This window comes from Oncorhynchus clarkii, chromosome 17 (assembly GCF_045791955.1).
Source record: "Oncorhynchus clarkii lewisi isolate Uvic-CL-2024 chromosome 17, UVic_Ocla_1.0, whole genome shotgun sequence".
NCBI classification, from domain to species: domain Eukaryota; kingdom Metazoa; phylum Chordata; class Actinopteri; order Salmoniformes; family Salmonidae; genus Oncorhynchus; species Oncorhynchus clarkii.
In genome coordinates, this window is record NC_092163.1 from 68,249,125 (window position 1) to 68,537,482 (window position 288,358).

Below are 288,358 nucleotides of genomic sequence, written 5' to 3' on the forward strand. Positions count from 1 at the left end.
TAGACTCTTAAGGATTAAAACCCTCTAAACTGGAAATACTGCCTCCTCGTTGCTCAGGACGGACAATGCTGTAGTGGTACTACCGGCCTTAAAACCAACAACCAAGTTTTCTATCTATTTTAATAGTCCTTCGATTTTGTAACCAACCCATATTTCTCATGGTCCTTACGAGCCGGACACAATAATTGTTAAAGCCCAAGGATGCCAATCTCCAGAGAAGATCCTCCTCAAGTTGTGGTTCATCCACTCCGTTAGACTCGCCCCCCCATCGTCGAGTCGACTATGACGTGAGCTAAAAGTCAAGGCAGAGAACACCACACAACAACACTCCGAGGGACCATGAGCAGAGGGAACTGTGGGAGGAATTACTTCCTCTCAGAACCAGACCAGCAGCAGTTACCCTTCTGCAAAAGATAAGCGAAGCACCCGGTCTTCTTACACAACACTCGCAATGTGCCTGGAGCTAATTGGAGAGGAAAGATGAGACATGAGATAATGGAGCTAACTTCCTCCGCTTCAATGAGTATCCAGCAGTTCAAGTCACCACCCAGGCTGACCTGAAGCCTCACATCATTGGTTGCCAACACACTAGTCCCTCACAGCAGGCGCACCCAAACTAAAGATCATCAAGATCAACATCAGTCTGAGCGGACACAGCTGGTGACAACCAGTGGTAATTTCAATTGATTGGACATGATTTGAAAAGGCAGTCTCTGTCTATATAAGGTCCAACTGTTGACAGTGTATGTCAGAGCAAAAACCAAGCCATGAGGTCGAAGGAATTGTCCGTAGAGCTCAGAGACAGGATTGTGTTAAAGAACAGATCTGGAGAAGGGTACCAAAAAATGTCTGCAGCATTGAAGATCCCCACGAACACAGTGTCCTCCATCATCCTTAAATGGAAGATGTTTGGAACCACCAAGACTCTTCCTATAGCGGGCCCCCGGGCCAAACTGAGCAATCGGGGGAGAAGGGCCTTGGTCAGGGAGGTGACCAAGCACCCAATGGTCACTCTGACAGAGCACTACAGTTCCTCTGTGGAGATGGGAGAACCTTCCAGAAGGACAATCATCTCTTCAACACTCCACCAATCATGCCTTTGTGGTAGAATGACCAGACGGAAGCCACTCCTCAGTAAAAGGCACATGACAGCCCGGTTGGAGTTTGCCAAAATGGCACTTAAAGACTTTCAGACCATGAGAAACATTATTCTTTGGTCTGATGAAACCAAGATTCAACTCTTTGGCCTGAATGGCAAGCGCCATGTCTTGAGGTAACCTGGCACCAACCATCCCTACAATGAAGCATGGCGGTGGCAGCATCATGCTGTGGGGATGTTTTTCAGAGGCAGGGACTGGGAGACTAGTCAGGATTGAGGTAAAGATGAATGGAGCAAAGTACAGAGAGATCCTTGATGAAAATCTGCTCCAGAGCGCTCAGGACCTGACTGGGACAAAGGTTCCCCTTCCAACAGGACCTCGACCCTAAGCACACAGCCAAGACAACATAGGAGTGTCTTCCGGACAAGTTTCTGAATGTCCTTGAGTTGCCCAGCCAGAGCCCGGACCAAATCCATCATCTCTGGAGAGACCTGAAAATAGCTGTGAAGCAACATTCCCCATCCAACCTGACAGAGCTTGAGAGGATCTGCAGAGAAGAATGGGAGAAACTCCCCAAATACAGGTGCGCTAAGCTTGTAGCGTCATACATAAGAAGACTCAAGGTTTGTGCTACAATGGAGTGAGGCATATGTAATGAAAAGGGACAGAAATGTCAAAAATATAAAAATGGTTCTGTAAATTGTTTGTCCTCTTGGGCTGTGATGCCGCAGCGCATTGCCTGACAGACTTTTGTCTTTGTATTTTTTCAAGACAAATGAAGAATGGACAGGCTGAATGGTTCTGTATCTGTGAATAGTTTGTTTTGTCATTGTATTTTCTAATGATCTGTCGCTTGACAAACATGCGTAGCCGGCGGAAAGATGAAATATTATTAGCAAATTTTGATTGTACAATGTTGTGGCATAAGTGTCAGGAGAAGAGAATTTTTACTCCTTTTGTAAGTGAAACAATATCTGGGGAAATTGAAGACCTTTCTGTGTCTGGAATAAATGCAGGCTGCAGTAGACATTATTATGTCGCTTATTTCGTTGATAATTGAATAGGATTAAATCATCTGCATTGCGATTTGTTTCTTACCTTCGAACAATGCGTTAATGAGTGTAACCAATACCACCCTAATATCTACCGTCAAATAAATCTGATCTCAAATCCAAAATGCTGGAGTATATTTCTTACACATTGTAATATATGCCTACATTGTTTTATCTTTTCTTTTTTAAAAGATTGTAGTGGTTGTTCATCAATCCCTCTGCTTCCCAAGTCAGTCAGTGGTGTGAGTGAATGGCTGTCCCCTCCAAGCCCGGCCTCTTTCCATTCCTACAAAAACAAAGGTCAACATGAGCACATTGTGGGTCAGCGACCTCCATGTACAGTTGAAGTCAGAAGTTTACATACACCTTAGCCAAATACATTTACATTGAGTTTTTCACAATTCCTGACATTTAATCCTAGTAAAAATTCCCTGTTCTTAGGTCAGTTAGGATCACCACTTTATTTTAAGAATGTGAAATGTCAGAATAATAGTGGAGAGAATGATTTATGATTTATCACATTCCCAGTGGGTCATAAGTTTACATACACTCAATTAGTATTTGGTAGCATTGCCTTTTAATTGTTTAACTTGGGTCAAACATTTCAGGTAGCCTTCCACAAGTTTTCCACAATAAGTTGGGTGAATTTTGTCCCATTCCTCCTGACAGAGCTGGTGTAACTGAGTCAAGTTTGTAGGCCTCCTTGCTCGCACACACTTTTCAGTTCTGCCCACAAATGTTCTATTGGATTGAGGTCAGGGCTTTGTGATGGCCACTCCAATACCTTGACTTTATTGTCCTTGAGCCATTTTGCCACAACTTTGGAAGTATGCTTGGGGTCATTGTCCATTTGGTAGATCCATTTGCGACCTTCCTGACTAATGTCTTGAGATGTTGCTTCAATATATCCACATAATTTTTCTTCCTCGTGAAGCCATCTATTTTGTGAAGTGCACCAGTCCTCCTGCAGCAAAGCACCCCCACAACATGATGCTGCCACCCTTGTGCCTCACGGTTGGGATGGTGTTCTTCAGCTTGCAAGCCGCACCCTCCAAACATAACGATGGTCATTATGGGAAAACAGTTGTATTTTTGTTTCATCAGACCAGAGGACATTTCTCCAAAAAGTACAGTTGCGAACCGCAGCAGTTGAAAACCATAGTCTGACTTTTTTTTATGGCGGTTTTGGAGCAGTGGCTTCTTCCTTGCTGTTCGGCCATCCAGGTTATGTCGATATAGGACTCGTTTTACTGTGGATAAAAATACTTTTGTACCGGTTTCCTCCAGCATCTTCACAAGGTCCTTTGCTGTTGTTCTGGGATTGATTTGCACTTTTCGCATCAAAGTACATTCATCTCTAGGAGACAGAACGCGTCTCCTTCCTGAGCAGTATGACGGCTGCGTGGTCCCATGGTGTTTATACTTGCATACTATTGTTTGTACAGATGAACGTGGTACTTCAAGGCGTTTGGAAATTGCTCCCAAGGATGAACCAGACTTGTGGAGGTCTTTTTGAGGTCCTCTTTTGATTTTCCCATGATGTCAAGCAAAGAAGCACTGAGATTGAAGGTAGGCCTTCAACTACATCCACAGGTACACATCCAATTGACTCAAATGATGTCAATTAGCCTATCAGAAGCTTCTAAAGCCATGACATTTTCTGGAATTTTCCAAGCTGTTTAAAGGCATAGTGAACTTAGTGTATGTAAACTTCTGACCCACTGGAATTGTGATGCAGTGAATTATAAGTGAAATAATCTCTCTGTAAACAATTATTGGAAAAATTACTTGTGTCATGCTCAAAGTAGATGTCCTAACCGACTTGCCAAATCTATAGTTTGTTAACAAAAAAGTTGTAGAGTGGTTGAAAAACAAGTTTTAGTGACTCCAACCTAAGTGTATGTAAACTTCCAACTTCAACTGTACCTCGACAGAAGATGCCCTCCAGCCTCAAGCAGGCCATTGCCCAACGATGTAGGGTTGCGGTGGCAGATAGGCGGCAGATGGTGATGGAGACTGGTGACGCCATGCGTGAGAACTGCCCCAATACCAACAAGGCTGTATGCAGTGAAATTGCAAAAATCCATTGTAACGCGGTACCCAAAGACTTTTGGAGACCTGACAGGGGAAGCCAAACTACTTGGCAGTGGGTACCACTCCCTGATCACTAAGATTAAGACCAGAGTGGAGCATAAAAATCATAACAGCACTTTAGATAGAATCTGAAATCCCAAAAGGAGCAATGAAGTGGAAAGTAACCTCAGCGGCAATGGACAGGCAAAAACGTCAAGAAACAATGTTGACAGTTACAGCTGCTCAAATCAAGTTTTATTTGTCACATGCGCCGAATACAATCTTACCGTGAAATGCTTACAAGCCCTTAACCAACAATGCAGTTTCAAGAAAAATAAGAGTTAAGGAAAATATTTACTAAATAGTGCTTGAGGCGTCACTATAGACCTGGGTTCAATCTCATGCTGCGTCAAAGCCGGCCGTGACCGGGAGACCCATGTGGAGGTGCACAATTGTGGCGGTGCACAATCACTCTAGCAACTCCTTGTGGCGGGCCGGGTGCCTGCAAGCTGACTTCCGGTCACCAGCTGGAAGGTGTTTCCTCCGACACATTGGTGTGGCTGGCTTCTGGGTTAAGCAAGCAGTGCGGCTTGGCAGGGTCATGTTTCGGAGGATGCATGCCTCTCGACCTTCACCTCTCCTGAGTCCGTAGGGGAGTTGTAGCGAGGCGGCAAGACTGTAACTGCCAACTGGGGAGAAAAAGGAATAAATATATAAAAAACAATAAAATAACAATTACGAGGCTATGTGCAGGGGGTACCAGTACTGAGTCAATGTACAGTGGTAAAGGTTAGTTGAGGTAACTGAGGGAATATGTACATGTAATGTACGTAATAGATAATAAACAGCGAGTAGCAGCGGTATAAAGAAAGGTGGGTGGGGGGGTCAATGCAATTATTCCGGGTAACCATCTGATTAGCTGTCTTATGGCTTGGTGGTAGAAGCTGTTAAGAAGCATTTTGGACCTCGACTTGTGCCCCGGTACCGCTTGTTGTGCAGTAGCAGAGAGAACAGTCTATGACTAGGGTGGCTGGAGTCTTTTAGGGCCTTCCTCTGACAACGCCTGGTATAGAAGTCCTGGATTTCAGGAAGCTTGGCCCCAGTGATGTACTGGACCGTACGCACTACCCTCTGTAGCGCATTGCGGCTGAGCAGTTGCCATACCAGGCGGTGATGCTACCAGTCAGGATGCTTTCGATGGTGCAGCCAAATCTTTTCAGTCTCCTGAGGGGGAATAGGGGTTGTCATGCCCTCTTCATGACTGTCTTGGTGTGTTTGGACCATGATAGTTTGTTGATGATGTGGACACCAAGGAACTTCAAGCTCTCAACCTGCTCCACTGCAGCCCCGTCGATGAGAATGGGGGCATGCTTGACCCTCCTTTTCCTGTACTCCATGATCCTCTCCTTTGTCTTGATCACGTTGAGGAGAGGTTGTTGTCCTGGCACCACACTTCCAGGTCTCTGACCTCCTCGCTACAGGCTGTCTTATTGTTGTCGGTGATCAGGCCTACCACCGTTGTGGACCGGCAAACTTAATTATGGTGTTGGAGTAATGCTTGGCTATGCAGTCATGGGTTAACAGGGAGTACAGAAGGGCAATAAGCACGGGGCCCCGTGTTGAGGATCAGCATGGCAGACGTGATGTTGCCTACTCATACCACCTGGGGGCGGCCCGTCAGGAATCAATCAATCAATCAATCAAATGTATTTATAAAGCCGTTTTTACATCAGCCGATGTACATCAGCCGATGAGGAAGTCCAGTATCCAGTTGCAGAGGGGGGTGTTTAGTCCCAGGGTCCTTAGCTTAGTGATGAGATTTGAGGGCACTACGGTGTTGAACCCTGTAGTCAATGAACAGCATTCTAACGTAGGTGTTCCTTTTGTCCAGGTGGGAAAGTTTTCTGCAGGGCTATGGATCTGGTCTAAAATTAGGTATTAATGATTCCCAGATGTACTGTATATATATCATGCAGATTTCAAGTGTAATTTTTACAACATATCCTTTTTCATGTGGTTGACTGTGTTTGTGACTTTGGGTGGGTCCAGTCCAGTGAGTAGTCAGTAGTACGTTTTGTCTGTTGTCCAGACTGTAGACTGGGTGAGGGTAGAGGAAATAGATGTTGAGAACTCCCCCTATATCCCACTCTGCATTCCAACCCCTGTCTTTATCTCAGCTTTGGAGATAGTGTGGGAGTGGAGGAAGAGTAAAGGGGAGGAGTGGCGTCTGTGAGAAAAGCAGGGGCGGCAGAGGAGAGAGGGGTACTGAGGGTTACAGAACCAGTCATAGTTCCCCAGGAACTGAAATTTAAGGTAAGTCACAATATCAAAGACGGGAAAAGTCCTTGGAACTTTTCATTAAGCTTTGGTTACAATGTTATCTAGAGGATTTAAATATTTGCTATGGTTTGGAATGAACAGTGTGTATGGAATTCAAGACAAATATGCCATACAGTATACCAACATTATTATGTGTGTATTGAAATAGATTATTTGAGAATCAGTAAAAGTAACTAATTAAATATACATGTTTTGTTATTCTCAATCTAGAGTGTTGTTAGAGTCAATATATTTTGTTGTCACTCTCCCTCATACTATGCTCAGTCCTCATGTTTGCTCCTTTTAGTACCAGGTACCACAAACAGTACAGTTTTCTCATCTGTGAAAAAGCCTAATGCAAACCAGATGAAGAATGTGACGAGACACATACATTTTTAGAATACTCATTATCCATCTAATGGATTCAAATCTCACTCTTGTTGTTTCACACAAGGAAAATGGAGTTGCTTAGATTTAGACAGGAGAAGACAGTGCAGTCTGCCCTATTCTGGAACTGAATATAACATATTGATAAATGCCATTTAGCAGATGCTTTTAGCCAAAGTGACTTACAGTCGTGTGTGAAAACATTTTCCATGTGGGTGGCCACAGTGGATATCAAACCCACAATACTGGTGTTGAAAACACCATGCTCTACCAACTGAGCTAAAGAAGACTTCTGTAGAGAGTCCACCTTTCCACTGTCTCAAAACTCTGTCTGTGTCCAGGACCCCTGAGTGTGGCCTCAGTGGAAGCTCCCAGCCATCATGGTTCTTCTGCTCATGTCTGTGACTGTGCTTCATCTTTTCACTCTGGCCATGCTGTTCATCGCCACCATGGAGAAGGTGAGACACTCTCCACTGTTAGCCAATCTGTCTCTGTGGCACTCCCTTTCCTGACTTATTTTTATTTTATTGAACCTTTATTTAACTATGCAAGTCAGTTAAGAACAAATTCTTATTTACAATGACGGCCTTTACAATGACGTATCAAAGTCTGAGAAGAGAAACCACAACCATGTTGAATATCAACATACTGATGGCACTATGGTGCTTTAAGAAAACCCCAGCGTGACCTAAAATATGCAGGAATTAGATTTATGGATATTTTATTACTTTGAAAGCTCTGGTGGAATCCCACAGTGGGGACCCAGTTTTATGGTTTTGTCAGATTGCCATGCACACAGAACCTGCCAGCTGAATGTAACCTGTCTCTCTCTAGTTCTGGTGGGTTTGGTCAGATTGCCATGCACACAGAACCTGCCAGCTGAATGTAACCTGTCTCGCTCTAGTTCTGGTGGATTTGGTCAGATTGCCATGCACACAGAACCTGCCAGCTGAATGTAACCTGTCTCTCTCTAGTTCTGGTGGGTTTGGTCAGATTGCCATGCACACAGAACCTGCCAGCTGAATGTAACCTGTCTCGCTCTAGTTCTGGTGGATTTGGTCCGATGCTGAAATCACAGACCTCTGGTCTAACTGCATTCACGACAACGCAACGGGAAACTGGCTGTGTGCTGCCGCTAACGAAAATGGTAAATCAAGTGGAAAATTATGTTTTTTTTAATGATACGTATCTAGTCTACTTAGATTGAGGATCTCTCTTTTTATAACCTTGGATTATTCTGTCTGTTTATGCCTATACAGGCATTGAGTCTGTAAAGTTACAGGTCTGTGAGAGCCAGAAATCTTGCTTGTTTGTAGATGACCAAATACTTATTTTCCACCATTATTTGCAAATAAATTCATAAAAAATCCTACAATGTGATTTTCTGGATTTTTTTTTCTCATTTTGTCTGTCATAGTTGAAGTGTACCTATGATGAACATTACAGGCCTCTCTCATCTTTTTAAGTGGGAGAACTTGCACAATTGGTGGCTGACTAAATACTTTTTTGCCCCACTGTATATGGTCATGTGGTTTTATTTTCAATAAATCAAATCAAATTTTATTAGTCACATGCACATGCTTACTTACGAGCCCCTAACCAACAATACAGTTTAAAAAAATATGGATAAGAATAAGAAATAAAAGTAACACGTAATTAAAGAGCAGCAGTAAAATAACAATAGTGAGACTATATACAGGGTGGTACTGGTACAGAGTCGATGTGCGCGGGCACCGGTTAGTTGAGGTAATATGTACATGTAGGTAGAGTTATTAAAGTGACTATGCATAGATGGTGACAACGGAGAGTAGCAGCAGTGTAAAAGAGGGGAGGGGGGGGCAATGCAAATAGTCTGGGTAGCCATTTGATTAGGTGTTCAGGAGTCTTATGGCTTGGGGGTGGAAGCTGTTTAGAAGCCTCTTGGACCTAGACTTGGAGCTTTGGTACCGCTTGTCGTGCGGTAGCAGAGAAAACAGTCTATGACTAGGGTGGCTGGAGTCTTTGACAATTTTTTGGGCCGTCCTCTGACACCGCCTGGTATAGAGGTCTGAGAATCCCTGCCAAATCTTTTCAGTCTCCTGAGGGGGAATATGTTTTGTCGTGCCCTCTTCACGACTGTCTTGGTGTGCTTGGACCATGTTAGTTTGTTGGTGATGTGGACACCAAGGAACTTGAAGCTCTCAACCTGCTCCACTGCAGCCCCGTTGATGAGAATGGGGGCGTGCTCGGTCCTCTTTCTCCTGTAGTCCATAATCATCTCCTTTGTCTTGATCACGTTGAGAGAGAGGTTGCTGTCCTGATACTACACGGCCAGGTGTCTGACCTTCTCCCTATAGGCTGTATAGTCCTATTCAATGTGTCTGTGTGTTGATCCCAATGACATGGAGTCTCATTGTTCCTCTCTTGTTTCTCCAGACTGGCTGCAGGCAGTCCAGTCCCTGACTGTCCTCTCAGTGATCTTTTCCTCTATCTCCTTCCTGGTCTTCCTGGGTCAGCTCTTCACCATGTCTAAAGGAGGGCTCTTCTATTTCACAGGCCTCTGTCAGGTTTTTGCAGGTACTGTACTGGACAAGAATTGACCAGTTTATGACACCCAGTTCTTTCATGTGTGTGCGAGATTTTATCTTTAACCTAGAGAAGTTCTCTGTTCATTTTTGTTATTGACACACATTTATTCTCTAAAGAGCATTTACCCTCCCTGTCCCCTTTCTGCTCTGCTCCACCAGGTTTCACATCATTTGCCGCCTGTCTGATCTTCACATTCCACCGTAAGAAGATCCTGGACGACACCAGAGACCTGAGCATTGGCCACTTTGGCTACTGTTTCATTCTGGCCTGGTCCTGTGTACCGCTCTTGCTCTTCAGTGGAGTCCTGTATGTTCACCTGCGCAAGAGGCAGTGAACTAAGACATACATGAGCAGCATTATTCAGTATTACTTGGTATTGTTAGTCTATTATCACTTGACTGTACACTCTTAAAAACAGGGTTCAAAAAGGAATCTTCAGCTGTCTCCATAGGATAACCCTTTTTGGTTCCAGTTAGAACCCTCTGTGGAATACGTTCTACATGGAACCCAAAATGGTTCTATCTGGAACCAAAAATAGTTATTCAAAGGGTTCTACTATGGGGCCAGCTGAAGAACCCTTTTAGGTTCTAGATAGCACTCTTTTTCTAAAGTGTAATGAACAACAGAGACACAATGTACGATGTCTTTATTTTATCTGTGTTATACTTTAAATTGAGTCTTCATTTTATGGACTATTCTTTACTGTATGTAATATTGCTGCAGTTTGGGTTAATTCGGTCATTTCTGTGATAAAGTATTTGTTTGCATAAAATCTTCCTCGTGATCAGCAAGACATGCCTCAAGACATGGAATTAACTGGAGGGTGGCTGTCGTGCGTTCAATTCCCCTGTGAAATATTGTTTATCTTAATATGTGATACTCCACACCACATTCCCATTGTGGAGCTCCAGTATGCCACACTATAATAAGCCCAGTAGGCTGTGCCAGAAATATGTTCTTTACATTTCAGAGACACTCCTGTGAAGGGGCAGTCATAGTTGGCCACCACATTATATTATCTTACTGTATACTGTAGATCATGTCAAATAGCATCAATCTCTAAATAAAAGTTACCCTCAGTAACAATCCACATCTCATAACATAATTTTGAGGATGGATGTTGGAACTTGCATGAGAGTCAAAAGCAGGTTTCAGGGGAGACAGAGGTCTGCCCCCCAGGAAGGCTTTACTAGGACAAGAAGTGTACACCAGTCAGTCGGTGGGAGTCTGACTCCAGTCCTGTTCCTGCGGCTTACAGACCTGGCCGTCTGGTTGGGCCGGTTGGAGGACAGTCTCAGAAGACAGCTATGAATGAAAAGGTTCTCTTTCATCACCACATAATAGATACAGTAGGGACGGAAATATTACATACACTCTCTTAGGGAGACGCCCAAAAAGCCTTTATTGTGGAATAATATAGCCACACAGAATCTACAAGTTGGAACACAAGTTGACATGGGGATTTGAAAGTTGTCAGCTGTGCCCTTCAGGGCAAACGGTGTAGATTATCTCGAGGAGACAGGCTTGTGACCTGATCATGGCTGTGAGAGACTAGAGGGTCTGTCATCAGCGCAAAATGCTTGGACTAGAAAGAGAGGCAATGTGAGCATATTGACTAGGAGGATGGTGGGGGGGGGGGGGGATTGATTGATTGATTATACAGTGCATTCAGAAAGTATTCAGACCCCTTGACTTTTTCCACATCTTGTTACGTTACAGCCTTATTCTAAAATATATGAACGTTTTTTTTCTCATCAATCTAGACACAATACCCCAAAATGTTCACTAATTTATAAAAAAATAAAATGGAAATATAACATTTACATAAGAATTCAGACCCTTTACTCAAATTGTATTTGTCACACTCGACGAATACAACAGGTAGACCTTACACTGAAATAGGCGTTGTTGTGCCCTCTTCACAACTGTCTTCGTGTGTTTGGACCATGATAATATGTTGGTGATGCGGACGGCAAGGAATTTGAAGCTCTCAACCTGCTCTTCTACAGCCCCAACCTGCTTGGTCCTTCTTCTTCTGTAGTCCATCTCCTTTGTATTGATCACGTTTAGATAGAGGTTGTTATCCTGGCACCACACTTCCATTTCTCTGACCTCCTCCCTATAGGCTGTCTCGTCGTTTTTGGTGATTAGACTTACCACTGTTGTGTTGTCTGCAAACTTAATGATGGTGTGGGGCCACAGTGTCTCCTGACCCCTCCTGTCTCAGCCTCCAGTATTTATGCTGCAGTAGTTTATGTGTCGGGGGGCTAGGGTCAGTTTGTTATATCTGGAGTACTTCTCCTGTCCTATTCGGTGTCCTGTGTGAATCTAAGTGTGCGTTCTCTAATTCACTCCTTCTTTCTCTCTCTCGGAGGACCTGAGCCCTAGGACCATGCCCCAGGACTACCTGACATGATGACTCCTTGCTGTCCCCAGTCCACCTGACCGTGCTGCTGCTCCAGTTTCAACTGTTCTGCCTTATTATTATTCGACCATGCTGGTCATTTATGAACATTTGAACATCTTGGCCATGTTCTGTTATAATCTCCACCCGGCACAGCCAGAAGAGGACTGGCCACCCCACATAGCCTGGTTCCTCTCTAGGTTTCTTCCTAGGTTTTGGCCTTTCTAGGGAGTTTTTCCTAGCCACCGTGCTTCTACACCTGCATTGCTTGCTGTTTGGGGTTTTAGGCTGGGTTTCTGTACAGAACTTTGAGATATCAGCTGATGTACGAAGGGCTATATAAATAAATTTGATTTGATTTGGTGTTGGAGTTGTACTTGGCCATACAGTCATTGGTGAAAATGGAGTACGGGAGGTCAAGGACTGGTTGAAAATGTCAGTGAAGACACTTGCCAGTTGTTCAGTGTATGCTCGGAGTACACGTCTGGTAATCCGTCTGGCCATGCGGCCTTGTGAATGTTGACCTGTATAAATGTCTTACTCAAATTGGCTACGGAGAGCGTGATCACACAGTCGTCCGGAACAGCTGATGGATGCTCTCATGCATGCTTCAGTGTTGCTAGCCTTGAAGCGAGCATAGAAGTTATTTAGCTCGTCTGGTAGGCTTGTGTCACTGGGCAACTCGCGACTAGGCTTCCTTTTGTAGTCTGTAATAGTTTGCAAGCCCTGCCACATCCAACGAACGTCGAAGCCGTAGTACGATTCAATCTTAATCCTGTATTGACGCTTTGCCTGTTTGATGGTTCGTCTGAAGGCATAGCGGGATTTCTAATAAGCGTCCGGGTTAGAGTCCCGCTCCTTGAAACCGGCAGCTCTAACCTCTAGCTCAATGCGGATGTTGCCTGTAATCCATGGCTTCTGGTTGGGGTATGTACGTACGACGTCATCGATGCACTTATTGATGAAGCCAGTGACTGATGTGGTGTACTCCTCAAAGCCATCAGAAGAATCCCAGAATATATTCCAGTCTGTGCTAGCAAAACAGTCCTGTAGCTTAGCATCTGCATCATCTGACCACTTCCTTATTGAGCAAGTCACTGGTACTTCCTGCTTTAGTTTTAGCTAGTAAGCAGGAATCAGGAGGATAGAGTTATGGTCAGATTTGCCCAATGGAGGGCGAGGGAGAGCTTTGTATGGGTCTCTGTGTGTGGAGTAAAGGTGGTCTAGAGTTTTTTTTCCCTCTGGTTGCACATTTAACATGCTGGTAGAAATGAGGTAAAACAATGTAAGTTTCCCTGCATTTAAAGTCCCTGGCCACTAGGAGCACCGTCTGTGGATGAGCATTTTGTTGATTGTGTATGGCCTTCTACAGCTCGTTGAGTGCCGTCTTAGTGCCAGCATCGGTTTGTGGTGGTAAATAGACAGTTACTCAGTACTTTGTTGAAGCACCTTTGACAGCGATTACAGCCTTGAGTCTTCTTGGGTATGACGCTACAAGCTTGGCACATCTGTATTTGGGGAGTTTCTCACATTCTTCTCTGCAGATCCTCTCAAGGTCTGTCAGGTTGTATGGGGAGTGTCGTTGCACAGCTATTTTCAGGTCTCTCCAGAGATGTTTGATCGGCTTCAAGTCCTGACTCTGGCTGGTTCACTCAAGGACATTCAGAGACTTGTCCCGAAGCCATTCCTGCATTGTCATGGCTATGTGCTTGGGGTCGAGGACTTTTAGGAAAGTGAACCTTTGAACCAGTCTGAGGTCCTGAGCAATCTGTAGCAGGTTTTCATCAAGGATCTCTCTGTACTTTGCTCCGTTCATCTTTCCCTCGATCCTGACTGGTCTCACAGTCCCTGCCACTGAAAAACATTCCCACAGCATGATACTTCCACCACTATTTTATTTTTTCACTATGCTTTTTCACTATGCTTCACGGTAGGGATGGTGCTACGTTTCCTTCAGATGTGACTCTTGGCATATAGGCCAAAGAGTTCAATCTCGGTTTCATCAAATCAGAGAATCTTGTTTCTCATGGCCTTTTACTGAGGAGTGGCTTCCATCTGGCCACTCTACCATAAAGGCATGATTGGTGATTTGCTGCAGAGATAGTTGTCCTTCTGGAATTTTCACCCATCTCCACAGAGGAACTCTGGAGCTCTGTCAGAGTGACCATCGGGTTCTTGGTCACCTCCCTGACCAAGGCCTTTCTTCCTCGATTGCTCAGTTTGGCCAGGCGGCCAGCTCTAGGAAGAGTCTTGGTGGTTTCAAACTTCTTCCATTTACGCATGATGGAGGCCACTGTGTTCTTGGGGACCTTCAATGCTGCAGAAATGTTTTGGTCCCTTCCCCAGATCTGTGCCTCGACACAATCCTGTCTCTGAGGTCTACAAACAATTTATTCGACCTCATGGTTTGGTTTTTGCTCTAACATGCACTGTCAACTGTGGGACCTTATATAGGCCGGTGTGTGCCTTTCCAAATTACGTCCAATCAATTGAATTTACCACAGGTGGACTCCAATCAAGTTGTAGAAACATCTCAAGGATGATCAATGGAAACAGGATGCACCTGAGCTTAATTTTGAGTCTCATAGCGAAGGGTCTAAATGCTTATGTAAATAAGGTATTTCTTATGGTCTGTCATTTCTCTTTGCTTATTTGAGCTGTTCTTGCCATAATACGGACTTGGTATTTCACCAAATAGGGCTATCTTATGTATACCACCACTACTTTGTCACAACACAGCTGATTGGCTCAAAGCATTAAGACGGAAAGACATTTTAAAAATTAACAAGGCACACTTGTTAATTGAAATGCATTACAGGTGACTACCTCATGAAGCTGGTTGAGAGAATGCCAAGAGTGTGCAAAGCTATCATCAAGGCAAATGGTGGATACTTTGAAGAATCTCAAATATATTTTGATTTGTTTGACACTTTTGGTTACTACATGATTCCATAGGTGTTATTTCATAGTGTTGATGTCTTCACTATTATTCTATAATGTAGAAAAATATAAAAAATAAAGAAAAACCCTTGAATGAGTAGCTGTGTCCAAACTATTGACTGATACTGTATATTTTAAAATATATTATCATATATTTAAAACCCATAAATGTGACAGACATTTTAAAATATATGATTATATATTTTAATAACGTATATAAATCCCCCACCCATACAAAAAGTAATATTGTGGAAATGTATTTTCATCATGCAAAACACACTTAGAACATGAGTTTTTCTGTTCAATGCATTTATTGATTTGAAAAGTATTCCAGAATGGCGTATATTTAAAAACAATACACACATAGAGATTCATTATTTTCTAATTGTATTTGGTGTTAGGTAACATAATCATTTTTAAATGTAATATATTGTTATTTATATTTTATTGTAAGTGCAAAATGGTCCTCTGTATTGGTCATTGGGACGTACATATAAAAAAGTACATTATACAGTCAGTGAGTTGGTGAAAAACACAGTTGCGGCATCCAGATGCCCACGACAGAAGACATTTCTTGACAAGCTCTTATTTAAAAAAATGTGCATTACTATAGCATTTTTGTATGTTCTCTATAGTTATGTACTTGAAAATGTATAAATTAACCAATTCGGCACATTTGGGCAAACTCCTGGCAGACTCCCATAGGGCAGCGCACAACTGGCCCAGCGTCGTCTGGGTTTGGCCGGGGCAGGCCATCACTGTAAATAACAATTTGTTCTTATCTGACTTGCCTAGCTAAATAGGGTTAAATAAAAAAATCTATTAAAAAAATTGTTACAAAATATTGTGATGTAATTATTCCCCGTGTCAGTCGGAAACTGTGCAAACACATTGCTGCCATCTTGTGGACAAAATCTAACTCAATATATGGCCTTTCTCTTTTTTTTTGCATTTCAAAGATGTTGGAACAAAAAAATTAAATGGAAAACACATTTTTTTGGTTTGTATTATATTTTAACTGATCTAATGTGTTATATTCTCCAACATTCATTTCACATTTCCACAAACTTCAAAGTGTTTCCTATCAAATGGTATCGAGAATATGCCTGTCCTTACTTCAGGTCCTTACTTCCGGTCCAGGTGTATTGATATATTATGCGTGTTTTTTACGTTTGGAACGGCACATTTCAAACCAATTTAAAAGGTTCTACTTAACATGGTTCGAGCACTAAGGTACGTTAGCTAGATTTAATTGTATGAACAGTTAACTTTAGTTCAAGGTCGATATAGTAGCTAAACGTTTTACCTTTGAATTGCCACAGGAAATGACAGTATTGTAGCTCTAGTTTAGATCAATTTATTCTCAGTTGTGCCTTGCAAGTGCTTCGCCTACTGATCTATTTTGTTCGCTACACTCGCATTAACATCTACTAATCATGTGTATGTGACCAATACAATTTTATTTTTATTAATGTGGATATAAGCATTTCGCTACACCCGTAATAACGTCTGCTCAATGTGTGTGCGACCAATACAATTTGATTAGAATAAAATGTGATTTGATTCGGAGTGGATTAAACTCGGATGGAAGGATTGCATTGTTTGACCTGGCTAAAATGTGACGATTTTTGCTCTTGCTCCGCTCAGAAGCAAACGCGCTCCAAATGTGAAGAAGGAACAGTGTGACAAAGATGACCCTGAAGTGTACGAAGACATGTCTGTCCTAGATAAGATACAATATGTTATATGTAGATGTAATAGAGATGCCTGTGTGAACAGAATTATGATTACTTTCATATCATAGCCATCAACATCTGCACAAAGTTGATTGTCAACAATGATTATATGGAGTGGAGTGGAGTGTGTCCTTTACTTGACCGATAGTTGTCATTGTTGCTTTAGACCAGTGGTCACCAGCCGGTCCGTTGTAATCAACTGGTCAATCTTCAAGGCTTTCCTAGTCGATCACCAAACATTTCTGTAGAAAAGCCAAAGGCTTTTGCGCTCGTATTTGCATGCTATTCGTGTTGCGCTGTTGGATTCTGCACTTGATTCAGAAGCCCTGCACACCGGGTATGGCAAAGTGTTCCCATTTTGAACCATTTAATTTGTCTGAGAAGACTAATTCTGCCTGCAGGCGGACAGAGAGATATGTGGCTAAATCGAGTTCGCCTACTGTGCTAGCCAATCGGATAGCTCAAGTCACCGTTCCTACAGTTTCCAATACCTCCGCCACAGAAAAGTTTGATACTAGACCAGGTGAGATTTCACAACTTTTAAAACCATGACCAGAGAGACTGTCAAAGAATACAGCCAAGAGCTGCTGTTTTTACGAGTGAGTTAATTTCTTACGTTTTTATTCTACACTGTTAACTGTTGTTATTGAACACTTACAAAACACAAAATGCCCTATTAGATAGTCCTTCGTTTTTATTATTATTAGAATCTCATCCTGTGTGGCTCAGTTGGTAGAGTATGACGCTTGCAACGCCAGGGTTCGATTCCCACAGGGGACCAATATGAGAAACTGTATGAACTCACTACTGTAAGTTGATTAATATATAAAAGTGTCTGCTAAATGAATAAAATGAATGTCAAATGTGAACGTCTAAATTTAATATTGAGGAATATTTCACTATCTTATCTTAGGTCATAAGAACAACATGAATTTGTGCAGTGCAACTCAAGTTTTGGCATCAGTGTCACTGGATGAAAGGAATGATAGAGCAGGGACAGTGAGAGATGGACCCTCTACTGCTCTCTCCGTTCAGACTTTCGACTTCAGTGCGTTCAAGACAACTGGGAACTCTGGGGAAGAAAACCAGATCCAACCGAGAAATTGTTTTAAATGGTTATCCCAACACGGAATTCGAAGGTGGAAACTCTGGCCTCTTTCTAGAGCTCAGACTTTCCGACTTAAAAATGACTGACATCATGATTTGGCAGCATTTATTTAACTGGGATTCCCAGTTGTCTTGAAAACACCATGACCATCAGATGCATCAGTCCAGTAAAATAAAAAAGCAACTTATTTCAATTTATGCTCAGCTGTGCCTTGCAAGTGTTCCACCAACTGATCTATTTTGCTGGAGTCAGCTCGAGTTTTGAAATCTAATATGGTCTGAGAACAATATTGGCGTTATAGGCAGGTAGCCAATATGCTGTGGAAATGTAGGCTATTAGGCCTACTGCACAAACCTTCATTCTACAACTGTTTTATTCATGTAATCTATTTCTTTTTTATCTGAACAGATCTCAGCTTGTTTCTTGACTGCGAAAGGGATCTTGACTCAGAAAAGGTTGGTGACCACTGCTTTAGACCAATTTCAAGTTTCCATTCAATCTCCTCTCAATTTACAATCTTTTCAAAAGAGGTCCTCACAGTATACGAAGGACAAGTTTGAGTCCCATGATACCAACATCTCGGTGAGTCTATTTGCATAGTTAAACTTCTTTGCTGAAATCTTTGAGCCCTACTCAGTGAGTCTTATTGTTGTTTCTCTTTGCCACTGTAGAAACTCATGGCATGTGGTGTTCAGATGGACAGTGACCAGGAAGATGGTGTTGAAGAGGTGAGTCAACTGCAAGTAAAGAGTATGAGTCATTAGCAGCAAAACAGCACAATACGGTGCAGAGCATTCGATTTGGCTGCCAGGGGGCAAGGAGTCCCCCAGCTCTGCTAAAACCATTGAGAACTACGTCCCGTTTTCAAGGGATTGTTAAATAAATGTAAACTATTTTGTTTTTATATCACCACATCTTGAAGAGCATAGTTAGAACTACACATTTCTGATTATTTCCCATTTAGCGCTATCATCATAGTAATAAAGCAAGTAATTGCATGCTTTTCAGGATCAGTAAACATCAATTGATCATTTATTTTCATAAACAGTGGGGCAAAAAAGTATTTAGTCAGCCACCAATTGTGCAATTTCTCCCACTTAAAAAGATGAGAGGCCTGTAATTTTCATCATAGGTTCACTTCAACTATGACAGACAAATTGGGAAAAAAAATCCAGAAAATTCCATTGCAGGATTTTTAATGAATTTATTTGCAAATTATGGTGGAAAATAAGTATTTAGTCAATAACAAAAGTTTATCTCAATACCTCGTTATATACCCTTTGTTGGCAATGACAGAGGTCAAACGTTTTCTGTAAGTTTTCACACACTGTTGCTGGTATTTTGGCCAATTCCTCCATGCAGATCTCATCTAGAGCAGTGATGTTTTGGGGCTGTTGCTGGGCAACACAGACTTTCAACTCCCTCCAAAGATTTTCTATGGGGTTGAGATCTGGAGACTGGCTAGGCCACTCCAGGACCTTGGAATGCTTCTTACGAAGCCACTCCTTCGTTGCCCGGGCGGTGTGTTTGGGATCATTGTCATGCTTAAAGACCCAACCACGTTTCATTTTCAATGCCCTTGCTGATGGAAGGAGGTTTTCACTCAAACTCTCACGATACATGGCCCCATTCATTCTTTCCTTTACACGGATCAGTCGTCCTGGTCCCTTTGCAGAAAAACAGCCCCAAAGCATGATGTTTCCACCCCCATGCTTCACAGTAGGTATGGTGTTTTTTGGATGCAACTCTACAACTCTGCAACTCTAGCATTCTTTGTCCTCCAAACATGACAAGTTGAGTTTTTACCAAAAAGTTATATTTTGGTTTCATCTGACCATATGACATTCTCCCAATCTTCTTCTGGATCATCCAAATGCTCTCTAGCAAACTTCAGACGGGCCTGGACATGTACTGGCTTAAGCAGGGGGACACGTCTGGCACTGCAGGATTGGAGTCCCTGGTGGCGTAATGTGTTACTGATGGTAGGCTTTGTTGCTTTGGTCCCAGCTCTCTGCAGGTCATTCACTAGGTGAGATCTTGCGTGGAGCCCCAGATCGAGGGAGATTATCAGTGGTCTTGTATGTCTTCCATTTCCTAATAATTGCTCCCACAGTTGATTTCTTCAAACCAAGCTGCTTACCTATTGCAGATTCAGTCTTCCCAGCCTGGTGCAGATGTACAATTTTGTTTCTGGGGTCCTTTGACAGCTCTTTGGTCTTGGCCATAGTGGAGTTTGGAGTGTGACTGTTGGAGGTTGTGGACTTTTTATACTGATAACAAGTTCAAACAGGTGCCATTAATACAGGTAACGAGTGGAGGACAGAGGAAGGAGCCTCTTAAATAATAAGTTACAGGTCTGTGAGAGCCAGAAATCTTGCTTGTTTGTAGGTGACCAAATACTTATTTTCCACCATAATTTGAAAATAAATTCATTAAAAATCCAACAATGTTATTTTCTGGATTTTTTTTCTTCTCATTTTGTCTGTCATAGTTGAAGTGAACCTATGATGAAAATTACAGGCCTCATCTTTTTAAGTGGGAGAACTTGCACAATGGGTGGCTGACTAAATACTTTTTTGCCCCACTGTACGTGAGGGTAGCCTATATATTTGTCACCTGTCATTAAGCATGCTTCATCAGAGATTAAGCTTTAATCTCAAGTCTTCATCATGGTAAAGTTGTCAGTTGGACTACTGTCATCACCACTAGATGGCAAGTAAATCAAATACATAGCCATCTATATTTTTGATTATTTAAAGTAGCCTTGATGACAGCTTTGCACACTCTTGTCATTCTCTCAACCAGCTTCACCTGGAATGCTTTTTCAACAGTCTTGAATGAGTTCCCACATATGCTGAGAACTTGTTGGCTGCTTTTCCTTAACTCTGCGGTCCAACTCATCCCAAACCATCTCAATTGGGTTGAGGTCGGGTGATTGTGGAGGCCATGTCATCTGATGCAGCACTCCATCACTCTCCTTCTTACACAGCCTGGAGGTGTGTTGGGTCATTGTCCTGTTGAAAAACAAATGATAGTCCCACTAAGCGCAAACCATGGTGGTGAATCGCTGCAGAATGCTGTGTTAGCCATGCTGGTTAAGTGTGCCTTCAAATCTAAATAAACCACAAACATTGTACAAGCAAAGCAGCCCCACACCATCACATCCTTCCATGCTTCAAGGTGGGAACCACATCATCCATTCACCTACTCTGCGTCTCACAAAGACACAGCGGTTGGAACCAAAAATCAGACCAAATGACAGATTTCCACTGGTCTAATGTCCATTGCTTGACATCTTAAATGTGGTGTCTTCTCTCCAATGACATGGCATGGGGAAACAGGAAGATGTTTTCTGATTATGTGGGAAGTGAGTATTTTCCATTTAGTCAATTCATACTATTGAGACCATATTCTACTATGATTCCCAGTGAGTTGAATTTTGAACCTGTCTGGAGAATAGATGTCATAGTCTGGTATAGAGGTCATAGACGAAGGCTGTTTCCTTGAAACCACTAAACTACTTTGTTGTTGCAGAGGGAAAATCTCAGCAAGAAGTGGAGGCAGAGGATGAAGAAGCTAGGAATATTCAGAGACAATTGGCTGTCTATCTTAGTGAGGAGGACTATGATCTAAACCTTCTTCAGGTATACATTATCAGCAATTACTGTAAGTATACAGTTGAAGTCTGAAGTTTACATACACCTTAACCAATACATTTAAACTCAGTTTTTCACAATTCCTGACATTTAATCCTAGTAAAAATTCCCTGTTTTAGGTCAGTTAAGATCACCACTTTATTTTAAGAAAGTGAAATGTCAGAATAATAGTGGAGAGTGATTTATTTCAGCTTTTATTTCTTTCATCACATTCCCAGTGGGTCAGAAGTTTACATACACCCAATTAGTATTTGGTATTATTGCCTTTAAATTGTTTAACTTGGGTAAAACATGTCGGGTTGCCTTCCACAAGCTTCCCACAATAATTTGGGTGAATTTTACCTTGACTTTGTTGTCCTTGAGCCATTTTGCCACAACTTTGGAAGTATGCTTGGGGTCATTGTCCATTTGGAAGACCCATTTGCGACCAAGCTTTAACTTTAACTGATGTCTTGAGATGTTGCTTCAATATATCCACATAATTTTTCTTCATCATGATGCCGTCTTTTGTGAAGTGCACCAGTCCCTCCTGCAGCAAAGCACCCCCACAACATGATGCTGCCACCACCTTGCCTCAAGGTTGGGATGGTGTTCTTCGGCTTGCAAGCATCCCCCTTTTTCCTCTAAACATAACGATGGTCATTATGGCAAAACAGTTGTATTTTTGTCTCATCAGACCAGAGAACATTTCTCCAAAAAGTACAATCTTTGTCCCCATGTGCAGTTGCAAACCGTAGTCTGGCTTTTTTAAATGGCGGTTTTGGAGCAGTGGCTTCTTCCTTGCTGAGCAGCCTTTCAGGTTATGTCGATATAGGATTCATTTTACTGTGGATATAACTACTTTTGTACCTGTTTCTTCCAGCTTCTTCACAGGGTTCTTTGCCGTTGTTCTGGGATTGATTCAAATTTTTCGCACCAAAGTACGTTCATCACTAGGAGACAGAATTCGTCTCCTTCCTGAGCGGTATGACGGCTGCGTGGTCACGTGTTTATACTTGCGTACTATTGTTTGTACAGATGAACGTGGTACCTTCAGGTGTTTGGAAATTGCTCCCAAGGATGAACTAGACTTATTTTTCTGAGGTCTTGGCTGATTTCTTTTGATGTTCCCATGATGTCAAGCAAATAGGCATTGAGTTTGAAGGTAGGCCTTGAAATACATCCACAGGTATACCTCCAATTGACTGTGGCTAATTGGCATCATTTATCAGAAGCTTGTAAAGCCATGACATTTTCTGGAATTTTCCAAGCTGTTTAAAGGTACAGTCAACTTAGTGTATGTAAACTTCTGACCCACTGGAATTGTGATACAGTGAAATAATCTGTCTGTAAACAATTGTTGGAAAAATTACTTGTGTCATGCACAAAGTAGATGTCCTAACCGACTTGCCTAACCTATAGTTTGTTAACAAGAAATTTGTGGAGTGGTTGAAAAACGAGGTTTAATGACTCCAACCTAAGTGTATGTAAACCTCCGACTTCAATTGTACATACTTGAGCCTCTAGCTCTATCAAAGCAAGAAACAGCATTTCACTGTTGTCCTCAGACCGAGACAGAGAGACAGACACTAAGTTTGCTGTAGAGAATGGTGTGGAGAGGATTGTTAAGGACCTGAAGCAGATGTCCCAGAAGGAGAGAATTAGCTGCTGAGGAAGGAATCACCAGAGCTATCGGAGCTCATTCAGGACTTGAAGTCCAAGGTATGATAAACACAACATCACTACTACTGTATGTGCGGCAGAAAAAGAAACGGACAGTGTAAACCGGACAGTGTAAACCACAATGTTGTTGAACCTGTAACAAGAGTTAGTATGTAAGCAGGCCAGAATGAGATGGCTGCTATGAAGCCAGGGAGTAGCAAGCAGATCACCAACAACAAGGTGAGAAATGAGTATGATGTTCATTCATTGGGTGATGTTAGCGTACTTCAGGATTTTGGCAATGAGGCCCTTTATCTACTTCAGTCAGATGAACTCATGTTTACCATTTTTGTGTCTGAGTGCAGTTTGAGTGAAGTTGCTAACTAGTGTTAGCACAATGACTGGAAGTCTGAGTATCTGTTAGTGTGCTAGTAGATACCCATGGACTTCATTGTGCTTATGCTTGTTAGCAGTGGCTCATGGAACCACCTAACTTCCTTCATACTGTACACTGAGACATAAAAATGCTATCTATGATTTAATTTGACTCTGGGGAAGTAGATAAATGGTCCCATTGCCAAAATCCCAAAGTATCCCTTTAAAGGTACACTCAGCAATATGATGCTTCAATGCTTACTTTGTGCATCTACGTGCGGCTAAACTTCTCAGCTGTTTTGGTCCTATTGCTACCACGCAGACCCATGCGCAGATACTGTGTGAGAGGGATATCACACTCATCGCAATATCTGAAGTGCTGCTCGTGGCAATGTAAGTTTGCTGAGTCTACATTTAAGCTGGATTGGTCCCTATGTTGTCAGATGTCTGAAGAGGCTGGGGCTGAACCATCATACTCTGACTTGGATGAAGAGGCTGCCCTGCACTTCTACAGAGGAATGGAGAGGCTGAAACTGAATAGGACCTACAGGCTGATGTGAAGGGTGAGTGTTACCAGGTACATTTACTCAAGTTCAGAGTAGGAATGAGATGGGCAAGGCTTGATGGGAGGTCTATTTCTTCGTTGCAGATGAAGAGGAGTTGGATCCAGATACCAAGAGAAGCATTACCCACCAGGTACAGTGTCTCACCCTCTTGAGTATTATCCTTTAAACATGTAGAAATTAGTTACACACACAAGTATACAGAAGTAATTATTTATTGTACAGCTTAGCCTTCATGTACAATATTTACTTGTTTCCATACTCATTGTACAAAGCACAATATTAAGAAAACATTTTCACCCAGTACTTCAAATCATGACCTTCATCAGATTATTCTAGTACTTTATATGTTAGAGTATTCCCTTCCCGGTTTAAACCTTTTGTCTAATTTGTACATGCTGCTCGATCCTTTCCGCTAATGGCCAAGAACCAAGGGTTTACACCAAAGAGGAAGAAGACTGACCGCAATCGCAGAGTCAAACAGAGAGAATTTCAGACTAGCCAAGATCCGCATAACGGGACAAGTTTGTAGACAACATTTGAAACTTGAAGTTGCAGTGTATAAAATGTATACAAATCCTATGTATGATAAAGTGTTTTGCAGGCATTACTTACACCTCCTGCAGGCACATCTTTCATCTTTTTGATTAACAACCAGAAATAACTGTTGATTTTCTGAATCATTTAGAAAAATAAACTTAGGTTGAGTTAATTAGACCATAGCCCATTTCAAGCTCCGTTATTTATTAGTTCAGAATATTGAGGCAATTTATCTGGCTAACTCCTTGATCCTGCTTTGTAGTGTGTATGCTGATATGATATACAGTATTTGATAGCAAAATTGACAACTTGTATAATTTAACTAGTGTCAATTATGGATCAAATTGAATTCCAAGTGTATTTTTGAAAAAAACCTACATTAAAATCTTGAATGTATTCCAGGTTCGTGAAGTCTGTTGTGAGGAGACAAGATACAGTGGAGAGCTGTCTGGTATTCGTGCTGGACTTAGTGTCAAACTCAAATAACCAACCACACCGTTCCCACACATTTGCAAGTAAATTACACAATCACTGATAGCTAGCTGTATGGGGTGTCATGCCTTCAAGGAAGACTGTTGCCAGTTCCCTCTGTGGAGTAGATTTGTGATTTGTCCAGCACATAAAATACCAACATACAGTTAAGGTTTAATGTTCCGAGTCTGTTACTTTACTGATGTTCTCTGTCTGTGATATTACTCTGACAAACTGCTATGAGGTTAAGTCAATTCATTGGTTGGCATTATCATTCCACAACCAATATGTTGTAATCTGCCTTGTGACATGAGTATGATACTTAAAGTTAAGGTGATCAAGGATTGTTTTGCTGTGATTATGTAAATATTAGATTTTAAAGGCAGTGTGTACTGAAACCTACATATGCATGCACATGAATGTCTGATCTAGGACGGTGAAAGCCCTGCAAGATAAAATGAAGATCCAAACTAGACAAGCATGAATTAAGATTTCAGAAGAAAGTAGAGATAGTGCCCTGCCCCAGGGACTTGTACGACACGTTACTGTGTTTCATCGGACCACCAAAGCCAGCCCTCCCAGTAAGCAGCACAGTATACTGGAGTGTATTCATTAGTCAGATTCTGTGAGAAGCGATCTTACTCTAGGAAGCAAACATATCAAACAGGGAGGGATGTCCATGAATTTGTCCAGTTGTAACCTGTTTTTGTTGCATAACGTTTTCTGTTTGGAGTGAAGTTTCCATTGCAACTAATGAAAACACCTCTGGGGTCTCAGTCTTGTTGGGTTATGATTTGGCCGTGAGCTCTGGTCAGGTTACTGACAATACTGTCCTCGATCTCCACATCTCTGCTTGCTTCCTCATCCGTAAGTACTAGCTTGGCCTGAGTGTAAGGGGTCACCACCACTACATAACCTCGTCTGGTGTCCAGTACGCTGGCCACCACAGCCTGTTGTCCAGTGCCCGCCGAGCTCTGTCCAGCAGGATGGACGGGTCCATCTCCAGCTTGAAGCAAATGCCTGTGGAGCCCAGTCCACCAGCGGCGACAACATCTTGGGGACCATCTTCATACTGATCTATAGGACAGAAGAGGCTTGGCTTACAGTGGATCAATGAGCATGTGCTTTTGTATTTGATGGCTTTCTTTACTCACCTGAAGTGGTCCATTGGAGGACTGGATTTTGTGCTCTGGCATTTCTGATGCTGGAATGTAAAAATCTGACACTGCTGCAGCCAAATAAAACATGGCCTTGGACCCTGAGAGGGGAGTGAACACCGAGTGCATGTTTAATATACCAGCACATGCATGTACTGTACACCCCGATAAGCCCTGCTACTACTTCTAGTTGAGTGTTAGTACCTACCTATGGGCCTGAGTGCCTGTGCTGCAGCTTTGAGGTGGTGCAGGTACTCAGACAGGGTGCTGAACTCCACAGGCAGAAGAAGCCGTGCCTCTTTTACCGCCTGGTAACGCATCAGGACTTTGCCAATGTTGGGAAGTGCCTGCTGGTTGACCATGACTTGGCTACAGCCAGAACCCTCTATTGTCCAGCAGATTAATCCCAGAGTGAAGGGATATAAGGAGCGGTGTCTGTGCAGGAAGATCACAGCGTAGCCGGACTCTAGTAAGTACTCTGCCGAAGAGGCTCCGTGCTGGCCACGGCTGAAGTTATCCAGGAAGCGGATGGTGCAAGACTCCAGGGGGACCTGAGGTGATCAGCACCATCCTGCTCAGCAAAAGCTGTCATCTACCTTTTGACTTCCTCTACATGGAATGGAAGGGAAAACTCGTCAGACAGCTTCCCATCTACAGTGAGGGTCCAGGGTTCTGCAATGCCTGGTCAAGCCAGGGAGACATAAATCTACAAAACAAAAATGACATTGAAAAAGTATGTAAAACCTACGCATAGTGTGTAATTGTAATTTGTGGGACAAATGTCGGAGTAAGGTGTGGGAGGAGCGGAGACATTGTTTTCAGAGTTACTTTTAAACGTTCTGGTAGGAATAGGATAATTGTGACCCTTAAACTTTTGAGGGGACGAATAGTAGTCACGAGTTGATTATTTGACTGGTTGGCATATGGGATAATTATGTTAGACTCACTTTTGTCTACTAGCTACAACTTCAAACTACACTTTACAGCTGCTAACGTTAGCCATCCAAATTGTGCACTGGAATGCGGTTCACATTCGTTGTTACTAGGATGTTCATTGGCATGGGGAACGCACTTAAGATCATTCGGCTCGTGTTGCAGTTGTCAGTGAATTAGCTTAATATTTCAATGAATCTTATTAATAGAAACATGACTTACTTTTAAAGACACCGAAAGAAAGTCACTGATGATTGAGAAGTAGTGGTCGACTTCCTGATGTTGTCTGGCGTGACGTCTTCTATTATCTATTCCATTGCAATTTAAACAACTCAGAACTATGTCGCCACCTATCGTCGTGGAAGTTGAATTGTCAGAAGACTTTTCCTTACAAATAAATGTTGTTGCTAGCCTATACATTGTGTCAGTTATCACACTTAAACAATTTTGGCAGATATAATAATAACCTATGCAGTGATTGAGCTATCTTTATCTAGATACTGTACCTACAGGGCAAGCAAACGTCCCCCTGTGCCATTAAGGACCTTTTGGCACAGGCCATAGTAAGCCTCAGTAGAAGACCACACCAGTAAGGCAAACATCAGACAAAAGCCTGAGAGACTGCAGAATTACCCCACCACTGCCAGCAATGAAGTGATTGAGGGGGAACAGCTGGAGCTAGGCTTCAACCAGCGACAGGACAAGTGCACTTCCTACAAGTCCACATCTCTTGGCAGAGACTGTACTCCTCTTTCATATAGCACACACAAACCCAGGTGAGAACAGGGGCACAGTTAAATCAAAGGCCTGAGAGAATTGGCATGGGCCCTCAAAAGGTTCAACAGCTGCACCATTGAGAGCTTCTTGACGGGCTACATCACTGTTTGGTATGGCAACTTCTTGGCATCGTAATGCGATACAGAGGGTATTGCGTACAGCCCAGTACATCACTGGGGCCGAGCTCCCTGCCATCCAAGACCTCTATACCAGGCGGTGTCAGAGGAAGGCCAAAAAAATGGTCAAAGACTCCAACCACACAAGTCCTAGAACTTTGTCTCTGCTACCGCACAGCGAGCGGTACCGGAGCACCATGTCTAGGACCAAAAGGCACTTGAACAGCTTTTACTCCCAAGCCATAAGACTGCTGAACAGTTAAGCAAATGGCTACCCAGACTATTTGCATTGACCACTTTTTATTTGGACTGACTCTCTTGTATCAGCTTTATGCACACTCACTGGACTCTACCCACACACTCACACGTACAACACTGACATTCCAACACACACACACACTCTTTACAAACGCTGCCGATACTCTGCTTATGATCTATCCTGATTTTCTAGTCACTTTTACCCCTACCTACATGTACACTACTGTTCAAAAGTTTGCGGTCACTTAAATGTATTTTTTTTTCTTTCTTTGTTCCCCATTAAAATAACATCAAATTGATCATAAATACAGTGTAGATATTGTTAATGTTGTAAATTACTATTGTAGCTGGAAATGGCAATTTTTTAAATGGAATATCTACATAGGCCCATTATTAGCAACTATCACTCCTGTGTTCCAATGGAGTGTTAACAAATCCAAGTTTATCATTTTAAAAGGCTAATTAAAATGTTTTCATTAAATAGTACCCACAAAACAGTCGTCTCAACTTCAACAGTGAAGAGGCGACTCCGGGATGCCGGCCTTCTAGGCAGAGTTGCAAAGACAAAGCCATATCTCAGACTGGCCAATAAAAATAAAAGATTAAGATGGCCGAAAGAACACAGACACTGGACAGAGGAACTCTGCCTAGAAGGCCAGCATCCTGAAGTCACCTCTTCACTGTTGACATTGAGACTGGTGTTTTGCGGGTACTATTTCATGAAGCTGCCAGTTGAGGACTTGTGAGGTGTCTGTTTCTCAAACTAGACACTCAAATGTACTTGTCCTCTTGCTCAGTTGTGCACCGGGGCCTCCCACTCCTCTTTCTATTCTTGTTAGAGCCAGTTTGCACTGTTCTGTGAAGGGAGTAGTACACAGCTTTGTACAAGATATCCAGTTTCTTGGCAATGACTCTCATGGAATAGCCTTCATTTCTCAGAACAAGAATACACTGATGAGTTTCAGAAGAAAGTTATTTGTTTCTGGCCATTTTGAGCTTGCACTCGAATCCACAAATGCTGATGCTCCAGATACTCAACTAGTCTAAAGAAGGACAGTTTTATTGCTTCTTTAATCAGAACAACTTATTGCTTCTTTAATCAGAACAACAGGTTTCAGCTGTGCTAACATAATTGCAAAATTGTTTTCTAATGATCAATTAGCCTTGATCAACTTTGATTAGCTAACACAACGTGCCATTGGAAGACAGGAGTGATGGTTGCTGATAATGGGCCTCTGTACGCCTATGTAGATATTCCATAGAAAATCTGCCGTTTCCAGTTACAATAGTCATTTACGACATTAACAATGTCTACACTGTTTTTCTGATCAATTTGATGTTATTTTAAAGAACAAAATATGTGCTTTTCTTTAATAAACAAGGACATTTCTAAGTGACTCTAAACTTTTGAACGGTAGTGTAGGTCCAAGAGGCTTCTAAACAGCTTCTACCCCCAAGCCAAACTTTTTAATGATAGTGTACATAATACCTAAATTACCTCAAATACCTCCTACCACTGCGTATTGACAAGGTACCGGTACTCCTTGTGTGTATAGTCTCATTATTGTTATTTTGTGTTACTATTCCCTTTTCATTTTTTTGCACATTTTTCTTACTTAACACTACATTGTTGGGAAAGGGCTTGTAAGTAAGCATCGTAAAGTCTTCACCTGTTGTATTCGGCGCATGTGACAAATAAAATGTTATTTGATTTAGTCTGATTACATACAAAGAGTCTACACATTAACCTGAAGTGATACAAATGGCAACTGCACAATAACACAGTGACCATCTACTGTATTGATAGCGTGGTATCTATGTCTCCGTATTTGGCTATGGCTACATTCAACACGCAATGTAATTGTAGATCATTTGCTTATTCCCATCACATATTTGTGATGGGAAATATGATTGGCAACCTGTTTGCAGCTCAAGTGAAGCATTTTCAATGAGTACCCACTGGAGGCTCTGTTTTCCAACCGAAAACTGTATGAGGAAGCTGAAACACTGTATATACTGTACTAATAGTGATCAGACATTTTTGATTCCAGCAAAGTATGAATTAACCAAAAATGTCAATATGTCTTATAACATGAACATTACTAAGATAGTGCTCCGTGTAGAAGACTAGATGCTGCTAACAACAGTATAATCTGAAGTCAAGGATAGTAGTCAAATTAATCATTTTTTGCAATTAACTACTACTCCTGTAGTAAGATTATTAATAGCTAAAAACACATTAATTTTATTTTTTATTTTTTTGTTATAATGATTCTGAGTAAATATGTGTTTTAATACTATTATTGTTTTCGTTTTATTAAGTAGTTGTAGCAGAGGCAGAGGGAGAGAGACGGCAGGGAGGGGACTAGTTTTTGTGGCTGTGTACATCGTAGAGTGCAGTAATACAGCCAGTGCAGTTTGCAATCTGCATCGTTCTTGAATTGTGTTGGAAGTAGTTCCGGGTATTTTTGTGTTGCAAACGACAGAGTCCCGGATGTTGGTTGTCGAGAGAAAGGGAAAAGGCGGAGAAGCCGAAGAGGGACGCCACGGGCACATCAGTGAGGGCACAACGGGTCTAATCTAGGACAAACGCCAAGAGAATAGGCACCTGAGGGACTTCCTTGTTGAAGATCAGTTGGAAGAGGAGTGGGCAGTTACTTCAACACTTCCCTGGACAAAGGCAACGACCACATATACCCAGGGTAAGTGAGCTGTAAGAACATGGGAATGGAAGTTGAACTGAGGCCCGTGAAATGGACGACTTTCATGGGGAAGTGAGCTGCACTGAAGTTCTGGGGATTGAGTTCAGAAATCAGGGCCTCTTGTCAGTTATCTTTTTGCTGGGACGGAGCCTATGGGGGCATCATTAGTAACGATCCAGGTAGCTCGTTGCCAATTAACTAACATGATAGCATGGTTAATCATTTTAGCTACGTTAGTTAGCTATAACTCTCTAACTTGACAGCTAGCTATCTAGCGAACGTTAGCTTACGAGCACCATTGATAACTGAGCAACTTTGACAGCTAGCATTCGTCTTCCATATCGTCAATTAGCCAGTTAGCTAGCTACCAAGTCATGTTGTAAAGAGAACCGAACCTCTTTTTACATGGTGTGTTGCTAGCTATAATGTTAGCCAGCTGTTTATCCTTGCTACTGTAACGTTAAGTGGCAAACGTTAGCTAATTTGGGAATTTTCAGGTTAGTCCAAACTGTCACACGCTCTGTCGTTAGCTTGACTGGTTGGTCAACTTGGTCCCTCACACCTCATTAGCTGTTAGAATGCGGTTCGTAGTCTGTGGGATTCCCCCATATAACGATGGAAGCTAGTATAAAACAATCCAATTGGATGTCTAATAAAAAAACGAATGCATTGGCAAATTGTCACTGGCAAGTTTGGCTACTAAGAACCACGAAAGCACTTGAGGGCAAGGCTGTGTTGATTCAGGTTCTAGTATTTTATTTGCACAATTTTGGTAACTTAATCCCACAAAAAGAGATCAGGTCTGGCTTGTCTTAATCACCCATTCTTGAAATAGCAGCTACAGTGCTGTCTTCATGCACATGCAGCCCTGAAACTGCTGTTCAAGTTTTTCTGTTTTCAATAATGACTTGAGTAATTTATTTTATTTCACCTTATAACCAGGTAGGCCAGTTGAGAACAAGCTCTCATTTACAACTGCGACCGTGCCAAGATAAAGCAAAGCAGTGTGACAAAAACAACAGAGTTACACATAAACAAATGTATAGTCAATAACACAATAGAAAAATCTATGTACAGTGTGTCCAAATGTAGAAGAGTAGGGAGGTAGGCAATAAATAGGCCATAGTGGTGAAATAATAAAAGATGTAGCATTAACACTGGAGTGATAGATGTGCAGATATACAGGGGTGCAAGAGGATAAATAACAGAATGGGGGTGAGGTGTGCTATTTACAGATTGGCTGTGTACATGTACAGTGATCGATTGGTAAGCTGCTCTGACAGCTGATGCTTAAAGTTAGTGAGGGAGATATATGTTTTTTTTGCACTTTCCAGTCAGTGGCAGCAGAGAACTGGAAGGAGAGGTGGCCAAAGAGGTGTTGGCTTTGGGGATGACCAGTGAAATATGCCTGCTGGAGCATGTGCTGTAGGTGGGTGTTGCTATGGTGACCAGTGAGCTGAGATAAGACAGGGGTTTACCTCGCAAAGACTTATAGATGATCTGGAACCAGTGGGTTTGGTGATGAATATGTAGTGAGGGCCAGCCAACAAGAGCATACAGGTCACAGTGGTGGGTAGTATAAGGGGCTTTGGTGACAAAACAGATGGCACTGTGATAGACTACATCCAGTTTCCTGAGTACAGTGTTGGAGGCTATTTTGTAAATGACATCGCTGTAGTCAAGGATCAGTAGTATAGTCAGTTTTACGAGGGTATGTTTGGCAGCATGAGTGAAATAGGAAGCCAATTCTAGATTTAATTTTGGATTGGAGATGCTTAATGTGAGTCTGGAGGGAGAGTTTACAGTCTAGCCAGACACCTAGGTATTTGTAGTTGTCCACTTATTCTAAGTCAGAACCGTCCAGAGTAGTGATGCTAGTCGGGCGGGCGGTTGTGGTTGTTGAAGAGCATGCATTTTGAAGCAGTTTGAGGCCAAGGATGGATTGTTCTATGTAATTGAAGCTCGTTTGGAGGTTTGTTAAGTGTCCAAAGATGGGCCAGATGTATACAGAATGTTGTCGTCTGCGTAGAGGTGGATCAGAGAATCACCAGCAGCAACGACGTGTGTGTGTGTGTGTGTGTGTGTGTGTGTGTTTAAGAGAAAAGTCGGCCCAAGAATTGAACCCTGTGGCACCCCCATAGGGACTGCCAGAGGTCCGGACCACAGGCACTCCGATTTGACACACTGAACTCTATCTGAGAAGTAGTTGGTGAACCAGACGAGGCAGTCATTAGAGAAACCAAGGCTGTTGAGTCTGCCGATAAGAATGCAGTGATTGACAGAGTCAAAAGCCTTGGCCAGGTCGATGAAGACGGCTGCACAGTACTGTCTTTTATCGGTGGCGGTTATGATATCGTTTAGGACCTTGAGCATGGCTGAGGTGCATCCATGGCCAGCTCGGAAACCAGATTGCATAGTGGGGGAGGTGGGGCTTGGGAAAGTTGCTGCAGGAGGTGCTGAACTGTTGGTAGGAGTAGCCAGGTGGAAAATGCTTATTGAAATTGTTGTAGATTTATCGGTGGTGACAGTGTTTCCTAGCCTCAGTGCAGTGGGCAGCTGGGAGGAGGTGCTTTTATTCTCCATGGACTTTAGTGTCCCAAAACATTTTTGCAAAGTTCTGTTTGAAAAAGCTAGCCTTGGCTTTCCTAACTGACTGAGTATATTGGTTCTTGACTTCCCTAATAAGTTGCATAGCGCTGGCTATTCAATGCTAATGCGGAACGCCATAGGCTGTTTTTGTGCTGTTCAAGGGCAGTCAAGTCTGGGGTGAACCAAGGGCTATGTCTGTTCTTCGTTCTACATTTTTTGAATAGGGCATGCTTATTTAAGATGGCGAGGAAAGCACTTTTAAAGAGCAACCAGGCATCCTTTACTGACAGAATGAGGTCAAAATCCTTCCAGGATACCCGGGCCAGGTCGATTAGAAAGGCCTGCTCGCTGAAATGTTTTAGGCAGCGTTTGACAGTGATGAGTGGTGGTCGTTTGAATGCAGTCCCATTACGCATGCAGTCAGTGATTGCTGATTTCCTGGTTGTAGACGGCAGAGGTGTATTTAGAGGGTGACTTGGTCAGGATGATATCTAAGAGGGTGCCCATGGTTACGGATTGTACCTGGTAGGTTCCTTAATAATTTGAGTGAGATTGAGGGCATATAGCTTATTTGTAGGACGGCCGGGGTTTTAAGCATATCCCAGTTTAGGTCACCTAACGGTACGAACTCTGAAGATAGATGAGGGGCAATCAATTCAAATATGGTGTCCAGGGCACAGCTGGGGGCTGAAGGGGCTCTATAACAAGCGGCAAAGGTGAGAGACTTGTTTCTGGAAAGGTGAGTTTTTAAACGTAGAAGCGTGAATTGAACGTGAATTGTTTGGGCACAGACATGGAAAGTATGACAACTCTGAAGGCTACATCTGCAGTAGATTGCAACTCCGCCCCTTTTTGACAGTTCTTTCTTTTTGGAAGATGTTATAGTTAGGGATGAACATTTCAGGATTGAGTAAGCCTTTGATTCCATTAGACTTTGTTTTTTTTTAAATGGGTATTTTAGTCAGTGTCCAATTCCCCGAAGTACAGTTGTTTTGCTGAACAGTAATGGGGAGGGCTTTTCAAATGTGTATGATGAGACGAACATCATGCAACGTGACCTCAATGTTCTCTCTCAATTCAGTAGACTTTATTGACATGGCAAGTTAAATTACTTGCATTGAAAAAATGGTGGGACCAACAGCAATAAGGTATTAATAGTAGTAGTGGAAATGGGATTACCATTTACCATTAATCTGTCTGTCTGTGCGCTCTCTCAATTAAATTGATGTGGGCTTTATTTGTATGGGAAACATATGTTTACATTGCCAAAACAAGTGAAATGAACAAAAGTGAGGAACAAAAAACATGACAATGTACAGATGACAATGTACAGTGAACATTGTAATCGTAAAGGAGTGTTTCTCAATATGCACACTGCTGTGCACCACACACTCATGCTCCGAGTGCATTCTTCAACCACGTTCTCTTGAGGACGAGAGTGTGGAGAACACGTAAAGCAATACATTTGAGATGCACTCGTACTCCCCCTACTGTGTTACCTCACGCTTCACCTCCCCATTTACCGACCCTTCTTCCAGCCAGGACAATGGCAACAACAGACAAAACAACATGTGGATAGCTAACTAACAATTATTTGTGGCTATCTTGCTAGCTAACAGTACTAGTAGCTATCCAGTTAGCCCTATTGACTTATGGGCTTGCTATCCACAGTACGCAGGCAGGTAAACATTACAAAATTAACACAACATGTATTTATTAATGTATCAAGATAAAATATTGTAGTAAGGTAACAACATATGAGATGTGAATAGGCAACATTTCATTCTGAAGTTAGTGTATTTTCTCTAGCTTCAGCTCAAATGTCCGACACTGATTTCAAGAAATGTTGCATAATTTTTTTCTTACATGGGTGCGTCATTTCTTTACATACTTTCCACTGAGGCTTGCATCAATGCATGAATCAAAATATGTACAAACGGAGTATGCATTCGAGAAATGCCCTCCATGCTCTGTTTCGCGTACTTTGGTTTAGACTCGTACTCAGACCCTACCTTAATCCAATTTGCATGCTCGGAGCACAGTAGTAAGCATTTTTGAGAACCACCCATTGTTTCAAAAGGATAAAGACATTTCAAATATTATATTATCAGCTATGTGTTCGTAACAATGTGTAAATAGTTATTGTATGAAGATAAGTAAACTGATCTATTGGTTGTATTTAGCATAGGGCTGACCCCATTTAGTCCACTGGTTGATTGTTTGGTTGATAGGCTGTTGGTCGACCAAGATTTTTATTCGTGCAGTTTAAAATAGATTTAAAAAAAAAAATATGGCACGAGACATGTCTGATTCACGCCTGTCTGAGTGGACTAATCCATTGTGGAGATCGTGGGGGTGGCACACTAGTATCACCAGTAGTACATTTACTGTTAATTACCACTTCTCTCATTGCGATGGTTTGGTTACTGTAATTTCTGTTAATGCATTCAATTTATTATTATTCGTCTAATTGATGCCGTTGTAGGAGTGGACACGTTGTTTGCAGAGAGCACAACCTAGGCTACGCTGGTTTTGGTATGTTTTATTCCATTTACCAGTTGTCAATTAATTGTCTTTTGTTTGGAGCGCCCCTGTCAATTTTGAGTAAGGACACGGACCTGATTACGCATGTAAAAGTAGGGCAAGTGTAGACCTATAAGTGTGCCCATTTGGGGATCTGATGCTATAACTCAACATCACTGTGGAGCTTCTCAAGTAATGTTTTTCTTGGTCTATTTTTAAATCCATGGAGAATGACAATAGTTTCTCAACGTAGCTTAATTTAAAAATCTTTCCCGCTCTCTCTTTTTGATTACACCTCGGCATGAAAGGGGAAAAAAAGTAATGCTCTGATCCAGTGGAAACTTCTTAAAGTGGGCCTGCCTGATTACTTAGCCGTTGTGCAAAATGGCCTGTCTGTCCAGAGCTCATTGGCACTGGAAATATTTTATACAATGTTTCAAGTTCCCAGCAGACAGGCCTTGTGTAGCCAGGATATTTTCTACCTGCAGGCTGCAATGTTTTTATTTGTTGGCTTTACGTAGGCAGTTTTTTCATATTGGCATTTTTTTATTTATTTAACCTGTTTTATCTTTAACCTTTGCAATAGCAATACGTTTTTATATTTGTATTTTCATTTAGAATTTTGATTAACCACCTGACACTGATTCTGAGATATGAAGACTTTACTATAAATTAAATTAAACTGTTCCACAAAAATGTGCATGTGAAAATCATAACTGGCACGCAGATCAGTAGAACTGGTCTGATAACTTGGCACTCCAAGTGGAAAAGGTTGCTGACCGGTGCTGTAGCCTATTACCGGCAACTTCAGGAGCATAACACAGGATCTGCAAAGGCCAGCAGCAGTGGGGAGTCAGGATTTTTAATTTTTTTTTCTTCTGGTTAGGCTATATTGATCTCTGGCTCCCTCTTTAGAAATGTCTTCATTTTAGATCAGTGCTTAAAGCATCATAAGCTCAGTAGCCTACATGTTGTTGATTTTATTCAAACATTGGGTGTGTCAATATATGGAAAATTATCAGTTTCAAAATTTTGACCAATTGATTGGTCGAAATAACAGATTACTCTCGGGCGACCAAGGTTTTGTTTTGTTGTCAGGACAGCCCTAATTGACAGTCTTGTTTGTGCTCCACTGGTTGCTCTGTTTTCTTGGTAACTGATCACAAATCTTGCTGCTTTGATTGCACATTTATGTATTTTGTCTAACGGTGATAAATGTATATTTGTTTTGTAATGTGATTTGGTGGAAATATGTTTCTAATATGGTCATACCTTTCGGCAGGAGGTAAAATTCAGCTCAATTTTCACCTTATTTTGTGGGCTCATTCACCCCCCCCCCCCCCCCACGGTAATTGTATGGTGGCTGTCAGAGAGCCTATCTTCTCCCTACTATAGAAACATGTTCTTTATTGGTCCCGATTTCTCTTTCGGAACAATATTATACTATCCTTTCCGTAATCCTTACATGCTGTCCACAGTTTGAGTCTTGAGTACAGGAATGGGTCTGCTTTTAGGATGTTACGTAATATGTTTTCATAGTGATGGTAAGTGGCTTAATCTGCTTTTAGGATATTTATTAGATGGTGTCATCCACAATTTACCATTTAGGTGCACACAACATGCATATAGAATTTTTAAATGTGAATTTCTTACTTGATGTGCTTTGATAGAAATGCATGAATGGTGAATGAGTTGTTTCTGGATGACTGGATAGTAGAGGGAGAGAGAGTGCAGCAGTATTGTTGCGGCTGTGAGCACTGAACCGTTCTCTGAGCATTGTGAAATTAGCCCAATAGTCAGTGCATCAAAGACTTCACCGTTATAATATTGAAGATTTTCATATCCCTTATCTATTCAAATTTCTTGACCATGGACCATTTTGAACAGTATTGGCTACAATGTTTGTATTTGCACGAAATTAGACCACTCTTAGATGCCCTGTGTAATTCAATTTATCCACTTGTCATTTTAAGGATATCACCTTTGAGTACAATATTGTAGGCCTGATCTTTTTATTTATATATGCATTTAGCAAGACACCCCCAATAAAGGAGTGGTTCTGCAGGTGGTGACCACTTCTCAGTTCCTATGCTTCCTAGCTGATGTTTTGGTCACTTTTGAATGCTGGCGGTGCTTTCACTCTAGTGGTAGCATGAGACGGAGTCGACAACCCACACACGTGGCTCAGGTAGTGCAGCTCATCCAGGATGGAACATCAATGCGAGCTGTGGCAAGAAGGTTTGCTGTGGCTGTCAGCGTAGTGTCCAGTGCATGGAGGCGCTACCAGGAGACAGGCCAGTACATCAGGAGACGTGGAGGAGGCCGTAGGAGGGCAACAACCCAGCAGCAGGACCGCTACCTCCGCCTTTGTGCAAGGAGGAGCAGGAGGAGCGTTCTGCTGCCTGCAACGTCCTCCAGCATGACCGGTTTGGCGGTGGGTCAGTCATGGTGTGGGTTGGCATTTCTTTGGGGGGCCGCACAGCCCTCCATGTGCTTGCCAGAGGTAGCCTGACTGCCATTATGTACCGAGACGAGGTCCTCAGACCCCTTGTGAGACCATATGCTGGTGCGGTTGGCCCTGTGTTCCTCCTAATGCAAGACAATGCTAGACCTCATGTGGCTGGAGTTTGTCAGCAGTTCCTGCAAGAGGAAGGCATTTATGCTATGACTGGCCCGCCCGTTCCCCAAACCTGAATCCAATTGAGCACATCTGGGACATCATGTCTCGCTCCATCCACCAACGCCACGTTTCACCACAGACTGTCCAGGAGTTGGTGGATGCTTTAGTCCAGGTCTGGGAGGAGATCCCTCAGGAGACCATCCGCCACCTCATCAGGAGCATGCCCAGGCGTTGTAGGGAGGTCATACAGGCACGTGGAGACCACACACACTACTGAGCCTCATTTTGACTTGTTTTAAGGACATTACATCAAAGTTGTATCAGCCTGTAGTGTGTTTTTCCACTTTAATTTTGTGTGACTCCAAATCCAGACCTCCATGGGTTGATAAATTTGATTTCCCTTGATCATTTTTGTGATTTTGTTGTCAGCACATTCAACTATGTAAAGAAAAAAGTATGTAAGAATATTTCATTCATTCAGATCTAGGATGTGTTATTTTAGTGTTCCCTTTATTTTTTTTGAGCAGTGTATATATTTAATAAAATCAAGCAGCGATAAATTGACATAAAGATAGTTCAGGAAGTAGAGACACAGCAGCTGCTTGTTCGGTCTGTCACCATTTCCATCCAAGGATGTTTTAATATCACGTGCACAAGTACAGTGAAATGCCTTTCTTGCAAGCTCTAAACCCAACACCGCCGTAATCAATATCAATTTCGTAATAAAAATAACATAAGGTAGAACAAAAACACAAATAAACAATTATAAATTAGGATGTGCTGCATTTTGAGGTGAGGCACAACTTAATTCGCCTGGAAACCATAAGGAAGCACCATGTTGTTAAATCCACAATGCATAAGCATTCCACAAATTATACCAGAACATTGAAAGGGGTTATTCCACTTAGCACTTTACTGTTGTTGAATGAAAGATTCCATTGGCAGGTTTTCTTGTGATCAGGGATGGGAATATCTATGCAGTGTGCTGATGGTTTAGGATAGTGCTTCAGATGTACACTCACAAGGATCATGCTTGAGGCTGCCTTCTGTCTTTTCAGAGCCCTGTGTGGAAGACCTGCATTTCACCTCAATTTTTTAGATTTTCTTTGTGCAGCGTTGATTGAGGTTTCAGGCGACATTTGTGAAGCGAAGCCATTATCCAGCTGTGCCTAACAGTGCTGCAACAAACCTCTGCTCTGACATTTTTCTGGAATTAAACAAAATAACTTTTTTTGCCGTTTGTGGAGCTTGTTCAGTGGCTTAGGGTATTCATCTTATCTACCTGTAAATACTGTATTTCACAGGTTTTACATTTCATAAAATTGCGATATCCCATTGTTGAATATTGTGGTCTTTAAGATAATGACACCATTTAAAAGAGAGTTGGGTAGTCTCCATATTGACAAAGCTGACCTAAGAGCCGGTCTCTCTCCTTTCACATACCAGCAGCTCATTTGAAATTCAGCTGTGGCCCTGTGCCTAGCCCCGTCTCACTGATAGGCTTTTTAATTTCTCCCCTTGTGGAAGTGATTATTCAAATGGAAGTCCGTGAGATGCAGATATCAGACTGCTGGTGGTAGTTAAGCCCCTGGCTAGGCAGGCTTAACGTACCAGTCTGATGCTGCCTTGGGATCGGACAGACTGAGCCCAACAGGTAGGCTATCCACAGACAAGACCAAGCAGTCAGACAACAAAATATAAGCCATCATAATCCTATATGTCATAGGCTGGGCTATTCTTTTAGTGATGGGTGACTGACAGCAGTACTACTAGTTTAGAGGGCAGTTGATGGTCTTCAATCCACTTGCAATAAGGTGGTGTAGTGTCCTTATTGATTAAACATATTTATATTTATATAACACATGGCCTATGCTTCTATTTTATCCCAGAGTCATGTTTGCCTGAAACTAGCTCATTTTTTTCTCATGCTTTGCAGTTGTTCCTCTACTACAAGACTCTTCTCCCCTGTGGATTTGGTGGGCACAAACATGCTCCTCTGTTACTATGATGGTGATTGTTGAATGGAGGCAGGCTCTCTGAACAAGCTCAGGCCTAACTGACTGAATGGTTTGTTTGAAATCTCTCCCATGTTCTGCTCTAATCCAGTATGAAGTCTGTGCTCCTGGTTTTGATGTTTGTGAGATGGGACTAGCTCAGTCTTCATTAGCATTGCTGTGCATCACTTGAATGCAGGTTAGCTATGAAGCCATTCATGTAATGGAAATGCCTCTCTGATTCAAATTTGAATCTTGTTTGCAGTCATATTGTGTGAGCCCACTCCTCCATGTTAAAGACATCTCTTTATGTGAAAGATCAGAGGGGGATAATTGCACTTAAGTGAACCTAATTTAGTGCTGGCCAGCACAATTACAGTAACTGCAGTTCCAGGCGTTTTTGGGGGGCCTTCAGCAGCTGTCATTTGAACGCTCTGAAGCCTTGATATCAAATGGTGAATAGATTGACATTGGCAGAGCATTATGGGAAACGGCAGTTTCTAGGATGGATTTTAATGAGTTTGTGCAGTTTTTACTCAGCTGTTTTGAATCTAAGGAAAGTCATAATTAAAAATTACAATTTAGAAACGCATTATTTTAGTAATGATTAAAAATACATTATTCTCAAGGTGCTGTAAGGTGAAAGAAAGCCAGCACATTTTTCCTCAGGCGAAACCCCCAGTGCTTGTGGGAGATGTTTTATCATTAATGTTATTCAGGAGCCAAATTTTGAGTTTTGCTCAGCTGGGCGCTTTAATCTATTTTTGCTGTAAATTAATGAATTTTTAAAGAGCCCCTCACTGGATGTGGGAATGCAGCACTGGTTCAGAGTTTTCAAAAGACCTCACGGGATGGAGAGCGAGTTTACTGAAGCACAACACTTTCATTTTTTATTAATCTGGCAATACACTGCCTAACTCTGTCGCTCCCTCTCCCCAATAAACTAGGCTGAATAGAGGCTATATGTCGACTGAACGTATGGTGTAAAATTCGGGCAGAAATTTGTTGTAGACATGGATCAGTAAAATAAATGTGTGTGTGTGTGTGTGGTGGTGGTGGTTTAATGAATCTGCTTGCCCAGAATAATCAAAACATTTTGTTCAGATACACATGAAAATGAAAAAATGTGCCAGGCCTCAAATTTCCCGGCGGCATCGACGGCCATGCTCCTTTGTGTGGCCATAAGGCCCACAAAAAATGAATGCTCGTTGCTTCCTTGGGCTGGATATAATAATGTTAATTTGCGTCTCCCAGCTGCCAATCGCTGTGCTCCATAGCACCTCTCACTTACATGGCTTTGTCAGATATCTAAATTCTTATTTGCCAATACCCGTCATGTGATTTGGTCCTTTTCACAGGGGGATGCAACGGCGTGCGTCCTTGTTGAATTCCGAGGGCACTATGATTACATTTACATTAGTCATTTAGCAGACGCTCTTATCCAGGGAGATTCACAGGAGCAATTAGGGTTAAGGGTTTTACCTTGCTGCCATTGTAAGTGAGAATTAGTTCTTAACTGACTTCCCTAGTTAAATAAAGTTTAAATTAATAGTAGAAGGGGGTGAAAAGTGCCTTGCTCAAGGGCACATCAACAGATTTTTCACAGTTGGCTCGGGGATTCGAACCAACTACCTTTTGGATACTGGCCCAACTCTCTTAACTGCTTGGCTACCTGGCAAAATCTGTCCACATTTAATTTTCCTCAGCCAACAAGTAACGAACAGTAAAATCACTAGCTAATGTCAATCTACTATCTCCCATTAGTAGAAAAGTTTACCCATTCTATTGGTCAGCTTGTTCTGTGCGAGAAATAAATATTCCTGATAGACTCCGGGACAGTTGTGGGGCAATATATCCTAAATTCATACACTGTACGTAAAAAAAAACAACAATAAAATAAACAATTCAAACGCAATGATGCTGATGTAAGAGATTCTAATGTTTTAGAATGTTGAACAATTTCTTCACATTATATGCGTAGCAATGTGCAGCAATAGGCTACACCCGCAAATGTTCCAAAATGCAATTAGTGGGTAAACACCTGTATTCAAAAGCACACCTCTCATGTGAGAGGTTTTATGTGACAGAGATGGGAAATACCCTTTAAATATTTTCGGGATTTTGTCAATGAGGCCCTTTATCTACTTTGCCTGAGTCAGATGAACTAATGAAAACCATTTTGTCTGTCTTATGAAGGAAGTTAGAGGTAGTTTCACGAGCCAATGCTAACTGGCGTTTAGTGCAATGACTAGGTCTGTTAGCATGAAAATGGCTGTCTAGAATGATTTAGTCAGTAATGGCGCAAAAATGATTTATCGTGTATCGCAATATTTATCATATCGTAGTTTCATATTGTAGTTTTTATTTGTTACATGCGCTGAATTCAACAAGTGTAGACTTCACTGTGAAATTCTTACTTACAAGCCCTTAACCAACATTGCAGTTCAAGAAGAAAATATTTACCAGGTAGACTAAAATACAAAGTAATACAATAAGAGGAACAATAACAAGGCTATATAACAGGGGACTCCAGTACTGAGTTAGTGTGCGGTGGTACAGGCTAGTTGAGGTAATCTGTCCATTGTAGGTCTGGGCGAAGCGACTATGCATAGGTAACAAACAACAGCGAGTAGAAGCAGTGTACAAAATGTGTGGGGGTCAATGTAAATTGTCCGGTGGCGATTTTTATGACTTGTTCAGCAGTCTTATGGCTTGGGGATAGAAGCTGTTGAGGAGCCTTTTGGTCCAAGACTTGGCGCTCCGGTACTGCTTGCCGTGCGGTAGCAGAGAAAACAGTCTATGACTTGGGTGACTGGAGTCTCTAATTCTGTGGGCTTTCCTATGACACTGCCTATTATATAGGTCCTGGATGGCAGGAAGCTTGTCCCCAGTGATGCACTGGGCCGTACACACTACCTTCTATAGTGCCTTACGGTCAGATGCCGAGCAGTTGCCATACCAGGCGGTGATGCAACCGGTCAGGATGATCTCGATGGTGCAGCTGTAGAACCTTTTGAGGGTCTGGGGACCCATGCAAATATTTTCAGTGTCTTGAGGGGGAAAAGGTTTTGTCGTGCCCTTTTCATGACTGTCTTGATATGTTTGGACCATGATAGTTCGTTGGTGATGTGGACACCAAGGAACTTGAAACTCTCGACCTGCTAAATATCACACAACCCTAGTACCTTGTGTCCTTGATCTGTGAAAGCCTATTACAGGACCTGCATATTCTTCTTTGCTTTTTTTGTCCTAGGCTCAGTCGAAACAATTTATATGCCTATACGATTTACACTCTTAAGAGACTTCTGTGCTCAGTGCTGGCGAAGGATTTTGCTAAGCTTACACAGCTAATGATAATGGAGCTCTCATCATACTATTTAGTATCCATTTTAATTAGTGGCTAGCTTATGCACTCTCAGCAAAATGCAAATTTCACTACCCAAGTTAAATGGCTTAATAACTTGCTAAAGATGGCCTTTTGAGTTTGATCTTCATCCCAAAACAAAGTTGTAGTCAAGTCTGTTGCTGGGAGCGTTAATAACATTGTTATTCCAATGTCCATCGAGGTGTGTGTGTGTGTACGTGCACTGGAGTTTGTGGGCCTGTCGAGGTTTCCATTAGGGAAATTTGGCACCGGACAACGTGACCGGCATGATTGTTCCCAGACATCCATATTCATTGGGTGTGTAACCCATTAGGGCGTCCACCCACGGTACTCAGAATCACGTTGTTTTGATATATTTTTGTACATTTTACAAATTTTTCTCCCCAATTTTTGTGATATCCAATTGGTAGTTAGTCTTGTCCCATCGCTACAACCTCCGTACCGACTCGGGAGAGGCGACAGTCGGCAGCCATGCAAAGTACGACCCCCACCAGCTGCACTGTTTCTAGACGCACTGCTCACTAAACCCGGAAGCCAGCTGCACCAATGTGTCGGAGGAAACACCGAACAGCTGGCAACCGAAGTCAGCGTGCATGTGCCCGGCCCGCCACAAGGAGTCGCTAGAGCGCAATGGGACAAGGACCTCCCAGCCAGTCAAACTCTCCCCTAACCCGGCTGTCGCTGGGCCATTTGCCGGTTGCGGTCAAAATCATATTTAAATTATTGTAATTCATCTTAACAGAAATTAACCTATAAAGTAGAACAATGTTCTTATCAAAGGTTTTATTGAAAACCAAAACATTGCCATTTGCTATAAATCATGAATGTAATTTAAAAAAGATAACATTTAGCCTTGAAGAACACGTCGCCTACACAGTAATAAAACACAACTTCAAAATTTATTTGCATCATAATTTGCGAACGACCTGTCCTATAGGCTATTTGTATGAAACTTTCTTAAATTAATAAAACACAGCTGTTTTCAAATATAATCTAGGCCTCTCATTTAATTTAACCTTGGCATAAGCATTTTAATTAGGTAAAATGTATAGCAAAACATGGCTACCAACACCATGGGTTCCAGCTTTTGTCAAATTAATGTTGGATTTGACTTTTCGTAGCGGCTTAGGAGAACTTACACAGCAGGTTAGGAGATTTAGGTTAAGGTTAGGAGAAGGGTTAGGGTTAGCTAAAGCTGGATCCCTTCTAGCCATGACTTGGCCAGCTCGCCCCACTTCCCAGTCCAGCTGCGATTCAGCCCCACAGCAGTGGAAAGAGGACAGTCTAGGCGTCCACAAAATGATGATTATTAATTATTTTTTAAATTGATGTTAGTCAATCAAATTCGATATGAAAGTACTGAAATTATGTCAAGGCTGGTTCATTGAGAGAGAGCTTATTCTTCAATGCTCCTGTGAAATGAGAACCGTGCCATGCATTTACAGTTGAAGTTGGAAGTTTACATCCACTTAGGTTGGAGTCATTAAAACTCGTTTTTCAACCGCTCCACAATTTTCTTGTTAACTATAATTTTGGCAGCAGGGTAGCCTAGTGGTTAGAGCGTTGGACTAGTAACCGGAAGGTTGCGAGTTCAAACCCCCGAGCTGACAAGCTGACAAGGTACAAATCTGTCGTTCTGCCCCTGAACAGGCAGTTAACCCACTGTTCCCAGACCGTCATTGAAAATAAGAATTTGTTCTTAACTGACTTGCCTGGCTAAATAAAGGTAAAAAAAAAAAAAAAAAAAAAAAAAAGTCGGTTAGGTCATCTACTTTGTGCAAGACCCAAGTAATTTTTCCAACAATTGTTTACAGACAGATTATTTCACTTATAATTCACTGCATCACAATTCCAGTGGGTCAGAAGTTTACATACACTAAGTTGACTGTAACTTTAAACAGCTTGGAAAATTCCGTAAAATTATGTCATGGCTTTAAAGCGTCTGATGGGCTAATTGACATAATTTGAGTCAATTGGAAGTGTACCTGTGGATGTATTTCAAGGCCTACCTTCAAACTCAGTGCCTCTTTGCTTGACATCATGGGAACATCAAAAGAAATCAGCCAAGACCTCAGAAAAATAATTGTAGACCTCCAAGTCTGGTTCATCCTTGGGAGCAATTTCCAAATGCGGGTACAAAAAAAAAGTATCTATATCCACAGTAAAAACGAAACAAAAATAAAAATGTTTGGCCATAATGACCATAGTTATGTTTGGAGGAAAAAGGGGGAGGCATCCCAACCGTGAAGCACGGGGGTGGCAGCATCATGTTGTGGTGCTTTGCTGCAGGAGAGACTGGTGCACTTCACAAAATAGAATGCATCTTGAAGAAAAAGTATGCATATAATGAAGCAACATCTCAAGACATCAGTCAGGAAGTTAAAGCTTGGTCGCAAATGGGTCTTCCAAATGGACAACGACCCCAAGCATACTTCCAAAGCTGTGGCAAAATGGCTCAAGGACAACAAAGTCAAGGTATTGGAGTGGCCATCACAAAGCCCTGACCTCAATCCTATAGAAAATTTGTGGGCAGAACTGAAAAGTGTGTGCGAGCAAGGAGGCCTACAAACCTGACTCAGTTACACCAGCTCTGTCAGGAGGAATGGGCCAAAATTCACCCAACTTATTGTGGGAAGGCTACCTGAAATGTTTGACCCAAGTTAAACAATTAAAAGGCAATGCTACCAAATACTAATTGAGTGTATGTAAACTTCTGACCCACGGGGAATGTGATGAAAGAAATAAAAGCTGAAATAAATCGTTATCTCACTTAAATAATGTGGTGATTCTAACTGACCTAAGACTGGGAAGGTTTACTAGGATTAAATGTCAGGAATTGTGAAAAACTGAGTATTTGGCTAAGGTGTATGTAAACTTACGACTTCAACTGTTTATAGATCAAAAGTTTGGAGGGTAGTGTACTAATGGTTGACTAATGTATGAAAGCACTTGTTTCCAAAGCTCAAATTATATCCATATTTTTACAGTTCTACTGGATGATAATAAATGTTATGTTTATTGTATTTCGAACTATCGTGTTGTGTGTTATACGTGACTTATTGATAACGGTTTGCTGTTATAGGCAGTTGCTTTCTAGTGATTGCGGCATTGGAACTCTCCGATGTGAATAGTTGGCAACGGTGTTTAGTTTCCAAGTGCTACAGACTAAGCTCAACTGAAATGCACCAATTGCGCATGATACACATCATTACTCTATTTTATCAAGCCATTCCAAATCTTTATAATATACATGACTCAGGCGGCATCTTACCTGACCAACTCTTTTTTTTTATTTTCTTTTTTTTCTCCCGGACAATTTGGCCCGGCAACTATTTATCGTTTTTTAAATTTATGTTTGCCAAAAGATGGTGTTTTTTTTTGGCTAATGGAGAACCTGGTGCCTGTACGTGTGCTTGGGATAATTTTGTGTGTTTATACTGCCAGCCTCTGTTCGGTGAGGAAAAGCAGGCTCAGTTTAATTACATCTTTTGTTCCTGATTTTAATAAAGTCAGGCTAAATGGGTTAGCAGTAGAATGTGGAGACACTACTCACTGTGACTGTTCTCGTTGAACCAGACTAGTCTACATAGTAGCTTGACTCAGCCAGGCCCAGTGTCTTCTCCCTCTGCATATTATCTCTAGCTTGCTCAATGTTAATGCCTTGCACCAGATCAAAAATATTGCCAATTTTAATTTTGGAGCTTTTTCATCAATGTTGTGGACTGTGTGTGAGAGATGTGGTGCAAGGCTCATGCTCTTTATTGATGGCAAAGTTTTGCAGATGGATTATTTGGGACTGGGTGGGGGTTGTGCGTGTGTTAGGCTCTGTCTCAACCCAATGATTTACATATTTATTTTCTCTGTGCCTCAACATTTTCTGCCTGCTCAGCAGAACGAGTTGTCGCCCCGCTATGTTGTCTCTCGAACTCCAATAAATTACTCTTCACGCAGTTCATGTGCACATGAAGGTTTCATCTGTGATTCAGAAAATCCCAGAATGAAGCCAAGGAATATATCAGTGGGGTTTGAGAGGGAACGTTGATCTGTGGAGCTGTAACCGACATCATGAGTGATGACTCTTCCCCCTCCAGTCCCACCCTCCTCGTTCTCTCTCTTGCTCTTTCTCTCTCTGTTCTCTCCCTCCCTACCTCTGTTGATTTCTTTTTCTCGCGGTCTCTCTTGCACTCAGTCACTCTGCTAACCCCATACCACTACATTCACTAGCTGCTCCTCATTTAGCAAACAACACGTCTGTGGAGATTTCTGAAGAATGCATCTTGTTACTAAGATGAGTCATACTTCCTCTGGCCTTTGTGCTTCTCCCTCAGAGTGGATGAATAAGAGGGGAGGGGCAGGATGGCTACGGTGCACTGCAGTGACTGGGTCTGTGCCAATGGCCATAATGTACTTCAGTGTTCGTGTGTCGGCGATTGGGTGTGTGGCGAGGCAGATCGATGGCGCTACAGAATGGTCGACCCCAGGTGGCTGACATGACAGGCAGTGGGTCATCCCCTCGTAAACTGCCTGAAATCCTAGCCCCGCCACCAACCTTGGCAGGGCTACATTAGGTTGGGCTTGGGAGGCAGGCAGGCCGTGGGGCTGGAGAGGAAGGAGCCTGCTGCACCTGGTCCTGTCTGAAGAAATGACTGCCTCAGTCTTTGGAGGAATTTGGTATGGTGTCAACTTTGTCTAATGCAGGAATTAAGAGATTCCTTCATAAAAGCTTGCACTGTGGTATGTTTTGTGCAATAGGCCTATACACACATCTGCCAACCTGGAAGCCTTATTTTCTTTACTACATGGAAATTCTATTAGGCTACTTTTTTTTTTTACAAAATTAAATTTTCTTGTAAGAATGTGAAGTAATTTATGTAGCATATGTCAACTTTTTTTTATAAAATGCTATTATTGTGTAAGTGAATAATTGGAATGACACTGTTGAAAACGTTCAGTGTCGATCATTAGGCCCCAGTCTGTCTTCTCTATAACTGCACTATTTGGTCTCTTGCCAGGATCAGTGACTCACAGGAGACTGAGTGACCTATTTAAGTCTTCTAGGAGTGCCAGAGAGACCTATTTATTTATATATTTGCAGGAGAATACAGTGTGGGTAAATATAAGTCAATTAAAATGTAGTTAAACCCATTTTTGGATCTAAGCACCTAAAGGCTGTTTCAGCATGGTAGTCACCTCAGAGGATTCCCTTCATTATCGCTGAGCCACTGAGGCATTCGGCAAACATTTCAGATGTAATATCTCATTAGCAACAAATTATAAAATGTTATATTTTGGCTCTCGCTCCTGAAGCCAATTCCAGAAATGTCAGCATCTAACTCATTTTAAGCCATAATGGTACACTGTACTTTAGTGATGGGGGAAAATATCTATACAATTCCATATTGGGATATTATAGCTAAATGGCTAATGTTTTTGTTTTGAAAAATGCATCTGGATACAGTATCAGCTTTCTTGTTTGACCTGGAAGCCTATTCCTGGCCTTCTAAGAACATCTGAGGAGTGGCAGCTAGAGGACTACAGCAGTTTTGAGGCAGGTGGTTCGTAGTGAGGACAACTGGCTACTATTCTGAACTTTGTGGTGATCTTTCTGGTGCCTAGTGCTACTGAGGCATCACCCAAGTGGGTGTTATACAGAGTGGAAAATAAAGTCCAGTGGTTTTAAGAGTCAGGCTGGTTCCCAGACTTGCCCCCTCCAAGATCTTCAGCAGACACCATCATCTACCGTCCTCTGATCAGCTTTCTCCGCTCAGGTCTTGAACTGACCCTCTCCATCTTCAGAGGGTGCCACTTCCAAAGACTTGGCCTCTGTTGGTTGACCTGTCATGATATCTTGAATGTTTTTTTTTTTTTGCTCTTGAAGCGCTTTGAGATTACATGAAATGTATTGTAGCTGAACTATAGTGGCTCTGAGCATGAAGGGTAATAGACCTATAGTGCCTATGCCATCTGTCTGCCCCAACCACCCCCCCCATACGTGTGCATAGATGGGACAGATTCTACATGAATTACATTTTTAAAAGATTTGACAAAAGTTTGCATAGTCGTCGTGGTTACCAGTGAAAGAAAGCAGGGGGCAAGATCAAAGCTTATGAGAGCAGTCAGCTATGTGCTGGTTTTGATGGGAAAATGGTGCTGTTTTCCAATGCAGACAGCATCTCGAACTTGAATCGCTAATTGCCGTTGAATGCAGTGTCTTAGCTGCTCTTTTCCCATCTACAAGGCTCTGCTGCTTTGAAATGTCAGTTTTGTTTGAGTCTGCCGCCTTCGTCTTGACACAATCGGCCCGCTCAGCCGACTCCTTGGAAACCCCCCTTCCTGGCCGCCCCAGGGTGTGTTCACTCATTTTATTCAGCTTCCAATATTGTGATGTCTTCACTTTCCTCCTTTCTGGTTTCCCTCTCCTCATTAAGATGCAGGAGGCGGAGCTGCGTTTGGTCTGAAAGCCTGTGTAGGGGGTGGTGGTCTATACAGTAGGGGGTGAGGGAGGGACTGTGTGCATGGAGACTTCAATTACTTAATGTGCTCTGTAAAAACTGGCCACACTCCCGCTATGTTCTGTAGCTCACTGGCCTGATTGCTTCCTTTTTGTGCAAGTCTAGCTACAGAATGTCAAAGTGATGTTCTGACAAAAGTGATTATGATTGAGGATGAAGAAATGAGTAGTGCCTCTTTAGCTAATACTGATTACTACTGGGGGAAGCGGTTCAAGTCCGAGAATCCCCCATAGTGCTCTCTTCACATTATTCCTTCTCAGAAATGACTGGCTTTGAAACCCCCTTGTCTGCCTGATGCCTGTTCTTTGATTAGTGTTGGTTCCTAGCAGTGAGGCTTTATTCATGTGGTTAGTGTTGGTCTATTCATTTTCAGCTCTTGCTGTTTTTCAGGTTTTGAAACCCTACTTACCATTTTGTGCACATTTGTTTACATCCCTGTTAGTGAGCATTTCCCTTTGCCAAGATAATCCATCCAACTGACAGGTGTGGGATATGTAGAAGCTGATTAAACAGCATGATCATTACACAGTTGCACTTTGTGCTGGAGACAATAAAAGTGCAGTTTTGTCACACAATGCCACAGATGTTTTGAAGGAGCGTGCATTTGGTATGCTGACTGCAGGAATGTCCACCAGAGCTGTTGCCAAATAATTGTATGTTCATTTCTCTACCATAAACCACCTCAACGTTATTTTTGAGAATTTGGCAGTACTTCCAACAGGCCTCACAACCTCAGAACACGTGTAACCATGCCAACCCAGGACCTCCACATCCGGCTTCTTCACCTGCAGGATCGTCTGAGACCAGTCACCCGGACAGCTGATGAAACTGAGTTTCTCTGTCTGTAATAGAACCCTTTCGTGGGGAAAAACACATTCTGATTGGCTGCGCTTGACTCCCAAGTGGGTGGGCCTATGCTCAGTCATGTGCATACCATAAATTGGGGCCTAATACATTTATTTTGATTAATTGATTTCCTTATATGAACTGTTACTCAGTAAAATCATTGAAATAGTTAGATATTGCGTTTTATTTTTGTTCAGTATATTTGCCTTTTTATTTCTAAACTCTGGGATAATTCAACTTTGATCCACATTTTTTGGGGGATGCATTCTACTGTAATGCTAACAAATGTAAAAAATTCTCACTGTCTTGAGAGCCAGGAAATGTATTCAGTGGATGTAGTCTACATATAGAAACCATATGATCTGGCACCTCTGAGTGTGTGGCTATTCGCTAGACTAAGTGTTTGAGTCTGAGAGTGGCGTTATCATGGAGAACTGTCAATACTAATTTGAAGCTCCTGGTGTACAGACTCTGTGGGGCAGCAGTCTGCTGCGCTACAGATCCTCTGCTCCTCTCTGACCCAGTGAGTCATGTGAGTCATGCCACATGACAAGCCACTTTCGCCAAGTGAGTCATCCCAAAGAAAGCACCTCATATGGAGGAGGCTGACAGGGAACCAGGAACGTCTCTTTTTCTGAACTTTTTTAATGATATTGTTAAATTGTAGTAAAAGGTCATTTGATTAAAAAAATGTTAATTATGTATGCAGAATCTGTTTTTTTAGTTTGTCAGCGTACTATTCACAGCATAGTCACTGTGTGCATCCATGCTGTTTTCTGCCTACCAGTAACTGTGTCATCTGTCTCTAGCGTCCAAATAGTCTTGGCTACATTCTAATATGACCCCTTTGTGGAAAGGTGAGAGTCTCACGAACACATACTTGTTGGTTGTTTTGCTCTTGGATGCCTACAGGCCTCCCAAGACTTGTCTGAAGGTCCCCTGGTACCGGTTGAAAACATGTATGGAAGTGCATATACAGAGACTGTTTACTTCCAAAAATAAGGGGTTAAATACATGTCAAAGATGAACTTACTAGACAAAGCATAAACAAAGTGATGCTTACTAGGCCAGAGGTATAGAAGGCTAGGAAATGATAATTGATCATACATCCTTCTTCCATGGAATGGATAAGAGAGAGCACAAAAGCATTTCATTCCATTTAGAACATCTGAAGGTGTAACCTTTCAACAAAAAACCAACCACTATTGACCAATCATTCAATAGCAAGTTTAGAGTAGCCTGACCACCAGAATGTGTTTAGTTTGTCAGCGTACTATTCACAGCATAGTCAACGTGTGCATGCATGCTGTTTTCTGCCAAGTAGTAACTGACGATTGTATAGCCTAGTGTGTTGAATGGAATGGCTTTTTCATTGTCTCATCCGTTGAATGAATTCTCTTATTTCTGATATTTCCAGCAATATTGGCAGAGAACTTAAGGGATGGGGTATATTTATGCGTTTCATCTGTTTTGAAAAGCGTTCTTTAAACATGAATGTGCATGGCGTTCAGACCTACATGTCCTCCACAGAGTTAGCATGGCTGTTTCACAAGACCTGTAGGCTACCCTAACCACACAGTTTTCCATTTAAACTAGTAAGGCATTCAACTCTCCTGCATCCTTGTCTATTTTGTATCAGTTGAACTCTGACTTTGATTTCTACAGCAAATTGACTAACAATCTTCTTTACTGTGGCTCTCCTGTTCCGTGGGTTGTGTGAGGCTGTGGGTGGGTTGTGTGAGGCTGTGGGTGGGTTGTGTGAGGCTGTGGGTGGGTTGTGTGAGGCTGTGGGTGGGTTGTGTGAGGCTGTGGGTGGGTTGTGTGAGGCTGTGGGTGGGTTGTGTGAGGCTGTGGGTGGGTTGTGGGTGGGTTGTTTGAGGCTGTGGGTGGGTTGTGTGGGTTGCATGGATGTGGGTGGGTGGATCTGTGTGTGTGTGTGTGTGGTTGCATGGATCTGTGTGTGTGTGTGTGTGTGGTTGCATGGATCTGTGTGTGTGTGTGTGGTTGCATGGATCTGTGTGTGTGTGTGGGTGTGGGTTGCATGGATGTGGGTGGGTGGATCTGTGTGTGTGGTTGCATGGATCTGTGTGTGTGTGTGGGTTGCATGGATCTGTGTGGGTTGCATGGATCTGTGTGTGTGTGGGTTGCATGGATCTGTGTGTGTGGGGGTTGCATGGATCTGTGTGGGTTGCATGGATCTGTGTGGGTTGCATGGATCTCTGTGTGTGTGTGTGTTGCATGGATCTGTGTGTGTGTGTTGCATGGATCTGTGTGTGTGTGTTGCATGGATCTGTGTGTGTGTGTTGCATGGATCTGTGTGTGTGTTGCATGGATCTGTGAGTGGGTTGCATGGATCTGTGTGTGTGTGGGTTGCATGGATCTGTGTGTGGGTTGCATGGGTGTGTGTGTGGGTTGCATGGATCTGTGTGTGTGTGTGTGGGTTGCATGGATCTGTGTGTGGGTTGCATGGATCTCTGTGTGTGTGTGTGGGTTGCATGGATCTGTGTGTGTGGGGAGGTTGCATGGATCTGTGTGTGGGGAGGTTGCATGGATCTGTGTGTGGGGAGGTTGCATGGATCTGTGTGTGGGTGGGTTGCATGGGTGTGTGTGGGTGGGTTGCATGGGTGTGTGTGTGGGTGGGTTGCATGGGTGTGTGTGTGGGTTGCATGGATCTGTGTGTGGGTTGCATGGATCTGTGTGTGGGTTGCATGGATCTCTGTGTGTGTGGGTTGCATGGATCTCTGTGTGTGTGGGTTGCATGGATCTCTGTGTGTGTGTGGGTTGCATGGATCTCTGTGTGTGTGGGTTGCATGGATCTGTGTGTGTGTGTGTGTGGGTTGCATGGATCTCTGTGTGTGTGGGTTGCATGGATCTCTGTGTGTGTGTGGGTTGCATGGATCTGTGTGTGTGGGTTGCATGGATCTGTGTGTGTGTGTGTGTGGGTTGCATGGATCTGTGTGTGTGGGTTGCATGGATCTGTGTGTGTGGGTTGCATGGATCTGTGTGTGTGGGTTGCATGGATCTGTGTGTGTGGGTTGCATGGATCTGTGTGTGTGGGTTGCATGGATCTGTGTGTGTGGGGAGGTTGCATGGGTGTGTGTGTGGGTTGCATGGATCTGTGTGTGTGTGTGTGGGTTGCATGGATCTGTGTGTGGGTTGCATGGATCTGTGTGGGGGGGGGGGGGGTTGCATGGATCTGTGTGTGGGTGTGTGTGGGTTGCATGGATCTGTGTGTGTGGGTTGCATGGATCTGTGTGTGTGTGGGTTGCATGGGTCTGTGTGTGTGGGGGGGTTGCATGGGTCTGTGTGTGTGTGTGTGTGTGTGTGTGGTTGCATGGATCTGTGTGTGTGTGTATGTGTGGGTGTGGCTTGCATGGATCTGTGTGTGTGTGTGTGTGGATGTGTGGGTGTGGGTTGCATGGATGTGGGTGGGTGGATCTGTGTGTGTGTGGTTGCATGGATCTGTGTGTGTGTGTGGGTTGCATGGATCTGTGTGTGTGTGGTTGCATGGATCTGTGTGTGTGTGTGGGTTGCATGGATCTGTGTGGGTTGCATGGATCTGTGTGTGTGTGTGGGTTGCATGGATCTGTGTGTGTGTGGGTTGCATGGATCTGTGTGGGTTGCATGGATCTGTGTGTGTTGCATGGATCTGTGTGTGTGTTGCATGGATCTGTGTGTGTGTTGCATTGATCTGTGTGGGTTGCATGGATCTGTGTGTGTGTTGCATGGATCTGTGAGTGGGTTGCATGGATCTGTGTGTGGGTTGCATGGATCTGTGTGTGGGTTGCATGGATCTCTGTGTGTGGGTTGCATGGATCTCTGTGTGTGTGTGGGTTGCATGGATCTCTGTGTGTGTGTGGGTTGCATGGATCTCTGTGTGTGTGTGGGTTGCATGGATCTGTGTGTGTGTGTGTGGGTTGCATGGATCTGTGTGTGTGGGTTGCATGGATCTGTGTGTGTGGGTTGCATGGATCTGTGTGTGTGTGTGGGTTGCATGGATCTGTGTGTGTGTGGGGGTTGCATGGATCTGTGTGTGGGTGGGTTGCATGGGTGTGTGTGGGGGTTGCATGGATCTGTGTGTGTGTGTGTGGGTTGCATGGATCTGTGTGTGGGTTGCATGGATCTGTGTGTGTGTGGGGGGGGGTTGCATGGATCTGTGTGTGTGTGTGGGTGTGTGTGGGTTGCATGGATCTGTGTGTGTGGGTTGCATGGATCTGTGTGTGTGGGTTGCATGGATCTGTGTGTGTGTGGTTGCATGGATCTGTGTGTGTGTGTGTGTGTGGATGTGTGTGGGTGGCTTGCATGGATCTGTGTGTGTGTGTGTGTGGATGTGTGGGTGTGGGTTGCATGGATGTGGGTGGGTGGATCTGTGTGTGTGTGGTTGCATGGATCTGTGTGTGTGTGTGGGTTGCATGGATCTGTGTGTGTGTGTGGTTGCATGGATCTGTGTGTGTGTGTGGGTTGCATGGATCTGTGTGTGTGTGGGTTGCATGGATCTGTGTGTGTGGGGGTTGCATGGATCTGTGTGGGTTGCATGGATCTGTGTGTGTTGCATGGATCTGTGTGTGTGTTGCATGGATCTGTGTGTGTGTGTGTTGCATTGATCTGTGTGGGTTGCATGGATCTGTGTGTGGGTTGCATGGATCTGTGTGTGTGTTGCATGGATCTGTGTGTGTGTTGCATGGATCTGTGAGTGGGTTGCATGGATCTGTGTGTGGGTTGCATGGATCTGTGTGTGGGTTGCATGGATCTCTGTGTGTGGGTTGCATGGATCTCTGTGTGTGTGGGTTGCATGGATCTCTGTGTGTGTGGGTTGCATGGATCTCTGTGTGTGTGTGGGTTGCATGGATCTCTGTGTGTGTGTGTGGGTTGCATGGATCTGTGTGTGTGTGTGTGGGTTGCATGGATCTGTGTGTGTGGGTTGCATGGATCTGTGTGTGTGGGTTGCATGGATCTGTGTGTGTGTGGGGGTTGCATGGATCTGTGTGTGGGTGGGTTGCATGGGTGTGTGTGTGGGTTGCATGGATCTGTGTGTGTGTGTGTGGGTTGCATGGATCTGTGTGTGGGTTGCATGGATCTGTGTGTGTGTGGGGGGGGTTGCATGGATCTGTGTGTGTGTGTGGGTGTGTGTGGGTTGCATGGATCTGTGTGTGTGGGTTGCATGGATCTGTGTGTGTGTGTGGTTGCATGGATCTGTGTGTGTGTGTGGGTTGCATGGATCTGTGTGTGTGTGGGTTGCATGGATCTGTGTGTGTGGGGGTTGCATGGATCTGTGTGGGTTGCATGGATCTGTGTGTGTTGCATGGATCTGTGTGTGTGTTGCATGGATCTGTGTGTGTGTGTGTTGCATTGATCTGTGTGGGTTGCATGGATCTGTGTGTGGGTTGCATGGATCTGTGTGTGTGTTGCATGGATCTGTGTGTGTGTTGCATGGATCTGTGAGTGGGTTGCATGGATCTGTGTGTGGGTTGCATGGATCTGTGTGTGGGTTGCATGGATCTCTGTGTGTGGGTTGCATGGATCTCTGTGTGTGTGGGTTGCATGGATCTCTGTGTGTGTGTGGGTTGCATGGATCTGTGTGTGTGTGTGTGGGTTGCATGGATCTGTGTGTGTGTGTGTGGGTTGCATGGATCTGTGTGTGTGGGTTGCATGGATCTGTGTGTGTGGGTTGCATGGATCTGTGTGTGTGTGGGGGTTGCATGGATCTGTGTGTGGGTGGGTTGCATGGGTGTGTGTGTGGGTTGCATGGATCTGTGTGTGTGTGTGTGGGTTGCATGGATCTGTGTGTGGGTTGCATGGATCTGTGTGTGTGTGGGGGGGGTTGCATGGATCTGTGTGTGTGTGTGGGTGTGTGTGGGTTGCATGGATCTGTGTGTGTGGGTTGCATGGATCTGTGTGTGTGGGTTGCATGGATCTGTGTGTGTGTGGGGGTTGCATGGATCTGTGTGTGGGTGGGTTGCATGGGTGTGTGTGTGGGTTGCATGGATCTGTGTGTGTGTGTGTGGGTTGCATGGATCTGTGTGTGGGTTGCATGGATCTGTGTGTGTGTGGGGGGGGTTGCATGGATCTGTGTGTGTGTGTGGGTGTGTGTGGGTTGCATGGATCTGTGTGTGTGGGTTGCATGGATCTGTGTGTGTGGGTTGCATGGATCTGTGTGTGTGGGTTGCATGGATCTGTGTGTGTGGGTTGCATGGGTCTGTGTGTGTGTGTTGCATGGATCTGTGAGTGGGTTGCATGGATCTGTGTGTGGGTTGCATGGATCTGTGTGTGGGTTGCATGGATCTGTGTGTGGGTTGCATGGATCTGTGTGTGGGTTGCATGGATCTCTGTGTGTGGGTTGCATGGATCTCTGTGTGTGTGTGGGTTGCATGGATCTCTGTGTGTGTGTGGGTTGCATGGATCTCTGTGTGTGTGTGGGTTGCATGGATCTGTGTGTGTGTGTGTGGGTTGCATGGATCTGTGTGTGTGGGTTGCATGGATCTGTGTGTGTGGGTTGCATGGATCTGTGTGTGTGTGTGGGTTGCATGGATCTGTGTGTGTGTGGGGGTTGCATGGATCTGTGTGTGGGTGGGTTGCATGGGTGTGTGTGGGGGTTGCATGGATCTGTGTGTGTGTGTGTGTGTGTGGGTTGCATGGATCTGTGTGTGGGTTGCATGGATCTGTGTGGGGGGGGGTTGCATGGATCTGTGTGTGTGTGTGGGTGTGTGTGGGTTGCATGGATCTGTGTGTGTGGTTTGCATGGATCTGTGTGTGTGGGTTGCATGGATCTGTGTGTGTGTGGTTGCATGGATCTGTGTGTGTGTGTGTGTGTGGATGTGTGGGTGTGGCTTGCATGGATCTGTGTGTGTGTGTGTGTGTGGATGTGTGGGTGTGGGTTGCATGGATGTGGGTGGGTGGATCTGTGTGTGTGTGGTTGCATGGATCTGTGTGTGTGTGTGGGTTGCATGGATCTGTGTGTGTGTGTGGTTGCATGGATCTGTGTGTGTGTGTGGGTTGCATGGATCTGTGTGTGTGTGGGTTGCATGGATCTGTGTGTGTGGGGGTTGCATGGATCTGTGTGGGTTGCATGGATCTGTGTGTGTTGCATGGATCTGTGTGTGTGTTGCATGGATCTGTGTGTGTGTGTGTTGCATTGATCTGTGTGGGTTGCATGGATCTGTGTGTGGGTTGCATGGATCTGTGTGTGTGTTGCATGGATCTGTGTGTGTGTTGCATGGATCTGTGAGTGGGTTGCATGGATCTGTGTGTGGGTTGCATGGATCTGTGTGTGGGTTGCATGGATCTCTGTGTGTGGGTTGCATGGATCTCTGTGTGTGTGTGGGTTGCATGGATCTCTGTGTGTGTGTGGGGGTTGCATGGATCTGTGTGTGTGTGTGTGGGTTGCATGGATCTGTGTGTGTGGGTTGCATGGATCTGTGTGTGTGGGTTGCATGGATCTGTGTGTGTGTGGGGGTTGCATGGATCTGTGTGTGGGTGGGTTGCATGGGTGTGTGTGTGGGTTGCATGGATCTGTGTGTGTGTGTGTGGGTTGCATGGATCTGTGTGTGGGTTGCATGGATCTGTGTGTGTGTGGGGGGGGTTGCATGGATCTGTGTGTGTGTGTGGGTGTGTGTGGGTTGCATGGATCTGTGTGTGTGGGTTGCATGGATCTGTGTGTGTGGGTTGCATGGATCTGTGTGTGTGGGTTGCATGGATCTGTGTGTGTGGGTTGCATGGGTCTGTGTGTGTGGGTTGCATGGGTCTGTGTGTGTGGGTTGCATGGGTCTGTGTGTGTGGGGGGGTTGCATGGGTCTGTGTGTGTGGGGGGTTTGCATGGGTCTGTGTGTGTGTGGGGGTTGCATGGATCTGTGTGTGTGTGGGGGTTGCATGGATCTGTGTGTGTGGGGGTTGCATGGATCTGTGTGTGTGTGGGGGTTGCATGGATCTGTGTGTGTGTGGGGGTTGCATGGATGTGTGTGTGTGTGGGTGGGTTGCATGGCTGTATGGTCTGTGTGTGTGGGTTGCATGGGTCTGTGTGTGTGGGTTGCATGGGTCTGTGTGTGTGGGGGGGTTGCATGGGTCTGTGTGTGTGGGGGGTTTGCATGGGTCTGTGTGTGTGTGGGGGTTGCATGGATCTGTGTGTGTGTGGGGGTTGCATGGATCTGTGTGTGTGGGGGTTGCATGGAGCTGTGTGTGTGTGGGGGTTGCATGGATCTGTGTGTGTGTGGGGGTTGCATGGATGTGTGTGTGTGTGGGTGGGTTGCATGGCTGTATGGATCGTGTGTGTGGGTGGATGTGTGTGTGGGTTGCATGGATGTGTGTGTGGGTTGCATGGATGTGTGTGTGGGTTGCATGGATGTGTGTGTGTGGAATGCATGGATATGTGTGTGTGTGGGTGGATCTGTGTGTGTGTGGGTTGCATAGATCTGTGTGTGTGGGTTGCGTGGATCTGTGTGTGTGGGTTGCGTGGATCTGTGTGTGTGGGTTGCGTGGATCTGTGTGTGTGGGTTGCGTGGATCTGTGTGTGTGCGGGTTGCGTGGATCTGTGTGTGTGTGGGGGGGGGGGGGGGTTGCATGGATCTGTGTGTGTGTGTGGGTTGCATGGATATGTGTGTGTGTGTGTGTGTGTGGGGGTTGCATGGATCTGTGTGTGTGGGTTGCATGGATCTGTGTGTGTGGGTTGCATGGATCTGTGTGTGGGTGGGTTGCATGGATCTGTGTGTGGGTGGGTTGCATGGGTGTGTGTGGGTTGCATGGATCTGTGTGTGTGTGTGGGTTGCATGGATCTGTGTGTGTGTGGGGGGGGGGGTTGCATGGATCTGTGTGTGTGTGGGGGTGGGTGGGTTGCTTGGATCTGTGTGTGTGTGTGGGTTGGATGGATCTGTGTGTGTGGGTTGCATGGATCTGTGTGTGTGTGGGTGTGGGGGGGTTGCATGGATCTGTGTGTGTGTGTGGGTTGCATGGATCTGTGTGTGTGGGTTGCATGGATCTGTGTGTGTGTGTGGGTTGCATGGGTCTGTGTGTGTGGGGGGGTTGCATGGGTCTGTGTGTGTGGGGGGGTTGCATGGATCTGTGTGTGTGTGGGGGTTGCATGGATCTGTGTGTGTGTGGGGGTTGCATGGATCTGTGTGTGTGTGGGGGTTGCATGGATCTGTGTGTGTGTGGGGGTTGCATGGATCTGTGTGTGTGTGGGGGTTGCATGGATGTGTGTGTGTGGGTGGGTTGCATGGCTGTATGGATCGTGTGTGTGGGTGGATGTGTGTGTGGGTTGCATGGATGTGTGTGTGGGTTGCATGGATGTGTGTGTGTGGAATGCATGGATATGTGTGTGGGTGGATATGTGTGTGTGTGTGTTGCGTGGATCTGTGTGTGTGTGGGTTGCGTGGATCTGTGTGTGTGGGTTGCGTGGATCTGTGTGTGTGCGGGTTGCGTGGATCTGTGTGTTTGTGGGGGGGTTGCATGGATCTGTGTGTGTGGGGGGGGTTGCATGGCTCAGTGTGTGGGGGGGTTGCATGGCTCAGTGTGTGTGGGGGGGTTGCATGGCTCAGTGTGTGTGTGTGGGGGGGTTGCATGGCTCAGTGTGTGTGTGTGTGGGGGTTGCATGGCTCAGTGTGTGTGTGTGTGGGGGTTGCATGGCTCAGCGTGTGTGTGTGTGGGGGGGTTGCATGGCTCAGCGTGTGTGTGGGGGGGGGGGGTGTTGCATGGCTCAGTGTGTGTGTGGGGGGGGTGTTGCATGGCTCAGTGTGTGTGGGGGGGTTGCATGGCTCAGTGTGTGTGGGGGGGTTGCATGGCTCAGCGTGTGTGTGTGTGGGGGGGTTGCATGGCTCAGCGTGTGTGTGTGTGGGGGGGGTGTTGCATGGCTCAGTGTGTGTGGGGGGGGGGGGGTGTTGCATGGCTCAGTGTGTGTGGGGGGGGGTTGCATGGCTCAGTGTGTGTGGGGGGGGTTGCATTGCTCAGTGTGTGTGGGGGGGGTTGCATGGCTCAGTGTGTTTTTGGGGGGCCTGCATGGCTCAGTGTGTGTGGGGGGGTTGCATGGCTCAGTGTGTGTGGGGGGGTTGCATGGCTCAGTGTGTGTGGGGGGGTTGCATGGCTCAGTGTGTGTGTGTGGGGGGGTTGCATGGCTCAGTGTGTGTGTGTGGGGGGGTTGCATGGCTCAGTGTGTGTGTGTGGGGGGGGTTGCATGGCTCAGTGTGTGTGTGGGGGGGGGGGGGGGGTTGCATGGCTCAGTGTGGGGGGGGGGGGGGGGGGGTTGCATGGCTCAGTGTGTGTGTGGGGGGGGTTGCATGGCTCAGTGTGTGTGGGGGGGGTTGCATGGCTCAGTGTGTGTGGGGGGGTTGCATGGCTCAGTGTGTGTGTGGGGGGGGGTTGCATGGCTCAGTGTGTGTGTGGGGGTGGGTTGCATGGCTCAGTGTGTGTGTGTGGGGGGGGGGGGTTGCATGGCTCAGTGTGTGTGGGGGGGTTGCATGGCTCAGTGTGTGTGTGGGGGGGGGGGGTTGCATGGCTCAGTGTGTGTGTGGGGGGGGTTGCATGGCTCAGTGTGTGTGGGGGGGTTGCATGGCTCAGTGTGTGTGTGTGTGTGGGGGTTGCATGGCTCAGTGTGGGTGGGTTGCATGGAGCTGTGCGTGTGTGCGTGTGGGTGAGTTGCATGGAGCTGTGGGTGAGTTGCATGGAGCTGTGCGTGTGGGTGGGTTGCATGGAGCTGTGCGTGCGTGTGGGTGGGTTGCATGGAGCTGTGCGTGCGTGTGGGTGGGTTGCATGGAGCTGTGCGTGCGTGTGGGTGGGTTGCATGGAGCTGTGTGTGTGTGGGTGGGTTGCATGGATCTGTGTGGGTGGGTTGCATGGATCTGTGTGTGTGGGTTGTATGGCTGTATGGATCTGTGTGTGGGTTGCATGGATGGATGGATGTGTGTGTGTGTGGGTTGCATGGAGCTGTGTGGGTGGGTTGCATGGAGCTGTGTGTGGGTGGGTTGCATGGAGCTGTGCGTGTGGGTGGGTTGCATGGAGCTGTGCGTGTGGGTGGGTTGCATGGAGCTGTGCGTGTGTGGGTGGGTTGGTTGCATGGAGCTGTGCGTGTGGGTGGGTTGCATGGAGCTGTGCGTGTGGGGGTTGCATGGATGTGTGTGTGTGGGGGTTGCATGGATGTGTGTGTGTGTGGGGGTTGCGTGGGGGTTGCATGGATGTGTGTGTGTGGGGGTTGTTTGGATGTGTGTGTGTGGGGGTTGCATGGATGTGTGTGTGTGTGTGGGTTGCATGGATCTGTGTGTGGAGGTTGCATGGATGTGTGTGTGTGTGTGGGTTGCATTGATCTGTGTGTGTGTGTGTGTGGGTTGCATTGATCTGTGTGTGTGGGTTGCATGGATGTGTGGTTTGCATGGATGTGTGTGTGTGTGTGGGTTGCATGGAGCTGTGCGTGTGGGGGTGGGTTGCATGGAGCTGTGCGTGTGGGTGGGTTGCATGGAGCTGTGCGTGTGGGGGTTGCATGGATGTGCGTGTGGGGGTTGCATGGATGTGTGTGTGTGGGGGTTGCATGGATGTGTGTGTGTGTGGGGGTTGCATGGATGTGTGTGTGTGTGTGGGTTGCATGGATGTGTGTGTGTGTGTGTGTGTGGGTTGCATGGATCTGTGTGTGGAGGTTGCATGGATGTGTGTGTGTGTGTGTGTGGGTTGCATTGATCTGTGTGTGTGTGTGTGTGGGTTGCATTGATCTGTGTGTGTGGGTTGCATGGATGTGTGGGTTGCATGGATGTGTGTGTGTGTGGGTTGCATGGATCTGTGTGTGGGTTGCATGGATCTGAGTGTGTGGGGGTTGCATGGATCAGTGTGTGGGGGTTGCATGGATGTGTGTGTGTGGGGGTTGCATGGATGTGTGTGTGTGTGGGGGTTGCATGGATGTGTGTGTGTGGGTTGCATGAATCTGTGTGTGGAGGTTGCATGGATGTGTGTGTGGGTTGCATTGATCTGTGTGTGTGTGTGTGTGGGTTGCATTGATCTGTGTGTGTGGGTTGCATGGATGTGTGGGTTGCATGGATGTGTGTGTGTGTGTGTGGGTTGCATGGATGTGTGTGTGGGGGTTGCATGGATGTGTGTGTGGGTGGGTTGCATGGATCTGTGTGGGTGGGTTGTATGGCTGTATGGATCTGTGTGTGGGATGGATGGATGGATGTGTGTGTGTGTGTGTGGGGGGGGTTGCATGGATCTGTGTGTGGGGGGTTGCATGGCTCAGTGTGTGTGTGTGTGTGTGGGGGGTTTGCATGGCTCAGAGTGTGTGTGTGGGGGGTTTGCATGGCTCAGTGTGTGTGTGTGGGGGGGTTGCATGGCTCAGTGTGTGTGTGTGGGGGGGTTGCATGGCTCAGTGTGTGTGTGTGGGGGGGTTGCATGGCTCAGTGTGTGTGTGTGGGGGGTTGCATGGCTCAGTGTGTGTGTGGGGGGTTGCATGGCTCAGTGTGTGTGGGGGGGTTGCATGGCTCAGTGTGTGGGGGGGTTGCATGGCTCAGTGTGTTTGGGGGGGTTGCATGGCTCAGTGTGTGTGTGTGTGTGGGGGCGGTTTGCATGGCTCAGAGTGTGTGTGTGTGTGGGGGGGGTTTGCATGGCTCAGTGTGTGTGTGTGGGGGGGTTGCATGGCTCAGTGTGTGTGTGTGGGGGGGTTGCATGGCTCAGTGTGTGTGTGTGGGGGGGTTGCATGGCTCAGTGTGTGTGTGTGGGGGGGTTGCATGGCTCAGTGTGTGTGTGTGGGGGGGTTGCATGGCTCAGTGTGTGTGTGGGGGGTTGCATGGCTCAGTGTGTGGGGGGGTTGCATGGCTCAGTGTGTGTGTGTGTGTGTGTGGGGGGGTTGCATGGCTCAGTGTGTGTGTGTGGGGGGGGGGGGGGGTTGCATGGCTCAGTGTGTGTGGGGGGGGGTTGCATGGCTCAGTGTGTGTGTGTGGGGGGGGGGGTTGCATGGCTCAGTGTGTGTGGGGGGGGGGTTGCATGGCTCAGTGTGTGTGGGGGGGTTGCATGGCTCAGTGTGTGGGGGGATTGCATGGCTCAGTGTGTGTGTGTGTGGGGGGGTTGCATGGCTCAGCGTGTGTGGGGGGGTTGCATGGCTCAGCGTGTGTGTGGGGGGGGTGTTGCATGGCTCAGTGTGTGTGGGGGGGCGGGGGTTGCATGGCTCAGTGTGTGTGTGGGGGGGGGTGTTGCATGGCTCAGTGTGTGTGTGGGGGGGGGTGTTGCATGGCTCAGTGTGTGTGGGGGGGTTGCATGGCTCAGTGTGTGTGGGGGTTGCATGGCTCAGTGTGTGTGGGGGGGGGTTGCATGGCTCAGTGTGTGTGGGGGGGGTTGCATGGCTCAGTGTGTGTGGGGGGGTTGCATGGCTCCGTGTGTGGGGGGGTTGCATGGCTCAGTGTGTGTGTGGGGGGGGTTGCATGGCTCAGTGTGTGTGTGGGGGGGGTTGCATGGCTCAGTGTGTGTGTGGGGGGGGTTGCATGGCTCAGTGTGTGTGTGGGGGGGGTTGCATGGCTCAGTGTGTTTGGGGGGGGCTGCATGGCTCAGTGTGTGTGGGGGGGTTGCATGGCTCAGTGTGTGTGGGGGGGTTGCATGGCTCAGTGTGTGTGGGGGGGTTGCATGGCTCAGTGTGTGTGGGGGGGGTTGCATGGCTCAGTGTGTGTGGGGGGGGTTGCATGGCTCAGTGTGTGTGTGGGGGGGGTTGCATGGCTCAGTGTGTGTGTGTGGGGGGGTTGCATGGCTCAGTGTGTGTGTGTGGGGGGGTTGCATGGCTCAGTGTGTGTGTGGGGGGGTTGCATGGCTCAGTGTGTGTGTGGGGGGGGTTGCATGGCTCAGTGTGTGTGGGGGGGGGGTGTTGCATGGCTCAGTGTGTGTGGGGGGGTTGCATGGCTCAGTGTGTGTGTGTGTGTGGGTGTTGCATGGCTCCGTTTGTGTGGGGGTTGCATTGGCTCAGTGTGTGTGGGGGGGTTGCATGGCTCAGTGTGTGGGGGGGGAGGGGTTTGCATGGCTCAGTGAGTGTGTGTGGGGGGGTTGCATGGCTCAGTGTGTGGGTTGCCATGGCTCAGTGTGTGTGGGGGGGTTGCATGGCTCAGTGTGTGTGGGGGGGTTGCATGGCTCAGTGTGTGTGGGGGGGTTGCATGGCTCAGTGTGTGTGGGGGGGTTGCATGGCTCAGTGTGTGTGGGGGGGTTGCATGGCTCAGTGTGTGTGGGGGGGTTGCATGGCTCAGTGTGTGTGTGTGTGGGGGGGTTGCATGGCTCAGTGTGTGTGTGGGGGGGTTGCATGGCTCAGTGTGTGTGGGGGGGTTGCATGGCTCAGTGTGTGTGTGTGGGGGGGTTGCATGGCTCAGTGTGTGTCAGTGTGTGTGGGGGGGTTGCATGGCTCAGTGTGTGTGTGTGGGGGGGTGTTGCATGGCTCAGTGTGTGTGGGGGGGTTGCATGGCTCAGTGTGTGTTTGTGTGGGGGTTGCATGGCTCAGTGTGTGTGGGGGGGGTTCAGTGTGTGTGTCAGTGTGTGTGGGGGGGTTGCATGGCTCAGTGCATGTCAGTGTGTGTGGGGGTTGCATGGCTCATGGCTCAGTGTGTGTGGGGGGGGGGGGTTGCATGGCTCAGTGTGTGTGTGTGGGGGGGTGTGTGCTCAGTGTGTGTGGGGGGGTTGCATGGCTCAGTGTTTGTGTGGGGGTTGCATGGGGTTGCATGGCTCAGTGTGTGTGGGGGGGTTGCATGGCTCAGTGTGTGTGTGTGTGGGGGGGTTGCATGGCTCAGTGTGTGTGTGTGGGGGGGTTGCATGGCTCAGTGTGTGTGGGGGGGGGGGTTGCATGGCTCAGTGTGTGTGTGTGGGGGGGTGTTGCATGGCTCAGTGTGTGTGGGGGGGTTGCATGGCTCAGTGTGTGTGTGTGGGGGGGGGGTTGCATGGCTCAGTGTGTTTGTGTGGGGGTTGCATGGCTCAGTGTGTGTGGGGGGGGTTGCATGGCTCAGTGTGTGGGGGGGAGGGGTTTGCATGGCTCAGTGAGTGTGTGTGTGTGGGGGGGTTGCATGGCTCAGTGTGTGGGTTGCATGGCTCAGTGTGTGGGTTGCATGGCTCAGTGTGTGGGTTGCATGGCTCAGTGTTTGTGGGTGGGTTGCATGGCTCAGTGTTTGTGGGGGGGTTGCATGGCTCGGTGTGTGTTTGTGTGGGGTTGCATGGCTCAGTGTGTGTGGGGGTTGCATGGCTCAGTGTGTGTGGGGGTTGCATGGCTCAGTGTGGGTTGCATTGCTCAGTGTGTGTGTGTGTTGGTAAGGGGTTTCATGGCTCAGTGTGTGTGTGTGGGGGGGTTGCATGGCTCTGTGTGTGTGTGTGTGTGTGGGGGGGGGTTGCATGGCTCATTGTGTGTGTGTGTGGGGGGGTTGCATGGCTCAGTGTGTGTGTGGGGGGGGGGGTTTCATGGCTCAGTGTGTGGGGGGGGGGTTGCATGGCTCAGTGTGTGTGTGTGTGTGGGGGTTGCATGGCTCAGTGTGTGTGTGTGGGGGAGTTGCATGGCTCAGTGTGTGTGTGGGGGGGTTGCATGGCTCAGTGTGTGTGTGGGGGGGTTTCATGGCTCAGTGAGTGTGTGTGTGTGGGGGGGCTTGCATGGCTCAGTGAGAGTGTGTGTGTGGGGGGGTTGCATGGCTCAGTGGGGGGGGGTTGCATGGCTCAGTGTGTGTGTGTGTGGGGGGGGGGGTTGCATGGCTCAGTGTGTGTATGTGGGGGGGGGGGGGGGTTTGCATGGCTCAGTGAGTGTATGTGTGTGTGTGTGTGTGGGTTGCATGGCTCAGTGTGTGGGTTGCATGGCTCAGTGTGTGGGTTGCATGGCTCAGTGTGTGTGTGTGTGTGGGGGTTGCATGGCTCAGTGTGTGTGTTGGGGGGTTGCATGGCTCAGTGGGGGGGTTGCATGGCTCAGTGTATGTGTGTGTTGGGGGTTGCATGGCTCAGTGTGTGTATGTGGGGGGGGGGGGGGGGGGTTGCATGGCTCAGTGAGTGTGTGTGGGGGGGTTGCATCTCTCAGTGTGTGGGTTGCATGGCTCAGTGTGTGGGTTGCATGGCTCAGTGTGTGGGTAGCATGGCTCAGTGTGTGTGTGTGGGGGGGTTGCATGGCTCAGTGTGTGTGTGGGGGGGGGGGGGGGTTTGCATGGCTCAGTGTGTGTGTGTGTGTGTTTTTTTTTTGTTGCATGGCTCAGTGTGTGTGTGGGGGGGTTGCATGGCTCAGCGTGTGTGTGTGTGTTTGTGTGTGTGGGGGGTTTGCATGGCTCAGTGTGTGTGTGTGTGGGGGGCGGTTTCATGGCTGTGTGTGGGGGTGTTGCATGGCTGTGTGTGTGTGGGGGGGTTGCATGGCTCAGTGTGTGGGGGGGTTGCATGGCTCAGTGTGTGTGTGTGGTGGGGGGAGGTTTGCATGGCTCAGTGTGTGTGTGTGTGGGGGGGGGTTTGCATGGCTCAGTGTGTGTGTGTGGGGGGGAGTTGCATGGCTCAGTGTGGGTTGCATGGCTCAGTGTGTGGGTTGCATGGCTCAGTGTGTGGGTAGCATGGCTCAGTGTGTGTGTGTGTGGGGGGGGGGGGGGGTTGCATGGCTCAGTGTGTGTGTGTGGGGGGGTTGCATGGCTCGTGTGTGTGTGTGTGGGGGGGGTTGCATGGCTCAGTGTGGGGGGGTTGCATGGCTCAGTGTGTGTGTGTGTGTGTGTGTGTTTGTGTGTGGGGGGGGGTTGCATGGCTGTGTGTGTGTGGGGGCGGTTGCATTCTCAGTGTGTGTGTGTGGGGGGGTTGCATGGCTCAGTGTGTGTGTGTGTGGGGGGGTTGCATGGCTCAGTGTGTGTGTGGGGGGGGGTTGCATGGCTCAGTGTGTGTGTGTGGGGGGGGGGGGGGGGTTGCATGGCTCAGTGTGTGTGTGGGGGGGGTTGCATGGCTCAGTGTGGGGGTAGTGTGGCTCAGTGTGTGTGTGTGTGTGGGGGGGGGGGTTGCATGGCTCTGTGTGTGTTTGTGGGGGGGTTGCATGGCTCAGTGTGTGGGTTGCATGGCTCAGTGTGTGGGTTGCATGGCTCAGTGGGGGGGTTGCATGGCTCAGTGTGTGTGTGTGTGGAGGGGGTTTGCATGGCTCAGTGTGTGTGTGGGGGGGGTTGCATGGCTCTGTGTGTTTGTGGGGGGGTTGCATGGCTCTGTGTGTTTGTGGGGGGGTTGCATGGCTCGGTGTGTGTTTGTGGGGGAGTTGCATGGCTCGGTGTGTGTTTGTGGGGGGTTGCATGGCTCGGTGTGTGTTTGTGGGGGGTTGCATGGCTCAGTGTGTGTGTGTGTGTGTGGGGGGGGTGGTTGCATGGCTCAGTGTGTGTGGGGGTTGCATGGCTCAGTGTGGGTTGCATTGCTCAGTGTGTGTGTGTGTGGGGGGGATGCATGGCTCTGTGTGTGTGTGTGCGGGGGGTTGCATGGCTCTGTGTGTGTGGGGGGGGTTGCATGGCTCTGTGTGTGTGTGGGGGGGGGTTGCATGGCTCAGTGTGTGTGTGTGTGGGGGGGTTGCATGGCTCAGTGTGTGGGTTGCATGGCTCAGTGTGTGGGTTGCATGGCTCAGTGTGTGGGTTGCATGGCTCTGTGTGTGTGTATGTGGGGGGGGGGGGGGGGGTTGCATGGCTCAGTGTGGGGGGGTTGCATGGCTCATTGTGTGTGTTTGTGTGTGTGGGGGTTGCATGGCTCAGTGTGTGTGTGGGGGGGTTTCATGGCTCAGTGTGTGGGGACGGTTGCATGGCTGTGTGTGTGTGGGGGTGTCATGGCTCAGTGTGTGTGGGGGGGTTTGCATTGCTCGGTGTGTGGGTTGCATGGCTCGGTGTGTGGGTAGCATGGCTCAGTGTGTGTGTGTGTGTGTTTGTGGGGGGGTTGCATGGCTCGGTGTGTGTTTGTGGGGGGTTGCATGGCTCAGTGTGTGTGGGGGTTGCATGGCTCAGTGTGTGTGGGGGTTGCATGGCTCAGTGTGGGTTGCATTGCTCAGTGTGTGTGTGTGTGGGGGGGGGGGGGGGTCATGGCTCAGTGTGTGTGTGTGTGTGGGGGGGGGTTGCATGGCTCTCTGTGTGTGTGGGGGGGGGGGGGGGTTGCATGGCTCAGTGTGTGTGTGTGTGGGGGGATGTTGCATGGCTCAGTGTGGGGGGGGTTGCATGGCTCAGTGTGTGGGGGGGTTGCATGGCTCAGTGTGTGGGGGGGTTGCATGGCTCAGTGTGTGGGGGGTTTGCATGGCTCAGTGTGTGGGGGGGCTGCATGGCTCAGTGTGTGGGGGGGTTGCATGGCTCAGTGTGTGTGTGTGTGGGGGGGGTTTCATGGCTCAGTGTGTGCGTGTGGGGGGGTTGCATGGCTCAGTGTGTGTGTCGGGGTTGCATGGTTCAGTGTGTTTGTGTGTGGGGGGTTTCATGGCTCAGTGTGGGTAGCATTGCTCAGTGTGTGTGTGTGGGCAGGGGGTTTCATGGCTCAGTGTGTGTGTGTGTGTGTGGGGGGGTTGCATGGCTCTGTGTGTGTGTGGGGGGGGGGGGTTGCATTTCTCTGTGTGTGTGTGTGGGGGGGGGGGGGGTTGCATGGCTCAGTGTGTGTGGGGGGGGGGGGTTGCATGGCTCAGTGTGTGTGTGTGTGGGGGGGTTGCATGGCTCAGTGTGTGTGTGTGTGTGTGTGTGTGTGGGGGGGGGGGTTGCGTGGCTCAGTGTGTGGGGGGGGGGTTGCGTGGCTCAGTGTGGGGGGGGGGTTGCATGGCTCAGTGTGTGGGGGGGTTGCATGTCTCAGTGTGTGTTGGGGGGGTTGCATGGCTCAGTATGTGTGTGGGGGGGGTTGCTTGGCTCAGTGTGTGCGTGTGGGGGGGGGGGCAGGGGGTTGCATGGCTCAGTGTGTGCGTGTGGGGGGGTTGCATGGCTCAGTGTGTGCGTGTGGGGGGGTTGCATGGCTCAGTGTGTGTGTCGGGGTTGCATGGCTCAGTGTGTGTGTCGGGGTTGCATGGCTCAGTGTGTGTGTCGGGGTTGCATGGCTCAGTGTGTGTGTGTGTGGGGGGGGATTTCATGGCTCAGTGTGTGTGTCGGGGTTGCATGGCTCAGTGTGTGTGTGTGTGGGGGGGGTTTCATGGCTCAGTGTGTGTGGGGGGGGTTTCATGGCTCAGTGTGTGTGGGGGTTGCATGGCTCAGTGTGTGTGGGGGGGGGTTTCATGGCTCAGTGTGTGCGTGTGGGGGGGTTGCATGGCTCAGTGTGTGTGTCGGGGTTGCATGGCTCAGTGTGTGTGTGTGTGGGGGGGTTGCATGGCTCAGTGTGTGTGTCGGGGTTGGATGGCTCAGTGTGTGTGTGTGTGGGGGGGGTTTCATGGCTCGGTTTGTGTGGGGGTTGCATGGCTCAGTGTGTGTGGGGGTTGCATGGCTCAGTGTGTGTGGGGGTTGCATGGCTCAGTGTGTGTGTGTGTGTGTGGGGGGGGTTGCATGGCTCAGTGTGTGTGTGTGTGTGTGTGTGTGTGTGTGTGTGGGGGGGGGGTTGCATGGCTCAGTGTGTGTGTGTGGGGGGGTTGCATGGCTCAGTGTGTGTGTGTGTGGGGGGGGTTGCATGGCTCAGTGTGTGTGGGGGGGGTTGCATGGCTCAGTGTGTGTGTGTGCGTGGGGGTTGCATGGCTCAGTGTGTGTGGGGGGGGGGGGGGTTGCATGGCTCAGTGTGTGGGGGGGGGGGGGGGGGGGGGGGTTGCATGGCTCAGTGTGTGTGTGTGTTGGGGTTGCATGGCTCGGTGTGTGTGTGTGTTGGGGTTGCATGGCTCGGTGTGTGTGTGTGTGTTGGGGTTGCATGGCTCGGTGTGTGTGTGTGTTGGGGTTGCATGGCTCGGTGTGTGTGTGTGGTGGGGTTGCATGGCTCGGTGTGTGTGTGTGTGTGTTGGGGTTGCATGGCTCGGTGTGTGTGTGTGTGTTGGGGTTGCATGGCTCGGTGTGTGTGTGTTGGGGTTGCATGGCTCGGTGTGTGTGTGTGTGTTGGGGTTGCATGGCTCGGTGTGTGTGTGTGTGGGGGGGTTGCATGGCTCAGTGTGTGTGTGTGGGGGGGTTGCATGGCTCAGTGTGTGGGGGGGTTGCATGGCTCAGTGTGTGTTTGTGGGGGGGGGGGTTGCATGGCTCAGTGTGTGGGGGGTTGCATGGCTCAGTGTGGGGGGGTTGCATGGCTCAGTGTGTGTGTGTGTGTGGGGGGGGTTGCATGGCTCAGTGTGTGTGTGTGGGGGGAGGTTTCATGGCTCAGTGTGTGGGGGGGTTGCATGGCTCAGTGTTTGTGTGGGGGGGGGGGGTGCATGGCTCAGTGTGTGTGTGTGTGTGTGTGGGGGGGGGTTGCATGGCTCAGTTTGTGTGTGGGGGGGGGTTGCATGGCTCTGTGTTTGTGTGGGGGGGTTGCATGGCTCAGTGTGTGTGTGGGGGGGTTGCATGGCTCAGTGTGTGTGTGGGGGGGTTGCATGGCTCAGTGTGTGTGTGGGGGGGTTGCATGGCTCAGTGTGTGTGTGTGGGGGGGTTGCATGGCTCGGTGTGTGTGTGTGGGGGGGTTGCATGGCTCAGTGTGTGTGTGTGGGGGGGTTGCATGGCTCAGTGTGTGTGTGTTGGGGTTGCATGGCTCGGTGTGTGTGTGTGTTGGGGTTGCATGGCTCGGTGTGTGTGTGTGTGTGTTGGGGTTGCATGGCTCGGTGTGTGTGTGTGGTGGGGTTGCATGGCTCGGTGTGTGTGTGTGGTGGGGTTGCATGGCTCGGTGTGTGTGTGTGTGTGTGTGCGTGTGTGTTGGGGTTGCATGGCTCGGTGTGTGTGTGTGTGTGTGTTGGGGTTGCATGGCTCGGTGTGTGTGTGTGTGTGTGTGTGTGTTGGGGTTGCATGGCTCGGTGTGTGTGTGTGTGTTGGGGTTGCTTGGCTCGGTTTGTGTGTTGGGGTTGCATGGCTCGGTGTGTGTGTGGGGGGGGTTGCATGGCTCAGTGTGTGTGTGTGCATGGCTCAGTGTGTGTGTGTGTGTGTGGGGGGGGTTGCATGGCTCAGTGTGGGGGGGTTGCATGGCTCAGTGTGTGTGGGGGGTTGGGGGGGATGCATTGCTCAGTGTGTGTGGGGGGCGGGGGGTTCATGGCTCTGTGTGGGGGGGTTGCATGGCTCAGTGTTTGTGTTGGGGGGTTGCATGGCTCAGTGTGTGTATGTGGCGGGGTTGGGGGGGGGGGGGGGGTTGCATGGCTCTGTGTGTGTGGGGGGGTTGCATGGCTCAGTGTGTGGGGGGTTTCATGGCTCAGTGTGTGTGTGTGCGGGGGTTGCATGGCTCATTGTGTGTGTGGGTGGGTTGCATGGCTCAGTGTGTGTGGGTGGGGTTGCATGGCTCAGTGTGTGTGTGGGGGGGTTGCATGGCTCAGTGTGTGTGGGGGGGGTTGCATTTCTCAGTGTGTGTGTGTGTGGGGGGATTGCATGGCTCAGTGTGTGTGTGTGTGTCGGGGGGGTTGCATGGCTCAGTGTGTGTGTGTTTTTTGTGGGGGGGGGGTTCATGGCTCAGTGTGTGGGGGGGGTTGCATGGCTCAGTGTTTGTGTTGGGGGGTTGCATGGCTCAGTGTGTGTGTGTGTGTGTGGGGGTTGCATGGCTCAGTGTGTGTGTGGGGGGGTTGCATGGCTCAGTGTGTGTGTGGGGGGGTTGCATGGCTCAGTGTGTGTGTGTGTGTGCGGGGGTTGCATGGCTCAGTGTGTGTGTGGGTTAGTTGCATGGCTCAGTGTGTGGGTGGGGTTGCATGGCTCAGTGTGTGTGTGGGGGGGTTGCATGGCTCAGTGTGTGTGGGGGGGTTGCATTTCTCAGTGTGTGTGTGTGCGTGGGGGTTGCATGGCTCAGTGTGTGTTTGTGGGGTGGTTGCATGGCTCAGTGTGTGTTTGTGGGGGGGTTGCATGGCTCAGTGTGTTTGTGGGGGGGGTTGCATGGCTCAGTGTGTGTGTGGGTTGCATGGCTCAGTGTGTGTGGGGGGGGGGGGTTGCATTTCTCAGTGTGTGTGTGTGTGTGGGGGGGTTTCATGGCTCAGTGTGTGTGTGTGGGGTGGGTTCATGGCTCAGTGTGTGTGTGGGGGGGGGGGTTCATGGCTCAGTGTTTGTGTGTGGGGGGGTTTCATGGCTCAGTGTGTGTGTGTTTGGGGGGGTTGCATGGCTCAGTGTGTGTGTGTGTGGGTTGGGGTTGCATGGCTCGGTGTTTGTGTGTTTGGGTTGCATGGCTCAGTGTGTGTGTTGGGGTTGCATGGCTCGGTGTGTGTGTGTTTGGGTTGCATGGCTCAGTGTGTGTGGGGGGGTTGCATGGCTCAGTGTGGGGGGGTTGCATGGCTCAGTGTGTGGGGGGGTTGCATGGCTCAGTGTGTGTGTGTGTGTGTGGGGGGGGTTGCATGGCTCAGTGTGGGGGGGTTGCATGGCTCAGTGTGTGTGGGGGGTTGGGGGGGATGCATTGCTCAGTGTGTGTGGGGGGCGGGGGGTTCATGGCTCTGTGTGGGGGGGTTGCATGGCTCAGTGTTTGTGTTGGGGGGTTGCATGGCTCAGTGTGTGTATGTGGCGGGGTTGCATGGCTCAGTGTGTGTGTGTGGGTTGGGGTTGCATGGCTCGGTGTGTGTGTGTGGGTTGGGGTTGCATGGCTCGGTGTGTGTGTTTGGGTTGCATGGCTCAGTGTGTGTGTTGGGGTTGGGGTTGCATGGCTCGGTGTGTGTGTGTTTGGGTTGCATGGCTCAGTGTGTGTGTGGGGGTTGCATGGCTCAGTGTGTGTTTGTGTGGGGGGGTTGCATGGCTCAGTGTGTGGGGGGGTTGCATTGCTCAGTGTGTGTTTGTGTGGGGGGGTTGCATGGCTCAGTGTGTGGGGGGGTTGCATTGCTCCGTGTGTGTGTGTGGGGGGGGTTGCATGGCTCAGTGTGTGGGGGGGTTGCATGGCTCAGTGTGTGTGTGTGTGTATGTGGGGGGTTGCATGGCTCAGTGTGTGTGGGGGGGGGGGTTGCATGGCTCAGTGTGTGTGTGGGGGGGTTGCATCGCTCAGTGTGTGTGTGGGGGGGTTGCATTTCTCAGTGTGTTTGTGTGTGTGGGGGGGTTTCATGGCTCAGTGTGTGTGTGTGTGTGTGTGTGTGTGTGTGGGGGGTTGCATGGCTCGGTGTGTGTGTTGGGGTTGCATGGCTCGGTGTGTGTGTGTGTGTTGGGGTTTATGGCTCGGTGTGTGTGTGTGTGGGGGGGGGGTTGCATGGCTCAGTGTGTGTGTGTCGGAGTTGCATGGCTCAGTGTGTGTGTGTGTGTCAGGGTTGCTTTTCTCAGTGTGTGTTTGGGTTGCATGGTTCAGTGTGTGTGTGTAGGTTGCATGGCTCAGTGTGTGTGTGTGTTGGGGTTGCATGGCTCGGTGTGTGTGTGTGTGTTGGGGTTGCATGGCTCGGTGTGTGTGCGTGTGTGTTGGGGTTGCATGGCTCAGTGTGTGCGTGTGTGTTGGGGTTGCATGGCTCAGTGTGTGCGTGTGTGTTGGGGTTGCATGGCTCAGTGTGTGTGTGGGGGGGGGTTGCATGGCTCAGTGTGTGTGTGTGTGGGGGGGGGGGGGGGGGGTTGCATGGCTCAGTGTGTGTGTGTGTGGGGGGGGGTTGCATGGCTCAGTGTGTGTGTGTGTGTGGGGGGGGGGGGGGGGGTTGCATGGCTCAGTGTGTGTCGGAGTTGCATGGCTCAGTGTGTGTGGGGGGTTGCATGGCTCAGTGTGTGTGTGGGTTGCATGGCTCAGTGTGTGTGTGTGTGGGGGGGGGGGTTGCATGGCTCAGTGTGTGTGTGTCGGAGTTGCATGGCTCAGTGTGTGTGTGTGTGTCAGGGTTGCTTTTCTCAGTGTGTGTTTGGGTTGCATGGTTCAGTGTGTGTGTGTAGGTTGCATGGCTCAGTGTGTGTGTGGGTTGCATGGCTCAGTGTGTGTGTGTGGGGGGGGGCTGCATGGCTCAGGGTGTGTGTGCTGCATGGCTCAGGGTGTGTAGGTGGGCTGCATGGCTCGGTGTGTGTGCGGGTGTGGGGGTTGCATGGCTCAGTGTGTGTGTGGGGGGGTTGCATGGCTCAGTGTGTGTGTGTGTGGGGGGGGGGTTGCATGGCTCAGTGTGTGTGTTTGTGTCGGGGGGTTGCATGGGTCAGTGTGTGTGTGTGTGTGTGGTGGGGGTTGCATGGCTCAGTGTGTGTGTGTGTGGGGGGGTTGCATGGCTCAGTGTGTGTGTGTGTGTGCGTTGCATGGCTCAGTGTGTTTGTGGCGTGGTTGCATGGCTCAGTGTGTGTTTGTGGGGGGGTTGCATGGCTCAGTCTGTGTGTGGGGGGGTTGCATCGCTCAGTGTGTGTGTGGGGGGGTTGCATTTCTCAGTGTGTTTGTGTGTGTGGGGGGGTTTCATGGCTCAGTGTGTGTGTGGGGGGGGGGGGGGTTGCATGGCTCGGTGTGTGTGTGTGTGTTGGGGTTGCATGGCTCGGTGTGTGTGTGTGTGTGTGTGTGTGTGTGTTGGGGTTGCATGGCTCGGTGTGTGTGTGTGTGTTGGGGTTGCATGGCTCGGTGTGTGTGCGTGTGTGTTGGGGTTGCATGGCTCAGTGTGTGCGTGTGTGTTGGGGTTGCATGGCTCAGTGTGTGTGTGTGTGTGTGTGTTGGGGTTGCATGGCTCAGTGTGTGTGTGTGTGGGGGGGTTGCATGGCTCAGTGTGTGTGTTTTTGGGGTGCATGGTGCAGTGAGCGTGTGGGGGGGGGGGGTTGCATGGCTCAGTGTGTGTGTGGGGGGGGGGGTTGCATGGCTCAGTGTGTGTGTGTGGGGGGTTGCATGGCTCAGTGTGTGTGTGTGTGGGGGGGGGGGGGGGTTGCATGGCTCAGTGTGTGTGTGGGTTGCATGGCTCAGTGTGTGTGTGTGTGGGGGGGGGGGGGGTTGCATGGCTCAGTGTGTGTGTGTCGGAGTTGCATGGCTCAGTGTGTGTGTGTCAGGGTTGCTTTTCTCAGTGTGTGTTTGGGTTGCATGGTTCAGTGTGTGTGTGTGGGTGGGTGGGTTCCATGGTTCAGTGTGTGTGTGTTGCATGGCTCAGTGTGTTGTTGGTTGCATGGCTCAGTGTGTTGTGGGTTGCATGGCTCAGTGTGTGTGGGTTGCATGGCTGAGTTTGTGTGTGTGGTTTGTATGGCTCAGTGTGTGTGTGTGGGTTGCATTTCTGTGTGTGTGTGTGGGTTGCATGGCTCAGTGTGTGTGTGTGTAGGTTGCATGGCTCAGTGTGTGTGTGGGTTGCATGGCTCAGTGTGTGTGTGTGTGGGGGGGGGCTGCATGGCTCAGGGTGTGTAGGTGGGCTGCATGGCTCGGTGTGTGTGGGTGGGCTGCATGGCTCGGTGTGTGTGTGTGTGTGTGTGTGTGGGCTGCATGGCTCGGTGTGTGCGTGTGGGCTGCATGGCTTGGTGTGTGTGTGTGTGGGCTGCATGGCTCGGTGTGTGCGTGTGGGCTGCATGGCTTGGTGTGTGTGTGTGTGGGCTGCATGGCTCGGTGTGTGTGTGTGTGGGCTGCATGGCTTGCTGTGTGTGTGTGGGCTGCATGGCTCGGTGTGTGTGTGTGTGTGGGCTGCATGGCTCGGTGTGTGTGTGTGTGTGTGCTGCGTGTCTCGGTGTGTGTGTGTGTGGGCTGCATGGCTCGGTGTGTGTGTGTGTGGGCTGCATGGCTCGGTGTGTGTGTGTGGGCTGCATGGCTCGGTGTGTGTGGGTTGCATGGCTCAGTGTGTGGGTTGCATGGCTAAGTGTGTGTGTGTGTGTGTGTGTGGGTTGCATGGCTCTGTGTCTGGGTTGCATATCTCAGTGTGTGTGTGGGTTGCATGGCTAAGTGTGTGTGTATGGGTTGCATTGCTCAGTCTGTGTGGGGGTTGCATGGCTCAGTGTGTGTTGCATGGCTCAGTGTGTGTGGGTTTCATGGCTCAGTGTGTGTGTGGGTTGCATGGCTCAGTGTGTGTGTGGGTTGCATGGCTCAGTGTGTGTGTGGGTTGCATGGCTCAGTGTGTGTGTGGGTTGCATGGCTCTGTGTGTGTGGGTTGCATGGCTCTGTGTGTGTGGGTTCCATGGCTCTGTGTGTGTGTGTGTGTGGATTCCATGGCTCTGTTTGTGTGTGTGTGGGTTGCATGGCTCTGTGTGTGTGTGTGTGTGTGTGTGTGGGTTGCATGGCTCTTTGTGTGGGTTGCATGGCTCTGTGTGTGGGTTGCATGGCTCTGTGTGTGGGTTGCATGGCTCTGTGTGTGGGTTGCATGGCTCTGTGTGTGGGTTGCATGGCTCAATGTGTGTGTGGGTTGCATGGCCCAGTGTGTGTTTGGGTTGCATGGTTCAGTGTGTGTGTGTGTGGGTGGGTTCCATGGTTCAGTGTGTGTGGGTTGCATGGCTCAGTGTGTTGTGGGTAGCATGGCTCAGTGTGTGTTTGGGTTGCATGGTTCAGTGTGTGTGTGTGTGGGTGGGTTCCATGGTTCAGTGTGTGTGGGTTGCATGGCTCAGTGTGTTGTGGGTTGCATGGCTCAGTGTGTGTGGGTTGCATGGCTCAGTGTGTGTTTGGGTTGCATGGTTCAGTGTGTGTGTGTGTGTGTGGGTGGGTTCCATGGTTCAGTGTGTGTGGGTTGCATGGCTCAGTGTGTTGTGAGTTGCGCGGCTCAGTGTGTGTGTGTGTGGGTTGCGCGGCTCAGTGTGTGTGTGGGTTACATGGCTGAGTGTGTGTGGGTTGCATGCCTCAGTGTGTGTGTGTGGGTTGCATGGCTGTGTGTGTGTGGGGGTTGCATGGCTCAGTGTGTGTGTGTGTGTTGCATGGCTCAGTGTGTGTGTGTTTGTGGGTTGCATGGCTCGGTGTGTGTGTGTGTGTGTGTGTGTTGCATGGCTCAGTGTGTGTGTGTGTTGCATGGCTCGGTGTGTGTGTGTGTGTGTGTGTGTGTGGGTTGCATGGCTCTGTGTGTGTGTGGGTTGCATGGCTCGGTGTGTGTGTGTGTAGGTTGCATGGCTCAGTGTGTGTGTGGGTTGCATGGCTCAGTGTGTGTGTGTTGGTTGCATGGCTGTGTGTGTGTGTGGGTTGCATGGCTCAGTGTGTGTGTGTGTAGGTTGCATGGCTCAGTGTGTGTGTGGGTTGCATGGCTCAGTGTGTGTGTGTGTGTGGGCTGCATGGGTTGCATGGCTCAGTGTGTGTGTGGGTTGCATGGCTCTGTGTGTGTGTGAGTGGGTTTATGGCGTGTGTGTGTGGGTTGCATGGCTCAGTGTGTGTGTTGCATGGCTCTGTGTGTGTGTTGCATGGCTCTTGTGTGTGTGTGTGTGTGTGTGTGTGGGCTGCATCGCTCTGTGTGTGTGGGCTGCATGGCTCTGTGTGTGTGTGTGTGGGTTGCATGGCTCAATGTGTGTGTGTGTGTGTGTGGGTTGCATGGCTCAATGTGTGTGTGGGTTGCATGGCTCAGTGTGTGTTTGGGTTGCATGGTTCAGTGTGTGTGTGTGTGGGTGGGTTCCATGGTTCAGTGTGTGTGGGTTGCATGGCTCAGTGTGTTGTGGGTTGCATGGCTCAGTGTGTGTTTGGGTTGCATGGTTCAGTGTGTGTGTGTGTGGGTGGGTTCCATGGTTCAGTGTGTGTGGGTTTGCTTGGCTCAGTGTGTTGTGGGTTGCATGGCTCAGTGTGTGTGGGTTGCATGGCTGAGTTTGTGTGTGGGTTTCATGGCTCAGTGTGTGTGTGTTGGTTGCATGGCTGTGTGTGTGTGTGTGGGTTGCAAGGCTCAGTGTGTGTGTGTGTAGTTTGCATGGCTCAGTGTGTGTGTGGGTTGCATGGCTCAGTGTGTGTGTGTGTGTGGGGGGGGGGGGGGGGGGTTGTATGGCTCAGGGTGTGTGTGGGCTGCATGGCTCAGGGTGTGTAGGTGGGCTGCATGGCTCGGTGTGTTTGTGTGTGTGGGTGGGCTGCATGGCTCGGTTTTTTGCTGGGCTGCATGGCTCGGTGTGTGTGTGTGGGCTGCATGGCTCGGTGTGTTTGTGTGTGTGGGTGGGCTGCATGGCTCGGTGTGTGTGTGTGGGCTGCATGGCTCGGTGTGTGTGTGTGGGCTGCATGGCTTGGTGTGTGTGTGTGGGTGGGCTGCATGGCTCGGTGTGTGTGTGGGCTGCATGGCTCGGTGTGTGTGTGGGCTGCATGGCTCGGTGTGTGTGTGGGCTGCATGGCTCGGTGTGTGTGTGTGTGTGTGTGTGGGGGCTTCATGGCTCGGTGTGTGTGTGTTTGGGCTGCATGGCTCGGTGTGTGTGTGTGTGTGTGTGGGCTGCATGGCTCGGTGTGTGTGTGTGTGTGTGGGCTGCATGGCTCGGTGTGTGTGTGTGTGGGCTGCATGGCTTGGTGTGTGTGTGTGGGCTGCATGGCTCGGTGTGTGTGTGTATGGGCTGCATGGCTCGGTGTGTGTATGGGCTGCATGGCTCGGTGTGTGTGTGGGCTGCATGGCTCGGTGTGTGTGTGTGTGTGTGTGTGGGCTGCATGGCTCGGTGTGTTTGTGTTTGTGTGGGCTGCATGGCTCGGTGTGTGTGTGTGTGTGTGGGCTGCATGGCTTGGTGTGTGTGTGAGTGTGGGCTGCATGGCTCGGTGTGTTTGTGTGGGTTGCATGGCTCGGTGTGTGTGTGGGTTGCATGGCTTGGTGTGTGTGTGTGGTTTGCGTGGCTCAGTGTGTGTGTGTGTGGGTTGCGCGGCTCAGTGTGTGTGTGGGTTACATGGCTGAGTGTGTGTGGGTTGCATGCCTCAGTGTGTGTGTGTGGGTTGCATGGCTGTGTGTGTGTGTGTGGGGGGGTTGCATGGCTCAGTGTGTGTGTGTGTGTTGCATGGCTCAGTGTGTGTGTGTTTGTGGGTTGCATGGCTCGGTGTGTGTGTGTGTGTGTGTGTTGCATGGCTCAGTGTGTGTGTGTGTTGCATGGCTCGGTGTGTGTGTGTGTGTGTGTGTTTGTGTGTGGGTTGCATGGCTCTGTGTGTGTGTGGGTTGCATGGCTCGGTGTGTGTGTGTGTGTGTGGGTTGCATGGCTTGGTGTGTGTGTGTGTGGGTTGCATGGCTCAGTGTGTGTGGGTTTCATGGCTCTGTGTGTGTGTGTTTGTGTGATGGTTGCATGGCTCGGTGTGTGTGGATTACATGGCTCAGTGTGTTGTTGGTTGCATGGCTCAGTGTGTGTGGGTTGCATGGCTGAGTTTGTGTGTGTGTGGGTTGCATGGCTCAGTGTGTGTGTGTTGGTTGCATGGCTGTGTGTGTGTGTGTGTGTGTGTGTGTGTGTGTGTGGGTTGCATGGCTCAGGGTGTGTGTGGGCTGCATGGCTCAGGGTGTGTAGGTGGGCTGCATGGCTCGGTGTGTGTGTGTGTGGGCTGCATGGCTCGGTGTGTGTGTGTGTGTGTGTGTGTGGGTGGGCTGCATGGCTCGGTGTGTGTGTGTGTGTGTGCTGCATGGCTCGGGGTGTGTGTGTGTGTGTGTGTGTGTGTGTGTGGGTTGCGCGGCTCAGTGTGTGTGGGTTACATGGCTCAGTGTGTGTGGGTTGCATGCCTCAGTGTGTGTGTGTGGGTTGCATGGCTGTGTGTGTGTGTGTGTGTTGCATGGCTCAGTGTGTGTGTGTGTTTGTAGGTTGCATGGCTCGGTGTGTGTGTGGGTTGCATGGCTCGGTGTGTGTGTGTGTGTGGGTTGCATGGCTCAGTGTGTGTGGGTTGCATGGCGCTGTGTGTGTGTGTGATGGTTGCATGTTTCAGTGTGTGTGTGTGTGTGATGGTTGCATGGCTCGGTGTGTGTGGATTACATGGCTCGGTGTGTGTGTGTGTGTGGGTTTCATGGCTCCGTGTGTGTGGGTTGCATGGCGCTGTGTGTGTGGGTTTCATGGCTCGGTGTGTGTGTGTGGGTTGCATGGCTCAGTGTGGGTTGCATGGCTCGGTGTGTGTGGGTTGCATGGCTCGGTGTGTGTGGGTTGCATGGCTCGGTGTGTGTGTGTTGCATGGCTCGGTGTGTGTGTGTTGCATGGCTCGGTGTGTGTGTGTTGCATGGCTCGGTGTGTGTGTGTTGCATGGCTCGGTGTGTGTGTGTTGCATGGCTCGGTGTGTGTGTGTGGGTTGCGCGGCTCAGTGTGTGTGTGTGTGGGTTGCGCGGCTCAGTGTGTGTGTGGGTTACATGGCTGAGTGTGTGTGGGTTGCATGCCTCAGTGTGTGTGGGTTGCATGCCTCAGTGTGTGTGTGTGGGTTGCATGGCTGTGTGTGTGTGGGGGTTGCATGGCTCAGTGTGTGTGTGTGTGTTGCATGGCTCGGTGTGTGTGTGTGTGTGTGTGTGTGTGTTGCATGGCTCAGTGTGTGTGTGTGTTGCATGGCTCGGTGTGTGTGTGTGTGTGTGTGTGTGTGGGTTGCATGGCTCTGTGTGTGTGTGGGTTGCATGGCTCGGTGTGTGTGTGTGTGTGTGGGTTGCATGGCTTGGTGTGTGTGTGTGTGGGTTGCATAGCTCAGTGTGTGTGGGTTTCATGGCTCTGTGTGTGTGTGTTTGTGTGATGGTTGCATGGCTCGGTGTGTGTGGATTACATGGCTCAGTGTGTTGTTGGTTGCATGGCTCAGTGTGTGTGGGTTGCATGGCTGAGTTTGTGTGTGTGGGTTGCATGGCTCAGTGTGTGTGTGTTGGTTGCATGGCTGTGTGTGTGTGTGTGTGGGTTGCCTGGCTCAGTGTGTGTGTGTGTGTGTGTGTGTGTGTGTGTGGGTTGCATGGCTCAGGGTGTGTGTGGGCTGCATGGCTCAGGGTGTGTAGGTGGGCTGCATGGCTCGGTGTGTGTGTGTGTGGGCTGCATGGCTCGGTGTGTGTGTGTGTGTGTGTGTGGGTGGGCTGCATGGCTCGGTGTGTGTGTGTGTGTGCTGCATGGCTCGGGGTGTGTGTGTGTGTGTGTGTGTGTGGGTTGCGCCGCTCAGTGTGTGTGGGTTACATGGCTGAGTGTGTGTGGGTTGCATGCCTCAGTGTGTGTGTGTGGGTTGCATGGCTGTGTGTGTGTGTTGCATGGCTCAGTGTGTGTGTGTGTTTGTAGGTTGCATGGCTCGGTGTGTGTGTGGGTTGCATGGCTCGGTGTGTGTGTGTGTGTGGGTTGCATGGCTCAGTGTGTGTGGGTTGCATGGCGCTGTGTGTGTGTGTGATGGTTGCATGTTTCAGTGTGTGTGTGTGTGTGATGGTTGCATGGCTCGGTGTGTGTGGATTACATGGCTCGGTGTTAGTGTGTGTGTGTGTGTGGGTTTCATGGCTCCGTGTGTGTGGGTTGCATGGCGCTGTGTGTGTGGGTTTCATGGCTCGGTGTGTGTGTGTGTGGGTTGCATGGCTCAGTGTGGGTTGCATGGCTCGGTGTGTGTGTGTGGGTTGCATGGCTCGGTGTGTGTGGGTTGCATGGCTCGGTGTGTGTGTGTTGCATGGCTCGGTGTGTGTGTGTTGCATGGCTCGGTGTGTGTGTGTTGCATGGCTCGGTGTGTGTGTGTTGCATGGCTCGGTGTGTGTGTGTTGCATGGCTCGGTGTGTGTGTTGCATGGCTCGGTGTGTGTGTGTTGCATGGCTCGTTGTGTGTGTTTTGCATGGCTCGGTGTGTGTGTGTGTTGCATGGCTCGGTGTGTGTGGGTTAGATGGCTCTGTGTGTGTGTGTTGCATGGCTCGTTGTGTGTGTGTGTTTTGCATGGCTGAGTGTGAGTGGGTTGCATGCCTCACTGTGTGTGTGTGTGTTGCATGGCTCTGTGTTTGTGGGTTAGATGGCTCTGTGTGTCTGGGTCAGATGGCTCAGTGTGTGTGGGTTAGATGGCTCTGTGTGTGTGTGTTTGTGGGTTGCATGGCTCGGTATGTGTGTGTGTGGGTTGCATGGCTCGGTGTGTGTGGGTTGCATGGCTCGGTGTGTGTGTGTGGGTTGCATGGCTCAGTGTGTGTGTGTGTGGGCTGCATGGCTCGGTGTGTGTGTGTGTGTGGGTGGGCTGCATGGCTCGGTGTGTGTGTGTGTGTGTGTGTGTGTGTGCTGCATGGCTCGGTGTGTGTGTGTGTGTGGGCTGCATGGCTCGGTGTGTGTGTGTGGGCTGCATGGCTCGGTGTGTGTGTGTGTGGGCTGCATGGCTCGGTGTGTGTGTGTGGGCTGCATGGCTCGGTGTGTGTGTGTGGGTTGCGCGGCTCAGTGTGTGTGTGGGTTACATGGCTGAGTGTGTGTGTGTGGGTTGCATGCCTCAGTGTGTGTGTTTGGGTTGCATGGCTGTGTGTGTGTGTGTGTGTTTGTGTGTGTGTGGGTTGCATGGCTCAGTGTGTGTGTGTGTGTGTGTGTTGCATGGCTCAGTGTGTGTGGGTTGCATGGCTCGGTGTGTGTGTGGGTTGCATGGCTCGGTGTGTGTGTGTGTGTGTGTGGGTTGCATGGCTCGGTGTGTGTGTGTGTGTGATATGGTTGCATGTTTCAGTGTGTGTGTGTGTGTGATGGTTGCATGGCTCGGTGTGTGTGGATTACATGGCTCGGTGTGTGTGTGTGTGTGGGTTTCATGGCTCTGTGTGTGTGGGTTGCATGGCGCTGTGTGTGTGGGTTTCATGGCTCGGTGTGTGTGTGTGTGCGTTGCATGGCTCAGTGTGTGTGGGTTGCATGGCTCTGTGTGTGTGTGTGTGTGATGGTTGCATGTTTCAGTGTGTGTGTGTGTGTGTGTGATGGTTGCATGGCTCGGTGTGTGTGGATTACATGGCTCGGTGTGTGTGTGTGTGTGTGTGTGTGTGTGGGGGTTTCATGGCTCCGTGGTTGTGGGTTGCATGGCGCTGTGTGTGTGGGTTGCATGGCTCAGTGTGTGTGTGTGTGTGTGTGTTGCATGGCTCAGTGTGTGTGGGTTGCTTGGCTCTGTGTGTGTGGGTTAGATGGCTCAGTGTGTGTGGGTTAGATGGCTCTGTGTGTGTGTGTGTTTGTGGGTTGCATGGCTCGGTATGTGTGTGTGTGGGTTGCATGGCTCGGTGTGTGTGTGTGTGGGTTGCATGGCTCAGTGTGTGTGGGTTAAATGGCTCAGTGTGTGTGTGTGGGTTGCATGGCTCGGTGTGTGTGTGTGTGTGTGTGTGGGTTGCATGGCTCAGTGTGTGTGGGTTGCATGGCTCAGTGTGTGTGTGTTTGTGGGTTGCATGGCTCAGTGTGTGTGTGTGTGTGGGTTGCATGGCTCGGTGTGTGTGTGTTGCATGGCTCGGTGTGTGTGTGTGTTGCATGGCTCGGTGTGTGTATGTTGCATGGCTCGGTGTGTGTGGGTTAGATGGCTCTGTGTGTGTGGGTTAGATGGCTCTGTGTGTGTGTGTTGCATGGCTCGTTGTGTGTGTGTTGCATGGCTCGTTGTGTGTGTTTTGCATGGCTCGTTGTGTGTGTGTGTGTTTTGCATGGCTCGTTGTGTGTGTGATGGTTGCATGGCTCAGTTTGTGTTTGTGTGTGTGTGTGATGGTTGCATGACTCAGTGTGTGTGTGATGGTTGCTTGGCTCAGTTTGTGTTTGGGTTGCATGGCTCGGTGTGTGTGGGCTGCATGGCTCAGTTTGTGTGTGTTTGTGGGTTGCTTGGCTCGGTGTGTGTGTGTGTGTGTGTGTATGTGTGATGGTTGCATGGCTCAGTGTGTGTGTGTGTGTGTGTGATGGTTGCATGACTCAGTGTCTGTGATGGTTGCATGTTTCAGTGTGTGTGTGTGTGTGTGTGTGTGATGGTTGCATGGCTCGGTGTGTGTGGATTACATGGCTCGGTGTGTGTGTGGGTTGCATGGCTCGGTGTGGGTTGCATGGCGCTGTGTGTGTGGGTTTCATGGCTCTGTGTGTGTGTGTGTGATGGTTGCATGGCTCAGTGTGGGTTGCATGGCTCAGTGTGGGTTGCATGGCTCAGAGTGTGGGATGCATGGCTCGGTGTGTGTGGGTTGCATGGCTCGTTGTGTGTATGTGTGAGTTGCATGGCTCGGTGTGTGTGTGTTTTTTGCATGGCCCGGTGTGTGTGTGTTTGTTTGCAGGGGGGGTTGCATGGCTCGGTGTGTGTGTGTTACATGGCTCGGTGTGTGTGTGTGTGTGTGTGTGATGGTTGCATGTTTCAGTGTGTGTGTGTGATGGTTGCATGGCTCGGTGTGTGTGGGTTACATGGCTCGGTGTGTGTGTGTGTGTGTGTGTGTGTGTGTGTGTGTGTGTGTGTGTGTGTGGGTTGCATGGCTCATTGTGTGTGTTTTGCATGGCCCGGTGTGTGTGTGTGTGTTGCATGGCTTAGTGTGTGTGTGTGTGTGTGTGTTGCATGGCTCAGTGTGTGTGTGTTGCATGGCTCAGTGTGTGTGGGTTGCATGGCTCAGTGTGTGTGGGTTGCAAGGCTCGGTGTGTGTGTGTTGCATGGCTTAGTGTGGTGTGTGTGTGTGTTGCATGGCTCAGTGTGTGTGGGTTGCATTGCTCAGTGTGTGTGGGTTGCATGGCTCAGTGTGTGTGGGTTGCATGGCTCTGTGTGTGTGTGTGTGATGGTTGCATGTTTCAGTGTGTGTGTGTTTGATGGTTGCATGGCTCGGTGTGTGTGGGTTGCATGGCGCTGTGTGTGTGGGTTTCATGGCTCGGTGTGTGTGTGTGTGGGTTGCATGGCTCAGTGTGTGTGTGTGTGTTTGTGGGTTGCATGGCTCGGTGTGTGTGTGTGTGGGTTGCATGGCTCGGTGTGTGTGTGTGGGTTGCATGGCTCAGTGTGTGTGGTTTGCATGGCTCTGTGTGTGTGTGTGTGTGATGGTTGCATGTTTCAGTGTGTGTGTTTGATGGTTGCATGGCTCGGTGTGTGTGGGTTGCATGGCGCTGTGTGTGTGGGTTTCATGGCTCGGTGTGTGTGTGTGGGTTGCATGGCTCAGTGTGGGTTACATGGCTCGGTATTTGTGTGTGTGGGTTGCATGGCTCAGTGTGTGTGGGTTTCATGGCTCGGTGTGTGTGTGTGGGTTGCATGGCTCAGTATGTGTGTGTTGCATGGCTCAGTGTGTGTGGGTTAGATGGCTCTGTGTGTGTGGGTTGCATGGCTCGTTGTGTGTGTGTTTTGCATGGCTCGGTGTGTGTGGGTTGCATGGCTCAGTGTGTGTGGGTGTGTGGGTTGCATAGCTCAGTTTGTGTGTGTGTGTGTGTGTGTGTGTGTGGGTTGCATGGCTCACTGTGTGTGTGTGGGTTGCATGGCTCAGTGTGTGTGTGTGTGTGTGTGATGGTTGCATGGCTCAGTGTGTGTGTGATGGTTGCATGGCTCAGTGTGTGTGTGTGTGTGTGTGTGTGTGTGTGTGTGTGTGTGATGGTTGCATGGCTCAGTGTGTGTGTGTGATGGTTGCATGGCTCAGTGTGTGATGGTTGCATGGCTCAGTGTGTGTGTGTGTGTGTGGGTTGCATGGCTCAGTGTGTGTGTGTGTGTGTGTGTGATGGTTGCATGGCTCAGTGTGTGTGTGTGGGTTGCATGGCTCAGTGTGTGTGTGGGTTGCATGGCTCAGTGTGTGTGTGTGTGTGGGTTGCATGGCTCAGTGTGTGTGTGTGGGTTGCATGGCTCAGTGTGTGTGTGTGGGTTGCATGGTTCAGTGTGTGTGTGTGGGTTGCATGGCTCAGTGTGTGTGTGTGTGTGTGGGTTGCATGGCTCAGTGTGTGTGTGTGTGTGGGTTGCATGGCTCAGTGTGTGTGTGTGTGGGTTGCATGGCTCAGTGTGTGTGTGTGTGTGTGGGTTGCATGGCTCAGTGTGTGTGTGTGTGTGGGGGTTGCATTGCTCAGTGTGTGTGTGTGTGTGGGTTGCATGGCTCAGTGTGTGTGTGTGTGTGTGATGGTTGCATGGCTCAGTGTGTGTGTGTGTGTGTGTGTGTGTGTTGGTTGCATGGCTCAGTGTGTGTGTGTGTGATGGTTGCATGGCTCAGTGTGTGTGTGTGGGTTGCATTGCTCAGTGTGTGTGTGTGTGTGATGGTTGCATGGCTCAGTGAGTGTGTGTGGGTTGCATGGCTCAGTGTGTGTGTGGGTTGCATGGCTCAGTGTGTGTGTGTGTGTGATGGTTGCATGGCTTAGACCCAGGGGCGCAATCGACTTTTATGAACCTTTACAGCTCTGTTTGCCCTTGACCGGCACATGCTACGGCTATAATACAACTGTCTCCTAGTGACAGACCGAGACGTTGAGACACAAATTAGAAATGATCATCGTCTTTGGCATGTGATCTGATTGGAGCCCTCATGTATTGTGGTTTCTCTCTCTTCAGCTGAACAGTTCTGATTGGTAAAGTGAAAGCGCTGCCTCACGCAGGATGTAGGTTTACATTGTTTCTATGTATTTCTTGCATATTGTTGTTGTGTAGCCCTTTAGAAATATTAGTAATCCCATTTTGATGGTGTAGCTTGTATGGTATTGGTTGTGTACAGCCCTTTAAGGGAATCGTGCCTGCGTTTTTGTTTTCTGTCTGTCTGGGGTTTTAAGTGAAGCTCTCTCTGTCAGATGAGTGAATCTCAGCAGAGGCACAGGCAGCCACTGGGGTTCTATTTCATCTCATACTGCTCTGAAGCAGACATGCAAATCCGCTGATGAGGTGTGTGTGCGTGTGTGTGGCGATGAGGATCATGTGTGCAGGAATTTTAAGGTTGCGAGAAAATGAAGGTGAGCAGCCGACGGGCGTGAAATCTGGGAAGGATATTGAGGGTTAGGCGACGTCAGTATTCATAGAGGTGATGGAAGTCTCAAATCCAACGTTAATTTGCCCCTCAAGTCTGACGTGGGTCCCCCCTCTCTCTGGTGCTGAAACCCTCCGGGGTGAAGCTGCAAAGGGTTTTTGGTAATTATATTTTGAACCAGAATCAACAGTAGCCTCAACGCAGAGCATTCATGTAATGAGGCTTTTGAAGTTTTGAATGGGCTGGTTGTTTAGCATCAAACACTCCTGCTCATTGTCTGATCTTAACAATCCTGTCATCTGTCTGTAATACATTCAGGTTTTCCATGCCACTACAGCAGGGTGTCAAACTCATTCCATGGAGGGCCTAGTGTCTGCAGGTTTTTTGTTTTCTCCTTTCAGTTAAGCCCTAGACAACCAGGTATCGGGTTCCTTACTAATTAGTGACTTTAATTCATCAATCAAGTACAAGGGAGAAGCGAAAACCCGCATTCCACTCTCTGTGGAATGAATTTGACACGTGCAATACAGTGATGTAACATGCAGCCTAACCTATAGTAAAAAATGCAGGGGCATTGAACAAGATTAACTAACACTTTTCTGTCATGCTGTGCACTTTGCTACTTTGGTAATCCATAACGGGTGCATGTCATGTGATGTCTGGATGTTGGGTCATAATCCTATTAAGTGGCTCTCTGTATCCATGATCAACACACAGATGAGCTTTGTACTGTCTGTAAGAGATGAAGTCCCTGATTAATGTGGGATGTATCAGCTTTAGCGACTGTCCTATGTTAATATTTTGAGGATTTAACACTCTTTGCAAATCGATTAGCGGTTAACGACCTCATCAGCTGCCACTGACTTGAGCTCTTACCCATTAGGATAAGAAAACAAAATGTTTATTTCAGTGAAATACGGAACTGTTCGGTATTTTATCTAACGGGCGGCATCCCTAAGTCTAAATATTCTTGTTACATTGCACAACCTTCAATGTTATGTCATAATAACATACAATTCTGGCACATTAGTTCGCAATGAGCCAGACAGCCCAAACTGTTGCATATACCCTGACTCTGCGTGCTAAGAACGCAAGAGAAGTGACACAATTTCACCTGGTTAATATTGCCTGCTAACCTGGATTTCTTTTAGCTAAATATGCAGGTTTAAAAAATGCATACTTCTGTTTATTGATTTTAAGAAAGGCTTTGATGTTCATGGTTAGGTACAGTCGTCCAACGATTGTGCTTTTTTCACAAATGAGCTTTTGTTAAATCATCCCCCAGCGTTGCATCGATTATATGCAGCGCAGGACACGCTAGATAAACTAGTAATATCATCAACCATGTGTAGTTGTTATAACTAGTGATTATGATTGATTGATTGTTTTTTATAAGATAAGTTTAATGCTAGCTAGCAACTTACCTTGGCTTCTGCATTCGCGTAACAGGCATTCTCCTTTTGGAGTGCAACGAGTGCCAGGTGGTTATAGCATTGGACAAGTTAACTGTAAGGTTGCAAGATTGGATCCCCCGAGCTGACCAGGTGACAATCTGTTGTTCTGCCCCTGAACAAGGCAGTTAACCTACTGTTCCTAGGCCGTCTTTGAAAATAAGAATGTGTTCTTAACTGACTTGCCTAGTTAAATAAAGGTGTTTAAAAAAAATAATAATAATCTGCGCCCAAAAATACAGATTTCTGATTGTTATGAAAACTTGAAATCGGCCCTAATTAATCGGCCATTCCTATTTTAATCGGTCGACCTCTAGTTTCAATGTAATTTGTCAACGTATTGTGATGTGGAAAATACATTGGCTTTGAAAGAAGTCAGCTACTTTTTTTTGAGGGTGAAATTTAAACCACAGGATTATGTCGTGGTAACCAAATGTCAACATAGACAAACCTTGTGTAAAATATGTTGAATTTGTACCTTTTAAAACAATGTCAGATCTTCAACATTATATCCACTATCAGGAAAAAGTAGGCTGGGCAGCACTGGAGAATGATTGATCTACAGCTACCCTTCCATCTCCTGGGGTTTAACCCTGCTGAGTCTTATATTTGTCACAGACTATTATCAATGTGCTATTGTGAAAATAATGAGATCTCCACTTAAACTGAACGGATTCACTGTTACTATCAGTCATTCTAAAGGGTAGGTTTAACAGGGCAAATTAAATGTCCCCACTTTATCACTCAAGTATGCTTTTTAGGCCTATGTACTATAGCTTTTCCAAAGTCCCCAACAGCTATTGCTTCAATTCAACACAGAACTCAACAAAAAATAGGCAATCCAATAGACTTAGGGTTTAAAGATGATTTCAAATGTGAAGATATTTAGTGATCTTTTTTGGTTTGAATTGTTTGGTTGCCAACACAACCAAATATCAACATTTTTCTTCAATAGTTCGATCTGTGCCACTCATTTCAGTTTGGCTTTAATTCCAATTAGTCTACAAATTAATAATTTATATTTTGGATTCACTTCTAAATTTCAACCCAAAATCTAAATGAAAAAATAGGACAAAATCCAACGTTTGTATTTGGCCTCCTTGAGTCAATGTCCGCTTACCTACGGTAATCAAATGAGCCTAAAATTAAAAAATAAAGCCCCCATGAAAATAAGTCTCTGCAAACGTTGCTGTACTTGACGGCAGTGACGACGCTAGAGCAGAGTTTGTCAGACTATAAGACATCCCGAAAATCGGTCTTCTCACAATCGACGATCCCTCTATGGAAAGATGAGATTCTTACGAACATGGTGTTGTCCGTTTTTCCACCCGAGAGGCCCCACAAACACATGCTTGTTGGTTGTTTTGCTCTTGGATGCCTACAGGCCTCCCAAGACTTGTCTGAAGGTCCCCTGGTACCGGTTGAAAACATGTATGGAAGTGCATATACAGAGACTGTTTACTTCCAAAAATAAGGGGTTAAATACATGTCAAAGATGAACTTACTAGACAAAGCATAAACAAAGAGATGCATCAGAGTTATCCTCATTGCACAAGTTTCAGATAGACATGTCTACTATAGCATTATTCTGTCACAATAGTCAGTCCTTTGGATACTGTAACATACATGTTGGCCACTCACAGGGGGAAGGGCTGACTAGTCCTCAAGCATGGTCCTTTCCTGGGCCCTTTTCCTGGGCCCTTTTCCATGCAGCTCCAGGTGACAGACCAATCCAGGCCATTTGGTTCTGCTATTAGATGATACACAGTGATAAAACACACCTGTTTTTATAAAAAAAAAAATAATAATAATATCTTGCATCGTATTCCCATTTCAACTTTGCTGTGCTTTTTATTTAAATGTATTTAACCTTTGTTTAGCTAGGCAAGTCACTTAAGAGTCAATTGTTATTTACAATGACGGTCTACCAAAAGGCCTCCTGTGATGACTGGGGCCTGGGAATAAAAATAAATACAATATAAATATGGGACAAAACACACATCATGACGAGATGACACAACACTACATAAAGATACACCTAAGACAACATAACAAGGCAGCAACACATGACAACAACACAACATGGTAGCAGCACAAAACATGGTACAAACATTATTGGGCACAGACAACAGCACAAAGGGGCGGTAGAGACGGTAGAGACAACAATACATCAAACAAAGCAACCACAACTGTCAGTAAGAGCGTCCATGACTGAGTCTTTGAATGAAGAGATTGAGATAAAACTGTCCAGTTTGAGTGTTTGTTGCAGCTCGTTCCAGTCGCTAGCTGCAGCGAACTGAAAAGACGATCGACCCCGGGATGTATGCGCTTTGGGGACCTTTAACAGAATGTGACTGGCAGAACGTGTGTGTGTGTGTGTGTGTGTGTGTGTGTGTGTGTGTGTGTGTGTGTGTGTGTGTGTGTGTGTGTGTGTGTGTGTGTGTGTGTGTGTGTGTGTGTGTGTGTGTGTGTGTGTGTGTGTGTGTGTGTGTGTGTGTGTGTGTGTGTGTGGAGGATGAGGACTGCAGTAGATATCTCAGATAGGGGGGAGTGAGTCCTGAGGGTTTTATAAATAACCATCAACCAGTCGGTTTTGCAACGGGTATACAGAGATGACCAGTTTAAAGAGGAGTATAGAGTGCAGTGATGTGTCCTATAAGGAGCTTAGGTGGCAAATTTGATGGCCGAATGGTAAAGCACATCTAACTGCTCGAGAACCCTTACCTGCCGATCTATAAATGTACGTCTCCGTAATCTAGCATGGGTAGGATGGTCCTCTGAATCGGTTAATTTGGCAGTAGGGTTGATAGAGGAAACCAAGCTTTTAAAAACGACAAACCTCAGATTTCCCACTTCCTGGTTGGATTTTTATCAAGTTTTCTCCTGCCATGAGTTCTGTTATATTCAGACATCATTCATACAGTTTTAGAAACTTCAGTGTTTTCTATCCAATACTACTAATAATATGCATATATTAGCATCTGGGAAGGAGTAGGAAGCAGTTTACTCTGGGCATGCATTTCATCCAAAAGTGAAAATGCTGCCCCCTATCCCAAAGAAGTTAAGAAGGAAAGAAATTCTACATTTGACTTTTAACAAGGCACACCTTTTAAGGCTGCTGTCCCTGTACAGGGATCAACATCAGCGGAAATTTCAGAGTGACAACTAATAGTACTCGATACAACTCAAACTTTAATTAAAACACACATGCAGGGTACTCAATTAAAGCTACACTCGTTGTGAATCTAGCCAACATGTCAGATTTTTAAAATGCTTTTTGGCGAAAGCATGAGAAGCTATTATGTGATAGCATGCAACCCCCGAAATACCCAAAGGGGACGTAAACAAAATAATTAGCGTAGCCGGCGCTACACAAAACGCAGAAATAAAGTATAAAACATTCATTACCTTTGACGAGCTTCTTTGTTGGCACTCCTAAATGTCCCATAAACATCACAATTGGGTCTTTTTTTCAATTTAATCCCTCCATGTTTACCCAAAATGTCCAAAATTTATTTGTAATGACAATTACAACAATACTGAATGAACACTTATTTTAACATAATATAATACATCAATAAAATCAATTTACACGGCCTTTTTAACTGAATATGCGAGCACACTCGTTCGGTTCAGCTAGGCGCCTGCCGAACTGAAGCATGTTGACGCCTTATGTGAATGTCACAAATCTTTATTCAATCCGCAATATTTTGCATTATCGTTAGCATATTATCACAAGGTCACTAGGGGTGTGAATTGATGTGGACTTCAGCTGTAAGCTACCAAGGAAAGGTAGCGTACAAAGCTGGTTGCTACCTGTGTTTTCTAGCCTGTGTGGACATTGTTTTGCAAACACTAATGAACATTTTCTACATGCCACATTGCATTATTCAAGTGTGTTAACTTCTGTGCAGAATGAGTGGAGTGCTTACATGATGCAGCCCAGACTCCCAGTGGTTCCTCAGGACAGGTTAGAGCTAGCAATGGGTTAGAGTCACGGCACTGCTCTCGTGCTATAAGGGAACATTGGCTGCGCTGATAGACTTGATCTTCTCTCAATCAGTAGACGACGTGAGACATTTGACAGAGTACTGAAAGCTACAAAAAATTGTATGGAATTGTTTTTCATGTTCTAGTATCGAGAAAGTACAGAAGTTTGGGTATACGTGCAGCGCTGCAGGTGAATATGCTAAAAGCCTGTCTATCTCCAAATCTTTCATTCCACCATGTGGCCTAAAGCCGCCGGCTGAGGTTTTTAGGTCTCTATCAGCCAGGGAGAGAAGGAAGCTGGGCTGCTCTACTCAGATTAGCATGGAAGGCTTCTAGAGAATGCCAGAGGAATGTATGACCATGACTGAGGCCTGGTGACTCATGATATCCTTGGTCAAATTCCACAGCTGATTGTGGTTCCTCCACTCTCTGTGACACCTTTGTCATTACTGGAGCTAACAGAATACTCAGCAGTAGTTCTCTCACTCTCGAATGGAATCTCTCTCCAGAAACAATGTAGAGCATTTCTCTCTGTAATGGATGAGTTAGCCATTATTTTTCCTGGCAGTGAAAATATGGGCCACCAAGGGAGCACTGTCTGTGTGCTGGCTGTGACCCAGTGATGGAGCTTCAGGGTCACACACAGAGCTGACAATGGCATTCTGTCCCCCTACTGCACACACACGGAGCGCTCTGACATCACATCAGCAGTCCTCTGCAAAGAGAACCTGCCCTGCCTGCCTGCCCTGTGCCAAACGGGTACATTGCCTTAGCAGAGCAGAGGCTAAGCTGGAGCGCCAACAAAATATGAAACTATTGACCTGTGACTTAATCCTTTAATCCCTGCTATCCTGTGGTGTTGTGCAACCTCAAATGCAGAGGATTTATCGTTCTGGGGAAAGGGCATGGTTTTATGATGGTGACCCGGCCACCCCCTCTGCGATGTGCCATGAATGCCCATCATGCTCTTGGTGTGTGTGCTCAAGCTTTATGTTAGTCATAAACTGCTGCAGTCTGTTCTATACTATGTTATTGTGTGCTGTGCTGCATGCGTTTTCCATTGGACACTGGGCTGTGTCATCTCATGTACAGTACGGCCTTTTGAGCATTTAAAGAGGGAGGGGAGGGAGCTTGCGGGCGGTGCCTGGATGGAGGTGCAGTAAAACGCTGGACGTCCACGAGTCAAAGAGCAGCTCTTCAACAGCAACCAGCTCCATCAGGCAGTAAACACTTTAATATGCTGCTAATTATTTCTGAGAGATTGGATGTTGATTAAAAAGCGAAACGTTTTTAATTATAACTCAAATGTTAATGCCGTCCCAAGTGAAGAAAATGTTTAGGCTTACGCGAGGAGAACTTCTAATTGACTGAACCAAAGCTCCACTCTTCCAATTTAGAATCTTGTTTATTTTTCTTGACTTTTAGCACTAAATGGGCTTAACTGCTGTTGTGTCGTTGGGTGTCATTTGATGTTATTCTATGTCATCAATGCCCAACCGGAGCGGCCTAGCCTGAACCCTGTCTCCATTTCAAATTCATGACATTCTAGCTCTGCAGGGATTTCTGATCATGCTTTGCCACCCAGGTAATTCCTTTAACTCATGCTTGGGCAAATTCAGCTTGTTCTCATTTTAACACACTTCGGTTGCGACTTAATTGATTTGTTTTTGTCACATACACCGGATCGGTGCAGTGAAATGTGGTGTTTTACACCCCTGGAGTAAATTAGGGTTAAGTGCCTTGCTCAAGGGGACATTGATAGATTTATCACTTTGTCTGCTCGGTTATTCGAACCAGCAGCCTTTTAGTTACTGGCCAAGCGCTCTAAACGCTAGGCTACCTGCCGCCCTTGGAAGAGTGCTTGTGCACAGTCATTTGTGAAGGGGATGATATTGGATTCACAAATACACCATATTGAGCTGGAACTCAAAATGAAGACACAGCAGTTTCTTGTTTTATGCAGGTAGAGTCTCTATACATTATAATTGCAGGAGGATTTAGAAGACTTCCTGATAATGTGAGTTTGCTGTAGCTACTGACGACATTGGAGCGAAACCTCTCTGGTCCTGAGGCAGTGCTAGCGCCAGCGCCTCCTTAGCTTGCTGCCTGCCTGCCCCAGAGCCAGGCTCAGGATTTAATTGTGGCTTATTGGACAGGATCTGGGGAATGCTGATGAGGGAAAGGCTCTCAATAATGCCACAAACGGTCCTCCTGCCAGTGCCTTAAGTGGCCTATTTGTGATTCAGCATGCATGCTCTCTTTCTCTCTCCCTCTTCCGCTCCCTGTCTAACTGCCAGGCTGGCATGGAGTCGAGCTCCCAAGGGGTGAGTGTGTTAATGCGGGCCCCCAGGCCCGGGGACCAGGGTAATTGGGTTTGCATGGTCGGTGTCAGGGCACCACCACCGCTCCCTACATAAAGGCCACCTCCCAGCCAAGCTGTTCAGGACAGAGAGACAAACCCCTCATCACTGGTGTAATTCATTGGAAAGGCTTATTGAATTACTGGAATGGTGTATGTGCTTTTTGTATGAGGGCCTGCTGCAGATTGCACAATGAGCTGAGGGCCTTGTGTTTGCCTGCCTGCTTGCGTGTTCAGCTCTCTCTCTCAGCTCAGACGCTTGGCTCTGAACACTACCGTGAATAACGGCAGACGGCTGAGAAAATCTGTAATATCCCCAAATGGCGTAATTACTGCAGCTTCCATTCAGATAACCTTCTCTTGTGTCCAGTGCCTGTTTGACCATGTCTGCATGTAGGGGTCACAGAGCCTGTTGTCTGCGTTGTGACAGCATGGAAGGTTGGAGCTTTTTGGCTGGGCCTCATCCAGCCCTGACTGGATGGGCTAGTGTCTGCTGCAGCTTAATGTTGACATGCATGCACATCCATGTAGACTGTTGATTTGTCTGGTTTGTTTGATACTAAGTGATTGAAGCCCCCTCACTAGTATGTTATGCTCATAGCAACAAGAGTGAAGGTGTTAATTTCTTTGCCTGCTTGCCTTTTTTAGGTCCAGTGGGTTTTAAAGAAACCCAGCATTAAGGTTTGCAATGTTGACTAGTCTCTTCCGCCTGGCTATGTGTAGCATTAAACTGACCCATACACCACACAGTGGCACTCTCCTCTAATTGGAAGTATAATTCTGAAGTATGATGATCAGCCACTGGTGAGGTGGGAACAGGGGAATCGGAGAACCCACCTCCCCTGCAATATACTACATTATACCGTTGGCTACTTCACTCAATCACCAGACCCAACCAACATAAAACAGGTTCTCAACACTAAAACATAACTTGCCACCACAATCCTACCCCATACACACACTGTTAGGACCGCTGTCTGAAAATAGCTGCTGTCTCAGAGCCCAGCTTGGCTGTGGTCTTCAATAAGCCCAACAATGTGCTCAGCAGTGTGAGCAGTGAAGTGATAATTGACACATCCTAAAAATTCAAGAAGGCTGTTGTTAATGTTCCTTCTCTTCCTCTGAGTGGATTTAACATAACCACTTTAAGACTTTAATTGACAAGGAATACTGCCATTAAAGCCGTTGCCTTGGCACTGCCATTACCTACTTTTTAGTTTTTTAAAGATGAGACCCACTTGGGGCGTTCACGCGGCACCATTACAAAAGCTCACGTGGAATCACAATGGCCAGCCGTGTTGCTATTTTAGTTTCTGTTTAAAAAAACATAAGTCCTCCAATAAGCCCTGTGCCTCCAGGGCTGGAAAAAGTGAGGAATCTCACTTTGTCTGAAGGGCAGGTGAGCGTGGTTCCCACCCCTCCCTGTTTCCCCCCTTGCATATCAGTAGGAAAACAAGGGCATCTCCAGCGCTGGAACCCGTCTGTTGATATGGAAGGTATGGCCAGGGTTTCAGTGGAGAGAGATGATGCCAAAAGCTTGTTACCAGGTTACATCACTGTTGTTGTGAGTTGTGTGCCAGATCTTCAGGCGTAGCAGAGGGAGCTCGCAGAGCCATTCCTCTCTCCGTCGCCAAGCTACCGTCACACTCTCCTCACACACACCAACAGGCCAGGCTGTGGGCAGTATTTAACCATCATTGGTATAAATATTTATTGTTAAGTGTTTGATTCTGTCAGTTTTGAATGCAGCGTTCATTAGGGCTTGGAATTTGCCAGGGAACTCGCAATACGATATTATCAACGTTACTTAGGTTACGATATGTATTGCAATTCGACGTTCCAAACATATTGCTCACTATCTCTGCTGCATTGGGATAAGAGCATGAGGACTAGTTTGATCAGTAGCTTTCTATTGAAAAAGATGGAGAGCAAGTTATAGGATGAAATAATGGTGTTTTTGCATTGGTACTGCCAACTAGTGCAAGCTGGTACCAAAAGAACATCACGGTACCTATGGTACAAAAATAACATCACGGTACCTATGGTACAAAAATAACATCACGGTACCTATGGTACAAAAATAACATCACGGTACCTATGGTACAAAAATAACATCACGGTACCTATGGTACAAAAAGAACATCACGGTACCTATGGTACAAAAATAACATCACGGTACCTATGGTACCAAAATAACATCACGGTACCAAAAGAACATCACGGTACCTATGGTACAAAAACAACATCACGGTACCTATGGTACCAAAATAACATCACGGTACCAAAAGAACATCACGGTACCTATGGTACAAAAATAACATCACGGTACCTATGGTACCAAAATAACATCACGGTACCAAAAGAACATCACGGTACCTATGGTACAAAAATAACATCACGGTACCAAAAGAACATCACGGTACCTATGGTACAAAAATAACATCACGGTACCTATGGTACCAAAATAACATCACGGTACCAAAAGAACATCACGGTACCTATGGTACAAAAATAACATCACGGTACCAAAAGAACATCACGGTACCTATGGTACAAAAATAACATCACGGTACCAAAAGAACATCACGGTACCTATGGTACCAAAAAGAACATCACGGTACCTATGGTACAAAAATAACATCACGGTACCAAAAGAACATCACGGTACCTATGGTACCAAAAAGAACATCACGGTACCTATGGTACCAAAAAGAACATCACGGTACCAAAAATAACATCACGGTACCTATGGTACCAAAAAGAACATCACGGTACCAAAAGAACACCACGGTACCTATGGTACCAAAAAGAACATCACGGTACCAAAAAGAACATCACGGTACCAAAAGAACATCACGGTACCTATGGTACCAAAAATAACATCACGGTACCTATGGTACCAAAAATAACATCACGGTACCTATGGTACAAATCGATAATTGGTGTCAAATCGCTAAAATATGGTCCAAAAATGAAACCGTGATATGTAACTGTGTGCATTTTCATCATGTCTGGGTGTAAAGTGAATGTGTAGCACTAGTATCATGGCCATGAGTCTATTGTTGTTGTGTAGGCAGACAGACTGCACTGAAGTCTAAACTGTAACGGCTGCATGACTGGAGTAAAAAGTTGGTCATTGTAGAAATTGCAGATAAGTGCAGAAAAACACTGGTCTGGTACTCATCATGAGTTGTACGTCTGGAAGTGTGACTGGAGGCTGGATATCCTTTTCTCTGGGATCGGAAATGATTCCGGGTTAAGAATACATCTACTAGGTTCTGTTGCGTGGTGAAGAAAACAATAGGTCGTCAAAGTAGGGATGTGACAAATGGATGATTTCTATGAACTGTTATACTGGTTTTCTTTTTAGCGGTTTCCCATTTAAAAGGCTAAGAAAAAAATCATACGATTTCAGGTCAATTCATTGTAATGGTTCCTTTTACTTCTGTATGACCTCTGGCCGGGTGATGAAGTTCAATCTACCATGACCCTTTACAGACACAGAAAGCAGCTACAGTAACGTGTGGATAATTGAACTTTTCAGACATAAAAAAGGGCGCCTGTCTCGTTTCAGACAGTAGAATTCTGCTTCAGCATATGTTATTTTGTTTCCCTGACAACAATAAATGTTGCTCATTGATGTGCTGCTGTTTATTTTTGATTTTTTTTATGGTATGATAGCTAGATGTGCCTTCTTTCTACTAAATGTCTTGGTAAGGAGTGTTATTTAACAAACTTTAAAGTACTTTTTTAGGCAAGTGGTCTTCCCAATAGGCAGGCTAGGATTGACAGTTCTGGTCGCCTATTGTTGGAAGTTAGTCCCACTTCAGAAGTGACATTACTTTACAGACAAGTAAAATGCTGTTTCTCTTCAGAGAATGTTTTGTGTCGGCAGATTAAAAAGCCGTAGTGTAGCCAACCCTAACTGACTAACAAACATGCCGTAGGCAAGGTGCTTTCAAAGGGCCACATACCATTCTATCTGAAAAGGGTAATCGATACAGGCTATACCGGTAGCCTACTGTCATTTCATATTATGAGACAAAAACACCCCCACCCGCTCAGCAACCAAGACTACCCCGTGCTCGCAAGACCAGGGCCAGCTCGTGTGCGAAGGCAGAGGGGCGGGCGGGCCAGCTTGCGGGAGAAGGCAGAAAGGCAGGGGGGCGGGCCAGCTCGTGTGCGAAGGCAGAGGGGCGGGCGGGCCAGCTTGCGGGAGAAGGCAGGCGGGCGGGCCAGCTCGTGGGCGAAGGCAGAGGGGCGGGCGGGCCAGCTCGAGGGAGAAGGCAGAAAGGCAGGCGGGCGGGCCAGCTCGTGGGCGAAGGCAGAGGGGCGGGCGGGCGGGCCAGCTCGTGGGCGAAGGCAGAGGGGCGGGCGGGCGGGCCAGCTCGTGGGCGAAGGCAGAGGGGCGGGCTGGCAAGCTCGTGGGCGAAGGCAGAGGGGCGGGCGGGCCAGCTTGAGGGAGAAGGCAGAAAGGCGGGCGGGCGGGCCAGCTCGTGGGCGAAGGCAGAGGGGCGGGCCAGCTCGTGGGCGAAGGCAGAGGGGCGGGCGGGCCAGCCAGCTTGAGGGAGAAGGCAGAAAGGCGGGCGGGCGGGCCAGCTCGTGGGCGAAGGCAGAGGGGCGGGCCAGCTCGTGGGCGAAGGCAGAGGGGCGGGCGGGCCAGCCAGCTTGAGGGAGAAGGCAGAAAGGCGGGCGGGCGGGCGGGCCAGCTCGTGGGCGAAGGCAGAGGGGCGGGCGGGCCAGCTCGTGGGCGAAGGCAGAGGGGCGGGCGGGCCAGCTCGTGGGCGAAGGCAGAGGGGCGGGCGGGCCAGCTCGTGGGCGAAGGCAGAGGGGCGGGCGGGCCAGCTCGTGGGCGAAAGCAGAGGGGCGGGCGGGCCAGCTCGTGGGCGAAGGCAGAGGGGCGGGCGGGAGGCGGGCGGGCAAGCCAGCTCGTGGTAGAAGGCAGAGGGGCGGGCGGGCAAGCCAGCTCGTGGTAGAAGGCAGAGGGGCGGGCGGGCGGGCAAGCCAGCTCGTGGTAGAAGGCAGAGGGGCGGGCAAGCCAGCTCGTGGTAGAAGGCAGAGGGGTGGGCGGGCGGGCAAGCCAGCTCGTGGTAGAAGGCAGAGGGGCGGGCCAGCTCGTGGTAGAAGGCAGAGGGGCGGGCCAGCTCGTGGTAGAAGGCAGAGGGGCGGGCAGAACCATTTGGATATGTATTAATTGTCTTGCATGCCTCGCAAATTCACCAAAGTAGCCAAATGTTTTCCTCTTCCTCTCTGGTTTTACATGTATTGCACAACTTTCCCTCGGCCTTTATAGCCATATAGTCTGGTTGGGCTATAACATGGAAGTTTTGTGATAACGGCACTGTGATTGTAATATTGTGGGGGGGGAGATTCGGTAAGGAATTTTTCTTAACGTTAAAGATCCCAACTTCATTTAAACGTTTAAAGGTACTTACTTGAAATAGCTTATATGGAGCTATAAGTAGGTACGAAACTATGAAACGCTTGCCAAGTGTAGGCGTCTGCAACAATTTAGCAGGAGGGGAATGTGGGAGGGGTGAGTTTCCAACACAATTCCTCTCCTCCATTCTCTCACAACACCACAAAGGAGACAGTGTAATCTACTGTGATGTTAAGGTGACGACTGCAGGCTGTCATTACTCACCCTATTGCCTCACTGAGGATGATGCCTGACTGAAGGGTTTGGCACTACATGTCTGCACTGTGTTTGATTGAGACATCAGCCTTAGTTACAAACACATGACAGTGATTCAGTCAGTGCTCTTTGTGTAATAAAAAGGTAGGGAACTCGTGTCAAGAATTTGTTGGATTAAAATATTTAATGTCCACCTCTAATACCAAATCAGCCATTAATCCGAGGGGGATCAAACCGAGAGAAGCTGATCCAAGAGAGAAGCTGTTTGTGGGTTCTTCCACTCAGTTGCGCGCCTCTAAATATAAATGAATTTGTCCAGGTGTTTCTTCCACTCAGTTCAAAAGTGTGCACCACACTCAAAATGTATTTAAATGAGGAAAACCCCTGGTTTGTGAAAGCGACAGTGACGGCCTCAGCCGGATCAAATTGGGTCTGTGTGTGGAGTGGTAATCTCTTACCTGGGCCTCCTAAGTGTTGAGGCTAGAGGTCGACCGATTCTGATTTTTCAACGCCGATACCAATTATTGGAGGACAAAAAAAGGCGATACAGATTAATCGGCCGATTTAAAAAAATAATAATAATTATACAGTGGGGCAAAAAAGTAGTCAACCAACAATTGTGCCAGTTCTCCCACTTAAAAATATGAGAGAGGCCTGTAATTTTCAGCATAGGTACACTTCAACTATGACAGACAAAATGAGAAATAAAATCCAGAAAATCACATTGTAGGATTTTTTATGAATTTATTTGCAAATTATGGTGGAAAATAAGTATTTGGTCACCTACAAACAAGCAAGATTTCTGGCTCTCACAGACCTGTAACTTATTCTTTAAGAGGCTCCTCTGTCCTCCACTCGTTACCTGTATTAATGGCACCTGTTTGAACTCGTTATCAGTATACAAGACACTTGTCCACAACCTCAAACAGTCACACTACAAACTCCACTATGGCCAAGACCAAAGAGCTGTCAAAGGACACCAGAAACAAAATTGTAGACCTGCACCAGGCTGGGAAGACCGCATCTACAATAGACGAAATCAATTGCAATTGACGAAATCAACTATGGGAGCAATTATTAGGAAATGGAAGACATACAAGACCACTGATAATCTCCCTCGATCTGGGGCTCCACGCAAGATCTCACCCCGTGGGGCCAAAATGATCACAAGAATGGTGAGCAAAAATCCCAGAACCACACGGTGGGACCTAGTGAATGACCTGCAGAGAGCTGGGACCAAAGTAACAAAGCCTACCATCAGTAACACACTACGCCGCCAGGGACTCAAATCCTGCAGTGCCAGACGTGTCCCCCTGCTTAAGCCAGTACATGTCCAGGCCCGTCTGAAGTTTGCTAGAGAGCATTTGGATGATCCAGAAGAAGATTGGGAGAATGTCATATGGTCAGATGAAACCAAAATATAACTTTTTGGTAAAAACTCAACTTGTCGTGTTTGGAGGACAAAGAATGCTGAGTTGCATCCAAAGAACACCATACCTACTGTGAAGCATGGGGGTGGAAACATCATGCTTTGGGGTTGTTTTTCTGCAAAGGGACCAGTACGACTGATCTGTGTAATGGAAAGAATGAATGGGGCCATGTATCGTGAGATTTTGAGTGAAAACCTCCTTCCATCAGCAAGGGCATTGAAGATGAAACGTGGCTGGGTCTTTCAGCATGACAATGATCCCAAACACACCGCCCGGGCAACGAAGGAGTGGCTTCGTAAGAAGCATTTCAAGGTCCTGGAGTGGCCTAGCCAGTCTCCAGATCTCAACCCCATAGAAAATCTTTGGAGGGAGTTGAAAGTCCATGTTGCCCAGCAACAGCCCCAAAACATCACTGCTCTAGAGGAGATCTGCATGGAGGAATGGGCCAAAATACCAGCAACAGTGTGTGAAGACTTACAGAAAACGTTTGACCTCTGTCATTGCCAACAAAGGGTATATAACAAAGTATTGAGAAACTTTTGTTATTGACCAAATACTTATTTTCCACCATATTTTGCAAATAAATTCATTAAAATTCCTACAATGTGATTTTCTGGATTTTTTTCTCTCTCATTTTGTCTGTCATAGTTGAAGTGTACCTATGATGAAAATTACAAGCCTCATCTTTTTAAGTGGGAGAACTTGCACAACTGGTGGCTGACTAAATACTTTTTTGCCCCACTCTACCTTTGAATATTACGAGCCTGCTGCTGCCTTCCACCCCTCAGTCAGACTGCTATAACTATAATAAACACACAGAAAAATACGAGCCTTAGGTCAAATCCGGAAACTATCACCTCAAACAAAACGTTTTTTCCGTTCAGTATTTTATCTAACGGGTGGCATTCCATGAGAAGTTAGACAATTTCACCTGGTTAATATTGCCTGCTAACCTGGATTTCTTTTAGCTAAATATGCAGGTTTAAAAATATATACTTGTGTATTAATTTTAAAGGCATTGATGTTTATGGTTAGGTACACATTGGAGCAACGACAGTCGTTGATCGTTTTTTATAAGATACGTTTAATGCTAGCTAGCAACTTAACTTGGCTTACTGCATTCGCGTAACAGGCAGGCTCCTCGTGAGCAGGTGGTTAGAGTGTTGGACTAGTTAACTGTAAGGTTGCAAGAGTGGATCCCCCGAGCTGACAAGGTAAAAATCTGTCGTTCTGCCTCGTTCCTAGACCGTCATTTAAAATAAGAATGTGTTCTTAACTGAATTGCCTAGTTAAATAAAGGTGTAAACATTTATTTTTTTTTACGGCAAAATCGGCGCCCAAAAATGCCGATTTCCAATTGTTATGAAAACTTGAAATCGGCCCTAATTAATCCTCCATTCCGGTTAATCGGTCGACCTCTCTGACCTCTGGATAGAATTGATGCTGCCAGCACGTTCATGCCTCTCGATTGCCCCCCCCCCCCCTCCCTCCCCTGGCTGGCAACCCCAGACCATGCCTAGCCTGTGGTACATGTGCATCGGTCCTCCCCAGCATCGGCAGGCCGGGGCCTGTCTCTCTCTGAGGCTCAGCCCTACCCCTGGCTGCCTGTCTGTCACGGAACCTTGCCCTAATGAAGGCAGGAGGGCTGCTGTGCTACTGCCTGCTCTTCATCATTCCTGCCACAGCCAAGGTTCACTAATTAAGACGCTCGGCCCTGCACATTATAAAGCATCTGGATCATTAGCATGGGGTCAAATGGCATTCGTTTTGGGGGGGGGGGGGGGCACTGTCATCAACCTGCTGTCTGTCAGCTGGCTGACCTCTCATGGTGAGCCAACGGGGTTTTGGCTGCATCCTAGCCCTGCTTCATAATTAGAATACAGTGGATCACTGCCACTGTGTTACAGGTTAGGACCGGCTCTAGAGAGCGACACACAGGTTAGGACCGGCTCCAGAGAGCGACACACAGGTTAGGACTGGCTCCAGAGAGCGACACGCAGGTTAGGTCCAGCTCCAGAGAGCGACACGCAGGTTAGGACTGGCTCCAGAGAGCGACACACAGGTTAGGACCGGCTCTAGAGAGCGACACACAGGTTAGGACCGGCTCCAGAGAGCGACACGCAGGTTAGGACCAGCTCCAGAGAGCGACACACAGGTTAGGACCGGCTCCAGAGAGAGCGACACACAGGTTAGGACCGGCTCTAGAGAGCGACACACAGGTTAGGACCGGCTCCAGAGAGCGACACACAGGTTAGGTCTGGCTCCAGAGAGCGACACACAGGTTAGGTCTGGCTCCAGAGAGCGACACACAGGTCAGGACTGGCTCTAGAGAGCGACACACAGGTTAGGACCGGCTCCAGAGAGCGACACGCAGGTTAGGACCAGCTCCAGAGAGCGACACACAGGTTAGGACCGGCTCCAGCGAGAGCGACACACAGGTTAGGACCGGCTCTAGAGAGCGACACACAGGTTAGGACCGGCTCCAGAGAGCGACACACAGGTTAGGTCTGGCTCCAGAGAGCGACACACAGGTCAGGACTGGCTCTAGAGAGCGACACACAGGTTAGGACTGGCTCTAGAGAGCGACACACAGGTTAGGACCGGCTCCAGAGAGCGACACACAGGTTAGGTCTGGCTCCAGAGAGCGACACACAGGTTAGGTCTGGCTCCAGAGAGCGACACACAGGTCAGGACTGGCTCTAGAGAGCGACACACAGGTTAGGACCGGCTCCAGAGAGCGACACACAGGTTAGGACTCGCTCCAGAGAGCGACACGCACACAGACACATGACAGACCATGCAGGGTTAGGTTTAGACACACACAGAGACCATGCAGGGTTAGTTAGGGTGAGGTTTAGACACCGAGTGATGTGGCTTGTGTTGAAATGCAATAATTTGAATAACAATCTGGGATTCCTGTGTTCAATGGTACTTAATGAGAATACGGTATTTATTTGCTCTAGGAGAGGGTTGGGCGCCGACCGTGCCGCTCTGCCATCATTTTATCATGATGAATCACTCTCATTAGCAGGTCCTGACTCACCTTTTATTTCAATTAGCTCCAGAGCCGCTGTGGTGTTTGGTAGTGTCATGTAATAAAGCAGCAGTGAGCTATAAGTGCTGCTACTGCATCTCCTTTCAGATCGGGGTCTGTTACCACTAGACTGAGGTTTCAGTCGGTGAGCTGCGGCAACACACTAACCTAGTCTCTGTCTCTGTCAAGGGCATTCCTACTGCCCCTCAAACCCTCAGCGGCCTGTGAGGTATTTAATACAGCAAGGCGGGCTTATGAGGACACATACAGAGTGGAGATTCCGCTCTCTTTCTTCTGCAGGACTTTCTCTCCGTCATAGTGCGGTGTCACTCTACACAGGGGGCTTGTTTTGCATGGCGGCATGCGTTCACCTATCTATGCCTGTACATTTAGGCCTCTCTCTGGTTTAAAATAGAAGCAGGGCCGCGATCGCAGAGAGAAGCTGTTTGTGGGTGCAGAGGACTGAGCTAAGGACTGTGGTTGGCACAACTGCACAGGGCTGCTTGTTTACGTCAGAGGCTCCGCCTGTGGGAGAGAAAGGGGAGGGGAGTTTACTAACCTCACGAGGGTCGCAATTCCTCATGAGCCATTCCACCATTTCGCTGGCAGTTGTGAAAACAATTCCCCATCTAGCATGGGCAGCAGAGCAGAGTGGGCAGGGAGAGGGAGTGTTAATCAGCTAACTTGCAGGGGTGGTGGGATATTTGGGGTTAGAGTACCTGTGTGCTGGCCTGGGATCAGGGGTTATGAGTAGTTGCTAGACAGCCCTGCCTGGTGTTATGAACACGACTCAGATTAGTTTCTCTATGTGGTCACAGAAATTGCACTACCATAGCTCAGGAGTGTAACTGAAGACATGGCACAGACTTGGCCAGACTGAGTCAATCAAACCTGCCGGTGTCCAGTATCTGTTTACACAACCACACTGCCTATATGCTAGTGATGGAGGAAAAAATCAGTACAGTTACAATATTGTCCAAAAATAATATTGGGATGTATCAATATTTGACTGTAAAAAAATACAACTATTAATATATTCACACGTACGTGTATGTTTTCCTTCTACTTTAGTTAGCACTAGTGGGCTGTACTTGCTCCAGAAGTTCTCCATCTTCTTTCCTAATAGTGAGCCAACATGTCTTCAGCACTTATTGATAAACTCGTTTTGTCATGCTCTCCCTCTGCTGCAGACATATGGTGAGCAGTATGTGTGGAACATCAAATCACAATAAAATAGAAGTATTGAATCGAAATACATATATAGAATCGTGAGAATCTCTCTTAACCGCAGGTAGCCTAGTGGTTAAGAGCGTTGGGACAATAACTGAAAGGTTGCTGGTTCAAATCCCCGTGCCAACTAAGTGAAAAATAGATCTGCGCTGTTGAGCAAGGCACTTAATCCTAATTGCTCCCGTAAGAGCATCTGCTAAATGACTAAAATGGCAATGTAAATATTGTATCGGCATTTAGTGTCATTATTATTTTATTGCCAGGTCCCCGGCATTTCCCAACCCTTCTATATTCACATGAAAAATGGGAAGCATCCACATGTTAAGGGAGCCCTGGTATTTTGAAAGTACCAAAAACCAGTCTGCAGTGTACAGTTTCACTACAGGAAATATGGAACTAATTTGATACTGAATACTTAGCTAGCTGCCAGACATGTTTGTGTAATTTAGTTATGCTCAACCAACCTCATTGTTAGTGTAATTTCCAAATGTGTGTAGCTGGACTAAACTAACTAAACTAACTAACTAACACTAACTCTGCTTCTTCCTCATCTTCTAGGTTTCACTCAGAGACAGCTAGATCGCTGAAGCCCTGAGCTGGGGGAGCCCTGTCCTCAGCCTCCACTCAACTCACCTGGCTTGCATTTTACCCATCAACCCCCTTCTACCACGCAGACTCGCCGCAGCCCAGCCTGTCGTCACTATGACGTCGGAGCTGGAGAGTAGTCTGACCTCCATGGATTGGCTGCCTCAGCTGACCATGCGGGCAGCCATCCAGAAGGCTGATGCCCAAGGGCACCACGGGGGGCCGGGCATGGGCAAGAAGAGTGCAATGCTGGACCCCAACACCACTCTGGACCAGGAGGAGGTCCAGCAGCACAAAGACGGCAAGCCGCCCTACAGCTACGCCAGCCTCATCACCTTCGCCATCAACAGCTCGCCTAAGAAGAAGATGACCCTGAGTGAAATCTACCAGTGGATCTGTGACAACTTCCCCTACTACCGGGAGGCAGGCAGCGGCTGGAAGGTAAGATGATGGACAGAAAGGAGCTGGAGTAGAATGGATGTCATTCTGAGCTGATGTCATGACAGAGTGTATGAGATGGTTTGTAGACATGGAGTTAGACATAAAGCTAACTGTCATTCATAATAATCACCCACACTGTTATTTCACTAAAGCTCAAAGTGAGACTACCCACTCTATATCCACTAAGTGCCTTACATCTTTGAGTGAAATAATAGGAGCAGCCCTGAGAACTGTGTGATGTGTACAATTCTGGATGAATATTCAGAGCGAGAGATGGCCCTATCTGAGCAGACTAAATAGCCCATTCATGGGTGGTATTATTCATTGCAGTTGCCTTGATAGGAGAAAGCCATTATGTAGGAGAGAGAGCCAGTTCTGTGTCATCTCAAGGAGCACGTGATATACAGAGATGAAGCTATGCTGATTGCCTTTTACAGAGCCCAGATAGAAATTGATATTGTTTTTTCCAGTCAGTGACATTTATATGGACTAGAATGTGAGGCTCTGCTTTATTGCAGCCAGGCACAATGTATGTAGCCCATTTCCTGTGTGTGAGAGCAAGTGAATCTATGGAAGGGGAAGAACGTATCCAACAATATTATAAAATTGAGTTGAGTTGGCGTCAAGTCAACTCTGTAGATATGCGATATCTTGCTAAGGATACTAAACTTTAGTGGATAATGACCTTTTGAACATATTTTAACATCTGTACTTTATGGTGATGTTGACTTGTATTCAGGTTGACAATCTTCAGGTTGTGATGTTAATAATGTAATGGCATTACACATGTTTTACTCCGTTCATTTATTTCCATTTTCTAAGAGCAAAAGCATGTAGTTCAGTTAGCAGGGTGCTAGTCCTGGGGATGCAATCTGCAGCAGTAGTCATCCTATCCTCCTACGTTGTATCTACTAGGATATGAATGCACCTATAGCGTGTGTTCTAGTTCCTTTTAGTGGGCGTGTGTGAGGGTTGTTGTGAGCATGTCTGGGTGAGGTGAATGTAGGTCGGATGCAGTCATCGCTCCGCTATTCCCCCAGTGATGTCGGCGCGCTGCAGGAATTTAGGAGCCAGAGCACGCACACGTCTGCTCTGTATGATAATGCAGGCGGTGCCACTGAGATGAGACCGGGCTAATCCAGGCGCCGACAACTCATTTAATCATCTCAATAGAACTCCATTAGCCTACGCTTTTAAGAAATATCAATAAGTGCTGTCAATAAGAACAGATAATTCATCAAGGTCAATAAAAATATGAATGCTGCGTTTGAAGGAGTGAATATGCACACAGCGACCACGAGCAGGCATTTAGACAGAGGCTATCTTACACACTCACTAAAGCACCTTTTTGACAATGTTTTTAACTCTGAAGTGATGCAGAAGAGTCATGATGTGGTCTCTTTCGATGTGGGCCTGTGCTGTAGGGCAGGTGCTATAAGTTAAAGGTGTTGTTTGGGACCAGCTAGAAACGCACGGCCTCTTCCTGTATTATATGTATTGTTGACCCAGTATGCCTCTTACAAGAATACTTGCCTAAGGATGCATCATCCTTTCTGTAGTTTCCCCCTCATCCCATCGTATCTATTTGTACCAACATCACCGAGCAGGTTACATAATAGAATCATGTCTATACATTTTATAGAGCTTCTTGTATTCTAAAATGGACCCCTCTCTGTGTGGAGTCCTATCCTCCGTTCACTTCAATTCAATCTTGCTGCTCAATCCCATCCATTCGAGTCCACGTCATTTCAATATTGGATATGTGGAGCTGGCCCTAATGACTTTCTCCAGATTAAATGGCGAATAAGAGCGGTCCGGTCTCTCCCAGGTTAGGAGGTGTTTCCTATCAGAAGCTCTCGCCTCTTGAGACTTTTTAATGCTATCAAGACATTAAGCTGTGGGTCAATTTCTAAGCTTATGAGTTTGACACTGTCTGGCTCCTTCCTGAGCGTCCACTAATGAATTTAAAGCGATCATGTCCTGCCTGGGTGTCTAACTTCGTCCCTGCCGTGACTTGCTTTCTCCGAGCACACAGCATATTGCAGGGGTTCACACACTCTTTTTGGAACACAACCCAATTTTAATATCTGAAAATTCTCTATGTGAAAACTGTGAGAAAAAAAAATGTAATTAACATGAATGTTTACTTTTTTATTTGGGGCTGTAGCAGTCAATTGAAAAACATTTTAACACTTTCTGATTGTCTTCTCAACTCACTATCACATACTTTTAATGTGGGGCGATGGAAGTCAATTGCAAATGAGTCTGACATAATGGAGGTTATTTCACCAGCACTAATGAGATGGGTGTGCTTGATGCATGTCGCGTCAGAGCTTCTCCAACCTGGATCGATAGTTGGCTTTAATACAGAGGAGAGCACTGAATCCAGCTTTACACAGATCTAAGCTGGCTCAGGGTACCATGAGTTTTATGGAGCTTTCAGTACAACTGGGAATTCAAATTGTCAGTAATCTTCATGTCGGAAATTCGGACCTCTTGAAAGGTTCCCGAGTTGGAATTCTGAGTTGGATGACCGTTAAACTATTTTTCTCAGTCTGAGCCCTTTTTCCCCCGTGTTCCCAGTTGTCTTGAACGCAGCATTAATGCTCAGAGGGAGACTGCAGGAACCAAAACTCCTCCGTAGTGACCTGTGAATGCGTTGCCTGCAGCATTTGGTCACATGACAGCTCGATCAGCTGTTCAATTTCACTTACCGGCATGTCAATTGAGCCAGGATCACAGTCAAATGGATTGGGAAGTAGGTCCTCTTACAAGCATTGGAGGTGAGCAGTCATTACTCGTGTGGGACACCAGCCTGGTCTCATAGCAGCCGGGACACTTACTGATGTTGTTTTCTGTTAGAAACATGCACCGCCAAGGGAACGGGAATGGTTCACTTTTGAGAAACTCTCTCCAATTATAATTCTTTCCTCTGAATACACTGATTTGGTCACTCATCTGTAGAATATATATTTCCTCTGCATTCTTGTATTCAATTTCCCAAATCTTTCTGTTACATAGGCAAGTGGACACCTTTTCTTTTCATTACACAAGGTCAACCAAGTCTTTTTTTTAATATATTATTATTATTATTATTTTTTTTTACATCCATTGTGAATGACAACAGTTCCTCTCTCAATGCGAAAACTCTTTCCAGCACTCCCCCTCGATAACCACCAAGCCTTGGTGTGAAATAGAACATTGTCTTGCTCTGATCCCATATCTCCACATAGTTTTGCAACAGGCGGTGCAGTGGATGTGATTTGATGTAGTTTACAATTGAAGTTACCTGCTGCAGTATATCTCTGAGTTCTGTGCTCAGCTCTTTTGCCGCTAGTTGCTCTCGGTGTATCGTACAATGTGTCCATATGGCAGAGGCAGACACATTCAGAACTAGCAGTCAGAGGCCTGCCCTCTGTCCCGCCATGTTCAAAATAATATAATAATAGTAATAATATAGTCACGCAGCATAATGAACATCCCCTGTGCTGTTTCTTGCTTGGGAATTGTGAGACTGAACAATATGTAGCAAGTATAGCGAACAAAAATCAATGCATGGGCATCTCGGCCCTCACAGCTAACGTCCGTTTTGAAGTTTGAGTTGTTCAGTCAGTTTCCTCTTGATTGCTTTTAATAGCATACATTCTTTGTTCAACAGTGTTTTCTGACAAAGGTATTGATGTGAGTTTCTCTGCCTCTGTCTCCCCACACATTGTTTTCACCGTATCAATTGCGTCCAGTAATATCAACGTCTCTGCAATAGTGTGGTTTCATAGCATAGCAGTGCTAGCCTTTCACCGTAAGAATGATTCAAGTGCAACGCTCAAGTGTGCCCTTTTCCTGTGATCATTTCTATTTTTAAGGTAAACCACATTACAATGATTTTGAGATGCAAAGATTATTTTTTTTCCCGGATTTTGGAAATTCTCCCGCTACCCCATTTCATATCAGACGACGCCACATGAGGTCGCGTCCCGTAGTTTGGGAACTGTTGGCTTTATAGGCTACCGCTGAAATGCATTAGTGTGGGATCCTTAGTGGTGCAACACGCATAAACCTCAGTGTACAAGTATTAAATGTCTAGATACTAGAGAATTACCGGGATCCCACCCAGTCAATGCAAAAGCGCTTATTATCTGCAGAGATTTGAAATCCATGTTTACAAAACAGGTTTATAATCCCGCTAAGAACCGGCCGTCTAATCTCTGAAAACGTGTGTCCGGCGGAGCCACGCCCACAGATGACACCGCAAACTCCTCCGCAAACTCCTCTTTGCTCCACTCCAACTCCGGGAAACAGGATTGTGTTAGTAGGGCTGGCACAGTTACCTAGAACTGTGTAACCAATGGCTAGAGATGAAGACATTCATTAAAAAAACAGCCATAACCTTCCAACAAAATTATACACACTACCGGTCAAAGTTTTAGAACACCTACTTATTCAAGAGTTGTATTTTATTTGTACTATTTTCTTTATTGTAGAATAATAGTGAAGACATCAAAACTATGAAATAACACATATGGAATCATGTAGTAACCAAAAAAGTGTATTTGAGTTTCTTCAAATTGCCACCCTTTGCATTGATGACAGCTTTGCACAGGCTTGGCATTCTCTTAACCAGCTTCACCTGGAATGCATTTCCAACAATCTTGAAGGAGTTTGTTGAGCTCTTGTTGGCTGCTTTTCCTTCACTCTGTGGTTCGACTCATCCTAAACCATCTCAATTGGGTTGTGGATGCCAGGTCATCTGATGCAGCACTCATCACTCTCCTTCTTGGTCAAATAAACCTTACAGAGCCTGGAGGTGTATTGGGTCATTGTCCTGTTGAAAAACAAATGATAGTCCCACTAAGCGCAAATCAGATGGATGGTGTATCGCTGCAGAATGCTGTGCTAGCCATGCTGGTTAAGTGTGCCTTGAATTCTAAATAATTCCGTGTCACCAGCAAAGCAACCCCACACCATCACACCACCTCTTCCATGCTTTATGGTGGGAAATACACATGCGGAAATCTGTTCACCCACACTGTGTCTCACACAAAGACACGGCGGTTGGAACCAATTTGGACAGATTTCAACCGGTCTAATGCCCATTGCTCGTGTTTCTTGGCCCAAGCAAGTCTCTTCTTATTATTGGTGTCCTTTATTAGTGGTTTCTTTGTAGCAATTCGACCATGAAGGCCTGATTCACCCAGTCCCTCTGAACAGTTGATGTGTCTGTTACTTGAACTCTGAAGCATTTATTTGGGCTGCGATTTCTGAGGCTGGTAACTCAAATGAACGTATTCTCTGCAGCAGAGGTGAATCTGGGTCTTCCATTCCTGTGGCGGTCCTCATGAGAGACAGTTTCATCATAGCACTTGATGGTTTTTGCGACTGCACTAGAAAAAACGTTCAAAGTTTTTGTAATTTTCCGTATAAACTGACCTTGATGTCTTAAAGTAATGATGGACTGTCGTTTCTCTTTGCTTATTTGAGCTATTCTTGCCATAATATGGACTTGGCCCTATTTGGTAAAATACCATCTTCTGTGAAGGAGAATTTTTGAAAATTGAAATGCATTCCAGGTGACTACCTCATGAAGCTGGTTGAGAGAATGGCGAGAGTGTGCGAAGCTGTGAAGGCAAAGGGTGGCTACTTTGAAGAATATAAAATTCATATTATTTTCTTTAACACATTTTTGGTTACTACATGATTCCATATGTGCTATGTCATAGTTTTGCAATGTAGAAAATAGTAAAAATAAAGAAAAACCCTTGAATGAGTAGGTGTTCTAAAACTTTTGACTGGTGGTGTGTATATGTAATTATTTATACAGAACAAAAATATAAGCTCAACATGCAACAATTTCTAAGACTTTACTGAGTTACAGTTTAAGGAAATCAGTCAATTCATATAAACCCACTTGGGAACCAGGCCCAGCCAGTCAAAATTAGTTTTTCGACACAAAAGCCATTATTACAGACCGATATACTCCTCTGTGGAGGTCTTGAGCTGGCCTGGTTACTCATGGTCTGTGGTTGTGAGGCCGATATTGTCCAAACAACACAATACATAGTAAATTATATCCGACTATCAATTATTTAACATTTTTTTTCCCATCACTATTGGCCCCTTGATTTGTCACTAGACTTCACTAGATGATGTTTTGCTGTTGCCACGATGACGTCACTGCACCAATTTGCCTGCGGTCCCCAACATAGCATTTTCAAACCCCTCTCCCGCCGCACACCGGGAGAATGGTTTGGAACATCTAACCCTGGCAATTTGACTGGTAAACTCATGGGTACACTCCCAATGGCTGTCTGGTATTATGATGATTATGATTACAATTTCCATTGTAATGTAAAATGTTCATTGAAATTATGTTAACTGAAATGGAATGTATTTTTTTGAAATGTCAGTCGCGTTTAATCAACAAATCACACCACGTTGATGGGTACACTACCTGCTTTTACTTCCTGTATTTACTTCTGCTTTGCTCCTCACAATGGCCGGCACTCCACCCATTATGCCATCATTGACTTGAATGCCCCTGATGTCCATATACATACTGTTGTATTATTGCAGTACATGCAGTCTAAATGTGCAAAAAAAATTACAATATATTTTTGTATATATAAAAATAATGGGGACTGCAGTCATTTGGCTGGCCAATTACAGTCATCCAAAATTTCATGACCGACACAGGCTTGTGTGTTAGTGCTCTCAGTTCTCTCCAAAGGAGTCCCCTTGGCAACAGTATAGATGGAGACTTTCCACAATATACACACACACCTCATCCAACAGCTTCTGACTGTGTTGCCACCCACTCCCATCTCAAATATTGCTCCCCACACCGAATGTCGTCCAGAGCAGGCAGAAACTCTTTCCCTGCAGAAGATTCCCTACTGCGTCTCTCGCAGGTGAGGGATGCCAAAGAAAATGTAGAGCAATTCTCAACCAGTTTAAAAATTCCTGAAATATTTGCTTTTGAACTTAAACTGTTGAGGAGGAGATTGTTTCTACTGGCATGATTCCCCCCCCCCCCCTCCCCCACACACACACACACACACCTGCATGCAGGGAAGCTGAAAAAATAATGCATGTGGCTGCTGATTGCCCAACAAACACTATCTCCCCTACTGCAGCCACAGCTACTGTGACATGTTAATAGAGACATGTCTCCTCCAGTGTCTGAGGCTATGTCGGCCAGTCTGTAAACTAGAGCTGGGGTGTGGTGTTGCCTTCTGCAGTGGCCCTGGACAGAGCTCGCCTCTGATCTCATTATAAAATGCAAATACACAGCGCCCTAAACAGATCAAAGGTTGGTCTTCCTATTTGATGGTGCGGGCTTAATATTGGCAGCCTGGAGACGTCTCTATTTTTTTTAAAGAGGTGATTTGGAGAGCTGACGTTCCTCCGGGACATTATTTACTTTGGAGAGAATGTTGTTGCTCACTACTGTAGTGACTGACTACAGCACAGAAATCCCAGGCAGCTCCTTCTGTTGCTTATTTAAATGTGATCAGCCAGGTAAGAGTATTTGCACTTTCCTCTGCCCCTGCAATCTCCCACAAGCTTAGGTTTCAGGGCGTGGAATGGGAAAGTGTCAAATTGCTTCAATGCTAAACTGTGATGCCTCCATCTGCTCATCCAGCCTGTATCATCATTACGCTGTTAAGCAAGCATTTCCATTTTAAAAGCTTTGCTGATATTGAATAATTCAACAGCTCAGATACACATTTAGGCAGTAGCCTAACACTAAAGCTTATTTTTCCTTATCCAAAAAATCTGACATTTTAGAACCCCGGTCTTATCATTCTGTATCAAAGGGAGTGCAGTGCAAGTGAGAGCCTTGTTTTTTGAGGTGCATGTGGGAATATCTTTAGCGACTCCGTCTTTCCCCAGATTGCTGTAATTTGTAGATGCAGCAGAAGTGGATGTGTGGTGGCCTGGTGGCGGTAGGGATTCATTCGGCAGCCGGTTTGATCCTGCTGTGAGCCCGTTTCCCGTGTTAGGAAGCTCCTGCCTGGCAACCCACCCACCAGCCTCACCTTAAAACCTCCTCTGCTACTGCCACCCACCGCCTCCCCACTGCTCGCGCTCTGCCCCTCAGAGTGGGCGGGGAGGACATGCCGGTTGACATGCCCTGGATCCATTTGGCAGGAGCTGCTGTCCCCACACCCCGCTGAGTGAAGAGTCAACTACAGTGAGGAGGAACATGAAAGGGCTCTGGCTCTGGAGCCGTCTCTTTTGTGGCCTGTATGTACTGATTTAGACTCTGTTCTTATATGTAACAGTATATCTTCCCTGCTCATGACCATGACTTCACAGTTCAGTCTTATCTATAGGTCGCATACAACCAATCGTAGCCTAAAAATGAGCTTTTTACTCTGTTTTGTCTTTCTGTGCCGAGCAATGCATTTTGCTGGACAGTGATGCACTGTTGTGCTCTGGACAGGGCGCACACTTGCTGAGTCACTGCTCCAGGCCTTTCCAAAAGCACTGCATCTCTCTGTTATGCTGGAACGGTACTCAGCCACTGAGCGCTACAGCAACAGTAAAGCAGTGGGGAAGCAGGATTGGCTGTAGAGCCACTCAGTAGCTGGGGATAGGGTTTGGACTTATACACTATACACCGCAGTGATACATCCTGAGCAGTACATTGAAGTACATTATAGGGATGAATTTGGAGTGGCTGAGATTTACCAATGCATATTTAATTGAGGAAAGGGGTGGTTCTTCTGTATTTCCAGATATGTTCCAGATCGCTTACGTGGGACTGAGATCATTACCTCCAATGGGCCGTGCCCATGCCTCGTCTCAGATCTGGAAATGGATCCCGCTCGAGGGGGAAATCACTCTCGCTACATAATTAAAGTTATGAACTGCAAAGAATTTTAAACACTTTAAAACAACTCATAAAACTGGGGAAATCATTAGCTAGTCGTCAGGTTCTTCTGTAGGGACAACGGATAGTGTGAGAATCCTAGAGTCATCATTTTGTACCCAGTCAGATTTGAATTGAAAATCTTGCATTGTAAATGTGAATTATTTTCAGAGGTTTGTCCATTTGGCCTTTTTGTCATGGTGTTCCTGATCTATGACCTGTCATTGTAAGGGCAGAAACAGTCTGATGACAGTCCGTGTGTTTTGTGCAATTGTGACATAGCAAAATGTTATCCTGTATTTAAAGCCTTATCCAACACTGTAATGCGATGTCTGAGGATAGCTCTGGACCACCTGACTTAAAAAGGGACAGCTTGATTAAAAAGCTTTGAATAAAGGTTCATGATGATCGTACAAAACATAGGCCCCTGCTAGACAGTGAAAGCTTAATCATGGCTCTAGTGTAAGAATACTGTAAAGCCCAATCATGAAAGCATCAGCTTGGCCAGTCTAGTCTTTATTGAAAGCCTACTCGTTAAGGCAGTCTGACCTAAGCATGGCCTCTCATAGGTTCTGTGATTTTGCCAGGAGAGCGGGAGAGCGAGGGGGGAGAGGGAGGCGCTGAGCCATAATGAATTCTACATGCTATAAATAGAGCCCAGTCCTTGGAATCCGCCTTTAACTCTGAATCTGCCCTGTTAAATCAGCCTAAGCTGGGCTAGACCGGCTAGTGCTGCTGCCGCTGGCTTCTGCTTTATAAAGATGTTCATAAATGCTCTAGAAACCATGAATGATAAAACAACAACAAAATGTGTCTGAAGGATTTCATCCCGTCTGTCTCCGGGTCTTTGTTTGATTGAATTAATAGTATCCGTAATTGAGGTAGTCTGCTCTCCCTGTAGATCAGTTTGCCTCCTGTGAAGCTCGCCACTAATTTGTCAGCTTTTCTCCCGTGCTCAGCGTTTCCTTTTTGAAAGAGAGAGAGAGCTCCAGCCATAACTAATTAGCAGAAGCTGTGAGGTCTGTGGGAAGGTCCAGGGATCAGGAGACTAGCTGGTGATCTGGCCAGAGGTTTGGAGGCTGGCTGAGGTAAACTCTCAGCTGAGCATAATGTAGTTACACCTACAGTACAGGGATCTAAGCTATGTTATGTCGCCTATACATCCACACTGCTGATCACTGTCATCTGATAGGAATTAAAAACAGAGGTAGCCAGCTCAAATCTTTGGTATGCTGATGTAATCAGCATGGTTAGTAGTCTAATTATAGTGCGAACATTGCTGGCCAACGTTGTTTCATTTCATCTTTGTTTAATCCGTCCTTTCTCCACCATGGTAATTACTTAACCCCGATCACCCCTTCTGTCATTCTCCCAGAGCTAATAGCCTCACTGCTGCTTGCAATCTCCACTTTCTTCATTTAAATTCATGTGGTGAACACCAAGATATCTCTCTAAGTGGAGAGTATAACATTGCTAGTTATTGACGTAGTGATCAGAATGTCATTGCCACAAATCGTTTTTTGTTGTATGTGTCTCTCTCTGGCCTTGCTCGCGTCAGGACGGCCTATGAGAGTGAAAGTTGATCTCCATGCCTGCGGGGTCCTCATTGGGGTCAGCGCTCTATGGTGAGGGGGACAGTGACACAGCTGTGGCAGCGGAGCGGAGAGGAACCAGTGATGGATGACATGTCAGAATGGGCTGCTCAGTCTTCCCCTCCGCTCCTATTGACAGCCACAACTCTCCCATCCAGCATCGGAGGGGCTAATCGCAGGTCATGGCAGCCAGGGATATGACACATAAATATCGCTGGTTGTAATTGCTCGTTTGTCAATGTCACCATTCTCAATGTATGTTTTCTGCAGTTAATTTATCCAATGAATGTCCCATTTAACAAACGCAAAGAAATAAATGGATGAAAGTAAATCTTCTACAAGGCAGGGACTGTGTAAGCAGAATGGCTTCCTACTGCAAGGTAACGATAAACACTTAAACATATTTGTTTCAGCTCTTCCTGGTGATTGATAAGATTCCAGTGTACAACCCAGTCTGAACACTGGCAACAAGTAAGTATAGTCAAACTGAGCTACTGTGAATGTCAGCTGCGGTTTTGCTCAGGCTCTATGCAGGCTACAGTAGGTAGATGTTGTGAGTTCTGTCCTAATACAACAGTATGTATATGGAGATCAGAGTGGGTGGGTCCCAGACTGATTGGTTAGCCCTGGCTTTGAGCCCTGCAGCCCTCTTCCCTGACCCTACAGCCTGTAGCTCTTCTAGCCGCGAGGCCAGAGACTTGTAGATAACCTGTAGCCAGTGGGTTTGGCGACGAATATGAGGTGAGCGCCAGCCAATGAGAGCATACAGGTCACAGTGGTGGGTAGTATATGGGGCTTTGGTGAACCGCACCCGCCCGCCCGATAGACTACATCCAGTTTGCTGAGTAGAGTGTTGGAGGCTATTTTGTAAATGACATCGCTGAAGTCAAGGATCGGTAGAATGGTCAGTTTTACGAGGGTATATTTGGCAGCATGAGTGAAGGAGGCTTTGTTGCGAAATAGGAAACCGATTCTAGATTTAATTTAGGATTGGAGATGCTTAATGTGTGTCTGGATGGATAATTTACAATCTAACCAGACACCTAGAATATGTGGACAACTACAAATACCTAAGTTCGAACCGTCCAGAGTAGTGACGCTAGACGGGCAGGCAAGTCCGGGCAGCGATCGGTTGAAGAGCATGCATTTAGTTTTACTTGCATTTAAGAGCAGTTGGGGGCCACGGAAGGAGAGTTTTATAGCATTGAAGCTCATCTGGGGGTTTGTTAAAACAGTGTCCAAAGAAGGGCCAGTATACAGAATGGTGTCGTCTGCATAGAGGTGGATCAGAAAATCACCAGCAGCAAGAGCAACATCATTGGTCTATTCAGAGAAGTCGGCCCCAGAATTGAACCCTGTTGCACCCCCATAGAGACTGCCAGAGATCCGGACAACAGGCCCTCCGATTTGACACACTGAACTCTATCAGAGAAGTAGTTGGACAACCAGGCGATGTAGTCATTAGAGAAACCAAGGCTGTTGAGTCTGCCGATAAGTATGCGGTGATTGACAGTCAAGCCTTGGCCAGGTCGATGAAGACGGCTGCACAGTATTGTCTTTTATCGATGGCGGTTATGATAACGTTTAGGACCTTGAGCATGGCTGAGGTGCACCCATGATCCGCTCGGAAACGAGATTGCATAGCGGAGAAGGTACGGTGAGATTCGAAATGGTCAGTGATCTGTTTGTTAACTTGGCTTTTGAAGACTTTAGAAAGGCAGGGTAGGATGGATATAGGTCTGTAACAGTTTGGGTCTGGAGTGTGGACCGCGGCAGCTATCCAATCTTTGGGGATCTCAGACGATACGAAAGAATTTGAACAGGCTAGTAATAGGTGTTGCAACAATTGAGGTAGATCATTTTAGAAAGAGAGGGTCCAGATTGTCTAGCCCGGCTGATTTGTAGGGGTCCAGATTGTCTAGCCCGGCTGATTTCTAGGGGTCCAGATTGTGAATTAGCCCATAGTGGGATGAATGGGTGCGCCGAGGTGTCTGGCCCCTCTTGACCACTGCAATGTATTATTTATGGGTCAGCGAGTATGGCAGCTCTACATTAACTTGGCTCCTTGACTGTTTAGGAAGGATGTGACTTATTTTACCTCCATAGCAAGTCAAATAAGATTCTAGGAAAGTTCAGATTTGGTCTGAAGTTGGAAGCTAAGGCGGCACATCAAAGTCGAAAATCTCTTCTCTGTTTCTCTGTGCATTCCTTTAAAACGAATAGTGCACAGGTTATCGCGGGAGATCTACCTCGGTTACAGGATTGAGTAATGTTCTATTGGATTATGATGCAAAGGCATGACGTGATTGGCTGCCCCATACGAACTTAAGTTTGTTTTCTTTGACTAGTTACTGATCATACTTTGTATAATTGGAGGATAGTTTCTCTCTGTCCTATTGGGGGATCTTTTGTATTTTGTACAGCCTATCTAGAGGCTTCGGATGATGGTGAATGTGGCCCTGAAGACCCCTGGTCTTTTTGATCAAGTTCATGTATCCTTTTCTACTCCCTGTTTGTTCCGTATTGAGAGCGATGGGAGAAGAACACAACTGAACATGAAACGAAGGACCCATATTTCCACAAAAAAAAATGATTGCAATTCATTGAGCAGCTAAACTCCCAGAGGCAGTCTGTTTGCATTCACCAGGCATAGTCTATACATGATGCCACCAGACAACCCCACCATGTTTCAGATGAGGTCGACCCAATTGCAACAGCTTCCTCCGTCCTGCCTTTAGTGGTGCTCAATCATGGCCTTCATGTCTCTACTACTGAATAGAAAATGAAAATGCCTAACCAATTTGACACTCTTGGTACATTACATGTGATAGGATGTTTTTTCTTTTCCATTCCAGAGAAATAATCGTGCTGTTCTCAGGCGTAGCCTAAGTCACCATTTTGTTTTCAAAAGTTGACTGATAAATTTGACTTTGTCAAGAATGGTAGATTAAGGAATGCTTGTTGCCTACATTTTATGAGTTGTATGCTCTGATTATTGCTCTTATTGTGGAGTATAAACTCCGTAATTTTAAATGTAGGCATGGAAGCAAATCAAAGGTCTTTGGTTTCTCTGCCAGACTTCATGGCCCAAAGCAACCACATTATTTCCTCTCCTTCAATTGTGCCTTTACTAAGTAATGTAAAGGCTAAATGTAACCACCAACACGTGGCACATGATCTGCCCCTCACTATTATACCCTCTACCCTAAAACAGGTAAATGCATTTCGTTTTGGTGATCAAGGCTCGGTTATATGTATTATTGTGGCATTTCTACAGAACAGGGGTTGTTTTTACACCCACAAATCTCCAGGACCGGTAACCATTTAAATCTGCTTAGAGTTTTTCCAATTTTAATTATTATACAAAATTATTGCAACCAATAGAATGAGATATATGTAGTTGAAGTCGGGAGTTTACATACACTTAGGTTGGAGTCAACTCGTTTTTCAACCACTCCACAAATTTCTTCTTAGCAAACTATAGTTTTGGCAAGTCGGTTAGGACATCTACTTTGTGCATGACAAGTAATTTTTCCAGAAATTGTTTACAGACAGATTATTTCACTTATAATTCACAATATCACAATTCCAGTGGGTCAGAAGTTTACATACACTAAAATTCCAGAAAATGTCCTGGCTATAGAAGCGTCTGATAGTCTAATTGACATCATTGTAGTCAATTGGAGGTGTACCTGTGGATGTATTTCAAGGCCTACCTTCAATCTGAGTGCCTCTTTGCTTGACATCATGGGAAAATCAATAGAAATCAGCCAAGACCTCAGGGTGAAAAAAATGGTAGACCTCCACAAGACTGGTTCATCGTTGGCAGCAATTTCCAAATGCCTGAAGATAGCACGTTCATCTGTACAAACAATAGTGCGCAAGTATAAACACCATGGGACCACGCAGCCGTCATACTGCTCAGGAAGGAGACGTGTTCTGTCTCCTAGAGATGAACGCACTTTGGTGCGAAAAGTTCATATCAATCCCAGAACAACAGCAAAGGACCTTGTGAAGATGCTGGAGGATTTTGAAGCATCATCTCAAGACATCAGTCAGGAAGTTAAAGCTTGGTCACAAATGGGTGTTCCAAATGGCCCCAAGCATACTTTGAAAGTTGTGGCAAAATGGCTTAAGGACCACAAAGTCATGGTATTGGAGTGGCCATCACAAAACCCTGACCTCAATCCTATAGAAAATTTGTGGGCAGAACTGAAAAAGTATGTGCGAACAAGGAGGCCTTACAAACCTGACTCAGTTACACCAGCTCTGTCAGGAGGAATGGGCCAAAATTCACCCAACTTATTGTGGGAAGCCTTGTGGAAGGCTACCCGAAATGTTTGACCCAAGTTAAACAATTTAAAGGCAATGCTAACAAATACTAATTGAGTGCATGTAAACTTCTGACCCGCTGGGAATGTGATGAAAGAAATACAAGTTTAAATAAATCATTCTCTCTACTATTATTCTGACATTTCACATTCTTAAAATGTGGTGATCCTAACTGACATAAGACAGGGAATGTTTACTAGGATTAAATGTCAGGAATTGTGAATAACTGAGTTTAAATATATTTGGCTAAGGTGAATATAAACTACAGACTTCAAGTGTATGTGTATACATACACACACACACACACACACACACACACACACACACACACACACACACACACACACACACTGCGTTCGGAACGTATTCAGACCCCTTGACTTTTCCCACATTTTATGTTATAGCCTTATTCTAAAATGGATTCAAGTTTTTTTTCCCTCATTAATCTACACACAATACCCCATAATGACATAGCAAAAACTTGTTTTTCGAAATGCTTGCTAATTTATCACATTTACATACATTTTCAGACCCTTTACTCAGGTCAAGAACCGTGGTATTCCTGATTCTTCTTGCGTATGACGCTACAAGCTTTGCCCACCTGTATTTTGGGAGTTTCTCCCATTCTTCTTTGCAGATCTTCTCAAGCTCTGTCAGGGGAGCGTCGCTGCACAGCTATTTTCAGGTCTCTCCTGAGATGTTAGATCGGGTTCAAGTCTGGGCTCTGGCTGGGCCCCCCAAGGACATTCAGAGACTTGTCCCGAAGCCATTGCTGCATTGTCTTGTCTGTCTGCCTAGGGTTGTTGTCCTGTTGGAAGGTGACCATTCGCCCCAGTCTGTGGTCCTGAGCTCTGAGGCAGGTTTTCATCAAGGAATGCTCTGTACTTTGCTCCGTTCATCTTTCCCTCGATCCTGATTAGTCTCGAAGTTCCTGTCGCTGAAAAACATCCCAACAGCATGAATCTGCCAACACCATGCTTCACTGTTCACTGGTGCCTGGTTTCCTCCAGACATGATGCTCAGAGCTCTACGGACATTTCCTTTGACCTCATTACTTTGTTTTTGCTCTGACGTGCACTGTCAACTGTACGACCTTATATTGACAGGTGTGTGCCTTTCCAAATCATGTCTAGTCAATTTACTTTACCACGGGTGTACTCCAATCAAGTTGTAGAAACATCTCCAGGATGATCAATGCAAACAGGATGCTCAATTTCAAGTCTCATAGCACAGGGTCTGAATACATATGTAATTAAGGTATTCCTGTTTTATATTTTGTTATAAATGTTCAACAAATCCTAAACTTGTTTTTGCTTTGTCATTATGGTGTTTGTAGATTGATGGGATTTTAAAAAAAATATCAATTTTAAAATAAGACTGTAAAGTAACAATGTGGAAAAGGGAAGGGGTCTGAATACTTTCCGAATGCACTGTATGGGGGTTACAACCATCCCAGCTCTGCAGATTTTGCTGCAAAGAGACAGTCATTAGCTCATTTGTTTTGGCATGGTCCGTATGTAGCTTGTTTTTGGTCAGAGGTTCAGGAATGGCTGAAGAATTACAACATTTACCTGGAGCTAACTCTGCACATAGCACTGCTGGGTGATTTCATTTTTTTTTTAAGTCGGTCAATCTATCAATAATATAATACATTTTTTTTACAAAAAGTGTCTTAATTTACAATCTGTAGAAAATAAGAGAATAGAAAGGTTCAGAACTTTTGTGAAACAGTACAGTTGAAAACTATATGAAAAATATAAATCAACTTGGTGTTCACAGATGGATGGGAGGGGTTGAGTGGAGCTGAAGGATGGGACTAAAAACAAACTAAATATGACTATTGTAAAATAGATTGTTTCCGTAAATTGTATATAGTATGTATAAGCTGGAAGCAGAAGCCTAAGTGTTGTCCATTTAGTTTACTCCAATTAGTGGAGGGGGGGTGGGGTTAGGGGAAAATAATAAAGCAATATGGATGGATATGGATATATCTATGTGTGTGTCTATATATCTATGTGTAAATGGATTGGAAATGATGCAGACAGTTAGATTGTGGCTTTCATCAATGTATCTGCAGTATTAAAGCTGATCTACCCCATAAATGTTTCATTCATTTTACATCTATTTTATATTCACTGCTTACACAGCTAGCGACTCGCACAAGGCCATATAAAACAAAATGTCCCTATTATCCAATAGGCTACATCTTTGTAGTATTTAATGTGTTCTACTCTTAAGTGGGCGGTTAGCAACACTAGGTACCAAAGAATGTTTCTGTGTGGGCACTATAGGGGGCTACAGTGCTGTGAGTCTGTTGGCCCCACACATGACATTTTAGCCCAAAAAACAATTAACCCTCTCATATGAATTTAAAGTTCAAATCAAAATGTCTCAAGCGCCGAATACAACAGTAGACATTACTGTGAAACGCTTACTTATGAGCCCTTTCCCAACATTGCCGAGTTAAAAAGTACGACGAATTTGCAAAAAAAATGAAAGATTTGTAACACAAATAACAATACCGAAGCCAAATACACTACCTCTCAAACGTTTGGGGTCACTTTAGAAATGCCCTTGTTTTCCATGAAAACTTACGTGAAAGTAGTTGCAAAATTATTAGGAAATATAGTCAAGATGTTAACAAGGTTATAAATAATGATTTTTAATTGAAATAATTGTATTCTTCGAACTTTGCTTTCGTCAAAGAATCCTCCATTTGCAACAATTACAGCCTTGCAGACCTTAAGCATTCTAGTGGTCAAATTGTTGAGGTAATCTGAAGAGATTTCACCCCATGCTTCCTGAAGCACCTCCAACAAGTTGGATTGGCTTGATGGACACTTCTTACGTACGGTCAAGCTGCTCCCACAACAGCGCAATAGGGTTGAGATCCAATAACTGTGCTGGCCACTCCATTATATACAGAATACCAGCTGACTGCTTCTTCCCTAAATAGTTCTTGCATAGTTTGGAGCTGTGCTTTGGGTCATTGTCCTGTTGTAGGAGGAAATTGGCTCCAATTAAGTTCCGTCCACAGGGTATGGCATGGCGTTGCAAAATGGAGTGATAGCCTTCCTTCTTCAAGATCCCTTTTACCCTGTACAAATCTCCCACGTTACCACCACCAAAGCACCCACAGACCATCACATTGCTTGATGTGATGGTCAGATGGCGTCAAGCACTCCTTCAGCATCTTTTCATTTTTTCTGCGTCTCATGAATGTTCTTCTTTGTGATCCAAACAACTCAAACTTAGATTAATCTGTCCATAACACTTTTTTCCCAATCTTCCTCTGTCCAGTGTCTGTGTTCTTTTGCCCATCTTAATCTTTCATTTTTATTCCCCAGTCTGAGATATGGCTTTTTCTTTGCTGTTAATGTTGAGACTAGTGTTTTGCGGGTACTATTTAATGTATCTGCCAGTTGAGGACTTGCGAGGTGTCTGTTTGTCAAACTAGACACACTAATGTACTTATCCTCTTGCTCAGCTGTGTGCCGGCTCCTCCCACTCTTTCTACGCTGGTTAGAGCCAGTTTGCACTGTTCTGTGAAGGGAGTAGTACACAGTGTTGTACGAGATCTTCAGTTTCTTGGCAATTTCTTGCATGGAATAGCCTTCATTTCTCAGAGCAAGAATAGACTGATGAGTTTCAGAAGAAAAGTTATTTGTTTCTGGCCATTTTGAGCCTGTAATCAAAACCACAAATGCTGATGCTCCAGATACTCAACTAGTCTAAAGAAGGACCGTTTTATTGCTGCTTTAATCAGTTTTCAGCTATGCTAATATACTTGCAAAATGGTTTTCTAATGATCAATTATCATTTTAAAATAAATGTTGGATTAGCTAACACAACGTGTCATTTGAACACAGAAGTGATGGTTGCTGATAATGGACATCTGTACGCCTATGTAGATATTCCATTAAACAGCTGTTTTCAGCTACAATAGTCATTTACAACATTAACAATGTCTACACTGTATTTATGATCAATTTGATGTTATTTTAATGGACATAAAAAATTGCTTTTCTTTAAAAAACAAGGACATTTCTTAGTGACCCCAGGCTAGAGGTCGACCGATTAATCGGAATGGCAGATTAATTAGGGCCTATTTCAAGTTTTCATAACAATTGGAAATCGGTATTTTTGGGTGCCGATTTTGCAGTTTTTTAAATTATTACAATTTTTTTACTACACACCTTTATTTAATCTTTATTTAACTAGGTAAGTCAGTTAAGAACACATTCTTATTTTCAATGACGGCCTAGGAACGAGGCAGAAATATTTTCATAAATCCACTCTGCAAAAAAAAATTATCTTCGCTTATATTTAGCCAATATTGATCAGAGTTACCTTGTCCTATGGATATCTACACAGTTATAAAATTGGCAAGGTGGTGTAAGCCTACACGAAACACAGACCTTATTTTAAGTGAATCTAAAAATATCATATGGAATAAATGAATGAAGGAACCGCTTTTCAGATTTTGCTAGGTGTCATGGGAATTATGACTCGCACTTTGGTAGTCAATTCTTACCATGTCCATTATTAAAATAGGATTTCCTGCATATAGAAATTCGTTTTTGTTTTCAACATTCATCACAGGTAACTTAAACTCTATTTTATTCAAACTGTTGAGTATTTGTCTCCAAAGCAGACTCTTCAGTATCATTGTCTTATTTTTGATAAAGATGTAAGCATGGGGTCAGCAACGGCTTAATAAAAAAATACCACCAACCTGTGGAATCACCTTAAGAACACCCATCCAAAAGCCCATATATATATATATATATATATATATATATATATATATATATATATATATATATATTAAGTTAAAATAAAAGTGTTCATTGTTCATTCAGTATTGTTGCAATTGTCATTATTCCAAAAATATAGAAGCCTACTGATAACCACCACGGCTGCAGGTAGTGTAGAGGAGCCTACTGATAACCACCACAGCTGCAGGTAGTGTAGTGGAGCCTACTTATATCCACCACAGCTGCAGGTAGTGTAGAGGAGCCTACTGATAACCACCACGGCTGCAGGTAGTGTAGAGGAGCCTACTGATAACCACCACAGCTGCAGGTAGTGTAGAGGAGCCTACTGATAACCACCACAGCTGCAGGTAGTGTAGAGGAGCCTACTGATAACCACCACAGCTGCAGGTAGTGTAGTGGAGCCTACTTATATCCACCACAGCTGCAGGTAGTGTAGAGGAGCCTACTGATAACCACCACAGCTGCAGGTAGTGTAGAGGAGCCTACTGATAACCACCACAGCTGCAGGTAGTGTAGAGGAGCCTACTGATAACCACCACGGCTGCAGGTAGTGTAGAGGAGCCTACTGATAACCACCACGGCTGCAGGTAGTGTAGAGGAGCCTACTGATAACCACCACGGCTGCAGGTAGTGTAGAGGAGCCTACTGATAACCACCACGGCTGCAGGTAGTGTAGAGGAGCCTACTGATAACCACCACGGCTGCAGGTAGTGTAGAGGAGCCTACTGATAACCACCACGGCTGCAGGTAGTGTAGAGGAGCCTACTGATAACCACCACGGCTGCAGGTAGTATAGAGGAGCCTACTGATAACCACCACGGCTGCAGGTAGTGTAGAGGAGCCTACTGATAACCACCACGGCTGCAGGTAGTGTAGAGGAGCCTACTGATAACCACCACGGCTGCAGGTAGTGTAGAGGAGCCTACTGATAACCACCACAGCTGCAGGTAGTGTAGAGGAGCCTATTGATAACCACCACGGCTGCAGGTAGTGTAGAGGAGCCTACTGATAACCACCACGGCTGCAGGTAGTGTAGAGGAGCCTACTGATAACCACCACAGCTGCAGGTAGTGTAGAGGAGCCTATTGATAACCACCACGGCTGCAGGTAGTGTAGAGGAGCCTACTGATAACCACCACAGCTGCAGGTAGTGTAGAGGAGCCTACTGATAACCACCACGGCTGCAGGTAGTGTTGAGGAGCCTACTGATAACCACCACGGCTGCAGGTAGTGTAGAGGAGCCTACTGATAACCACCACGGCTGCAGGTAGTGTAGAGGAGCCTACTGATAACCACCACGGCTGCAGGTAGTGTAGAGGAGCCTACTGATAACCACCACAGCTGCAGGTAGTGTAGAGGAGCCTACTGATAACCACCACGGCTGCAGGTAGTGTAGAGGAGCCTACTGATAACCACCACGGCTGCAGGTAGTGTAGAGGAGCCTACTGATAACCACCACAGCTGCAGGTAGTGTAGAGGAGCCTACTGATAACCACCACGGCTGCAGGTAGTGTAGAGGAGCCTACTGATAACCACCACGGCTGCAGGTAGTGTAGAGGAGCCTACTGATAACCACCACAGCTGCAGGTAGTGTAGAGGAGCCTACTGATAACCACCACAGCTGCAGGTAGTGTAGAGGAGCCTACTGATAACCACCACAGCTGCAGGTAGTGTAGAGGAGCCTACTGATAACCACCACGGCTGCAGGTAGTGTAGAGAAGCCTACTGATAACCACCACGGCTGCAGGTAGTGTAGAGGAGCCTACTGATAACCACCACGGCTGCAGGTAGTGTAGAGGAGCCTACTGATAACAACCACGGCTGCAGGTAGTGTAGAGGAGCCTACTGATAACCACCACGGCTGCAGGTAGTGTAGAGGAGCCTACTGATAACCACCACAGATGCAGGTAGTGTAGAGGAGCCTACTGATAACCACCACGGCTGCAGGTAGTGTAGAGGAGCCTACTGATAACCACCACGGCTGCAGGTAGTGTAGAGGAGCCTACTGATAACCACCACAGCTGCAGGTAGTGTAGAGCCCCACCACCACCACTCTGGGTCATGTGCTGCCACTTCTGAAATCACCTCACAATGTTACAAATGAAAAAACATATCCTATTTGTATGATGTACATTTTATATTTCTTGTGTGGTGGGGATGGGCTTCTGTAGTTTTACATGGCTCAGTGCAACCAGCAGCTACTGTTTCTGCAATTTTAGGTAAAACCACAGTACAACAAGTCTTAAATATTATTATAAACTCAGCAAAAAAACAAATGTCCTCTCACTGTCAACTGCATTTATTTTCAGCAAACTTAACATGTGTAAATATTTGTATGAACATAACAAGATTCAACAACTGAGACATAAACTGAACAAGTTCCACAGACATGTGACTAACTGAAATTGAGTAATGTGTCCCTGAACAAAGGGGGGGTCAAAAGTAACAGTCAGTATCTGTTGTGGCCACCAGCTGCAGTAAGTACTGCAGTGCATCTCCTCCTCATGGACTGCACCAGATTTGCCAGCTCTTGCTGTGAGATGTTACCCCACTCTTCCACCAAGGCACCTGCAAATTCCTGGACATTTCTGGGGGGTAATGGCGCTAGCCCTCACCCTCCGATCCAACAAGTCCCAGACGTGCTCAATGGGATTGAGATCCTGGCTCTTCGCTGGCCATGGCAGAACACTAACATTCCTGTCTTGCAGGAAATCAATGGTGACTTGACCCTCATGCTGGAGGGTCATATCAGGATGAGCCTGCAGGAAGTGTACCACATGAGGGAGGAGAATGTCTGCCCTGTAACGCACCATGTTGAGATTGCCTGCAATGACAACAAGCTCAATCCGATGATGCTGTGACACACCGCCCCAGACCATGACGGACCCTCCACTTCCAAATCGATCCCGCTCCAGAGTACAGGCCTCAGTGTAACGCTCATTCCTTCAACAATAAGCGTGAATCCGACCATCACCCCATGTGAGACAAAACCGCGACTCGTCAGTGAAGAGCACTTTTTGCCAGTCCTGTCTGGTCCAGCGATGGTGGGTTTGTGCCCGTAGGCGACGACGTTGCCGGTGATGTCTGGTGAGGACCTGCCGTACAACAGGTCTACAAACCCTCAGTCCATCCTCTCTCAGCTTATTGCAGACAATCTGAGCACTGATAGAGGGATTGTGCATTCCTTGTGTAACTCGGGCAGTTGTTGTTGCCATCCTGTACCTGTCCCGCAGGTGTGATGTTCAGATGTACCGATCCTGTGCAGGTGCAACACGTGGTCTAACACTGCGAGGACGATCAGCTGTCCGTCCTGTCTCCCTATAGCGCTGCCTTAGGCGTCATGCCTCCTTGCAGTACTCATGCCTCCTTGCAGCATGCCTAAGGCACGTTAACGTATATGAGCAGGGACCCTGGGCGTCTTTTGGTGTTTTTCAGAGTCAGTAGAAAGGCCTCTTTAGTGTCCTAAGTTTTCATAACTGTGACTTTAATTTCCTACCGTCTGTAAGCTGTTTGTCTTAATGACCGTTCCACAGGTGCATTTTCATTGACTGTTCATTGAACAAGCATGGGAAACAGTGTTTAAACCCTTTACATTGAAGATCTGTGAAGTTATTTGGATTTTCACGAATTATCTTTGAAATACAGGGTCCTGAAAAGGGGACGTTTCTTTGATTTATTTTTGCTGAGTTTATATTAAATATTATAAATCTGATGCACCCCCTGAAAAAAACATGTTAAATATGAGGAGAATGTTCATACATTTCAGCTGTTTCTAAAACATTGTTCTGGTATTACCATTTATACTGTAGGAGTGATGGCTCACCAAGACAATTGTTTACTCTGCCCTTCTTCAAGGGGGGCAACTGTTGGGCCGAGGGTCGTGCTCTACCTCCGGAGGTAGCGATTGAGTCGAATTAGAAAGTACACAAGTGTACCTTTTGAGTAATATGTGTAGAGGATGGTATTTTTACAGGAAGTGTAGTTAAGTGTGAAGATGCTCTAAATGGCGTACTGACAAACGGCTTTCATCAGATCTCTCATGTGGAACAGAGAGTATGTGAAGGCTTTCATCAGGTCTCTCATGTGGAACAGAGAGTATGTGAAGGCTTTCATCAGGTCTCTCATGTGGAACAGAGAGTATGTGAAGGCTTTCATCAGATCTCTCATGTGGAACAGAGAGTATGTGAAGGCTTTCATCAGATCTCTCATGTGGAACAGAGAGTATGTGAAGGCTTTCATCAGATCTCTCATGTGGAACAGAGAGTATGTGAAGGCTTTCATCAGATCTCTCATGTGGAACAGAGAGTATGTGAAGGCTTTCATCAGATCTCTCATGTGGAACAGAGAGTATGTGAAGGCTTTCATCAGATCTCTCATGTGGAACAGAGAGTATGTGAAGGCTTTCATCAGATCTCTTATGTGGAACAGAGTATGGGAAGGCTTTCATCAGATCTCTCATGTGGAACAGAGAGTATGTGAAGGCTTGCAGGGAGCATAAACTGGAGGATGTCATTTTGCCTCCTATCTCTCATGGCCTGGCGCTGCCTCTGCATCTGCAGACAGAGAGGGAACCATGTATAGCACAACAGCCCAAAAGCGCAAGCCTGCATCGCTCAAAGAAATGGACCAAATGTACAGTAGCAGCCAAGCTTATTATGCTCTTCTGTCTTATGGCAAATATTGTGAATTCACCACTGGTTTGCGTGTTTTGACAAATGGCTTAGGCTAAGTGCAAGACTATTGTTTTTCCCTAATTTGAAAACCTATCATGTGTCTTTGTTTCCTCTTTTGAAATGTCACAGTTGGAGATCAGATTAGACAGTAGAAGTAGCAGAAAAACTGTATAAAAAAAAATCTATAAAAAAAAAGTTGCCGTCTGAGGGTGGGTGGTGGATGGGTTAATACATAAATATATAATACACTGTTTTTTACAAATATTGTTTTAGTGCAGTGAGCCCTCATCTGGATGCTGCAGATCTTTTGACATTCATAGATTTACAGAGTAGATCATATATTTAATAGTGCCATCCCCATCTGTTTAAGGGTGCTCGTTTGCAGTGAAATGATTGAGCTTGTCTGTAGGCTGCTGTAGTCCGCTAGCTACAGTAGCTAGCCTCCTGTGCTGTTCTATCTCTGCAGTGAGTTATGTGAGTGGCTGTGGAAAGCCCTTTGACTGTGTGTGCTTTGCTCACAGCACCAGGCGGGGGAGAGCTCTCTGAAGGACTATGATTAAAAGAGGCTTCAGACGAGTGGCTCAGATCTTTTGTCGTTGTGTTGACCTGTCATTCAGTATTAAATTAAGTTCATTTTCCCCACAGCCTTTCAAATAAATTTGCAGCTGCCAACCCGACTTCCAATTTTGAAATGGAGGCTTTCAAAAAAAAAAAAGTCAGGGCTTTAACTTTGAATGCATCCACAGGCTTTTCTAAATGTCTGCAGACCCCGTTCAAGGTTAGCTTACTCAACAAAGCAGATAAAGGTGTGGGTGTGATGGAGGTTGAGCTCAGTGTTGGTCTCCAAATATCTTCCTCTGCTGAAAAGGGAACATCCTTGGTGCAGCTTTCATGAACACTTTGTTAGCTGTTAGTTTGTCAGCTGAGCCGTATTGTCTGTGGCTGTACTCCTTCCTATATGTGGGCTTCAACAAAGTTACACATCAGATGAAGACGGATATCTTGACTTACTACTGAGAGGATCACAGATCTCACACTGCCATACTGGGAAGCCAGAATATGGGGAATACTCTATATAATGTCTGTTTTGAAGGACAATATCTGTGTGTGCATTTTGGATAGACGGTCTTCAGTGACTGACTGACTGACTGGTGTGTTAGTCAGTCCAGCCAGGGGGAGTGTCAGTTTCTCTGCCAGCACCATGTTGGCCCCTGCATATCTGTCTGGAAAGGAGCTCCATGTCTCCCACACCTTCCCAGCCAGAGTAACTAGTATAGTTGTCAGATTGATGTTGAAACATCAGTCACCTGTGTACTCACCCTGAACAATGGATTCAAGTGAGCTGTAATAAATTAATCTCTGCCTTTTTTTTGTTGAGTGCTCCAAATTAGTCATTTTTTGAAGTGTATCTTGGTAAATCCTTTTTGTCATGCGGAGGCCACCTGAACTCTTAACTAGTATAGTATTTTTATAAGCCTGGCCGCCAATGCTTCACGGCCCTATACTCATTTGATGGATGGGAAAGGGGGATACCTAGTCAGTTGTACAACTGAATGCATTCATCTGAAATGTGACTTCCGCATTTAACCCAACCCCTCTGAATCGGAGAGGTGCAGGGGGCTTCCTTAATCGGTAGCCATGTCATCGGCGCCCGGGAACCAGTGGGTTTAACTGCCTTGCTCACGGGCAGAATGACAGATTATTGCGTTGTCAGCTCAGGGATTCTTTCCAGCCACCTTTCGGTTCCAGTCCCAACGCTCCTACGAACCTGCCTGTCTGTCATTTGCCGAACTTGTCCCTGTACTTATGTATGAAATATGACCTGTAGCCTATCAGATCTCGAAGATCTGTATAGAATCACATGACCGTGGCAGTCAATTCCCACTATGGCTATCCAGTGGGTGTGGTCAGCACAGCTTTACCTGGGGTTAAAACTGCTTGTTGCAGTTGCTTTTTATTGTACTGTGTCTGAAGCGTGTCACAACCATGCTAAGGAGAAACCTTTTTAAATAGTCAGTGCATTAAAAGCTTGAACTATCTGATGAATTCAAAACCATTATTGTACACTTGATACGCGAGAGATACTGAACCAGTTATGTGGTTACCAGGACCACTGATTTCTTTGGCGGCTATGTTCATGCATTTATTTGTCTTTTAAATTTCTGTACGCACACATTTTATTGTGCTCATAATGTGAAATATGGGTTTAATTTAACCATTGAAAAGACAATTTCCCAATGGTGTAATCTCACTTTGCAGAAGAGCATGTTTCTTTTAAATTACTGTAATATCTCAACATGTTCTAGATAGGGTCTTCGTCACAGGGTTTTGTGATCGACATGTTTGACTGTTCTCCTTGTCTTCATCACATGGGATGGTGTTCAACTTACGTGGTGTAATAGCACTTTCATATTTATTAGTTTTCACCTTGGCATGCGTTTTGCTGCAGCAAGCAAACTGTTCATGTTTTATTAAAACAAAATACAAGTGAGTAAAGATCAGAGACTAAGGCGGTTTAAAACCTAGCATGCCAGCACTGCTACTAGACGCCAAGGGAGGCAGATCAAATGCCTTTGAAGCTTGTAAATAATCAAGTTGAAAATCGTTGCAGTTGACTTCATGGTTTTTCAAGTGTGTGCTTCGCGTCTCTCAGTACTTTAGTGGACTTGAGAGAGATCTGTGCTGTGCATCGAGCCGGCGCTTGGCTGTGTGCATCTACACTTCAGTTAGTGTGCAGTGTGTTGGGGCGAAGGGGGAATGAAGGAATGTCTAAGGCAGGCCTTTTCAGTACATGGTTTATGTGGTTGGCTTGTAAAAGGTGAGGTGTGCAGAATGTTGGGAGGTAGAACCTATTCCTAACCTGACTCATCTCACCCGGTTCTATAAACAGCCAATCAGAAAGGCCTCTTCTCTATGACCCTGGGGTCACTGTTCTTCACACTACTAAAAGGATTAAAAACATCTTGTGAGATTGCACCGGGTCAGACTGTAGTTTAGCACCTTTGTGTGTGTCTGTGTGTGCTCCCATGCATAACGTGTGTGTGTGTGTGAGAGTGTGTGAAAGAGGAAGGTGGTGCCGTGCTGTGGGAACGCTGTGGCGTTCAAGGCATCCCACACATCGTCCCACACCCACTACAAATAGACAGTGAAGGTGCTACATTCCTTAGCCCCTGTGGAGGTCTCTGAAGCAGAGTTGTGTGTGTTTTGTATAGGAATGGGGCCTTGTATGAAATGTGTCACAACAACAGTGTAAAGTAATCTACTGTGCCAGTGCTTTATCTTCACCACTGTTTGGTCCCTACCTTGGTTTTATCCTAGTTGTGCTGTCAGTACTGTTTCGCCTTGGTGCTCTCGCCCTCTCTTTCTCGCTCCGCTTTCTCTCTTTCTCGCTCCGCTTTCTCTCTTTCTCGCTCCGCTTTCTCTCTTTCTCGCTCCGCTTTCTCTCTTTCTCGCTCCGCTTTCTCTCTTTCTCGCTCCGCTTTCTCTCCTTCTAACCTGTGTCACTCCGCTTTCTCTCCTTCTACCCTGTGTCACTCCGCTTTCTCTCCTTCTACCCTGTGTCACTCTGCTTTCTCTCCTTCTAACCTGTCACTCCGCTTTCTCTCCTTCTAACCTGTGTCACTCCGCTTTCTCTCCTTCTACCCTGTGTCACTCTGCTTTCTCTCCTTCTAACCTGTGTCACTCTGCTTTCTCTCCTTCTAACCTGTGTCACTCCGCTTTCTCTCCTTCTAACCTGTGTCACTCCGCTTTCTCTCCTTCTAACCTGTGTCACTCCACTTTCTCTCCTTCTACCCTGTGTCACTCCGCTTTCTCTCCTTCTACCCTGTGTCACTCTGCTTTCTCTCCTTCTAACCTGTGTCACTCTGCTTTCTCTCCTTCTACCCTGTGTCACTCTGCTTTCTCTCCTTCTACCCTGTGTCACTCTGCTTTCTCTCCTTCTAACCTGTGTCACTCCGCTTTCTCTCCTTCTAACCTGTGTCACTCTGCTTTCTCTCCTTCTACCCTGTGTCACTCCGCTTTCTCTCCTTCTAACCTGTCACTCTGCTTTCTCTCCTTCTACCCTGTGTCACTCCGCTTTCTCTCCTTCTAACCTGTGTCACTCCGCTTTCTCTCCTTCTAACCTGTGTCACTCTGCTTTCTCTCCTTCCGCCCCGTGTCGTCGCTCCGCTCTTTGCTCTCCGCTCTTTGTTCTCTCTCGCGGGCTCTCTCTCGCGGGCTCTCTCTCTCGCGGGCTCTCTCTCTCGCGGGCTCTCTCTCTCGCGGGCTCTCTCTCTCGCGGGCTCTCTCTCTCGCGGGCTCTCTCTCTCGCGGGCTCTCTCTCTCGCGGGCTCTCTCTCTCTCGCGGGCTCTCTCTCTCTCGCGGGCTCTCTCTCTCGCGGGCTCTCTCTCTCCGCTCTCTCTCGCGGGCTCTCTCTCTCCGCTCTCTCTCGCGGGCTCTCTCTCTCCGCTCTCTCTCGCGGGCTCTCTCTCTCCGCTCTCTCTCACGGGCTCTCAGGCCTTATCGGAAAGATCACATCCCTTTCTGTATGACTGGACTAGATCTTAGGTATGCACCGCAGAAGATGTGGCTCAACTCTTTTTATCTGCCTCAGTCAATCACATGGGGTTCTACCCATTACAGGGCACTGCAGACAAGCTATTTGTCATTCTTTCTCCTCTTTAGTCACTCTAAAATGGATCTTTGAAGTGGCTGCGCTGGCCCTTGTTTTTTAAGTTGCTCTTAAAAGCCTTGTGGGTGCCATCTTTCATAAGTCTCATTGTTATTGTTGAAATGATATGTTGATTTCATAGAGATGGGCTGAACCTAAATGGGATGGAAGCACGGCAAGTGGAACCGATGCACCATGTCTGGAACCAACAGGACCCTGAACAGCTTCTACCCCCAAGCCATAAGACTGCTAAATAGTTAACAAAATAGCTACCCAAATATCTGTAGCAACTCTTTTGACTCATCACATAAGCTGCTGCTACTGTTTATTACCCATCCTGTTGCCTAGTCACTTTACCCCTACCTATATGAACACATCTACCTCAATTAAATCGTACCCCTGCACATCGACTCGTTACTGGTACCCATTGCATATAGCCAAATTATCGTTACTTATTTTGTATGTATTCCTCGTTATTTTTCTCTCTGCATAATTGGGAAGAGCCCGTAAGTACGAAATTCACTGTTAGTGTACACCTGTTTACAATTTGAGTTTGTGATTGGTCCAAAACGGGGATCTGCCTCATCATTAGGGCTTTTCTCCCATCCAGTCTGAAGGGTCTTCGCCCGTGGCTTTATAGGTAGTGTAAAGTGAACGTGTGTGTGGTACATTAGTGTCAGTGTTATTATCTGGGAAAGGTGTCATAAGAAATCAACTTCAACTCCACTAGAACGGCTCTGAGTTATGCAATATACACTCCTGCTTCTTTTACTTGCTGAGGAAAACATTTTGATCACAATGCTGTAAATCCGAAGGTATTTAAGCGTCATCCCATTTGGAGTTGAAGGTATTTAAGCGTCATCCCATTTGGAGTTGAAGGTATTTAAGCGTCAGCCCATTTGGAGTTGAAGGTATTTAAGCGTCATCCCATTTGGAGTTGAAGGTATTTAAGCGTCAGCCCATTTGGAGTTGAAGGTATTTAAGCGTCATCCCATTTGGAGTTGAAGGTATTTAAGCGTCAGCCCATTTGGAGTTGAAGGTATTTAAGCGTCATCCCATTTGGAGTTGAATCTAAACAATTAACGAGCGTGTCCGGGCCTTCCCTTACTTAGTAAGATAGACGTTTTCAAAAGGCTCACAAGTAAATACTTAACTTTACATGAGAGGTGTGAAATGTCATAACAGCCATGTGTTGGGATGCCTGTCAGGAGGATATATTTTTGAGGCAGAGATGCAGCAGCAGGGAAGGACAGCATTAGTGTAAGTGTATGAACGTTAGACAGACCTGTGGAGAGACCGACCGCTCTTCACTGGTTCTCTGTGTGAGACGTCTACCTCCCTGCATGTCAGTACGTGTCCTGTGAGGCTGCAGTCCCCCTGGGTCTCTCAGCGGTGTGTGTACAGGGTGCTCTGACCCCTTCCCTCCCTGCCTGTGAGGAGAGGAGCAGGGTTCTGACACCGCCTGTCCCTTTGGCTCACTCTGAACGTTTGACACGCGGAGCACGGGGTCAGCGTGACCTACTTTCCCCTGGTGGCCCTTCTGTTGTGCCGCAGCTCCCCGCTCCGCGGTGGTGTGTTTGTGGGGGAAGGTGGGGAGGGATGTCAGGGCAGGGCGGAACTGCTTACGCCTTCACTGCTGTCCCGGTGTGTTAGATCACCATGTTCTTTAGGAAACACGTTGTGGTGTGTGGGAGGCGGTTGTGGGAGACTCACACAGTGGATGAGCATGAGCTGCACTGTGGGGGTTGCAGGTACATGCTGGGCAGTGCTTGGGCTGGACCCCTGCTCAGCACTCGGCTCTGTCGGACTAAATTTGCATTACTGCTCATACTCAATGATCCCGTCTACTTCCTGTACTTGTGTTAACACGATCTGTACTAGGTACCTATCAGGCTGCTCCATCCTCATTGAGTGGCAGTAACATACTGCGTACTGTAGATGCTTAGGCTAATTGTAGTGTTGCTTTTCCCAAAACAGACACATTAATATGGCTAACTGGCTTTAATTGGAAGGATTCTCACCAGAAGCAGAAGTGGGTGTCATCAGGTTTCTCTGTGTAACACTGCAGTTGTAATGTGTTAAACGCTTCTATTCACTCCGCTTTACCCTTTCTCCCATGAATGACCCTCAGCCTGTTAGTTTCACACCAGTGATGTTGTAAGCTTAGAGAGGGGAGCGTGTTTGACAGAATACAGCATGCTGCTGGAGCGCAGAGCCTGTCAGGGCAGTGGGAGTGCTGCCAGAGAAGAGTTCAGTAGTCTAGGCTGGGTTGGGTTAGATGACTGTATCAATGATTTAGACTCGCAAGAAGGCCCTAAATGAAGACTGAGCAACCTCTCTCCCTGTGAGAGGTTGAGCACTACTACTGCCTCATCTCATTGAAGCCATGGAAGTTGAAGGCCGAACACAATACTGCAGGGATTGTTAGCAGTAAACGGGAGTTGAAAATTTGCAGTCTTCGTTTTAAAAAACAAATAATTTTAAGACCATGGTATCAATAATTGCTTATTATACCAGACATTTTTTTTATTTGACCTTTAACTAATTCTTATTTACAATGACGGCCTGGCAAAAGGCCTCCTGCGGGGCTGGGAACCGATGTATTTTAATATCGCGCACAGATGTTATAAGGATCATTTAGTTGCTAATGGCAGCTGGCGTCACCCCGGTCGGACTCATTGAGAGTCTCAAGTTGAAGGCCTTCACTGAGCTAGCCTGCAACGTCACTTTTCGCCACCATGGCCTATTTATTTCCTTAACTTACCTCATTTGCACTCACTGTATATAGACTTTTTGTTTTCTTTTGTTCCACTGTATTATTGACTGTATGTTTTGTTTATTCCATGTGTAACTCTGTGTTGTTGTATGTGTCGAATTGCTACGCTTTATCTTGGCCAGGTTGCAGTTGCAAATGAGAACTTGTTCTCAACTAGCTTACCTGGTTAAATAAAGGTGAAATAAAAAAATACCTTGCAGAGTTTGAGCTACTTTTTATTTATTTTATGTAATCTTAACCGACTTCATTTGGATTCAATGTGCTATTGAGTTTTCAAATAGAAATAAATGGTGCCAAGTGATCAAGGACTTTGTCCATTCATTTACAATGCATTCAGGACGTTTTCAGACCCCTTGACTTTTTCTACATTTGGTTATGTTACAGCCTTAATCTAAAACAGATTCACTTAATTTTTTCCTCATCAATCTACACACTACCATAATGACAAATTGAAAACAGGTTTGTAGATATTTTTGTAAATTTATGTAAAAACATACCTTATTTACATAAGTATTTAGACCCTTTGCTAGCCTAGTTAAATAAAGATTCACTTAAACAAATACTAAATTGAGCTCCAGTGCATTCTGTTTATATTGATCATCCTTGATGTTTCTACAACTTGATTGGACTTCATTTGGGAAGGCACCTGTCTATATAAGGTCCCACAGCTGACAGTGCATGTCAGAACAAAAACCTTGCCATGAGGTCGAAGCAATGTTCCATAGAACGCCGAGACAGGATTGTGTCGGCACAGATCTGGGGAAGTGTACCAAAACATGTCTGCAGCATTGAAGGTCCCCAAGAACACAGTGGCATCCATCATTCTTAAATGGAAGAAGATTGGAACCACCAAGACTCTACCTAGAGCTGGCTGCCCAGCCAAACTGAGCAATCGGAGGAGAAGGGTCTAGTTCAGGGAGGTGACAGAGCTCCAGAATTCCTCTTTGGAGATGGTTGTCCTTCTGGAAGGTTCTCCCGTCTCTGCAGCACTCCATCATTTTGGCCTTTATGGTAGAGTGGCCACTCCTCAGTAAATGGCACATAACAGCCTGCTTGGAGTTTGCCATAAGACACCTAAAGACTCTCAGACAATGAGAAACAAGATTCTCAGGTCTGATGAAACCAAGAATGAACTCCTTTTGGCCTGAATGCCAAGTGTCACGTCTGGAGGAAACCTGGCAGCATCATGCTGTAGGGATGCTTTTCTGTGGCAGGAACTGGCATACTAGTCAGGATCGAGGGGGGGAAAGAAACAGAGCGAAGTACAGAGATCCTTGATGAATACCTGCTCCAGAGAATTGAACCTGATCAATCAGCTCTGGAGACCTGAAAAGTGCTGTGCAGTGACGCTCCCCATCCAACCTGACAGAGCTTGAGAGGATCTGCAGAGAAAAATGGGAGAAACTCCCCAAATACAGGTGTACCACGCTTGTAACGTCATACCAAGGAACACTCGAGGCTGTAATCGCTGCCAATAGGTGCTTCTACAAAGTACTGAGTAAATGTTCTGCCTACTTACAGTTGAAGTCGAAGTTTGCATACATCTTAGCCAACTACATTTCCACTCAGTTTTTCACAATTCCTGACATTTAATCCTAGTAAAAATTCCCTGTCTTAGGTCAGTTAGTATCACCACTTTATTTTAAGAATGTGAAATGTCAGAATAATAGTAGTGATTTATTTCAGCTTTTATTTCTTTCATCACATTCCCAGTGGGTCAGAAGTTTACATACACTCAATTAGTATTTGGTAGCATTGCTTTAAACAATTTAAACTCGGGTCAAACGTTTTGGGTAGCCTTGCTTTTTCAGTTCTGCCCACACATTTTCTGTAGGATTGAGGTCAGGGCTTTGTGATGGCCACTCCAATACCTTGACTTGGTTGTCCTTGAGCCATTTTGCCACAACTTTAGAAGTATGCTTGGGGTCACTGTCCATTTGGAAGACCCATTTGCGACCAAGCTTTAACTTCCTGACTGATGTCTTGATGTAGCTTCAATATATCCACATAATTTTCCTCCCTCATGATGGCGTCAATTTTGTGAAGTGGACCAGTCCCTCCTGCAGCAAAGCACCCCCACAACATCATGCTGTCACCCCCGTGCTTCACGGTTGGGATGGTGTTCGACTTGCATGCCCCCCCTTTTTTCCTCCAAACATAACAATAGTCATTATGGCCTAACAGCTGTATTTTTGTTTCATCAGACCAGAGGACATTTCTCCAAAGTACGATCTTTGTCCCCATGTGCAGTTGCGAACCGTAGTCAGGCTTTTTTATGGTGGTTTTTGAGCAGTGGCTTCTTCCTTGCTGAGTTGCCTTTCAGGTTGTTGATATAGGACTTGTTTTACTATGGACATAGATACCTTTGTACCTGTTTCCTCCAGCAAATCTGTGATTGATTTACACTTTTCGATCCAAAGTACGTTCATCTCTAGGAGAAAGAATTTGTCTCCTTCCTGAGCGGGATGACGGCTGCGTGGTCCCATGGTGTTTATACTTGCGTACTATTGTTTGTACAGATGACCGTGGTCCCTTCAGGCGTTTGGAAATTGCTCCCAAGGATGAACCAGACTTTTTTTCCTGAGGTCTTGGCTGATTAATATATATATATATATATTGCTCAAAAAAATAAAGGGAACACTTAAACAACACAATGTAACTCCAAGTCAATCACACTTCTGTGAAATCAAACTGTCCACTTAGGAAGCAACACTGATTGACAATACATTTCACATGCTGTTGTGCAAATGGAATAGACAACAGGTGGAAATTATGGGGGTTGGTGGGGGTTGTGCTTACAGCCCAACACCGTGCAGGACGTTTTTCATTTGCCAGAGAACACCAAGATTGGCAAATTCGCTACTGGCGCCCTGTGCTCTTCACAGATGAAAGCAGGTTCACACTGAGCACATGTGACAGTCTGGAGACGCCGTGGAGAACGTTCTGCTGCCTGCAACATCCTCCAGCATGACCGGTTTGGCGGTGGGTCAGTCATGGTGTGGGGTGGCATTTCTTTGGGGGGCCGCACAGCCCTCCATGTGCTCGCCAGAGGTAGCCTGACTGCCATTAGGTACCGAGATGAGATCCTCAGACCCCTTGTGAGACCATATGCTGGTGCGGTTGGCCCTGGGTTCCTCCTAATGCAAGACAATGCTAGACCTCATGTGACTGGAGTGGAGTGTGTCAGCAGTTCCTGCAAGAGGAAGGCATTGATGCTATGGACTGGCCCGACCGTTCCACAGACCTGAATCCAATTGACCACATCTGGGACATCATGTCTCGCTCCATCCACCAACGCCACATTGCACCACAGACTGTCCAGAAGTTGGCGGATGCTTTAGTCCAGGTCTGGGAGGAGATCCCTCAGGAGACCATCCGCCACCCTATCAGGAGCATGCCCAGGCGTTGTAGGGAGGCCACACACACTACTGAGCCTCATTTTGACTTGTTTTAAGGACATTACATCAAAGTTGGATCAGCCTGTAGTGTGGTTTCCCACTATAATTTTGAGTGTGACTCCAAATCCAGACCTCCATGGGTTGATAAATTAGATTTCCATTGATCATTTTTGTGTGATTTTGTTGTCAGCACATTCAACTATGTAAAGAAAAAAGTTTTTAATAAGAATATTTCATTCATTCAAATCTAGGATGTGTTATTTTAGTGTTCCCTTTATTTTTTTGAGCAGTGTATGTATATATATATTCCCCATGATGTCAAGCAAAGAGGCGCTGTGTTTGAAGGTAGGCCTTGAAATACATCCACAGGTACTTTCAATTGACTCAAATTATGTAAATTAGCCTGTCAGAAGCTTCTAAAGCCATGACATTTTCTGGAATTTTCCAAGCTGTTTAAAGGCAGTCATTTTAGTTTATGTAAACTTCTGACCCACTGGAATTGTGATACAGTGAATTATAAGTGAAATAATTTGTCTGTAAACAATTGTTGAAAAACTGACTTGTCATGCTCAAAGTAGATGTCCTAACCGACTTGCCAAAACTATAGTTTGTTAACAAGACATTTGTGGAGTGGTTGAAAAATGAGTTTTAATGACTCCAACATAAGTGTTTCAACTTCCAACTTTAACTGTTTGTAAATTTGATATTTCAGTTTGTTATTTTCAATACATTTTTCAAACATTTCTAAACCTGTTTTTGCTTTGTTATTATGGGGTAGTGTGTGTAGACTGAGGGGAAAAAATTGTTTCATCCATTTTAGAAAAAGACTAACATAGCAAAATGTGGAAAAAGTCGAGGGGTCTGAATACTCTCCGAATGCGCTGTATACAGGCACCTCTCTCTGGCATCAAATGCATGACGCACACACTCCACTCCTCAGAGGGGTTGGCTTTGAATGCATTGTTGTACAACTGACTAGGTATCCCCCTTTCCTCACCACTCCTGCTCCTTGACGGCTGAGTCTGGAAGGTGGGTGGTTTTACTTGGGTCTTGGAGATTCTCCAGTACTTTTGTGTACCTTTTAGTCAGTAGTTGTGAAAGTAGCGCTCACCAGCCAGAAGTCTTCCCTGAAAATGACATGCTACATCACATGAGCAGATTTGTGATCTCTTGTTCTCTCTCACTCTGCTGGGTGTGCATCTTGCTAGCTGTCACTCAAATGGCGAGGGGTTGAAGCTCATTGCTTTGCTTCATCTTGGCCAGGTCGCAGAGTTAGATGAGGACTTGTTCTCAACTGGCCTACCTGGTTAAATAAAGGTGAATTTTTTTATATATATATTTTTTTATTAGCTTAAACTAATTGCTGGGGACAATTTAGGGGAAATGGCGCCGTACGTCTTCCAGAAAACACTTTTCAAACTAGGGATTTCAAATAAAATGTCATTTGTCACGTGGGCCGAATACAACCGGTGTAGACCTTACCGTGAAATGCTTACTTACACGCCCTTAACCAACAAGACAGTTTTAAGAAAAATAAGGGTTAAGAAAATATTTACTAAATACACTAAAGTAAAAAAGAGTAACAACAATGAGGCTATATACAGGGGGTACCGAGTCAATGTGCGGGGATACAGGTTAGTTAAGGTAATATGTACATGTAGGTAGGGGGAAAGTGAGGTAGGGGGAAAGTGAGGTAGGGGGAAAGTGAGGTAGGGGGAAAGTGAGGTAGGGGGAAAGTAGGTAGGGGGAAAGTCTGGGTAGCCATTTGATTAGCTGTACATCAGTCTTATGGCTTGGGGGAAGAAGCTGTTAAGAAGCCTTTTGGACCTTGACTTGGTGCTCCGGTACCTCTTGCCGTGCGGTAGCAGAGAGAACAGTCTATGACTAGGGTGGTTGGGCCTTCCTCTGACACCGCCTGGTATGTAGGTCCTGGATGGCAGGAAGCTGGGCCCCAGTGATGTACTGGGCCGTACGTACTACCCTTTGTGTAGCATTAATTCATATTTAGTGGATAATTGAGGTAAGCCAGTAATTCTGCTCATAGATTAGGCTTGTATGAACTACACAATGGCACATCGAGCCCAAAGTAGGAAGTTTAAAAAATACTTAAGTCGCCAGATACCCCAGATATTGGGGTTTGATATGCCTCTTCATTATTTGATAAGTGTGTTGTTTGTTTTTAAATATATTTTCGTTTTCTGAGCCTACTGAGGTTCAAAACTACTTTCTCTTTACTGATGTTACAACTAGCTCCATCTTGTGGGATGTGTACTCATCTCACATCAACCTATGTCCAACTCAGCTGCACTAAAAAGCTTTGGGATCCTCCTATCCTCCTATCAATACTACTCCATAAAATGAAGTGGAGATGCGCGCATTCAGTGAGTCCACTAAGCCCATGGCTTGCCCAGCTCCTGCTGATTCCAGGGCCCTGCCTGCCTGCCTGCCTGCCTGCCTGCCTGCTTGCCTGCCTGCTTGCCTGCCTGCTTGCCTGCCTACCTGGCTCTATCCTGGCTGTTATTAATCCAGGAGCATCACTCTACAGCCATCATCAATGTTGCTTCAAGCCCCTGATCAGCCTGAGGACCAGCCAACACCATAATGAGTTAACTTTCAGAATGATCTCCATAATGTATTTCCTTCCCCCCAAGGAGCCTTGTGTAGCGTTAACTCATATCAGGCATCATCCCAGAGAGGGTCTCATTCGGGATGCGTGTGTCACTTAATTCAAGTTGAGTTTAGATTTTTGGCGCCCATGTAATTTGAGAAGTAGAAGAAGCCAGGTTGCTGCGGTCTCCAGAGTGTTGTTACCAGGTAGATTAGACCCTGTCTTCCTAGTGGCTTTGGCCAGGTTCAAGATAAAGATCCAGTGACTGAGTGTGTCTAGTCATGGATTTAGCAGATTCATTCCTCAGGGTGTAATTAAAAGTTGATCTTGACAGCAGGAAATGACTTGACACAGGATGATCGTGTAGCATGCTACCAAGATTCCCTTTTGAACTATGATATGCTCTCTTCTCAAAGACACGAGACCTCTTCCTCTGTTTTTTTTATCCCTAAGCTCTAACCCCGATATTCTCTCTCTCTCTCCCCCCCACAGAACTCAATACGGCACAATCTGTCATTGAACAAGTGTTTTCTCAAAGTGCCTCGCTCCAAAGATGACCCAGGAAAGGTAAGAGGACTGTCGGTTCAAACCCAACATACAGAGATGACAGTAAATGGAGTGGGAATAAACAGCTGCTGTCCACAGGTCGATGTAGCAGTCTAGATATATATATGTCCACAGGTCGATGTAGCAGTCTAGATATATAGATATATATGTCCACAGGTCGATGTAGCAGTCTAGATATATAGATATACATATATATGTCCACAGGTCGATGTAGCAGTCTAGATATATAGATATACATATATATGTCCACAGGTCGATGTAGCAGTCTAGATATATAGATATACATATATATGTCCACAGGTCGATGTAGCAGTCTAGATATATATATGTCCACAGGTCGATGTAGCAGTCTAGATATATATATGTCCCCATTACCAGTAAAACATAATCAAAACCTATTTCTTTCACTTGCTGTTTCGTTTTTCATTTGTTCAGTCGTTTCATTCTCAACCAGGATTTCTATGGAACGTCGTTTGGGTCTTTGTTTCAAAGATAACACTATTTGACGTGTCAAATAACACGACATAATCTTTCAGTAGCTATACTTACCAAGCTAACTATAAAGCTAGGTGTCATCATCTATAACCCTCATTTATAAGACTGTTCTTATTTGATTAATGGTGGTCGGACCCATCTATGTGAAGTTAGCCACAATAGTGGACTTTGTGATTGGCCTTCAAAATAAAAGTATGGCATAATTCTACTATTTGTAGTCATTTGCATCACTGTCAATTACATTATTTTATTTTGAAGGCAAACTGCAAATTCCACTTGTGCCTAATATTTATTGTGCTCGCCGCTCTCTCCGCGCTCTCTCGCCGATCTCTCCGCACTCTCTCGCCGCTCTCTCGCCGCGCTCTCTCGCCGCGCACTCTCGCCGCTCTCTCTCCGCGCTCTCTCGCCGCTCTCTCTCCGCGCTCTCTCTCCGCGCTCTCTCGCCGCGCTCTCTCGCCGCTCTCTCTCCGCGCTCTCTCGCCGCTCTCTCTCGCCGCTCTCTATCCGCGCTCTCTTGCCGCTCTCTCTCCGCGCTCTCTCGCCGCTCTCTCTCCGCGCTCTCTCGCCGCTCTCTCTCCGCGCTCTCTCGTCGCTCTCTCTCCGCGCTCTCTCGTCGCTCTCTCTCCGCGCTCTCTCGTCGCTCGCTCTCCGCACGCTGTCGCTCTAGCTCTCTCCTCTCGCTCTCTCCGCTCGCATCGCCGCTCTCTCGCCTCTCTCCGTTCTCGCCTCTCTCCGCTCTCTCGCCCCGCTCTCTCCGCGCTCTCTCGCCGCTCTCCGCGCTCTCTCGCCTTCTCTCGCTCTCTCGTTCTCTCTCTCCCCTCTCGTTCTCTCTCGCCTTCTCTCGCTCTCTCGTTCTCTCTCCCCTCTCTCGCTCGCTCGTTCTCTCTCCCCTCTCTCGCTCTCTCGTTCTCTCTCCCCTCTCTCGCTCTCTCGCTCTCTCGTTCTCTCTCCCCTCTCTCGCTCTCTCTCCCCTCTCTCCCCTCTCTCGCTCTCTCGTTCTCTCTCCCCTCTCTCGTTCTCCCTCCCCTCTCTCCCTCCCCTCTCTCGCTCCCCGCTCCCCTCTCTCGCTCCCCCTCTCGCTCTCGCTCCCCTCTCTCTCTCCCCTCTCTCTCTCCCCTCTCTCTCTCCCCTCTCTCTCTCCCCTCTCTCTCTCCCCTCTCTCTTGCCTCTCTCTCTCGCCTCTCTCTCGACGCTCTCTCGCCACTCTCCCGCCTCTCTCCCTCTCTGCTCTCTCGCCTCAATCCCTCTCTCCCTCTTCCTCTCTCTCTGCTCTCCACACTCACACAGGCTTGAAGTGCTACACCGAGCTATGAACTGTAGAGGATGGGGACTGAATGCTTAATTTCATGTTTTGCTGTAATCCTCTGATGTTGACTCTCCTGGGAGCTGCTCCACTAAATACAAACCATCTATTGCTGTATGGATCCCATTCCAAATGCAGGGCCAACATGCTCGCTTCCTTAATGTTTTATTTGGAATTTCTCTCCCCCCGAAGATAACTTCAAAGAAGCGCTAGCCTCTCTTGATATGTTACATCAATATTGTAATGTGGCAGGAATATGAGCACTGCTGGTTGTATGAGATAGGCGAGAGCCATGTCTTTCTCTGAGATGGAGAGAGAGAGAGATGATGGCAGGCATGGCATACTCCTTTACCAAATCAAATCAAATCAAATTGTATTTGTCACATACACATGGTTAGCAGATGTTAATGCGAGTGTAGCGAAATGCCATGGAGGTAAGGGGATACAGTGTAGTGCCGATACGACTCCCACTGCAGATAGACCTACATATTAATTTACATGATGTTAACTGGTTAGTTTCAACTCCGTGACTAGGGTCTGGTTTCAATGATGGACGCGTTTGGCATAGAGGAACTACATCACTACTTGTAAACAAGAACTGACTTACCGAGTTAAAGGTTAAATGGTTAGACTAAAGGTGAGAACAACAATTCACCTGACACTAGTGAATCCAAACATTACACTGTAGAGGTCGACCGATTGAAGGACCAAAAAAAGCCGATACCGATTAATCGGCCGATTTTTATATTTATATATATGTGACAATTACAACAATACTGAATGAACAATGAACACTTATTTTAACTTAATATAATACATCAATAAAATCAATTTAGTCTCAAATAAATAATGAAACTTGTTCAATTTTGTTTAAATAATGCAAAAACAAAGTGTTGGAGAAGAAAGTAAAAGTGCAATATGCGCCATGTAAAAAAGCTAACGTTTAAGTTCCTTGCTCAGAACATGAGAACATATGAAAGCTGGTGGTTCCTTTTAACATGAGTCTTCGGGCCTCCCGAGAACTACTAGAGATTCTAGGTTCGAGCCCAGGCTCTGTCGCAGCCGGATGGTCCATGGGGCGACGCACAATTGGCCCAGCGTCGTTAGGGAGGGTTTGGCCAACAGGGATATCCTTGTCTCATCGTGCACTAGTGACTCCTGTGGCGGGCCGGGCGCAGTGCACGCTGACCAGGTCGCCAGGTGTACGGTGTTTCCTCCGACACATTGGTGCGGCTGGCTTCCGGGTTGGATGTCCGTTGTGTCAAGAAGCAGTGCGGCTAGATTGGGTTGTGTTTTGGGGGACGCATGGCTCTCGACCTTTGCCTCTCCCGAGTCCTTACGGGAGTTGCAGCTATGAGACAAGACTGTGACTAATTGGATACCACGAAATTGGGGAGAAAAAAAGGGGTTAAATTTTTTTTTATTCAATATTCTAATCTCGGGAGTTGATGGGCTTGAAGTCATTAACAGCAAGCATTGCGAAGAGCTGCTGGCAAACGCAGTAAAGTGTTGTTTCAATGAATGCTTACGAGCCAGCTGCTGCCTACCACCGCTCAGTCAGACTGCTCTATCAAATCATAGACTTAATTATAATATAATAACACACAGAAATACGAGCCTTAGTTTCTGGATTTTACCATATTAATGACCTATCATTTTGAAAACAAAACGTTTATTCTTTAAGTGAAATACGGAACCATTCCGTATTTTATCTAACGGGTGGCATCCATCAGTCTAAATATTCCTGTTACATTGCACAACCTTCACTGTTATGTCATAATTATGTAAAATTCTGGCATATTAGGTGGCCCAAACTGTTGCATATACCCTGACTCTGCGTGCAATGAACGCAAGAGAAGTGACACAATTTCACCTGGTTAATATTGCCTGGTAACCTGGATTTCTTTTAGCTATATATGCAGGTTTAAAAATACATACATCTGTGTATTGATTTTAAGGCATTGATGTTCATGGTTAGGTACAGTCATGCAACGATTGTGCATTTTTCGCAAATGCGCTTTTGTTAAATCGAAGTTGGCTGTCTTTGTTAGGAAGAAATAGTCTTCACACAGTTTGCAATGAATGAGCTAGGCGGCCCAAACTGCTGCATATACCCTGACTCTGTTGCAAGAGAAGTGACACCATTTTTCCTAGTTAAAGGAAATGCATGTTAGCCGGCAATATTAACTAAATATGCAGGTTTAAAAATATATACTTGTGTATTGATTTTAAGGCATTGATGTTTCTGGTTACGTACACATTGGTGCCACGACGGTGCTTGTTAAATCACCTGTTTGATAAATTAACAAGCACCGCATCGATTATATGCAACGCAGGGCAAGCTAGATGAACTAGTAATATCATCAACCATGTGTAGTTAACTAGTAATTATGTTAAGATTGATTGTTTTTTATAAGATACGTTTAATGCTAGCTAGCACCTTACCTTGGCTCCTTGCTGCACTCGCATATCATGTGGTCAGCCTGCCACGCAGTCTCCTCATGGAGAGTGCAATGTAATCGGCCATGATCGCTGTCCAAAAATACCGATTGTTATGAAAACTTGAAATCGGCCCTAATTAATCGGCCATTCCGATTAATCGATCGACCTCTATTACACTGTTGATTTTGTCATTTTCCATTTACTGTACTTTTCACCACATTTGTTGATAACGAAAATGGATACATACAGTAACAATAATATTCTTGGGGAATTTGGGGTAGGTACACCATAAGACATCAAAATGACAAGGGTTTGAGTAAGAGGACATACTGGAGTTTCCAAGTTTTCACACACCTCACCAAGTGTGCTGAGTTCCTAAATCATTTCAATGCACTTTCATGACTCAGTTTTCAACTAGAAGGTGCTTTTTTAAAGCTCTCCTAGCAGTGCCGTGGAGGAACTACACAAGCACATTTTTCTTGGTTCACAGCCCTGTATCCCCACCTTTACACAATAACTTGTTGTTTACCCAATCCATAAACAGTCCATTATAAATCGCAATCTGGGTCATGTGGGCATAATGTTACTGCTTGTTCTATTGCCAACATGACTAGTTAAATTCTAAAATACAATCTTATTGTTTAGGCTTTCAGTAGGCAATTCAGAGAGACAGATTAGTAATTTTGGTGCGCATAGAATGAAGTATTGAGTGCGTTCAGATGTAAGGTGGCAAATTTTCTTAACAATACAACAAACAGGCTAATTCTGTTCAGGACAACCAGGATATGACCTCATGTCATCTTGTAACTACATCAAACATAGTGATCATAAACGTTGACACTGTATTTTACATGGAAATGTGACGTGCACATTTGGACTCACTGGTGTGTGGCTTGCTTGCATTACATCAAAGCGGTATTTATTATGATCCTCAACGTCTCATTTTTCAAAATACATTGAGTCCTCGTAATTTACAGCATTTCCCTCACTGAGACAAGAAAGCGTTATCAAAAGTTGCCCAATTAGCGGTAGGGGGGTCAAATTCATAACTGTAACAATTTCAGTACCTAACTGGGATTTTGTCAAATGAAAATGGTCAAAAAGATAAATAAATGGCTTCTGAGAAAAGCAATTTATCAACAAGAATTTAGCTTAGACTGTCTGGGAGTGGGGAAGGGAGAACTGAAAATTGGCTGTTATTGGCGGAGAGGATTGGAACTCTTTATTGGTCTATTAACTAATTTACTGCATGTTAATGTCACCATAGAAAACCAAAACGCCATCTCACCTAAACAGGCTGATGTTGCAGGCAGTCTTTTCAAATAGCTCTTACACTAGAAGGGCATCATTTCTTTTCACATATATATATATATATATATATATATATATATACACACACACACACACACACACACACACACACACACACACACACACACACACACACACACACACACACACACACACACACACAGTGGGGCAAAAAAGTATTTATTAAAAAGTATCCCACTTAAAAAGATGAGAGAGGCCTGTAATTTTCATCATAGGTACACTTCAACTATGACAGACAAAATGAGAAGAAAAAAATCCAGAAAATCACATTGTAGGATTTTTAATGAATTTATTTGCAAATTATTGTGGAAAATAAGTATTTGGTCACCTACAAACAAGCAAGATTTCTGGCTCTCACAGACCTGTAACTTATTCTTTAAGAGGCTCCTCTGTCCTCCAATTGTTATCTGTATTAATGGCACCCGTTTGAACTTGTTATCAGTATAAAAGACACCTGTTCACAACCTCAAAACAGTCACACTCCAAACTCCACTATGGCCAAGACCAAAGAGCTGTCAAAGGACACCAGAAACAAAATTGTAGACCTGCACCAGGCTCGGAAGACTGAATCTGCAATAGGTAAGCAGCTTGGTTTGAAGAAATCAACTGTGGGAGCAATTATTAGGAAATGGAAGACATACAAGACCACTGATAATCTCCCTCGATCTGGAGCTCACCCCGTGGGGTCAAAATGATCACAAGAACGGTGAGCAAAAATCCCAGAACCACACGGGGGGACCTAGTGAATGACCCGCAGAGAGCTGGGACCAAAGTAACAAAGCCTACCATCAGTAACACACTACACCACCAGGGACTCAAATCCTGCAGTGCCAGACGTGTCTTTGCTAGAGAGCATTTGGATGATCCAGAAGAAAATTGGGAGAATGACAACTCGTCGTGTTTGGAGGACAAAGAATGCTGAGTTGCATCCAAAGAACACCATACCTACTGTGAAGCATGGGGGTGGAAACATCATGCTTTGGGGCTGTTTTTCTGAAAAGGGACCAGGACGACTGATCCGTGTAAAGGAAAGAATGAATGGGGCCATGTATCGTGAGATTTTGAGTGAAAACCTCCCATCAGCAAGGGCATTGAAGATGAAACGTGGCTGGGTCTTTCAGCATGACAATGATCCCAAACACAGCGCCCCGGCAACGAAGGAGTGGCTTCGTAAGAAGCATTTCAAGGTCCTGGAGTGGCCTAGCCAGTCTCCAGATCTCAACCCCATAGAAAATCTTTGGAGGGAGTTGAAAGTCTGTGTTGCCCAGCAACAGCCCCAAAACATCACTGCTCTAGAGGAGATCTGCATGGAGGAATGGGCCAAAATACCAGCAACAGTGTGTGAAAACCTTGTGAAGACTTACAGAAAACATTTGACCTCTGTCATTGCCAACAAAGGGTATATAACAAAGTATTGAGAAACTTTTGTTATTGACCAAATACTTATTATAATATTAATACTTATTTTCCACCATCATTTGCAAATAAATTCATTAAAAATCCTACAATGTGATTTTCTGGAATTTTATTTTCTCATTTTGTCTGTCATAGTTGAAGTGTACCTATGATAAATTACAGGCCTCATCTTTTTTAAGTGGGAGAACTTGCACAATTGGTGGCTGACTAAATACTTTTTTGCCCCACTGTGTGTGTATGTGTATATATACACACACACACACACACACATACACACACACACACAAGGCGAGGACCGCTAGCTCCTGGTGGAAGTTCGTTATAAGGAATAAAAATAGCACATCCGCACCATATTTGTTGAGGTGGTTTGAAGGAAGTAGATTTATTTCGTAGATAGAAAGCGAGATTAAGATGTACGATAAAGACCGTCTATTTACATGGGGTAAGACACGTCCTACTGCGCTGCCATCTCGGAAATAAACAAATAAAAAATAATTATGGCTGCCCCCCGCACCTTTCTGATTCAGAGGATTTGGGTTAAATGCAGAAGGCACATTTTAGTTGAGTGCATTCAGTTGTACAACTGACTAGGTATCTCTCTTTCCTTACCTTGTCACAACACAACTGATTGGCAAAAACGCATTAAGGAAAGAAATTCCACAAATTAGCTTTTAACAAGGTACACTTATTAATTGAAATTCATTCCATGTTGTTGGTTGAGAGAATGCTAAGAATGTGCATAGCTGTCATCAAGGCAAAGGGTGGCTACTTTGAAGATTCATCTCAAATATAACATGTGTTACCATTTTTTTAACACCTTTTTTGGTTCCTGCATGATTCCATGTGTTATTTAATAGTTTTGATGTCTTCTATTATTCTACAATTTAGAAAATAGTAAAAAATAAAGAAAAACCGTTGATTGAGTAGATGTCCAAACTTTTGAATGGTACTACTTATGACTGGTACACAGGAAAATCACATGTTTGACTGCACTGGCCTTTAACTGGTAGGGAATGCTAAGTGTACTGCATATTCCATGTCCTGTATCTAATCTAGACTGAGATGGGGAAACCAGAGAACGTGATGTTGACATGCGTACTGTAGGGAGGGAAAGTCAGCTTCCTTTTTGATTGAAGGTATAACAGTTAAACAGTGCTTCTGGTGAAATCATCACACGGTCATCATGGCCTTTGTTTAGAGACCGAATAGTTGGAGCTTAGTTTCATAGCAGTTGTAGCTTACAATATGGACACACACACACACTTGACTTGCCATGCTTCGCTATGATGCAGTGTATTTGTGAATAATTTAAGAACTCTTGAAATCGAGTCTCATGGGGGCGTGTGGAGAAATGCAGAAACTCCCTTCCCAAGGGTTTGTGCTTAGATTTTTTGCTTAATTAAAAGAAACGCCACCCAGCTCTCTACCGGGACAGTGATTTTGAGTCTACCAGGAGCTCTAATTGAATCAGTTAACCCCTAAAACGGTTGCTATGATCATAACACGGAGCTCAGGCAGCTCACCTTCAGATGTCCTCAGACGTTTCTCTGTCTGTTACTCTCAGCCTTTTACACTGAAGACAACAACACCAAATATACCAACAATGGAATTGGGCTACAGAGCTGAGAGTATAATGGGATTTACTTCAGACATATATTATTATGGGATGTCTATCTCTGGTTGGTTGCACTGTGAATTATTCTCCCTCTGAGGGAAATGCTAATCGACCCCAAGCTTTGAAAATATAAAACATATTTGCTCAACATTGTATTGTTGTTGCAGTGTTTCAAAATAAAAGCCAGGAATAAAACCCAGGATGGTGCTTTAGATGGCAGTAGTACTGTGGTTGGAGTATGGTGCACCTTATTGTATGGATTACATTAGACACAGGTTGTTGAAACCGTACCTCTCCTCTTCTGTTGTCTAGACTGACAATTTCAAAAGAAATATTGAAATGATTTCTCTCTGCTTAGGAGTCCTGATCTCACTTTCCCTTGGCAATTGAGATCTTATCAGGATTAATATGAAATATTTCAAATCATGTGTTGCATGTGGCTTCAGGGAGGAACACCATTGAAAAATACATGAAATGGGGCTGAATACAGAGCTAAATAATGCAGCTGCAGCCCCAGAGCCAGCAGGTCTATTCTCTCCTTGATTAGCCGGGCTCAGACCTGGGCAAAAAGCCAACACGTTGCTCCAGCTCCCAGCCCAGCTGCAGTTGGCTACCTACACTACCTGAGACTGAGGAAGCACTGCTTCAGGAGTAGCTTAGCATTTCACCAGCCACTGTCTAACCATGGAGCATCACAGACGAGGAGAAGCCTCGCCACACAACACTGCTCCCTCCAATATAAAACAAAGACACACACTTATCACACACCACTGTTTACTCTTGGATTGTGTTTTAATAGCATTTGTTAAAGCATGTGTCAGTCCCAAAGAAAAGCCTCCGATTCCTTTACCCTTTTGTCTGGAGATATGAATCCCCCATGTCCAACGCTAACGTTCCCGTGGTATCAGGCCAGGCAGGGCATTGTGTGTTCTTTACTGTGGTCCCTCTCTCCACAGGGCTCCTACTGGGCCATCGACACCAACCCAAAGGAGGACGCCCTGCCCACACGGCCAAAGAAGAGGCCGCGGTCCGGAGAGCGGGTGAGTCCTCCAGACACGCCACGTCCTCCCCTGAAGCTTTGTGTTTTACACATGTAGATACCCTCTCTTAAACAATGCCATCGCCAGTAATGATGAGTGCGCTCATGTGTAGAATTGGGTAACCATATCATACAAAGTCTTCACATACAGATATTCTTTGTTCAATCTCTTGCCGATAGACCTCTGCCTCTCTCTCCTGTATACTGTCTCACTCACATACACGCAGTAGGAGTTTCTCCTCCCTTTATGTAACTGTCTCTGGATGAGTCTGTCTTGTAGCAGGCTCCTCATTAATAAGCTGTGCCCCAGGCTGCTGTTACTTACATACATTGCATTCTGCAGTCTTTTTTATTTTTTTACAAACATCAATTAATGTGCACTGGCTGTTCATTCTGAGCGGGAGCTTTTGTCTTTAATTATGTATGAGTCATGTCCAGTGTAACGCACAGCCTCACTGGTTTAGTAAACTACCCAGATTGACCTGGCTCTGAGGCATCCATCCATCCAACTCTTCCTGGCTGCTGCAGGCGGCAGTCTGGCCCGCTACAAGACATACAGACACAAAGACCCACTCACTCAGTTAACCAGCCACGTGTATGTCTGTGGTTCTAAGATGGGGAGCGGGAGGGAGAGGTGCACATCCTATTCTATACAGTACCTACACCTGTGTGTTTGTGTGTAAATGAGTTTAAATATAGTCATTGGTGTGTAATTCTAAAGCAAAACAAATGCACAGAATTCACGCACTATTCTCCCACCCTCAGGTTTGTGCATGTCTGTTGTTAGTATGACACATGCACACCATCCTCCCATACTACAGATGGGACTGTTGGCCTAAAAGGCATCCCATTAAGTCTCAGACATTTAGAAAATTGTGACTTTGTGAAATCTCATTTATGTTTATTGTGAATTAAAATTGGTATTGTTGCCAGCCAATCCTCTTACAGTAAGCAGTTTTGGCAGACAGGCGTGGTGGAGTTATCTCCCCCAGCGGAGCGCCCGCGACTCGCAGAGAGCAATGGGGGCTCTTCTCTTCATCTCCTCAGGAAATATTTCATATGTGACCTAAATAAAGGTGTTGCTTCTTTTGTTGTTTATAAATGGTTCTGGTGTACTTTACATACTAGAGACCTGCATTCCTCCCTCTTGTTTATAAATGGTCCTGGTGTACTTTACATACTTGAGACCTGCATTCCTCCCTCTTGTTTATAAATGGTCCTGGTGTACTTTACATACTAGAGACCTGCATTCCTCCCTCTTGTTTATAAATGGTCCTGGTGTACTTTACATACTAGAGACCTGCATTCCTCCCTCTTGCCTGGAAGGAAAACTAGCTTCCCAACAAACACGGCAACATATGAGTGTTAAAACCTATGCCTTCGTACTTATGGCTTGAGGTTATGTATTATTCTTAGAGATCGTTAAGAGTGAATATTTTAGTGGTCCTATATTTGATAATTAGATAAAAGTAATACTTTTGCCTCCCTCCCTCCCCCAGGCTTCCACACCGTACACCCTGGAGTCGGAGTCTTTGGGAATGGACTGTATGATCTCTGGAAGTGCCTCTCCAACTCTGGCAATCAACACTGTGACTAACAAGGTAACTACCCAGCATGCACCTGCTGGAACTCTGCACCACCCTGACCCCTCCTTCCTCCCTCTGCCCGCCCACCCACCCACCCACAGCTTGTTCCTCACTGAGAGCAGCACTCAACCGGGATACACACACACACACACACACACACACTACATCTCACGCTGTAACACACAGCTGCACTGCAGCACAAGAAACACTGTATCGATGGATACGCGCACAAACACACACACACACACACACACACAGCGTCACAACAGGGGATTACTCATTCTGTTCAATACGATATTGATGTTGAGTATGGTATTTGAGTTGAGTATCGTATTGAGTATTGTGATGATAACCCTGGTATTGGTATTGAAATCAAAAATCTGGTGTCATGGGGCGGCAGGGTATCCTAGTGGTTAGAGCGTTGGACTAGTAACTGGAAGGTTGCAAGTTCAAACCCCCGAACTGACAAGGTACAAAATCTGTCATCTGCCCCTGAACAGGCAGTTAACCCACTATTCCTAGGCCGTCATTGAAAATAAGAATTTTTTCTTAACTGACTTGCCTAGTTAAATAAAGGTAAAGAAAATAATAATAAAAAAATGAAAACACTACTGTACACACACCTGAAAGTTCGAAGATGCCCAGTGGTCTGGTCTGTCCATGAGATGTGGTTGGGTTGCCTAGCCTGACGACTCACACTAAAGTCCTCATTGAAGTCGTTTGTGGTGACGAGGGGTGTTGTACTAAAGGGGTGTTCACATTCGGTGAGGGGTCAGGCAAGTACTTAGATCCAGATTCGTTGTGGAGAAGAAACAAACGTCTACGGGCGTGCCGTAGCGTTTGGCTGGAGGAGTCTGTGTAGCCTGGCAAGACAGTACTGTGTGTGTGGATGTCTGTTGCCGTATAACCCTCACTGCAGAGAAAGAGCGGGAGAAGCCACAGGGACTGCAAGCTGTTGGCGTTGAATACGCTGTTCACTCTGAAATTGAAATAGGCTTTTTAACCTTAAGCCCTCTCCTCTGGGCCCAGTGGGGGCAGCTCTCTGGAGTAACCTGCAAGAGTTGCTCATTCATTTACTGCAGCGGGCATAAAGAAAATACTGTTTTTTATATAAACTGGGGGAGGGGGGTGCTTTGGGGAAGAGTACTTGAGGGTGGAACCTGAAGTCCCCACAAGGATAGTAAAACGAGGACAATTCTCCCTCGTTGGGACGTTTTCCACATCCCGACAAGAACAAAGGCTATTTTGGGGTTTAGGTTTTGGGCTTAGGGAAAATAGGATTCTGAAAGGAATTACATTTTAGGGCCTCACTAGGATAGAACTGCGTGTCTGTGCAGTAAGGGGGAGTGGTGTGTGTCTGCCCTTTCGGTAGGAGGACTGTCTTTGGCGTGTGAGACGGGCTAGGCTGAGCCCCTATAAAACACACACGTCTTCCCTGCTCTCATCTCAACAAATAATCACTTGCCATCAATTTGCTGGGAAAATTGAGGTTTCAAACCTCAGTTGGACATTTAACACGGACATCCTCCATAGATAACAACAGTTTGATTTCACACATAAGAATCATGGAAAACAAAACACCACAAATTCTGAACATCCCTGCTTCAGGCAAGGTTACAGCGGGGCTGTGTTTGTGTGTGTCTTTTGTTCTCCTGATTGTAACTGTTGCTATGATAAAGTGGAGAAGCAGCAGCAGATCTGAGCCCTACTCCTGAGAGAGCTTGTTTCTCACTGTGTTACACTGTAAACATACAACTGGCCACGCCTCTTTTGGTGCACTGTGCCAAACCACAGGAATTCCCTCTTTCTCTCTCTCTATTTTCCATCTCTATCTCTCATGTTCCTGCCTTCTCTGAGAGGCCAATGGGAGACTGTGTCAGGACTACAGAACCAGTGAGAACCCAAAGACGGTCTGTTAAACGTGCCTCAAGTCTCCCCTGCCTTTCTCTCTCTCTCTCTCTCTCACACACACACACACACGCACACACACACACACACACACACACACACACACACACACACGTTTTAAAACATTTTTCTCTGGTCTATTCTGAGGTAGCTGTTTGCAGTGGTTGTGAATGAGGCAGAAGTCTGGCACTAGAGCGTGATAAAGGAAGGGGGATTGTAGGAAGAAGTGTGTTTACTGAGGAAAAGTCTGCCGTTGCTTTTCTTTCTCCCTCTTAAATCCTGTGAGCAGGGATTCTGCTGAACCCTGGCAGGCATTGTTAAAGACATCTGGGTGAATCTCGCTTTGATTTCATAATCCAAGTCCCATGCTCCAGATTAGAGTCTTATGTAAAAGACACACCTGGCTTTTTACTTAATTTACTGCTAAGAATAGAACACACACTAACTCCTGCTAGTTGCTAGCACCAAATACGCATCAGGATTTACTGTGGCAGGAGCTCCTGCCTGTGTGAGCATGCTTGTCTTTGTGGGACTGGATGACTTTGCGTGTGTGTGAGAGACATGATGACTGAGTTTTGGTCTGACTGTGTGGCGTGCTCGAGTGGGCGTCTTGACTCTGGGGTCTGTGTAAACCACAGAGCAGTGAGGTCTGGAAATCATCACACTGGATGAGGGGAGTAAAAATAGATTGGTGGTTTAAGGCTAAAACCCGCTCATTACATGTAACATTTATATTTCTACAGCGTGCTGTTTGATTAGCATTGTAGTGCTGATTTTCAGACGTGCCTAAGCCCTCAGTCTTAGCTGCTCATTGATTTCCTCCTTCACGCTAATGAACACTGGAGCCAAGCCCACACTGAGTGGTGGAAGGCAAGAGTCGACTAATTAGCTTCGCTTTCATCCCCTTCCCCCACCACACATTCACTACAACACTGGATCCAACACACTCTCCTCTGACTTATTAAAGCACAACATTTTTGTGTCATTCTCTGGCTGAGTGAGAGCCCACAATGACACACTACTGAGGGAGAGTGCTGTGTGTCAGGATTAGTGCTTTTGAGGACAAGTTTGGTTATAAAAAAATTATCACGGATTTCAGTTTTATCTTTTTCAACATTAAATGCATTATGAAATAATGACAAATTATTTTAGTGGAAATTCCAAAGCCAAAAATAGTGAATTGCCAAAACATTGAAAACACTCTTGTCTTTGTCAGTTCCACATTGGGTAGACATCAATAGAAAAAGAGAACATTACTATGAAATAATATTTCAGTTGTGTGTATTACTTGGTTTTTATTTTATGGCTTTATTATTTTTCATTCTTTAAAGCCATCTCTTCTCTTCTAAGGCAGCTAGCCAGACAAACATCTAACGTTCTCTGTGCTCCCCATACTGTACTGTCTTTGAGTCATCCTATTTAGCTAGGCTAGCTTGCTAGCTAGTAGCTGCTTATGCATGCTTCATAGCTGTCTGACAATCATTTGACTAGTTCTTCAAAGTATATATGTTATACTTTCAAGACCGCTTATGAGCAACTACTCCAACTATCAATCGGGTAGAGCTACCTCAAGAACTGTCTCTATCCCTCTCATTATTGTGTTGTGTACATTCTCATGTGGTCCGTGTCGGCTAGCCGTCTCTGTCCTACCCGGGAAGAACAGACAGGATTCTGTTCATTGTAGTTAATTACCATGTTTCTACGCTGAACTAGGTCATACATTTGCCTAATGAAATCTACAACTCCCTTCAGCCCAGCATCCCAGAGAGTTCTTGACTAAATGTATCTTAGGAATGATTTGGTTTCTCTCTAGAGAAAAAGAACGAACTGTGGGATGCTGGGCTGACAGGAGTTGTAGTTTTTCATTAGGCAAATAGTCTACCTATTTCAGCGCAGAAACGTGGTAATTAGCTACTATGGAATTCAAGTAATTGAACTGACATTTGTCAATTAGTTGTTTAATAACCCCACACCCCCCAAAAATTGGGGTAAATTGCTCAGCACTAGTCAGTGGCTGTACTCAGACTGCCTATATAACAGTAACAGAGGGCAGCAGCCAGATCTGGGTTCAAATGGAATGTTCTCTTTCAAACACTGAACGGATGATTAAGCTTGCCTGGTTTGACAGATTTACCGGGTTTTCACTTTTGTGATTATTACATTGGTTCCATTGTGCCAGGCAAGCTCAATCAAGCACAAGTACTATTTGAGCTCAGATCTGGAGGTCAGTCAGGCCTAGACTTCTCTCTGGCCTCAGAATGCAGAGCAGCCTTCATTGTGCTGCTGTGTGTTGGACTGGGAGAGAGGGTGCAGGCAGGACCACAGCCACTCAGCCTGATGAGCAGAGAGCCCTGACCGGACACTGGGCAAGACTGAGCACACAGCACCATCCAGGCTGTTAGTGCTGCTGCCAATCCCTGCCCTGTCACACACACCAGCCAGTAGCATTGCTCGCATAGCTGCCATTCCACACATTCTTTCCGTTTCACAAAATGGAAAAAAATGAATGCACGTCTATTCTCTCCGGATCTCATTATATTCATCGCCAGATTGTTTCTACCACCAGTGCTACTTAATAGCAGTCTGTTGTGTGACACCACAATACACCATTTTTTTCTTTAGCAAAGCCTTTTCAGATGATAATAATGAAGATGGTCGTGTTGCAGTGCTCTGGTTGCTTGCATTGCTGTATTGAAAGGTCAGGGTCTCGGTTGAATTGAAGACCTTTGTTGTCCCAAACCGATTTGCGCTCTGTGAGCAGATGGGTCTGACACGGCCAGTAGTGTGACCTTTAGTTTTAAAAAAGGGACACCCTCCCTTACATTCCCAGAGAGAAGAGCCTTTACCTGGACACTTATTCAGAAGGAGCCCCTGTGGCTCGGGTAGCTGTGGAGCTTCAGAAAATATGTTCCTGGCCAGCCACCCTGTTAGTCCAAAAAAAGCACTCTGATAACATCCAGTACACAAATGCTTTGCATACACACACAGGTATCGAATTCTTAGACACACAACCACACGCACACAAACCAAATTCAGTTTGTTACGGAACAAAACCCATGCCCACCCATTATTTGGGCAAATGGTGCCTCACCATCAGAATGATAATGATTGTATATGGCATGCAGTTATTCGTCAAACCCTGTTGGTGTATTTCTAGGTTGTGTGATGTGCGGTATGCAAGAAAAGCTAACACAGCCTCTTCTTATTCCAGGTGGCATTATACAACCCAGACCAGGATGGGAGTGACAGCCCAAGAAGCAGCCTTAACAACAGCCTGTCTGACCAGAGTCTGGCCTCCGTCAATTTAAACAGTGTGGGCAGCGTGCACAGCTACACGCCGGTAAGAGCTCCCACTGCAACCTCCTCTAACCACAGTATTACAGCTATACACACTGCTAAACACCAAGCAACACAAACAACTACAGGATCCCAGTTCTTAAACATTTAGAACAGCGATTATCAGCTGGTGGGTTGCGGGAGGTTTTGATGTGATTGAGTAAAAAAATATATAATTTATTTTTATTAAATATACTCCATTCTGAACTTCAACGACTAAAACCAGGTATAATGTGTGTAGAAATTATAATGAACCTATATTTTAAAATAATTTAACCTTCTGAAGTAAAATAGTTAAATCATATTATTTTCAAAAAATATTTATTAGCAGCACTATTTAGTGATTTGGTTGATTTTATCGTCTCAAACCAGTAAGCTTCACACAGCAAAGTTAAAATACTCCAAACCATAAGGTATCAATAGTGTTGTTTGGTAATTGCATATCCACGCGTATTGCTAATGTTGCTATTTTGTTTTTTAAAAACTTGTTGATACTTGTCTAATGGCTACAACTAGATAACTACCTAGCAAGATGACGAAGAAACCATTTAATTCACTCTCCATAATCTTATACTGTCAGTGCCAGACCATAGCCAAATGTTTAGCTAGATAGCTCAAGTTGGCATATTCTCTAACTAGCACTACCTAGCTAAGGACACTGCACTAACTCGGCAGCTGTTTCATGGAAATTAGCTAATCCGTTGTGATTCAATTATGTCAATACTAGCTACGGTGGTTAGATAGTATGTAGTGTTGTGTGCATTGTCTGTGCACTTAGCTTGCTACCATCCCATAGCCTACATTACATATGAAGTGTGACTGGTTGATCCGTGGATGCACAGAGAAAATGCCCTCTTTTTTTCCCCTTTTTTCCTTTGCTCCCATAATCTCACTGCCGATGGGTTCTTGCCAGAACAAAAGTGGTACCTGCTGCGTGCCGATCCGGTAGTGACGAACCTGCTGATTATACTTGTAGAATCGCAATTCTTGCCGATGGCCAACAACTTGACTTTGAGCCAATCAGAGATCACGAACCCCCACGTGGGGTCGGCCCGCAGCAGGTACCTATCGGTAGTCTATTGGCAGTGAGATTCTGTGTATTTCATGCTTAACATTCTTCATCAAGAATATGGGTGAAATATAATTAAAAAGGTGGGACTGTAGTTCCATCGTACTTTAATTAGTACATTTACTAGCAATATAGAATTTATTTTTTTAATTACAGATTGTATTTTGGTAACAAAATTCGCAATGCGAATATTGGATTGAGACAGACAACCTTGTTCAATTTCGGTCCTAAGGCAAAACCAGTTGAAAACCATGGATTTTTAGAACATGCATGTCAATCTCTAACCACAGTGCCTCAGCTATACATCAGCTAAAACCAAACAAGCACCACAAATAACTGTCACTGTATCACATTTAGACATACAGGAATTTAGGCAGTGCATGCCAATCTCTTATCACAGTAGATAGCTGTAACCCTGGAACTTAAACAGTGTATCAGCTCCACTCTGAGGGCAGTGCCCCAGGCCAGTTAATTACTGCATATCTCATATGATCCGAGAGACCCAGGAGTTTCCCTTCAGAAGAGCTATAGACAGTGAGAGACTAAAGAGGTCGGGGGGTTGGTGCTCTAGCGCAGAATATCAGGGGGGGTTGAGGGAAAGTGAGAGCTGTACACGCTCTTGGAGAGCAGACAAAGAGAGCTGCTGCCTGTGATGCCTTCCCACCAGAGATGCCCCCTTCTTTGGTGGGGTCCTCCTGCTTCCCAGGGTGCTATTGCTCCAGGCTCTCTGCATCGATCCTTTCAGACTGATGGATGTCCCTCCAGTGCTGCTGCTGAGAGCAGACTGTTTCTTACTGCCTCACTTCAGCCAGGCAGACTCAGACTGAATTCTATAGCAAGGCAATCTATACTATAGCCCACCAGTATGTCTGCAAAGCCCTTTGCTGTGTTAAAGCATGTGTACTCTAACAGCAAGATTACTTTAAGTGATAGCTCCATTATTAGTGTCCTTCACGTGTTAAACCTGGTATGGCTTGAAAGCTACCTCTGTGATGCTGCAATAAATGATATATACTGTTCTTAAACATCTAGTCTACTTCATGTAAATGCAAGGTACCGCCTCAGTTATAGAATAGTGATTTCTCCATATGTGTTTTTCTCATCATTAATGTTATTAGACCGTCTTGTTAGAGGGCAACATTGCCTGCACTCTTATACACCATTGGATAAAATTGACCCTCACACTACTGTACATGGGTAAAATGATTGCTTATTTGTACAAAGCTTTGGTGTTTTTGTTTTAAATACATTTTGCAGGCCATCTATTGTATTGGCTTTGTGTTGATTTTGGTTTCTCTTTTAATACTTTTTGAGAAGGATGCAAGACAAAGGCATGTAGTTGAGGTTTAGTTTGAGGAATGACCACTTTACACACCAGATATTTAGCTGCTTATACATGTTCAATATGGGTTCTTGGCAGATTAATTAGGTTAGTGGACAGGACTAAAATATAAGCCTTGATCTGTTGCACAAAAATATAAACGCATTATGCAACTATTTTAACGGTTGGGAGGGCAAAAGGGCTTTATTACAGACAGAAATACTCCTCGGTTTCATCAGCTGTCCGGGTGGCTGGTCTCAGACGATCCTGCAGGTGAAGAAGCCGGATGTGGAGATCCTGGGCTGGCGTAGTTACACATGGTCAGCGGTTGGACAATACTGCCAAATTTTCTAAAACTACATTGGAGGTGGCTTATGGTAGAGAAATTAACATTTAATTCTCTGGTGGACATTCCTGCAGTCAGAATCCCAATTGCACGCTGCTTCAAAACTTGAGACGTCTGTGGCATTGTGTTGTGACAAAGCTGCACATTTTATTGTCCCCAGCACAGTGCACCTGTGTAATGATCATGCTGTTTAATCAGCTTCTTGATATGCCACACCTGTCAGGTGGATGGATTATCTTGGCAAAGGAGAAATGTTCACTAACAGGAATATTAACAAATTTGTGCACAAAATGAGATTTGCTTTTTGTGCAGATGGAACATTTCTGGCATCTTTTATTTTAGCTCTTGCAACATTGGACCAAACCTTTACATGTTGTTTATTTTTGTTCAGTGTAGAAAAATGTTTTGCATGAAATGTTTGTGGCTCTCTTGTTCTCCAGCAGGTCCATGTGCAGATATCCATTGATGTCTCTGAAACGTATGTTTCCCAGTCAAGAGTCAAGTGTTCGATGGTGTAGTCGGTGCTCTTCACCAGTGAAAGTTGTAGTCTGTGTTTGACTGTGGTAATAGGTTTGTACTGTAGTTAGTATGTTAGACGGAGGTGTGTACCGCTAGGTTGTACTGCATGACGGAACACAGCTGTCAGTGTTAGGTGTAGAGTAGATGTAATTCACTACTCAAATCTCTAATTATCTCTCCTCCTCCATCCCCAGGTGACTAACCACCCAGAGCCGGTGTCTCAGTCGATGAGCCTCCAGCAGCCCCTCCAGCCCCAGTACAACATGCCAGAGAGGGACAAGCAGCTCCTCTTCTCCGACTTTGAAGATCTCAGTGCCTCCTTCCGCAGCCTTTACAAGTCTGTCTTTGGGCAGTCCTTCAGCCAACAGGGTGAGTGCTCGTCAAGAGGGCGGGATGACGCATACCAGTTAGTGGGGCTGGGCGATATGGCCAAAATCTCAAATCCCGACATAGGTCATTTCATATCCTGATGATGATACAAATCACGATATAGCACCTATTTTTTTTGTTCTATAGTTTATATAAAATGACCACATAAAGACCTATTTCTTATTACATTTTGAATTAAACTCAACAAATAAAAAGGTACTTTCTCATTTTATTTAGAACCTTTGTGCAAATTTTCAAATAAGCATGTAACAAAATATAAAATATTAATGTATAAAATCTAAAGAGGTAAATGGAAAACACTTCAACTATAGTTGCAAACAAATTAAACATAAGCCTAAAATATATATTTATTTATTTTTGACAGATTGCCTGTTTTGCATGTTATTTTGGTTTTAAGACGTGTCACATATCAATTTGCATTTGGTACCTTGGGTTGAGTGTTAGCACAACTCATGAAACACCCGTTTCTGGACCGTGTAAATTGGGGCCACGTCTTTGCAGATGTAAGCTGTAACGGCAGCTGTTATCTCCTTCCATCTTCGTGATTCTTTGCCATATGCTGTGCCGCGGGCAAAAGCCTCTTCCAACGTCTGAGTCGGGGGTCTTTTTTGCGTGTCATCCGTAGACTCTCTCCGTACTGTTTCACATGATTCTTGCGTAGGTGGTAAAAGAGGTTAGTGGTGTTTGAGCCTGTTGTCGGGACCGGCCTGTTTCACATGATTCTTGCGTAGGTGGTAAAAGAGGTTAGTGGTGTTTGAGCCTGTTGTCGGGACCGGCCTGTTTCACATGATTCTTGTGTAGGTGGTAAAAGAGGTTAGTGGTGTTTGAGCCTGTTGTCGGGACCGGCCTGTTTCACATGATTCTTGCGTAGGTGGTAAAAGAGGTTAGTGGTGTTTGAGCCTGTTGTCGGGACCGGCCTGTTTCACAGGATTCTTGTGTAGGTGGTAAAAGAGGTTAGTGGTGTTTGAGCCTGTTGTCGGGACCGGCCTGTTTCACATGATTCTTGCGTAGGTGGTAAAAGAGGTTAGTGGTGCTTGAGCCTGTTGTCGGGACCGGCCTGTTTCACATGATTCTTGTGTAGGTGGTAAAAGAGGTTAGTGGTGTTTGAGTCTGTTGTCGGGAACGGCCTGCGGCATATTTAGCAGTGGACGGTTTTCTGGTCCGTGTCAGACTTTTCAAACCCAAACCACAGCCATGAGACCAAAGTAGCCCCTCTTTTAGGTACGAGCTCTGTGCTCTGTGTCACGTTCACTCTCCATGTTTGTGTTGCATATTTCCTTCCACGCGACTCGTGTGGAAGAACGCAAAGCGTCGTCCAATTGACAAAAATATTGCCATAAAGAGTGTGATTTGCGACACAACGATATAAACGATAAACGTTTTTCTATCGTCACACGATATATATGGCCATATCGCCCAGCCCCACCGGGTAGTGTTAGTGAACTCGTGCAGAAGATGCCAGGATTATTCTATGGGTGTTGTTATACATCTAACAGCTGGTGGAAGGAGAGTGGAATTGGTGCGAATTAGGTTTAGTGATTTCAATGAGTTATTTAATAGACAGTAACCGTAGTGGAAATCTATGGGTGTTTTCATGGTCTACTGTGTGCTAAAGCCTCTGGCCTCATTCCCAATGCTAAGCATAAAAGAGTCGGCAAGTTCATAGCAGAATAATGCAGTGGACTTTCATTATACGGGATGAAACATGTTAATTAATCCTTACTCTGTTAATCCTTATATCTTTAGGATAATAAATATATATATATATACACACACACACACACTTCATATACACACTATATATATATATATATACACACACACACACACTTCATATGATTGCAGCATCAAACCTGATAAAGGCCTATTGCACAGAGTCAGATCAAGTGTAGCTCTCCAAAACATGGCAGCCCTTTAGAACGTAATGCTTTTCCTTTGTAATCTGATTGACTGAAGACAAGTGGGTTATGGGTAAAAGCAGACAATGCTTTTCCTTGTATAGCCTACTTTCACAAATCGAATGCATTTCATGCTAATGTTTTCAGTGTTCTTCTCCTTTAATCTATCATCTAAGTTTCATTAGTTTAAAGTTGTTCCCTTTTTATGAGCATAAAAGTGAAATCTCTTAGTCAGACAAGCCCTTGCAATTAAAAAGTGTAAATAAGCGAGCGAGAGGATTTTACACCCTGGTGCTGTAGACAGTGAGCTAATTCACTGGCTTTGATAATAGGTAATGAGCTCGCATTATTATTCTGGGGCTGCGCGCTAATTGCTTTCTGTATTTCCCTGGTTGGACAATGGGCTTTCTGTGCCGATAAGAGATCCACCTTTGTCACCGCTGCAGTAAGTGTTGTGGGGCTGGAGTCAACTCTAAAAGCACTCCAGTAAAATAGGTTTACTGTGGCAAAGCTGATATTCTAGCGGTTAAGAGCGTTGGGCCAGTAATCGAAGTGTAGCTGGTTCAAAACCCCAAGCCGACTAGGTAAAAAATATGCCGATGTGCCTTTGAGCAAGGCACTTTAACTGTAATTGCTGCCGTAAGTCGTGCCGATAAGAGATCCACCTTTGTCACCTCTTCAGTAAGTGTTCTGAGGCAGTGGCGAAGGCAACTCTAAATGACTAACATGTAAATGGACAGGCCTCTTAAGAACCACTCCTCTACACGATTGCTGTTGGGTGTGCAGATGTTCGTGCTCCAGTCGTGCTTGTTTAGAGAACAGTGCTGCTGCACAATGACAAATGTGAAAAGAAACACAGGATGCAGAAGAAAGGCTCAGACTCTCTAGTGCTGCTCAGACATTCCTTTAGCTTGTTCAAAATGGCAGCTGTTTAGTCTCAATGTAACATCAGTTTATTTTACATTGTATGTTTATATCAAATAGTGATTCAATTCTCTAAGCAGAGAGAACTAATAATGACTGTGTTTTGTGTGTGTGTATGGACTTCCAGGTTTGATGGGCATGCCAACGGAATCGTCCCAACAGACCCACACCTCCTGCTCCTATCAGCACTCACCCAGTGGCACCATTAGCACCCAGAACAGCCTGACAAACAACCACTCCAGCAGCGGTGGCCAGGTGCCTCTGTCCCACCCTCCCCAGCTCCCTGGCCAGAACGCCCACCCGGGCCATGGCTCGCCCCACACACAGCACATCTCCCAGCACGGCCCACACAACCAACACACCCAGCACCAACACCCACAGCACCCCCATCACCCTGCACACTCCCAGCATGGTCCGCACCCATCACAGCACACGCCGCACCCCTCCCAACACGCACAGCACACCCAGCACCCCTCCCAACACTCACAGCAGCACGGCCAGCACCCTTCCCAGCAGCAGCATCAGACTCTGGCTCACCAGCCCCATCCTGCCCAGCAACAGATGGCCTGCAACACGGGTAAGACCTGCCTCTCTCTTCTACACCGATGTCTCACACACACACACAAACACACACATTCAGATACACTCAGGGACAACCCTCCAAGACACAGCTAGACATTTGTTCTGTATAAGTACCAAGACCTGCTTTGGGACAAAGGACAGTAAATCACCATCTGATTTATGCTGTTTGCTGTAATGAGAACAAAGCAAATCCTGCATCCATACACCAGACAGTACCTGGAGCACAGCAACCTTTTCAGAGGATACTGGCTCCTACCGGTGGCCAAAGTAGAGTACTGTTGCAGGAAATGTAGAGACTCATGGACTCCTCCAGCCTCTAAAAAATAGTCTTTGCTCCATCTGTGTTTACAGGTCTGCCCTCTGACTGGTACCCAAATCTGGACGCACTGAAAGAGAGCTGCCGTATTGCCAGCAGTTATAACTGGGCTGATGTCGACCTCTCACCTTTTCAAGGTGTGGCCATGAAGGATTATGTAAATGCTGTTGCATTGACACATCCAATTTCAGCCTCAAATAGGATAACTATACAGGCTGCTTATTTTTCAATGTGTTAGGCCTGCGTTTAATATATTTTTCTTACTGTCTACCTGTTCTTTTCACTGACATTTTAAAAGCTGCTTATTGTGTTTACCAGAGTCATTTTATCCTAATGATTTCATGGCTGATTGCCCATGATGAGCACCATTAGACACATTGGAGTTCTCTCTTTTTGTTGGTGTGCTGACGTGTTGCCAATCAACAGTTGAATTTGAAGGAGCTCTACAATTAAAGAACACTGCCTTCAAGTTTAATTACCAAACAGTGTAGCTCAGCAGGTCACAGAGTTGATCCAATTACAGTATACAATTGCAAGGTAGGCGGTTTTAATTATCACCGATAAAGTTTAGTTATGTAATTAAAGGATTTTTTTTTTTACATAGATAAAAGTGTCTACACCCACTTTTCACATTTATGGGGTGTGGATGATTTGACCGGTGATTTTTATGACTAACTTGTCGTTGAGACATTTCTCTGCAGTGGCTAGCAGCTAGTACTACTGAAAGGGTTGGACTGGTGAGCTGCTGAGGTGGCTGTACATCGCTGTTGTTTTCCTTGGCTGATGATATGTATGTTTGACCCTGTGCAGGACTGAAGGAGAGCATGAGACTAGCAGAGCAGAACAACTGGGCCCTGGAGCCCACACAGATCGCAGATCTCTGCTCATCTATCAACCAGTTCTTTGCCCGCACCGGTGTCATTCAGCCACAGGGGGCAGTGCAGCCCGTACCCGTATGCCATGGCTCCATGCACCCCAACAAGCCCAGCCAGCACATGGCCACAGGTGGGTGACTCCTCACCTCTAACCTGCATCCCAACTAACATTCTTATTGTATTTACCACTCCAGATAACTGGACATTGGTGGCATTGTCCTTTATGTAAATGTACACTGAGTGTACAAAACATTAGGAACACCTTCCTAATATTGAGTTGCACTCCCTTTGGCCCTTTAGAACAGCCTCAATTTGCAATTTATTGGGGCATGGACTACAGGGTGTTGAATGCGTTCCACAAGGATGCTGGCCCATGTTGTCAAGTTGGCTGGTTGTCCTTTGGGTGATGGACCATTCTTCATACACAGGAAACTGTTGAGTGAAAAATCCAGAGGTTTTGCAGTTCTTGAAACAAACTGGACCTACTACCATACCCCGTTCAAAGGCACTTAAATATTTTTTGTCTTGCCCATTCACCCTCTGAATGACACGCATACACAATCTATGTCTCAGTGGTCTAAACATCCTTATTTAACCTGTCTCCTCCCCTTCATCTACACTGATTGAAGTGTATTTAACAGGTGACGTCAATAAGGGATCATAGCTTTCACCTGGATTCACCTGGTTTGTCTGTCATGGAAAGAGCAGGTGTCCTTAATGTTTTGTACACTCAGTGTATATTGCAATAATGCTGCTGACCAGGTGGCTTGTTTTAGCTAGCACATATATTATTTTGGGATTGCGATACTTGAGTTTGTCTTTCTCTCCACAGGAAATCTCTACATGGACTCAAGACAGAGCATGTCTATGATGGGACCCCCAGGATACCCCCACATGCCCCCAATGAGCAGCGCAGGTCCCACAATGACAGGTACTGAACAGCGGCAGCCCCTATACAATACAACTACTCACTAAACTAGATCTCAGTTGAGTGATGGTCTCTACGGTACACTCCAAGTATTCATCAAACCTATCCTTCCACATTCTACAAGCACTACAACAACACCTCGACAAGTCCATTTCCCATTCAACTACACATTTAACCAATGAAGCTTGCACAGTGCATGTGTGTCTTTGTGTATGTACTATGCCCAACTCCCCTGCTCTCTTCTCTTAGGACACCATGCGCAGATGAACCAGCAGCACATGATCTCTCCCAGAAACTTCCAGATGCACCGCATGCCAGCTGATGACATCCAGGATGACTTTGACTGGGACTCCATTGTCTAATGTTAGATGTTCTGCCCCTAACAAGGAACGGTCAGGTGGTGCAGAGCAGGTGGAAGTAGGAGGAAGAAGCCAGGCTGAGCTGTACGCTCTAGCGAGGAGACTGACTGTTGCTGGTGGGATACAGAACAGAAGAGCAGGTGTTGTTTTGGGAGGATAGAGGGAGAGACTTCAGAGTGCTGCCATTTTTACAAACAAAATGAAACATACAAAATAAATGTTACTTTGAAGACAATCATATTTACTAGGACATGTTTAAGTGGTGGCTTATGTGCTTGTCTTGACCAGGCAAGTAGCACATGTTCATGTCGAAACAAATCCTCCAGTCCTCGTTCCTCAGCCAGCCCTCTCCCATCCCCCTCCCAGCCAGCAGCTTTCCAAAGTTCCCCCAGCTCCCTCCGTAACTGTTGTGTGATTTGAGCGACTTGTTCCGCTTGTTATCCTTCTCGTGTTGACTTTAGGCCTCGGCTGCCTCTTGGATGAGTTTCTCTCTTTATTCGTTCTTATTATTTTATGGAAAACGCAGGTCGCCTGTGGTGCTTGTTGGTTTGCTTTGGGTGGACGATGGATCCCCAATAGTGGGTGTATTGGTAGGAAGGTTAGGATCCCCAATAGTAGGTGTATTGGTAGGAAGGTTAGGATCCCCAATAGTGGGTGTATTGGTAGGAAGGTTAGGATCCCCAATAGTGGGTGTATTGGTAGGAAGGTTAGGATCCCCAATAATGGGTGTATTGGTAGGAAGGTTAGGATCCCCAATAGTGGGTGTATTGGTAGGAAGGTTAGGATCCCCAATAGTGGGTGTATTGGTAGGAAGGTTAGAATCCCCAATAGTGGGTGTATTGGTAGGAAGGTTAGGATCCCCAATAGTGGGTGTATTGGTAGGAAGGTTAGAATCCCCAATAGTGGGTGTATTGGTAGGAAGGTTAGGATCCCCAATAGTGGGTGTATTGGTAGGAAGGTTAGGATCCCCAATAGTGGGTGTATTGGTAGGAAGGTTAGAATCCCCAATAGTGGGTGTATTGGTAGGAAGGTTAGGATCCCCAATAGTGGGTGTATTGGTAGGAAGGTTAGGATCCCCAATAGTGGGTGTATTGGTAGGAAGGTTAGGATCCCCAATAGTGGGTGTATTGGTAGGAAGGTTAGGATCCCCAATAGTGGGTGTATTGGTAGGAAGGTTAGGATCCCCAATAGTGGGTGTATTGGTAGGAAGGTTAGGATCCCCAATAGTGGGTGTATTGGTAGGAAGGTTAGGATCCCCAATAGTGGGTGTATTGGTAGGAAGGTTAGGATCCCCAATAGTGGGTGTATTGGTAGGAAGGTTAGGATCCCCAATAGTGGGTGTATTGGTAGGAAGGTTAGGATCCCCAATAGTGGGTGTATTGGTAGGAAGGTTAGAATCCCCAATAGTGGGTGTATTGGTAGGAAGGTTAGGATCCCCAATAGTGGGTGTATTGGTAGGAAGGTTAGGATCCCCAATAGTGGGTGTATTGGTAGGAAGGTTAGGATCCCCAATAGTGGGTGTATTGGTAGGAAGGTTAGGATCCCCAATAGTGGGTGTATTGGTAGGAAGGTTAGGATCCCCAATAGTGGGTGTATTGGTAGGAAGGTTAGGATCCCCAATAGTGGGTGTATTGGTAGGAAGGTTAGGATCCCCAATAGTGGGTGTATTGGTAGGAAGGTTAGGATCCCCAATAGTGGGTGTATTGGTAGGAAGGTTAGGATCCCCAATAGTGGGTGTATTGGTAGGAAGGTTAGGATCCCCAATAGTGGGTGTATTGGTAGGAAGGTTAGGATCCCCAATAGTGGGTGTATTGGTAGGAAGGTTAGGATCCCCAATAGTGGGTGTATTGGTAGGAAGGTTAGGATCCCCAATAGTGGGTGTATTGGTAGGAAGGTTAGGATCCCCAATAGTGGGTGTATTGGTAGGAAGGTTTACAATAACTGAGGTTATGTTTTGAACAGGGTGTTTTGCATTGAACTAGGCTTCACATAAAGAACACAAATGCTTTATCATAGAGCGTTGTCCTTTAACCAACACATCTGGCACATTTTTTTAAGCTAATTGTGTACATTCAGAAACATTACCGGCAGTATTTGTTGTGGTTTTGTGTCTATTCTGTTAACAATGTCATACCTTTATCTCCAATACTCCAAGACTGAAACTGGTAGATGAATTCCAGACCTCATCAGACCTCCATCACCTCATAATTTCCCTGTACTAGTGTATTAAGGGAATAGTTTGTAGTTAATACACAAAATGAATGAGTACAAGTATACACCTGTAGGTGTCTTTTCATATATTAAACTCTGTGTACATGCAGCACAATGAACTGTGGGATATTTTCCTGTTATCTTCTGATGCAGGAAATGTACTGATATAACTTAATTACTACAAACAATAGGAATGTTCTTCATTCAGATGCTATACGTCCGAAGTCATCAGAACTGATCTCCCAAATATCTTCTTGGTTGTGACCGTCAGACTTACACTGCAAGGCATAAAATATGCTGAAATACCATATAAAAAGGGAACGAGGTGTGTATTTGCCCTAAAATTACAATCATCTGCATATGCTATCAACGAGCACAAAACAGATGCAGAAAAAAGAGATGAAAGCAAGGGTTCAAGGCAAATGTGCATTTTGCAGGCAGGGTTTCTTATGTTGAGAAATGAGCTCTGTCTGGTCAACAGCCAGGTGGAGGATGGGAGACTAGAGGTTCTGGAAACACTCCTGTCCTCTCTGTCCCTCTTTGTCGTCTTAATCAGACTGGCCCTGAACTTCCATCATGGTGCTGCGTTAAACCTGTATGGGAGCTTTGTCTGGGTAGAGCACAGTTCATCTTCCCTTTTTAATTTGTTCCTCCACTATTGGCCCTTAGATAAACTAAATCTTTGGCTGGATTTTGTTTTACTCCATTTCTGAAAATCATGACATTGTTTTGTAATATCACATAAACACCGCTGGGGCCAGACACCAATATGTCTCTTGTGACAGTGTACATGTGTAGATACTGAACCGCCATTGTCCTTTTGAAACAGGAGGCAGAAGACAAGAAGGGAAGCTTGGCTGGAGCTAGTGCTAGCTCTTCTCACAGCTAGCTATACTGCCAAGCATATCTGCAAGGTTTCACAGATCTTTTAGCAGCCAGTTCGTTAATACTGCCCATTGTTTTGATCTTAAATGTTTTTTCCTTTCTTTTCCTCCATCTTTTTCCTTTTCTTACTTCTGCTACTTTTACCTGTACTGGATTTTCGGTTAGATTCCCAAATGTTCATTGTATTTGAAAGCGTTGTGTGTGGCTGATTGTCCTGCCTGTGGATACCCATTGAGTGTTTAGTCTTTGTTTAATGGCCAAAATCAGTCAGTCAGTCAGTCAGCCAGCCAGCCATTTAAAGCACAGTCTGATTGCTCATTCAGTTAAAAAGCCAAGATCACTTAAGATTGTCAATCATTGAGCCCTTCATTAGTGAAGGAGGACTACTTTATGGAGAAAAGATCAGTGTAGTGATTTTTAATTGACCATTTGATTGCTAGTTGAAGTCAGTGTGGGTGCTGCAGACTCTGGGACTCACCTAAGGAATGGGTGTTTTGAGGAACACAGTGAGAATATGGATATAAAAGTGATAGGGAAGTCTTGGCAGCCCATGGTTTTGTATGTTGCATTTCATCACTGGTAATGATGAAGGCACTAATGAAAAACTCTCGGACAGCCTTAGGGTATGTAGTAAATCCACCCCCACAGCTCAGAGGAGATGGGATGGGCTGGAAAGAGCTCATGGATGTGATCAGAGGTAAAGAGGAAGGGAAAGACGATGACTGGATCACCCTCTTAACTGTGTGTGTGTGCTTGTGTGTCTGTGTGCGAGTGAGTACATTTTGTTTAAAAAGACAATTCAATTTTTTAAATACTGCTGGAGATGTACCTGCCAGAGAGATTACTATGATATGAAAAAAGAAAATCAGCCTTGTTCGCTTGTTACATTATGGAGAAAACTGCCAAGAAGTACTGCTGATTGAGGCCTATTTTATTCAGTGCTGGTGTGTTGTTGTGCTTCTTGTAAATAAATGTCTTTTCAATCATCTCTTTTTCCTCTTGGGGGCGGGGCATCAAGGCAAGGGGTTGGTCTTACTCATCAGAGGGAAAAGAATAGAGTATTTTGTTATTGTCCAATCAGAGGGTGAGACCGTATGTGTATATATCTATATTGTATATATGTGATGAAAATGTGTTGGCTTTTTGTGACACTACCTTTTACCTGTACTATGGTTCTACATTCAGTGTTTCAATGTTGATAATATATATTTTATGTTTTTCAGTTTTTGATTTTGTCTTTGTCATTTCTTGTATTTGTTTTCTTTTTCTCCTTTTTGTCCTCTTGGTTATTGCACGGTTTATTACTTTTGCTGTCCAATGAGGTGATACAGCTACTCTTTGTATTGGTTTAGTGCTGTAAAATAACTTGTTATTAGAGTTGTCGATGCCACCCCCATCCCCAATATGCATGAATGGCACTTAAACAAATAAAATGTTAACTTCACTGTGGAATAGTTGTGCGTTTATCATTTTTTTATGTATTTGAATGAGTTACATGAAGCAACTTGTGAATTATTTCATATTTTGAACATAAGATGTTACTCGCATCACCGTTACAGAACACAAGTTTTGCAGGGTGTTTAGACCATAGTAGTTGTGGGTAGGGAATTTCTATATACACTGTTAAAATTGCAGCAATTATGACAAATCAGAGCCAATTGAGACTTGGTTATGTTTATTTATAGTAACCTTTATGGATTATATCTCAGACCTCTGACTCTGGTGTGTATTTTTATTTGATCAGAACCATATGGAACAGGTTTATTTAGGTATGCTAAATATTTGTACCGGGCCACATTGGGCTGCGCTGTTCAGAGTGTCATCAGAGTGACCATACATGGCAGGGCTATGGTTACTCCTTAATTGTGAATGCAAATGAGGGTTCCTTATGTTGAAATGTAATATGGGGAGGGGAGCCGTCTGCCCTGCCTTGGTGGTACTTGTTATGTAATTCTGCCAGGTGGAGTGTCTGATGCTCTAGTCTTGGTGGTTGGTAGCAGAAACATCCCCAGCTGTATAGAATAAAAGTATGTAAGCTGTTTAGGAGTTAACACTACACTCCACACTCCTCCCATTTCCCCTGCATTGAGGGAAGCTAATCCTACGTCCACACCATACTCACATCTGTGTTTGGACAGCATGGGGACAAACACTCTTAAGAATAATGACTTTCTTTATGCTGAAATATACAGGTAACTGACAAAATAAAGGAAACACTTGAGTAAATGAGAGATACAAAGTGTATTGAAAGCAGGTACTTCCACACAGGTGTGGTTCCAGAGTTAATTAAGCAATTAGCATCCTATCATGCTTAGGGTGATGTATAAAAATGTTGGCTACCATGGCTAGAAGAAGAAATCTCAGTGACTTTGAAGGAAGGGTCTCAAACGAGCATATGGGGTTTAAAGTGTGTGTGGGGGTCAGTCACCAGATCTAAACTCAATTGAACATTTATGGGAAATTCTGGAGTGTGCGTCTGAGACAGCGTTTTCCACCACCACCAACAAAACACCAAAAGATAGGATTTCTTGTGGAAGAATGGTGTTGCATCCCTCCAATAGAGTTCCAGACACTAAGACTCTTCATGTTGAAGTTTCCTTTATTTTGCCAGTCACATGTACATGTTATTTTCACTTATTAATCTCCTGAACCTATTGGAAAGGCCAAACCAAATAATTTGCTGTTTTGTTATCAAGACAGAGGTAGTCTGACAGAGGTAGCTGAGGCTATTAACCCCCCTTATTGCCCCTGTAGAAGCTGTTCCAGTTGTCCCAGAGGAACCTGGCCCTGAAGAACTTGCCGCAGTAGAACCTCTTCCAGTTGTCCCAGAGGAACTTGCCTCTGGAGAACCTGCCCGTGAGGAACCTGCTGCTGAAGGACCTGTCATCACCCCTGAGGAATCTGTCCCAGTAGTCCTTGTACCTGACCCAGTTGCCCCTGTTAAACCTGACCTAGTTGCCTCTGTAAAACCTGAAATAGATCTCCCCGTAGAACATTACCAAGAGGAACCAGCCCCAGTAAAATATGTTCCTGAAGAATCTGCACCAGTGGACACCATCCTGATAGCTCCAGTGGAAGCTGCATTAAAGCAAGCAGAAGAAGCTGCCCCAACAGAAGCTGTCCTGATTGTTCCAATGGAAGCTGCAGCAGATGTACACATTAAGTATGTAAGTACCCCTCAAGATACACTTCATTTTCCAGCTTAATATTGTGTAACACGTAGTAATTTCGTTGTACTTATGTAGATAGTACACGTACTCTGTGGTGTACTAGTGTGTTTATCCTCCCACTCGAGGATGACACCCGTATGGTAGACCCCAGTCAGTGAGGTTGACCTACATCTGATCTGTTTTTGTAAACTCAACCAAGTGCTAGCAACGACATTGAGTGGACATTTTGAAGAGTGTACATTCAAAGGTAGGTAATTAGAGCCTATGTAATCCCGGGACACCCAGCATATCTGTCCACAAGAGATTCCAACCTTGTGATAGTTATTACTGAATCGGATGCAGCTGAGTAGCAACTAAACTTGCCCATTTGTAACAAGCATTGTAACAAGCCTTCATTGTTACACCTCTGTAATTACAGACTGCAATTACCACCAATTACATGTTATTACTATATAATTATGTATTGCAATTCATTACAAAACTTGATACAGTGTAAATATATAATTACTATGTAATAAGAACCCCTTAAAATGATGTGCTAGCGTAAAATCTTGTCTATGAATCTAAACACAATTAAAATGATGTGCTAGCGTAAAATCTTGTCTATGAATCTAAACACAATTAAAATGATGTGCTAGCGTAAAATCTTGTCTATGAATCTAAACACAATTAAAATGATGTGCTAGCGTAAAATCTTGTCTATGAATCTAAACACAATTACTTTTGGACTTGTCTTCAAGTTCCAATTCAATTGTAAAAGGCAAGTTATTAAATAAATAATCACTGACTGGTGTTCTTTTGAACCTATCTCCAGTGGTCGATTCACCATACTGAATAGACCACAAAAACATCATACTACACATATCCAAGTCAGTGGCAAGGCCGGATTTGTAAGGTACATCAATACCTCTCAAGTTTGTTTTTTTTTACAAGAGAGGAAGGTCCTGTGTCACCCACACAGAGGCATGTTGCAGGAAGAGTATGCCAACAGTATGTGCACTGCTCAGTGCTCACACATACAATATTTATGTTGAAATGAAATACATAGGCTCTTTAAAGAGCTCATCTGGCCAAGCTGTATACATGTGTGCATGAGGGTCAATGATGGACATCCTGAGTGGGAAGGCATGAGAAGTTGCTGTCAAGGGGGGAATGCCCCTCTCAGAGCTGGAGTACTGCTGACAGCTGAGTTGAGGTGCCAGGAAGGATGACCTGGTAGTTGAGGGTGGAGTTTATGCTGTCTTGAGGGTGAAGTCTTATGGAAGATGGGAGGAGTCAGCTCTGGGTGTTTTATTACACTGACCAATGAAATTGGGGCGGCAGTTGAAACAAGTGCTTTTCAAACCAACCACTACCTGGGTCTTCCACAAAATTAGTCCCTTTTGCGTCCCTTTGATATTTAAGTAGAAATTGTGAACTAATATTGGATTTGAAAATCCTTTTTCGGGTCTTTTGTTGTTGGAAACTGTGTGTGTCGAGCATAACACGTCAACCCTGTTATTATAGATAGACAGGCTAGAATATTTTTTAACAAAACATAAAGCCTGCATTCAATTGCCCCTCCCTGTTGCACACAACAAGCATCCATTCACCCTGTTATGACCAACCCTGTTACTTTTTGGCACTTCCTATAGTCATTTTTTTAAATTTAACCTCTTGAGATGGAATCACATGTTTTTTTTAATTAAGTTGAACATGTGCTCTTCATGACAGGATGTTAAAATTTGGTGATTGAATTTTTTTCAAAAGTCATTTTGATACATGAATCTCAGTATAATATATTAACAATGCCCGAGGTTTGCTAATGAATTCTTAAATCCGTTATCCAACAACATGAATGAGAGACACTTATTGGTCAGGTTGATAACGAACTGTATACTCTTGTGCTTGAGACTTGGTAAACATTTATTGGAATGACTGTGCTCTTCTGTTGGGAGAAAGAAAGGGGGGGTTATATAATCACCTACATTGTGTGGGAACACAGCCTCCTCTGCTGGCCACTAACATGTTTGGAACGGAACTTTGACAAGGACCCTTTTCCCTGGTTACTCTGTAGCAGTAGCACATTTGAAATGTATTTCATTATTTAAAACAAAAAAGATACCATGTGATTAAATCAATGTGTTTTTAAGAGAACTTCCATTCATAGTCTAAAGGGAAAATCTGTTAGCGTGAGGCAGCATCAGGATTCACACGAAGGCCAAAAAGATCATCAAGGACATAAACCTCCCGAGCCACAGCCTGTTCAGCCCGCTATCATCCAGAAGGCGAGGTCAGTACAGGTGCATCAATGCTGGGACCAAGAGACTTAAAAACAGCTTTGATCTCAAGGCCATCAGACTGTTAAATAGCCATCACTATACTCAACCCTGCACCCTAGAGGCTACTGCCCTACATACATAGACTTGAAATCACTGGCCACTTTAATAATGGAACAGTAGTCACTTTAATAATGTTAAAATAATGTTTACATACTGCTTTACTCATCTCATATGTATATACTATACTGTATTTTAGTCAATGCCCCTCCGACATTGCTCGAACTAATATCTAATATTTATATATTTGTTAATTCCATTATTTTACTTTTAGATTTGTGTGTATTATTGTGAGTTGTTAGATACTACTGCACTGTTGGAGCTAGGAATACAAGCATTTCGCTACACCCGCAATAACATTTGCTAAATATGTGTATGTGACCAATAAAATGTTATTGGATTCTTGATGCCATAATATGCCTCTGTTCCCTGGAGCTTGGCACTTGGCCCTATAACAGCTCTAGGGGTGCTGCACGGCAGGCTTCCAGGGTTCCCAGGTGTGTGTTGGATTGAGCAAAAAACAATCTCTGCAAGAAAATGCACAATACATTCTTGTAATTCATGTAATAGTCTTTCATGCTTTATTTTCAAGTACAAAGTAATACTCCTGGAAATAAATATTTAAAAAATACTATGAGGATTTTTAACCTACATACTTCCACATCCTGAGGGTAAGAAATTAAAGGATATATGTAATCAAATGATTGTGTACATTTTTAGACACCAACTATCAGTGTTATTTGCCTGATGATAACATAACAGTTAAACATTTACATGTGGCATGGGCCGAATAAAAATGTGATTGATTAGTGGACATCAATTTCTTGTAGTACTGTATCTAAATGCCATTGAATATGCAATATTGGGATACCGGTTCCACCATAATTTGCAAATAAATTCATAAAAAATCCTACAATGTGATTTTCTGGATTTTTTTTCTCATTTTGTCTGTCATAGTTGAAGTGTACCTATGATGAAAATTACAGGCCTCTCTCATCTTTTTAAGTGGGAGAACTTGCACAATTGGTGGCTGACTAAATACTTTTTTGCCCCACTGTATATTTGAAATCACTGGCCACTAATAAATGTAACACTAGTCACTTTATTAATGTTTACATATTTTGCATTACTCATCTCATATGTATATACTGTATGCCGCTCTGACATTTATATATTCTTAATTCCTTTACTTAGATTTGTGTGTATTGGGTATATGTTGTGAAATGATTAGATATTACTGCACTGTCGGAGCTAGAAACATAAGCATTTCCCTACACCCACAATAACATCTGATAAACACGTGTATGTGACCAATAAAATTTGATTGGATTCATTTATTTTTAATACATTTTGTAAAATTTAAAAAATAACTTTTTTCTTTGTCATTGTGGGGTTTTGTGTGTCGATTGATGAGGGGGGGAAACCCCATTTAATCCATTTTAGAATAAGGCTAACAAAATGTAACGTAACAAAATCTGGAAAAAGTCTAGGGGTGTGAAAACTCTCCAAATGTAGGCCTAATTGATTTGTTCATGAAAGTATAGGAAAGTTCTGGATCAATAATGGTTTAGCCGATAGTTAGTAGGCTAGTCTCTTTCCGTTGTAACTGTAAAATTATCATATTTTGAAAGCTTTTAAAAGACCTTATACTACCCTATATTCAACATGAGTGCAGCCTATAGCCTACTGAAGGCATTTTCTTGAACTTGTTTGGTGAGGTAGGCCTTACTTATAGAGATGATCACATCACTGTATTTCAGGCTATGGAAAAGTCTACTACAATAATGAGTTATTACACTGAATTCATACTACAATCTCAAATATATGCATGCTGGCATGTCTGCAGCTTGAGAAAATGTGCCTGGCCTCCATGTAATCTGCTTTGTGTCGGAGTTTGTCAACTATATAAAGGAGTGTGATATTTTGAACCAGTGACAGCCAGGACAGTTTGCCTTAGAATCCCCTCTCCTTTCCTAATACAGTACCTTATGAGTAACAAATACAACCTCTTACAAAAGGAACTTGCTAGCTGTGCTTCTCAAGCTTGTTGTAATAAGAACAACTTGATTCCACAAACATGCGTGTCTTATATTTCACCTTGTGTTGTTAATAAAGGGGTAGTTAATCCTAATTATAGTGGAGTACTAGTAATGATAGCTATCCCCTTGATAATCAGTAGTAACTCTGCCAGAGTCACTATCATGTGGCTATATGTGGCATCGGCAGTCTGCCTCAATGCTATTATCCAACCATAGGATTGACTATTATCCTGAGACCACAATTATACAGGTCTCCTGTGCTGCCTCCCCTTTACATCCAATATGAGCACAGCCTGACCAAAGTGCCAGACCCAGAGTCTTACATGAGCAGGTAAAAGAAGCCAATGCATTTATTCTCAGTTTTACAGTACTCCCGGTGTGAGAGTGTTTTTATGTTTTGGTCAGGGTGGTGGTCTGCTTTAGATATGAAATTGTGTGTTATATTCTAGGTGACTATGGCAGTTCCTGGAGGGACAAAGGAAAAGCTCACTGACATTCCGCACCATGTGTGGAAGGGCTTGCCCGATAGCATGAGACTAAGCTGCTCTGCTGTTGATCAAAGTCGCATTGGTGAGTTGAAAATGAGCTGCTTTGGGTTTGTTCTAACGTCACTTCAGTTTTGTAGATAAGTGATCAATGATCATTTGTTGGTGGTAAAATTCCGCTAGCAGTGCACCGTACGATATGCAGTGAGCGGCTCTGTGGTTTCTGACTGTGGCATGAGTGTAGCTCATGTAAGTGTAGCTCCTGATACTTAGGATCATTCAGTAACGACCAGTGATCACAAGGGAGAGCAAGAACTACATCTGGCAGTGGACGCAGAGTACATTATGAAGGCTTTCAACTCAAGAAAAATAACCATCTCCAGCCTGTTCTGGCATGCCTCAGAGAATCGGCACACCTTAACACATTTTTAGAGTCTGAAAGCTTTTCTATATTGCATGGTTAATTGTGAATGTTGTAGTGCATGTCCAATTCTGGCCAACTTTTAAAAAATCTGCATTTGTAAGATGAATTTGATTTGGGATCGCTATCCCCCAATGGCAGGGAGTTGCCTAGGCAACGTTTAGTAGGCAGTGGGGTTTTGGTTTGGGATTTTCCTCCACTCTTTTCCCCAGGTGTCTGGGCCTCGAGGCTAATCCCTAAAGGCAAGAGGTTCGGCCCGTTTGTAGGAGAGAGAAAAAAGAGGTCCCAGGTGTCCAGCAATGTTTACATGTGGGAGGTGAGCAGCAGAGGATAGAGCAATAGCCTCAAAGATCTACAGTACCTTCACAGACATCTAGGTTGTAAACATCACAGGCACAGCACACCCTCCATATTATATATGCTGTTATCCGTTTTCATAACATTATCATCCAGATAACCAATCTGTCCTCTGTAGGTGTATTTTCCAGCCAGGGGCTGGATGTGTGTGGATGCTACAGACCCCATGAAGGGGAACTGGCTACGGTATGTAAACTGGGCACACTCCACTCAAGAACAGAACCTTTTCCCCATGGAGATCAACCGAGCCATTTACTACAAAGTGTTACGGGTAATTCAGACATGAAGTCTCACTGGTAAAATGTTATTCTCTAAACATTTGAGCATTAAAGCAGAGTGATGGTTTTCTATTTAGGCATGTGAATGCAAGAGTACTGGCTATTTAGCGTTCAATCTTCTCTGTGTAACATTTGGGATAATGTGCCAATTTGTAGTACAACGCATTTCTCATTCCTGGATTGAGGTACGTTTTCCCGAGCCATATCTCACGCTGGCTCCGCAGCGTCTTAATCTACACAGGGATTCTGTCCGACCCTAGTGCAGATGTAAGCAAGCGGTCGGATCTGCCAGCTAGTATGGGGGTTATTCTCATTGAAGCCAAATGAGAGAATTGTGGTAAACTTTTTTAAATAACTCATGCAAAATACAAATTTGTATTATGCTGTCTCTGCTATACTTGGGTATAATAAACCATTTATAAAGGAATAACTTGCATTTTTTTTTTAAATACATAGTTTGCCATCTACAGCTACTGAAATGTCAGGACATAACATTCTTGTTGGACTTGACAGGCACAACAAGAGCCCAAGTATTTCATCCTGTCTCTCAGCAAACCTGTCTCTGATTTGTTCCCATTCTCCTCTTTTCTTGTAACAGCCAATAGGACCCGGGGAAGAGTTGCTGGTGTGGTACAATGGGGAAGACAACCCTGAGATAACAGCTGCATTAGAGGAAGAAAGAGCCAGCAATCTGAACAAGAAAAATTCACCCAGGGCAAAGCGAGGTAAGGCGTACACCCCTAAAATTCTAATTTCTCTATTAAATTTTGCAGTACATATTTACCAAGCTCTTCGATACGATAGCTGGCTGTGGGTGGCAGAAGTCGAAGGAAATTGTCCTTACGCCCATTCGAAGTTGAATTCTTGATAGCATGCTAGCTAGCTAGCTTAGCTAACAGTACAGTGAGGTGTAACTAACTAGATGCAGTAATTTTCCTTTCCAAACTTTCTATCTCAAATGTAGTTTTATGTTATTGTTAATTCATAAAGGTTGATTGCAGCTAAATTGGTAGCTATTATGGAACAACACAGACAGCACGATACTGTCAACATTGGCTTGTCGGATAAATAAGTTAGCTACCTAACGTAAACGTCACCACGAACCAGCCACCGAGTTTTCTGGGATGTGACCTTTCCAGACTAGCAACTTATTTGCGAGCCACGTTATTTGATCAGTTGATCCATTTGCTACTTACCTATATTTAAGAGGTATCCAGTTAGCTAGTTATGTTACAGGACTTGCAGGTTAGGGATTGCATAGTCTGATCGGTTTGTTTCACTCTGCTGTCAATTCAGCTCGGGTAGCTAGCTCGCGAGCTAACAGGCTAGGTCAAGCACGGGCGTGCTAGACTGCAAAGTACTGTTTTTTGTGTTCAGAAAATAACTGAAACAGTTGCCGTTGTGGTAAAGGGATGGTAGATTACTCGAGGTATGTGTCATACATGTGCTGTAAACCCTTAGCTACATCTAGTTAGCTACCTGGGTACGTGTATCAGTTTTGTCTGTGCCATCGCTGGGAATATGTCTGCCCTGAAATGAAACACCCTTTAATAATTTTCGACCTAACAAACACGATTTAGCTGAACGGTATAGGTTTCTTATACTTTGACAAATGTTCATGTTTCCCAGGTAAGTGAGCTCCATTTTCATTTGGCATCGGGACTGTAGCTACTAGCTAGCTAGTCAGCCAAAGTCAATGCAAAGTTGAGGTAATGTAGTGCTGCAAACTAGGCCCAGGATGCATGTAGTTGCACAAGTTCTGTAGTCCCACCCTTCCTTTCTCAACAATACCAAATCTTAAAATCGAGTTGCATTTTGCATAATAATTACCTGCTAGAATGAAATTCATACTTTTTTTCCATCTCTCTTTGAAATTGACCTCGGGTTTTCCTTTCAATATTAATGACTGTCTATGATTGTCAAGTTTGGTGTAGGCCTATCTATGCATTCAACCCCGGTCTGTTTTTAATTTGCACTGATTTATTGACTGAATAGTGATCGGGAGACGCATAGGGCGGTGCACAATTGGCCCAGCGTCGTCTGTGTGAGGGGAGGGTTTGTCCGGGGTAGGCCCTCATTTTAAAATAAGAATTTGTTCTTGTCTAGTTAAAGGTTAACTAAATAGTCACGTTCACACCAATGCTCAGGGCTAAAAGAGCTTTTATCCCAGGGCAAAACTGAAACCACACGGATTACGTTAATTTGCGTGCGAGTAGAGCGTCAATTAACATGCACTAAGTAGTTTATGCCAATTTAATTGTCATGAAAAGCCATAATAAGCAGTTCTATTTATGTTTGCTATGTAGCCCTTGTGAATTATTGTGTTCATTTTGACTCACATTATGTCCTACGGGAGCCACCGTACCTGCCTCCTGTTATGTTGGATCACGAACAGGAGCGTTGTAACGTTAGTTAATACACCCTAGCAGTTTTTAAAGAATGTAGCTAGTCTGGTTATTTATACATAACAGTATTCTCTCTTGAACGGAGTTCGACTTTCCCAGTCGTAGCCTGCCTAGGCTATATGTCTGTGCTTGGCATCAACAAAGGTAGGCATAAAGTTATTGCTTTCAAATATGTATTATTGTCACTGGCAGCTAAACTTAACACAAAATATACACTTTCTAACTAACTTATATATGTCACAATTCCAGACGTAACAATGCACAAACGGTCTTTTGTGGCGTTTTATATGCTCGCTGTACCGGAATTGCTTCACGTAGATGCGGGGGGAAAAATAAACTTGCGTTCTAATGTGAAGTGCATGACGGCATTGACGCTTGTTTTCTCTCATTCACTACGGTGCATTCTAATTCCAGCGTTTTCACACTCATAAAAAAAAGTGGTCTTGCTGGCCCTGCTCCAGAGCAGGGTGGCACCGACTTTGCAGGGCTAGTCAATCAGTGTTCCATTGTCTCCTAATTTGAATATTTTACTCCAGAAAAGTGACGGTTGGTTTCAGGCAACTCTGTTTGTGTGGACACAGGCTTAGGTTGCCCACGACCAGTTTTTGCCTGGGACTAAGGATAGCCAGGGGCTAAGAACATTGCCATGTTAAAAGGCCTATTGAGTACTATCAGTGAGTTGTGTTAAAGTCTCAACATTCAGAATTGTCTGTTGAGAGAGCCTACTTGTCATTTATCTGCAATCCCTCTTTGACAAATCATGTACATATCTGCATCAAATTTCCAACAAGTGGGAGCTATCTATACACCATATAATCTTTCAATGTAAATAAATTAACTTCTGGAGAAAAACTAATGCTAGCACAATTTCAATGCTTGTTTTCAAGCACTCAAACTTGTTTATTTTGCTGACTTGAAACCAATTTGAGGGGCACAGGTGACTGAGCTGCAACATGTGTTTCTGTGGCATGAATCAGGCTTTGTAGGCCAGGCCAGATGACCTTGTTGTCACAGCAACTCCAGTGATGACTGGATGCTAGCCCAGTCTCTTGAGGCTGGCTGATATCAACTCAAAATGGTCTCCTGCCTAGGGACATAACCACTACATTGATCAGCCATTCCAAAAATATCCATGTCTCTTCGCATGACAGTTTGTTCATTATGTAGCTTAGTGTTTAGTATGACTTGAAAAATTCTGAATGAAGTCATCATAGCTGTGAAAATTAATTTAGGCCAGAAGTTGTATTTGACCGTATTGGATGTTAGCCTGACTTTTAATCCTGCAGCTATTTAGAAGAAGGGAAAAAAACATTCTGTATGGTAATATCGAAAGACAATTGATGACATAAGCACATGTGGTACTTGGCATACATTGTTTAAGATCCTGTTCAGCAGTCATACAGTATATTGCTTTGCTTTGTGTTAGACAAATATAATATTATGAGTTTGAAATTCCATGTAGTTTTAAGTGCCAACCAATACACAGCACAGTTGTGAGTTGAGGTGTGAATTAGTACACTTTCCCCACTAGATGTTCACTTCTCTGAACATCTTTCTGATAGTGCATTTACTTATGTAGAAGTAGTCCAATGTCAACATTTTAAAGAAACTTCATTCCACATCTTACCAGTATTGCTTTGGTGTGAATTTTTTTATTTGAGTTTGGCTAATGTTTGTTGGTTGATGTGTGCTTTCTACCTTAGCCAGAAAACTGTTGGAAAGAGCCAGACAGGCTTGTTTGGGTGGATTCCGTGGGCCCAAACAAACAGGCGGAACCAAACCTATTGTCACAGAGATGTGGGATACAGAGGAAGGTAAGTTGCCCCATTTTATAATAGATATTTGTAATTTGGGAAGTCTGTTCAGGTGTAGCTAGTTAAGTCATGTAATTCATGTATTTCAACCATTTCTGCTGGGTTTCCCCCTTTAAATTCTCAGAATATTTTTTTTACATTGAAATTAAATGTTACTTTTTAAATTCTGTTGCTCTGCGGTTTTAGGTCCAAATGAGGAGGACGAGAGACCCTCTCCTTCTCCAGGGCCTTCACAGGGGACTCGGGAGAGCTCCACCATGGGGAGTAACAGCCTCTCTCAAGCCCAGTTCATCTCAGCAGCAATGAGAGAGAAAGATGAGGAGGGTGATGAGGAAGACCCAAGGGATCTGCAGCAGCGGCCGTCGCAGAGTGCTCGGTCTGCTACTGAAGCTGAATCGGAGGATAGGTGTGAGCAGCCTGATCTGCCACTAAGCCATAGCAGCCCAGGTGAGGTGGGGCCTGGGAGCCTTCAGACTGCCTCATCCCTACCAAGGCCTGAACCAGAGGCTGACCCATACCTCGACCCTGACCTTGAAGGTGACCCCCACGGAGAGGAGTCCCATCCCTGCCAGCACTGCGAGCGCCATTTCTCCACCAAACAGGGCTTGGAGCGCCACACCCACATCCATGCCACTGCAAACCAGCAAACGCACACGTTCAAATGCCGTTACTGTGGCAAGTCCTTTGGCTCGCAGGTGGGACGTCGGCGGCACGAGCGGAGGCATGAGAACGGGCCAAAGAACAAAGGCCAAAGGCCTGGCTCACTGGCTGGGACTGCTACTTTACTCAGTCCTCTGGGGCAGGCTGACTGTTCCAGCCCAGACTGTGCCACTGTCTCTGGCCACTACGTTGTCATGGGGTCCCCGCCCCCTGGAGGACTTATGCAGAGCCCTCAGGTTGTGAGGAAGGACCCTGCGGCTGAGAGTGACCAGCCCTTTATCGTGGATGAGAATGGAGAGACAAAAGAGCTTCATCCTTGCAAGTACTGTAATAAGGCTTTCGGCACTCACACTAACATGCGCAGACACCAACGCAGAATCCACGAGCGCCACTTACTGCCCAAGGGTGTGCGCAGGAAAGGCATGCTGCTGCAGGAGAGCCCGCAACAGCAGCAGCAGCAGCGTCTGCCTGAGCAGTCCCCCAGTGCCAGCCCACCCCCTGTCTATGTGCCCAGTGCAGACACTGAGGATGAGGGGGACCGAGAGGAGTACATGGTCGACATATCCAATAATATCTCGGAGAATCTCAGCCTGTACATCGACGGCAAGATCCTGTCCACTAGTTCAGTCAGCGGCTGTGAGGTGATCGAAGTGGACTCCAGTTCTGCAGCACTGTTTGGTCTCGATGCAGTGGTCATCAGCCCCAATCAGATCAGTCAGGCTTTCAAAGTGGACACCAGGACCTGTGCTGTGAAGCAGGTCTCCAACCTCGGCCAGCCCACAACGAAAAGGAGAACGTCGACACCTCCGCTCATGCCCAGTCTTAAAATGGAGTCTGAAAATGGGTCCTCCTCTGCCTCTTCCTCCTCCACGTCTTCCTCATCTACCTTGTTGGTGGAAAGTCTCTTCCCTCAGTCCTCAGACTCATTAGCATTTCAAAAGGAGAAAACTATCTATCTGTCTCCTAAGCTCAAACAGCTCCTCCAGACTCAGACAGACGGTCAGAAACCCACCATCGCCCTGATAGCAGACAGCCACAGATTAGCTCCCCCTCTCTCCGTTACGTCTCTGCCTGCAGCCTCAGGCAGGTTTAAGAGAAGAACGGCTTCCCCTCCCTCGTCTCCACAGCTCAGCCCTGCGCTGAAAGCAGATGGCTGTAAGAGCGAGGGAGGGGTCTCGTCGTACACCCTCAAGGTGCCAAAGCTGGAGAGCCTGGGCATTTCCTCTGCCTGGAGTCTGTCCAGCAAAGAGGAGAGGAACACCATGAGTCCCAGCGGGAAGGACGGGTGCAGCTGGTCTGCCTCTCGGACCGGAGGGAACTCGTGTAATCAGCAGCCCTTGGACCTTTCCAGTGGCATCAGTAAATGGAGTGACGGCTTCAACAAGACGCCCAGGGAGGAAGTGCTGGATTTAAGCATGAGTCGGAAGAGTACAGCGGAGCCAGAGTCCAAGGGAAGTCCAGCTCCGACACAGCCCCACACCAAGAAGAAGAAGCCCAATACCAGTATGCTGGAGAAGGTGTTGATGAATGAGTACGCTGGCTTAAACCCAGCAGGAGAGGAGGGCTCTTGTGCCCTGGGAAGCCCCGATTCTCAGTATACTGCAAGCAGTGGTACAGGCACAGCTTCTCACAGTCCCTCTTCCAATATGCCCTTTGAATCAGCCGATCCTTCTCCCCCCTCTCTAACCCCTGTCACTATGAATCCCTCTTCCCCCTGCGTCTCCAGCATGACCTCTCCAACTCCACCTCCCCCTGTCCTACCCTCTATGCCCTCATCAGACTGCCCCACTTCCAGCTCTCTCCCTGTCCTCTCCCCTAAAATGTCCCCCAGATCCATTGACCATTGTGAGGACGAGCCAGTTTGTGTATCTAACTCTACTACAGCAGAGACAATATTAGCTGCGGTAAGTAACAGTTATGGAGATGTCACTAAGCCAGTAGACCCCACCCACAATACAGATCCCGTTATCGGGAAAGCTTTATCAAACCCCTCTACAGAGTCCCCCTCAGTATCTGATGCTGTCCCTGTGAGTCTGTCCTCAGCACAATCTAAACCTGCTAGGAGTGGGAACCACATTTTCTTAGATATCCAAATTAACCCAGACCTGGAACCGATTATTACTGAGGGACAGGGGAAATCCCAATGCTCTGAACTCCCTGTTTTATCACCCGTAACAGAATCCCCCCTCACTGCCTCATCGACCTCTCCTGTTGGAATATCAGATGTCCCAGCTCCGTCAGTGGTCTCCCCAGCATCACTCTCTAGCACTGTGATTAAAGAGGAGGTCCAGCACATGGATCAGCTGGCTGATTTAGGCCTTCCTCCTGGTGCCACAGGGTCTTCACCTCCATCTGCCACTGCTGCTGAAAAGCCCTCTGAGGAGGTGGTGGAGGAGGAGGGATTGGAGCCAGACCCCTTCAGTAAGAGCTTTGTGTGTAACGTGTGTGAGGATCCCTTCCGCTCCATCAAAGAGCTCAGTCGGCACATCGTGGAGCACGCGGCTGAGTGGCCCTACAGGTGTGAGTTCTGTGTGCAGCTGTTTGGGAATGCCCCGGCCCTGCTGGAGCACCGTACAGCCCTCCATGGTGTGGGACGCATCTTTGTCTGCTCCTTCTGCTCCAAGGAGTTCGCCTTCCTCTGCAACCTCCAGCAGCACCACAAAGACCTGCATCCCAGCCAGCCGTGCACACACGCAGCGGTGGAGAGTGGCAAGCTGAGGCCACAGAACTACACAGACCCAGCCAGGGCCAAAGAGGAGAGTAACCCCTCAACCACAGGGCCTGAGTCCTCTGCTGAAGCTGCCTCCTCCCAGGGGGTTTCTGATGTGAAGAAAGAGCAGCTTGATACTAACGGGAAGCATGAGGAGGCTGGACCAGAGGACCCAACTGAAGAGCTCTATACTACAATAAAGATCATGGCTTCTGAAGGAGGCAAGCCTAAAGGCCCAGACGTACGCCTGGGCATTAATCAACACTACCCCAGTTTCAAGCCACCCCCCTTCCCCTACCACAACCGCACGGCTGCAGACTCAGTGGCCTCGGCCACCAACTTCACTACCCACAACATTCCCCAGACGTTCAGCACTGCCATCCGATGCACCAAATGCGGCAAGAGCTTTGATAACATGCCCGAGCTGCACAAGCACATACTAGCCTGTGCCAACGCCAGTGATAAGAGGCGGTACACTCCCAAGAAGAACCCCATCCCTCTCAGACAGATAGTGAAGCCTCAGAACGGAGCTCTGTCGCCTGCCTCTGCTGCCAACGCAGGGCACAACGCCTTCCGCAGAATGGGCCAACCCAAGAGGCTGAACTTCAACCAAGAACCGCTTGGCAAAACCAAGATGAGTTCCCTCAGTAAGAAGAAGAACCAGCTGGTTCAGAAGGCCATCACTCAGAGGAATAAGACTGCTGCTACTGCTAAGGCCCCTAGCCAGGTTAAAGAGGAGGAGCCACAGGAGGTCCATGTGTGCCCTCACTGCAGTCGGGAGTTCACTTACCCTGCAAGCCTCAGTAAACATATAGCAGTCAGCTGTCCCATGAAGCCTGTCTCTAAAAAGGCCAAAAAGGGAGCAGCAGCAGAAGAGGCAACACCAGCTGTAGACAAAAACATGAGCCTTCGAAGGAGAACCACTGACTCTGAGATCCAGCAGCCAGAGACCGCTGAGCCGGTGCCCAAAACCCTGGGCAAAACACGCGCTCGCACCTCTGGACCCGGCTCTGCGGAGGCAGAGACCACACCGCGGCCAGGTAAAGGAAAGACAGCTGTCACACAGGTGCGTACGAAGAGGCCAGCCTCTTTCCCTGCTGCCACAGTTTCTCTCAACATGAAAAGTAAAAAAGGCAAAGTTCAATCATTACCCCCCACCCCGTTGCCCTCTGAGACTCCCAGTAACTCTGCACCACTGCCAGCAACCCAGACAAAGCAACGCACAGGCAAGGAAATGCCGCCCAAGAAGGTAGCAGAGGTGAAATTGCCCCTACAGAAGCCGTCTCAGGTGCCGCCTAAGAAAGAAGGGGAACGGTTCTCTCTGAGAGCGAGGGAGCGAGCTGGTGGGCCGGTGACCCGGAGCCTACAGATGGCCAACAATGTAGCTCCTGTGGAGGTGAAAACAGAGGACCTCTCCAGCCAGGGGCCTAAAGAGACCCAGGTAATGTTACTTTCAAACGGTGTCCAGTCTCAGCCTATGTTCATGCCAAGTTACTACTCGCTTTTAAATAATCCTTTACACAATATTCTGTCTTGATGCGTTGTCTCGTCTTCCAGGAGTCCTTGCTGAAATGAGCCAGGTAAAGCCATGTCGATCTGAGGAGAAAGAAGTCCCTGGCTAGGAGGGTGTTGCTGTGCTGGCTCACCTCGGAGGAGATCCTCTGGCCTTCCCAAGGTTCTGACGGACAGGAAGATCTGGAGGTGGGCTGGCTCAGTTCCAGGACATCATGGACTCTGCTCTCTACACATCACATGCTGTGTTGGCTGAACAGGAGGGATGCCTTTCTCTCCATCACTCACTGTGAAATGAGCCTGAGACTTTTAAACACAAAAAAGAAATGATTAACAGACTGTAAATTAATATATACAGTCTGTCATATATTTTCAGTCATAACTTGACCCATAACATTGACATTGGGGTTCCGTTACGGTTAAAAGCTGATATATTGCAAATGGCAATCATTTATATCAGTTCACAAAACTGGTCTGGTGTTTCTTTCGCTGTGTTTTTGGTTTACTTGTTTGGTTGTTGAGATGTTGGAGGATTCAACAGTCTCTTTAATGCATGTGCTGATTATCCAGTAGAACTAGACAGAACCCTGTCCCTCGCCTGTGTCCCATGTTAAGTCTTGCACCTACTTTAATTAATACAAATAATTTGCAAATGAATATGTACATTTGATTTCATGTAATACTCCATTGAGAATACATTGTAGAATATCTCTTATGCATTTATTTTTTAATTTGTGTTTATTTGGGAAGCTAGGATTAAACCGCTGTTTTCAACTGTAGAAGTGGGTTGTCTGAAAGGTTGGCTGAAAAGAGTGTGCAAGTGTGTTGTGTGGCAGGCATGTGCTCTATGCGTTGTCTGACAACAGTTGACCCCTTCATCTCAAAGTTGAGACGTGTGTTGTCTCTGGTATGTTTTGTCTTCATGTTGCTAATCAGAGCAGTACCAGCAGGGAAACCTGCCACAACTAGAACAATGCCACTTAACACCGTTAGTTCCCAGAGAAGGGATAGGGAAGATGAGATTTGCTCTTCACGTTGAAAATGTGAGTGGCTAAGGAACACAGCCGCTTATCCAGTTGATTGACATTGTGGATTTCAGAGGCTCACATGTTGGTGTGTTATACATAGTTATAAGTAGCCCTCTCTTGTCTGAAAGCACTTCAAGAAGAAAATCTGCCAAACTGTTTTGATTAGATCAGTGTGAATCCTTAAAGGACCAATGCAGTCAAACATGATTTTCTGTATTTTCTAGATATTTCCTCGCTGGGGTAGGAATACTACTGTGACAATTATGATGCTCTTTTAATGTAAGAGCTGTTTGAAAATACTCACCCAGACCACTCCCAGTCCTAGCAAAAATCTTGAGAAATTGCTCTTTTCAATTTTTATTGAAATGAATCACAGTAAGGTACTTAATTGTTACCCTGAAATGATTTGATATTGAGGTAAAAAATGACTGCATTTGGACCTTTCAGTTATTTGGTTTTAAATGTGAAGAATGGGATTTAGACATTTCTATTGCACATGACTGAAACAGAGTTGCCTCAGAAAATAATTGAAATGTAGTCATTGGAATATTTCCCTGTAACATTTTCCTGATTAAAGACTCCCTATAGATTTGCATTTTTCTTTTATTTTCACAACGGTCCTGAGACTTGATTTCATCTTTATGATGTAATCAGGTGAATTCATCTGAAATATGTAGCAGCAATGGTGTTGTATTGAGGATTGTCAAAAAAGTTAAAAGGTGATGATGTTCGGAAGTATTTTCAAAGGTTTGAAAATTGGAATCATGTCTGGAGATGTGAACAGAGTAGTAGCCACTGTGTTCCAGTAATAAGGACGGCCTGGAAAATTGGAATCATGTCTGGAGATGTGAACAGAGTAGTAGCCACTGTGTTCCAGTAATAAGGACGGCCTGGACAATTGGAATCATGTCTGGAGATGTGAACAGAGTAGTAGCCACTGTGTTCCAGTAATAAGGACGGCCTGGAAAATTGGAATCATGTCTGGAGATGTGAACAGAGTAGTAGCCACTGTGTTCCAGTAATAAGGACGGCCTGGAAAATTGGAATCATGTCTGGAGATGTGAACAGAGTAGTAGCCACTGTGTTCCAGTAATAAGGACGGCCTGGAAAATTGGAATCATGTCTGGAGATGTGAACAGAGTAGTAGCCACTGTGTTCCAGTAATAAGGACGGCCTGGACAATTGGAATCATGTCTGGAGATGTGAACAGAGTAGTAGCCACTGTGTTCCAGTAATAAGGACGGCCTGGAAAATTGGAATCATGTCTGGAGATGTGAACAGAGTAGTAGCCACTGTGTTCCAGTAATAAGGACGGCCTGGAAAATTGGAATCATGTCTGGAGATGTGAACAGAGTAGTAGCCACTGTGTTCCAGTAATAAGGACGGCCTGGAAAATTGCTTCAGTTCTAATGTTCCTTTCCTTGCAGTGGCAAACATGCCACGGTCATAGATTGCAGGTTATTTTTGTACCTAAAGTTGTGTGGTTGTAGAGGTAGCGTATCTTTAATATGATCTATACTGAACAAAAATATAAACACAACATTTAAAGTGTTGGTCACATTTTTCATAAGCTAAAATTAAAGATCCCAGAAATGTTCCATGCACACAAAAAGCTTATCTCAAATTTGGTGCACAAATTTGGTATCATCCCTGTTAGTATTTCTCCTTTTCCAAGATAGCCTGTCCACCTGACGTGTGGCATCTCAAGAAGCTGATTATTAAACATCATCATTACACAGGTGCACCTTGTGCTGGGGACAATAAACAGCCACTCTAAAATGTGCAGTTTTGTCACACAACACAATGCCATGGATGTCTCAAGTTTTGAGGGAGCTTGCAATTGGCATGTTGACTGCAGGAATGTCCACCAGAGCTGTTGCCAGAGAATTTGTTAATTTCTCTACCATAAGCCGCATCCAATGTTTAGAGAATTGGGTAGTACATCCAACCTACCTCACAACCGCAGACCATGCATAACCACGCCAGCCCAGGACTTTCACATCTGGCTTCTTCACCCTTCGGCGGCATCTGAAGAGGGGGAGGGGCGGTGCTGAGGAGTATTTATGTCTGTAATAAAGCTCTTTTGTGGGGAACAACTCATTCTGATGGTCTGTGCCTGGCTCCCCAGTGGGTGGACCTGGCTCCCAAGTGGGTGGGCCTATGCCGTCCCATGCTCACCCATGGCTGCGCCCCTGCCCAGTTGTGAAATTCATAGATTATGGCCTAATTCATTCATTTAAATTGACTGACTTCCTTCTTTGAACTGTATCTCAGTAAAATCTTGAAATTGTTGCATTTATATTTTTAGTATACATGCAGGCCTGTAACAAATGATGACATACTTGGACATATTATTCTACTTTGATTCTGATTTGTTCCTATCTACACCATAACGTGCTACACAGAGTGATTCTCCCGTCTGTCTCCGTGTACAATGCTCACCCTATGAGGAGAGGGAGTATGACTTAAGTGCTTTTTGCATATTTGGGTGGAAAAGCTGTAATTTAACCACTTATTATAAATCTAATATATGATATTTCCGTTTGACATTTTCATCTTATATGTTTGCCTTCCTGCATCAATATTCTTGAGAATTCTCTTGAGTTAAATTAATGGAGAATCTTCTAATATACTCTGAGTGTACAAAACATTAGGAACAACTCACTAATATTGAGTTGCAACCCCTTTTCCCTCAGAACAGCCTCAAATCATCAGGGGCATGGATTCTACAAGGTGTCAAGCATTCCACAGGGATGCTGGCCCATGTTGACTCCAATGCTTCCCGCAGTTGTGTCAAGTTAGCTGGATGTCCTTTGGGTGGTGGACCATTATTGATACACAAGGGAAACTGTTGAGCATGAAAAACCCAGCAGTGTTGCAGTGTTTGACAATCAAACTGATATGCCTGGCACCTAATAACATACCCCGTTCAAAGGCACTTACATCTATTGTGTTGCCCATTCACCCTCTGAATAACACACACACAATCCATTTCTCAATTGTCGAGGCTAAAAAATCCTTTAACCTGTCTCCTCCTCTTCAACTACACTGATTGAAGTGGATTTAACAAGTAAAATCAATAAGGGATTATAGCTTTCACCTGGTCAGTATATGCCATGGAAAGAGCAGGTGTTCCTAATGTTTTGAACACTCAGTGTATGGTTGAAGATTAATGAACAAAGAAAAATATACCTGTTGACCTCATTATGTAAAACATATTGTTCTAATTTACATATTACATTATTTTTCAATTTGGCGCCTGTGTACGCTGCCATGTGTGATTTAATGTTTTTGGTTAGGTCCTTTTTAGTTGTGATTCCATTGCAGTCATCGTTCTATTCATTCTATTTCTATGCATTTCATCCTTTCCGATAGGTGAAATCCAGATAATTTATGAAAAACTGGGCCATGGTGGTGAGTATTGAGTCCTATTTGGGATGCACAGAGATTTGTCCATCAGTCACTATGCACAGTCTGATTGCAATGTAGTTGATTTCATAAACGCATACTGATTATGTATAGGTTATTTGACATTGATGACAATGTACTTGAGTATGATGGGAGAGAGGTCATCCCAAGGGGAATGTGTCTTCAGAACGTGACTGACTGAATGTCTTTCATCTGACCTGAAACATTACCTGCAATATGACAGACAGAGGCTCCAATCCTGTATCCTGCATTGTCTTCTCAACATGCCAAAGAATAGATATTCATTTGTTATTTAAAAAATAAAAGTGAAGCATGATCAGCCCCCCATAGATTAATTATCTTGCTGTGATGCTGCGGCTCTAGTCAATCATCATGATTTATTTTTTCCTGTAGAGCCAGAATACTACCTGAGGAATAGCTGCTGGAATCGGGCTGTGCTCAGAATGCCAAAAGCTCAGTTTTTTTTATTCATTTCCTAGTCTACACTTGACAGAGTACATACAGTAATGTGATATTCTGGGTGGTCGATGAAGCTATCCTATATTGGCAAGTTTCTGCCAAACTGAAAGGCTCTCTTCTCTTAGAAAGTTGAGACAGATACTATAATCAAGGCGTATTAAAGTGATTTTACTTTTCCCTAAGTATACACTGAGTGTACAACCCCCCCATTTCCCCTCAATTCGTTCTCAAGGACTCTACAAGGTGTCAAAAGGGTTCCACAGGGATGCTGGCATTTTTGAAACACGGGACTGTTGAGTGAAAAACCCAGCAGCATTGCAGTTCTTGACACAAACTGGTGTGCCTGACACCAACTACCATACCCAGTTCTTGACACAAACCGGTGCGCCTGACACCTACTACCATACCCAGTTCTTGACTCAAACCGGTGCGCCTGACACCAACTACCATACCCAGTTCTTGACACAAACCAGTGCGCCTGACACCTACTACCATACCCAGTTCTTGACACAAACCGGTGCGCCTGACACCTACTACCATACCCAGTTCTTGACACAAACCGGTGCGCCTGACACCTACTACCATACCCAGTTCTTGACTCAAACCGGTGCGCCTGACACCAACTACCATACCCAGTTCTTGACACAAACCAGTGCGCCTGACACCTACTACCATACCCAGTTCTTGACACAAACCGGTGCGCCTGACACCTACTACCATACCCAGTTCTTGACACAAACCGGTGCGCCTGACACCTACTACCATACCCAGTTCTTGACACAAACCGGTGCGCCTGACACCTACTACCATACCCAGTTCTTGACACAAACCGGTGTGCCTGACACCTACTACCATACCCAGTTCTTGACACAAACCGGTGCGCCTGACACCAACTACCATACCCAGTTCTTGACACAAACCGGTGCGCCTGACACCAACTACCATACCCAGTTCTTGACACAAACCGGTGTGCCTGACACCAACTACCATACCCAGTTCTTGACACAAACCGGTGCGCCTGACACCTACTACCATACCCAGTTCTTGACACAAACCGGTGTGCCTGACACCAACTACCATACCCAGTTCTTGACACAAACCGGTGCGCCTGACACCTACTACCATACCCAGTTCTTGACACAAACCGGTGCGCCTGACATCAACTACCATACCCAGTTCTTGACACAAACCGGTGTGCCTGACACCAACTACCATACCCAGTTCTTGACACAAACCGGTGCGCCTGACACCAACTACCATACCCAGTTCTTGACACAAACCGGTGTGCCTGACACCAACTACCATACCCAGTTCTTGACACAAACCGGTGCGCCTGACACCAACTACCATACCCAGTTCTTGACACAAACCGGTGCGCCTGACACCTACTACCATACCCAGTTCTTGACACAAACCGGTGCGCCTGACACCAACTACCATACCCTGTTCAAATGCACTTAAATCTTTTGTCTTGCCCATTCACCCTCTGAATGGTACAAAATACGCAATCCATGTCTCAAGGCTTAAAAATAATGATTTAATCAATATCCTCCCCTTCATCTACACTGATTGAAGTGGATTTAACAAGTGACATCAATAAGGGATCATAGCTTTCACCTGGATTCACCTGGTCAGTCTGTATCATGGAAAGAACAGGTGGCCTTAATGTTTTTTTACACTCAGTGTATATACAGTATATACTGTACTTCGGGAAAAGTAATATAACTTTTGATACGCCTTGATTATATTATCTGAAAATATAATATAGACCAGGGATCATCAACTAAATTCAGTGCTGGACGATTTTTAGTGGAGTGGATGGTCGGGGGTCCGGAACACAATTTGAAATAATTTGTAGACTGCAAACTAACTGCAAGAAGGCCAAACTAACATAATATTAGATTAAAACATAAATCTTGCTTCCATTTGTTTATGATCACGTGTCTCTCTATTATTTGTTGAAATTAAAATCAATTGAAGCTGATTTCTTGGTGTTTTTACATCCAACAATGAAAATGTAACTATTTAAAATGTTTTATTATATTTTTTTGCTCAGTGAACTTGAGGGGGTCAAATAAAACCGGTGCCAGTTGTGGAACCCTGATATAGACTGTCAGAGGACCATGCCTGGGGCTGTGATCTGGGTGTATTTTGAGAGCAGTGCACTGTGAGTCATCACAGTGTGGGTGATACCTTGCAAAAAGACTGTTCTGTGAAAAACAATAGAGCCTTTACACTCCAGTCAGCCTCAAGGACAACAACACCCATGATGCAAATTAGTCCTAAATCACTCACTTACCGGTACACAAATTGCCCCAGATTCACTGTAATGTGTGTACTTTAAACTTAGGAGCACTGCATACAAATTGCATCAGGTATTATCTGATAGTGGAATCGCTATCTTTGTTCCAATACAGCCTGACCAGGACAGAAAGTTACCTAATCAGAAAGTCTGGTTGATGGCCAGGACACAGTGACCTTGAGACGTCTGAGGCTGGTGCTAAAACATAAACACAACATCAATTTTAAAAAGAGGTCAAATAGTTTTGACTACTGAGGTAAAAGCTTTAACGTACAATATTAATTTTAATTATATGCTATGAAATTACACAATATTTAGAAAACCTGTGCTTCAAATACCAATTGTACTGTACAGTGCATTTAAAAAGTATTCAGACCCCTTGACTTTTCCACATTTTATTACTTTACAGCCTTATTCTCAAATGGATTAAAATGTTTTTTCCCCTGATCAATCTACACACAATACCCCGAAAAACTGTTTTTATAACTTTTTGCACATAAAACAAATAAATGTACACAAATATTCAGACCCTTTACTCAGTACTTTGTTGACGCACCTTTGGCAGCGATTACAGCCGTGGGTCTTCTTGAGTATGACGCTGCAAGCTTGGCCAACCTGTATTTGGGGAGTTTCTCCCATTCTTCTCTGCAGATCCTCAAGCTCTGTCAGGTTGGATGGGGAGCGTCGCTTCACAGCTATTTTCAGGTCTCTCCAGAGATGTTTGATTGGGTTCAAGTCCGGGCTCAGGCTGGGCCACTCAAGGACATTCAGAGACTTGTCCCAAAGCCAATTCTGCGTTGTCTTGGCTTAGGGTCGTTGTGTTGTCAGAAGGTGAACCTTCGCCCCAGTCTGAGGTCCTGAGCGCTCTGAAACAGGTTTTCATCAAGGATCGATCTGTACTTTGCTCCGTTCATCTTTCCTTCAACCCTGACTAGTCTTCCTGTCCCTGTATCTGAAAAACATCCCCACAGCATGATGCGGCTTCCACCATGCTTCACCTTAGGGATGGTGCAAGGTTTCCTCCATACGTGACGCTTAGCATTCAGGCCAAAGAGTTCAATCTTGGTTTCATCAGACCAGAGAATCTTGTTTCTCATGGTCTGAGAGTCTTTAGGTGCCTATTGGCAAGATCCAAGCTGGCTATCATGTGCCTTTTACCATAAAGACCTGATTGGTGGAGTGCTGCAGAGATGGTTGTCCTTCTGGAAGTTTCTCCCATCTCCACAGAGGAACTCTGGAGCACTGTCAGAGTGACCATCAGGTTCTTGGTCACCTCCCCGACCAAGGCCCTTCTCTCCCGATTGCTCAGTTTTGCCGGGCGGCCAGCTCTAGGAAAAGTCTTGGTGGTTCCAAACTTCTTCAATTTAAGAATGATGGAGGCCACTGTGTTCTCGGGGATCATCAATGCTGCAGAACTTTTTTGGTACTCTTCCCCAGATCTGTGCCTCGACACAATCCTGTCTTGGAGCGCTACAGACAATTCCTTTGACCGCATGGCTTGGTTCTTGCTCTAACATGCAATGTCAACTGTGTGACCTTATATAGACAGGTGTGCGCCTTTCCTAATCATGTCCAATGAATTGAATTTACCACAGGTGAACTCCAATCAAGTTGTAGAAACATCTCAAGGATGATCAATGGAAACAGGGTGCACCTGAGCTCGAATATCATAGCAAAGGTTCTGTATACTGCAAACATTTCTAAAACTGTTTTCAGTTTGTCAGTATGGGGTATTCTGTGTAGATTAATAAGGGAAAAAAGTCATTCAAACCATTTTAGAGTAAGGTTGTCACGGAACAAATGTGGAAAATGTCAACGGGTCTGTATACTTCCTGAATACTGAACAAAAATATAAAGTGTTGGTCCCATGTTTCATGAGATTAAATTAAAAAAATCGTATTTCCCTCATATTTTGTGCACAAAAAAACGCCCTGTTGGCATTTCTCCTTTGCCAAGATAGTCCGTCCATCTGACAGGTGTGGTATATCAAGAAGCTGATTAAACAGCATGATAATTACACAGGTGCACATTGTGCTTGGAACAATAAAAGTCCACTCTAAAATGTGCAGTTTTGTCACACAACACAATTCCATCAATGCATCAAGTTGAGGGAGAGTGCATTTGGCATGCTGACTGCAGGAATGTCCACAAAAGCTGTTGCCAGAGAATATAATTTTAATTTCTCTACCATAAGCCTCCAATGTCATTTTAGAGAATTTGGTAGTACAGTGCCTTGCGAAAGTATTCGGCCCCCTTGAACTTTGCGATCTTTTGGCACATTTCAGGCTTCAAACATAAAGATATAAAACTGTATTTTTTTGTGAAGAATCAACAACAAGTGGGACACAATCATGAAGTGGAACGACATTTATTGGATATTTCAAACCTTTTTAACAAATCAAAAACTGAAAAATTGGGCGTGCAAAATTATTCAGCCCCTTTACTTTCAGTGCAGCAAACTCTCTCCAGAAGTTCAGTGAGGATCTCTGAATGATCCAATGTTGACCTAAATGACTAATGATGATAAATACAATCCACCTGTGTGTAATCAAGTCTCCGTATAAATGCACGTGCACTGTGATAGTCTCAGAGGTCCGTTAAAAGCGCAGAGAGCATCATGAAGAACAAGGAACACACCAGGCAGGTCCGAGATACTGTTGTGAAGAAGTTTAAAGCCGGATTTGGATACAAAAAGATTTCCCAAGCTTTAAACATCCCAAGGAGCACTGTGCAAGCGATAATAATCCATTCTGGATTATCAGACCACTGCAAATCTACCAAGACCTGGCCGTCCCTCTAAACTTTCAGCTCATACAAGGAGAAGACTGATCAGAGATGCAGCCAAGAGGCCCATGATCACTCTGGATGAACTGCAGAGATCTACAGCTGAGGTGGGAGACTCTGTCCATAGGACAACAATCAGTCTTATATTGCACAAATCTGGCCTTTATGGAAGAGTGACAAGAAGAAAGCCATTTCTTAAAGATATCCATAAAAAGTGTCGTTTAAAGTTTGCCACAAGCAACCTGGGAGACACACCAAACATGTGGAAGAAGGTGCTCTGGTCAGATGAAACCAAAATTGAACTTTTTGGCAACAATGCAAAACGTTATGTTTGGCGTAAAAGCAACACAGCTGAACACACCATCCCCACTGTCAAACATGGTGGTGGCAGCATCATGGTTTGGGCCTGCTTTTCTTCAGCAGGGACAGGGAAGATGGTTAAAATTGATGGGAAGATGGATGGAGCCAAATACAGGACCATTCTGGAAGAAAACCTGATGGAGTCTGCAAAAGACCTGAGACTGGGACGGAGATTTGTCTTCCAACAAGACAATGATCCAAAACATAAAGCAACATCTACAATGGAATGGTTCAAAAATAAACATATCCAGGTGTTAGAATGGCCAAGTCAAAGTCCAGACCTGAATCCAATCGAGAATCTGTGGAAAGAACTGAAAACTGCTGTTCACAAATGCTCTCCATCCAACCTCACTGAGCTCGAGCTGTTTTGCAAGGAGGAATGGGAAAAAATGTCAGTCTCTCGATGTGCAAAACTGATAGAGACATACCCCAAGCGACTTACAGCTGTAATAGCAGCAAAAGGTGGCGCTACAAAGTATTAACTTAAGGGGGCTGAATAATTTTGCACGCCCAATGTTTCCGTTTTTGATTTGTTAAAAAAGTTTGAAATATCCAATAAATGTCGTTCCACTTCATGATTGTGTCCCACTTGTAGTTGATTCTTCACAAAAAAATACAGTTTTATATCTTTATGTTTGAAGCCTGAAATGTGGCAAAAGGTCGCAAAGTTCAAGGGGGCCGAATACTTTCGCAAGGCACTGTACGTCCAACTCACCTCACAACCGCAGACCATGTGTAACCACGCCAGCCCAGAACCTCCATATCCGTCTTCTTCACCTGCGGGATTGTCTGAGACCATTCACCCAGAAAGCTGATGAAACTGTAGGTTTGCACAACCGAAGAATTTCTGCACAAACTGTCAGAAACCGTCTCAGGGAAGCTCATCTGCGGGCTTGTCATCCTCACCAGGGTCTTGATCTGCCTGCAGTTCGGCGTCTTAACTGATTTAAATGTGCTCTTAACGGATTAATCCTGGTTTCAACTGTACCAGGCAGATGGCAGACAGTGTGTATGGCATCGTGTGGGAGAGCGGTTTGCTGTTGTCAACTTTGTGATCAGGGTGTCCCATGTTGGCGGTGCAGTTATGGTAAGAGCAGGCATAAACTACGGACAACGAACACAGTTGCATTTTATTGATGGCAATTTGAATGCATAGAGATACCGTGATGAGATCCTGAGGCCCATTGTCACGCCATTCATTCGCTGCCATCACCTCATGTCTCATCATGATAATGCATGGCCCCATGTCGCAAGGAAGCTTAACATTTCCCAGTTCTTCCAGTGTCACTGCTCAATATACATTTTTATTAGTACAGTTTGCTTAGTATATTCCAAATGCTAACTGTTGTTTTCAGGTTTTCTTCATGCAGTCTGATCTTCACTACACAGCTCTTTTTGTGGAGCAGCAGACCGTGACCTTACAGTAGTCAAGTAATTTTATCAGTGATGGAGTGTATTCGTCTGACATGAACCCTGAACACATTCATTTCGAGGTGTAAACTTTGGTGCTGATTTTGGACATGGGGGGTGATTCTGTAGACTGCTGTCAGTCATCAGAGAGAGTAAACTCACCCTGTATCAAATCAAATGTTATTGGTCACTGTTACGGATACAGTTATCCTGTGTGTGTATCCTGTGTGTGTGTGTTTCTTTTCTCTCCTTCTCCCCTCACAGGTGAAAATCATCACTCCCCAATCAGTCAACAATCAACCCATCAATCAGAAGACACACCTCCTCCTGTTTCCTACCCTATCACAGTTCCTTCCCCATGGTTTAAAAACCCCATCATTTGTTTGCTCAGTAGCTCAATCTCTTTGTAAATGCCATGTTTGTAGATCTCTGTTCTTCGTAGATTTCAGGAGCTCAATCTCTTTGTAAATGCCATGTTTGTAGATCTCTGTTCTTCGCTCGCTCTCTGTGTATTAATTAACCTCTCTTTTGTTTGAGCACCTCCATAGCACTTTGTCATCACCTGTGAGTATTGTTTTGGTTATGGTGTTTGTTTGTTGCTGGTGGGAAAAGGGGAAACCAAGACAAGTCGCCCATGGGCATACACTACCCGTAGGTAAACTTTGTTAAACACACTAGTTAGAACTGGGCGGACCACCCACTGTATTTTTGGTTAGTTAGTTAGCTGTTGTTAAAGTAGGCTAGTCTAGCTTAGGGGTGTTTTGAATACTTATTGTTTCTTTCCTTGGGTCCAGCTCAGCCCCTTTTCCTGCTCCCCCCATTACCGTGTGTTTATAAATAAACCCTGAGTTTGACGGTATTATTTCGGTTGTCGTGGTTATTACGTTCACACTTTTACTTTGTCACAATTATAATTTACATGAGTTATGTTACGGGTCTCATTACCATCCCCCCTAGACTGTCGGGCCAAAAGGGATTCGTAACAGTCACACACATGGTTAGCAGATGTTATTGTGAGTGTAGTGAAATGCTTCTAGATCCGGCAGTGCAGCAGTATCTAACAGGTAATATCTAACAATTGCACAACAGAACCTAATACACACAATCTAGTAAAGGAATGCAATGAGAATATAAAGTATAAAATATATGGATGAGCAGTGACAGAGGCTAAGATGCAATAGATAGTAAAGAATAGATAGTGAAGTTTACAGTATATACATATGAGATGAGTAATGTGAGATATGTAAAAAAAAAAAAAAATGTAATTATTAAAGTGACTAGTGTTCCATGTATTAAAGTGGCCAATGATATCAAGTCTGTAGGTAGGCAGCCTCCTCTCTGTGCTAGTGGTGGCTGTTTAACAATCTGATGACCTTGAGATTGAAAAACAGCTTCTATGTCTCTGTCCCAGCTTTGATGCACCTGTACTGACCTTGCCTTCTGGATGGAAGCAGGGTGAATAGGCAGTGGCTCGGGTGGTTATTGTCCTTGATGATCTTTTTTGCCTTCCTGTGACATCGGGTGTTGTAGGTGTCCTGGAGAGCAGGTAGTTTGCCCCCGGTGATGCGTTGTGCAGACCGCACCACCCTCTGTAGTCGAGAGGGCTTAGATATGATTATATTATTGTTATTATATGATCTGTTATACTAGATATTATGCCACTATCTGTATCTACTATAATATTAAGAATAGCAATTTTAACCTTTACCATTATTGTTCTTGAATAACATATCCTCTATCCAGGACGTTTAAGGAGCAGTCTTTCACTGTCTCTTTAGATCTGTATCAGCAGACCACATGGACAAAGTGTCATTCACGTCACATCAGTCCTTATGTCTTTTACTGGCAGAAAAAGCAGGGTAGTTTACTGAATGGTAGGCCGTTGTATCGCCATCGCATTGATGCTGCTTTTCCATGAACACGCTTAGAGGCAGGTTCTGGCCAGCGTGCGTCTGTGCTGAGAGGATTTGTCCAAGGCCCATCCGCCACAACCTCACACACATTAATGGCCTATCAAGCTCACTCACCAGACAAGCTGCAATAAACCATACTAGTCACAGGATAATTGGAATGTATTTTGGACTAGAACTTCTCTAATGCATTTGTTTTACTGGAAAGGTGTGTGGAGCTTTGAGGTTGATAGGTGAATGAGGAATCTAATGTAATGTGTGAATTTGATTTATTCAGTGGGATGGTGCAACATGATTTTCTTTCCCCTGGTGCCATGGCGGTATGGTTTATGGTTCCCCCGTGGGCTGGTGTTGTTGTTTATGGGTGCTCTGTGTGGAGAGGAGCGCTGTGCCATGCCCCGGCTGTCAGAATGAAATATCACTACACTCACTCCTGATTGCGGTGTACGGGGCCTCGTCGGATTCATAAAAATGGTAATCCCATGCAGCTCTACACCAGCCAGCCAGGGAGCACTAAATAAACTACGATACAGAGGAAAGCAGGCCGAAGTGCATGGACACACCACAGGAGGCTATTGAGGGAAGGACGACTCATAATAATTCTGCTCCAGCCATTATCACGAGCTCGTCCTCCCCAATTAAGGTGTCACCAACCTCCTGTGACACACATTTGGTGTGACACACTGTAGCTGCTACTGCACGTGTATGTGCTGATATACAGTATAGTACCATAAGATATAGTACCATTGTATACAGCATAGTATCATGATGTATAGTACCATGATATATAGTACCATGCAAATGCTGAATTACCAGATGCACATAACACCATGAGACCACAGTATTCATCATTTGTGAATCAAGATTGTAACATATCCTATTCCTGAAGGGGTGCAGTTTCTGCATTTCTGTACGCAACATTGCTCTGTAACCCTCATTGTTCCAAACACTCAGCTCATCCTAAAGCCTGAGTATAGTAATCTGTCTTCTCTATAGAATGTGTCAGCGAGCTCTGTGGGAGGGGTATGACTGCTGCTGCGCACACATCACAGCACACAGCCTTCTGTGTTCTAAAAAAGCATTCCCAGTCCTGACTTGCTGTTCAAAGAGAATGGCATTAATAAGAATATACCCTTTTCCTTTATATCCCAGCACACGGACCAAGAACGCCGTTTTCTGATGTTGAATGTTATTTAACTAGGCAAGTCAGTTAAAAACAAATTCTTATTTACAATGACGGCCTACCAAAAGGCAAAAGGTCTCCTGTAGGGACAGGGGGTTGGGATTAAAAATAAAACAATATAAATATAGGACAAAACACACATCAGAACACGACATAAAGAGAGACCTTAGACAACAACATAGCAAGGTAGCAACACATGACAACAACATGGTAGCAACACAACATGGTAGCAGCACAAAACATGGTGCAAACATTATTAGGCACAGACAACAGCACAAAGGGCAAGAAGGTAGAGACAACAATACATCACGCAAAGCAGCCACAAGTCTCAGTAAGAGCGTCCATGATTGATTCTTTGAATGAAGAGATTTAGGTAAACCTGTCCAGTTTGAGGGTTTGTTGCAGCTCGTTCCAGTTGCTAGCTGGAATTGTACCTTACATGGTGAAAAATACACATTGATTTCATTGTTTTTCCCGCCAGGGACAAATCGGGTGTTTTTAGATAGCATTAAAGCTATATTTATCAGGTTTGAAGGTAAGACCCAGATGCAGACTGTGTTGGAGTAACAATGTTTATTACAGCAACAGGGCAGCCAAACAACAGGTCAAGGCAGGCAGGGGTCAATATCCAGAGTAGTGGGGGAAGGGTACAGGATGGCAGGCAGGCTCAGGGTCGGGTCAGGCAGAGGTCGGTGATCCAGAGGTGGGGCAAAGGTACAGGATGGCAGGAGCAGTGGTGAAGCTGTAATAAACATTGTTTTTTTCAGACACAGACTGCATCTGGGTCTTACCTTCTAACCTGATAGTACAAACTGGCCATGACTAACCCAGCAGACCCGGGCCAGCTGCGCGATGCCTTCTCCTCCCAAGGAGCCACCATCGGGAGGAAGCGAAGTGGCCCGGGCCTTGTTGGACACCTCTCGAAGGTCCTGGTACTCCGCGGGAATGGCGGAGAGGTCCGGGGCACTTTCAGAGCACGCAGAAAGATGTTCCCGGGCAGGTTGTGCTGACTTCAGAAACTGAGCGTGGCAGAATGGACTCCAGCCCATGATGGCACCAGTAGACAAGTTGATGAGGGGATTGTGTCACTGGAGCCAGGAGAATCCCAATACCATGGGTATCTGAGGAGACTTGATGAGCAGGAATTGAATAGTCTCGCTGTGATTCCCTGACATCCGTAGGTTGATGGGAGTGGTAATATGAGTGACCCGGCCTATAGAGAGCCCGTCCAGCGCTCTAACATCCATGGGAGTGGAGAGGGGCTGAGTGGGGATGTTCAGCTCAGAAGCCAGTGTAGTGTCCAAAAAACTCTCATTGGCCCCAGAGTCAATGAGGACCCAGAGAGATTTATACTGGTTTCCCCACAGAAGAATGGCATGAACAGGGGTGCGAGCAAGAGAAGCAGGAAAGTTCTCCATATGGCCCACGAGTACTTGCTCCTACCAGTGAGCCTGATATTTTTAAAGGACAAGAGGATACAAAATTACCAAGAGCCCCGCAGTACAGACAACACTTTGTGTTGATCCTGTATTGCCGTTCCGCTGGCGATAGCCCAGCTCTACCTAGTTGCATAGGCTCGGAAAGCAGTGACTCAGCCGTCTTCGGCGACTCTCGGGGAAGGTTGGGAAGCCTCGGGTTCTCTCTGCAAGAAGATCGTTGGGGACTTCCGGGATGGCTCGGAGGCAAGGTGGAATCCCTGGACGTACGAGCGAAGTCGAATTTCCTCTTCCTCCATCATTCCCGTGATCGCCCATAGTTTTGGATGGTCAAAGCGATGAGGGAATCAAGATCTGTGGGTAACTCCCGAGCAGCAAGCTCATCCTTGACCTCCTCTGAGACGCCGTGCAGGAACATATCGAACAGTGCTTCCTGGTTCCAAGCACTCTCCGCTGCCAACGTGGAGAAATCCACCGCATAGTCGGCCACACGGCAGGATTCCTGCCATTGCTGGATTTGTTTCCGGGCAGCTTCTCTCCCGGAGAACAGGGCATAAAAAAATCTTCTTCACCTCTCCCACAAACCCGTTCAGACTAACGCTGTTGTTCCCATATGTCAGTAGCCCAGGTGAGAGCCCTCCCGGACATCAGTGTGGCGATAGGCTATCTTGGAGAAATCCAAGGGGAAGTAGGAAAATGAGGACTCGCTGAGCTAGAAACGCCCGAACAGGTGCTCAGCTCCGGGGGGGTTAACGGGGCTCCCGAGAAGGTGGAGTGAACGATGAGACGGCGCTGCTAGAAGCTGGGTTACTGAGGGGCTGTGGGGTTACCACCGTGGTAGGCTGCCTTCCAGACAACCCGCGCAATTGCTCCAGAAAATTGTCCAATTTCCGGTCATGGCGTACAGCCAACTTTTGGACCCCCTCCATAAGACCACGAAGCAGTTCCTTCTGCCTCCCGATGGTGGCTTCTTGGGAGGAGATGGCGTCATGCAGCTGGCCCGGGCCTGCTGGGTCAGTCATGGCCATTTCATACTATCAGGTTTGAAGGTAAGACCCAGATGCAGACTGTGTTGGAGTAACAATGTTTGTTACAGCAATAGGGCAGGCAAACGGCAGGTCAAGGCAGGCAGGGGTCGATAACCAGAGTAGTGGGGGAAGGGTACATGATGCAGGCAGGCTCAGGGTCAGGTGAAGCAGAGGTTGGTCATCTAGAGGTGGGGCAAAAGTACAGGACGGCAGGCTCAGGGGCAAGACAGTGAAGAGTCAAAACCAAGAGGGTGAGAAAAAGAGTACAGAGAACACAAGTATAAATACACAGGGGATAATGGGGAAAATGGGTGACACCTGGAGGGGATGGAGACACAAGACAGGTGAAACAGCTCAGGGTGTAACAATATTAGATCAAATCCAGGCAGGACCTATTAATTTAGCAAGCAACCTAAATCATACATTTGATAAGATTGACAGGCAAATTCAAGGAACCTCCAAAGAGGCTGAAAATAATTTACAAGATACCTGGAGATTACTATTCCCAACAATGAAAAGACTACTCCTTTTTTCTCAAAGTAAGAAAAGCTAAAGCAAAAAAGCAAAAAATGCTCTGATGCAACTTCAAGCCCATAAATGTATTAAATATGTCAATAAATAAATAAAAACCTTTACCTTTACAAATGTAGACATAGAGGACAAAGAAAAGCTATCCCCCAACATAATATGGGATGCTTTAAAGGTGTACATTAGGGGAATTACAATCTCATACTCTGCTAAAATTAAATCTGAGTTAGAAATTTAAATTAAAGAAAAATAAATCCCTATTTTAGAAAAAGCCCATAAACAAATCTTTAAAGAAGAAAATACATTTCTGAACTTAAAGCAGGAATGCGATCTGTTACTTTTGAAAAGAGCCAACAACTACCCGTTAAACTTAAAGAATACTATTTAATTGCAAATAAACCTGGTAAACATCTCACAGCCCTCATAAAATGAATACACGCCAAACCAGTTATAATTTTAAAAGATAAAGATACAAATGTGTTAGAAACAACAACGATATTAATTACACAATTGTAAAAGCTTCTTTGAAAATCTATATACATTTGAAATAAACAACAATTGGACTGATCCTACAGCCTTCTTAAACTCTTAAACAACCCTGAAGCAACTATAAGTAGACAAAAAAATAATCACTAAAAACAGAGGAATGGATGGCTTTCCCATAGAATTCTATTTAACATTTTGGGGCAAAGTAGTGCCCCTATTTACACAAATGACAACACATACTGTATGTCTGTTACGGTGCGTGAATGAGGACCCAAAAGCGAATTAACTTAAACAGAGCTTCTTTAATTACCAAACATAGGTAGGCTCAGACGGACCGGCAGATTCCGACAGGACAAGACAAGGTTACAGCAAACATGACGACAGTCTGGTTCAGGCATGAAACACAACAAACAAGAATCCGACAAGGACAGGAACAAAAACAGAGAGAGATATAGGGGACTAATCAGAGGGAAAAAGGGAACAGGTGGGAAAAGGGGTGACGAGGTGGTTAGGAGGAGACAAGGCACAGCTGGGGGAAAGAGGGGGTGGAAAGGTAACCTAACAACGACCAGCAGAGGGAGACAGGGTGAAGGGAAAGGACAGAGACAAGACACAACATGACAGTACATGACAGTACCCCCCCACTCACCGAGCGCCTCCTGGCGCACTCGAGGAGGAAACCTGGCGGCAACGGAGGAAATCCTCGATCAGCGCACGGTCCAGCACGTCCCGAGAGGGAACCCAACTCCTCTCCTCAGGACCGTACCCCTCCCAATCTACGAGGTACTGGTGACCACGGCCCCGAGGACGCATGTCCAAAATTCTACGGACCCTGTAGATGGGTGCGCCCTCGACAAGGATGGGGGGGGGGGGGGGGGGGAGACGAGCGGGGGCGCGAAGGACGGGCTTGATGCAGGAGACATGGAAGACCGGGTGGACGCGACGAAGGTATCGCGGAAGAAGAAGTCGAACTGCGACAGGATTAATGACCCGAGAAATACGGAACGGACCAATGAACCGCGGGGTCAACTTGCGAGAAGCCGTCTTAAGGGGAAGGTTCTGAGTGGAGAGCCAAACTCTCTGACCGCGACAATATCTAGGACTCTTAGTTCTACGCTTATTAGCAGCCCTCACAGTCTGCGTCCTATAACGGCAAAGTGCAGACCTGACCCTCTTCCAGGTGCGCTCGCAACGTTGGACAAAAGCCTGAGCGGAGGGGACGCTGGACTCGGCGAACTGAGATGAGAACAGCGGAGGCTGGTACCCGAGGCTACTCTGAAAAGGAGATAGCCCGGTCGCAGACGAAGGAAGCGAGTTGTGGGCGTATTCTGCCCAGGGGAGCTGTTCTGACCAAGACGCAGGGTTACGAAAAGAAAGACTGCGTAAGATGCGACCAATAGTCTGATTGGCCCGTTCTGCTTGACCGTTAGACTGGGGGTGAAAGCCGGAAGAGAGACTGACGGAAGCCCCAATCAAACGGCAAAACTCCCTCCAAAATTGAGACGTGAATTGCGGACCTCTGTCCGAAACGACGTCTGACGGAAGGCCATGAATTCTGAAAACATTCTCGATGATGATTTGTGCCGTCTCTTTAGCAGAAGGAAGCTTAGCAAGGGGAATGAAATGAGCCGCCTTAGAGAACCTATCGACAACCGTAAGAATAACAGTCTTCCCCGCTGACGAAGGCAGTCCGGTGACAAAATCTAAGGCGATGTGAGACCACGGTCGAGAAGGAATAGGAAGCGGCCTGAGACGGCCGGCAGGAGGAGAGTTACCGGACTTAGTCTGCGCGCAGACCGAACAAGCAGCCACGAAACGACGCGTGTCATGCTCCCGGGTGGGCCACCAAAAACGCTGGCGAATGGAAGCAAGCGTACCCCGAACGCCAGGGTGGCCGGCTAACTTGGCAGAGTGAGCCCACTGAAGAACGGCCAGACGAGTAGGAACGGGAACGAAAAGAAGGTTCCTAGGACAAGCGCGCGGCGACGGAGTGTGAGTGAGCGCTTGTTTTACCTGCCTCTCAATTCCCCAGACAGTCAACCCGACAACACGCCCCTCAGGGAGAATCCCCTCGGGGTCAGTGGAGGCTACTGAAGAACTGAAGAGACGAGACAAAGCATCAGGCTTGGTGTTCTTAGAGCCCGGACGATAAGAAATCACGAACTCGAAACGAGCGAAAAACAGCGCCCAACGCGCCTGACGCGCATTAAGTCGTTTGGCAGAACGGATGTACTCAAGGTTCCTATGGTCAGTCCAAACGACAAAAGGAACGGTCGCCCCCTCCAACCACTGTCGCCATTCGCCTAGGGCTAACCGGATGGCGAGCAGTTCGCGGTTACCCACATCATAGTTACGTTCCGACGGCGACAGGCGATGAGAAAAATACGCGCATGGGTGGACCTTGTCGTCAGAGAGGGAGCGCTGAGAAAGAATGGCTCCCACGCCCACCTCTGACGCGTCAACCTCGACAACGAACTGTCTAGAGACGTCAGGTGTAACAAGGATAGGAGCGGATGTAAAACGATTCTTGAGGAGATCAAAAGCTCCCTGGGCGGAAACGGACCACTTAAAGCACGTCTTGACAGAAGTAAGGGCTGTGAGAGGAGCTGCCACCTGACCGAAATTACGGATGAAACGACGATAGAAGTTCGCGAAGCCGAGAAAGCGCTGCAGCTCGACGCGTGACTTAGGGACGGGCCAATCAATGACAGCTTGGACCTTAGCGGGATCCATCTTAATGCCTTCAGCGGAAATAACAGAACCGAGAAATGTGACGGAGGAGGCATGAAAAGTGCACTTCTCAGCCTTCACAAAAAGACAATTCTCTAAAAGGCGCTGGAGGACACGTCGAACGTGCTGAACATGAATCTGGAGTGACGGTGAAAAAATCAGGATATCGTCAAGGTAAACGAAAACAAAGATGTTCAGCATGTCTCTCAGGACATCATTGACTAATGCCTGAAAGACAGCTGGAGCGTTAGCGAGGCCGAAAGGAAGAACCCGGTATTCAAAGTGCCCTAACGGAGTGTTAAACGCCGTCTTCCACTCGTCCCCCTCCCTGATGCGCACGAGATGGTAAGCGTTACGAAGGTCCAACTTAGTGAAAAACCTGGCTCCCTGCAGGATCTCGAAGGCTGAAGACATAAGAGGAAGCGGATAACGATTCTTCACTGTTATGTCATTCAGCCCTCGATAATCTATGCAGGGGCGCAGAGACCCGTCCTTCTTCTTGACAAAAAAAAACCCCGCTCCGGCGGGAGAGGAGGAGGGGACTATGGTACCGGCGTCAAGAGCTACAGACAAATAATCTTCGAGAGCCTTACGTTCGGGAGCCGACAGAGAGTATAGTCTACCCCGGGGGGGGGGTGGTTCCCGGAAGGAGATCAATACTACAATCATACGACCGGTGTGGAGGAAGAGAGGTGGCCCTGGACCGACTGAACACCGTGCGCAGATCGTGATATTCCTCCGGCACCCCTGTCAAATCACCAGGCTCCTCCTGTGAAGAAGAGACAGAGGAAACAGGAGGGATAGCAGACGTTAAACATTTCACATGACAAGAGACGTTCCAGGAGAGGATAGAATTACTAGACCAATTAATGGAAGGATTATGACACACTAGCCAGGGATGGCCCAAAACAACAGGTGTAAAAGGTGAACGAAAAATTAAAAAAGAAATGGTTTCACTATGATTACCAGAAACAGTGAGGGTTAAAGGTAGCGTCTCACGCTGAATCCTGGGGAGAGGACTACCATCCAGGGCGAACAAGGCCGTGGGCTCCTTTAACTGTCTGAGAGGAATGTCATGTTCCCGAGCCCAGGTCTCGTCCATAAAACAGCCCTCCGCCCCAGAGTCTATTAAGGCACTGCAGGAAGCTGACGAACCGGTCCAGCGTAGATGGACCGACAAGGTAGTGCAGGATCTTGAAGGAGAGACAGGAGTAGTAGCGCTCACCAGTAGCCCTCCGCTTACTGACGAGCTCTGGCCTTTTACTGGACATGAAGTGACAAAATGACCAGCGGAACCGCAATAGAGACAGAGGCGGTTGGTGATTCTCCGTTCCCTCTCCTTAGTCGAGATGCGGATACCTCCCAGCTGCATGGGCTCAGCACCCGAGCCGGCAGAGGAAGATGGTAGTGATGCGGAGAGGGGGGCGACGGAGAGCGCGAGCTCCTTTCCACGAGCTCGGTGACGAAGATCAACCCGTCGCTCAATGCGAATAGCGAGTTCAATCAAGGAATCCACGCTGGAAGGAACCTCCCGGGAGAGAATCTCATCCTTTACCTCTGCGCGGAGACCCTCCAGAAGACGAGCGAGCAAGGCCGGCTCGTTCCAGCCACTGGAGACAGCAAGAGTGCGAAACTCAATAGAGTAGTCTGTTATGGATCGATTGCCTTGACATAGGGAAGACAGGGCCCTGGAAGCCTCCTCCCCAAAAACAGATCGATCAAAAACCCGTATCATCTCCTCCTTAAAGTCCTGATACTGGTTAGTACACTCAGCCCTTGCCTCCCAGATTGCCGTGCCCCACTCACGAGCCCGTCCAATAAGGAGAGATATGACGTAGGCGACACGAGCAGTGCTCCTGGAGTAAGTGTTGGGCTGGAGAGAAAACACAATATCACACTGGGTGAGGAACGAGCGGCATTCAGTGGGCTCCCCAGAGTAACACGGCGGGTTATTGATTCTGGGCTCCGGAGATTCGAAAGCCCTGGAAGTGGCCGGTGGATCGAGGCGGAGATGGTGAACCTGTTCTGTGAGGTTGGAGACTTGGGTGGCCAGGGTCTCAACGGCATGTCGAGCAGCAGACACTTCCTGCTCGTGTCTGCCTAGCATCGCTCCCTGGATCCCGACGGCTGAGTGGAGAGGATCCGAAGTCGCTGGGTCCATTCTTGGTCGGATTCTTCTGTTACGGTGCGTGAATGAGGACCCAAAAGCGAATTAACTTAAACAGAGCTTCTTTAATTACCAAACATAGGTAGGCTCAGACGGACCGGCAGATTCCGACAGGACAAGACAAGGTTACAGCAAACATGACGACAGTCTGGTTCAGGCATGAAACACAACAAACAAGAATCCGACAAGGACAGGAACAAAAACAGAGAGAGATATAGGGGACTAATCAGAGGGAAAAAGGGAACAGGTGGGAAAAGGGGTGACGAGGTGGTTAGGAGGAGACAAGGCACAGCTGGGGGAAAGAGGGGGTGGAAAGGTAACCTAACAACGACCAGCAGAGGGAGACAGGGTGAAGGGAAAGGACAGAGACAAGACACAACATGACAGTACATGACAATGTCACTCAATTCTGTGCTTCCTAGTGCCATGTATCAAACAGTTATTTCAGGTATATTAAAACCAGGAAAATCGGGAGAGTCCCCTGCTGATTATAGACCCATAAGTTTATAAAAGTGTTACAATTAAAAAGATGAGGCCTGTAATTTTCATCATAGGTTCACTTCAACTATAACAGACAAAATTAGAAAAAAAATCTAGAAAATCACATTGTAGGATTTGTAATGAATTTATTTGCAAATTATGGTGGAAAATAAGTATTTGGTCAATAACAAAAGTTTATCTCAATACTTTGTTATATACCCTTTGTTGGCAATGACAGAGGTCCAACGTTTTCTGTAAGTCTTCACAAAGTTTTCACACACTGTTGCTGGTATTTTGGCCCATTCCTCCATGCAGATCTCCTCTAGAGCAGTGATGTTTTGGGGCTGTTGCTGGGCAACACGGACTTTCAACTCCCTTTCATCTGACCATATGACATTCTCCCAATCTTCTTCTGGATCATCCAAATGCTCTCTAGTAAACTTCAGACGGGCCTGGACATGTACTGGCTTAAGCAGGGGGACACGTCTGGCACTGCAGGATTTGAGTCCCTGGCGGTGTAGTGTGTTACTGATGGTAGGCTTTGTTACTTTGGTCCCAGCTCTCTGCAGGTCATTCACTAGGTCCCCCCGTGTGGTTCTTGTGATCATTTTGACCCCACGGGGTGAGATCTTGCATGGAGCCCCAGATCGAGGGAGATTATCAGTGGTCTTGTATGTCTTTCATTTCCTAATAATTGCTCCCACAGTTGATTTCTTCAAACCAAGCTGCTTACCTATTGCAGATTCAGTGTTCCCAGCCTGGTGCAGGTCTACAATTCTATTTCTGGTGTCCTTGTGTATATTGTGTGTATTGTTAGATATTACTGCACTGTTGGAGCTTGAAACACAAGCATTTCGCTACACCCACAATAACATCTGCTAAACATGTGTATGTGACAAATAACATTTGATTTGATTTCTCAGGAGATCAAATGTATGTGGGAAAAAATCATGGCAAAAGAGAAAGAACAACTTGTGATCTACAGCAATCCTTTAACTGGATTACAAAAAATATAAAATGCTTAGGATGCTTTATAGGTGACAACAAACAACAAATAAAGGAGGGTGACGTGCGAGCCTAATAGATCAGCCGGTCATGGACAGCAGACGGAACGTACAGACGCCCAGCGGGACACTGGAGGGGAGCGGGCTCTGCACATAACGCCTGCTCAATGTTCGCATCCAGCTCCCACACTACCGGCGCCACCAGGCAGGAGGCAGGGAGTATGGGGGTGGAATCCATGGGCCACTCCTCTGTGTCATACAGCCGGGACAGTGCGTCTGCCTTGACATTCTGGGAACCTGGTCTGTAACAAAGGGTGAAAACAAAGGATTGAGTCTCCTCGCTGCCCGGATGTACTCCAGATTGTGGTGGTCAGTCCAGATGAGAAAATGGTGCCAATGTCCCACGCCTTCAAATCCTTGATGACAGCCAACAGCTCCCGGTCCCCAAGGCATAGTTTCTCTCCGCCGGGCTGAGCTTCCTCGAGATGATGGCACAGGGGCAGAGCTTCGGTGGCGTACCTGAGCGCTGAGAGAGCACGGCTCCTATCCCAGCCTCGGATACGTCCACCTCCACTGTGAACGCCAAAGAGGGATCCGGATGAGCCAGCACGGGAGCCGAGGTAAACAGAGCCCTCAGGTGAACAAAAGCCCTGCCCGTCTCAGCCGACCACTGCAACCAAACCGGACCCCTTTTCAGCAGTGAGGTAATGGGAGCCGCTACCAGACCAAAACCCCGGATAAACCTCAGGTAGTAATTGGCAAACCCTAGAAAACGCTGCCCCTCCTTTACTGTGGTGGGAGTCAGCCAATTACGCACGGCTGTAATGTGGTCACTCTCCATCTCCACCCCTGAGGTGGAAATGCGGTATCCTAGGAAGGAGACGGACTGCTGGAAGAACAGTCATTTCTCAGCCTTGACATACAGGTCATGCTCCAACAGTCGACCAAGCACCCTGCGCACCAAGGACACATGCTTGGCGTGTGCAGCGGAGTATATCAGAATGTCATCGATATACACCTCTACATCCTACCCGTGCAGGTCCCTGAAAATCTCGTCCACAAAGGCTTGGAAGACTGACGGAGCATTCATCAACCTGTACGGCATGCCGAGGTACTCATAATGCCCTGAGGTGGTACTGAACGCTGTCTTCCACTCGTCTCCCTCCCGGATACGCACCAGGTTGTAAGCGCTCCTGAGATCTAGTTTCGTGAAGAAGTGCACCCCATGCATTGACTCAATCACTGTGGCTATGAGAGGTAGCGGGTAACTGTACTTCACAGTGATCTGGTTAAGAGCTCGATAGTAAATAAATGGGAACAGATCTCCCTCCTTCTTCACAAAAAAAGAAACTCGAGGAGGCGGGTGAAGTGGAGGACCGAATGTACCCCTGACGCAGGGATTAGGAGACATATGTTTCCATAGCCGCCCTCTCCGCCTGTGACAGGGGATACACGTGACTCCTGGGAAGTGCAGCGTCTACTAGGAGATTTATTGCACAATCCCCCCCCACGATAATTGAGTAGCCTTCTTTTTGGAGAAGGCGAGAGCCAAATCGGAATATTCGAAGGGAATGCGCACGGTGGAAACCTGGCCTGGACTTTCCACCGTAGTAGCACCAACAGAAACCCCTAAACACCTCCCCAAGCACTCTCGCGACCACCCTGTGAGAGCCCTTCGTTGCCATGAAATAGTGGGGTCATGACAGGCTAACCAGGGTAGGCCTAGACTGATTCTCTTCTAGTGACTCCCCTGCGTCACCATGCCTAATGGTCGACTGTCTAAGGCGTGAACTGGGAAGGGCATAGCCACTGGAACAATGGGGATCCCTAAACTATGGGCGAATGATTTGTCTATGAAATTCCCAGCCGCGCCTGAATCGATGAGAGCCTTATGCTGGGAAAACTCAGGAAAAGTAACATACAAAAACAGATGTGCAACAGAGGGCTCTGGGTGAGAATGGTGCCGGCTCACCTGGGGTGACGCCAGAGTGCCATGCCTACTGCCTCGACCCCCAGAGGAACCAACCCTGCACCGACCGGCAGTGTGACCTCTGCGGCCACAGATGGTGCACTTGAAGGAACCTCCTCCGGTCTCCCTGAGCGCAGCACCTCCCAGGTCCATGGGCATCGGCACGGTGGTACTGGGGGATGGAACCGACAGATCCCGCTCTGGACGTCCGCGGGTAGCCAGCAGGTTATCCAGCCGAATGGACAGGTCCACCAGCTGGTCAAAGGTGAGGGTGGTGTCCCTGCAGGCCAACTCCCAACGGACGTCCTCGTGCAAACTGCAGCGATAGTGGTCGATCAGGGCCCTGTCGTTCCATCCTGCGCCGGTGGCCAGGGTCCGAAATCCATCGCGAACTCCTGGGCGCTCCTTGTCCCCTGCATCAGGTGGAAGAGACGTTCACCTGCCACTCTACCCTCGGGCGGGTGGTCGAAGACTGCCCGGAAGCGGCGGGTGAAATACTCAAAGTCGTCCAGTGACACGTCTCCTTCTCCCCACACAGCGTTGGCCCACTCCAGGGCTTTCCCCGAGAGGCACGAGACGAGGGCGGACACCCTCTCACGGCCCAAAGTAGCCAGGTGGACGGTTGTCAGGTATAGATCCAGCTGCAGCAAGAAACCCTGGCAGATTGCAGCCGTCCCATCGGCGACGTCGACCACCAAACGCCGCCCGAACAAGGATAGGAACCGACTTCGGCGGAAGTTGTGACAGTCCAAAAGTTATGGGCAGAGATAGAAAGTTGGCTGTCAAAGTATTACAATGTAAATGTACTTTTAATCCTTCTGTCTGCATATTTCAAGACATGTTATATGCAGTGAGATACCCAATGGGTAGGACGATACTTTTCTGTCAATCATCTTGAAAAAACATATACGTAAAAACTGGAAATCAAACAGTTTGAGGCCATGTGGCGGAGAGTGATGCGGGCGCTGGAGATGGGGGTGTGAACAGATGGGTCTGGGTAGGGGTGATGTTGTGGATGTTGCTGTATGTTTTGTATTGTAAAAAAAATACAAATATCAATTAAACAAAAAAACAAAAAGAAGAGAATGGCCAATGAAGTTAGAGAGGGGATGAATAATGAATTCCAACGGAATGACTTACAGATGTTGGATCTTTTTTTGATCACCCTGTTGCAGGAGAACTTTCCTGCAATGCAGGAAATGACAAACGTGTAGTGTATATGAGGTTTAAAAGGATTCTGAAGTTAGATTTTCCCTAACAAAAATGTATGAAATGTATAATAATTGACATTTCCTTTTGCTCCAGGATTATTTTAATAATAATAATACATTGGACGTACATAGCACTTTTCAAAGTTTCTTTACAATTGTAGAAATTATTTTCCTGCTGTAGCAAACTGGCTCAAATTAAGATCCTACATCTGTAGGAAGAGATTTCAGTGAGGAGCCATCTTCTCTGTGTCTCTTGTCATTGCTCATGTCATACCACAGCTGAGCCTGTCCCATAGACTCAGTTCATTTATGTCTCTATAGGAATGATTTGCCTCTGATATAGGGCTGTCCATCTACACGAGTGTTTGTGAGATGAGGGTACTTTTTACCTGCTATGTTAGGGTGGGTGTGGTGTCAGATATCTACACTATTTTGTATGAGGTTAATTGTTCACCTACTTGAATGTCTTAGATTGGATGAATCTTCAACTGCAGACAGTAAAGCATGTGCATGCCTATGGCTAATTATTCACTTAGCCAAGCAAATATGTCCAGATCTGTTCACCTGCGTTGTCACCTGCTTTAGCCTGCCAGCTGAGGGCTGATCTCCCACAGTGGCTGTTGGAGTGTCCTGCTGCAACATTTCCTTTCAAAACAGAAGGATGTGACGCGAGTGCCATAGTCAGGTCCTCTGTGTGTAAGCTCTTAACAGCACAGCAGTGTGACAGAGGGCTCAGTGACAATGGGCTTCCTGGGAATGTTTTGCTAACAGGGAAATGGCCTGTTAAACGGAGGAGCTGGCTGACATCCTGCAGAAGGGTCAGGACCTAAACAGAACAGAGAAAGAGAGGTGGACTCACTGAGAGGAATATTATGGGTTTGTGCCTTCATTGTGTAGGAATAAGTGTGTCATAATGTGTCTGAGGGTGGTTTCCATGCCAACCCCTAAATAAATAATGGGCACTTTACGCTTCAAGGTGCCTCAGGATCTGAAGTATTATTGTCTCAATTTAATTGGATATTCCTTTCATGCCTATGTATAATATCCTATGTTTAATATCCATCAACATGTTGATGTATCTTTGCAATTACTGTAGGTGAACATTTATGTATTTTCAGATGCTTATAATTATTGGCACACATCTCATCAAATGCAACAGTTGAGCAGTTTGTTTCCACACTACATGTAACATAGAGTAATACATTAATAATGGGTTTAAGTAAGCTACAGTGTGTGCTCCTTTTCACCTCATATTCAGTGTTTCTGGTTGTGCTTTTTGAAAAGTGAAGCCTCGGGTAACAAATATAGAATTCAGACTTTTACGCTACCTCTTTCTTTCTCCCTCATCCCTTTTCCCAGCGCCAGAGAGAAATAAAGAGCTGGGGTTGCAGAAATCCGTTTCCAAGCAGCAGCTCAGGCTCTAAGATGGATAGAGGTGGTTTGCATGGGGAGAGGGAGAGAGAGGGAACGAGAGAAAGAGATTATTAGGGATATAGAGTGGGGAGGAGGAAGGGAGGGTGGCAGAGAGAACAGGGGCAAAACAGATCAGATAACAACAATTGTTTTTCCGCCATCCTTTCCCAGAGGCTGCTGCATACTACCTTCTCCCAGGGATAGAGAAAGAGAGCGAGAGGGAAGTGTGACTTTCACCTGCTGGAGACAACCAGCCTCTCTCTGCTCTGTTCCACTCTCAGCCTGCAGCTACCGAATCTGCTTTCAGCCTCGCACAGACACAGAGCAAGATCACAGCACTACTGGAACAGCTGCACTCAGGGCTGCTTTCTCCAACACTCCTGCACTCTCTCACTCTAACATACACACACAGGCACGTCCAGAACTCTACCACGCAAGCGCTCCTCACACACTCAGGCAGGCACACCCCCTCTCATTATATGTGCAGTGAGAAGCTCTGCTCTGCTTGTGTGGGTGTGAGCAGTGGGCTGTGTTTCTCTCTGGCAGCAACAGCAGCACTAGCAGCAGGACTGGTCCAGTGGAGGGCAATCACCTCACTCTCTCCAGACTCCAGGACAGCTCACCCCCAGGACTCGGGAAGCCCTCAACAAGCCTTTCTCTCTCTGTTTCTTGTTCTATCTATCTCTCCATTCTCACTCTCTCTCTGCCTCGCCGTGACGCAGTGTTTCTGACCTTCATTCCCCCAGTGCACTCAGCGTGGACCAGTGGGACAGCCATGGAGGATACCCTCACCTGCAGCCCCACCACCTTTTCCCAGGTGTTCGGACGTCAGGGACAGCTCATGCAGGCCAGTGAGTAACCAAACCAACCTACCCCGTTATTAAACATGTCAGTGTTTTATCCCCCATCGGCTTCCTGGAGATCGCTCCCAGATCAGATCGTTAACAAGCCTGCTCTATCTGTCAGTTTTAACGGATCTCCTGGCTCTCACTGAAACCTTAGTTCAGCTGGTGCTTGGAGGCAACAGAGACTGTTTCAGACAGAGCGAGGCTGAGATCTCATGGGATTGCTGTTGCACTTCTCCAGTCTCTTTGGAGTAGAGGGGTGGTTTCTATGTAGGTTGATATTAAGGGAGTTGGCAGAGGTCTGTGTACAGGGGCTTTAGGTAAAGTGTAAGGTGCACAAACCATTGCAGGATGTTGTTTGTTTTGTTTTTGTGCCCATGAGGAAATATGCGGTTTATGTAGCTGCTGGTACTCATGGTTAATATCTGTGGCTGTGCTGAGTTGTAGCACTAGCAGGGCTGAGTTTACATATCCAGTGTTCAGTATAGAGAGGGAGGCATGACATCATAGCAGTGTGATCTCACAACAGGGTAATCTCCACAGCGCAGGGAAAAAGGGGATACCTAGTCAGTTATACACCTGAAATGTGTCTTCCGCATTTAACCCATCCCCAGAGAGATGCAGGGGGCTACCTTAATCGACAGCCACGTCATCGGCGCCCGGGGAAAAGTGGGTTCACTGCCTTGCTCAGAACAACAGGTTTTTACCTTGTCAGCTCGGGGACTCGATCCAGCAACCTTTCAGTTACTGGCCCAACGCTCCTACCGGCCAGGCTACCTGCCACCCCAGATACATATCACTGTTATTTTCACAGAACATCTGAAATCTATATTGTTCCCTCGTTTGACAAGTTAAAATACCATTGGGAATTCCATCTTCGTCAAACTGCCTGCTTTCATGACAGCATTTTTTTCTTCTTTACACAGTTTACTACAATAGCAAGGCAGCAGTGGAGCAGGCCCTGAGAGACTATGTAGGAAATGTACATTGCCCAGACTGATGTCTAAATTACTGAGAGCTGAATCCATTACATTATCAGTAAAATTAACACATGCGTTGAAAGGACTCTGCAACTGTATCAGTCAAACATCATATCAATCATGTTTGGCTGATATTCATTCTCTCTCTCTCTCTCTCTCTCTCTCTCTCTCTCTCTCTCTCTCTCTCTCTCTCTCTCTCTCTCTCTCTCTCTCTCTCTCTCTCTCTCTCTCTCTCTCTCTCTCTCTCTCTCTCTGTGTGTGTGTGAAATAAACAATAAAAAGGGAACAGTAAATATTACACTCACACACGTTCCAAAAGAATAAAGACATTTCAAATGTCACATTATGTCTATTTACAGACTTGTAACGATGTGCAAATAAATATAGGCTGTATTTACATTGGTGTTTGTTCTTCACTGGTTGTCCTTTTCAAATTCTTTGTGGGTCTGTCTAATCTGAGGGAAATATATGTCTCTAATTTAGGTCATACATTTGTCAGGGGTTTAGGATGTGCAGCTCAGTTTCCACCTCATTTTGTGGTCAGTGTGAGCCAGGTCTGCCTACGGCAACCTTTCTCAATAGCAAGGCTCTGCTCACTGAGTCTGTACATAGTCAAAGCTTTCCTTAATTTGGGGTCAGTCACAGTGGTCGGGTATTCTGCCAAATAGCATTCTAGTTTGCTCTGTTTTTTTGTTAATTACTTGACACATTGGAAATAATTCTCTTTTTGTTTTCTCATGATTTGGTTGGGTCTAATTGTGTTGCTGTCCTGGGGGTCTGTGGGGTCTGTTTGTGAACAAAGCCCCAGGACCAGCTTGCTTAGGGGACTCTTCTCCAGGTTAATCTATGGAAGGTTTGGGAATCGCTTGCTTTTAGGTGGTTGTGGAATTTAACATCTCTTTTCCGGATTTGGATAATTAGCGGGTATCGGCCTAATTCTGCTCTGCATGCATTATTTGGTGTTTTACGTTGAACACTGAATATATTTTTGCAGAATTCTGCACGCAATTTGGTGTTTGTCCCATTTAGTGAATTCTTGGTTGGTGAGCGGACCCCTCTCTCTCCCACTCTCTAGCCAACGTCTTGCAAAGAGAACTCACCCACTTCCTTGGATGGCTCCCCTCTACCATTAATACAAACTGACTCTTCAGACATGTATGTTGGGTAATGAGGAGGGCATTGGGCAGATTAAACAGTGCCATTCAACAGAGACACACAGTAGTAAAAAAAAACAATTAGATTGGGAACACATGGTATTAAAGCGCAAACCGAGAGTTGTTTGTGATAATGAGAACATAACTCACTAACACATGTTCCTTGGCCGGGTGTAATGAGCTGTGGTGCGGTGCAGTCTAGTGGATCTGCTATCTCTTCTGTTATTGTGCTTTATTTAGCCGACTCGCTGCTGGGCCGTGCAGTGATTTGATGAGATAAATGAGCTAATCCAGCCTGGTGGGGTATTGTCATTGTTATTGCCGAGAGAGCGTCTCTCTCTGTTCCTCTCTTCTCTTTGCATAGGAGCAGCCTTATATAAATAATGCTCTTTGTTTGAGTGTATCTGTGGACTCATTAATGTGTTTGATATTCAGGAGCGTATTACTGTCTGGGTGGTGACAGGGCCCTGATTAATATTCTGCCTCTGACTGGGCATCTCAGGAGGCTCAAATCCTCTTCACTAAGTGTGTGCTGGGTTTTGAAGTGCTGCTGATGATGAGACTCTTCTGTTGTATCTAGGAGAGCAGAGCTAGGCCTTATTATATAGGACAAACCTTTATCTCTCTTACACACACACACACACACGGTCCTGATTTATTCACACACACCGCTGCTACCGTATGTGGCTAATCTCAAATGCTGTCACATTTGATGCCTAACACTTATCTTTCTCTTTGAGTGTGGGGGAACATTCAGTACACAACTGAGCTTTAAGATGGCTTAGAAAATGTTTTTGAAATAGTAGGCCTAGTCGAGGTACAGTGTGTATCATGCTAAATGGAAATGTGCTTTTGCACTTACGCAAATGAAGGGGTTGATTGAGTCACACCAACTGTACTGTAGCTTGGTTTGTACTATCACGCCCACTCTGCCTCACCAAACCTATTCAACTAATGCAATTACTGTATGCAAATCGGCTATTCAGTGAAGTTGCTGTTAATATTTACTGTTTTTGAACAGGTTAGAATTCTAAGACAGAACCTCTTTTTTGTTGTTGTCACAAAACATTGTACACTACCGTTCAAAAGTTTGGGCTCACTTAGAAATGTCCTTGTTTTTGAAAGAAAAGCACATTTTTAAAATAAAAATAACATCAAATTGATCAGAAATACAGTGTAGACATTGTTAATGTTGTAAACGACTATTGTAACTGGAAACGGCTGATTTTTAAAGGAATATCTACATAGGCGTACAGAAGCCCATTATCAGCAACCATCACTCCTGTGTTCCAAAGGCACATTTTGTTAGCTAATCGAGGTTTATCATTTTAAAAGGATAATTGATCATTAGAAAACCATTTTGCAATTATGTTAGCACAGCTGAAAACTGTTGTTCTGATTAAAGAAGCAATAAAACTGGCCTTCTTTAGACTAGTTGAGTATCTGGAGCATCAGCATTTGTGGGTTCGATTACAGACTCAAAATGGCCAGAAATAACTTTCTAAAATAACAAATAACTTTCTTCTGAAACTCATCAGTCTATTCTTGTTCTGAGAAATAAATGCTATTCCATGCAAGAAATTGCCAAGAAACTATAGATCTCGTACAATGCTGTGTACTACTCCCTTCACAGAACAGTGCAAACTGGCTCTAACCAGAATAGAACGAGGAGTGGAAGGCCCCGGCTCACAACTGAGCAAGAGGACAAGTACATTAGAGTGTCAAGTTTGAGAAACAGACGCCTCACAAGTCCTCAACCTGCAGCTTCATTAAATAGTACTCGCAAAACACCAGTCTGAACGTCAACAGTGAAGAGGCGACTCTGGGATGCTGGCCTTCTAGGCAGAGTTGCAAAGAAAAAGCTATATCTCAGACTGGTCAATAAAAATAATATATTAAGATGGGCAAAAGAACACAGACACTGGACAGAGGAAGATTGGAAAAAAAGTGTTATGGACAGATGAATCTAAGTTTGAGTTGTTTGGATCACAAAGAAGAACATTCGTGAGACGCAGAAAAAATGAAAAGATGCTGGAGGAGTGTTTGATACCATCTGTCAAGCATGGTGGAAGCAATGTGATGGTCTGGGGTGCTTTGGTGGTGGTAAAATGGGAGATTTGTACAGGGTAAAAGGAGATGGTCTGGGGTGCTTTGGTGGTGGTAAAGTGGGAGATTTGTACAGGGTAAAAGGAGATGGTCTGGGGTGCTTTGGTGGTGGTAAAGTGGGAGATTTGTACAGGGTAAAAGGAGATGGTCTGGGGTGCTTTGGTGGTGGTAAAGTGGGAGATTTGTACAGGGTAAAAGGAGACGGTCTGGGGTGCTTTGGTGGTGGTAAGGTGGGAGATTTGTACAGGGTAAAAGGAGATGGTCTGGGGTGCTTTGGTGGTGGTAAAGTGGGAGATTTGTACAGGGTAAAAGGAGATGGTCTGGGGTGCTTTGGTGGTGGTAAGGTGGGAGAATTGTACAGGGTAAAAGGGATTGTGAAGAAGGAAGGCTATCACTCTGTGGACGGAGCTTAATTGGAGCCAATTTAGTCCTACAACAGGATAATGACCCAAAGCACAGCTCCAAACTATTTAGGGAAGAAGCAGTCAGCTGGTATTCTGTCTATAATGGAGTGGCCAGCAGAGTCACCGGATCTCAACCCTATTGCACTGTTGTGGGAGCAGCTTGACCGTATGGTATGTAAGCAGTGCCCATCAAGCCAATCCAATTTGTGGGAGGTGCTTCAGGAAGCATGGGGTGAAATCTCTTCAGATTACCTCAACAAATTGACAACTGGAATGCCAAAGGTCTGCAAGGCTGTAATTGCTGCAAATTGAGGATTCTTTGACGAAAGCCAAGTTTGAAGGACACAATTATTATTTAAATTAAAAAATCATTATTTATAACCTTGTTAACATGTTGACTATATTTCCTATTCATTGTTCAACTAATTTCACGTAAGTTTTCATGGAAAACAAGGGCATTTCTAAGTGACCCCAAACGTTTGACAGGTAGTGTAGGTTTTAGCCAGCGTCATTATCGTCACCTATCAATATTGAATGAATTGGATCAGTAATAGGTTTCTGTTTCAATGCCATTCTCTAGGTTTGTCTTTCAATGTGATTCTCTGCTCCTCAACATGGGAAGAGTTGCTATAACATTGCAGTCATTATTTATAGGGGCTGCACACCCTCCCACTCATAGAATTAACTCAAATTAATGTTAATGACCACACATACTAAGAACGGTAGAGACCCTGTGTTAATAAACTTTGATATCGACTTTGCCAATTCAGCATGCTTTTGTGGCACAGTCGTTGCCACTTGGTCCAGAAGGTTGACGGTTCGCCCACCACCACAAACAAGCTCACTTTCCCTGCCTGTTTCATTAGGCCAACACTATGATCAGAGCCGTCTGTAGACAATGATCAACTAGGGAAATATCTGATGTCATTAAACGTTTTAGTGTTTTGTAACAGATGTCTCTTTCCATTCATCAAATGGCCGCTGCACAGTTGGAATTGATTGGTTTTAGACCTCTTGACTTTTTCCACATTTTGTTACGTTACAGCCTAATTTAAAAATTGATAAAATATTTTTTTCCCCCTCATCAATCTACACACAGTACCGCATAATGACAAAGGGAAAACAGGTTTTTAGAATTTTTGGTAATTAAAAATAAAAAACAGAAATACCTTATTTACGTAAGTATTCAGACCCTTTTCTATGAGAATATATTTTTTTGTAAAGGTGTATCCTGTTTCCATTGATCATCTTTGAGAGGTTTCTACAACTTGATTGGAGTCCACCTGTGGTAAATTCAATTGTTGGGCATGATTTGGAATGGCACAAGTGCTGTCTATATAAGTTCCCACTGTTGACAGTGCATGTCAGAGCAAAAACCAAGTCATGAGGTCAAAGAAATTGTCCATAGAGCTCCGAGACAGGATTGTGTCGAGGCACTTCTCAGTAAATGGCACATGACAGCCTGCGTGAAGTTTGCCAAAAGCCACCTAAAGACTCTCAAAACATGAGAAACAAGATTCTCTGGTCTGATGAAACCAAGATTGAACTCTTTGGCCTGAATGCTAAGCGTCACATCTGGAGGAAACCTGACACCATCCCTACGGTGAAGCATGGTGGTGGTAGCATCATGCTGTGGGGATGTTTTCAGGGACAGGGACTAGGAGACTAGTCAGGATCAAGGAACAGTTGAATGGAGAAAAGTACAGAGAGATCCTTGATGAAAACCTGCTTCAGAGCGCTCAGAAACTCCGACTGGGGTGAAGGTTCTCCTTCCAACAGGACAATGACCCTAATCACACAGCCAAGACAAAGCAGTAGTGGCATCGAGACAAGTCTCTGAATGTCCTTGAGGGGCCCAGCCAGAGCCCGGACTTGAACCCAATCTAACATCTCTGGACAGACCTGAAAATAGCTGTGCAGCGACGCTCCCCATCCAACCTGACAGAGCTTGAGAGGATCTGCAGAGAAGAATGGGAGAAACTCCCCAAATACAGGTGTATCAAGCTTGTAGCGTCATACCCAAGCCGACTCGAGGCTGTATTCGCTGCCAAAGGTGCTTCAAAAAAGTGCTGAGTAAAAGGTCTGAATACTTATGTAAATGTGATATTCAGTAAAAAAAATATCAAGGCCAATATTCCAACTCTCTCTCTGTGTGCCCAGACTGACCACTAAAACATTACTGTCATCTTCCCATTAGAGTCACAGTCAGAAACAATTGATATTGTTGGTATCCTTAGTTCCTTTTCCTTTGTCATTATGGGGTATGTGTGTAGATTGATGTGGGGGGGAAAACGATTGAATCCATTTTAGAATAAGGCTGAAACGTAACAAAATGTGAAAAAAGTCAAGGGGTCTGAATTCTTTCCGAATGCACTGTATACACAGACAGTACAAAGATTTTTAAAAGTGACCGAGATTACACAATAAAGTCGGACTTTGTGGTCCCTATTGTCACACCAGTCGTCGTTTTGGCTGCCCAGCTCAGGGGTTCGGCGTCTCCGGCCTTCTAGGGGCTGCCGAAGCTGCTGCTGGCAAACGCCCTTTACTCATCAACCCCAGACTTGTCTTGTCATCATTACACACACCTGGTTCCAATCCCCACTCTATCACTGTATATATTCTCCCTCTGACATTTGTCTTTGTCGGTTGTAAATGTTGCTTGTTTTCCTGAGAGGAATCTCTCCCACTATTTCCTGACTACTTTATATTTTGCACTTTGGGTTTGCCCTGTGCCTTTTTGTTTATAAAGATATATTTTGAGCACAACAGCGTTTGGGTTTCGTGCTGCTTTGATCTATGGCGCTTTCTAAACCTGCGACTGCCTCCTGCCTGCTCCTCTCTACACCAGTGACATCTTTTTATTTTTATACATAAATACATATGGAATTACATATATATAGACATCAAAATGTTCTACTGTTCACACATTAGCCAGCTTTTGACATTATTTTTAAAAGAGGTTATGGTTGGTGTGACTTTGAGTTGCTATGGTAGTTTGTTCCACTCAACGCGGCCGGTATATCTTCTTATCAGATAGACTCATATTTAAAACAGTGAAAATCTCTTGCTCTGGTATTATGCTGGTGGACGTCTCTAACAAATGAAAAATAGTTGGATAGGTACCTGAGGGCTGAGTACGTGATAATTCAGACCAAGTTTAATTAATACTACTCTTTTTGTCCACAGATAGCAAGCCTAGCTGCTTAAAATGCTCAACCTCCAGATGAACAGGAGGGGAGAGTTTAAGTGCAATTCCTAGACGCTTGTTTTGGCTGGTCTGTAACTTATTCTTTATATGTGTGGGATGGCTGGTGAACCATGATGCATGGGCGGACTGGGACAAAAATTCAGCCCTAGCATTTTACCCACACCAGGCCACATCACACCACTAGCTACTTACACACACACAGACGGTAGTGCTACTGACACATAAGATAAGCAGTACACTACAGTACAGGGTCTCTCAACCTTTACTGTACTAGTGACTGGCAAAACATGGCCTGCCTCCTTTTTGAACACCTATTTTGAACCAGCTCATTTTTAAACAGATATTGCATGTACAAACAACAATGGAGTCTGGAGATACAACTCACCACTATAACTGAACCAGAACTTTTAGCAAATACTGTAAGTCGTTCATTTGAGACATTTAGCAGCGTCGGCTTCAAGAATCCTTTTTTTGGTCTCTCTTACTTTTTCGTCACCAACTTTCTGTTTTTTTATAATCCATGATCATATGTTCTGACTGAGTGACAAAGAGAGCGGGTCTCACTCTCTTTGATGATACGCGTTTGACTTTGAATGTGAATTTACGACACCTCAGCCAATCAGAAAACCGGGCAGCCCATCTTGGTAGGGGGGGCCGACCGATGCCCACTGGTCAGCCAAATGCTCAATATAGATTATTATAGCAACAGAGATAGTATTTATTTTTTTATATATTTTTTGACCAGCCCACCCTAACAAAACATGGTCCGTCCCTTCTGGCATTTGCCAGACGGCCAATCTGCCCATGCCATGATGTGCAGGCATAATCAAAGTGTCACTGGACTAACACACTTGCCAGTCTTTAAGGTGTCTATAGCTACACTTCAGTCCAATTGGCAACCGATTTTCTTGCGAATATTCTAAAATCTGCATGCAAGCAATATGCGCATTTTCCAGTCAGAGTTGTGCTTCCATCACATTGACTTGTCGCAGATAAAAGTCTGTGCGTAAATACAGTTGAAATCGGAAGTTTACATACACTTAGGTTGGAGTCATTTAAACTGGTTTTTCAACCACTCTTGTTAACAATCTATAGTTTTGGCAAGATGGTTAGGACATCTACTTTGTGCATAACACAAGTAATTTTTCCAACAATTGTTTACAGACAGATTATTTCACTAATAATTCACTGTATCACAATTCCAGTGGGTCAGAAGTTTACATACACTAAGTTGACTGTGCCTTTAAACAGCTTGGAAAATTTCAGAAAATTATGTCATGACTCTAGAAGCTGATAGGGTAATTTACATAATTTTAGTCAATTGGAGGTGTACCTGTGGATGTATTTCAAGGCCTACCTTCAAACTCAGTGCCTCTTTGCTTGACATCATGGGAACATCAAAATAAATCAGCCAAGACCTCAGGAAAACAATTGTAGACCGTCACAAGTCTGGTTCATCCTTGGAGCAATTTCCAAATGCCTGAAGATACCGCATTCATCTGCACAAGCAATAGTATGCAAGTATAAACACAATGGGACCACGCAGCCGTCATACTGCTCATGAAGGAGACACATTCTGTCTCCTAGAGATGAACGTACTTTGGTGCGAATGGTGCAAATCAATCCCAGAACAACAGCAAAGGACCTTGTGAAGATGCTGGAGGAAACGGGTACAAAAGTATCTATATCCACAGTAAAACGAGTCCTATATCAACATAACCTGATAGGCCGCTCAGCAAGGAAGAAGCCACCTCCATAAAAAAGCCAGACTACGGTTTGCAACTGCACATGGGGACAAAGATGGTACTTTTTGGAGAAATGTCCTCCGGTCTGATGAAACAAAAACATAACTGTTTGGCCATAATGACCATTATGTTTGGAGGATAAAGGGGGAAGCTTGCAAGCCGAAGAACACCATCCCAACCGTGAAGCACTGGGATGGCAGCATCATGTTGTGGGGGTGCTTTGCTGCAGGAGGGACTGGTGCACTTCACAAAATAGATGGCATCATGAGGAAAGAAAATGATGTGGATATATTGAAGCAACATCTCAAGACATCAGTCAGGAAGTTAAAGCTTGGTCGCAAATGGTTCTTCCAAATGGACAATGACCCCAAGCATACTTCCAAAGTTGTGGCAAAATGGCTTAAGGACAACAAAGTCAAGGTTTTGGAGTGGCCATCACAAAGCCCTGACCTCAATCCTATAGAACATTTTTGGGCAGAACTGAAAAGCGTGTGCGAGCAAGGAGGCCTACAAACCTGACTCAGTTACACCAGCTCTGTCAGGAGGAATGGGCCAAATTTCACCCGACATATTGTGGTAAGCTTGTGGAAGGCTACCTGAAACGTTAGACCCAAGTTAAACAATTAAAAGGCAATGCTACCAAATACTAATTGAGTGTATGTAAACTTCTGACCCACTGGGAATGTGATGAAAGAAATAAAAGCTGAAATAAATCACTACTATTATTCTGACATTTCACATTCTTAAAATAAAGTGGTGATCCTAACTGACCTAAGACAGGGCATTTTTACAAGGATTAAATGTCAGGAATTGTGAAAAACTGAGTTTAAATGTATTTGGCCTAGGTGTATGTAAACTTTCGACTTCAACTGTCCGTAGTGCACATCAAAATAACTGTTGCAGTTAAATTCCCAATGTACCGAATAAATAATACAAGTTAAATGAGTTTCCATGGCATTTTAAACTCTAGGTCTACTGATTGTTTTGCCACACTGTTGCGTAGGTATAGCGAATGTCCTACTCTGGTATTGGCACCTGCGCTCTAGCCCACAGCTCGCAGATACAGTGATGCACCTGTCCTCTTCACTGCCAATGAGCTATTCCTATTCGTTCTTGTGGATTCCTATTGAAAATTCATGCAGCTTTGAATGCTTTTATGTGTGGTATAAGTGCTAGTTAGCCTATTGCAGATCTGTACAAACGATCCACCAACCGCCATTGTCAATATGAATGGTGGATAGAGGGCATGATAGACAGTTAGACTAGTAGTCGATGTTGACCTGTGGTATAGTAAAAGTTAGCAAGTGGAAAAGCATAGTGCATAAGGGAAATACCAAAACACCTTGATATAGGGGTACATTCAAGCAGATGTAGAAATGTGGCGAGGATGGAAGAAATTATATAGTAAAACCTGCAAAAGAGCTCATGTAAATCAGGGAAAAAATGCACTACCCTACCCAAAGCAAAAGATACATTAGACAACACTCCCCTATTTTGGACCCACCCCACCCCAGTAAATTTTGAACTGTCCTTTACATGAAAACAGTTTGTACCAACTAATATTACACAGATCTCCAATCCTGACAGCATTGTTTTATGTGGGACCAGAGTTTAATCTTGCCTAAAGCTAGTGCCAAGCGAAACCTCGATCTGGAAACTAAAAAAATATATATTTGAATGATTAAATATTTTGCCATTTTCTTTATTCCGTATGAACAGTCCCAGTTCCGCCTGTTTTCATCTTACGTTTTGGGCAATGTTTTGTCCCACTTTGTTCCTCCAAAAAAACTCTGGTGGTGCAAACACATTTCACAAGGGCCTATAAAGTTGGGAGATTGCCTTTAATGCGTACCATCACTCAAATCGATGCCATAGAGCTGCTCTGGCTAAATGCCTCTGTACTGTACTGTAATGTCCTATGGAGAAGTTCCAGTCACCTTTCTGCTCCACTGGGTTCCAGTGATGAGAGGACAGAGGGAAAACAAGGTTATCACCAGATTAAAGTCTATAGAGCCTATAACTCTTCATACTGTCCTCATCCCCTCTGAGGGAGAGAGAGGGGGGGGGGGGGATTGGAGGATGAGGTCAGGAGGTTGGCGCAAGGCCAATATTCCAACCCTCTCTCTGTGTGCCCAGACTGACCACTAAAACATTACTGCCATCTTCCCATTAGAGTCACAGTCAGAAACAATTGATATTGTTGGCAATATCCTTAGTTCCTAATAAAAAGCCAGTCACAGTGGTTTATTAGGCTTATGTTGAATGGCTCAGTCACAGTGGTTTTCATATCTCTATTAGATTAGAGGTCCTTATTGATCATGGTTGCTGGTTATCTCCAGTGATGCTGGTAATCACTCCATCAGAGGCCATACAGGCTTAATTTAGACCTCTCTCTCTCTCTGTGGTCTAATCTCCCATATTGGATTTCAGCACTACATTAGTGCATTTGACTGCACAGATGGGCAGGCCTCATGTCTCTAATGGTCACTGTGTAAGAACTGGGTCTGTGGAACTGTGCGTGGGACTGTGTTTGTGCGTGCACTTGTGCGTACGTGTGTGTGTGAAGCTTTACTGACTCAGGGTAGTCAATACTGTGTATTTATGTAAATTGCCTTCAGAAAGTATTCATACCCCTTGACTTATTCCACATTTTGTTGTGTTACAGCCTGAATTCAAAATGGATTACAAATATATATATCACCCATCTACACACAATACCCCAATAATGACAAAGTGAAAACATGTATTTTGACATTTCTGCTAAATTATTGAAAATGTAAAAAATAAATCTCTAGTCCTTAACGATTACAAGCATACTCATAACATGATGCAGCCACCACTATGCTTGAAAATATGGAGAGTGGTACTTAGTAATGTGTTGTATTGGATTTGCCCCAAACGTTACACTTTGTATTCAGGACAGAAAGTGAATTGCTTTGCCACATTTTTGTTGCAGTATTACTTTAGTGCCTTGTTGCAAATAGGAGGCATGTTTTGAAATAGTTGTATTCTGTACAGGGTTCCCTCTTTTCCCTCTGTCAATTAGGTTAGTATTGTAGAGTAACTACAATGTTGTTAATCCATCCTCTGTTTTTTCCTATCACAGCCATTAAACTCTGTAACTGTTTTAAAGTCACCATTGGCCTTGTGAAATCCCTGAGTGGTTTCCTTCCTCTCCAGCAACTGCGTCAGGAACCAGGTCTTTATCTTTGTATTGGCTGGGGGTATTGATACACCATCTAAAGTGTAATTATTAACTTCACCATACTGAAAGGGATATTCAGTGCCTGCTTTTTAAAATGTTGACCCATCTACCAATAGGTGCCCTTCTTTGCTAAGCATTGGAAAACCCCTATGGTCTTTGTGTTTGAAATTCACTGCTCGACTGAAGGACCATACAGATAATAATATGTGTGGGGTACAGAGATGAGGTCGTCATTCAAAAAGCATGTTAACCACTATTGTTGTACAAAGAGTGTGTCCATGCAACTTATGTGACAGATCTTTACTCCTGCACTCATGTAGGCTTGCCATAGCAAAGGGGTTGAATACTTATTGACTCAAGACATTTCAGCTTTTCATTTTTTATTCATTTGTAAAATAATCCACAACAAAAAAATCCACTTTGACATGATGGGGTATTGTGTGCAGGCCAGTGACAAGAAAATCTAAATGTGACCCATATTAAAATCAGGCTAGAACACAAATACATGGGTAAAAAGTAAAGGGGTGTGAATACTGTATGTACGCATCTGTCTGCATGACTAGTGACTGACAGAACTCGGTTCAAATACTGTTTCAAATATCTAAATTACTTCCACATACATTCAAAGTAACTAGTCATGTATATTTATTTGAAAATACAAGTAGTTTAACATTTTAAGGTATCTGAAAATACACTTGTAAAGTAATTGAAAATATAAAAATACACTGACTCAAATACAATCCCATGCATTTAACACAGGTATTTGAAAATAGTAATTGAATTTACTCTCAAATACAATTGAGTTGTTTGAGTTGTTATTTGGTTTTTTACAAATATCCATTCAAATACTTAAATAAAAGTAGTTGTTTTTGGGCTGTGTATTTGAAAATACTAAAATACACAAAAAAAAAAGTATTTTAAATACCAGATACTCATATACACATGTAATCATTGAGATGGAGCAGACAGACAGACACCGGCTGATGCCAGAGGATAGTAGCCCTTTATGGAGTACAGACCCAGTGACAGATTTTGATTAAGGTTGAATCCATGCTCCCCAAGTTTTGATGTGTAGAGATGTCTGTGTCGCTCATATTTTCACACATTGCATTGCAGTATCGTTTCTCTCTTCCATACTGATTTACCTTTGGGCTTCTTCAGAACTCTGTATCTCTTTTGTTTCTCTCTCTTTTACTCAGAAGCACGCACACACACACACCTGACACAGCCTCAATTCCACACCTTCCTGCATTTCTGCAGATAGTAACGGGTAATTCCCTTTTCTTTTGTGATAAAAATGTAATATGCTGTCTACAGTATGTTATCACAGTGGTTGTACTCAGGAAGAGTGGCTTGTTACGAGAGAGTGGCTTTCATACTCCGATGCTCAAGCTGTCTTAAGATCTGGGCCTCGTTTTCCAGTTGCGAAATAACCAGATGCATCGTTATTTAGGAGCCAACTTTTAAGAGAGCTTCCCAAACAAGCACATAGAGAGAGCATTTGGTAAGTGTGTCTTAGACCATGTGTGGATACTCATAGGATCGAAAAAAAAGCAGCACTGCTCTCGGATCAGCTTCTAGAGAGATATTATCACTACCACCTATGGCTGCAAATGGGCTATTGAGTGCGAGGCTGCTTATTACGCGTAAACATTAATAATGCACTAAATCAAAAAAATTGGGCACATTACTGCGCACACATTGTCACATCATGAAACACATTGAGGCAAACAATTACAGACCGTAGCCTAGTCGCAATTATCTACAAGATTAAAAAGTTCTGCTTCCTGACAAACTCTTAGCTTCACGTTCTGTTGCGGAATTATTTTGGCAAGCTTACTGTAAGTGGTGCACACATGCACTGATACATTTCTATTAGCACACACTTCACCCTGGTTGAGGCTTTTAAGCGTTTAATTGAATGTTTGGGAAGCAACAGTATGTGCTAATTGAAAGTCTACCTCAGGATAAAGGCTGATGTTGTTTTACTGAAAATAGAAACAGCATGAGCAACTTTTTCATTATACTATAACTCTGCTCACAGATGCAACGTTAATGAAAACTCCACTGAACCTTCATACAAGATAATTAAAAGTCCTATTGCCAAGGGTTACATTTAGAGTTAACCTTTAGAAACCACAGGTTTACAAGCTTTTCCTTTTGTAAGAAATAACATTTTTTAGTGGTGAAGAAGGGTCTGCTATTGCCACAGCAAAATAAATATAATCCTATTTTAAATGTCTTCTGAATCCAATATGCATTGAGGTGGTCCAGCTAAACTATCATTACCTACTTAAATTGTTACAAACATGCACACTCTGCTCTGTGCACTCTCATGTGCCCTGCATGTTAAAGACCTAGCCACTGGAGCCCTGTGTGTGAAGGCTACATATTTCATCACAACAGGAGCACATGCACTATAGCCTAACTATGGATGCACTAATTCATATAGATCAAGAATGTCTTGCCTGTTCTAAGGCCTCTGCTCTATAGGTGCCAGTGCTATGGGTGATGTGCTATAGGGGTTTTGCTATGGAGTGTGTAACCTTCTACCTGCAATGGGCCTGTTTGATATAAATATTGGATTTAAGAGCAATCACTCTTGTGTTATGAGCTCTGTACTATAAATGTATTGTCCTACAGTATGGGTGTTTGTACTATTGGTTCCATGCTCTGGTGCAATGGTTAAGTGTTTTATTGTGGCTTTGTGTGTGTAGATATACGTTCTTTATTACAGGTGTAGAGTAAATAGTTGTCTTTAGCTTGTTTTCCATCCTCCCCTCTCTTCCCAGTTTGTAGCTCTGTCATTTGTTAGAGGAACACTGGGGGCTTGGCAAGCAGCTCAGCCTCAGCATGTCTGCAGTGGAGGACTCAACAGTGTAACTAAGAGGTTTATATTCCATACTGAGGGGAAAGGAGGCCAGCGGCGCTGGGTACTGGGTAGGGAGGTAGAGACGACAGATGTGTGGAGTCAGCAGACACAGGAAGCCTCGGGTTCAATGATGCAGAAACAAAGAAACACATCGAGAGGATGATGAGGCTTAGCTCTATGCTGCCAGGCTGGTTCTACTGCTGCTGCTACAGCATTCACACCTCCAAGACTCAGTTGTAAACATCTATATATGATTACAATGATTATTTTTGTTTTATTGTTTTATTCACACCTGCACTGTTGGAGCTCAGACCTTAAGAGTTTGACTGTACACTGCTACTACATCTGCAACCCTAAATAAAAAATCTAATCTAATCTCTCCAGGCAGCACCACAGTGTTAACTGACCTGAGAGAGGCAGAGCAGGGCCAGATATAGCAGGTGTTTTAAGCAGGTTTGAAATGGTGTGTGTGTTTGAGTAAGGATGATGCTGGTGCATTTACTTATCTTATTTTGGGGAAAGGGCTCACTGAGCGAGAGTACATTTACATAGGGCCTGTAAAGGGACATAAGTAAACAAGAAAATGCTCACCCAGAGGTGGCGCTCCTATTGGCCGGTGACTTTAATGCGGGAAAACTGAAATCTGTTTTGCCTAATTTCTACCAGTATGTCACCTGTGCAACTAGAGGCAAAAAAATCCCCTTTACACTACATACAGAGGTGCATACAAAGCTCTCCCACACCCTCCTTTTGGCAAATCTGACCACAACTCTATCCTCTTGATTCCTGCTTACAAACTAAAATTCAAATAGGAAGTACCAGTGACTCACTCAATACGAAAGTGGTCCGATGAAGCGGATGCTAAGCTACAGGACTGTTTTGATAGCGCAGACTGGATTCACCCTATGGCATTGAAGAGTTTACCAAATCAGTCACCGGCTTCATTAATAAGTGCATTGACGACATCGTCCCCACAACGACAGTACGTACATATCCCAACCAGAAGCCATGGATTACAGGCAACATCCCCACTGAGCTAAAGGCTAGAGCTGCCGCTTTCAATGAGCGGGAGACACTAATTTGAACTCCCTACGACGAACCATCAAACAGACAAAGTGTCAATACAGGACCAAGATCGAATCCTACTACACCAGCTCTGACACTCGTCGTATGTGGTAGGGCTTGCAAACTATCACAGACAAAAGGAAACCCAGCTGCGAGCTGTCCAGTGATGCGACCCTACCAGACCAGCTAAATACGCTTCGAGGCTATCAACACTGAACTGTGCATGCATGAGAGCACCAGCTGTTCCGGATGACTGTGTGATCACGCTCTTCATAGCGGATGTGAGCAAGACATTTAAACAGGTTAACATTCACAAGGCTGCAGAACCAAAATAATTACCCAGGACGCGTACTCAGAGCATGCGCTGACCAGCTGGCAAGTGTTTTCAATGACATTTTCAACCTCTCCTTGACCCAGTCTGTAATACCTACTGTACATGTTTCAAGCAGACCACCATAGTCCTTGTGCCGAAGAACGCCAAGGTTACCTATCTAAATTACTATCACCCCATAGCACAAGTTATCGTTACTCAATATGTATTTATTATTTGTGTTATTGTTTTTCAATTTATTCCCTGTGTTATTATTTTATCATTTGTTATTTTTTTCTACTATTTCTCATTTTTTTCTCTCTGCATTGTTGGTGTAACGGATGTGAAACGGCTAGCTTAGTTAGCGGTGCGCGCTAAATAGCGTTTCAATCGGTGACGTCACTTGCTCTGAGAACTTGAAGTAGTAGTTCCCCTTGCTCTGCAAGGGCCGCCGCTTTTGTGGAACGATGGGTAACAATGCTTCGTGGGTGACTGTTGTTGATGTGTGCAGAGGGTCCCTGGTTCGCGCCCGGGTATGGGCGAGGGGACGGTCTAAAGTTATACTGTTACATTGGGAAGAGCCCGAAAGTAAGCATTTCACTGTTATTCTACACCTGCTGTTTACAAAGCATGTGACAAATACAATTTGATTTGATTCACCGCCTCTGAGACTGGATATTATCAGAACCTGGAAAGGTAGTATTTTGTGTCAAAGGCTTTCCATTTTTAATTAACAGTCAAGTAAACTCCTCCAGAGTTATATAAGTCTGCTGACTGTGCAAGTGAGAGTTTAGTTTTCTGCATCAGCCACAATGTAATAACATTTTATAAAATGACAGCCGTGACAGCGCTATACTTTAATTGTAGTAGTGGAATTGTTGCAGAGTTGAAAAGGAGTAGGTTTGAATTTGCCCTTCATTACTGACCATCCTAAAGTCCCACCCCTAGCTCTGCTGTTTATTAGAATTAAATGGTAGGAGTTAGACATTATAATAAAAGCTTTGTGGTTATTAAGGAAAATGAAATACTGTAGGAAATGCTCAATAGGGCTAAATCTGTCTATATCTGTTTTGAGCTGGCTTGTCCTCTCGTGACATAAGACCAGATCCCTCAAAACCTCCACCTCCACGTTGGGCACAGAGGACCAGACCAAAATTGCATTCACATGATCTGCAGTGGTCTTGAGATCAACAACCCATTTGTGCTGTTCATACAGGCGTATCCTGTATGATCTAATCACCTGGTCCAGGTACTCACTAGGAGAGATACTGTCAGCATCATTAAGCTACATTCCTTTCTCTCCCGTCTCCTGAGCTCACGGGGGGCAGACATGTGAATACGGAGCTGTCTGTGCGTGTGTTTGGAGTGTGGAATGTGTGAAGCATGAAAAATGTGAGTGCCCTTTAACTTTTCTCACATATCCTTTCTCCAGGAGTGTCAGGCTCAGTATGCTTTGGTTTGAGGTGTCTTTGAATTTCTGGGGCTGTTTATCTACAGGAACCCGGGAATAGCTTTATAACAATAACTGTATTTTACCAGGTTTTTACAAGCACTTTGTCTACCTTTGAATCACATATAACCTACTGTCATTGAGCTGTTAACAGTAAGATATGGGTATAAACATGGTTTTGACTAGATGGGATACAGTTTTTGTCAGATTTGACTTTTCGTTGCAGGTTAGCAGAATTTACACAGTAGATTAGGATAATTAATGTAGCTAGCAGGTTAGGAGAATTAGGTTAAGGTAATATATATATTTTCTTATTTAACTAGGCAAGTCAGTTAAGAGCAAATTCTTATTTTCAATGACGGCCTATGAACTGCTTCGTTCAGGGGCAGAACTACAGAACTACAGAACTACAGATTTGTACCTTGTCAGCTCTGGGATTCGATCTTTCAACCTTTCGGTTACTAGTCCAACGTACTAACCACTAGGCTACCTGCCTCCCAATGTTAATTTGACAAAAGCTGTATCCCTTCTAGCCATGAGCTATACAAATATGAGTATAATTGTATTTGTATTTTTTGGAGTGGGAAAAAAATAAGTACAAAGGTCCAAAATGTGTCGCCTCTCCGAAAGTTCTTTGGCATATGACACGGAGGGAAAGGAGTGGAATGTTAGCTAAGAACACTGGCAACCAGTATCTAGCTATCACACAGTGTTCCTTCCTGCTGCAGAGTTAGCAGAAGATCTGCCTCTGCCCCACTTTTTCCCTGAGCGACAGATACACAAAGAAGACACAGAGACTGAGACAAACAGACCTAATTGGCAGCAGCCTTGTCACAGGTTTTCCCCATAGTCCTGGCTCTCCAAAGGACCCTCATTCAGCCGCTGGATTTGATGTGCCTGGTGACCACAGTGGTGTTTCTGTAGCTGTGTAGTGGTGGAGTTCCTATGGGTGCCCTCTAACAAGTTATGTCTGTGTAGTGATGGAGTTCCTATGGGTCCCCTCCCCTCTAACAAGCTCTGTCTGTGTAGTGATGGAGTTCCTATCAGTCCCCTCGAACAAGCTCTGTCTGTGTAGTGATGGAGTTCCTATGGGTCCCCTCGAACAAGCTCAGTCTGTGTAGTGGTGGAGTTCCTATGGGTCCCCTCTAACAAGTTCTGTCTGTGTAGTGATGGAGTTCCTATGGGTCCCCTCTAACAAGCTCTGTCTGTGTAGTGATGGAGTTCCTATGGGTGCCCACGAACAAGCTCTCTCTGTGTAGTGATGGAGTTCCTATGGTCCCCTCCCCTCTAACAAGTTCTGTCTGTGTAGTGATGGAGTTCCTATGGGTCCTCTCCCCTCGAACAAGCTCTATCTGTGTAGTGATGGAGTTCCTATGGGTGCCCTCTAACAAGTTCTGTCTGTGTAGTGATGGAGTTCCTATGGGTCCCCTCTAACAAGCTCTGTCTGTGTAGTGAGGGAGTTCCTATGGGTCCCCTCTAACAAGCTCTATCTGTGTAGTGATGGAGTTCCTATGGGTCCCCTCTAACAAGCTCTATCTGAGAAGTGACGGAGTTCCTATAGGTCCCCTCCCCTCTAACAAGTTCTGTCTGTGTAGTGATGGAGTTCCTATGGGTCCCCTCTAACAAGCTCTGTTGATGCAGTGATGGAGTTCCTATCGGTGCCCTCTAACAAGCTCTGTCTGAGTAGTGATGGAGTTCCTATCGGTCCCCTCTAACAAGCTCTGTCTGAGTAGTGGTGGAGTTCCTATCGGTGCCCTCTAACAAGTTCTGTATGTGCAGTGGTATAGTTCCTATGGGTGCCCTCTAACAAGCTCTATCTGTGTAGTGATGGAGTTCCTATGAGTCCCCTCCCTTCTAACAAGCTCTGTCTGAGTAGTGATGGAGATCCTATAGGTCCCCTCCCCTATAACAAGCTCTATCTGTGTAGTGATGGAGATCCTATAGGTCCCCTACCCTCTAACAAGCTCTGTATGAGTAGTGATGGAGTTCCTATGGATGCCCTCTAACAAGTTCTGTCTGTGTAGTGATGGAGTTCCTATGGGTACCCTCTAACAAGTTATGTCTGTGTAGTGATGGAGTTCCTATGGGTCCCCTCCCCTCTAACAAGTTATGTCTATGTAGTGATGGAGTTCCTATGGGTCCCCTCCCCTCTAACAAGTTATGTCTATGTAGTGATGGAGTTCCTATGGGTCCCCTCCCCTATAACAAGTTCTGTCTATGTAGTGATGGAGTTCCTATGGGTCCCCTCCCCTCTAACAAGTTATGTCTATGTAGTGATGGAGTTCCTATGGGTCCCCTCCCCTCTAAACAGCTCTCTCTGTGTAGTGATGGCGTTCCTATGGGTGCCCTCCACTCTAACAAGTTCTGTCTGTGTAGTTATGGAGTTCCTATGGGTGCCCTCCCCTATAACAAGCTCTATCTGTGTAGTGATTGAGTTCCTATGGGTCCCCTCCCCTATAACAAGCTCTCTCTGTGTAGTGGTGGAGGTCCTATGGGTCCCCTCCCCTATAACAAGCTAGATCTGTGTAGTGATGGAGTACCTATGGGTCCCCTCCCCTTTCACAGGCTCTATATGTGTAGTGGTGGAGTTCCTATGGGTCCCCTCCACTCTAAAAAGCTCTATCTGTGTAGTGATGGAGTTCCTATGGGTCCCCTCCCCTATAACAAGCTCTATCTGTGTAGTGATTGCGTTCCTATGGGTCCCCTCCCCTATAACAAGCTCTATCTGTTTAGTGATAGAGTTCCTATGGGTCCCCTCCCCTATAACAAGCTCTATCTGTGTAGTGGTGGAGTTCCTATGGGTGCCCTCCCCTCTAACAAGCTATATCTGTGTAGTGGTGGAGTTCCTATGGGTCCCCTCTAACAAGCTCTATCTGTGTAGTGATGGAGTTCCTATGGGTCCCCTCTAAGAAGCTCTCTCTGTGTAGTGATGGAGTGCTTATGGGTCCCCTCTAACAAGTTCTGTCTGTGTAGTGATGGAGTTCCTATGAGTCCCCTCTAGCAAGTTCTGTCTCTGTAGTGGTGGAGTTCCTATGGGTCCCCTCCCCTATAACAAGCTCTCTCTGTGTAGAGGTGGAGGTCCTATGGGTCCCCTCCCCTATAACAAGCTCTCTCTGTGTAGTGGTGGAGGTCCTATGGGTCCCCTCCCCTATAACAAGCTTGATCTGTGTAGTGATGGAGTACCTATGGGTCCCCTCCCCTTTCACAGGCTCTATATGTCCTATGGGTCCCCTCCCCTCGAACAAACTCTATCTGTGTAGGAATGGAGTTCCTATGGGTGCCCTCCCCTATAAAAGGTTGTCTGTGTAGTGATGGAGTTCCTATTTGTGCCCTCCCCTATAAAATGTTCTGTCTGTGTAGTGATGGATTTCCTATGGGTGCCCTCCCTATAACAAGTTCTGTCTGTGTAGTGCTGGAGTTCCTATGGGTCCCCTCCCCTCTAACAAGCTCTCTCTGTGTAGTGGTGGAGGTCCTATGGGTCCCTCCCCTATAACACGATCGATCTGTGTAGTGATGGAGTGCCTATGGGTCCCCTCCCCTTTCACAAGCTCTATCCTTGTAGTGATTGAGTTCCTATGGGTCCCCTCCCCACTAACAAGCTCTATATGTGTAGTGATGGAGTACCTATGGGTCCCCTCCCCTTTCACAAGCTCTATATGTGTAGTGGTTGAGTTCCTATGGGTCCCCTCCCCTATAACAAGCTCTATCTGCGTAGTGATTGAGTTCCTATGGGTCCCCTCCCCTATAACAAGCTCTATCTGTGTAGTGATTGAGTTCCTATGGGTCCCCTCCCCTATAACAAGCTCTATCTGTGTAGTGATTGAGTTCCTATGGGTCCCCTCCCCTATAACAAGCTCTATCTGTGTAGTGATTGAGTTCCTAGGGGTCCCCTCCCCTCTAACAAGCTCTATCTGTGTAGTGATGTAGTTCCTATGGGTCCCCTCCCCTCTAACAAGCTCTATCTGTGTAGTGATGGAGTTCCTATGGGTCCCCTCCCCTCTAACAAGCTCTCTCTGTGTAGTGGTGGAGGTCCTATGGGTCCCCTCCCCTATAACACGATCGATCTGTGTAGTGATGGAGTGCCTATGGGTCCCCTCCCCTTTCACAAGCTCTATCCTTGTAGTGATTGAGTTCCTATGGGTCCCCTCCCCACTAACAAGCTCTATATGTGTAGTGATGGAGTACCTATGGGTCCCCTCCCCTTTCACAAGCTCTATATGTGTAGTGGTGGAGTTCCTATGGGTCCCCTCCACTCTAAAAAGCTCTACCTGTGTAGTGATGGAGTTCCTATGGGTCCCCTCCCCTATAACAAGCTCTATCTGTGTAGTGATTGAGTTCCTATGGGTCCCCTCCCCTATAACAAGCTCTATCTGTGTAGTGATTGAGTTCCTATGGGTCCCCTCCCCTATAACAAGCTCTATCTGTGTAGTGATTGAGTTCCTAGGGGTCCCCTCCCCTCTAACAAGCTCTATCTGTGTAGTGATGTAGTTCCTATGGGTCCCCTCCCCTCTAACAAGCTCTATCTGTGTAGTGATGTAGTTCCTATGGGTCCCCTCCCCTCTAACAAGCTCTCTCTGTGTAGTGGTGGAGGTCCTATGGGTCCCCTCCCCTATAACACGATCGATCTGTGTAGTGATGGAGTGCCTATGGGTCCCCTCCCCTTTCACAAGCTCTATCCTTGTAGTGATTGAGTTCCTATGGGTCCCCTCCCCACTAACAAGCTCTATATGTGTAGTGATGGAGTACCTATGGGTCCCCTCCCCTTTCACAAGCTCTATATGTGTAGTGGTGGAGTTCCTATGGGTCCCCTCCACTCTAAAAAGCTCTACCTGTGTAGTGATGGAGTTCCTATGGGTCCCCTCCCCTATAACAAGCTCTATCTGTGTAGTGATTGAGTTCCTATGGGTCCCCTCCCCTATAACAAGCTCTATCTGTGTAGTGATTGAGTTCCTATGGGTCCCCTCCCCTATAACAAGCTCTATCTGTGTAGTGATTGAGTTCCTAGGGGTCCCCTCCCCTCTAACAAGCTCTATCTGTGTAGTGATGTAGTTCCTATGGGTCCCCTCCCCTCTAACAAGCTCTATCTGTGTAGTGATGGAGTTCCTATGGGTCCCCTCCCCTCTAACAAGCTCTCTCTGTGTAGTGGTGGAGGTCCTATGGGTCCCCTCCCCTATAACAAGATCGATCTGTGTAGTGATGGAGTTCCTATGGGTCCCCTCCCCTTTCACAAGCTCTATCCTTGTAGTGATTGAGTTCCTATGGGTCCCCTCCCCACTAACAAGCTCTATATGTGTAGTGATGGAGTACCTATGGGTCCCCTCCCCTTTCACAAGCTCTATATGTGTAGTGGTGGAGTTCCTATGGGTCCCCTCCACTCTAAAAAGCTCTATCTGTGTAGTGATGGAGTTCATATGGGTCCCCTCCCCTCTAACAAGCTCTATCTGTATAGTGATGGAGTTCCTATGGGTCCCCTCCCCTTTCACAAGCTCTATCTGTGTAGTGGTGGAGTTCCTATGGGTCCCCTCCACTCTAAAAAGCTCTATCTGTGTAGCGATGGAGTTCCTATGGGTCCCCTCTAACAAGCTCTCTCTGTGTAGTGATGGAGTTCCTATGGGTCCCCTCCCCTCTAACAAGCTATATCTGTGTAGTGGTGGAGTTCCTATGGGTCCCCTCCCCTCTCACAAGCTATATCTGTATAGGGATGGAGTTCCTATGGGTGTCCTCCCCTATAACAACTTATGTCTGTGTAGTGATGGAGTTCCTATGGGTCCCCTCCACTCTAACAAGTTCTGTCTGTGTAGTGATGGAGTTCCTATGGGTCCCCTCTAACAAGCTCTCTCTGTGTAGTGATGGCGTTCCTATGGGTCCCCTCCCCTCTAACACGTTCTGTCTGTGTAGTTGTGGAGTTCCTATGAGTCCCCTCCCCTCTAACAAACTCTATCTGGGTAGTGGTGGAGTTCCTATGGGTCCCCTCCCCTATAAAAAGCTCTATCTGTGTAGTGATTGAGTTCCTATGGGTCCTCTCCCCTTTCACAAGCTCTATCTGTGTAGCTATTGAGTTCCTATGGGTCCCCTCCACTCTAAAAATCTATATCTGTGTAGTGATGGAGTTCCTATGGGTCCCCTCCCCTCTCACAAGCTATATCTGTGTAGGGATGGAGTTCCTATGGGTGTCCTCCCCTCTAACAAGCTCTGTCTGTGTAGTGATGGAGTTCCTATGGGTGCCCTCCCCTATAACAAGTTCTGTCTGTGTAGTGATGGAGTTCCTATGGGTCCCCTCCCCTCTAACAAGCTATATCTGTGTAGGGATGGAGTTCCTATGGGTGTCCTCCCCTCTAACAAGCTCTGTCTGTGTAGTGATGGAGTTCCTATGGGTGCCCTCCCCTATAACAAGTTCTGTCTGTGTAGTGATGGAGTTCCTAGGGGTCCCCTCCCCTCTAACAAGCTCTATCTGTGTAGTGATGGAGTTCCTATGGGTCCCCTCCCCTCTAACAAGCTCTCTCTGTGTAGTGGTGGAGGTCCTATGGGTCCCCTCCCCTATAACAAGATCGATCTGTGTAATGATGGAGTTCCTATGGGTCCCCTCCCCTTTCACAAGCTCTATCCTTGTAGTGATTGAGTTCCTATGGGTCCCCTCCACACTAACAAGCTCTATATGTGTAGTGATGGAGTACCTATGGGTCCCCTCCCCTTTCACAAGCTCTATATGTGTAGTGGTAGAGTTCCTATGGGTCCCCTCCACTCTAAAAAGCTCTATCTGTGTAGTGATGGAGTTCATATGGGTCCCCTCCCCTCTAACAAGCTCTATCTGTATAGTGATGGAGTTCCTATGGGTCCCCTCCCCTTTCACAAGCTCTATCTGTGTAGTGGTGGAGTTCCTATGGGTCCCCTCCACTCTAAAAAGCTCTATCTGTGTAGTGATGGAGTTCCTATGGGTCCCCTCTAACAAGCTCTCTCTGTGTAGTGATGGAGTTCCTATGGGTCCCCTCCCCTCTAACAAGCTATATCTGTGTAGTGGTGGAGTTCCTATGGGTCCCCTCCACTCTCACAAGCTATATCTGTATAGGGATGGAGTTCCTATGGGTGTCCTCCCCTATAACAACTTATGTCTGTGTAGTAATGGAGTTCCTATGGGTCCCCTCCCCTCTAACAAGCTCTATCTGTGTAGTGATGGAGTTCCTATGGGTCCCCTCCCCTCTAACAAGCTCTCTCTGTGTAGTGGTGGAGGTCCTATGGGTCCCCTCCCCTATAACACGATCGATCTGTGTAGTGATGGAGTGCCTATGGGTCCCCTCCCCTTTCACAAGCTCTATCCTTGTAGTGATTGAGTTCCTATGGGTCCCCTCCCCACTAACAAGCTCTATATGTGTAGTGATGGAGTACCTATGGGTCCCCTCCCCTTTCACAAGCTCTATATGTGTAGTGGTGGAGTTCCTATGGGTCCCCTCCACTCTAAAAAGCTCTATCTGTGTAGTGATGGAGTTCATATGGGTCCCCTCCCCTCTAACAAGCTCTATCTGTATAGTGATGGAGTTCCTATGGGTCCCCTCCCCTTTCACAAGCTCTATCTGTGTAGTGGTGGAGTTCCTATGGGTCCCCTCCACTCTAAAAAGTTCTATCTGTGTAGTGATGGAGTTCCTATGGGTCCCCTCTAACAAGCTCTCTCTGTGTAGTGATGGAGTTCCTATGGGTCCCCTCCCCTCTAACAAGCTATATCTGTGTAGTGGTGGAGTTCCTATGGGTCCCCTCCCCTCTCACAAGCTATATCTGTATAGGGATGGAGTTCCTATGGGTGTCCTCCCCTATAACAACTTATGTCTGTGTAGTGATGGAGTTCCTATGGGTCCCCTCCACTCTAACAAGTTCTGTCTGTGTAGTGATGGAGTTCCTATGGGTCCCCTCTAACAAGCTCTCTCTGTGTAGTGATGGCGTTTCTATGGGTCCCCTCCCCTCTAACACGTTCTGTCTGTGTAGTTGTGGAGTTCCTATGAGTCCCCTCCCCTCTAACAAGCTCTATCTGGGTAGTGGTGGAGTTCCTATGGGTCCCCTCCCCTATAAAAAGCTCTATCTGTGTAGTGATTGAGTTCCTATGGGTCCTCTCCCCTTTCACAAGCTCTATCTGTGTAACTATTGAGTTCCTATGGGTCCCCTCCCCTCTAACAAGCTCTATATGTGTAGTGGTGTAGTTCCTATGGGTCCCCTCCACTCTAAAAAGCTATATCTGTGTAGTGATGGAGTTCCTAGGGGTCCCCTCCCCTCTAACAAGCTCTATCTGTGTAGTGATGTAGTTCCTATGGGTCCCCTCCCCTCTAACAAGCTTTATCTGTGTAGTGATGGAGTTCCTATGGGTCCCCTCCCCTCTCACAAGCTATATCTGTATAGGGATGGAGTTCCTATGGGTGTCCTCCCCTATAACAACTTATGTCTGTGTAGTGATGGAGTTCCTATGGGTCCCCTCCCCTCTAACAAGCTCTATCTGTGTAGTGATGGAGTTCCTATGGGTCCCCTCCCCTCTAACAAGCTCTCTCTGTGTAGTGGTGGAGGTCCTATGGGTCCCCTCCCCTATAACACGATCGATCTGTGTAGTGATGGAGTGCCTATGGGTCCCCTCCCCTTTCACAAGCTCTATCCTTGTAGTGATTGAGTTCCTATGGGTCCCCTCCCCACTAACAAGCTCTATATGTGTAGTGATGGAGTACCTATGGGTCCCCTCCCCACTAACAAGCTCTATATGTGTAGTGGTGGAGTTCCTATGGGTCCCCTCCACTCTAAAAAGCTCTATCTGTGTAGTGATGGAGTTCCTATGGGTCCCCTCCCCTATAACAAGCTCTATCTGTGTAGTGGTGGAGTTCCTATGGGTCCCCTCCCCTCTCACAAGCTATATCTGTATAGGGATGGAGTTCCTATGGGTGTCCTCCCCTATAACAACTTATGTCTGTGTAGTGATGGAGTTCCTATGGGTCCCCTCCACTCTAACAAGTTCTGTCTGTGTAGTGATGGAGTTCCTATGGGTCCCCTCTAACAAGCTCTCTCTGTGTAGTGATGGCGTTCCTATGGGTCCCCTCCCCTCTAACACGTTCTGTCTGTGTAGTTGTGGAGTTCCTATGAGTCCCCTCCCCTCTAACAAGCTCTATCTGGGTAGTGGTGGAGTTCCTATGGGTCCCCTCCCCTATAAAAAGCTCTATCTGTGTAGTGATTGAGTTCCTATGGGTCCTCTCCCCTTTCACAAGCTCTATCTGTGTAGCTATTGAGTTCCTATGGGTCCCCTCCCCTCTAACAAGCTCTATATGTGTAGTGATGTAGTTCCTATGGGTCCCCTCCACTCTAAAAAGCTATATCTGTGTAGTGATGGAGTTCCTATGGGTCCCCTCCCCTCTCACAAGCTATATCTGTGTAGGGATGGAGTTCCTATGGGTGTCCTCCCCTCTAACAAGCTCTGTCTGTGTAGTGATGGAGTTCCTATGGGTGCCCTCCCCTATAACAAGTTCTGTCTGTGTAGTGATGGAGTTCCTAGGGGTCCCCTCCCCTCTAACAAGCTCTATCTGTGTAGTTATGTAGTTCCTATGGGTCCCCTCCCCTCTAAAAAGCTTTATCTGTGTAGTGATGGAGTTCCTATGGGTCCCCTCCCCTCTAACAAGCTCTCTCTGTGTAGTGGTGGAGGTCCTATGGGTCCCCTCCCCTATAACAAGATCGATCTGTGTAATGATGGAGTTCCTATGGGTCCCCTCCCCTTTCACAAGCTCTATCCTTGTAGTGATTGAGTTCCTATGGGTCCCCTCCCCACTAACAAGCTCTATATGTGTAGTGATGGAGTACCTATGGGTCCCCTCCCCTTTCACAAGCTCTATATGTGTAGTGGTGGAGTTCCTATGGGTCCCCTCCACTCTAAAAAGCTCTATCTGTGTAGTGATGGAGTTCATATGGGTCCCCTCCCCTTTCACAAGCTCTATCTGTGTAGTGGTGGAGTTCCTATGGGTCCCCTCCACTCTAAAAAGCTCTATCTGTGTAGTGATGGAGTTCCTATGGGTCCCCTCTAACAAGCTCTCTCTGTGTAGTGATGGAGTTCCTATGGGTCCCCTCCCCTCTAACAAGCTATATCTGTGTAGTGGTGGAGTTCCTATGGGTCCCCTCCACTCTCACAAGCTATATCTGTATAGGGATGGAGTTCCTATGGGTGTCCTCCCCTATAACAACTTATGTCTGTGTAGTGATGGAGTTCCTATGGGTCCCCTCCCCTCTAACAAGCTCTATCTGTGTAGTGATGGAGTTCCTATGGGTCCCCTCCCCTCTAACAAGCTCTCTCTGTGTAGTGGTGGAGGTCCTATGGGTCCCCTCCCCTATAACACGATCGATCTGTGTAGTGATGGAGTGCCTATGGGTCCCCTCCCCTTTCACAAGCTCTATCCTTGTAGTGATTGAGTTCCTATGGGTCCCCTCCCCACTAACAAGCTCTATATGTGTAGTGATGGAGTACCTATGGGTCCCCTCCCCTTTCACAAGCTCTATATGTGTAGTGGTGGAGTTCCTATGGGTCCCCTCCACTCTAAAAAGCTCTATCTGTGTAGTGATGGAGTTCATATGGGTCCCCTCCCCTCTAACAAGCTCTATCTGTATAGTGATGGAGTTCCTATGGGTCCCCTCCCCTTTCACAAGCTCTATCTGTGTAGTGGTGGAGTTCCTATGGGTCCCCTCCACTCTAAAAAGCTCTATCTGTGTAGTGATGGAGTTCCTATGGGTCCCCTCTAACAAGCTCTCTCTGTGTAGTGATGGAGTTCCTATGGGTCCCCTCCCCTCTAACAAGCTATATCTGTGTAGTGGTGGAGTTCCTATGGGTCCCCTCTAACAAGCTCTCTCTGTGTAGTGATGGCGTTTCTATGGGTCCCCTCCCCTCTAACACGTTCTGTCTGTGTAGTTGTGGAGTTCCTATGAGTCCCCTCCCCTCTAACAAGCTCTATCTGGGTAGTGGTGGAGTTCCTATGGGTGTCCTCCCCTATAACAACTTATGTCTGTGTAGTGATGGAGTTCCTATGGGTCCCCTCCACTCTAACAAGTTCTGTCTGTGTAGTGATGGAGTTCCTATGGGTCCACTCTAACAAGCTCTCTCTGTGTAGTGATGGTGTTTCTATGGGTCCCCTCCCCTCTAACACGTTCTGTCTGTGTAGTTGTGGAGTTCCTATGAGTCCCCTCCCCTCTAACAAGCTCTATCTGGGTAGTGGTGGAGTTCCTATGGGTCCCCTCCCCTATAAAAAGCTCTATCTGTGTAGTGATTGAGTTCCTATGGGTCCTCTCCCCTTTCACAAGCTCTATCTGTGTAACTATTGAGTTCCTATGGGTCCCCTCCCCTCTAACAAGCTCTATATGTGTAGTGATGTAGTTCCTATGGGTCCCCTCCACTCTAAAAAGCTATATCTGTGTAGTGATGGAGTTCCTAGGGGTCCCCTCCCCTCTAACAAGCTCTATCTGTGTAGTGATGTAGTTCCTATGGGTCCCCTCCCCTCTAACAAGCTTTATCTGTGTAGTGATGGAGTTCCTATGGGTCCCCTCCCCTCTCACAAGCTATATCTGTATAGGGATGGAGTTCCTATGGGTGTCCTCCCCTATAACAACTTATGTCTGTGTAGTGATGGAGTTCCTATGGGTCCCCTCCCCTCTAACAAGCTCTCTCTGTGTAGTGGTGGAGGTCCTATGGGTCCCCTCCCCTATAACACGATCGATCTGTGTAGTGATGGAGTGCCTATGGGTCCCCTCCCCTTTCACAAGCTCTATCCTTGTAGTGATTGAGTTCCTATCGGTCCCCTCCCCACTAACAAGCTTTATATGTGTAGTGATGGAGTACCTATGGGTCCCCTCCCCACTAACAAGCTCTATATGTGTAGTGGTGGAGTTCCTATGGGTCCCCTCCACTCTAAAAAGCTCTATCTGTGTAGTGATGGAGTTCCTATGGGTCCCCTCCCCTATAACAAGCTCTATCTGTGTAGTGATTGAGTTCCTATGGGTCCCCTCCCCTATAACAAGCTATATCTGTGTAGTGGTGGAGTTCCTATGGGTCCCCTCCCCTCTCACAAGCTATATCTGTATAGGGATGGAGTTCCTATGGGTGTCCTCCCCTATAACAACTTATGTCTGTGTAGTGATGGAGTTCCTATGGGTCCCCTCCACTCTAACAAGTTCTGTCTGTGTAGTGATGGAGTTCCTATGGGTCCCCTCTAACAAGCTCTCTCTGTGTAGTGATGGCGTTCCTATGGGTCCCCTCCCCTCTAACACGTTCTGTCTGTGTAGTTGTGGAGTTCCTATGAGTCCCCTCCCCTCTAACAAGCTCTATCTGGGTAGTGGTGGAGTTCCTATGGGTCCCCTCCCCTATAAAAAGCTCTATCTGTGTAGTGATTGAGTTCCTATGGGTCCTCTCCCCTTTCACAAGCTCTATCTGTGTAGCTATTGAGTTCCTATGGGTCCCCTCCCCTCTAACAAGCTCTATATGTGTAGATATGTAGTTCCTATGGGTCCCCTCCACTCTAAAAAGCTATATCTGTGTAGTGATGGAGTTCCTATGGGTCCCCTCCCCTCTCACAAGCTATATCTGTGTAGGGATGGAGTTCCTATGGGTGTCCTCCCCTCTAACAAGCTCTGTCTGTGTAGTGATGGAGTTCCTGTGGGTGCCCTCCCCTATAACAAGTTCTGTCTGTGTAGTGATGGAGTTCCTAGGGGTCCCCTCCCCTCTAACAAGCTCTATCTGTGTAGTTATGTAGTTCCTATGGGTCCCCTCCCCTCTAACAAGCTTTATCTGTGTAGTGATGGAGTTCCTATGGGTCCCCTCCCCTCTAACAAGCTCTCTCTGTGTAGTGGTGGAGGTCCTATGGGTCCCCTCCCCTATAACAAGATCGATCTGTGTAATGATGGAGTTCCTATGGGTCCCCTCCCCTTTCACAAGCTCTATCCTTGTAGTGATTGAGTTCCTATGGGTCCCCTCCCCACTAACAAGCTCTATATGTGTAGTGATGGAGTACCTATGGGTCCCCTCCCCTTTCACAAGCTCTATATGTGTAGTGGTGGAGTTCCTATGGGTCCCCTCCACTCTAAAAAGCTCTATCTGTGTAGTGATGGAGTTCATATGGGTCCCCTCCCCTTTCACAAGCTCTATCTGTGTAGTGGTGGAGTTCCTATGGGTCCCCTCCACTCTAAAAAGCTCTATCTGTGTAGTGATGGAGTTCCTATGGGTCCCCTCTAACAAGCTCTCTCTGTGTAGTGATGGAGTTCCTATGGGTCCCCTCCCCTCTAACAAGCTATATCTGTGTAGTGGTGGAGTTCCTATGGGTCCCCTCCACTCTCACAAGCTATATCTGTATAGGGATGGAGTTCCTATGGGTGTCCTCCCCTATAACAACTTATGTCTGTGTAGTGATGGAGTTCCTATGGGTCCCCTCCCCTCTAACAAGCTATATCTGTGTAGTGGTGGAGTTCCTATGGGTCCCCTCCCCTCTAACAAGCTCTATCTGTGTAGTGATGGAGTTCCTATGGGTCCCCTCCCCTCTAACAAGCTCTCTCTGTGTAGTGGTGGAGGTCCTATGGGTCCCCTCCCCTATAACAAGATCGATCTGTGTAGTGATGGAGTTCCTATGGGTCCCCTCCCCTTTCACAAGCTCTATCCTTGTAGTGATTGAGTTCCTATGGGTCCCCTCCCCACTAACAAGCTCTATATGTGTAGTGATGGAGTACCTATGGGTCCCCTCCCCTTTCACAAGCTCTATATGTGTAGTGGTGGAGTTCCTATGGGTCCCCTCCACTCTAAAAAGCTCTATCTGTGTAGTGATGGAGTTCATATGGGTCCCCTCCCCTCCAACAAGCTCTATCTGTATAGTGATGGAGTTCCTATGGGTCCCCTCCCCTTTCACAAGCTCTATCTGTGTAGTGGTGTAGTTCCTATGGGTCCCCTCCACTCTAAAAAGCTCTATCTGTGTAGTGATGGAGTTCCTATGGGTCCCCTCTAACAAGCTCTCTCTGTGTAGTGATGGAGTTCCTATGGGTCCCCTCCCCTCTAACAAGCTATATCTGTGTAGTGGTGGAGTTCCTATGGGTCCCCTCCCCTCTCACAAGCTATATCTGTATAGGGATGGAGTTCCTATGGGTGTCCTCCACTATAACAACTTATGTCTGTGTAGTGATGGAGTTCCTATGGGTCCCCTCCACTCTAACAAGTTCTGTCTGTGTAGTGATGGAGTTCCTATGGGTCCCCTCTAACAAGCTCTCTCTGTGTAGTGATGGCGTTCCTATGGGTCCCCTCCCCTCTAACACGTTCTGTCTGTGTAGTTGTGGAGTTCCTATGAGTCCCCTCCCCTCTAACAAGCTCTATCTGGGTAGTGGTGGAGTTCCTATGGGTCCCCTCCCCTATAAAAAGCTCTATCTGTGTAGTGATTGAGTTCCTATGGGTCCTCTCCCCTTTCACAAGCTCTATCTGTGTAGCTATTGAGTTCCTATGGGTCCCCTCCCCTCTAACAAGCTCTATATGTGTAGTGATGTAGTTCCTATGGGTCCCCTCCACTCTAAAAAGCTATATCTGTGTAGTGATGGAGTTCCTATGGGTCCCCTCCCCTCTCACAAGCTATATCTGTGTAGGGATGGAGTTCCTATGGGTGTCCTCCCCTCTAACAAGCTCTGTCTGTGTAGTGATGGAGTTCCTATGGGTGCCCTCCCCTATAACAAGTTCTGTCTGTGTAGTGATGGAGTTCCTAGGGGTCCCCTCCCCTCTAACAAGCTCTATCTGTGTAGTGATGGAGTTCCTATGGGTCCCCTCCCCTCTAACAAGCTCTCTCTGTGTAGTGGTGGAGGTCCTATGGGTCCCCTCCCCTATAACAAGTTCTGTCTGTGTAGTGATGGAGTTCCTAGGGGTCCCCTCCCCTCTAACAAGCTCTATCTGTGTAGTGATGGAGTGCCTATGGGTCCCCTCCCCTTTCACAAGCTCTATCCTTGTAGTGATTGAGTTCCTATGGGTCCCCTCCCCACTAACAAGCTCTATATGTGTAGTGATGGAGTACCTATGGGTCCCCTCCCCTTTCACAAGCTCTATATGTGTAGTGGTGGAGTTCCTATGGGTCCCCTCCACTCTAAAAACTTCTATCTGTGTAGTGATGGAGTTCCTATGGGTCCCCTCCCCTATAACAAGCTCTATCTGTGTAGTGATTGAGTTCATATGGGTCCCCTCCCCTATAACAAGCTCTATCTGTGTAGTGATTGAGTTCCTATGGGTCCTCTCCCCTCTCTCCCTACTCTAAAAAGCTCTATCTGTGTAGTGATGGAGTTCCTATGGGTCCCCTCTAACAAGCTCTCTCTGTGTAGTAATGGAGTTCCTATGGGTCCCCTCCCCTCTAACAAGCTATATCTGTGTAGTGGTGGAGTTCCTATGGGTCCCCTCCCCTCTCACAAGCTATATCTGTATAGGGATGGAGTTCCTATGGGTGTCCTCCCCTATAACAACTTATGTCTGTGTAGTGATGGAGTTCCTATGGGTCCCCTCCACTCTAACAAGTTCTGTCTGTGTAGTGATGGAGTTCCTATGGGTCCCCTCTAACAAGCTCTCTCTGTGTAGTGATGGCGTTCCTATGGGTCCCCTCCCCTCTAACACGTTCTGTCTGTGTAGTTGTGGAGTTCCTATGAGTCCCCTCCCCTCTAACAAGCTCTATCTGGGTAGTGGTGGAGTTCCTATGGGTCCCCTCCCCTATAAAAAGCTCTATCTGTGTAGTGATTGAGTTCCTATGGGTCCTCTCCCCTTTCACAAGCTCTATCTGTGTAGCTATTGAGTTCCTATGGGTCCCCTCCCCTCTAACAAGCTCTATATGTGTAGTGATGGAGTTCCTATGGGTCCCCTCCCCTCTCACAAGCTATATCTGTGTAGTGATGGAGTTCCTATGGGTCCCCTCCCCTCTAACAAGCTCTCTCTGTGTAGTGATGGAGTTCCTATGGGTGCCCTCCCCTATAACACGATCGATCTGTGTAGTGATGGAGTGCCTATGGGTCCCCTCCCCTTTCACAAGCTCTATCCTTGTAGTGATTGAGTTCCTATGGGTCCCCTCCCCACTAACAAGCTCTATATGTGTAGTGATGGAGTACCTATGGGTCCCCTCCCCTTTCACAAGCTCTATATGTGTAGTGGTGGAGTTCCTATGGGTCCCCTCCACTCTAAAAACTTCTATCTGTGTAGTGATGGAGTTCCTATGGGTCCCCTCCCCTATAACAAGCTCTATCTGTGTAGTGATTGAGTTCATATGGGTCCCCTCCCCTATAACAAGCTCTATCTGTGTAGTGATTGAGTTCCTATGGGTCCTCTCCCCTCTCTCCCTACTCTAAAAAGCTCTATCTGTGTAGTGATGGAGTTCCTATGGGTCCCCTCTAACAAGCTCTCTCTGTGTAGTAATGGAGTTCCTATGGGTCCCCTCCCCTCTAACAAGCTATATCTGTGTAGTGGTGGAGTTCCTATGGGTCCCCTCCCCTCTCACAAGCTATATCTGTATAGGGATGGAGTTCCTATGGGTGTCCTCCCCTATAACAACTTATGTCTGTGTAGTGATGGAGTTCCTATGGGTCCCCTCCACTCTAACAAGTTCTGTCTGTGTAGTGATGGAGTTCCTATGGGTCCCCTCTAACAAGCTCTCTCTGTGTAGTGATGGCGTTCCTATGGGTCCCCTCCCCTCTAACACGTTCTGTCTGTGTAGTTGTGGAGTTCCTATGAGTCCCCTCCCCTCTAACAAGCTCTATCTGGGTAGTGGTGGAGTTCCTATGGGTCCCCTCCCCTATAAAAAGCTCTATCTGTGTAGTGATTGAGTTCCTATGGGTCCTCTCCCCTTTCACAAGCTCTATCTGTGTAGCTATTGAGTTCCTATGGGTCCCCTCCCCTCTAACAAGCTCTATATGTGTAGTGATGGAGTTCCTATGGGTCCCCTCCCCTCTCACAAGCTATATCTGTGTAGTGATGGAGTTCCTATGGGTCCCCTCCCCTCTAACAAGCTCTCTCTGTGTAGTGATGGAGTTCCTATGGGTGCCCTCCCCTATAACACGATCGATCTGTGTAGTGATGGAGTGCCTATGGGTCCCCTCCCCTTTCACAAGCTCTATCCTTGTAGTGATTGAGTTCCTATGGGTCCCCTCCCCACTAACAAGCTCTATATGTGTAGTGATGGAGTACCTATGGGTCCCCTCCCCTTTCACAAGCTCTATATGTGTAGTGGTGGAGTTCCTATGGGTCCCCTCCACTCTAAAAACTTCTATCTGTGTAGTGATGGAGTTCCTATGGGTCCCCTCCCCTATAACAAGCTCTATCTGTGTAGTGATTGAGTTCATATGGGTCCCCTCCCCTATAACAAGCTCTATCTGTGTAGTGATTGAGTTCCTATGGGTCCTCTCCCCTCTCTCCCTACTCTAAAAAGCTCTATCTGTGTAGTGATGGAGTTCCTATGGGTCCCCTCTAACAAGCTCTCTCTGTGTAGTAATGGAGTTCCTATGGGTCCCCTCCCCTCTAACAAGCTATATCTGTGTAGTGGTGGAGTTCCTATGGGTCCCCTCCCCTCTCACAAGCTATATCTGTATAGGGATGGAGTTCCTATGGGTGTCCTCCCCTATAACAACTTATGTCTGTGTAGTGATGGAGTTCCTATGGGTCCCCTCCACTCTAACAAGTTCTGTCTGTGTAGTGATGGAGTTCCTATGGGTCCCCTCTAACAAGCTCTCTCTGTGTAGTGATGGCGTTCCTATGGGTCCCCTCCCCTCTAACACGTTCTGTCTGTGTAGTTGTGGAGTTCCTATGAGTCCCCTCCCCTCTAACAAGCTCTATCTGGGTAGTGGTGGAGTTCCTATGGGTCCCCTCCCCTATAAAAAGCTCTATCTGTGTAGTGATTGAGTTCCTATGGGTCCTCTCCCCTTTCACAAGCTCTATCTGTGTAGCTATTGAGTTCCTATGGGTCCCCTCCCCTCTAACAAGCTCTATATGTGTAGTGATGGAGTTCCTATGGGTCCCCTCCCCTCTAACAAGCTCTATCTGGGTAGTGGTGGAGTTCCTATGGGTCCCCTCCCCTATAAAAAGCTCTATCTGTGTAGTGATTGAGTTCCTATGGGTCCTCTCCCCTTTCACAAGCTCTATCTGTGTAGCTATTGAGTTCCTATGGGTCCCCTCCCCTCTAACAAGCTCTATATGTGTAGTGATGGAGTTCCTATGGGTCCCCTCCCCTCTCACAAGCTATATCTGTGTAGTGATGGAGTTCCTATGGGTCCCCTCCCCTCTAACAAGCTCTCTCTGTGTAGTGATGGAGTTCCTATGGGTGCCCTCCCCTATAACACGATCGATCTGTGTAGTGATGGAGTGCCTATAGGTCCCCTCCCCTCTAACAAGCTCTATATGTGTAGTGGTGTAGTTCCTATGGGTCCCCTCCACTCTAAAAAGCTATATCTGTGTAGTGATGGAGTTCCTAGGGGTCCCCTCCCCTCTAACAAGCTCTATCTGTGTAGTGATGTAGTTCCTATGGGTCCCCTCCCCTCTAACAAGCTTTATCTGTGTAGTGATGGAGTTCCTATGGGTCCCCTCCCCTCTCACAAGCTATATCTGTATAGGGATGGAGTTCCTATGGGTGTCCTCCCCTATAACAACTTATGTCTGTGTAGTGATGGAGTTCCTATGGGTCCCCTCCCCTCTAACAAGCTCTATCTGTGTAGTGATGGAGTTCCTATGGGTCCCCTCCCCTCTAACAAGCTCTCTCTGTGTAGTGGTGGAGGTCCTATGGGTCCCCTCCCCTATAACACGATCGATCTGTGTAGTGATGGAGTGCCTATGGGTCCCCTCCCCTTTCACAAGCTCTATCCTTGTAGTGATTGAGTTCCTATGGGTCCCCTCCCCACTAACAAGCTCTATATGTGTAGTGATGGAGTACCTATGGGTCCCCTCCCCACTAACAAGCTCTATATGTGTAGTGGTGGAGTTCCTATGGGTCCCCTCCACTCTAAAAAGCTCTATCTGTGTAGTGATGGAGTTCCTATGGGTCCCCTCCCCTATAACAAGCTCTATCTGTGTAGTGGTGGAGTTCACAAGCTATATCTGTGTAGTGATGGAGTTCCCCTCCCCTCTCACAAGCTATATCTGTATAGGGATGGAGTTCCTATGGGTGTCCTCCCCTATAACAACTTATGTCTGTGTAGTGATGGAGTTCCTATGGGTCCCCTCCACTCTAACAAGTTCTGTCTGTGTAGTGATGGAGTTCCTATGGGTCCCCTCTAACAAGCTCTCTCTGTGTAGTGATGGCGTTCCTATGGGTCCCCTCCCCTCTAACACGTTCTGTCTGTGTAGTTGTGGAGTTCCTATGAGTCCCCTCCCCTCTAACAAGCTCTATCTGGGTAGTGGTGGAGTTCCTATGGGTCCCCTCCCCTATAAAAAGCTCTATCTGTGTAGTGATTGAGTTCCTATGGGTCCTCTCCCCTTTCACAAGCTCTATCTGTGTAGCTATTGAGTTCCTATGGGTCCCCTCCCCTCTAACAAGCTCTATATGTGTAGTGATGTAGTTCCTATGGGTCCCCTCCACTCTAAAAAGCTATATCTGTGTAGTGATGGAGTTCCTATGGGTCCCCTCCCCTCTCACAAGCTATATCTGTGTAGGGATGGAGTTCCTATGGGTGTCCTCCCCTCTAACAAGCTCTGTCTGTGTAGTGATGGAGTTCCTATGGGTGCCCTCCCCTATAACAAGTTCTGTCTGTGTAGTGATGGAGTTCCTAGGGGTCCCCTCCCCTCTAACAAGCTCTATCTGTGTAGTTATGTAGTTCCTATGGGTCCCCTCCCCTCTAAAAAGCTTTATCTGTGTAGTGATGGAGTTCCTATGGGTCCCCTCCCCTCTAACAAGCTCTCTCTGTGTAGTGGTGGAGGTCCTATGGGTCCCCTCCCCTATAACAAGATCGATCTGTGTAATGATGGAGTTCCTATGGGTCCCCTCCCCTTTCACAAGCTCTATCCTTGTAGTGATTGAGTTCCTATGGGTCCCCTCCCCACTAACAAGCTCTATATGTGTAGTGATGGAGTACCTATGGGTCCCCTCCCCTTTCACAAGCTCTATATGTGTAGTGGTGGAGTTCCTATGGGTCCCCTCCACTCTAAAAAGCTCTATCTGTGTAGTGATGGAGTTCATATGGGTCCCCTCCCCTTTCACAAGCTCTATCTGTGTAGTGGTGGAGTTCCTATGGGTCCCCTCCACTCTAAAAAGCTCTATCTGTGTAGTGATGGAGTTCCTATGGGTCCCCTCTAACAAGCTCTCTCTGTGTAGTGATGGAGTTCCTATGGGTCCCCTCCCCTCTAACAAGCTATATCTGTGTAGTGGTGGAGTTCCTATGGGTCCCCTCCACTCTCACAAGCTATATCTGTATAGGGATGGAGTTCCTATGGGTGTCCTCCCCTATAACAACTTATGTCTGTGTAGTGATGGAGTTCCTATGGGTCCCCTCCCCTCTAACAAGCTCTATCTGTGTAGTGATGGAGTTCCTATGGGTCCCCTCCCCTCTAACAAGCTCTCTCTGTGTAGTGGTGGAGGTCCTATGGGTCCCCTCCCCTATAACACGATCGATCTGTGTAGTGATGGAGTGCCTATGGGTCCCCTCCCCTTTCACAAGCTCTATCCTTGTAGTGATTGAGTTCCTATGGGTCCCCTCCCCACTAACAAGCTCTATATGTGTAGTGATGGAGTACCTATGGGTCCCCTCCCCTTTCACAAGCTCTATATGTGTAGTGGTGGAGTTCCTATGGGTCCCCTCCACTCTAAAAAGCTCTATCTGTGTAGTGATGGAGTTCATATGGGTCCCCTCCCCTCTAACAAGCTCTATCTGTATAGTGATGGAGTTCCTATGGGTCCCCTCCCCTTTCACAAGCTCTATCTGTGTAGTGGTGGAGTTCCTATGGGTCCCCTCCACTCTAAAAAGCTCTATCTGTGTAGTGATGGAGTTCCTATGGGTCCCCTCTAACAAGCTCTCTCTGTGTAGTGATGGAGTTCCTATGGGTCCCCTCCCCTCTAACAAGCTATATCTGTGTAGTGGTGGAGTTCCTATGGGTCCCCTCTAACAAGCTCTCTCTGTGTAGTGATGGCGTTTCTATGGGTCCCCTCCCCTCTAACACGTTCTGTCTGTGTAGTTGTGGAGTTCCTATGAGTCCCCTCCCCTCTAACAAGCTCTATCTGGGTAGTGGTGGAGTTCCTATGGGTGTCCTCCCCTATAACAACTTATGTCTGTGTAGTGATGGAGTTCCTATGGGTCCCCTCCACTCTAACAAGTTCTGTCTGTGTAGTGATGGAGTTCCTATGGGTCCACTCTAACAAGCTCTCTCTGTGTAGTGATGGTGTTTCTATGGGTCCCCTCCCCTCTAACACGTTCTGTCTGTGTAGTTGTGGAGTTCCTATGAGTCCCCTCCCCTCTAACAAGCTCTATCTGGGTAGTGGTGGAGTTCCTATGGGTCCCCTCCCCTATAAAAAGCTCTATCTGTGTAGTGATTGAGTTCCTATGGGTCCTCTCCCCTTTCACAAGCTCTATCTGTGTAACTATTGAGTTCCTATGGGTCCCCTCCCCTCTAACAAGCTCTATATGTGTAGTGATGTAGTTCCTATGGGTCCCCTCCACTCTAAAAAGCTATATCTGTGTAGTGATGGAGTTCCTAGGGGTCCCCTCCCCTCTAACAAGCTCTATCTGTGTAGTGATGTAGTTCCTATGGGTCCCCTCCCCTCTAACAAGCTTTATCTGTGTAGTGATGGAGTTCCTATGGGTCCCCTCCCCTCTCACAAGCTATATCTGTATAGGGATGGAGTTCCTATGGGTGTCCTCCCCTATAACAACTTATGTCTGTGTAGTGATGGAGTTCCTATGGGTCCCCTCCCCTCTAACAAGCTCTATCTGTGTAGTGATGGAGTTCCTATGGGTCCCCTCCCCTCTAACAAGCTCTCTCTGTGTAGTGGTGGAGGTCCTATGGGTCCCCTCCCCTATAACACGATCGATCTGTGTAGTGATGGAGTGCCTATGGGTCCCCTCCCCTTTCACAAGCTCTATCCTTGTAGTGATTGAGTTCCTATCGGTCCCCTCCCCACTAACAAGCTTTATATGTGTAGTGATGGAGTACCTATGGGTCCCCTCCCCACTAACAAGCTCTATATGTGTAGTGGTGGAGTTCCTATGGGTCCCCTCCACTCTAAAAAGCTCTATCTGTGTAGTGATGGAGTTCCTATGGGTCCCCTCCCCTATAACAAGCTCTATCTGTGTAGTGATTGAGTTCCTATGGGTCCCCTCCCCTATAACAAGCTATATCTGTGTAGTGGTGGAGTTCCTATGGGTCCCCTCCCCTCTCACAAGCTATATCTGTATAGGGATGGAGTTCCTATGGGTGTCCTCCCCTATAACAACTTATGTCTGTGTAGTGATGGAGTTCCTATGGGTCCCCTCCACTCTAACAAGTTCTGTCTGTGTAGTGATGGAGTTCCTATGGGTCCCCTCTAACAAGCTCTCTCTGTGTAGTGATGGCGTTCCTATGGGTCCCCTCCCCTCTAACACGTTCTGTCTGTGTAGTTGTGGAGTTCCTATGAGTCCCCTCCCCTCTAACAAGCTCTATCTGGGTAGTGGTGGAGTTCCTATGGGTCCCCTCCCCTATAAAAAGCTCTATCTGTGTAGTGATTGAGTTCCTATGGGTCCTCTCCCCTTTCACAAGCTCTATCTGTGTAGCTATTGAGTTCCTATGGGTCCCCTCCCCTCTAACAAGCTCTATATGTGTAGATATGTAGTTCCTATGGGTCCCCTCCACTCTAAAAAGCTATATCTGTGTAGTGATGGAGTTCCTATGGGTCCCCTCCCCTCTCACAAGCTATATCTGTGTAGGGATGGAGTTCCTATGGGTGTCCTCCCCTCTAACAAGCTCTGTCTGTGTAGTGATGGAGTTCCTGTGGGTGCCCTCCCCTATAACAAGTTCTGTCTGCGTAGTGATGGAGTTCCTAGGGGTCCCCTCCCCTCTAACAAGCTCTATCTGTGTAGTTATGTAGTTCCTATGGGTCCCCTCCCCTCTAACAAGCTTTATCTGTGTAGTGATGGAGTTCCTATGGGTCCCCTCCCCTCTAACAAGCTCTCTCTGTGTAGTGGTGGAGGTCCTATGGGTCCCCTCCCCTATAACAAGATCGATCTGTGTAATGATGGAGTTCCTATGGGTCCCCTCCCCTTTCACAAGCTCTATCCTTGTAGTGATTGAGTTCCTATGGGTCCCCTCCCCACTAACAAGCTCTATATGTGTAGTGATGGAGTACCTATGGGTCCCCTCCCCTTTCACAAGCTCTATATGTGTAGTGGTGGAGTTCCTATGGGTCCCCTCCACTCTAAAAAGCTCTATCTGTGTAGTGATGGAGTTCATATGGGTCCCCTCCCCTTTCACAAGCTCTATCTGTGTAGTGGTGGAGTTCCTATGGGTCCCCTCCACTCTAAAAAGCTCTATCTGTGTAGTGATGGAGTTCCTATGGGTCCCCTCTAACAAGCTCTCTCTGTGTAGTGATGGAGTTCCTATGGGTCCCCTCCCCTCTAACAAGCTATATCTGTGTAGTGGTGGAGTTCCTATGGGTCCCCTCCACTCTCACAAGCTATATCTGTATAGGGATGGAGTTCCTATGGGTGTCCTCCCCTATAACAACTTATGTCTGTGTAGTGATGGAGTTCCTATGGGTCCCCTCCCCTCTAACAAGCTCTATCTGTGTAGTGATGGAGTTCCTATGGGTCCCCTCCCCTCTAACAAGCTCTCTCTGTGTAGTGGTGGAGGTCCTATGGGTCCCCTCCCCTATAACAAGATCGATCTGTGTAGTGATGGAGTTCCTATGGGTCCCCTCCCCTTTCACAAGCTCTATCCTTGTAGTGATTGAGTTCCTATGGGTCCCCTCCCCACTAACAAGCTCTATATGTGTAGTGATGGAGTACCTATGGGTCCCCTCCCCTTTCACAAGCTCTATATGTGTAGTGGTGGAGTTCCTATGGGTCCCCTCCACTCTAAAAAGCTCTATCTGTGTAGTGATGGAGTTCATATGGGTCCCCTCCCCTCCAACAAGCTCTATCTGTATAGTGATGGAGTTCCTATGGGTCCCCTCCCCTTTCACAAGCTCTATCTGTGTAGTGGTGTAGTTCCTATGGGTCCCCTCCACTCTAAAAAGCTCTATCTGTGTAGTGATGGAGTTCCTATGGGTCCCCTCTAACAAGCTCTCTCTGTGTAGTGATGGAGTTCCTATGGGTCCCCTCCCCTCTAACAAGCTATATCTGTGTAGTGGTGGAGTTCCTATGGGTCCCCTCCCCTCTCACAAGCTATATCTGTATAGGGATGGAGTTCCTATGGGTGTCCTCCACTATAACAACTTATGTCTGTGTAGTGATGGAGTTCCTATGGGTCCCCTCCACTCTAACAAGTTCTGTCTGTGTAGTGATGGAGTTCCTATGGGTCCCCTCTAACAAGCTCTCTCTGTGTAGTGATGGCGTTCCTATGGGTCCCCTCCCCTCTAACACGTTCTGTCTGTGTAGTTGTGGAGTTCCTATGAGTCCCCTCCCCTCTAACAAGCTCTATCTGGGTAGTGGTGGAGTTCCTATGGGTCCCCTCCCCTATAAAAAGCTCTATCTGTGTAGTGATTGAGTTCCTATGGGTCCTCTCCCCTTTCACAAGCTCTATCTGTGTAGCTATTGAGTTCCTATGGGTCCCCTCCCCTCTAACAAGCTCTATATGTGTAGTGATGTAGTTCCTATGGGTCCCCTCCACTCTAAAAAGCTATATCTGTGTAGTGATGGAGTTCCTATGGGTCCCCTCCCCTCTCACAAGCTATATCTGTGTAGGGATGGAGTTCCTATGGGTGTCCTCCCCTCTAACAAGCTCTGTCTGTGTAGTGATGGAGTTCCTATGGGTGCCCTCCCCTATAACAAGTTCTGTCTGTGTAGTGATGGAGTTCCTAGGGGTCCCCTCCCCTCTAACAAGCTCTATCTGTGTAGTGATGGAGTTCCTATGGGTCCCCTCCCCTCTAACAAGCTCTCTCTGTGTAGTGGTGGAGGTCCTATGGGTCCCCTCCCCTATAACACGATCGATCTGTGTAGTGATGGAGTGCCTATGGGTCCCCTCCCCTTTCACAAGCTCTATCCTTGTAGTGATTGAGTTCCTATGGGTCCCCTCCCCACTAACAAGCTCTATATGTGTAGTGATGGAGTACCTATGGGTCCCCTCCCCTTTCACAAGCTCTATATGTGTAGTGGTGGAGTTCCTATGGGTCCCCTCCACTCTAAAAACTTCTATCTGTGTAGTGATGGAGTTCCTATGGGTCCCCTCCCCTATAACAAGCTCTATCTGTGTAGTGATTGAGTTCATATGGGTCCCCTCCCCTATAACAAGCTCTATCTGTGTAGTGATTGAGTTCCTATGGGTCCTCTCCCCTCTCTCCCTACTCTAAAAAGCTCTATCTGTGTAGTGATGGAGTTCCTATGGGTCCCCTCTAACAAGCTCTCTCTGTGTAGTAATGGAGTTCCTATGGGTCCCCTCCCCTCTAACAAGCTATATCTGTGTAGTGGTGGAGTTCCTATGGGTCCCCTCCCCTCTCACAAGCTATATCTGTATAGGGATGGAGTTCCTATGGGTGTCCTCCCCTATAACAACTTATGTCTGTGTAGTGATGGAGTTCCTATGGGTCCCCTCCACTCTAACAAGTTCTGTCTGTGTAGTGATGGAGTTCCTATGGGTCCCCTCTAACAAGCTCTCTCTGTGTAGTGATGGCGTTCCTATGGGTCCCCTCCCCTCTAACACGTTCTGTCTGTGTAGTTGTGGAGTTCCTATGAGTCCCCTCCCCTCTAACAAGCTCTATCTGGGTAGTGGTGGAGTTCCTATGGGTCCCCTCCCCTATAAAAAGCTCTATCTGTGTAGTGATTGAGTTCCTATGGGTCCTCTCCCCTTTCACAAGCTCTATCTGTGTAGCTATTGAGTTCCTATGGGTCCCCTCCCCTCTAACAAGCTCTATATGTGTAGTGATGGAGTTCCTATGGGTCCCCTCCCCTCTCACAAGCTATATCTGTGTAGTGATGGAGTTCCTATGGGTCCCCTCCCCTCTAACAAGCTCTCTCTGTGTAGTGATGGAGTTCCTATGGGTGCCCTCCCCTATAACACGATCGATCTGTGTAGTGATGGAGTGCCTATGGGTCCCCTCCCCTTTCACAAGCTCTATCCTTGTAGTGATTGAGTTCCTATGGGTCCCCTCCCCACTAACAAGCTCTATATGTGTAGTGATGGAGTACCTATGGGTCCCCTCCCCTTTCACAAGCTCTATATGTGTAGTGGTGGAGTTCCTATGGGTCCCCTCCACTCTAAAAACTTCTATCTGTGTAGTGATGGAGTTCCTATGGGTCCCCTCCCCTATAACAAGCTCTATCTGTGTAGTGATTGAGTTCATATGGGTCCCCTCCCCTATAACAAGCTCTATCTGTGTAGTGATTGAGTTCCTATGGGTCCTCTCCCCTCTCTCCCTACTCTAAAAAGCTCTATCTGTGTAGTGATGGAGTTCCTATGGGTCCCCTCTAACAAGCTCTCTCTGTGTAGTAATGGAGTTCCTATGGGTCCCCTCCCCTCTAACAAGCTATATCTGTGTAGTGGTGGAGTTCCTATGGGTCCCCTCCCCTCTCACAAGCTATATCTGTATAGGGATGGAGTTCCTATGGGTGTCCTCCCCTATAACAACTTATGTCTGTGTAGTGATGGAGTTCCTATGGGTCCCCTCCACTCTAACAAGTTCTGTCTGTGTAGTGATGGAGTTCCTATGGGTCCCCTCTAACAAGCTCTCTCTGTGTAGTGATGGCGTTCCTATGGGTCCCCTCCCCTCTAACACGTTCTGTCTGTGTAGTTGTGGAGTTCCTATGAGTCCCCTCCCCTCTAACAAGCTCTATCTGGGTAGTGGTGGAGTTCCTATGGGTCCCCTCCCCTATAAAAAGCTCTATCTGTGTAGTGATTGAGTTCCTATGGGTCCTCTCCCCTTTCACAAGCTCTATCTGTGTAGCTATTGAGTTCCTATGGGTCCCCTCCCCTCTAACAAGCTCTATATGTGTAGTGATGGAGTTCCTATGGGTCCCCTCCCCTCTCACAAGCTATATCTGTGTAGTGATGGAGTTCCTATGGGTCCCCTCCCCTCTAACAAGCTCTCTCTGTGTAGTGATGGAGTTCCTATGGGTGCCCTCCCCTATAACACGATCGATCTGTGTAGTGATGGAGTGCCTATGGGTCCCCTCCCCTTTCACAAGCTCTATCCTTGTAGTGATTGAGTTCCTATGGGTCCCCTCCCCACTAACAAGCTCTATATGTGTAGTGATGGAGTACCTATGGGTCCCCTCCCCTTTCACAAGCTCTATATGTGTAGTGGTGGAGTTCCTATGGGTCCCCTCCACTCTAAAAACCTCTATCTGTGTAGTGATGGAGTTCCTATGGGTCCCCTCCCCTATAACAAGCTCTATCTGTGTAGTGATTGAGTTCCTATGGGTCCCCTCCCCCATAACAAGCTCTATCTGTGTAGTGATTGAGTTCCTATGGGTCCTCTCCCCTATAACAAGCTCTATCTGTGTAGTGATTGAGTTCCTAGGGGTCCCCTCCCCTCTAACAAGCTCTATCTTTGTAGTGATGTAGTTCCTATGGGTCCCCTCCCCTCTAACAAGCTCTATCTCTGTAGTGATGGAGTTCCTATGGGTCCCCTCCCCTCTAACATGCTCTCTCTGTGTAGTGGTGGAGGTCCTATGGGTCCCCTCCCCTATAACAAGATCGATCTGTGTAGTGATGGAGTTCCTATGGGTCCCCTCCCCTTTCACAAGCTCTATCCTTGTAGTGATTTAGTTCCTATGGGTCCCTTCCCCACTAACAAGCTCTATATGTGTAGTGATGGAGTACCTATGGGTCCCCTCCCCTTTCACAAGCTCTATATGTGTAGTGGTGGAGTTCCTATGGGTCCCCTCCACTCTAAAAAGCTCTATCTGTGTAGTGATGGAGTTCATATGGGTCCCCTCCCCTCTAACAAGCTCTATCTGTATAGTGATGGAGTTCCTATGGGTCCCCTCCCCTTTCACAAGCTCTATCTGTGTAGTGGTGGAGTTCCTATGGGTCCCCTCCACTCTAAAAAGCTCTATCTGTGTAGTGATGGAGTTCCTATGGGTCCCCTCTAACAAGCTCTCTCTGTGTAGTGATGGAGTTCCTATGGGTCCCCTCCCCTCTAACAAGCTATATCTGTGTAGTGGTGGAGTTCCTATGGGTCCCCTCCCCTCTCACAAGCTATATCTGTATAGGGATGGAGTTCCTATGGGTGTCCTCCACTATAACAACTTATGTCTGTGTAGTGATGGAGTTCCTATGGGTCCCCTCCACTCTAACAAGTTCTGTCTGTGTAGTGATGGAGTTCCTATGGGTCCCCTCTAACAAGCTCTCTCTGTGTAGTGATGGCGTTTCTATGGGTCCCCTCCCCTCTAACACGTTCTGTCTGTGTAGTTGTGGAGTTCCTATGAGTCCCCTCCCCTCTAACAAGCTCTATCTGGGTAGTGGTGGAGTTCCTATGGGTCCCCTCCCCTATAAAAAGCTCTATCTGTGTAGTGATTGAGTTCCTATGGGTCCTCTCCCCTTTCACAAGCTCTATCTGTGTAGCTATTGAGTTCCTATGGGTCCCCTCCCCTCTAACAAGCTCTATATGTGTAGTGATGTAGTTCCTATGGGTCCCCTCCACTCTAAAAAGCTATATCTGTGTAGTGATGGAGTTCCTATGGGTCCCCTCCCCTCTCACAAGCTATATCTGTGTAGGGATGGAGTTCCTATGGGTGTCCTCCCCTCTAACAAGCTCTGTCTGTGTAGTGATGGAGTTCCTATGGGTGCCCTCCCCTATAACAAGTTCTGTCTGTGTAGTGATGGAGTTCCTAGGGGTCCCCTCCCCTCTAACAAGCTCTATCTGTGTAGTGATGTAGTTCCTATGGGTCCCCTCCCCTCTAACAAGCTTTATCTGTGTAGTGATGGAGTTCCTATGGGTCCCCTCCCCTCTAACAAGCTCTCTCTGTGTAGTGGTGGAGGTCCTATGGGTCCCCTCCCCTATAACAAGATCGATCTGTGTAGTGATGGAGTTCCTATGGGTCCCCTCCCCTTTCACAATCTCTATCCTTGTAGTGATTGAGTTCCTATGGGTCCCCTCCCCTCTAACAAGCTCTCTCTGTGTAGTGGTGGAGGTCCTATGGGTCCCCTCCCCTATAACAAGATCGATCTGTGTAGTGATGGAGTACCTATGGGTCCCCTCCCCTTTCACAAGCTCTATATGTGTAGTGGTGGAGTTCCTATGGGTCCCCTCCACTCTAAAAAGCTCTATCTGTGTAGTGATGGAGTTCCTATGGGTCCCCTCTAACAAGCTCTCTCTGTGTAGTGATGGAGTTCCTATGGGTCCCCTCCCCTCTAACAAGCTATATCTGTGTAGTGGTGGAGTTCCTATGGGTCCCCTCCCCTCTCACAAGCTATATTTGTATAGGGATGGAGTTCCTATGGGTGTCCTCCCCTATAACAACTTATGTCTGTGTAGTGATGGAGTTCCTATGGGTCCCCTCCACTCTAACAAGTTCTGTCTGTGTAGTGATGGAGTTCCTATGGGTCCCCTCTAACAAGCTCTCTCTGTGTAGTGATGGCGTTCCTATGGGTCCCCTCCCCTCTAACACGTTCTGTCTGTGTAGTGATGGAGTTCCTATGAGTCCCCTCCCCTCTAACAATCTCTATCTGTGTAGTGATGGAGTTCCTATGGGTCCCCTCCCCTCTAACAATCTCTATCTGTGTAGTGATGGAGTTCCTATGGGTCCCCTCCACTCTAAAAAGCTATATCTGTGTAGTGATGGAGTTCCTATGGGTCCCCTCCCCTCTCACAAGCTATATCTGTGTAGTGATGGAGTTCCTATGGGTGTCCTCCCCTCTAACAAGCTCTGTCTGTGTAGTGATGGAGTTCCTATGGGTACCCTCTAACAAGCTCTATATGTGTAGTGAGGGAGTTCCTATGGGTGCCCTCCCCTTTAACAAGTTATGTCTGTGTAGTGATGGAGTACCTATGGGTCCCCTCCCCTTTCACAAGCTCTATATGTGTATTGATGTAGTTCCTATGGGTCCCCTCCCCTCTAACAAGCTCTATCTGTGTAGTGATGGAGTTCATATGGGTCCCCTCCCCTCTAACAAGCTCTATCTGTATAGTGATGGAGTTCCTATGGGTCCCCTCCCCTTTCACAAGCTCTATCTGTGTAGTGGTGGAGTTCCTATGGGTCCCCTCCACTCTAAAAAGCTCTATCTGTGTAGTGATGGAGTTCCTATGGGTCCCCTCAAACAAGCTCTCTCTGTGTAGTGATGGAGTTCCTATGGGTCCCCTCCCCTCTAACAAGCTATATCTGTGTAGTGATGGAGTTCCTATGGGTCCCCTCCCCTCTAACAAGCTCTCTCTGTGTAGTGGTGGAGGTCCTATGGGTCCCCTCCCCTATAACACGATCGATCTGTGTAGTGATGGAGTGCCTATGGGTCCCCTCCCCTTTCACAAGCTCTATCCTTGTAGTGATTGAGTTCCTATCGGTCCCCTCCCCACTAACAAGCTCTATATGTGTAGTGATGGAGTACCTATGGGTCCCCTCCCCTTTCACAAGCTCTATATGTGTAGTGGTGGAGTTCCTATGGGTCCCCTCCACTCTAAAAAGCTCTATCTGTGTAGTGATGGAGTTCCTATGGGTCCCCTCCCCTATAACAAGCTCTATCTGTGTAGTGATTGAGTTCCTATGGGTCCCCTCCCCTCTCACAAGCTATATCTGTATAGGGATGGAGTTCCTATGGGTGTCCTCCCCTATAACAAGTTCTGTCTGTGTAGTGATGGAGTTCCTATGGGTCCCCTCTAACAAGCTCTCTCTGTGTAGTGATGGCGTTCCTATGGGTCCCCTCCCCTCTAACACGTTCTGTCTGTGTAGTTGTGGAGTTCCTATGAGTCCCCTCCCCTCTAACAAGCTCTATCTGGGTAGTGGTGGAGTTCCTATGGGTCCCCTCCCCTATTAAAAACTCTATCTGTGTAGTGATTGAGTTCCTATGGGTCCTCTCCCCTTTCACAAGCTCTATCTGTGTAGCTATTGAGTTCCTATGGGTCCCCTCCCCTCTAACAAGCTCTATATGTGTAGTGATGTAGTTCCTATGGGTCCCCTCCACTCTAAAAAGCTATATCTGTGTAGTGATGGAGTTCCTATGGGTCCCCTCCCCTCTCACAAGCTATATCTGTGTAGGGATGGAGTTCCTATGGGTGTCCTCCCCTCTAACAAGCTCTGTCTGTGTAGTGATGGAGTTCCTATGGGTGCCCTCCCCTATAACAAGTTCTGTCTGTGTAGTGATGGAGTTCCTAGGGGTCCCCTCCCCTCTAACAAGCTCTATCTGTGTAGTGATGTAGTTCCTATGGGTCCCCTCCCCTCTAACAAGCTTTATCTGTGTAGTGATGGAGTTCCTATGGGTTCCCTCCCCTCCAACAAGCTCTCTCTGTGTAGTGGTGGAGGTCCTATGGGTCCCCTCCCCTATAACAAGATCGGTCTGTGTAGTGATGGAGTTCCTATGGGTCCCCTCCCCTTTCACAAGCTCTATCCTTGTAGTGATTGAGTTCCTATGGGTCCCCTCCCCACTAACAAGCTCTATATGTGTAGTGATGGAGTACCTATGGGTCCCCTCCCCTTTCACAAGCTCTATATGTGTAGTGGTGGAGTTCCTATGGGTCCCCTCCACTCTAAAAAGCTCTATCTGTGTAGTGATGGAGTTCATATGGGTCCCCTCCCCTCTAACAAGCTCTATCTGTATAGTGATGGAGTTCCTATGGGTCCCCTCCCCTTTCACAAGCTCTATCTGTGTAGTGGTGGAGTTCCTATGGGTCCCCACCACTCTAAAAAGCTCTATCTGTGTAGTGATGGAGTTCCTATGGGTCCCCTCTAACAAGCTCTCTCTGTGTAGTGATGGAGTTCCTATGGGTCCCCTCCCCTCTAACAAGCTATATCTGTGTAGTGGTGGAGTTCATATGGGTCCCCTCCCCTCTCACAAGCTATATCTGTATAGGGATGGAGTTCCTATGGGTGTCCTCCCCTATAACAACTTATGTCTGTGTAGTGATGGAGTTCCTATAGGTCCCCTCCACTCTAACAAGTTCTGTCTGTGTAGTGATGGAGTTCCTATGGGTCCCCTCTAACAAGCTCTCTCTGTGTAGTGATGGCGTTCCTATGGGTCCCCTCCCCTCTAACAATCTCTATCTGTGTAGTGGTGGAGTTCCTATGTGTCCCCTCCCCTCTAACAATCTCTATCTGTGTAGTGATGGAGTTCCTATGGGTCCCCTCCACTCTAAAAAGCTATATCTGTGTAGTGATGGAGTTCCTATGGGTCCCCTCCCCTCTCACAAGCTATATCTGTGTAGTGATGGAGTTCCTATGGGTGTCCTCCCCTCTAACAAGCTCTGTCTGTGTAGTGATGGAGTTCCTATGGGTACCCTCTAACAAGCTCTATATGTGTAGTGAGGGAGTTCCTATGGGTGCCCTCCCCTTTAACAAGTTATGTCTGTGTAGTGATGGAGTACCTATGGGTCCCCTCCCCTCTAACAATCTCTATCTGTGTAGTGGTGGAGTTCCTATGTGTCCCCTCCCCTCTAACAATCTCTATTTGTGTAGTGATGGAGTTCCTATGGGTCCCCTCCACTCTAAAAAGCTATATCTGTGTAGTGATGGAGTTCCTATGGGTCCCCTCCCCTCTCACAAGCTCTATATGTGTAGTGGTGGAGTTCCTATGGGTCCCCTCCACTCTAAAAAGCTCTATCTGTGTAGTGATGGAGTTCATATGGGTCCCCTCCCCTCTAACAAGCTCTATCTGTATAGTGATGGAGTTCCTATGGGTCCCCTCCCCTTTCACAAGCTCTATCTGTGTAGTGGTGGAGTTCCTATGGGTCCCCTCCACTCTAAAAAGCTCTATCTGTGTAGTGATGGAGTTCCTATGGGTCCCCTCTAACAAGCTCTCTCTGTGTAGTGATGGAGTTCCTATGGGTCCCCTCCCCTCTAACAAGCTATATCTGTGTAGTGGTGGAGTTCCTATGGGTCCCCTCCCCTCTCACAAGCTATATCTGTATAGGGATGGAGTTCCTATGGGTGTCCTCCCCTATAACAACTTATGTCTGTGTAGTGATGGAGTTCCTATGGGTCCCCTCCCCTCTAACAAGCTCTATCTGTGTAGTGATGGAGTTCCTATGGGTCCCCTCCCCTCTAACAAGCTCTCTCTGTGTAGTGGTGGAGGTCCTATGGGTCCCCTCCCCTATAACACGATCGATCTGTGTAGTGATGGAGTGCCTATGGGTCCCCTCCCCTTTCACAAGCTCTATCCTTGTAGTGATTGAGTTCCTATGGGTCCCCTCCCCACTAACAAGCTCTATATGTGTAGTGATGGAGTACCTATGGGTCCCCTCCCCTTTCACAAGCTCTATATGTGTAGTGGTGGAGTTCCTATGGGTCCCCTCCACTCTAAAAAGCTCTATCTGTGTAGTGATGGAGTTCCTATGGGTCCCCTCCCCTATAACAAGCTCTATCTGTGTAGTGATTGAGTTCCTATGGGTCCCCTCCCCTATAACAAGCGCTATCTGTGTAGTGATTGAGTTCCTATGGGTCCCCTCCCCTATAACAAGCTCTATCTGTGTAGTGATTGAGTTCCTAGGGGTCCCCTCCCCTCTAACAAGCTCTATCTGTGTAGTGATGTAGTTCCTATGGGTCCCCTCCCCTCTAACAAGCTCTATCTGTGTAGTGATGGAGTTCCTATGGGTCCCCTCCCCTCTAACAAGCTCTCTCTGTGTAGTGGTGGAGGTCCTATGGGTCCCCTCCCCTATAACAAGATCGATCTGTGTAGTGATGGAGTTCCTATGGGTCCCCTCCCCTTTCACAAGCTCTATCCTTGTAGTGATTGAGTTCCTATGGGTCCCCTCCCCACTAACAAGCTCTATATGTGTAGTGATGGAGTACCTATGGGCCCCCTCCCCTTTCACAAGCTCTATATGTGTAGTGGTGGAGTTCCTATGGGTCCCCTCCACTCTAAAAAGCTCTATCTGTGTAGTGATGGAGTTCATATGGGTCCCTTCCCCTCTAACAAGCTCTATCTGTATAGTGATGGAGTTCCTATGGGTCCCCTCCCCTTTCACAAGCTCTATCTGTGTAGTGGTGGAGTTCCTATGGGTCCCCTCCACTCTAAAAAGCTCTATCTGTGTAGTGATGGAGTTCCTATGGGTCCCCTCTAACAAGCTCTCTCTGTGTAGTGATGGAGTTCCTATGGGTCCCCTCCCCTCTAACAAGCTATATCTGTGTAGTGGTGGAGTTCCTATGGGTCCCCTCCCCTCTCACAAGAAAAATATCTGTATAGGGATGGAGTTCCTATGGGTGTCCTCCCCTATAACAACTTAAGTCTGTGTAGTGATGGAGTTCCTATGGGTCCCCTCCACTCTAACAAGTTCTGTCTGTGTAGTGATGGAGTTCCTATGGGTCCCCTCTAACAAGCTCTCTCTGTGTAGTGATGGCGTTCCTATGGGTCCCCTCCCCTCTAACACGTTCTGTCTGTGTAGTTGTGGAGTTCCTATGAGTCCCCTCCCCTCTAACAAGCTCTATCTGGGTAGTGGTGGAGTTCCTATGGGTCCCCTCCCCTATAAAAAGCTCTAAATGTGTAGTGATGTAGTTCCTATGGGTCCCCTCCACTCTAAAAAGCTATCTCTGTGTAGTGATGGAGTTCCTATGGGTCCCCTCCCCTCTCACAAGCTATATCTGTGTAGGGATGGAGTTCCTATGGGTGTCCTCCCCTCTAACAAGCTCTGTCTGTGTAGTGATGGAGTTCCTATGGGTGCCCTCCCCTATAACAAGTTCTGTCTGTGTAGTGATGGAGTTCCTAGGGGTCCCCTCCCCTCTAACAAGCTCTATCTGTGTAGTGATTTAGTTCCTATGTGTCCCCTCCCCTCTAACAAGCTTTATCTGTGTAGTGATGGAGTTCCTATGGGTCCCCTCCCCTCTAACAAGCTCTCTCTGTGTAGTGGTGGAGGTCCTATGGGTCCCCTCCCCTATAACAAGAGCGATCTGTGTAGTGATGGAGTTCCTATGGGTCCCCTCCCCTTTCACAAGCTCTATCCTTGTAGTGATTGAGTTCCTATGGGTCCCCTCCCCACTAACAAGCTCTATATGTGTAGTGATGGAGTACCTATGGGTCCCCTCCCCTTTCACAAGCTCTATATGTGTAGTGGTGGAGTTCCTATGGGTCCCCTCCACTCTAAAAAGCTCTATCTGTGTAGTGATGGAGTTCATTTGGGTCCCCTCCCCTCTAACAAGCTCTATCTGTATAGTGATGGAGTTCCTATGGGTCCCCTCCCCTTTCACAAGCTCTATCTGTGTAGTGGTGTAGTTCCTATGGGTCCCCTCCACTCTAAAAAGCTCTATCTGTGTAGTGATGGAGTTCCTATGGGTCCCCTCTAACAAGCTCTCTCTGTGTAGTGATGGAGTTCCTATGGGTCCCCTCCCCTCCCCTCTAACAGGCTATATCTGTGTAGTGGTGGAGTTCCTATGGGTCCCCTCCCCTCTCACAAGCTATATCTGTATAGGGATGGAGTTCCTATGGGTGTCCTCCCCTATAACAACTTATGTCTGTGTAGTGATGGAGTTTCTATGGGTCCCCTCCACTCTAACAAGTTCTGTCTGTGTAGTGATGGAGTTCCTATGGGTCCCCTCTAACAAGCTCTGTCTGTGTAGTGAGGGAGTTCCTATGGGTCCCCTCTAACAAGCTCTATCTGTGTAGTGATGGAGTTCCTATGGGTCCCCTCTAACAAGCTCTATCTGTGTAGTGATGGAGATCCTATGGGTCCCCTCTAACAAGCTCTATCTGAGTAGTGACAGAGTTCCTATAGGTCCCCTCCCCTCTAACAAGTTCTGTCTGTGTAGTGATGGAGTTCCTATGGGTCCCCTCTAACAAGCTCTGTCGATGCAGTGATGGAGTTCCTATGGGTCCCCTCGAACAAGCTCAGTCTGTGTAGTGTTGGAGTTCCTATGGGTCACCTCTAACAAGTTCTGTCTGTGTAGTGATGGAGTTCCTATGGGTCCCCTCTAACAAGCTCTCTCTGTGTAGTGATGGAGTTCCTATGGGTCCCCTCCCCTCTAACAAGTTCTGTCTGTGTAGTGATGGAGTTCCTATGGGTCCTCTCCCCTCGAACAAGCTCTATCTGTGTAGTGATGGAGTTCCTATGGGTCCCCTCTAACAAGCTCTATCTGTGTAGTGATGGAGTTCCTATGGGTGCCCTCTAACAAGTTCTGTCTGTGTAGTGATGGAGTTCCTATGGGTCCCCTCTAACAAGCTCTGTCTGTGTAGTGAGGGAGTTCCTATGGGTCCCCTCTAACAAGCTCTATCTGTGTAGTGATGGAGTTCCTATGGGTCCCCTCTAACCAGCTCTATCTGTGTAGTGATGGAGTTCCTATGGGTCCCCTCTAACAAGCTCTATCTGTGTAGTGACGGAGTTCCTATAGGTCCCCTCCCCTCTAACAAGTTCTGTCTGTGTAGTGATGGAGTTCCTATGGGTCCCCTCTAACAAGCTCTGTTGATGCAGTGATGGAGTTCCTATTGGTGCCCTCTAACAAGCTCTGTCTGAGTAGTGATGGAGTTCCTATCGGTGCCCTCTAACAAGTAATGTCTGTGTAGTGATGGAGTTCCTATGGATGCCCTCTAACAAGCTATATCTGTGTAGTGAAGGAGTTCCTATGGGTCCCCTCCCCTATAACAAGCTCTATCTGTGTAGTGATGGAGTTCCTATGGGTCACCTCCCCTATAACAAGCTCTGTCTGAGTAGTGATGGAGTTCCTATGGGTGCCCTCTAACAAGTTCTGTATGTGTAGTGGTATAGTTCCTATGGGTGCCCTCTAACAAGCTCTATCTGTGTAGTGATGGAGTTCCTATGGGTCCCCTCCCTTCTAACAAGCTCTGTCTGAGTAGTGATGGAGATCCTATAGGTCCCCTCCCCTATAACAAGCTCTATCTGTGTAGTGATGGAGATCCTACAGGTCCCCTACCCTCTAACAAGCTCTGTATGAGTAGTGATGGAGTTCCTATGGATGCCATCTAACAAGTTCTGTCTGTGTAGTGATGGAGTTCCTGTGGGTACCCTCTAACAAGTTATGTCTGTGTAGTGATGGAGTTCCTATGGGTCCCCTCCCCTCTAACAAGTTATGTCTATGTAGTGATGGAGTTCCTATGGGTGCCCTCCCCTCTAACAAGTTATGTCTATGTAGTGATGGAGTTCCTATGGGTCCCCTCCCCTATAACAAGTTCTGTCTATGTAGTGATGGAGTTCCTATGGGTCCCCTCCCCTCTAACAAGTTATGTCTATGTAGTGATGGAGTTCCTATGGGTGCCCTCCCCTATAACAAGCTCTATCTGTGTAGTGATTGAGTTCCTATGGGTCCCCTCCCCTATAACAAGCTCTCTCTGTGTAGTGGTGGAGGTCCTATGGGTCCCCTCCCCTATAACAAGCTAGATCTGTGTAGTGATGGAGTACCTATGGGTCCCCTCCCCTTTCACAGGCTCTATATGTGTAGTGGTGGAGTTCCTATGGGTCCCCTCCACTCTAAAAAGCTCTATCTGTGTAGTGATGGAGTTCCTATGGGTCCCCTCCCCTATAACAAGCTCTATCTGTGTGGTGATTGCGTTCCTATGGGTCCCCTCCCCTATAACAAGCTCTATCTGTTTAGTGATGGAGTTCCTATGGGTCCCCTCCCCTATAACAAGCTCTATCTGTGTAGTGGTGGAGTTCCTATGGGTGCCCTCCCCTCTAACAAGCTATATCTGTGTAGTGGTGGAGTTCCTATGGGTCCCCTCTAACAAGCTCTATCTGTGTAGTGATGGAGTTCCTATGGGTCCCCTCTAAGAAGCTCTCTCTGTGTAGTGATGGAGTGCTTATGGGTCCCCTCTAACAAGTTCTGTTTGTGTAGTGATGGAGTTCCTATGAGTCCCCTCTAGCAAGTTCTGTCTCTGTAGTGGTGGAGTTCCTATGGGTCCCCTCCCTTATAACAAGCTCTCTCTGTGTAGTGGTGGAGGTCCTATGGGTCCCCTCCCCTATAACAAGCTCGATCTGTGTAGTGATGGAGTACCTATGGGTCCCCTCCCCTTTCACAGGCTCTATATGTCCTATGGGTCCCCTCCCCTCGAACAAACTCTATCTGTGTAGGAATGGAGTTCCTATGGGTGACCTCCCCTATAAAAGGTTGTCTGTGTAGTGATGGAGTTCCTATGGGTGCCCTCCCCTATAAAATGTTCTGTCTGTGTAGTGATGGATTTCCTATGGGTGCCCTCCCTATAACAAGTTCTGTCTGTGTAGTGCTGGAGTTCCTATGGGTCCCCTCCCCTCTAACAAGCTCTATCTGTGTAGTGATGGAGTTCCTATGGGTCCCCTCCTCTCTAACAAGCTCTCTCTGTGTAGTGGTGGAGGTCCTATGGGTCCCCTCCCCTATAACACGATCGATCTGTGTAGTGATGGAGTGCCTATGGGTCCCCTCCCCTTTCACAAGCTCTATCCTTGTAGTGATTGAGTTCCTATGGGTCCCCTCCCCACTAACAAGCTCTATATGTGTAGTGATGGAGTACCTATGGGTCCCCTCCCCTTTCACAAGCTCTATATGTGTAGTTGTGGAGTTCCTATGGGTCCCCTCCACTCTAAAAAGCTCTATCTGTGTAGTGATGGAGTTCCTATGGGTCCCCTCCCCTATAACAATCTCTATCTGTGTAGTGATTGAGTTCCTATGGGTCCCCTCCCCTATAACAAGCTCTATTTGTGTAGTGATTGAGTTCCTATGGGTCCCCTCCCCACTAACAAGCTCTATATGTGTAGTGATGGAGTACCTATGGGTCCCCTCCCCTTTCACAAGCTCTATATGTGTAGTGGTGGAGTTCCTATGGGTCCCCTCCACTCTAAAAAGCTCTATCTGTGTAGTGATGGAGTTCCTATGGGTCCCCTCCCCTATAACAAGCTCTATCTGTGTAGTGATTGAGTTCCTATGGGTCCCCTCCCCTATAACAAGCTCTATTTGTGTAGTGATTGAGTTCCTATGGGTCCCCTCCCCTATAACAAGCTCTATTTGTGTAGTGATTGAGTTCCTATGGGTCCCCTCCCCTATAACAAGCTCTATCTGTGTAGTGATTGAGTTCCTAGGGGTCCCCTCCCCTCTAACAAGCTCTATCTGTGTAGTGATGTAGTTCCTATGGGTCCCCTCCCCTCTAACAAGCTCTATCTGTGTAGTGATGGAGTTCCTATGGGTCCCCTCCCCTCTAACAAGCTCTCTCTGTGTAGTGGTGGAGGTCCTATGGGTCCCCTCCCCTATAACAAGATCGATCTGTGTAGTGATGGAGTTCCTATGGGTCCCCTCCCCTTTCACAAGCTCTATCCTTGTAGTGATTTAGTTCCTATGGGTCCCCTCCCCACTAACAAGCTCTATATGTGTAGTGATGGAGTACCTATGGGTCCCCTCCCCTTTCACAAGCTCTATATGTGTAGTGGTGGAGTTCCTATGGGTCCCCTCCACTCTAAAAAGCTCTATCTGTGTAGTGATGGAGTTCATATGGGTCCCCTCCCCTCTAACAAGCTCTATCTCTATAGTGATGGAGTTCCTATGGGTCCCCTCCCCTTTCACAAGCTCTATCTGTGTAGTGGTGGAGTTCCTATGGGTCCCCTCCACTCTAAAAAGCTCTATCTGTGTAGTGATGGAGTTCCTATGGGCCCCCTCTAACAAGCTCTCTCTTTGTAGTGATGGAGTTCCTATGGGTCCCCTCCCCTCTAACAAGCTATATCTGTGTAGTGGTGGAGTTCCTATGGGTCCCCTCCCCTCTCACAAGCTATATCTGTATAGGGATGGAGTTCCTATGGGTGTCCTCCCCTATAACAACTTATGTCTGTGTAGTGATGGAGTTCCTATGGGTCCCCTCCACTCTAACAAGTTCTGTCTGTGTAGTGATGGAGTTCCTATGGGTCCCCTCTAACAAGCTCTCTCTGTGTAGTGATGGCGTTCCTATGGGTCCCCTCCCCTCTAACACGTTCTGTCTGTGTAGTTGTGGAGTTCCTATGAGTCCCCTCCCCTCTAACAAGCTCTATCTGGGTAGTGGTGGAGTTCCTATGGGTCCCCTCCCCTATAAAAAGCTCTATCTGTGTAGTGATTGAGTTCCTATGGGTCCTCTCCCCTTTCACAAGCTCTATCTGTCTAGCTATTGAGTTCCTATGGGTCCCCTCCCCTCTAAAAAGCTCTATATGTGTAGTGATGTAGTTCCTATGGGTCCCCTCCACTCTAAAAAGCTATATCTGTGTAGTGATGGAGTTCCTATGGGTCCCCTCCCCTCTCACAAGCTATATCTGTGTAGGGATGGAGTTCCTATGGGTGTCCTCCCCTCTAACAAGCTCTGTCTGTGTAGTGATGGAGTTCCTATGGGTGCCCTCCCCTATAACAAGTTCTGTCTGTGTAGTGATGGAGTTCCTAGGGGTCCCCTCCCCTCTAACAAGCTCTATCTGTGTAGTGATGTAGTTCCTATGGGTCCCCTCCCCTCTAACAAGCTTTATCTGTGTAGTGATAGAGTTCCTATGGGTCCCCTCCCCTCTAACAAGCTCTCTCTGTGTAGTGGTGGAGGTCCTATGGGTCCCCTCCCCTATAACAAGATCGATCTGTGTAGTGATGGAGTTCCTATGGGTCCCCTCCCCTTTAACAAACTCTATCCTTGTAGTGATTGAGTTCCTATGGGTCCCCTCCCCACTAACAAGCTCTATATGTGTAGTGATGGAGTACCTATGGGTCCCCTCCCCTTTCACAAGCTCTATATGTGTAGTGGTGGAGTTCCTATGGGTCCCCTCCACTCTAAAAAGCTCTATCTGTGTAGTGATTGAGTTCATATGGGTCCCCTCCCCTCTAACAAGCTCTATCTGTATAGTGATGGAGTTCCTATGGGTCCCCTCCCCTTTCACAAGCTCTATCTGTGTAGTGGTGGAGTTCCTATGGGCCCCCTCCTCTCTAAAAAGCTCTATCTGTGTAGTGATGGAGTTCCTATGGGTCCCCTCTAACAAGCTCTCTCTGTGTAGTGATGGAGTTCCTATGGGTCCCCTCCCCTCTAACAAGCTATATCTGTGTAGTGGTGGAGTTCCTATGGGTCCCCTCCCCTCTCACAAGCTATATCTGTATAGGGATGGAGTTCCTATGGGTGTCCTCCCCTATAACAACTTATGTCTGTGTAGTGATGGAGTTCCTATGGGTCCCCTCCCCTCTAACAAGCTCTATCTGTGTAGTGATGGAGTGCCTATGGGTCCCCTCCCCTATAACAAGCTCTATCCTTATAGTGATTGAGTTCCTATGGGTCCCCTCCCCACTAACAAGCTCTATCTGTATAGTGATGGAGTTCCTATGGGTCCCCTCCCCTTTCACAAGCTCTATCTGTGTAGTGGTGGAGTTCCTATGGGTCCCCTCCACTCTAACAAGTTCTGTCTGTGTAGTGATGGAGTTCCTATGGGTCCCCTCTAACAAGCTCTCTCTGTGTAGTGATGGCGTTCCTATGGGTCCCCTCCCCTCTAACACGTTCTGTCTGTGTAGTTGTGGAGTTCCTATGAGTCCCCTCCCCTCTAACAAGCTCTATCTGGGTAGTGGTGGAGTTCCTATGGGTCCCCTCCACTCTAAAAAGCTATATCTGTGTAGTGATGGAGTTCCTATGGGTCCCCTCCCCTCTCACAAGCTATATCTGTGTAGGGATGGAGTTCCTATGGGTGTCCTCCCCTCTAACAAGCTCTGTCTGTGTAGTGATGGAGTTCCTAGGGGTCCCCTCCCCTCTAACAAGCTCTATCTGTGTAGTGATGTAGTTCCTATGGGTCCCCTCCCCTCTAACAAGCTTTATCTGTGTAGTGATGGAGTTCCTATGGGTCCCCTCCCCTCTAACAAGCTCTCTCTGTGTAGTGGTGGAGGTCCTATGGGTCCCCTCCCCTATAACAAGATCGATCTGTGTAGTGATGGAGTTCCTATGGGTCCCCTCCCCTTTCACAAGCTCTATCCTTGTAGTGATTGAGTTCCTATGGGTCCCCTCCCCACTAACAAGCTCTATATGTGTAGTGATGGAGTACCTATGGGTCCCCTCCCCTTTCACAAGCTCTATATGTGTAGTGATGGAGTTCCTATGGGTCCCCTCCACTCTAACAAGTTCTGTCTGTGTAGTGATGGAGTTCCTATGGGTCCCCTCTAACAAGCTCTATCTGTGTAGTGATGGAGTTCCTATGGGTCCCCTCCCCTCTAAAAATCTCTATCTGTGTAGTGATGGAGTTCCTATGGGTCCCCTCCACTCTAAAAAGCTATATCTGTGTAGTGATGGAGTTCCTATGGGTCCCCTCCCCTTTCACAAGCTCTATCTGTGTAGTGGTGGAGTTCCTATGGGTCCCCCCCACTCTAAAAAGCTCTATCTGTGTAGTGATGGAGTTCCTATGGGTCCCCTCTAACAAGCTCTCTCTGTGTAGTGATGGAGTTCCTATGGGTCCTCTCCTCTCTCACAAGCTATATCTGTATAGGGATGGAGTTCCTATGGGTGTCCTCCCCTATAACAACTTATGTCTGTGTAGTGATGGAGTTCCTATGGGTCCCCTCCACTCTAACAAGTTCTGTCTGTGTAGTGATGGAGTTCCTATGGGTCCCCTCTAACAAGCTCTCTCTGTGTAGTGATGGCGTTCCTATGGGTCCCCTCCCCTCTAACACATTCTGTCTGTGTAGTTGTGGAGTTCCTATGGGTCCCCTCCCCACTAACAAGCTCTATATGTGTAGTGATGGAGTACCTATGGGTCCCCTCCCCTTTCACAAGCTCTATATGTGTAGTGGTGGAGTTCCTATGGGTCCCCTCCACTCTAAAAAGCTCTATCTGTGTAGTGATTGAGTTCATATGGGTCCCCTCCCCTCTAACAAGCTCTATCTGTATAGTGATGGAGTTCCTATGGGTCCCCTCCCCTTTCACAAGCTCTATCTGTGCAGTGGTGGAGTTCCTATGGGTCCCCTCCTCTCTAAAAAGCTCTATCTGTGTAGTGATGGAGTTCCTATGGGTCCCCTCTAACAAGCTCTCTCTGTGTAGTGATGGAGTTCCTATGGGTCCCCTCCCCTCTAACAAGCTATATCTGTGTAGTGGTGGAGTTCCTATGGGTCCCCTCCCCTCTCACAAGCTATATCTGTATAGGGATGGAGTTCCTATGGGTGTCCTCCCCTATAACAACTTATGTCTGTGTAGTGATGGAGTTCCTATGGGTCCCCTCCCCTCTAACAAGCTCTATCTGTGTAGTGATGGAGTGCCTATGGGTCCCCTCCCCTTTCACAAGCTCTATCCTTATAGTGATTGAGTTCCTATGGGTCCCCTCCCCACTAACAAGCTCTATATGTGTAGTGATGGAGTACCTATGGGTCCCCTCCCCTTTCACAAGCTCTATATGTGTAGTGGTGGAGTTCCTATGGGTCCCCTCCCCTATAACAAGCTCTATCTGTGTAGTGATTGAGTTCCTATGGGTCCCCTCCCCTATAACAAGCTCTATCTGTGTAGTGATTGAGTTCCTATGGGTCCCCTCCCCTATAACAAGCTCTATCTGTGTAGTGATTGAGTTCCTAGGGGTCCCCTCCCCTCTAACAAGCTCTATCTGTGTAGTGATGTAGTTCCTATGGGTCCCCTCCCCTCTAACAAGCTCTATCTGTGTAGTGATGGAGTTCCTATGGGTCCCCTCCCCTCTAACAAGCTCTCTCTGTGTAGTGGTGGAGGTCCTATGGGTCCCCTCCCCTATAACAAGATCGATCTGTGTAGTGATGGAGTTCCTATGGGTCCCCTCCCCTTTCACAAGCTCTATCCTTGTAGTGATTGAGTTCCTATGGGTCCCCTCCCCACTAACAAGCTCTATATGTGTAGTGATGGAGTACCTATGGGTCCCCTCCCCTTTCACAAGCTCTATATGTGTAGTAGTGGAGTTCCTATGGGTCCCCTCCACTCTAAAAAGCTCTATCTGTGTAGTGATGGAGTTCATATGGGTCCCCTCCCCTCTAACAAGCTCTATCTGTATAGTGATGGAGTTCCTATGGGTCCCCTCCCCTTTCACAAGCTCTATCTGTGTAGTGGTGGAGTTCCTATGGGTCCCCTCCACTCTAAAAAGCTCAATCTGTGTAGTGATAGAGTTCCTATGGGTCCCCTCTAACAAGCTCTCTCTGTGTAGTGATGGAGTTCCTATGGGTCCCCTCCCCTCTCACAAGCTATATCTGTATAGGGATGGAGTTCCTATGGGTGTCCTCCCCTATAACAACTTATGTCTGTGTAGTGATGGTTTTCCTATGGGTCCCCTCCACTCTAAAAAGCTCTATCTGTGTAGTGATGGCGTTCCTATGGGTCCCCTCCCCTATAACAAGCTCTATCTGTGTAGTGATTGAGTTCCTATGGGTCCCCTCCCCTATAACAAGCTCTATCTGTGTAGTGATTGAGTTCCTATGGGTCCTCTCCTCTATAACAAGCTCTATCTGTGTAGTGATTGAGTTCCTAGGGGTCCCCTCCCCTCTAACAAGCTCTATCTGTGTAGTGATGTAGTTCCTATGGGTCCCCTCCCCTCTCACAAGCTATATCTGTGTAGTGATGGAGTTCCTATGGGTGTCCTCCCCTCTAACAAGCTCTGTCTGTGTAGTGATGGAGTTCCTATGGGTACCCTCTAACAAGCTCTATATGTGTAGTGAGGGAGTTCCTATGGGTGCCCTCCCCTTTAACAAGTTATGTCTGTGTAGTGATGGAGTACCTATGGGTCCCCTCCCCTTTCACAAGCTCTATATGTGTAGTGGTGGAGTTCCTATGGGTCCCCTCCACTCTAAAAAGCTCTATCTGTGTAGTGATGGAGTTCATATGGGTCCCCTCCCCTCTAACAAGCTCTATCTGTATAGTGATGGAGTTCCTATGGGTCCCCTCCCCTTTCACAAGCTCTATCTGTGTAGTGGTGGAGTTCCTATGGGTCCCCTCCACTCTAAAAAGCTCTATCTGTGTAGTGACGGAGTTCCTATGGGTCCCCTCTAACAAGCTCTCTCTGTGTAGTGATGGAGTTCCTATGGGTCCCCTCCCCTCTCACAAGCTATATCTGTATAGGGATGGAGTTCCTATGGGTGTCCTCCCCTATAACAACTTATGTCTGTGTAGTGATGGAGTTCCTATGGGTCCCCTCCCCTCTAACAAGCTCTATCTGTGTAGTGATGGAGTGCCTATGGGTCCCCTCCCCTTTCACAAGCTCTATCCTTATAGTGATTGAGTTCCTATGGGTCCCCTCCCCACTAACAAGCTCTATATGTGTAGTGATGGAGTACCTATGGGTCCCCTCCCCTTTCACAAGCTCTATATGTGTAGTGGTGGAGTTCCTATGGGTCCCCTCCACTCTAAAAAGCTCTATCTGTGTAGTGATGGAGTTCCTATGGGTCCCCTCCCCTATAACAAGCTCTATCTGTGTAGTGATTGAGTTCCTATGGGTCCCCTCCCCTATAACAAGCTCTATCTGTGTAGTGATTGAGTTCCTAGGGGTCCCCTCCCCTCTAACAAGCTCTATCTGTGTAGTGATGTAGTTCCTATGGGTCCCCTCCCCTCTAACAAGCTCTATCTGTGTAGTGATGGAGTTCCTATGGGTCCCCTCCCCTCTAACAAGCTCTCTCTGTGTAGTGGTGGAGGTCCTATGGGTCCCCTCCCCTATAACAAGATCGATCTGTGTAGTGATGGAGTTCCTATGGGTCCCCTCCCCTTTCACAAGCTCTATCCTTGTAGTGATTGAGTTCCTATGGGTCCCCTCCCCACTAACAAGCTCTATATGTGTAGTGATGGAGTACCTATGGGTCCCCTCCCCTTTCACAAGCTCTATATGTGTAGTAGTGGAGTTCCTATGGGTCCCCTCCACTCTAAAAAGCTCTATCTGTGTAGTGATGGAGTTCATATGGGTCCCCTCCCCTCTAACAAGCTCTATCTGTATAGTGATGGAGTTCCTATGGGTCCCCTCCCCTTTCACAAGCTCTATCTGTGTAGTGGTGGAGTTCCTATGGGTCCCCTCCACTCTAAAAAGCTCAATCTGTGTAGTGATAGAGTTCCTATGGGTCCCCTCTAACAAGCTCTCTCTGT

At 46.2% G+C, this 288,358-nt stretch overlaps 4 protein-coding genes and 1 pseudogene across 8 annotated transcripts in view; 4 read left to right on the top strand and 1 right to left on the bottom strand.

The window, feature by feature from the left end:
• Positions 1 to 6,458: 6,458 nt before the first annotated feature.
• On the top strand, positions 6,459 to 10,585 carry LOC139369904 (epithelial membrane protein 3-like). Its single transcript, XM_071109184.1, has 5 exons — positions 6,459 to 6,538; positions 7,273 to 7,389; positions 7,976 to 8,078; positions 9,347 to 9,487; positions 9,658 to 10,585. Exons 2-5 carry the CDS (start codon positions 7,312 to 7,314, stop codon positions 9,831 to 9,833), a joined length of 498 nt encoding a protein of 165 aa, XP_070965285.1. The 5' UTR covers positions 6,459 to 6,538; positions 7,273 to 7,311; the 3' UTR covers positions 9,834 to 10,585.
• Positions 10,586 to 24,570: 13,985 nt separating this feature from the next.
• On the bottom strand, positions 24,571 to 51,425 carry LOC139369490 (phosphopantothenate--cysteine ligase-like; annotated as a pseudogene).
• Positions 30,685 to 176,785, top strand: LOC139371321 (forkhead box protein J3-like). 4 transcript variants are annotated; one of them, XM_071111640.1, is made up of 12 exons: positions 30,685 to 30,876; positions 107,529 to 107,996; positions 146,167 to 146,241; positions 155,801 to 155,884; positions 157,383 to 157,484; positions 162,589 to 162,717; positions 166,163 to 166,337; positions 169,308 to 169,757; positions 170,114 to 170,215; positions 170,889 to 171,083; positions 171,786 to 171,884; positions 172,131 to 176,785. In XM_071111640.1, the coding sequence occupies exons 2-12, from the start codon at positions 107,673 to 107,675 to the stop codon at positions 172,241 to 172,243; spliced, it is 1,848 nt and encodes a 615-aa protein (XP_070967741.1). In that variant the 5' UTR covers positions 30,685 to 30,876; positions 107,529 to 107,672; the 3' UTR covers positions 172,244 to 176,785. The 4 variants fall into 4 exon arrangements, with proteins under 4 accessions (XP_070967741.1, XP_070967744.1, XP_070967742.1 ...); XM_071111641.1 differs by lacking the exon at positions 30,685 to 30,876 and adding an exon at positions 87,180 to 87,482; XM_071111642.1 differs by lacking the exon at positions 30,685 to 30,876 and adding an exon at positions 92,885 to 97,341.
• Positions 176,786 to 185,277: 8,492 nt separating this feature from the next.
• On the top strand, positions 185,278 to 195,128 carry LOC139371308 (PR domain zinc finger protein 2-like). Of its 2 annotated transcripts, none has more exons than XM_071111625.1 (4): positions 185,278 to 185,833; positions 188,513 to 188,623; positions 188,810 to 193,434; positions 193,551 to 195,128. In XM_071111625.1, the coding sequence occupies exons 2-4, from the start codon at positions 188,605 to 188,607 to the stop codon at positions 193,566 to 193,568; spliced, it is 4,662 nt and encodes a 1,553-aa protein (XP_070967726.1). In that variant the 5' UTR covers positions 185,278 to 185,833; positions 188,513 to 188,604; the 3' UTR covers positions 193,569 to 195,128. The 2 variants fall into 2 exon arrangements, with proteins under 2 accessions (XP_070967726.1, XP_070967725.1); XM_071111624.1 differs by lacking the exon at positions 185,278 to 185,833 and adding an exon at positions 186,589 to 186,953.
• A 28,173-nt stretch (positions 195,129 to 223,301) lies between these two features.
• The window catches only part of LOC139371309 (kazrin-like), a 306,795-nt gene continuing 241,738 nt past the window's right edge, over positions 223,302 to 288,358 (top strand). Inside the window, 2 exon segments of the mRNA XM_071111626.1 lie at positions 223,302 to 223,316; positions 223,319 to 223,673. Coding sequence (XP_070967727.1) covers positions 223,302 to 223,316; positions 223,319 to 223,673 — 370 coding nt within the window.

Excerpts from the sequence above, each read along its gene's own strand:
- LOC139369904 (XM_071109184.1), top strand. The coding sequence starts at position 7,312 with ATGGTTCTTCTGCTCATGTCTGTGACTGTGCTTCATCTTTTCACTCTG. Across the intron at positions 7,390-7,975 it reads TCATCGCCACCATGGAGAAG|TTCTGGTGGATTTGGTCCGA; the intron begins GTGAGACACTCT and ends GTCTCGCTCTAG. Across the intron at positions 8,079-9,346 it reads TGCTGCCGCTAACGAAAATG|ACTGGCTGCAGGCAGTCCAG; the intron begins GTAAATCAAGTG and ends TTGTTTCTCCAG.
- LOC139371321 (XM_071111640.1), top strand. The coding sequence starts at position 107,673 with ATGACGTCGGAGCTGGAGAGTAGTCTGACCTCCATGGATTGGCTGCCT. Across the intron at positions 157,485-162,588 it reads TCAACACTGTGACTAACAAG|GTGGCATTATACAACCCAGA; the intron begins GTAACTACCCAG and ends TTCTTATTCCAG. Across the intron at positions 171,084-171,785 it reads CAGCCAGCACATGGCCACAG|GAAATCTCTACATGGACTCA; the intron begins GTGGGTGACTCC and ends TTCTCTCCACAG.
- LOC139371308 (XM_071111624.1), top strand. The coding sequence starts at position 186,929 with ATGTCTGTGCTTGGCATCAACAAAG. Across the intron at positions 186,954-188,512 it reads TGTGCTTGGCATCAACAAAG|CCAGAAAACTGTTGGAAAGA; the intron begins GTAGGCATAAAG and ends TTTCTACCTTAG. Across the intron at positions 188,624-188,809 it reads GATGTGGGATACAGAGGAAG|GTCCAAATGAGGAGGACGAG; the intron begins GTAAGTTGCCCC and ends CTGCGGTTTTAG.